This window comes from Phycodurus eques, chromosome 5 (genome assembly GCF_024500275.1).
Source record: "Phycodurus eques isolate BA_2022a chromosome 5, UOR_Pequ_1.1, whole genome shotgun sequence".
NCBI classification, from domain to species: domain Eukaryota; kingdom Metazoa; phylum Chordata; class Actinopteri; order Syngnathiformes; family Syngnathidae; genus Phycodurus; species Phycodurus eques.
The window spans coordinates 22991236-23279593 of NC_084529.1; the positions used below are offsets into that span (position 1 = coordinate 22991236).

The 288358-nt window shown below is 41.2% G+C and overlaps 14 protein-coding genes and 1 non-coding gene across 31 annotated transcripts in view; 8 read left to right on the forward strand and 7 right to left on the reverse strand.

The window, feature by feature from the left end:
* Positions 1 to 492: 492 nt before the first annotated feature.
* On the forward strand, positions 493 to 11747 carry slc28a1 (solute carrier family 28 member 1). The gene is made up of 19 exons (XM_061678151.1): positions 493 to 525; positions 674 to 774; positions 849 to 925; positions 2803 to 2894; positions 2978 to 3167; positions 3238 to 3379; positions 3625 to 3738; position 4265; positions 4695 to 4768; positions 4888 to 4968; positions 5074 to 5154; positions 5256 to 5381; positions 8285 to 8415; positions 8496 to 8664; positions 8770 to 8967; positions 9384 to 9465; positions 9568 to 9666; positions 9736 to 9841; positions 11544 to 11747. Exons 1-19 carry the CDS (start codon positions 522 to 524, stop codon positions 11662 to 11664), a joined length of 1989 nt encoding a protein of 662 aa, XP_061534135.1. The 5' UTR covers positions 493 to 521; the 3' UTR covers positions 11665 to 11747.
* On the reverse strand, positions 11706 to 29656 carry alpk3a (alpha-kinase 3a). The gene is made up of 17 exons (XM_061676474.1): positions 29403 to 29656; positions 28839 to 29140; positions 28542 to 28574; positions 28076 to 28197; positions 27774 to 27891; positions 26313 to 27675; positions 20818 to 23890; positions 19707 to 19854; positions 17453 to 17580; positions 17335 to 17370; positions 16581 to 16855; positions 16414 to 16502; positions 16120 to 16337; positions 15281 to 15329; positions 14845 to 15183; positions 11839 to 12119; positions 11706 to 11725 (listed from the first exon to the last, which is right to left on the reverse strand). Exons 2-17 carry the CDS (start codon positions 28976 to 28978, stop codon positions 11706 to 11708), a joined length of 6432 nt encoding a protein of 2143 aa, XP_061532458.1. The 5' UTR covers positions 28979 to 29140; positions 29403 to 29656.
* A 623-nt stretch (positions 29657 to 30279) lies between these two features.
* malt3 (MALT paracaspase 3) lies at positions 30280 to 42360 on the forward strand. 2 transcript variants are annotated; one of them, XM_061676702.1, is made up of 15 exons: positions 30280 to 30360; positions 30588 to 30677; positions 30766 to 30902; positions 31742 to 31880; positions 32013 to 32188; positions 32364 to 32460; positions 32869 to 32904; positions 33021 to 33224; positions 34680 to 34857; positions 35124 to 35198; positions 35326 to 35453; positions 40045 to 40194; positions 40699 to 40853; positions 41391 to 41507; positions 41595 to 42360. In XM_061676702.1, the coding sequence occupies exons 1-15, from the start codon at positions 30354 to 30356 to the stop codon at positions 41910 to 41912; spliced, it is 2007 nt and encodes a 668-aa protein (XP_061532686.1). In that variant the 5' UTR covers positions 30280 to 30353; the 3' UTR covers positions 41913 to 42360. The 2 variants fall into 2 exon arrangements, with proteins under 2 accessions (XP_061532686.1, XP_061532687.1); XM_061676703.1 differs by lacking the exon at positions 30588 to 30677 and having other exon boundaries at positions 30286 to 30360.
* A 763-nt stretch (positions 42361 to 43123) lies between these two features.
* trnah-gug (transfer RNA histidin (anticodon GUG)) lies at positions 43124 to 43195 on the forward strand. Its single transcript has one exon. It is a non-coding gene; the product is annotated as a tRNA-His (tRNA).
* Positions 43196 to 43735: 540 nt separating this feature from the next.
* LOC133403310 (FERM domain-containing protein 5) lies at positions 43736 to 116219 on the forward strand. 4 transcript variants are annotated; one of them, XM_061678152.1, is made up of 15 exons: positions 43736 to 44075; positions 91344 to 91448; positions 94733 to 94789; positions 96417 to 96459; positions 96909 to 96987; positions 97370 to 97467; positions 97903 to 98026; positions 101663 to 101750; positions 101859 to 101947; positions 103176 to 103239; positions 103346 to 103437; positions 104159 to 104233; positions 104951 to 105019; positions 105173 to 105279; positions 111808 to 116219. In XM_061678152.1, the coding sequence occupies exons 1-15, from the start codon at positions 43974 to 43976 to the stop codon at positions 112377 to 112379; spliced, it is 1764 nt and encodes a 587-aa protein (XP_061534136.1). In that variant the 5' UTR covers positions 43736 to 43973; the 3' UTR covers positions 112380 to 116219. The 4 variants fall into 4 exon arrangements, with proteins under 4 accessions (XP_061534136.1, XP_061534138.1, XP_061534139.1 ...); XM_061678154.1 differs by having other exon boundaries at positions 103355 to 103437; XM_061678156.1 differs by lacking the exon at positions 43736 to 44075 and adding an exon at positions 59469 to 59490.
* A 3024-nt stretch (positions 116220 to 119243) lies between these two features.
* Positions 119244 to 134468, reverse strand: blm (BLM RecQ like helicase). 3 transcript variants are annotated; one of them, XM_061678158.1, is made up of 22 exons: positions 133550 to 133885; positions 132715 to 132775; positions 132099 to 132624; positions 131876 to 132002; positions 130558 to 130649; positions 130338 to 130452; positions 129592 to 130256; positions 128339 to 128515; positions 128129 to 128247; positions 126349 to 126462; positions 124888 to 124986; positions 124661 to 124809; positions 124481 to 124587; positions 123608 to 123768; positions 123331 to 123526; positions 122975 to 123165; positions 121541 to 121685; positions 121239 to 121438; positions 120960 to 121155; positions 120139 to 120261; positions 119673 to 119874; positions 119244 to 119601 (listed from the first exon to the last, which is right to left on the reverse strand). In XM_061678158.1, exons 1-22 carry the CDS (start codon positions 133642 to 133644, stop codon positions 119415 to 119417), a joined length of 4047 nt encoding a protein of 1348 aa, XP_061534142.1. In that variant the 5' UTR covers positions 133645 to 133885; the 3' UTR covers positions 119244 to 119414. The 3 variants fall into 3 exon arrangements, with proteins under 3 accessions (XP_061534142.1, XP_061534143.1, XP_061534141.1); XM_061678159.1 differs by lacking the exon at positions 133550 to 133885 and adding an exon at positions 134387 to 134468 and having other exon boundaries at positions 132099 to 132775; XM_061678157.1 differs by having other exon boundaries at positions 132099 to 132775.
* A 664-nt stretch (positions 134469 to 135132) lies between these two features.
* Positions 135133 to 166342, reverse strand: LOC133403312 (ras-specific guanine nucleotide-releasing factor 1). Its single transcript, XM_061678160.1, has 27 exons — positions 165846 to 166342; positions 159871 to 159977; positions 159430 to 159577; positions 157823 to 157915; positions 157492 to 157745; positions 156793 to 156872; positions 156527 to 156720; positions 155474 to 155583; positions 154561 to 154679; positions 152237 to 152397; positions 150631 to 150694; positions 150228 to 150370; positions 150051 to 150133; positions 148825 to 149073; positions 147009 to 147379; positions 146178 to 146297; positions 143525 to 143695; positions 143244 to 143350; positions 141526 to 141638; positions 141369 to 141429; positions 140202 to 140305; positions 140030 to 140114; positions 138126 to 138323; positions 137975 to 138054; positions 137780 to 137897; positions 137633 to 137701; positions 135133 to 137109 (listed from the first exon to the last, which is right to left on the reverse strand). The coding sequence occupies exons 1-27, from the start codon at positions 166119 to 166121 to the stop codon at positions 137017 to 137019; spliced, it is 3771 nt and encodes a 1256-aa protein (XP_061534144.1). The 5' UTR covers positions 166122 to 166342; the 3' UTR covers positions 135133 to 137016.
* An 18666-nt stretch (positions 166343 to 185008) lies between these two features.
* LOC133403315 (kelch domain-containing protein 10-like) lies at positions 185009 to 195192 on the forward strand. 3 transcript variants are annotated; one of them, XM_061678167.1, is made up of 11 exons: positions 185009 to 185266; positions 187858 to 187950; positions 188021 to 188078; positions 188154 to 188242; positions 190640 to 190794; positions 190874 to 191022; positions 191106 to 191190; positions 192726 to 192792; positions 192874 to 192921; positions 193040 to 193179; positions 193858 to 195192. In XM_061678167.1, exons 1-11 carry the CDS (start codon positions 185182 to 185184, stop codon positions 194065 to 194067), a joined length of 1179 nt encoding a protein of 392 aa, XP_061534151.1. In that variant the 5' UTR covers positions 185009 to 185181; the 3' UTR covers positions 194068 to 195192. The 3 variants fall into 3 exon arrangements, with proteins under 3 accessions (XP_061534151.1, XP_061534152.1, XP_061534150.1); XM_061678168.1 differs by having other exon boundaries at positions 188021 to 188242; positions 193040 to 193189; positions 193858 to 194002; XM_061678166.1 differs by having other exon boundaries at positions 185010 to 185266; positions 188021 to 188242.
* LOC133403313 (uncharacterized) lies at positions 194653 to 220673 on the reverse strand. Of its 4 annotated transcripts, XM_061678161.1 has the most exons (20): positions 220533 to 220673; positions 216116 to 216286; positions 215927 to 216033; positions 214430 to 214547; positions 212388 to 212504; positions 211525 to 211586; positions 210461 to 210616; positions 209780 to 209971; positions 209604 to 209703; positions 206449 to 206590; positions 204650 to 204833; positions 204450 to 204549; positions 202795 to 202928; positions 202671 to 202702; positions 202240 to 202352; positions 202002 to 202156; positions 200133 to 200227; positions 199978 to 200056; positions 199794 to 199902; positions 194653 to 198280 (listed from the first exon to the last, which is right to left on the reverse strand). In XM_061678161.1, exons 1-20 carry the CDS (start codon positions 220603 to 220605, stop codon positions 198207 to 198209), a joined length of 2313 nt encoding a protein of 770 aa, XP_061534145.1. In that variant the 5' UTR covers positions 220606 to 220673; the 3' UTR covers positions 194653 to 198206. The 4 variants fall into 4 exon arrangements, 3 of the variants coding, with proteins under 3 accessions (XP_061534145.1, XP_061534146.1, XP_061534148.1); XM_061678162.1 differs by lacking the exon at positions 220533 to 220673 and having other exon boundaries at positions 216118 to 216209; XM_061678164.1 differs by lacking the exons at positions 215927 to 216033; positions 216116 to 216286; positions 220533 to 220673 and adding an exon at positions 211051 to 211124 and having other exon boundaries at positions 214430 to 214521.
* Positions 220674 to 223048: 2375 nt separating this feature from the next.
* LOC133403314 (zona pellucida sperm-binding protein 4-like) lies at positions 223049 to 229052 on the forward strand. Its single transcript, XM_061678165.1, has 9 exons — positions 223049 to 223883; positions 224112 to 224420; positions 225077 to 225261; positions 225350 to 225447; positions 226028 to 226188; positions 226261 to 226453; positions 228576 to 228723; positions 228802 to 228877; positions 228967 to 229052. Exons 1-9 carry the CDS (start codon positions 223049 to 223051, stop codon positions 229050 to 229052), a joined length of 2091 nt encoding a protein of 696 aa, XP_061534149.1.
* A 6522-nt stretch (positions 229053 to 235574) lies between these two features.
* LOC133402569 (zona pellucida sperm-binding protein 4-like) lies at positions 235575 to 237469 on the forward strand. The gene is made up of 8 exons (XM_061676475.1): positions 235575 to 235725; positions 235826 to 236010; positions 236094 to 236191; positions 236272 to 236432; positions 236506 to 236698; positions 236833 to 236980; positions 237192 to 237270; positions 237378 to 237469. Exons 1-8 carry the CDS (start codon positions 235602 to 235604, stop codon positions 237467 to 237469), a joined length of 1080 nt encoding a protein of 359 aa, XP_061532459.1. The 5' UTR covers positions 235575 to 235601.
* A 2197-nt stretch (positions 237470 to 239666) lies between these two features.
* On the reverse strand, positions 239667 to 247573 carry tmem263 (transmembrane protein 263). Its single transcript, XM_061678169.1, has 3 exons — positions 247435 to 247573; positions 241842 to 241910; positions 239667 to 240245 (listed from the first exon to the last, which is right to left on the reverse strand). Exons 2-3 carry the CDS (start codon positions 241906 to 241908, stop codon positions 239947 to 239949), a joined length of 366 nt encoding a protein of 121 aa, XP_061534153.1. The 5' UTR covers positions 241909 to 241910; positions 247435 to 247573; the 3' UTR covers positions 239667 to 239946.
* A 435-nt stretch (positions 247574 to 248008) lies between these two features.
* On the forward strand, positions 248009 to 259033 carry si:dkey-103i16.6 (uncharacterized protein LOC557125 homolog). Of its 3 annotated transcripts, none has more exons than XM_061678172.1 (8): positions 248009 to 248196; positions 255289 to 255505; positions 255589 to 255750; positions 255822 to 256054; positions 256714 to 256814; positions 256891 to 257052; positions 257122 to 257334; positions 258232 to 259033. In XM_061678172.1, the coding sequence occupies exons 2-8, from the start codon at positions 255306 to 255308 to the stop codon at positions 258331 to 258333; spliced, it is 1173 nt and encodes a 390-aa protein (XP_061534156.1). In that variant the 5' UTR covers positions 248009 to 248196; positions 255289 to 255305; the 3' UTR covers positions 258334 to 259033. The 3 variants fall into 3 exon arrangements, with proteins under 3 accessions (XP_061534156.1, XP_061534157.1, XP_061534158.1); XM_061678173.1 differs by having other exon boundaries at positions 258235 to 259033; XM_061678174.1 differs by lacking the exon at positions 258232 to 259033 and adding an exon at positions 257653 to 258217.
* ric8b (RIC8 guanine nucleotide exchange factor B) lies at positions 254645 to 274952 on the reverse strand. 4 transcript variants are annotated; one of them, XR_009768644.1, is made up of 11 exons: positions 274775 to 274952; positions 274362 to 274409; positions 273024 to 273656; positions 270760 to 270854; positions 269423 to 269573; positions 268165 to 268260; positions 267907 to 268051; positions 267102 to 267246; positions 265610 to 265729; positions 260374 to 260595; positions 254645 to 257250 (listed from the first exon to the last, which is right to left on the reverse strand). XR_009768644.1 is itself a non-coding variant. In XM_061678170.1 (10 exons), the coding sequence occupies exons 1-10, from the start codon at positions 274856 to 274858 to the stop codon at positions 260487 to 260489; spliced, it is 1626 nt and encodes a 541-aa protein (XP_061534154.1). In that variant the 5' UTR covers positions 274859 to 274952; the 3' UTR covers positions 258524 to 260486. The 4 variants fall into 4 exon arrangements, 1 of the variants encoding a protein (XP_061534154.1); XR_009768643.1 differs by lacking the exon at positions 254645 to 257250 and adding an exon at positions 258524 to 260136; XR_009768642.1 differs by lacking the exon at positions 254645 to 257250 and adding an exon at positions 258524 to 260136 and having other exon boundaries at positions 260279 to 260595.
* Positions 274953 to 279191: 4239 nt separating this feature from the next.
* The window catches only part of rfx4 (regulatory factor X, 4), a 33366-nt gene continuing 24199 nt past the window's right edge, over positions 279192 to 288358 (reverse strand). Inside the window, exons 14-18 of the mRNA XM_061676721.1 lie at positions 287491 to 287610; positions 285241 to 285390; positions 284795 to 284975; positions 282937 to 283075; positions 279192 to 280918 (exon numbers count right to left, since the gene is read on the reverse strand). Coding sequence (XP_061532705.1) covers positions 280643 to 280918; positions 282937 to 283075; positions 284795 to 284975; positions 285241 to 285390; positions 287491 to 287610 — 866 coding nt within the window. The 3' untranslated portion in view covers positions 279192 to 280642. The remainder of the gene's footprint in view (positions 280919 to 282936; positions 283076 to 284794; positions 284976 to 285240; positions 285391 to 287490; positions 287611 to 288358) is intronic.

Here is a 288358-nt window from a genome sequence, read left to right on the forward strand (position 1 = left end):
ATATTTTTCATGTTTAAAAATTTTTTGGGGGAGAACCTGTTAATCTTCTTTAAATTCCCATATTTTATAATAACTAAACATACAGCAGGTCATACTGACCCATGAACCGTATTGATGTTCCAAAGAAACAAAACATAATCGGATGGTATAGTGATGTTTATTTGTCAGTTTGTATTTTGCCTGCTATTAAAATATACAATATATTGTTTCTGTTTTGTTAAAATATGATTCAGTCATGTGCAATTTTGTTACATTCTCTTGTTTCCCAATTCTTGCCTTAACTCACACAAAGATCATTTTCCATGCGTTTATATCCATAAAGACAAAAGTATTTTAATGAGGTCCAGTAAACCTGTTTATTACCTCATCCACGCCTTTGCACTTTTCCTCATGAGCTGATAGGAGCAGTACGTAATGTGTCTCTCAGTTAATGATAAGATGTTTTGTGGAGGGCAGACTATATTTCCCTGCAGTGTATTGGACAGCGCAGTATTTGGTGACAGAGTCGAGGAGCACACACAATGAGTAAGCCATTAGCTGCGCTTTTCCTTCCACCTGTTTGTTTTGCACTTGATTCTTGACTTTTGTTTATTCCACTTGGTTTGGTTTGTCATTCTGGTTGTCCTGGCTGTTAAAAGCTTGCACAAAAGGGAACATTGTTTGTGTTTTACAGAGGAAGGAAACAGTTTTAAACTCAAGAATGGCAGCCTTGCTAATAGAAATGGATGCCTGGCCAGTGGAAATGGAGTGTCCAACCATGCGTTTGAAATGGAGGTATTTGATCCGGTTTATTTTTCGAGGAGAAGAGACATGTTTTATTATTATTCAGTAAAATTAAATGTTCTCAGGAGGACATCACAGTTGATACTAGCAACACCAAAAAGCAAGCAGAGCAGTCTAAAAAGGGACTGGGATCATATCTCAGGTGTGTCTGGTTCGTTCTGATTGTTTTATTGGGCATTGCAATTGTTTTGGATGGAGTTATCGTTGCAGGTGCCTCACGTTTTGCCTCTGTATTGCTCTCCTTGTTTTGCTCTCCTTGTTTATTCACTTGCAACACTTGGTTTTAATCAAATCAAATTGTAATTAAACAGACTACTCACAAGATGTTAGTGATATTCGGCAACATCTACAGGTGAACTTAATTTGACCTCTAAACTTTTGAATGCACATCCGACTGTTTAATGTTTCAGTACTTTTTGCACAACTTGCTGTCGCCTAACAAGGAGATGAACGACAAGGATGTCCACTTCTATACCTTTTGGAGACTTCCAGCCTCTCTGTAGCTCTGTTACAACCTGCTGATGCTGAGGACACTATGTGACCCTCTAAGCTCAGTGGCTTCTGAGAACATCCTGTTTAAAGGCTCACAATGGTGAGCCTAGTGTTGCTCTATTGTTAGGTGTCTTGGTCTCATGATGCCAAAATGTGAACAGCATGATGCAGAGAACTGTTTAAATACCAATTCTAATTGAAGTACTAAATTTACAGTTTTGTAATCTATTGATCAAAAACCCACGTTGAATTTTGCCATTCTGCTTAGGGAAGAGCAAGCAGTGCAAAAAGTACTGAATCATTGAAGAGTTGGACAGAGTGGTGGTTTCTGGAATGTGCGGTATGTGAGGTCGCACAGGAGGGCAGCAGCTTATTCAGAGATCTCTATTTGGGGGCGGAACTGAAGATAGTTTTATTTTGGTAGAAAGTAACTGGGAAAGTTGCGGTCGCCTTTGTATTGTGGCGATGTTGAGTCAAATAAAGAAAGGTCTAGGGCATGCTAAGCTCGCTAAAGAAGTGGCTCATTAATATAGCAACAGCAGCAGATACGCACTTGTGGCAAGTGTACAACAAAACGTGGAAAAGAGGCAGTGTGTCAATACACAGAACACCACGCACACTCATGGTACAACAAAACAAAAACCAAAAGGTAAGAAAAACACATAAAAAAACAATCCATCCATCCATCCATCCAATATTCATCCATCTTCTTCCACTTATCCGGGTTGGGTCACGGGGGCAGCAGCTTTAGCAGGGAGGCCCAGACTTTCCTCTCCCCAGCTACTTCATCCAGCTCTTCCGAGGGATCTCGAGGTGTTCCCAGGCCAATCGGTAGACATAGCCTCTCCAGTGTGTCCTGGGTTGTCCCAGTAGGACGTGCCCGGGACACTTCTCTAGGGAGGCGTTAGGATGCTCAAGTCACCTCATCTGGCTCCGCTCGATACGGAGGAGCAGTGGCTTGACTCTGAGCCCCTCCCGGATGACTGAGTTTCTCACCCTATCTCTAAGGGAGAGCCTGGACACCCTGTGGAGGAAACTAATTTCTGCTGTTTGTATCCGCGATCTTGTTCTTTTGGTCAACTACTACGACCCACAGCTTGTGATCATAGGTGAGGATTGGACCGTAGATCAACAGGTAAATTGAGAGCTTGGCCATTTGTCTCAGCTCCTTCTTCACCTGATGTCCATGTGATGTTTGTAGAGACATGTCAACCAGGACAGCCCCATAACATCCAGAAGCTTGAGGAACTCTGGACCTTTTTAGGAACAACTACTATTACTATGGAAAAACACAAACACGGCCTATGAATTACGACTGACATGAAGCATCAAGCACTTTAAACTGTTATGGTTATAGTGTAATTTAGGTTCATCTTGAAATTTCAATCTCGAAACCAAATATCCCTACCCTTGTGAGTAGTGCATGTGTGACTAAAATTTCATGTAAAGAATAATACGAAACCCGTTGAAGAAAGAAGTAAATGAATGCAAAAAAGGAGTTCTAATACAATTTCTTGTGTTCTCTAGCCAAATAACTAAGCCAATTAACGCCACTGAGGATTACCTGAAAAATCATTCCAAGCCTTTCAAGTACGCTTTGTTGGGCATACTCGGAGCAGGTACTGTAACAACCTAATGTGTCAAATTTCTAAGAAGTTACTCATTTGAAACTGTAATGTGTTTTCTTTTCATTGCTCCGTAGGTTATCTGGCATACTTCATTGCAGCCTGTGTTTTGGATTTCCAGAGGGCCACTGCTCTGGTGGTCATCACCTGTTTGGCTGTTGTGTCCAAGTCCTATGACCTTGTGAAGAAATACAAGGGGAAGAGCATCAGTCGGTGTTTTAGACCTGTCGTACAAGCCTTGAAATCCAACTTAAGGTGGCTCAAATGGTGAGTGGATGTTATGATCGTTGGGCTGCCCTGAGCGTGGAGTCCACTTGACGAAGTTCGTGTATTACAGGGTCTTCATTGTGATTGTTGTGGTCCTGCTCACACTGTGGCTTGCGCTAGACACACGCCAGCGTCCCGAGCAGCTTATTTCCTTCGGAGGTGTGTGCATGTTCATCCTGCTCGTGTTCCTCTGCTCAGCCCACAGGACAGCAGTGAGTTTTTTGTATAATTACCGTGGCGACCCTTTCGAAATGTGCCCCGGGCCCTTATCACAACACTTATCTCTCATGTGTTTTGGTGAGACTTTGGATATCACTTGGCATTGTGTGCGCATCATCCTGAGGGTTTTGCCGAATTGCTTCCTTGCAAAAACACAATGTTTTATGGCGTCTTCCTGACAGATTGCGTGACAGCACCTTTTGTGATAAAAAGTGTGATGTTGTCTGTTTGCTCTTAGGTGTGCTGGAGGCCTGTGTTTTGGGGCCTTGGGTTGCAGTTCTGCATCGGACTTTTTGTCATCAGAACCGAGCCTGGACTTGCAACTTTCCAATGGCTCGGACGACAAGTACAGGTATATCAAGTTTTACAATTTTCATTTAATTGTGCACAGTACACTATATGGGCAAACGAAAAGGGACACATATTTTAATCAGCTACAATCCAACCACCAAAATCTGTGGCACATTGACGTCCAAGTTGTTCTCATTAAGAAACCCATTTTCACAAAGAAAATAATATCAATTATAATTGTAATTGTAATTAATTTTTTCCTGCTTCTGATTGTCACCACCATAAAACCTCATGAAATGTACAGGCACGATGCAGAGAAGTTTATTATTTTACAGTTCAATAAATATAAAATATAGTGGTGCCTTGACATACGAGTGACCTGACTTGTATTTCGAGACAATAGAATTTTATATACGAGTGCTCTATACTGACAGTGAATTCAAATGAGCTCCTTTCACAGCAAGGAGCAGTTTGGCAGATAGTTAACTAATCTTAAAAAAAGATGATTCTGATTCTGATCCTGCATACTCTAAGCAGTGGCCAGTTGTCTCAATCCTTTGTCCATGTAATGTCTGTTTTGTTGAAAGTGTAGCTCCGTTTTTTCACTTTACCAAAAATCACAACCTTATATTTTGCACATCCCACGACGAGCTAATTATATGTATTTTGGAACATTTAAAAGGAGCATTCCTCCCTAATACCTGAAACTCTCTGTTATTCAACCCATGTAAGCCTTATCTTATTCTTGGGAACAATCTATGTGGATCACATGCTTATCTTTAACGCTGCTTTATAATGTTGTCCACCCTCGTGATTGGGTCGTGCGAGTATTCTCATGCAGGTGGCTGTCCCGATAATAATTTGTTTTACTTTTAGGGCTCAGTTCTGCTCACTATCTGTACTGATTTGCTGTAATTTGTGTGACTCACTATTGTAAATGATAAATGATGGGGTTATAACGCCACAAGTGATTATAATTATATTATCTTTGTTTTCTGTTTGTCTCGTATATTCCAGATTTTCTGGACTACACCAAAGAAGGATCATCATTTGTTTTTGGCGATTTGATCGGCGGGATCTTTGCCTTTCAAGTTAGTGGCCGTGCAGATGATGTGCAATTTGATGGCCTGCAGGCTACACATGGATAAGGAAGCATGCATCCAGCTGATGATATACGATATTAACACACCTTCGTGGGTGTCTTCCTCAGGCTTTGCCTATCGTCGTATTCTTCAGCAGCGTGATGTCCGTGCTTTACTTTTTGGGCTTAATGCAGTGGCTCATCCTGAAGGTAAATATTTACTTCCTATTACAGGTTGCCAAGAGTTGAGTGCATTTCGCCTATGCCTAGTTCTAACCACGTATTTTTTTCTTTTTTTTTTTTAACTCCATGCAGATCTCATGGTTTATGCAGATAACAATGGGAACCTCTCCCACAGAGACCTTGAGTGTAGCAGGCAATATCTTTATCGGACAGGTAATCTTGACAACACATGTTCTGTGATTTTACGGCATTAAAAGCATTGCTTTTTACAATCATCCACCCAGCTTGTTGCTCTCTTTTTTTGTGTGCATCAGACAGAGGCGCCGCTGCTGATTCGGCCCTATTTAAAGGACATGACCAAATCTGAAATCCATGCTGTTATGACTGGAGGATTTGCCACAATTGCAGGCAGTGTCATGGGAGCATTCATCTCATTTGGGGTATAAAGACACCATTTTTGAAATACAAACGTATCTCTTGTTTCAAATAACTAACCAATTAAACGTCACCTACTGACCTAAGTGATTGAGTATCTTTAGACAAAACCATTTGCCTTGCCATTTACTTTGTCATGTATCTCAATAAATTTGAATATTGTGGAAAACCCAAAATTCACCTCAATAATTTAGAATAAATAATTAAAAATGATTTATATATCTGCATTAATTGGAGACTCTAAATTGCCCGTAGGCATGACTGTGAGTGCGAATGGTTGTTTGTTTCTATGTGCCCTGCGATTGGCTGGCAACCAGTTCAGGGTGTACCCCGCATGACAGCTGGAATAGGCTCCAGCACGCCCGCGACCCTAGTGAGGAGAAGCGGCTCAGAAAATGGATGGATGGATTTATATATCTGGCGGCACGGTGGGGACTGGTTAGCACATCTGCCTCACTGTTCTGAGGACTAGGGTTCAAATTCCGGCCTTACCTGTGTGGAGTTTGCATGTTCTCCCCATGCCTGTGTGAGTTTTCTCCGGGTACACCGGTTTCCTCCCACATCCCAAAAACATGCGTGGTAGGTTAATTGAAGTCTCTAAATTGCCCTTAGGTGTGAATTTGAGTGCGAATAGTTGTTTGTCTATATCTGCCCTGCGATTGGCTGGCAACCAGTTCAGGGTGTACCCCGCCTCTTGCCCGAAGATAGCTGGGATAGGCTCCAGCACACCCGCGCCCTTGTGAGGAACAGCGGTACAGAAAATGGATGGATGATTTATATATACTGTAGAATATACTGTATTTATTTCAATATAGAAATTATGTACCTTCTCAAAATAATTTTTCCATATGTGAGATGGCGATGGCTATAAAATACATGAGTTTTACATTCTGAATGTAACTAATGAAATAATGAACTTTCCAACAATATACTAATGTAATTTATTGAGATTTATTGAGAAAATTTTGATTTTACTCCCATTGTTAATTGGCAGAACTCCAAATTCTTCTTTTCTTTTAACCTGTCCTGTTCAGCTGCATGGCCTTGCAGAGTAACAGATCTGTCTGCATTTTGTGCTGGAACAGTTTTACAACAAGGGAGTTTGAAATACTTCCTCTGCTTATTTTTTATATTTTTAATTATTCTGATGTTTATTGAAAATGCAGCCGGACAGAAAAGGGTTTTAGGGGACAGACAGATGGACAGAACGGACAAGGGGAATAGGGGTGCAAACCACAGCAGAACAATAGTTAGACAGTCTAGATATTTGTCCACAAGTAACATTCCAACAGTCAAATCGTGTTCTTATTTGTGGGTGGGGGACACACACCCGGTGAGGACATGCAATAACTAACCAAGAGAACAAGATGAGAGAGGACAGAAAAGGATAGGACGTGGAAAATGAGCAAGCTAGTACTACTGACGAGTGGTGCGGTGGGATTCTTTTTGGTGTCCAAACACCTGTAAGAACCTGTGAGTTGATATCTTCATATAACCCGTGAACCTGTGTTATTGTTAGTTCTCCCAAAATAAGCAATTCAAGCCTGTGGCATGTCTTTGGAACGTATTAGTGAATGAGCACCATATCACATGCATGTTCGTCAGGCCCCGCCCACCCACAAGGGGGGAGGGCGAGTCAGCGAGCCCGTCCAGCAGGGGACCCAACCAGGGGGATGCCACCGACCACCCAGGTCCCAGGGAGGTTCCGAGCCTGACCGAAGCGCCCCGGCTAGTCCCAAGGTGAGGGGCAAGGGCACCGGACCATCGCCCCCCACGACCGCGCCCCCCCACCCCCCGCCTAGCGAGCCCCACCGCCCCGCCTCCATCACCCCTGGAGAGCATGGGGGCCCCAGCCACCAACAGGGCCCAATGCAGGAGCCAGCCGCCACCCAAAAAAACTGTCCTAGTCCGCCAAAGCGAGCCCAAGTTAAGCGTCCGTCGTGAGTAGGGTTGGGCATTAAGAATCGAGAACCGACCGGAACCGGGACCAACCAACCGCTCGAACCCAAAAACCCAGGCCCCCAGCCCTGACGCCCACAGTCCGCCCACCCTGAAGAAGAAGCGGCGCAAACCAATAAAGAAGCGGCGAAAACCAACGAAGAAGAATGCGCTCGAAGACGTGCCCGTGTTCAACGGCGGCGGCAGCGGTCAAAAGCGCGTCCCAACCACGCCAAAATCAATGACCAGTCGCCCCAGTGCAAGACCATACCGCGCAAAGGAAGCCCCCACGACGTCCAGCGCCCGACGCGCCCCGCGCGCCAGCCCACACCGCACGGAGCCCCAGGGAAGCTAACTCCCAGTCAACCGGGCGAGCGAAACCACAAAACATGTCCATGCCAACACCGAGACAGCCAACAAGGCAAAGGGCCAGTGGCACCCCCACACCGACGATCCTCAGCGCCCAGTCCAGTCCCCAAGCCAACACAAGCACTGACGACGGAAAAAAAAGCTCAACACCGAGCCAAAACCCGACCGCAGCGACCCCACACCACAATGATCCGGGACAAAGGCCACACAAACCCCGTCCCACAGCACCACAAACACCAATCCTGCGCCCCACCGGTGAATATCGGGAAAGGAACCAGCGCTCCACAGCACCCGGCTCAACCCATAAAAAAAAATAAAAATCACTGCCGCATGTATACTGTAGCTAGCTGTAGCTAACTGCCTGTCGCATTTTCGCCAGATAACCACTGATGTGAACGAAGGCAGAATTAAGTTTTTAGTGTAGTCCCTAGTACATCACTGATCCCCGGAAAACTAAAAAACAGTTTAATGAAACTACATCATAAGAGAAAAGAACGTTAATAATAAAATACCTACTGAGATCGTATGCGAAACATATGAAGTAAACTCTTTTGAGTTACTCCCACTGTAAAATAAAATGACCTGTCATTGTATGTTGCAGATTGATGCATCCTCCTTGATATCAGCCTCGGTCATGGCTGCTCCCTGTGCGCTGGCCTTTGCCAAGCTGTCTTTCCCAGAGACAGAAGAGAGCCCCTTCAAGTCAGAGGAGACTATCAAAGTGGCTTGTGGGTGTGTATACTGTACATTATGTGGTTACATCGTGTATTTCCTTTCATTTGTGCTCCTTTACATTTCTAAACACTTCTCAGAGATGAGCAGAACATTCTGGAGGCAGCCAGCAACGGAGCGTCAGCCTCCATCGGTTTGGTTGCCAACATTGCCGCAAACCTCATTGCCTTCCTTGCCATCCTCGCCTTCATTAATGAAGCTCTGAGCTGGCTCGGAGGCATGGTGGGATACCCCGATGTCACCTTTCAGGTATGTGATTACATGATGGAAACACCCATTGACCACATCATTAGGTACACCTCCTAATGGTGCTCAATCCGAGAGTTGTATCTTCAAATTCTGCCTTTGTTCCAGCTATTTTGCTCGTACATATTCATGCCCTTGGCCTTCATGATGGGAGTGCCGTTCGAGGAGAGTTTTACCGTCGCCGAGCTGATCGGCATAAAGCTTTTTCTGAACGAGTTTGTGGCCTACGAGAAATTGTCTACACTGAAAAGCAACAGAATCAACGGACTGGATGCTGTAATTGGCGGTAAAAGACAGTGGATTTCAGTGAGTACATGTGGGACTTTGACACACACGCAAACAGACACATACACAGACTCGTTGTAGGAAAGGAGCATCATGTATCATGATTATCATGTCTCACATAGACATTTCATTAGGTACGACACTTCTCAGGCACTACCGTATATATACCCATTCCTTTGTTTGAAGTGCAAATCTCCAATTCTGTGGTTATCATGGCACTTTTCCTCCTTGCCATTTCTGGTACCCTTCTGTGGCGACATCGCGACAAAAGGCAAATAAAAAGTAAAACAATTTTGTGTAATTAACCCTTTAGATGCTCTCACTGAGGTCACTGAAGTCTCATGCGATAACAGTTTGAACACCGTTATTTTTTCTTTTGAGGGGTATACTGTATTTCAACTGTGTATTATTTTTACACAAATGTTTTATTCTTTCAGGTCCGATCAGAAATAATTTGCACCTACGCTCTCTGTGGCTTTGCCAACTTCAGCTCTCTAGGCATCATGATTGGAGGACTAGGTGAGTAGTATCCCATCATCCTTTGTCTTTTTTTTTGTTATCATGCACCAGCATCCTGTCGCTGTACTGACGTTTGACACAGAGCATTTTCTCTTACCAAAGCCTCTATATGCCCATCTAGAAGAGGTGATGTCTCAGCTCTGGTGTTGCGATCCATGATCACAGCCACATGCGTCTCGCTTGTCAATGCTTGCATCGCTGGTAGGTTGCTCTTACATTTTGGCTTCACCCTCCTAGACATTGCTTACTTTTTTTTTTACCTCCTCCAAGGGATCTTATTCGTTCCTCCACTTGACTGTGTGAAACTGTTCAAAGAATCTGTTTTCAACGACACAAATGTGAACGTGCAGACCTGTTGTGATGACCTCTTTGGAAGGTAGGCCTCGACTTTTGATCCAAGCTCAACATATATACAGTGAAACTACAAAAGAGTGGCCATTTGAAAAAATAAATAAATTGTTGAATATGTTTTTTTTAGCTAGAAATTACATTAAAAAAACACAAAATAATATATTTTTAAATTTTTTGAAAATTAATCATGCAAATTTTGAGAAAAACAATCGAGAACATTCCAAATAACAAACTGAACTTTGGATCACGTGGTGTAGTTGCCTAATGCAGTGAATCCCAACCAGGGTGCTGTGGCACACTAGTATGCCATGGGAGATTATCAGGTGTGCCAAGGGAGATTGTCCAATTTCACTTTATTTATTCATTAAAATATATCTTTGTTAATCTATCAATGCGAATGACGTCTATTGACAGGCAGAACAATGAAATGCTCTTCCATTAGATGGCAGAAGGTCCAATTAACCTGTGTATTTTCTTTGTCATATTTTTCACACAATGTATTAAGTTAGAGAGAGGATTTAAATGTTTTAAAAAAAAAAAAAAAAAAAAAAAGGGACACAAAAAACAGCACTGTATTGTGTCACATTTTTATTTGGTGAATTACACGCCTGTTATGATGTCATTCAACTGCTGTCGAGACGCAAACCAAATACCTGACCAAACCGTTAACTGTACCTCTCGGTGAGTTCAAGTTTCCATCGTAACAGTAATTACAGCGACCTTGTGGCACCCATTGGAGAAAAGGAGTGAGGTGTTTATTTAAGCGCAGGTCTAAATAAATTATATCATAGAAAAGTTCATTTATTCCAATAATTTCAATCAAAAAGTGAAAGACATTATATAGATTCATTCAACACAGGAAAATACTTTTCACATGCCAATTCCTACCCAACTTCTATATTAAAAAAAAACCTTTTATTGTTTGTTATGTACTATTCACATTTCTTGGGATTTTCATTAGCTTGCAAGCTATAATCATCAAGATTATGAAAAATAAAATCAATTATTTCACTCTGTACTGAATATATAGCAGTGGTTCTCAACTGTTGTTACCTTGGGATCCATATTTTCCTATTGTTGCCAAGTGACGACCCACTTTTATGGAAGATAAGAACAATAAAGAAAATGTATTGTTTAAAAATTGCCTTTGAAAATATTTATATACTAATTCTAAATATAACACTATGCTTAGATGTTCAAAGTGCCTTTCAGTATACCGAACTTAAACCTGTAACCTGAAGATGAACATGCCAACGGCATGTACAAACTGTAAATGAATAGAGTAAAAATAGACATCACAATAACACAAAATACTACAAAGAAACTTACCTACACTGATCGCTTCTTTTTAGGGAAGTCCCTTACGCAATCTGTTCCAAGTACAAATACATGTACCGTTACCTTTCCGGCACATGTCTGTTAAAATAATGTTATTTTCAAAATAAAATGCAAGTCCCACCTGGGAGGCACATGAAATATTTCACTGTACATGGGGTCTTCAGTTTACGACGACAAGTTCTGCTAAGTCGGAACGAATCGTAGTCTGTCACTAACTTACACTAACACAGTCGTACAGTCATAATTACATTAAATAAAGTATTTGTATGAAAAAATACATGACTATAAAATAATCATATAAAAAGACAGACGACAGACCCAGCGATTGTGGTGAGATGTCTATCTGAACGGAGACCATGTACTGACTTGTCATATGACTTCTTTTACAGTGTTGTCAACAACGGGACCATCTCCTTTGAAGGCTCGTGGAGCACGGTGGTAAACGCCTCCGTGTATTTGGCCGAATGCTGTCAGTGCTGTGGTGTCTCTCATGAGACACTTTGTTTGTAAAGGAAGACTTGTACAGTATGTTTCCTTAATTTGTAGTTCGGTTACACTGGTTTTCCTGAGTCTGGTTGGAATGGGGCGGTGCGGTGGACGACTGGTTAGAGCGTCTGCCTCACAGTTCTGAGGACCGGGGTTCAATCCCCGGCCCTACCTGTGTGGAGTTTGCATGTTCTCCACGTGGCTGCGCTGGTTTTCTCCGGGCTCTCCGGTTTCCTCCCACATCCCAAAAACATGCATTAATCGAAGACTCTAAATTCCCCGTAGATGTGAATGTGAGTGCGGATGGTTGTTTGTTTGTATGTGCCCTGCGATTGGCTGGCAACCGGTTCAGGTTGTACCCCGCCTCCTGCCCGATGATAGCTGGGTTAGGCACTCCAGCACTCCCGCGACCCTTGTTAAGCCGCTCAGAAAATGGATGGATGGATGGATGGATGGATGGTTGGAATGGCCACTTCAACCTGTTTACAACACACCAAAAATTTTGAAAATTGGATGATGGGTTCCGGAGAGTTTTTTTGTGTGAGGAAAAAAAGGCCTTTGAGGAATGTTTTTCACCTCTAGAACATCTGGTCAAAAAACACCTTCAAATTAGAGTAAAATAGTATAACTTCTTTCTCAACATATCTCCTCAACCCTTTGTTTCGTCTGATACTCAGTAACCCTTTCTCCGACCGGCAGACAAGTTGCAGTTGAAAATATCCACGAAAAAGCTTGTACGGGCCAAAATTCTCAGGGGTTCTTCAAGTCGACGCGTCAAAATTAACGTGACGTTTCAAATTATGTGACTCGCCCTAAAAGCTCGACTTTAAAAGTTCAAATGGAACATTACCGGTGAGAAGAGCAGTCTGTGCAAGACATTAGGCCAGGTACCGTAGTAATCATTTGATTTATCCTGAATTTATTTTATATGGAGGATTTTAGTGGTGTTTGAAGAGCTCAGTCTTAAATTCCGTAATTCCACATAAATGGCAGCCACTTGCCACGTTGCTAATTTTAGTCTTTTAGTTTTTTTTTTATTTTCACTTCCACTCTTGAAAAGCAAAAAAATGAATTGATGAATAAACATTAGTTGTACAGGTTGTAGGTCACATTTATGGTTGAGAAAGTTTTCAAATGATTTATCTTGGTCTCATTTTTTTCCTACCACAAAAACCTGGCATTTGAACAGACTTTTTATGTCCACCGAACATCTTTAAATAGGCAATCATAGAAATTGCCTGTTATAAGGCAAATATTCAACAGGGTAGTGTACCACATTAATACTGTAAAGTGAACAACTATGGTTATAAAGATTTAGATTTTTATTTCTTAAGTGTATTACACACCATAGTGTTTTAAGACAGATGTAAAGTAACTGTTATGTATTGTAAATTAATTAAGTAGTTGAATGTTATTGTGTTGAGTGTTAAAAGAAAAATATCTCTGGATACCTTCAGGTATCAGCTGTTTGCTGAATGTAAATAGCCCATCATTTGATTCAAAATTTTTGAATGGATTATTATGCATGTTGTTGTACTGGATTAAAAAAATAAATAAAGACCCATGAAGACTGAAATATGAACTCGACTAAAAAAACTAATGTTTTACATTTTTATTAAAAATAGAAAATAGATTAGTTTGACATGGTGTAACTTTATAAATGTACATTTATACTTCTTTGTCTCGCACTCACTCGTTCTCACACACATTTGGGCCAATTACAATATTTCGTCCTTTTGTCACCACACTTTTAATTGTGTTTCACTCTTATCTGATGCTCACTATCTCAGTATATATATTTTTTCCCCTCCATGCAAGTGAAATATTTTTTGAAGCCAGCCGCTGATTCCCACTGATCATTAACCAATAATCCATCACATAAAGTACATTCCTGATGCTTCCATGCCAGTTATGTTGGGAATTTTAATTGATTGTGTAAAGCGAAAGATATCAAATGTCAATGTTGAAGCCTTTGTGCTCTAGTTTTAAGAGAAAAAAAAATCAGCCATTGCTAGAGATTATGTACAAACTCTTCTATCCGACTAGGTTGTACTTGAGCTTTGCATAGAGAGTGAAATTCTTGAAAAATCCTGAGTGTGCTCTTTTGCCTACTTTGCCCAATGTGTCCATGGGTTGGCTCCAGATTACAGCGTGGAGCTGAATCAGCAGCTTTCAGGTTACAGCTGCCAACGTACTGCGTCTGCATGGCAATGAGCTGCACCTTATCATGGTTAAAATAACGGCTGTGATAATGTATCTGTAAGTATGACTGTTGCTTAAAGCAAGCAAACTACAGAAACCGAAATCACTGAACATAATTTATTTCTGTGCACGCAAATACACTCACTTGGCACAACATTAGGTATACCTGCAGTTGAGAATTTTTTTTTTTTATGAGCATTGATTTATTTTGTCCACTATATATACTGTATATACACAACCAGTTCATATTTTGGAGACGGTTGCTCATTCAATAGTATGAGAAAGTGTGTCGAAAACATTTGACTGATAAATATATACATGTATTTTTTTCACTTGAAAAGGTAAGCAAAATATTAAATCACTTAGTATGATTTGGTGCAGTTCTTCACTGCAAACTACAATCTCAACAATAAACATATTGTTAAACGAATGTCTCAAAACTGAGTATTATTATCTATAAAGCGCTTGCAGTGACTCATTGGATTGTGCATGTGTACCTTATGAAGTGTCCACTATATTGAAATTTTTATTGAGCTTAATTGAACAGCACAAACTCAGATTTGCAGCATACCCCTGCACATAGACTTTGCATCACAGATGAACATGCAGTGTGTAAAACCACTTTTGTGGCTAAACGTGGCCATTTAAAACAAAAAGGGACATCTCTATATAAAAAGAGTGCATGTCTTCAAGATCACAGTCATTGCTGATAGCTCACTTATTTCTGCTGTGACAAGTACTGATCAGAGTCCACTCGTGGAGCTAATAAGACTCTGATGCACGTGCTTGCGATCATTCAGTAGCGTAACGTCGACTCTAATGAGGCCCGGTGTGGAGGAGTTAAGCGTACTTCCACTTCTGCGTGTCCTCTGCAAGATTTTATATTGTAGTCAGCTTTCTAGCAGGGATAAGATGTCCCATGATTCTTCACTGTCATTTTAAATAAAAAGAAACTCGTATTCTTATTCTAGCTGGAGAAAAACACCTAAAACAATTTCCTACCTCATTTCAAGAGCATTAGTAGTTTCTGCAGGCTTGAGTTTGCCGTTTGATTCAATGTCCTTTGTCTCCTGGACTTTTCTCGTCACCTTCGGGCTCACATTAGCCTTCCGGGGCATCTGAGGGCTGTGTCCTTTACGCTGTGGCTGGGGGCTGCCGGAGCCTGGGGTCAACTTGCGGTTGAGCAAGGGGCTTTTGGAACCCTTTACCTTTGTGGTCTGCTGCTGGTCCTGAGTCTTGAGCGGGCAAAGGCCCAGAAGTCCGCAGTAGTAGTTGCACTGGTGGACCGTTGGGAACTGCTCAAAGACTTCTGGAGAGCTGCAGTCTGTCAGGCCTTGGTACCTGAAATACAACGAGGAGGGAAAGGAGAGGCTTTTATTGCAGCCATCTCGATAGCAAGCAGCCCAAAACATCAGTGCATTTGAAGTATAATACAAACCCTTTTGTTTTGGTCACTACTCTAACATTTGTAATCTTCATTTCAACACCTGCAAAAAAATCAAGCAAAATTACAGGATCAATACTGCAATATATTTGTGTGTAAAACATTTTTTTTTTAATTTAAAGTTTTATTTAGATGTTTTTATTTTATTTGTTCCCCTGTTCTCGTGTGGGTTCTCTGCAGGTACTCCAGCTTCCCCCCACATTCCAAAGACATGCATGTTTGGTTCACTGAAGAATCTAAATTGTCCATATGTGTAAATGCTTGGTTGTGCCCTGCGATGTGCCCTGCGATTGGCTGGCGACCAGTCCAGGCTGTACCTGGGATTGGCTATAGAAAATGGTTGGGTAACAGTAGCCTCCTTTAGATAAGCCAAGTCACCCCGCCAGTGTTCCACTTTGGAGGTAGTATCAGAGTCGTAACAGAGACATGGTGATGCATTAGCAAAGTGTGAAGTTTAACATTTCTACTGCCCTTTTGCGTTAAAAGCAATAGCCCCTTTTACATTGCTTCAGACAAAGTATCAGAACTTTAACAAAGGTGGGATGCCACCTTTGGGGTAAGTGTATAGTGTATAGTGGGTAAGTATAAGGGCATTCTGAAATGCACGATCCGTAGAGTAAAGTTTAACACCTGAAACTGACTTCTCCCATCATGTTGTATTGAAAGCAATTTTAGCTGTCCAACAAATATTTTAAATCTGCTTTTATGTTACATGTACATAACCTTAACAACTGTAGGATATCCCTGTGGGAAACATTGTGGTTCTTTATATACCGATGCCTTTCTCATTATGAGCCATAGGATCTGTTTGTCAGTGTAATTGTGTGGCATACCTTCCATGCGGGTGATGAGTAAATTGCCGTGCGTCCACTGGTGAATCCAGTGCTGGAAGGTGCTGCATTTCTGTTCCATCTCAGAGGCACTTTGAGCAATCAGGCAGCCTTTACCATCTGTCGCACAATACTTGAGGAAGACCCCCTTTAGGTCAACTTCCACTGTGGCGTACGGCACTGAGTTGGCGGGTCGGTACATTAGGTACTGAGGAATCACTCTAAGGGTGGGAACAGACAAAGCATACTGACAAGGACTTAGTAGCAAAGCTGCTGTGCACTAGTTGTGTGACTTACTCTAGTGAAGAGCCAAAGTTTTCAATTACTCTTGCTTCAGCCGCAAAGATTTTACAATATTCTCTGATCATGTTCTGGATTTTGCATTCCTGGGCGGAGAAATCAAATGAAAAACAACAACGTGAGGTTCATGAGCAGCAATTTAACCACAAAACCTTTTCACTCACTTGTTTTGTCATTTCTAGATTTCTGTCTATAAGGTTGTTATCCAGCTTGGTCCCGTAGGCGATGGGGTTTGGAACCTTGATAATACATGTACTTCCAGACTCATAGACAGGATTTAGGCCGTAGATGACTTTCACTCTGCTGGCTTTATGGCTGACACCCTCGCCGATGTGTGCCATCTCGGTCATGATGCGGCCAAAGTACTTGTCGCCCCAGTTGCTGGAGGTGGCGAGGCCTTTGGTGAACAGCAGTGGCGTCATCTCTATCTCCTCTCCAACTAAAGGAAATGCAGAAGGTTCAAAATTCTAGATTCAAATTCTAGATTTGAACCGCAAACCTCAGAACTGTGAGGCAGACATGCCAACGGCAATTCCATCCATCCATTTTCTATACAGGTTAGCCTGTTTTGGGTTGTGAGTCGCCGGAGCCTATTTCAGAGAACTTGGGGTCGAAAGGTGGACTACACCTTGGACTGGTTGGCAGCCAATCACAGGGCACACATTGTGACAGACGTTCATTCACACTCACATACCATCCCTGAGTGGGAATTGAAACCACGCTGCTTGCACGAATGGCGAGTGAACCATTTCTCTATCAGTGACTCATAACTTAATTTTCAATAAACAAACAAAAAAAAGTAATGAATCTCAAAACAAATAACAGAGTGTACAAACTCTTTTGTTGCACCGCAAAACTATTCTGGCATGACTAAGCAAGTTGAAAAAAAGTTTGTTGGTACACCGAAGCAATAGTTACCTTCCAAAGCCTCTCTGAGAAGTATATCAGACAGAACTACAAACAGAGAATGGAATGTTTCAGAAAAGCAATGATTTAAATGATGATTTATGATTCAAACTTGGATGTTGCATCTTACTGTCCACGCTGAGGAGGAAGTCTGTGGTGTCTGTGCCGTACTCGTTCTGGATGGTGCAACCGTAAACGCCACAGTCTTGGCTTGCAGCCAGAACAATAGCCAGTGCCACTTGGGTCTCATCCCCTGCATCTTGATGACAACATTAAAAACACATCAGCAGCAGCAGCCTGACAGAAACAGTCAGTGACCAGATAAGAGCACAAGATGTCGCTATAAGACAAAGGACAGTGCCGTGTGGAAACACGCTGCTGATACAGCAAGCAAAAGTGCATATATATATATATATATATATATATATATATATATATATATATATATATATATATATATATACACAACCCCAATTCCAATGAAGTTGGGACGTTGTGTTAAACATAAATAAAATCAGAATACAATGATTTGCAAAACATGTTCGACCTATATGTAATTGAATACACTACAAAGACAAGATATTTAATGTTCAAAACTTTATTGTTTTTAGCAAATAATTATTAACTTAGAATTTTATGGCTGCAAAACGTTCTAAAAAAGCTGGGACAGCGTCATGTTTACCACTGTGTTACATGACCTTTTCTTTTAAACAACATTCAATAAACATTTGGGAACTGAGGACACTAATTGTTGAAGCTTTGAAGGTGAAATTCTTTCCTATTCTTGCTTGATGTACAGCTTCAGCTGTTCAACAGTCCGGGGTCTTCGTTGTCGTATTTTACGCTTCATAATGCGCCACACATTTTCAATGGGAGAGAGGTCTGGACTGCAGGCAGGCCAGTCTAGTACCTGCAGTCTTTTACTACGAAGCCACGCTGTTGTAACACGTGCAGAATGTGCGTTGAAATTGTCTTGCTGAAATAAGCAGGGGTGTCTATGAAAAAGACGTTGCTCGGATGGCAGCATATGTTTCTCCAAAACCTGTATGTACCGTTCAGCATTAATGGTGCCTTCACAGATGTGTAAGTTACCCATGCCATTGGCACTAACACAGCCCCATACCATCACAGATGCTGGCTTTTGAACTTTGCATCCATAACAGTCCGGATGGTTCTTTTCCAACGTCCACAATTTCTAAAAACAATTTGAAATGTGGACTCGTCGGACGACAGAACACTTTTCCACTTTGCATCTGTCAATCTTCGATGAGCTCGGGTTTAGAGAAGCTGGTGGCGTTTCTGGGTGTTGTTGATAAATGGCTTTTGCTTTGCATAGTAGAGTTTTAAGTTGCACTTACGAATGTCGCGTCGAACTATATTTACTGACATTGGTTTTCTGAAGTGTTCCTGGTGATATCCTTTACACATTGATGTCGGTTTTTGATGCAGTGCCGCCTGAGGGATCAAAGGTCACGGGCACTCAATGTTAGTTTTCGGCCTTGCCGCTTACATGCAGTGATTTCTCCAGATTCTCTGAACCTTTTGATGATATTATCGACCGTAGATGATGAAATCCCTAAATTCCTTGCAAATATACGTTGAGGAACATTGTCCTTAAACTGTTCGACTATTTTCTCACGCACTTGTTCACAAAGAGGTGAACCTCACCCCATATTTGCTTGTGAATGACTGAGCAATTCAGGGAAGCTCCTTTTATACCCAATCGTGGCACCCACTTGTTCCCAATTAGCCTGTTCACCTGTGGGATGTTCCAAACAGGTGTTTGATGAGCATTCCTCAACTTTCTCAGTCTTTTTGGTCACCTGTCCCAGCTTTTTTGGAACGTGTTGGAGCCATAAAATTCTAAGTGAATGATTATTTGCTAAAAAAAAATAAAGTTTATCAGTTTAAACATTAAATATCTTGTCTCTGTAGTGTATTCAATTAAATATAGGTTGAACATGATTTGCAAATCATTGTTTTCTGTTTTTATTTATGTTTAACACAACGTCCCAACTTCATTGGAATTGGGGTTGTATATATATATATATATATATATACTTGTATTGCCCCAGGAGGTAGTGAAAATATTGTGTCGTATTACAGTTCATGTGTCTAGCCAGTTTCCGTGTCACAGCTGTGAGGTTGACAGTCACATGAGCTGTAAAGTCTGTGCACTGAGAATATCAAGAATAAAAGTAGGCCACAGGGTGCTCTCTAAATCCTCATCTTAATCCTTGTAGAATCATTTGTTTTATATCACTACAGCTTTATGGCCAGTCATGCTGTTTGTATATCCTCCCGAATATTAGCACAGAGATGCCATTCTGCGCACAACTTGGCTGCGGTGGTCTGTGTTCGAGGTAATGATGACGTCCTTTTACCTTCTCTTGACCTCCAGTATTTCCTCTTCATCCCTGAACCATTTAATGGTGGAGTCGGAGAGTATGTTGAAAAACTGGCACCACAGCTTCAGGTGTCCGGAGGCATCTGGGAAAGGTTCTCCTCTGATCTTACGGATGACCTGTGGTGCTGTTTACACAGTACCAAACACACGCTCTAATGCAGTTCGTAGAATTCACCCTTTAGAAATTACACATCACACAGTTTTTCCCATCCATCCGTCTTCTATAGCCTTTGTTTTCATCAGGTGAGCTGGAGACATGGTACACCCTGGACTGGGTCGCCAATCAATCACAAAGCACATACTGACAAAATTTTTTTTTAAATCTGATGGACATTTTAGAGGCTACATTTAACTCAACGTGCATGTTTTTAGAATGCGGTTGGAAGCCAGAGTATCACCTATGTGTAACATGCAAACTCCATACACGAGAGTCTGAGCCAAAATTCAAACCTAGGACCTCTCCAATGTAAGGGAGACGAGCTAACCATTAATTCAGGTAACTCACATTCCACCCAAAAATCTTTTTTTCCCCGTGCAATTGCAATTGCAAGATTACGCAGAAACTACAGATCGTGATGGTTTTATTTAAACTCACTAATCGTGATCGGCCCCAAAAATCCTGTTTGTGTATAGCCTAGTAATAATAAAGTAACTCGCAATTGTGCTGAATAACCACTGATGTGAATGAAGGCACTCAAGTTCTTATTTAATGGGGCAGGGCGTACTCATGCCCGATGCCAAAGTGCGTCCCTGCGCAGCCTTTTAGCCAAAACTGATATAGTGAAAAAAAGGTTTTACACTATATCTCCACAATGGAGTACTACTAGTATGTTCCACTCACAAGTGTGTGTGTTCACTGTGATGGGTAAAATGCAGAGAACAAATTTTGTGTGCATCCATGCATGTTCATGACAATAAAGGTGATTCTTCTTCTTCTGCTACATAGTACTGTCTTTCCACTTTTTCAGGAATTACCTTTAAACACGTATAATGTATTTAGAAACAGATCTCTGAATTCACTTTACAAGGTCTTTGAATATGTTATTCCTGAGCACACAACATTGTATCTTATTCTGATCTTATCTTACCTTTCAGAGGGTCAAACTTCTTTTCAGCAACTTTCTCCTCTTTTACACCCTTGACTGGGTCCTCTTTGGGCGGTTCCTCCACCACTTTGGGTACCTCCAGCGTGGTCTTCCTGCGATTCATCAGTGGTGAGCGCCTCTCTGTTGGGGGGGTGTTTTGTCCCACGGGGGCTTGGAGCAACGCTGCTCTGCGAGCCTGGCTGGGGGACATGTAGGGGCTCTCCTTCTTGTTTTGAGCTTCCAGCGCGCCGGCAGCTTCGTCCGGATCCTCTTTAGCTTTAGGAATGAAGATTTTGCGGCGGGCTCCCGAGGCCAACTCCTCGGGCGTGGCGGAGCGTATGAGTGAAAGACTGTCCCTTCGTTTCAGCCTCGGGCTGCTTTCACATGACAGCGATGATGTCGGCGTAGAGGACGTCGGTGTTGATCCGCCACTCGTGTCATCGTCCGCCTTGTCGCGCTGACGGTCGTCCACTGTGATCACAGGGACCATCATCCCAGCATCACTTTCTAGCTCTGCGGCGGCCTTGGACATGAATTTACGGATACTGCCAGGACTCAGTGATGGATGAGTGGGGGGTTTGTGTGCGAGTCTCTCAACAGGGGCTCTGCTTCTGAGGAGGTCCTCAACAGTCACAGTACTGTCAATCTTAGCCTGTTTTAAGGGGGTTTCCTTCAGTTTTTCAAGGGAAATATTGTCCTCTGTGGTTCTACTCAATGAAGGCCCACTGCCATTCCTCCTTTGTAGCACAGTTTCATTTGGCATAGAAGAAATGTTCTCTGTTAAACTTTGTTCTGCCATGTCTTGAGGTTTTTCAGACATAGCTGTCGTGTCGTTGCCAGAGCCACGCTGTCTTACACTCTGTGTGACCACCAAAGTTTCAGTTTCTGTCCACTCAGTGTGAGTGGTTTTCTTTGGTTCGCTCTCATTCTCATGACAAGTGACAGATATTGGCGGGACCACAAACAAAGTCACCGTCGACGTTTCTAAGGGCTGCAGAGAATCCAGGACTTGCGTGTTTACGAATTTATGATCCTCCTTGTCATCGCTGGGTGAAACATTTATTTGAGGAATGGTTGCATAGTTTACCTGAGGGAGCTGCTGACTATCTTTCATCCTTGCCTGCAAAATTATTTCTGTCTTGTCATCTAACTTCAAAAGTTCCTTCGCTTCATCTGAGGGTGATGGCTTATCGTCACGACCTGAAGAATCAAGAACATCCCAGGCTATAGCTTGCGGTTTTAAATGTTTTTCTAAAATACTTGGGTCTGATTCTATCTTCTTGAGTGCTAATATAGTTAGTGGCAGAGTGAACTGTTTGGGTTGCGGCTCTATTATTTCAATCCTTGGGACGGCAGTGTTTTCATTTGTGCTTATATCGGACGCGAGTGGAACTTTTTCTGAGGAACACTGCTGTTTCTCATTATGGCCTTGATGCGCCATTTTTGAAGCCTCTTCCACAACACTTAATTTAACCTCCTTATGATCTTTCTTGTCTGTAATGATCTTGACCGACTCCTTCTTCAACTTATTTGCTACTGCTAGTGGTTTCTTCTCTTCTGTCACCATTTCCAAAACGTCATTGTTAGTTTCAGTAAATTGTACAATCACCTGCTTTTGTTCTTTCAGATTGTTCATATTTTCTACAATGTCTCTTAGTCGAGTATCAGTGACTCCTTCCTTCCTTTCACTTCTCTTCTCATGCCTTTTAAAACCGGACTCTGAACTCTGCAGTAGTTTCAGTTTTGAGTCTTCTTTGCTTTCATCTGTTAAAAAAGGCATGTATTCAGACCACATTTTTAGGTCACCCATTTTGGGGGCTGCAGCAGGTAAAAATCCTACATTCATTTCCTGAATGAGAGAAACACTTTCAGCCTCCTCCTTTGTGTGATCTCTCTGTGAACTGCGTGCTACCATATTAGACTCAACTGTTTGAACGGGTGCTTTAATTTCGCTTATTTTGACAGCCTCTTCCAGCGAAGTCAGTGTTAATATAGCCACCTCAGGTCTGTTTATATCGGGACAGGGTACCTCTTTTAATTTCTCTTGAGTTCCCACACATAACCTCTTGGTAGGGTAGTTCACCTGTTTGGCAGGTTTACCCTCTTCCAGTGAAGGTAATGTTAATATAGACACTTCAGGTCTGTTTATATTGGGACGGGGTATCTCTTTTAATTTCTCTTCATTTTGTACACATAATATCCTTGAAGGGTAGTCCAGTTCATTGTCAGGTTTACCCTCTTCCAGCAAAGTCAGTGTTAATACAGCCACCTCGGGTCTGTTTATATCAGGACGAGGTAGCTCCATTAACTTCTCTTCGGTTTTTACACATAGCTTCTTGGTAGGGTAGTTCACCTTTTTGGCAGGTTTACCCTTTTCCAGGAGAGGCGGTGTTAATACAGCCACCTCGGGTCTGTTTAAAGCAGGACGAGGTAGCTCCATTAACTTCTCTTCAGTTTTTACACATAACTTCTTCGTAGGGTAGCTCACCTCTTTGTCAGGTTTACACTTTACTAGCAAAGACGGTGTTAATACAGCCACCTTTGGTCTGTTTATATCAGGACGAGGTAGCTCCTTTAGCTTCTCTTCAGTTTCTACACATAACTTCTTGGTAGGATAGTTCACCTCTTTGGCAGGTTTACCCTTTTCCAGGGGTGGCGGTGTTAATACAGCCACCTCGGGTCTGTTTATATAGGGACGGGGTAGCTCTTTTACATTCGCTTTAGTTTCCCCACGTAATTTCTTGGAAGGGTCGTTCACCTCTCTGTCAGGTTTACTGTCTTTATCCATCTTGTCAACATTTATCTCGCCCCCTTGCAAAGTGGGTATCACATAGAGGCTACTTGTCTCCATAGCTGAGATAACACTGAGAGGAGGAGCTTGATTATCTTTTATAAGGCTGGACGGTTGAGGGAAACTTTGGCTGGTTGGGGAGAGTGACTTATCGTCTCTGGGTGAAGATGTAGCGTCTCCAGCGAGGTGATGAGGTCGCGGTGAAGCTACCAGAGTCTCTGGCTCTTGTTGGTGTGAAAGAACCATATCCACACTTGTGACTGCCTCAGTATGTTTCTCTTCAGCCTAATGGGAACCAAACACAGCATTTTACTGCATCACCAGAGCTGTGTTTACATTCTCAATAAATTCCTTAAAACTAAATGACATTTTTCATATATGCATGAGTATAATATAAATGTATGTTTTCCGAATACATAACCTTCAACTTCATGCGCAACTTTTCAGTGTCATGTTTATGCACATCTATAGCGGCAACCTTTGCCACTGAGACATGTTTCACCATAAACAGAGTAACAGATTACATTTGTGTTATTTGCTAGGCACAGCAGAGCACCAAAACAGAAAAAAACAAAAAAATAAAAAAGATCAATATATTCTTATTTTTTATGACCTGTCAGTTTATTCCAAGAGTTTTTCTATCTCGTGTCACGTAAACAGTGACTGTGTTTACACAGGCAAGAGACCAAGGAAACGTTAGGATATTTGAACACTCAAAATCTGGATCCAGTTTATTTCTTGTTTTGCAGTAGTACAGTAGATTGTCAGATTCATCAATTTTATATCTCATGGCTGTGGTAGAGGAAGATGAATATCATTATCAGGTTGAAAAGAGCATGGAAATGTAGGAACTGAAGTTGCTTGAAGTGCTTGTGTCAGCTCTAAAAAAAAATTAAACTAAGACAAGGGGAATTCCTGAACATTTTGGGCAGGTGTGTGCTACTTACACAAAGAAAGAGTAAATGAATGATAGCTCAGCAGAAACTAGCCAAGGAAATTAATATATCTTACTTGATCACAAAAATGTAAAAATAAATGTTAAATTAGCCCTAACATTGAGGAAACAAGTCTTTCAGGAATATGTAAATGTGCACACAAGTACTGTGTATGGTGTAGGTGGGGTTTTCCCCTCACTGCTTCTGTGTGCCGTTCACACACTTCAAATGTATACAAAGGACAATATAGAAGCTCCATGTAGCTTCGTGACAACATACTAAGAAGAAAAGGAAGTTATTGCTTTCGATGGAAGGGAACTGGTGTCATATTTAGACTAAAAGCTGAAGCTGTAGCTCTCGAAGCTGTGTGTAAACAGTGTAAGACTGTATCACAGTCACGTGAGAAAACAAAGGATTTGACTTCCTCCAGTCACTCAACAGTGAGGTTGTCTATAAAGGGGTCACCACAATAAACGAACCGTTGTAGTTCTACATTATTGACAGTTGTAGTTCCACATTACTGACATCGGATCTCCATTCAACTGGGTCCACTTTGAAGCCAGTGACAGTTCAGTTCAGTTCTTCTTCCCACGGGACACGTGGTAAAACACGTGGTAATCACTCGACAAAACAACACATACGGGTCCAATGAAAACCATGTATCTTTACATTGTGTATGTTTAAAAAAAATAAAAAATAAAAAAAGCAATATTTAGAACTACTGTATTTGGAAAAGTAGTATTCTGTGTTAAGATTTTAGTGATTTTCTAACTATACCATTTGACACACAATTTAGCTTTTTATTTTTGTATTTTTAAATGTTCATTGATCAGTATAGCTTTAACAAACACAAATTAAAAATACTTTTTAATTAATTGTTTAAAATGTAGTTTAAGAACAAAAGAAAAGGCATACATCTATATTAGGCAAAGCAATTAAATGGCCTAAATACAGTATATGCAATCTCAAGTGCAAAAAGGACAATCATTTTGAAAATCACTGCCAAATATCCATAGCGGTGTTAGCTGCCATTATACAGTACATACTGTAGATCATAAATCCCTATTCATAGTATATGCAAACCAATTCTCCATGCTGGCCACAGATAAGAGAAGCATTGCCTTCCTCTTGTCTACATGAGGATTTATTTTTAGTCTGTGGGGGGCTGGTTGCAAGGTATTTGCAAAATGTGACAAGACCGTCCTTCTCATGCTGAGACCCGCCACAAAAGTCACTCGACTAGCCCTCAGACCGATCGTACAAAGCCTTCTATGTAATGTGAGAGCTGCCGTTGGCATTCAGGTTTTAGCCTGTCTTCTGACGCACTGCTGTCTCATTCACCACAGCCAACATCGGAGATATTGCCTGGTATATCTTACAGTGTGCTGTGAAGAAACACAAAATCCCCCACCCCCACATATAACATTACGGAGTGATCTACTCTTTTGGTTCCTCATTTCTTCAACACGTTTGACTCAATGCCTGTGTGGCAAAAGCAGTTTCCAAGGGGCACGCTGACTCAATGCATCAACTGTTAGTGTAGTGTGACTGCCACACCTCCGCCAATTGACATATACCTGAGGTCTTGAGTGTGCTTCCCAGCACTTTTTATGACCAGCCACAACACAAACTCCCAAACATTTCATCATGAACATAGTTAAAGATTTAACCCTGCCGGGGCTTGAGTGTGTTCACCATCTTGTCACGCAAATGCAATCTAAATATAACTCTCAAGTCAAGTGGCAACCGGCTGCTTTTCAAGTCCTCTGTACATACCTCAGTGAGAACTTGAAGACCGGACAATAGCGTTTGTTGACCTGGACCGCTGATTCCTTCGCCTGGTGATACCTCCACGTTATCCACCAGAGTCCCAGTCTCTTGGTTACTTTGTCCTGTAGGCTCTTTTGGTCTCCCGGGGGTAATTCAATAATTGGAGACTTTACAGCTTCTTCAACTTTTACTTTACGTTCTTGTGCTGTCGAGAGTTTCTTTGACACCGACTGTTGTTCTACATCTCCAGACTTTGAAGGCTCTGGTGGCTTATCAATTTCCATAGGTACAACTTGGTCCATGTGAGCTTTGTCAAGCTCTGCCCGATCCTTCTTGTACAGCCGATATGATGGCGGTGTTTGTGATTGTGTAGATTTAGGCTGTATGAACTTGGGAACGTGGTCCTGTTCTTTATCTTTGTTTTCAGTGTATTCATGAGAGTCCTTCTTCCCTTTCCCAAAGAAGAAATCTTTGACTGTGTGCAACATGGAGGAGATGGATGACTGAATGTTATGATGGTCATGATCCTTGAGCGCCTTTCTGTGATGTTTAGGGTGTTCTGCCAGATGTGACATTTCTTGCAACCTTTCCTTTTCTTTCTCCCTTTCTATAACTAACTCCTTTTCTTTTATGTTCTCTTTCTCGTTTGCTGTTTCATGCTCTTCATTTTCTGCTTGTAACTTTCCAAGTCTTCCTTCTTTCTCTGTACTCGCATTTTCGATACATACGTCCATCTCCTGCGTTTTTTCCAATTGAGGTAAGTTTTCGTTCTCTTCACCAGTCTGCGATTGGTGATTCTCGGATAAAAATTGTGCCAAACTGATTCCGCCGTCATAACAGTTTTCACTTCCATTTCCGATCATATGGCCTCTACTGCTACTGCTAATTGTGGTGGTGTTAATGCCAGCATCGACACCATTGGTGATCTTTGGTTTCTTCTTGGCCACGAGTTCCTCAGGGGCCGGTATGTCCTTCTCCAGACTATTGTCCAAAGGTATTGCAGAGGCGGTTTCTTTGACGTCAAAGCTAACTCCATTGGCTCCTGCAGCAGTGTGCAGCTGCTCCCCAGTTTCAGGCTCATTAGCTGCTTGGACCGGCTCCGCTGACGGGACTGGGCGTTTCCTTGGGGGTGGCTCTGGACTAATGCACGGTTCCTCTGTCTGAATATTGTCCTTGACCTCTTTTTTGCTCAGCTCATCTAAGTCTTTACGTTTCTTCTCCGCTTTCTGCTTGAGCTTGGCGAAGAATCTCTGATGGATCTTGAACTCACTCATGGTGCCTACCTCTAAAACCCCTGAGCAAGAGACAATACCTTTGCTATTGCTCGCTGAGACCTGATAGATAGCCGCATCATCCAGTGTGCATCTGGAAATAGAAACACCCATCAGATCAAATCAATCAGAATCTGCATTTCCAGTCCTCTAACATAAATATTTATCATTTCATAGTTGCGCTTCACATACTTGTAAATATGGAGGGTGTGAAGTTTCCCATTTTTGTGGATCTCATACTTTGGAAGTCCACAGTAACGGTCCATTTCCATATCATCCTTATACCATTTCAGTTCTGGAGCTGGATAACCTATAAAAAAAATCAATTACTGTGTTTTACTTTACTATAACACTGCTACTCAGACACTCCACCTGTACTTTTTACAAAGTAAATTCCTTTGTTATGCAGTAAAGTCACACCCATTCTCATGTTACAAACATCATGAATTTGAATTACAGTAAAATAACACAAAAAGTTTTCAAATAGGCCGTACCTGATACAACACAGGTGAACTTTACATTACAGTTTTCCGACACCGCCTTTGACTTTAAGGTGGTCTCAAAGGATGGTTGTACGTCCTCGGTAAGCTGAGCCATGACAGTGCACAAAGTGCTCCTGGAAGGAAACACTGGTTTCAAACAGAGATACGTTTTCCCTTCACATTTTAGAGGCCTCCTCTCACTGGTGCAGTGCATTCCATTTTCTTTGAAGGAAAGTAGTTGTTAATGGACATTACTAGTAGTGGAAAGAGGTTGACACAGAGACTTTTGGGACACCAAGGAAAACAGAAATGCTAAATGCAACATTGAAATTGATGTTGGTCACTGAAACTTAATGCAAGACTGGACAAAACTGAACACTTACATCAACTGTTAAGACTGTAGGTTTCATTCTTGGGGTAAACCAGGTTGTGTGGTTAAGATGTTAGTTTGGAGGAATGTTTGAAACGCATGTATTACCTCGTCGGCCTGTAGTGAGAGTACCTTGAATAGCTAGTTAGAGAGGAGGCAAATGCAGGGTTGTTCATGAATAACTGAGATTTTGATAATTAATCCATTTATATGAAATAGGCTAACGATGTCCCTCCTCTTGAAAAACAACAACAACAAAGCACACTGACATTTTTGTAATTCTGATTGGTTTTGTCTTTATTTGTGTTAATTTTTGGGAGCGCTTTATCTCAAGCTGTAGATTCAGCTGCTTCGTCTTTACCACCATACACTATAAAATTCCCCATTTAAACCAAAAATGTTTACCTGTTTTCTGGCCTAACATTTGAGAGGTAATTACTGCGGGTTTCGGTGCGGCCATTTAAAGAGCTGCTGTCCTCTTCGCTGAAGCTGCTGGTCCTACCGTTGGCAGAAAAAGAGCGAGTCATTGGCCTCCTGGAAGTCATCGTGCACTGCAGTTATTCACCAAAGTTTTGAAATCCACTATTATTTTACCACCCCCCCCCCCCCCAAAAATAATTAAAAACAAATCCTTAGTCACGTCCTCAGCTGGCCAAAAATTCACTGCCTTGGATCGTAGTAGAATTTTCTTATTCATATAAAAGCCCCTAAAAATGAAGCAAAAACACAATTAAATTTCTGGAGCACAAACACATAGTTAAACTACATTAATCATTATTCATCCCGTACTAAGCACACACTTCAGTTTCCATGCTTGTCTTATCCGACCAGCCAAACTACTAGCATTGGAAGTTATAAATAGTTTGATCTATCAAGTTGTAATCAAAGGCAAGCGAAAAACAACTTAAGATTTACACGCTCAGTGCTTGTTTTGGGGTCCATATAAACATGGTAAATGTTCCAACTTACCATTGAGATGTTGTCTGTGTTTCTTTCGAGCCCTGTGTCTGTGAAGAAAGCCTCTGGAACTGCAAATCATAGGCGCACATGTGTTGCCAGCAGGGCCCTATTTTTAGCGGGCCCACAAATAGGTGCAAGAGCACATCAGATTTTCCAAAACTACACAACAATGAAGTCTTAAGTCGTCAACAGGTAACAATTACTATTTGAAGACGCTATATGAATAGTATCGAAATAAGTTGTCAAAGAGTGTCTGGTCTGGTGTAGACACTGCGCAAGACTGTATGGGAACATTGAAAACATGTTTGTGGTAGAAAAGCCTCCTGGATGGATGCAGCCAGTGACGTGTGTTCTACCCATGTGTTTTCCTCAAGAGCATACAGCTCAAATGTCACATCAATGGGACAAACAAACATTCCTCCCAGTGCAACCATACATGTTGAGCTTTGAGCACAAGTCATTGAAAGGCATGTTACTGTTTCATTTTAAACCCATTACTGTACTGAAAGGCTGAAACCGGGACGCACTTTTATCAATTGAGCAATCTGACATCATTTTTTAAATCTCCGGGTCAACAAGCACACGCAACGTTACAGTTTTACTGCTCATCCTCGATTGGTGTTTGAAGAGCGCCTGGAAATGAATGTCATTGCTTATTACCGTAATATAAAAACATACGGCTCCTTTTGTTTTTTCCTGTAGACGCAATTTAATACGTTGGCCTATTTGACTGTACAACTACATTTATAATTTCTGCACACAAGTCGCTTAAGCTTAAAACGAACGTTTAACATCGACGGATCCCAGACAAGCGGTTTTATATTCTATTGGCTGCGTTTTTATGTTTATCTTTACGGTATCGTCGTATTCCCGGAAAGAGGGCAGGGTTTAGTTGTAAAGATTTAAGTTATGAAGCCGTGTTAACAGAACCAGTCTCTGGCAGCTACTGGTACAACGCTGATGGCAGGTATGCACCCAATCACCATTCTATTTGCTATTATTTAAAAAAAAAAAAAAAAAAAAAGTGTTTTTTTTTTCGTTTTTAAAAAAAATCTTAACTGGTCGTCTTTGCAGCTAAAACAAAGTGCACGGATTGCTGAACCTTTTGTTCTTTCTTTAAAGTTCATTTCTTGTTTTTCTGCCTTCGATGACAACTTCAAGCGCATTTGACCACACTGACTCATTTTATTACAGTAAATGCCGCATCTAAAGGGAACATATCACCGATAAAAAGAAGGAAATGCGTTGATGAGTGGTTCCATCGCCGTCATATAATGATCGGAGGTGTGTTGTCGCTCTATAATCGGCACCGATGACTTTGCACACGTTGTCCATGCAGATGAATGAGTGACAATTTCTTGCCTTGTTTCAGCCATTGTCATAGAGCGCCAACCTGTCTCTGCGTGTGTACCTGTGAACTACAAGGTGACCCTGAGCGTCCGCGCTGAGGCTGCAGGCGTCCTCAAGTATCAGTGGTTCTCTGATGGTGATGATGGTGATATCAACGAGGTATATATAAATATATGTTACTCTTTTAGTCGTGAATAACAGGTGTTGTAATAATCATTTTTTAACATAATATCTTTTGTGTCCTAAATACCACGGATGAAAACATATCAGGTTATTCTATTTTTTTGTTTTGTTTTTACATTCTATTAAATGTGTGAGGTGTAAATACTCTCTATGCCTTTTTTTAATTTATACCAAAGAGCACCATCGATAAAAGGTGGAAAACATAACAAAGGGTAATTGTCTGCCTTCTAAGGTCGTATCAGAGTTTTAACAGAGGCAGGATGGGCTCTGTGCATAAGGGCATTCCGGAACGGCGCTACAGAGGTGTGAAGTTTGACACTTGAAACTAATATCTCCTGTCATGTGTGTCACTGTCTGACAAATAAATGGTGTCTGAAAAAAAATGACCTCATTTCATAGTCTAATAACATCGCTATTCTCGCTCAAATGTGCCCAAATTTGAACGAGATGTGTAAAATGTTATTTTAGGGTGAAGAAAATAACGGACACTAATTATCAATCCTGTTCTTCAGTGCAGCTAAAATTCCAACAAAATTAAATCAGTATCTGTAATAGCGGTTATAAAATCAGGATCTGTTTGAATAGGTTGTTGGGATTTTGACGAATGCCATTTTTTCTTTTTTTTATTTTTTTTTTACCAAGACATGGAGTCATTCACATATCATACTGTGTGTATGAAATTCTGTCAAATCGTATCGGATCTTGATTGGCAGTGTATCGGGATTCATTTTGCATCTGCCCCAGTGATGAACATGTGAATCCCTACTTCCAGTATCATAATGGATATGTTTTTTTTTTTTTTTTTGTTCTTAAAGGTGTATGGCGGAACTCAGGAAGATCTGCTCATTGATGCCGTTAAAACGCAATGTTATGTGTGCCGGGTGAATGATATCTTTTCCAACTGGGTGTTCAGTGAGTGGGTGAGAGTGAAGGTGCTGGACATCGATGCATCAGGTATGAATGACCACATAATCTATGTTGATCCACAGCATGCTTGATTTCTGTTGTTTTGCACATCATTAGGATTGTCTCATGGGTGTTTTAATAATGCTCTTGTGGGCTTTCTTCTTTACCCAACAATGTCAGGTTTGCCGCTGCAGTGGCAGGGGAAGCCCCACATTGCTATCAACCCAAAACCCCAGACAGTCCAACTAGGTGCCAAATTTACTCTTCGCTGCGCTGCCTTTGGCAACCCTGCTCCACGCTACCAGTGGTACAGAAATGGACATCTACTGTTAAAAAACACTACTGACACGCTGCAGGTAAGGAAGGATGTTTGGCAAGTGCCAATATTAGTTGTTTACACTTAGTCACGCACACCTCGCTAACCTTGTTATTCATTCCGAAAGGTTGGTTAATATGTAGCCTGATGTTTGATGTGTAGTGGAGTGTAATCTCACATGCAGGCCAGTTAATGAGCTATTGTGTTACATGTAGATTGATCATGCTGAAGCCGAACACAAAGGAGCATACTTGTGCTCAGTTTCTAATGTGCTGCAAGAGATATGGAGCGAGCCCGTCGAAGTTCACGTTGGTAAGTCAGACGAAACTTATCATCACCCAAATAGACAATCTTTGCTGTACTATTCTCTGAACTTGCTTAGTTTTCCGTGAAATACTAAAAAGAGACCTTTACTTCACATTCCTGCCATCCAACTGAATTAAAACTCAGCATTTTAGTTTCCATTGTGCTTAAGGTACTTCCCCCATTTCTACGGAATAAAAAGGAAGTTGTTAGAATCTAAATGGTATTATGTCTGATCTGAACAGCACCAATGTAACGTGAAATTGCTAGCATTGTTTCTTCTTTTTACTGTTTTTTTGCGGAATGAAGTGTGCATCACAGATCGATTGCAACACCTTCTGCAATCCTTCTTGACAACATCATATTCACTGTTGTTGAAAGAAATGCTGAGTCACATTTTCTGTTGTTTCCATTTAGTGTCAAATGATCGACTTCCTCTATCAGCAACCAAAGGTACATTTTGGGAGAATTACATTTTCAACCCACAGTGTTGTTATTTTTAAAGGGGAACAATGTATGCTTTTTATTTTTAGAATGAATAAATCTAAATCTATTTTGATCCGTTTCAGCCGTTGACAAAGTTGCCTTACTTATTGGCAACTTGAATTACTCCAACCACCCTGCATTAATGGCTCCCATGATGGATGTACATGAGCTCGCCAACCTCCTGCAGCAGCTGGAATTCCGAGTGGTGTCCTTGCTGGATCTCACCAAGGTGGAGATGCTGGATGCTGTGGATAAGTTTTTTCACCTCCTAGACAAAGGAGTTTATGGTAAGAATCAGTATCCTATTATAACTCAATCAAATCAGTATCTGATTCTGGAACATTTAAGTTGGGGAAGACAACAGTGAAGCCCTGCATATGCACAGTTTGTTATTCACAAATTCGCCTATTCACATTCCCCCCCCCACCCCCAGTGGATCCTATGCTGTTATTCACTGAAAAAGTCAGTTTTTGTGCTCTTTCTGTAACACTCTAAGATGCCACAAGATGGTCCTGACTCATAGGAAAGTAGTAATTGCTGTCAAGGAAGTATGTTAAAGTGATACATCATGACTGAGAGACAAATACATTTATAGAATGCGGAGGAGCAAAGTTTAGCCTGGGTTGTCAGTGGAAGTTACGGAGCATCTTCGCTGCATGTGCATGTACATGCGCATTTCAGATGCATTTTTTACAAAATCAAATAATCCAAGTCATTTTAAGGGTAATGTTGTAAAATGAGTTACTGTAATTATATCTTGTTTTTTTTTTTTTTTTACGAGTGAGAGAAGAATGGAGCGGGAGATCGACAGGCAGATCGGTGCAGTGATGCAGATTCTGCATCGGTCTGTCGTGGTGAAGCTGAGCTAAAAGGCGAAGCTCTCGATTTACTGGTTGATCTACATTCACACCCTCACCTACAGTATGGTCACGAGCTGTGGGTTGTGGCTGAAAGAACAAGATCACAGATACTAGCCGCTGAAATTAGTTTCCTCCGCTGTGCGTCCGGGCTCTCCCTGAAAGGTAGGGTGAGAAGCTCATCTGAGAGGGGCTCATAGTATAGCTGATACACCTCCGCATTGAGAGAAGCCAGATGAGGTGGCTCGGGCATCTAGTTAGGATGCCTCCTGGACGCCTCCCTGGTGAGGTGTTCAGGGCGTGTCCCACTGGGAGGAGGCCCAAGGACACGCTGGAGAGACTATGTTTCCCGGCTGGCGTGGGGACACCTCGGGATCCCCTCGGTAGAGCTGAACAAAGTCCCCGGGGAGAGGGAAGTCTGGGCTGCCCCCTACGACTCGACTCCGGATAAGCAAGAGCGAATGAATGAATGTTTTGGGATTATTTTCATCATAAGCATTTTTGGAGGGCCGTCAGTTACTCACGGCTTTTCGCTATTCGCAGCAGGGCTCGGTCCTTATACCCCGCAAGTAGCAGGGGTTAATGTACCTATATAATAAACAGGCTGTACTGTAATCTGAAACCTAACCCGTTATGGTTAACGTGTGTCTTCGTAGAAATAAGTATTGATCACAGGAAGAAGTACTGCCTATTTATGGTGTTGCATGCCATTCTCATATCAGTTTCAAAACATTACATTTAATGAATTTGGAACGTAGCATTCAGCAGAGATGATTGGCATTTGTTTACCTCAGTCTCACTTTTCTGCATGCTCCAGTCTCTTCATATTAAGCGCATGTTCACAGCGCTGAAATTGAGCAATCTACATTTCATCATCCTTTACAGGGCTTTTCTACTACGCGGGCCATGGGTTTGAGCGTGCTGGGAGAAATTACTTGGTGCCTGTGGATGCTCCACAACCCTACCAAACTGAAAACTGTGTGTGTGTGCAACGGGTCATGCTAAACATGCAGCAACGACAAACGGCGCTGAGTGTTATCCTACTGGATACCTGCCGCAAATGGTAACCTTAGTAGACTGAGTTCTGTTTTTATTAAAAAGTACATTATTTAAATGTGAGCAGGTTGGGATTACATTTCTGGAAGAATTGTTCAACTTTCACAATTTTTTTATTACTATATATTATAAGCATCTGTGGATTGAATATTTGTAGTTTTTCTGTAACAGTTCCTCTGAGGTTGTATTTGTTTCGAGAGTTGCATGATGGACTGTGTATGGCCCAGTGTAGATTCCCCATGCCTGATCTAAACATTGTACTTTTCTTAAAAGGTACAACCAGAAGTCCATACCATCAGCCATCATGCCACTGCAGCCTAAGGGGAATACCGTGTATGGTTATGGCACGTATGTACATTTTTAAGTTGAAATATTTCATCACAAAAAACAACTTACGACGATCTTATTATTATTGGCCAATGTTGTTTTGAGTACTAAAAACATTACGGCACATATTATGAACGCATCCATCCAGGTGTGAAGATGCTGAGGCTTTTGAAGTCCAGGATGGAGGAAAAAGTACAGGAATCTTCACCAAATACTTGAACAAGCACATCCTTCAGGCGGAGAAAGTCACGCATGTCTTAGAGAGGGTGTCGGAGGGTGAGTATGTCAGAGAAAGCAAATGCTCTGAAAAATGACTTTCACATCCACTGTATTTTTTTTTTTTTTTTTGATGCATGGTAAATAGATCTTAAAGGAAACACTTGTTATCTTCCTGGAGCGTCGGCAGGACTAAAGATTCATAATCACCGGTTTCATAATCACCGTCACCTCATTTCATCATCACCGTCACCTCATTTTCGTGCGTTTCCGTTCAAGACCTGTGATTATAACAATTATAAATTAAATTATAAAAATAGTAGGTTAATTGACAACTCGAAATTGCCTGTAGGTGTGAATGTGAGTGCAAATGGTTGTTTGTTCATATGTGCCCTGCCATTGGCTGGCAACCAGTTCAGGGTGTACCCCGCCTCCTGCCCAATGATAGCTGGGATAGGCTCCAGCACGCCCGCGACCCTAGTGAGGAGAAGCGCCTCAGAAAACGGAGAGATGGATTATAAAAATATCAATTATCAGTATCAGGGGTGGCTGTAATGCAGGTCTATGGGGGGCACAAGCAAGTGCAAACTGTAGGCCGGTCGCAAACTCGGATACATTCAGAGGGTTGCATCAGGAAGGGCATCCGACTTAAAACTTTGCCAAAGAAATATGAGTGTTCATCTAAAGAATTCCAGATCGGTCGTGGCCCGGGTTAACAACGTCCGCCACTGGAACCGTTACCCTACAGGGCGCCGGTGGAAATTCAGCTTCTGTGGGTCGAATATGAAGGAGAGGTGGAAAGCGGGTTCTTAGGCAGAAAAGAAGAGCAAAGCACAGAGCCTAGAAATGAATATGGGGACTTGGAATGTTGGGACTATGATAGAAAAAGCTTGGGAGTTGGTTGGCATGATGATAAGGAGAAAGGTTGATATATTGTGTGTCCAGGAGACCAAGTGGAAAGGCAGTAACGCTAGACGTTTAGGAGCAGGGTTCAAATTATTTCACTATGGTGTAGATGGGAAGATAAAGGGAGTTAGGGGTTAGTTTAAAGGAAGAGTAAGCTAAAAATGTCTTGGAGGTGAAAAGAGTGTCACATCGAGTGATGAGGCTGAAACTTGAAATTGAGGGTATTATGTATAATGTGATTAGTGGCTATGCTCCACAAGTAGGATGTGACGTAGAGGTGAAAGAGAAATTCTGTCAGGAGCAAGTCAATGTAGTTCTGAATATCCAAGACAGATAGACTAGATAGAGTCGTGATTGGTGCAGATTGTAATGGACATGTTGGTGAAGGAAACAGGGGTGATGAAGAAGTGCTGGAAAGTTTGGCATCCAGGAAAGGAACTTGGAGGGACAGATGGTGGTAGACTGCAAAAATGATGGAAATGGCTGTAGTGAACACTTTCTTCCAGAAGAGGCAGGAACATAGGGTGACCTACAAGAGCAGAGGTAGACGTGTGCAGGTGGATTACATCTTGTGCAGATGATGTAATCTGAAGGAAGTTACTGACTCTAAGGTAGTGGTAAGAGAGAGTGTGGCTAGACAGCATAGGATGGTGGTGAGTAAGATGACTCTGGTGGTGGGGAGTAGACAAAGGCAGAGCAGAGAACCATGTGGTGGAAGCTGAGAAAGGAAGAGTGTTGTGCTTCTTTTCGAGAAGAGGTGAGACAGGCCCTCGGTAGACAGGAGGAGAAGATTGGACCACGACAGCCAATGTGATCGCAAGACAGGCAGGAGAGTACTTGGTGTATCTTCTGGTAGAAAAGGGGAGAAGGAGACTTGGTGGTGGAACATCAAAGTACAGGAAACCATACAAGGAAAGAGGTTAGCTAAAAAGAAGTGGGACACTGATAGGACTGAGGAGACGAGAAAGGAATACATGGAGGCACGACGTAAGGCGAAGGTAGAGGTGACAAAGGCCAAACGAGGCATATGATGACATGAATGCCAAGTTGGACACTAAATAAGGATAAAAAGATCTATACATGTTGGCCAGACAGAGGGATAGAGATGGGAAGGATTGCAGCAGGTTAGGGTGATCAAGGATAGAGATGGAAATGTGTGCCAGTAGTGTGCTGGATAGATCCGAAGAATACTTTGAGGAGTTGTTGAATGAGGAAAGTCAGAGAAAGAGAGCAGAAGAGGCAAGTGTGGTGGACCAGGAAGTAGCAATGATTAGTAAGGGGGGAAGTTAGAAAGGCATTAAAGAGGATGAAACATGGAAAGTCAGTTAGTCATGATGACATACCTGTGGAGGTATGGAAGCATCTAGGAGAGGTGGCTGTGGAGTTTTTGACCAGGTTGTTCAACAGAATTCTAGCGGGTGAGAAGATGCCTGAGGAATGGAGGAAAAGTGTGCTGGTGCCCAGTTTTAAGACAGTGGTGAGGCCAGCCATGATATACGCATTAGAGACAGTGGCACTGAAGAGATAACAGGAAGAAGAGCTGGAGGTGTTAGAAATAAAGATGTTGAGGTTCTCTCTTGGGGTGACCAGGTAGGATACGATTAGAAATGAGCTCATCAGAGGGACGGCCAAGGGTAGATGTTTTGGAGAGAAAGTGAGAGAGAGAAGACTTCAATGGTTTGGACACGTCCTGAGGAGAGTGAGTATATTGGATGGTGAGGATGGAGCTGCCAGGCAAGAGAGCTCGAGGAAGACCAAAGAGAAGGTAGATAGCTATAGTGAGGGAAGACATGAGGGAAGTTGCTGTTAGAGAGGAGGATGCAGGAGACAGGCTTACATGGAAAAGGATGACACGCTGTGGCGACCCCTCACGGGACAAGCCAAAGGGAAAAGAAGAAGTATCAGGGGTGGCTGTGGCTCAGTTGGTTGCATGGCAGCAGCCTTCCATTAGTGTATGAATGTGGTAACATAATTTTTGAAAGTACCTATTATATGCGACCTCATTCTCTGGAAATTCACTCTGTCGGCTCGAGAAGAAGCAAGAAACCTGAGCGCTATAGACCACAAGACAGCTGCTCTGCCTTTTGGACCCCTCCCCTTTGCTCCCGCTCTCGGGTTCACTTGCAAATCAGCTGTGACTGGACAGGGCACCCTGCTGACACCAGGCTGTGCTTAATGTGTGGTTTTTTAACTATTTCGCCACAGCTTATAAACATGTTTAAAATACTTTAAATCAAAATAATGATCATAAATGAGAAAATACTATTATTTGGTTTGTGCCTATCATGACCAGACTGATTATATTAATGAGAGCATAAAGGCAGCCTAAGAAAAAAATATTACTCTTACTCTTTAAAACCTGCTTGCTTGTATTGCTTCATGATTTTATTTCTTCTGCCATAGAGTATTTTTATTTTATTTTTTGACAAGTCTCAAATGAAAAATTTGCTGTAGGTGTGTAAGACTATAATGAGGAAGTAATGTTTTTTTATGTTAAGTTCTTTCCAGTAAGAGTTCTGTTTTCCATCCATCCATCCATCCATCCAGTTTCCGAGCCGCTTATCCTCACTAGGGTCGCGGGCGTGCTGGAGCCTATCCCAGCTGTCATCGGGCAGGAGGCGGGGTACACCCTGAACTGGTTGCCAGCCAATCGCAGGGCACATACAAACAGACAACCATTCGCACTCACAGTCACGCCTACGGGCAATTTAGAGTCTCCAATTCATGCATGTTTTTGGGATGTGGGAGGAAACCGGAGTGCCCGGAGAAAACCCACGCAGACACGGGGAGAACATGCAAACTCCACACAGGCGGGGCCGGGGATTGAACCCGGGTCCTCAGAACTGTGAGGCTGACGCTCTAAGCAGTCGTCCACCGTGCCGCCGACCGGAATCCAAAGCTAACGATTTACTGTAAGCCTAACACGACACTGACCAACTGAGCCATGATTTGACTCCTGACTTAAATTAGTGTTATTGCTGTTCTATGCTATTCCAACTCATGAAGGTTTCCGTCGTACACATTTCATATTGTCAAACAAATCACAAAGAAAGCACAATTCCTTTATTGCTTGTTCCATGATCTGGGCTGAAGGAAGAGATGAATCGTAACTTTGCGAGATCACTACTGTGGCCAACACATTCAACCGATCACATATGATCAGTTGGTAGTTGCAAACTTTTCTGCCTACACTGTACTGGGGATGGATATTTAACTGAGTTTCTTTGAACAAGAATCTGGAAAATGAACGATCAGTCAATTGATTGTCATTTTTTCAATATAATTTCTAATAGGATGGAAAAATTGCTCTTGGAATGGTCTGGCCTCCTGGACTGAACAGAATAATGCCACTGGATGCAGTTCTTCCTACAGTTAACACATTAGCATAGCATGTTGTTCTTTCATCCGTAAACTAGTTGAAACTGAATCAGCATTGCCTCTGTTGGTTGCAGGCAAGTAGTTTATGCTACATTTCCTCAATTGCTTAAAGATGCTACTAATCAACAATCATTTACACATAATCGAGTCAAAAAAATTCATTAATTAATTGTTAACCTCATCGTTACTCTTCATGACAATTGACACCGAGTCAAACTTGAAATCAGACCTGATTCAAAAGAGTGTTAAACTTGAAACAGGTTTGGACCAATTTTCAGATTATGTGAAGACTTTCTCAGAAATCTGGGTTAAAAATAAACCCTATGAATTGTGAACATACTGACCCTGTTTCCCCTCTTCATATCAGATTTAGGCAAAGACCCTATGATCACAGGCAAGCAGGCTGTGGAAATTAAACACACCCTAAAGGAACCTCGGTCGCTTGCAGATCCAGTTCAGACCGCTGGCCACACAAGGGAGCTCCACCTGAGAGATTTTTGCTGGCGACAAGCAAATGGTGCGTCACATAATGTTTGTATCTTTCATTTAAAAAATATATGATCACCATCCTTGATTCAATTTCACCTTGAGTCAGAGCGATAACTTTGTTGCTCACACCTCCTACGCTACAGCATGTGATATCCTATTTAAAAACATTCAGAAAATACTTCCCCATAAAGACATTTTGAACTGGTTCCCTTTTGTGTGGTGCTCATATCTATTATGTGAATGAAAGCTGTTTGTGACATCTCATATCTTCTGCAAATATACTTGACCCTTAAGGTAATTTTAATATCATAGGCTTATCCTTTGTTAATGTCTTTATGTCTCAAAAGTGTTCTCTGTCAATTGACTGTCTGTTGTCGTACGAGAGCGGCTCCAATTACCGGAGACAAATTCCTTGTGTGTTTTTTGGACATACTTGGCAAATAAAGATGATTCTGATTCTGAGTCTGATTACCTACAGTACTAAATACTGCTTTATTAAAAATATATTACCAGTATGTTTTTATGTTTTCAGAGCTACCAAAGAAGAAGCGGCTAATGTTCCTTTGTGGAGTAGAAGTGGAAGTCAGCTTCTCCGCATTGTTCTCGAATGTCATGGTGACTTTTGGCGTTATAAAGACCACAGGCCCAAAAACGGACAACTGCACCATCACTCTGAGTAGCATGCCTGTAAATATTGTTCACACACACAAACACACCCCCCACCCCGCCCTAATACGCTACTATGAACATCCTGCTAAATCGCCTCTAAAACCACGACTACTAAGTCACTTTCAGATTTTTAAAAAGAAACTTACAGGAAACAAACTAAGTAATAAAAAAACCAAAAGAAAATCATCTTTCATTTTTAGCCAATTATTCATGGTGTGACGCCAAGCCTTATCAGCATTATAAATTCCACATTGCTCACAGAAGTTGTCAAGTTCCCATGAGAAAACAGAAAAATGACCACTCACCCACGTTTCACAAGTCTGAGAAAGTCATGCCCATATATAGACATCCACTTTCCGCCTCACCAAAACCACATAAACGCAAAGGAGGAAGAGGAAATTTCATTGCACTTGGCTCAGTGTGAGAAAAGCTTTCATGGGCTCTACTGACATCTAGTGGCTGATTAAGCTTAATATTTGGGAACTGCGTTTTTTAAATAATATGCTACTGAGAAATTAATCTTCATATTAATTAATCATCTTCCAACTTTCTAAGCCAATGGAAGACATATTCTCTGGACCCGGAAGGTTTGAAGAGATGGACTCCATACTATTCGGCAAAGCGGATAACCCAGACTGTAGTCTGCGATTGTGTGGTCTTCAAAAGCTTAAAGTATGTGTGCCCCCGTCAGTGTGACACAATTCAAGCAAAAAGAGGATAAAAACACATTGTTATACTGTTTTGCTCGCCCTTTATTAGGAATCACTGGTCATCAGGATGGATCTACACTATACTCACGTGGAGAGCAAGCTGCGCCTCACAGAAAGCCAACAGGTGGACATTGGAAAACCTTTGGTGGCATCCTGCAAATTGTACAAAACAATTCAAAGCACATCGCGCAGGAAACAAGACGCTGCTTCCGCCCAGAGTATGGGCAACATTCCACCGCGGAATCAGACTCAGGCTGGTACACGTCAGCCTTTTACCAGGAAGGCCGAGTGTGCTCAAGTGGCGCCCCTGAGGTGCAATGAACCAGAGGAGAATGATGAGAATGAGCTACAAGACTTCAGATCTTAGACTTGTTCATCTTATTTGAGGACTTTGTCATTTAAGATGATGAATGAATGAGGTGTTTGTGTCGTATCGGTGGTGTCGGGTGAAAACCTCTTATGTCCATCCATCCATCCATTTTCTGAGCCGCTTCTCCTCACTAGGGTCGCGGGCGTGCTGGAGCCTATCCCAGCTATCTTCGGGCGAGAGGCAGGGTACACCCTGAACTGGTCGCCAGCCAATCAAAGGGCACATATAAACAAACGACCATTCGCACTCACACTTAAGGGCAATTTAGAGTCTTCAATCAACCTACCACGCATGTTTTTGGGACGTGGGAGGAAACCGGAGTGCCCGGAGAAAACCCACACAGGCACGGGGAGAACATGCAAACTCCACACAGGCGGGGCCGGGGATTGAACCCGGGTCCTCAGAACTGTGAGCTTGATGTGCTAACCAGTCTTCCGCCATGCCACCGGTCACATTTATTAAAAAAAAAAAAAAAAAAAAAAAAAAAAAAAAAATATATATATATATATATATATATATATATATATATATATAAAAAAAAAAAAAAAAAAAAAAAAAATATATATATATATATATATATATATATATAGATAGATAGATAGATAGATAGATAGATAGATATAAAATGGCTCAACAAACCATTTTTTGGGTTCCTGATATGTGATGGTTTTGGAGATGTGAGGATTCCGCGCGATGCCAGCAACACATCATTAGCTTTCAATCATCCAACAGTGAAAAACAATGTCTATCCTTGCTAAGTAATGGTTTAATCTCAAAGCGACTGTTGTTTATTGATTATATCCGCAGCCGGGCACCCACTGCTGCCTATATATATATATATATATAAAATAAAAACTATTATTTATCCAGCTATTTTGTTGTAAAAATGTGTTCGGGTTAACATTACAGCACGACAGGATTGTAATGTGCTCTGCTCATACACGTTAATTGAGCATAAATAATTCTTGGCATTCCTACCAGTGATGTAGGCTAGTAAGCAGTCAGGCTAAATAGCAACTAAGTCACGTTAGTGTGGTTGTAATGTTTGATCTTACCGAGCTAAATTGCGAACTTAGCATAACTAGCCCTTTATGGCAACACCGCTAGTGGTATAAGTGCATGCCGCTACTTTTAAGGACAGAGCTACCGAAATAGTTTTGAGAATATAGACCTTCGGGTGGCCTCGAACGCCCAGTCCCGGTTAGCTCGCCGTGATCGTATAGTGGTTAGTACTCTGCGTTGTGGCCGCAGCAACCCCGGTTCGAATCCGGGTCACGGCAGATTGGGTATCTTTTAATTTTAGCCCTCGTAGTCCATACTTTTGTTCTTTATTGAGTGGAGAATAACTTTATTGACACGTGCCCTAGCGTTACGTGGCCGTTTTTGTGTAAAAACAAAAACAAAAAAGAAAAAGAAATTAACTGTTTTTATACTGCAGTGACGAGGTCTCTCCTGCAGGGGGCAGTGTAATACATCCAATTAAATTCTGGAGTGTATAAAAAAGGTAAAAACCACTTACATCGACATTATAAGCTGAAATCCAACCTGCCATGTTTTAACAAAATCAATTAGCATGAGAAATCAGTGTTTTAAATTTGGTCTCTTATGCAGCTAGGGACGATAACAGTACCGATAAATGAGCACACTTTCGGTGAGACTGAGAATAAGAGGGAAGCGGGGACAAAATGTGAACAAAGTGGGGGAGAAAACGCTTCGGCCTCCGGTTGGTTCACTTTGACGTCAGATTTCATTGGGACCCGCCCGCCAGCTCAAGTGGCAATAGTGAATGGAGGGGCGGGTGAGAGTAATCCGACATCAGACAACAGCAGAGCGTCACTACGTGTGGATGCGGGCATCGTGGGATTGTTCCTACTTTATCTCCGCACGACAGAGTGTCAGCAACGACAACCTGACAGGACCGCGATGCTGCACGACTCCGCGCCTCGACGTGCGGCTTCGGGCCGTTTAGGGGACCCGGGAGTGCGGTCGTTGTGACGTTCACTCGCACGCCGCTGTTTGTGCTGACTTTATTGTGCCCGGTCCAGACGCGCAGCGAAGATGTTGAGCCGATTCGTGAGCGGCAGCGTCAGGAATCTCGAGCGGGAATACAGCTGCACCGTCCGGCTGCTGGACGACTCGGAATATACGTGCAGCATTCAGGTGAGTCACCTGTCGGCCCGTTGTGCGATTGTGGTCGCGCTGCCTCGCGTGACTCCTCTGCTGCTCTCCGGCGAGAAGCTGACCCCGAGTGCGCGCTCGGTTTTGCCATTTCAGACAACCGAACGCTAATTTAGGGTGATGCATTTACCCCTGGTGGCCCACTATTGTCAAAACACATCAGCTGCAGGCCACATTTGCTGTCAGTGGTCTGAGATGGTCTAGAAAAAAAAAAAGAAGGTAGTCATTGTCGCTTTATAGTGTCTTGTCACTGGTTTTGTACCATTGACACTTGACTTAAACCTCTTTGACCGTTCATCTGAGTCCAACAACACGCCTTATGGCTTATGTTAGTGTAGGCTTTTATAATAGCAATAATGGCATTTGACTGGAACTGTAAAATCCCCGATGAGGTGCATTATTGTAGAATACAGCATACCCTGAGGGACTCCTACTGTAGAGCTATTTCTCACATTGCAGTACCCTCTACGTCTGTACCTTAGACACATTAAAGTTCTTCTCAATTGCCCAGACGCATTTCTTCAAACCATCCATCGTTTTCTCAAAACTGTAAACGGAAAACCCAATTTTCAAGCTACGTGAAGCAAAACCTCAGACTCAGTGCTCAAATCCAAACATATGTTGTCATATCAGATCCCGAGTCCATCAAAATGAAAAACACCGCTCAACAGTCATTACACACGACAGAGAATAGCACTTGTAAAATATATACCATATATAAATAAATGTACTAGGCCGTCAAGTATAATGAAAAATGCATCTATTGACAGTTGAAACACCTTTTTTTTTGTGTACAGCACTGTATGGTCATACTGTAAACATGTGGACAGTTCATGTACTTAGGTTAGGCTGCACTTGCTGCATTCTTGTTTTCCTCACTGTTAAACCGAGGACAAGAATGGTCTACAGCCATTGCTCATATTTCATTTGAAATACGCAATTAGTTTCGTTTTTTTTCCCTCCTCTCTCCTCTTCCTCCTCAACTACCTCTTAACTCTTCTTGTTTCCATTCCATATTGAAACTTCAACAACCAATGCTCCCTGAACTTGCTTATATTGTTTTCTTCACATCATTAGCCGCAAGTGTGATCAGTTTTGAGTTGCTGTGTTTATGCTGAGACACCTGAGCTATTACTGAGTTTAACTTTTGCCACATGTGCTTACCATTATGCAACACAAGTACATCAGATTGTAAATTGTGTTTTAGTGAGTGAAAATATGTTTGCAACTTGTGTTTGAGTCTAACTTACAATCTCTTCCTTATCTCTTTTTGGACCAGTGAAATGCCCAATGGGGTACATTACTGTAGAATGTACCCTGAGGGACTCCTACTGTTGACCTAATTCTGACAGAGTAATAGCCTATTTTTGTACCCCTGACTCTTACTTTCATATGTGTTTTGCCCATTGTACTGACAGTTACACTTGATAGTGTACTTTTTTTCATTCTTATACTCTACCATACCACCAGCACATTTAGGGCTACAACAGCTAATAGAAAATAGTCTACACTAATTTAGACAGCAGTAAAGAGAAAAGGAGAACTGTTGGGAACATCTTTTTGTAGCTACTGTCCATCCACTGCAAGCTTTGCTGATGCTACACTTGTTCATGCTTGCATCCTCCCAAGCAGGTGAAAAAGAACTGTCACGTCAATTGCAAAACAATGTCTTCCTCTGAGTGGATGCGGCACAGTTAAGGATTAAAAGGTGTGAAAAGACATCCCCAGAGACTTTGCTGACTCGACACATTAAAGCCTTACCAAGGCAACATTAACCTGCCTTGAAGAACAATCAAACATCCTACTTTGATATCCCTTGTCATCAACAGGCTTGCACTCCTCCTTTTGTCCCATGAGAAGGTGTGAAATAGATACTATAAAATGGTGACTGGGTGTCAGTGTTGTAAGCAGACCTGCGTTTGTGCACTGAGTCGAGCCAGAGACAGACAGTGAGGCCAGCAGGTGTCCTGTTTGCAGCAGAGCCGCGTGGTCTGGCAGGCTGACGTCAACATAAAAACAAACAGATAAAGAAGGAGGGGAGAGGAGGGAAAGAGGAGAAAGCTCTGCTAGGGGTGTTGAGATCTATCTTCCTGCCAAAGCAGGCGCTAAGTAAAGGGTTGTGTTCAAAACTAAAGTTTTCCACCAATGTTAATATCTCAAGATGCGCTATTGCCAAGTGAAAGCCTCTTCACTTATGTCTTCCACTTCTTTTCAACTCCAGTATTCAATTCTTCACTTCACCAGGGCTCTAAACTAACTTTCTTCACTGGTTGCACTGGTGCGCCCAACGTTTTGTGCCTTTTTGGGTTGCACCAGCGCCAAAGTTAGGTGCACCCCGTCTCTAGCCCAGAGTCAGCTGGGATAGGCTCCAGCTTATCCGGCCCTACTGAATCCAAGTACTATAGAATATGGATGGACGGCTGTAACTTGCAGTGGTGTAGAACAGAAATGGATTGTTCAGTTGTACCTAATGTTGTAGCCAAAAATAAAGTGATTTCCGTTAATCTCATACCAATTCTACTGTATAGACGCTTTTATACAGTAAAGACAGACAGACAGAGAAGAATTAGGTGCTGTATGAGTTTTCGCTGTCCGTATTGTTCAAGCTATTAGGACGCCATCTGATGGAAACATTTCGTTGTAACTGCGCCATAGAATGACAGTAAAGGTTTTCTATTGATGTTCAATCATTATGTACAGCACTTTATTACAGCTACGTTTTTTTTTTGTTTTTTTTTAAAGTGCTCTCTAAACAACGTTGAGTTGAGTGTTTCAAAGATTAAGCCGTACAAGAGTAAGTACACTATGAAACTGCGAATGGATCATTCAAGCAGATAAGGATCCTTTAATCGTTTCACCGATACTTGGAAAACTAGCAATTCTAAAGGTAATACGTCATTCACTGTTCGTCTATGTAATTCCAGCAGACAGCGAGTGCACTTTGAGGAGTTTGACGCAGTCATTGTTATTGCGATGCATTCGACTGGCGACCGGAAGTTAGCACACCACCGTACTACAAACACGGAAGTGGTGCCTGCATGAGTCCATTGCTGTGTCGGAGCCCAACAGAAGCGCCGGTGTTTCTTTGCCGATGCTTTGTACACATCCGGTTAAATGGGATGCGGTGACAATTTTCAGGCAGTGTGAAAGGGACTTGTGCTTTTTTCCCCCACATAATCTAACAGTTGGTTATAGAACTTTCAGCTACGGGCTAAATGGAATGTCATGGGCTATTGTCAATGTAGCCTGGCTTCATGCAAAATCAAGCACTAAAGAAAGGAGTAAAGGGCAGTTGCAGCTCCAAAGCAAACTGAATTGTCGTGTAGATATGGGCATAATCGCTTGATCATCGTCAATTATTTCGATTGTGTGCAATTTGTGGATTTTCCGACTTTCTTGAAGAAACTGAGGTAACATATAATGCTTTACATGGCTGCAACCTGCAGAGGTGCTGTCGATTCACTTCATCTAATTTTTGGCCCGAAGAAGAGTCTAATGATGTCAGCAAAGACCAACATCCACGCAGGATCTCCCAACTCCTCTGGGCAACATTGCTGTGCTGAACACAAATACTGGCATCCAAGCAGGTGTTCAAATTATTCAAAGAGAGATTTTCTTGTTGTTCGAAATTATATCTAGCACTCACAATAGGCTATATGTACAGAGAGACTAGTGCACCCTAAAATCAAACAATTCACCTGTTCATTTATTGTTATTGTTTATTCAAATGTCCATCCATCCTATTATTAGTCACTTGTGAACCTCTCTTCCAAACATTATGAACACACCCCAAAGTGTCCTTCCAAGTTACTGTTGTAACTGTCATCACTTGGAGGGAGGTGAGCTAGACTAGAGAGTGTTAAAAAGAAGAAGAAGAAAAAAGGACATAACTAGGTCACAAACTTTCTCTTTTGCACTGTCTGATCATGTTTCCAGTGTGCTGCAATTTGACTATTCCTGTTATATCATACAGCAGCACCACATTCAAATGCATACTCTCAATGATCTGATGCCCCACATTCTGAATTGTTCCTGCCTTTGATTCACATTCATCTCCGCTGTGGGACCAGGGATCACCTTGTAAACATCACCGTCTTCCAAAATAAAGGCACACAGTGCACCAAATGAAGGCATCAGAAGTCACATCATTTCAAAGAAGAATCAGGCATTGTGCAAGAATTTAATTTAGCTTTAATGGATAATGGCTCTCATGATTCTCCTAGCCCTTTATTTGCATCTGTCATCTACAGGTTGACGGATGAGCCCAAAAACCTTCTTTTTGACCTTAGGCTTCTTCTGCTCTGATTTTAACGTAGTGCGACAGTAGGGAGTCTGGCTGAGACTTTTTGTCAGGTCATGAATATATGAAAATGACATTTAGATGGCAGCACGGTGAGCGACTGGTTAGAGCGTCTGCCTCACAGTTCTGAGGACCGGGGTTCAATCCCCGGCCCCGCCTGTGTGGAGTTTGCATGTTCTCCCCGTGCCTGCGTGGGTTTTCTCCGGGCACTCCGGTTTCCTCCCACATCCCAAAAACATGCAGAGTAGGTTAATTGAAGTCTCTAAATTGTGCCTAGGTGTGAACGTGAGTGCGACTGGTTGTTTGTTTATGTGTGCCCTGCGATTGGCTGGCAACCAGTTCAGGGTGTTCAGCCCCACCTCCTGCCCGATGATAGCTGGCATAGGCTCCAGAGCTCCCGCGACCCTTGTGAGGATAAGCGGCTCAGAAAATGGATGGATGGATGGACATTTAGATGTTTCTGTGCAAAACACAGAACTCTGGGTTCTGCCGCCTCCAATATTTGTTGTCTGCTTCTTGGTAGTTAATCCAGAGTTTGCCATTAATTGTTCTTTAAAAGTGACGTCTCATTGTTGGTATCCAAAGGCAAGTTTACGTGTTCTAACTTATTCGCGTTTGAATTTTTTTTCTCCAGTTACTGTAAAGGTGTGATGACAAAACATACATTTTACCACACTTACTTCTCACCCTATGCAGTTTTTATGCTTAAAAAAAGCCACTGTTGTATTTTTGTATTATTTAATGAGTGGCTGTCGTGTTCTGGCCCACTCTAATCAAGAGTTAATTATAGATTACACACAACGAACCCTGTGATTTCCCATGTTTTTCTAATAGGTTTTATCCACGTAAGCCACAACAGTCTGCTTGGGGGCAGTGTCATTTAAACACAAACTGAATGTTACTAAATTGAAAACAAAACACGAGTAGGGATGTTTGTCCTCTCATTGCTGCGGTGACGGACATTGAATTTTCCTGAGGTCTGCTGCTATCTTTGAGTCTCTTTGGTGGAGGAGCGGAGGATTGGAGCTGGCGTGTTGAGAGGTGCTTCACTTTGAAGCACGGTGCCAGCGTCTCAGCTGTTGCTACGGTGACTCCAGAGTTACCCAAACTAAATGTAAGATCGCTCGCTGCTCAGGATTGCCCAGGATTGAGAGTCCTGACAAATACTGGTAGCCTCCTGCCTGATAGGTCTCACAGAAGGTAACAACATTTCCCATTGAAATCAATTAAATTTGGGATAATTTGCTCCAGAGTCTACGCTGTTGACACCATTAAACCTTACAGGTTTATTACAGGTAATGTTTTAAATAACATATAATATTATTATTAATTGTCATATACAGTAAGTATACGCAGAATATGTTCAAAACACACAAAAAAAACTTTTGAAAAAAACGTACATTTATTTTATGTGATTGTGAAAATGAATCGTTGTTGTTTGACTAGTGGAACAATTCAAACGTATTGGTGTTTAAAATGTATTTAAGTTCAATATCATACTTTACTCAGCCCCACTCTTTCCGTGTCCCGTGCCATGCTTACTAGCATGATCGCCAGCGTTGTAAAGAGCGTGTTGGTTCAGCTGCCACGCTGTTGCTATGCTTCATGGCATGAATGAGTAAAATGTGTGACAGTGGTGAGTTTCATGAGGGCCAACCTCAGGAGAACGTCATTTGCATTCAGCGGCATCGCGATTGGCCGAACCTGTGAGTTGCAATTGAGGATTACATCAGTGTTGCGTCTAGCCAAGAAGCTCAGACACGCAGTCCTCGACAATCTTTTTTGGCAATGGGTTACAGTATGTGGGGTCAGCTGCTTGCATGTATTTTTGATAAACAGAGCTTTTTGCAGGTTGCCAAGTTTGGCCCATAATTCTCACCATTGTGTTTCTGTGCTACTGTATCCAGTGATGCCTAAACGCCTTACTCCAAAAATGTGGTCCGGTGACGTCACTGGTAATACAGTCACTACTTCGAGTTTCTCTAAAGAGTACAATACTAAGGTTCGTACACTATGCGCGCACACACAGTTGTCTTCATGGACCCCCACACAATCGGCAGGGTTGCTGCAGTCTGTCTGTCCGTCCATCTATCTGTCTGTCTATCTATCTATCTATCTATCTATCTATCTATCTATCTATCTATCTATCTATCTATCTATCTATCTATCTATCTATCTATCTATCTATCTATCTATCTATCTATCTATCTATCTATCTATCTATCTATCTATCTATCTATCTATCTATCTATCTATCTATCTATCTATCTATCGATCGATCTGTCTGTATATCTATCGATCGATCTGTCTGTATATCTATCTATCAGTTGAGTCTAAAGAAGTGTACTGAAAATGGTGTGCTTGTTTATGTTTAGGTGGCTATTTGGCATGTCAAGTCTGCACGCAGTTGCTCATTTAACGTGGCGTCAACTATGCATATTTAAGTTATTCATGTTGATAACATCATTCAGTAACTTGTGTGGCGTACATTACCAAGTAATGGGTACGGTTAAGCTAATGCTTTTTTTTTTTTTTTTTTTTTTTTACTGTGGATAAGTGATATTCCTGCCACTTGACAGCTGCTGAAAGTAACTAAAAAAAATAACTTTTTTCTAACTTAGTTACTTTTGAAATTAAGTAATCAGTAAAGCAACTAAGTTACCTTTTCAAGGTAACTGTGGCAACACTGACTGTATCTCTCAAGCTGCAGCTACATTCCAACATCATAAATTAGTAATATTAAACTGATCCCGAATTTGTATTGTTAAAAATGCAAATTCACTTTCTATTATAGTAAAAAAAAAAAAACAACTCACACACATTAAAGGAGACATATTATTATTTTAAACAGTTCCCAGGTGTCTTGATATCATTTCTGGAACATGTTTCATCAAAATACTCTAAGGATCTGAAATTCTAGTACAGTTAACTATTTTCTTATTGAAATTAGCCCATTCGTCTCATGCAAGTGAGTGACTGGACATTCTTCCTCCGCTCCTGATTTGGTTACCTCGGCGAACGTGGGCAGAGCTAAAGGATTGAACAGCCAAGCAAGTGTCTTCTACTTCCAGAGCAGACCTGGAGAATTATTTTCAACCGGGGGCCACATGAAAAATCTGAACTGTGATGGAGGGCCGTACCAACAATAACTTGAATGTTTTTCCTTCTCAATATTAATTTTCTTTTATTGTAAAAGAAAATTCCAACAAATAAATGCCTACGATGTATTTTTATTAGCTGCTAATTCTAATCAGAAGAATAAGGATCTTCTCTAAATATTTATTTAAATTTATGAATTGGTTTGGATCAAAGAGGAAAATGTGTGGAAAGTTTCATTTTTTATTTATTTTTTATTTTTATTTTTTTAATGAGGAGTAAAACTTGAGCAGTGGGACTGACTTAAAGTGCTCTGCCAGAAGTGTGTATCGGAACATGATTGTGTGGGTTATCCACATTGCAGGTGAAGGCAGATGAAACCATGTTACTTCCACTCTAAGCTGCCTTTAAGTCTTGAAATCGCCTTGAAAAGTCAGCATGCAGTGATTCTAACATAGATGAGTACTAGATGAGGTGATGAGATGAGAGTGTGGTTTCCTTCAGTGTTGGCATGTGAGTGAGAATGTTGTCCCTTATTTGGTGGAGAGAAGCAGCAACTTTCTCATTAAAGCCTTCCCTGCGCTGTACACGCCCCACAAGGCCCTTACATTGCAGGTTGAAATTGAGTTCGTTCATTTGAGGAGTCACCTCTAGAGCAAAAAGAAGGTCTGCAAGCCTATCCGGATCTAACAGTTGAGGGATGTCATTTCCCTTCCGTGCATTCCCAGATCTCCTCTCCCACAAACTTTTCAGCAGTTTGGCCAGGCTGAGCCACCTAACAGTTCAATGGTATCTTATGTCATGGTGGTCAACTTCATTTTCCTCCAAAAGTGCAAATAACTGTCTGCGCTTTTGCTGTGATGATGTTCTAGTGACAATATCAGCAACATGGTTCATTTTTAACACATATTTACACAACACTTCTTGATGTACTGTATAATACAATGCAAAAAGGTCAATTTCTGGTCAGGGTTAGTTTCTGCATTTTCTTCAAAAGTCCAACATTCACTTCCCACCAGATTTGGACAACCATTTGTTACACCTGCCTGCTTGTCCCATTTCAGTTCCAACTTATCCAATCATGCATTTATCTCTGTGGAGATATCGCTTCCTGTTGTTGTCCCTTTCATTGATGCCAGCTCCTTTGCGATTTTGAACTGCAATGATCCCATGGAACAAGATGAGTAGCTAAGCAGCGTCACGTACATTCCAACTCTCATCAGGAGCCAGTCAGTGTTGACATTCCTCTTCTTCATTTGCAGGTCATGAATGTCCTGCGAGTTCTTCATCCTCAAATGCTCCCCTTTCCTCTTGGTACATCAGGGCAGTAGCATCCTCTATAGACTCCTTAAGAAACTCTTGTTCAGAAAATGATTTTTCTTGGGGGGAGGGGACGATTTTGGGAGATATGACATAACCTGTCTTGACAGTTGCTTCTCTGGATGTGCAATTTAAAAAATAAATCCTTGCCTTGTTTGCACCTTGGCTAGCAAAGCCTATGACTCCTTGGCGTGCTCACCGTCAGTTACATTTTGGCAATTTTCCTCCTGTTTGGTGACAGTGACGATTTAGATTGTAGTCTCTGAACACAGCTACCTGTGTGCCACAAACTAAGCACACGGCTTTATCTTGGACTTCATTAAACAACGATTTTGTTACAATACAATTGTATCAATTTTGACTGGACCCAGAAGCAGGCAAAGGCTGAAGAAGTTTATGGAGAATGGTTTATTGAGATTGGATTCGGAGTTGGACCTCTGAGGTGTAATGGTGGACCGTCGAGACAGGTGACGTGCAGGAGGCGGTGGCGTGAGCAGGTGGAAGGGCTCGATGGCGTGGTTTGAGAGATTAGCAAGGCAGGGAGCACGGAAGGAGCACACGAGTGAACGTTAATACTCTGGCAGTGGAGTCCTGGATCTGGCAGGCTTAAATGCAGGCAATGATGAAGGCAGATTGACAACAGATGCGCGGCCGAGGTGGTGCTGATTACTGGGAAGAGAGAGATAGGCCAAGAGGGGCGCAAATCGCCACCCAAGCGCCAACAAAGGAACTGTAGGGCACAGCTCATGACACATTTAGCAGTCCATATCTCGTTAAAAACGCGGGATTCGGTATCAACTTTTCTTTCTTGAACATGGGCTGACATTTTTATGAGCTAGTCGGTGGGAAAGTGCCAGCTGTATGACCTGTTGCCCCCTGCAGTGAGCACATTTGGGGCCATTCGGCTTTTCATTATAAAAGCAACACACTTGTAGTGCGTGCACTGAATAAATACTTGTTCGCTTTTATTTCTGAGGGACATAAGACAGGTCGGACATGGACATGTGGCCCGCGGGCAGTCAAATGCCTGTAAAGACAATAAAAGCATTTTCACTTGCGGAGGCAGCAGTTCATATACAACCCTCTGTGTGCTGTATGCCGCATGAACACGTCATGAAGCACAAATATCACCCCAGCCGCCGCTTAGACAACTTCAGCAAACATCCATCCATCCATCCATCCATTTTCTTTACCGCTTATCCTCACAAGGGTCGCGGGAGTGCTGGAGCCTTGCCCAGCTATCATCGGGCAGGAGGCGGGGTACACCCTGAACTGGTTGCCAGCCAATCGAATGGCACATATAAACAAACAACCATTCGCACTCACATTCTCACCTACGGGCAATTTAGAGTCTTCTATTAACCTACCCTGCATGTTTTTTGGGATGTGGGAGGAAACCGGAGTGTCCGGAGAAAACCCACGCAGGCACGGGGAGAACATACAAACTCCACACAGGCGGGGCCGGGGATTGAACCCCGGACCTCAGAACTGTGAGGCAGACGCTCTATCTGTCACTTAAATGTGGCTCTGGATCTTCTCCGAGCCTAAGTGATCGTCCCCTTGAAGGCATTTGGGTGTCTCTCTCTAATGTGATCATTACCGTTGTAACTAGAATAAGTGCTCCTCTCCTCTTTCCTGCCTCTTAGAATGGACGACAGGTCAGTCTGCTTTCCTGTCAGTCTGCTGAGTCCTCCATTGTGTTGTGTTGTCTAGAACAGAAACAGGTTTTGGTTTATGTTCCGCCTGCAAGCCTGAATATTAAGCTGGCGAAAAGAATAACATGTCTCTGTGGTAGCGCCTTCTGCTAATGAGGGTCTTGCTCCTTATCCTCTTTTGGACCACTGCCAATAAAGAAAACACACTCCACTTATCGGGAGATGCTTTGCGCATTCGATCATTTGGAAAAGGAGAATGCGAAAAATAATTCCTGAAAGTAAGGGATGGTTGGAGCCTGCAGCTGTAATATTAAGCTACTGGGGTATGCCAGGGCAAACTTCAAAAGTGACCTGAGAAAGTTGGGTCTATAGTGGACCCCTGCTTTTCACGAGGCCCGACTGCAAGTAGCGAAAATGCACAAATATTTGATCCCGATTATAACTGCTTTGAAAAAAAACCAAAAAAAACCCCCAAAAAGTCTTGAACAGTGGGGCTATACCACCAGTAAACATTTTCTACAAAAAACAGGGGTTGCCCCCCCACCCCCCCAAAAAAATTAAAAGTTGAAAAAGATTTGAAAAAAAATAAATCAGAATTAGAATAATCTTTATTTTCCGAGTATGTCAAAAACACAAAGAATTTGTCTCTGCATTGCAGATTATAGAATAAATAAATAAATAACCCCCAAAAATTCTTGAATAGTGTGGCTTCACCGCCAACATTTTCCACAAACCCCCCCCCCCCCCAAAAAAAAAACCCCAAAAAAATTGAAAAAAAGATTTACAAAAAAAAAAAAGTGAATAGATCAGAACCATCTTTATTTGCTAAGTATGTAAAAAACACACAATGAATTTGTCTCCTGAAGTTGGAGCTGCTCTAGTACAACAACAGATAGCCAATGTGACAAAATATACTTTTAGAACATAAATACACACTACGGAGAGTCAATGAGCAATAAAAGGTTAGCATTAGCAGTAATGCTGATACAATGACAATTGTGCAAATGATGCAGAGTCCTCGAGTAAATTAAAGCATTTTAAAGTGACGAGTAGTGCAGTAATCCGGAACATTGACAATTGTGCAAAATGGTGTGAGTGGCCAGTATAGGTCCACAACATATGCAAATAGTGCAGAGTGACGAGACTACTACAGTGAGTGCACGAACAATGTAGTAGTGTCTCAACAGAGATGCGCAAAATTGGCAGCATGTTACAATGGAATTGTAAGTCATCTGTTTAAGTGGTTGATGACAAGAGGAAAGAAGCTGTTGAAATGTTTGCTGGTTTTAGTTTGCATTGTTCGATAGCGCCTACCTGAGGGAAGGAGCTGTAACAGGCGGTGACCAGGATGTGGAGGGTCCAAGAGGATTTTGCATTCTCTTTTCTTAGTTCTGGCAGTGTGCAAGTCCTCACGAGTAGGTAGTGGGGTACCAACGCAGTTGGAGTTTGTCCTTTTGTGTAGCAGAACCAAACCAGACTGTGATGGGTGAACACGGAACCGATTCAATGACCGCTGTGTAGAATTGTCTCAACAGCTCCTGTGGCAGGCCGCACTTCCTCTTTGGTGTCGTCTTCTCTTCCTCCATGCTCCATAGACCGCAGCCACTCTGCCGGTGAGTAACTGCGAGAAAAAACTGTGCGGATTTGTGAAAGCTGGTGAAAGAAAGTCCGACGTAGACTCACTAATGTTTATTAAGTCTTCCCTTGTGTAAGTGAGTCACGCAATGTCTCCAAAAACGAAAAGGACAAAAACATAGACAGTATTAGAGAACGCGTTACCGAGGTGACCACTTGGTTAGGCGCCATCTTAAAGAACACAGTTATGAGTATGCGGGGGTCCACTGTACAGTAATTTGATACCAAACTCAACTTTAATATGAATTATTTTCTAAAATATGCCCTGCAGTATTTTTAAGGAAAAAAACAATTATTCGATTTTTCTTTTTCTTTAAATCATTATTTTTAAAGGGATCGGTGTTGAATGTGCTGACATGGTGGAGGTGCACGTGGCTTTAGCTCAACTTCCCACAGCTGACGAACTAGTTGAGACTGAATCGACAGCTACTGTCATGATTTATAGGAAAATGTTAGATTTAATTCAGATATTCAGGCCTGAATTCAGCTTTCATCTAGACTTCTCCTCATTCGTCACTGAATGGAGGCATCACCCACAGGGGTATATTTTTACAACAACCCCCCCCACCCCCTCTTTTGTCCTCCTGTTATTTCATCCTGTCATCCCGACCTCATCTGCACCACGGGTTACCTCCATCACACTCAGCCTGTATCACCCTGTGGTTCTGCCTCACTGCGGGGTGTTTGGAGCTAATGGTTCTTCCACTGCTTCTCGCAGCCCTCTTTTCTTTCATCTGTAACGCGTTGTCTCCTCTGTATGCTCTGTGGGCCCTTCCTCCTATTATTAGGTTTTCAAGCATAACCTCTCACTGTTCACAAACAGAGATGATTTTGCGTTGCTTCCTTCCTTAATCAGACACTTGGTCTTGGAGAAATGATAATATAGAGTAAATCTGACAGTACTAACCCTGCATAGATTAAACATGATATTCATTTATGTTGACTAGTCTCCTCGAGAAAATCCTGCTTTCATGATGGAATTTTATATGCAGCCCTCACTGAAAACTATCAGTAAAACACACTACTGGAAACTTTTTCAATCTTAGCAATGGTCGTATACCGGAAAAAGGTAGCTGGATAAAGCAACACTTGGGCTCTCACGTAAAGCATTTCAATCACATTGACCACACCCCTTAAACAGGATATGCAGTAGTGAGACAGATCCTACAGATGAGCAGCGGCGATAAACAAGAATTTCTTGCGAATTTCTTGCGCATAACATTCTTCACATGTGACAGATGTAATGAGAAGTTATCTAAAATACATTATATTTCTGATACACCATATGATGGCCACGTTTGACTGACCTAGACCTTTCAACAATTTGTTGAAAGGTCAAGTTTGCTGCGGTGTAGAACTATACTCTCATATTGAGAGCTGTTTCCTTTAATTTGGTTGCCTCATTTAGCAACAAACTCAGTATTGCATTTTTTGGCAAAGGGGTATTTTAATTCAGCTTGAGTAGTATTAGTAGTGGAAATTGCAGACTAACTGGCAACACAAAGTTGCAACATTCTGCTTATTAGCAAAATTGGTTGATTTGTTTTTTTTGGTTTGGATTGGATTATCATCGGTATATGGGAAGAAAATCTACGATATGTGACGTAACTGAAGAAAGCTTGAGTCTTCTTTTACATTAGGCATACTTAACAATTAAATAACGGAAAAAAAGCTAAGATTTGTTTGCAGAGCAAGGGGTGGTGAAAAAAACAGATTCATCACAAATTCACCACTTATAAGAACACAAACGATAGATTAGAATTAATTTGATTTAGTATCCAAAATGCTCTCTGCAGTATATTGCGCAATACTGCTACATTGTGACACCACTAGTACCAAATGAAGTGGGTGTACATATACAGAACACTTATTGCATCAATATCAAACCTACTCTAGAACATGCTACCGCCTCTGAACCCAATATTATTAAGTGTTTATATGGCGTTAATCAGCACAAGCATTGTATTCAAAGTGGGTTACGGCGGTCATTTGGAGAAAAGAAAAGCCCTTTCACACTCACGCAGATGAGATGTGCAAGTACAATACACAATCCTCTTACCTTAGTTGCACCCGGGTGCCTGTAAAAAGAGACACAGTGAGAATAGAAGTTATTTTAATTCTCAATGGAGCTCACTCGTGCTCCATGTCTTTTTTATCTCTCTGCTAAGAGTCAGGGGATGCTGATCAGTTAGGTGTGCTGATGGCTCACTGGGACGATAGTGGAGGAAATGTCTGGCTGACTTACTTTGTGAGTCATTATTTGTATGTATGTGTGTATTTGCGTGGTATTGGATCCATCGGTCAATGTTTTTGTTCCAATCTTCAATCAAATAAAAGCCTTCCTTGGCTGTATTTGTTCCGTGTGTTTCTGGGCTTGCAGAACACTGGCAGCTCGGCATGCATACAACCAGTCTCCTTTATCTTTGTGAACGTGTGTTTTTGTGTGTGTCAGCGCAGCCGTCAGAAGAGATGAATGTCTGCGAGGAGCAAATGGATGGACACGTGGGTAGACAAAGTAAAGGTAGCAAGGCACCGCATTTTTGACTGTGCAAATCTATCATTACTCCCGCTAAGGAGGTTATATTTTCATTTGTCTAGTGGATTTTCCAAAGTTGAATTCTTCAAGAGTTGTACAATTTGGAGTTTCACCAAAATATTCAGAAAGAATTGCCTCATAAGTCATACAAAACTTCATTTCAAACCAACACCGAGTGCGACATCACACGTTTGCCAATCCTGTGAGACTTTAGCTCAGTGAACATTTAAAGGATCAACTTGTGTGTTTAAAAAAAAAAAAAAAAAAAATGGGATGGGGACATCCCTCGACAGAATGTTTTGTATTCTGGTCAAACATTTTCTGAATAGGTTTTCCTTCAGAAAAATGTGTTCGCCTTGAAGTGTTTACATTTTACGAGCCACCTCACCTGCTGTTTCCTGCACGCATCGCTGCCATTCCACAATGTCAGTGCATGTATCAGGGGACTACTTCCACATCTCTCACTGAGAAATCACCCGAGAAAGCGTAACGTGTAAATGCTGAACTAGTGCGTTGGTGTTTGGCGGCAAATGGGTTTCCAGGGCAAACGTCCACATGGGCTTAGAGTTCAGCAGCTGTGCATATTATTGTCAGTGTGCATGTGCATGCCTCCCTGGAGTGTCTTCGATACAACATGCCTGTTATGTAAAAGCAAACCAGAGAAAAGCTGTAATTGTGTCATGTCAATCATAGTTCCATCTTTAGGTGAGTAAAAATAATGACTCTCTTAATTCTGCTTTCACAAAACCAATATTTATATCGTTTTTTGTTTTGTTTTGTTTTTTACATTTGGTGTATTTTGTGTAGCTTACCCACGACAGTGGAAAATCAGAAGATGCTGCCCATCGACCTCTGGTAATGAGATTCGCTTTTATTTCAGTTGAGCATGCATACACGCACGCACGCACGCATACATGCACACACACACACACACACACACACACACACACACACACACACACCATATGGCAGTGCAATTGCAATCCAGAGGGGATTGTTTTAAGCAGTGATGATTCCTTCTGAATAAATTGTGTTCTTTGAGCTGGCCCCTATATGCTCCCGGCCATGAGACAGGTGCTGCTGTATTGTTTTCAGTGATTTTTCGGCATGTCGATGGACCAAATCATTTGCAAGGGACGACTGATTGATTGATTGCTTGCCCTTGGCCACTTTGGCTAGCGGTAATAAAGGAGGATGACATTCATCTTGTTTGTACGTTGCTGTGAGGCGGCGAGGTGGATGAGTGGTTGGCACATACACCTCACAGTTCTGAAGTTGGTGGTTCAAATCTGAACTCTGGCCTTCATGTGTTGGGTTTGCAGCTTTGCATATTCTCCCTGTGCTTGTGTGTTCGGTTTTCTCCATGTATTCCAGCTTACTCCCACATTCATGGTAGGTTAGTTGAAAAAATTGTCCCTGGGTATGAATGTGAGTATGAGTGGTTGTTTTTCTATGTGCAGGAAATGTACCCTGCACATTTGTCTGTCGACCCAGTCCAAGGTGTACCCCATGTACCTCTTGGCATATGCTACAGCTCACCCATGACCCAAATGAGGGTTAAAACGTTAGAAAAAGGATGGATGCTGTGAATCACTGCGCCAACCAAACATTGTGTTTTCCCCAACACCCCAATTCCCCAATAAACTGTTGTCAATAAGGATACCAGTCGGTATCCTGTGTTTTGCTGGGATGCTGATAATGTATCTGGGGTTTGTCTTTTGGTGAAAAAAAACAACTATTTTTGATCCTCGCCATTCCTCAAGGCCGTTACAGAAAATAATCACTCTAAAAGGAGTAGGACAAGACACCTCTGCCCACATGCTGCCTCGAGCACAATGCAAAACTAATGAATCGTGAAGACATTCTCTGACTACTATTAGCTAATCTGTAGGTGTCAGCCCTCTAGGTGATGAACAATTGTGTGTTGTACTATTTAAAGGGGACTATAATTTTACATGGAGACTCGAAGGTAGAACTTCTCGATGCTGGTCATCCTGAGAGTTGTTTGTATTTAGAATCAAGCCTCACAATTAGGGGTAGTTCCCGTTCTAATGTATAGCGTATGGTGTTTTTGAGTTTTTTAGAATGATTGGATTCTTTAGTTCAAAGCACGTCCTTGCTGACATGACTGCGAATACAGACGTGCTTGTTTACAAAACCACTGTCAGTGTTGCAAAATCTGCAACTTTTCCAACCCCTCCAGTGAGTATTTTTCAAAAAAGGGACTACCGACCTTACAGACAACATGAGTGGAATCATGTTCGCATTAGTTTCTGTGTCAAGAAAGGAGCCTAGTTGAAGGTAGTCAAGAAGTCAATCGCAGTGAACAATGCCAAAGACTAAGGCGCTCTCAAAAGCGACTGCTAACGCGACTCCCCTATCCACATTTTTCAAGTTCTTATGGTGGTGGTGTCGTTTTAGCCAGACCCAAAAAATTAGGAAAACTGAAAAGGATTAAAAACAATTTTACTCTATATCGCCACAACTTAGTACCACATAGTTCTCAGTCTTTTGCCCATTCAAAATAAAATATAAGAAAGCAGTAGAACATGTTGCCTATATTACTTGGATGATGGTGAAAACTACTGCTTGGAAGACAAGTGCAACGTATGAAATCTTTTTGCATTTCAGTTTTTAGAGTAAAAAGAACCGTTGTTCAAATGAACTTTTTATAATAAATAGTTGATGACATTAAACTCACTTGAGCGGGGTATGAATATTTTGCTTTTTGTTTTCCTTTTGCATCAGGTGCACATTGACCATAGTCTACAAAGACTCCATTCATCTGTCAGTTCTTTTGGTTACAGTCAATATGCTCACTGCAGCATTCAGCTGGGGGGCGGGGAGGAGGGATATTTCTCTTTTAAGTAGTTTATTTGTATTTTTTTGCTGCAAAATCCTCATTGATGACTTTCACTCTGCGCTCCTCTGAGCTTTCCTCACACGCGTCCTTCTTCCACTAGACATCAACTTGGCTTTATAATTAATGAGTGACAGTAGAACGCTATGGAAAGCACCCAAGAGTGCCTTTCAGGACATCCCTTATCCCAGTGCTCAGCAGAAAGGCAACTCACAAGTGTTGCTGCTCGCTCTGTAACGATGCAGAAGATTTGCACTTAGGTTTCACAATGCAGCTGAGCTACACTCTTCACCCATCCATCCTTCCATCCATTTTCTGAGCTGCTTATCCTCACAAGGGTTACGGGAGTGCTGGAGCCTATCCCAGCTATCGTCGGGCAGGAGGCGGGGTACACCCATGAACTGGTTGCCAGCCAATCGCAGCACTCTTCCCCCAGTAGCTATAAATCAAGTTACCCGCGCTCCCTGTGTAGTTGTTGATACCGATGCATTGTTTTTTTACAATAAATTAACAGGAAATCATCCAAAAAGCTTTGCAATATAATGATGGCGGTTTGTTCTCTGAAGATTTGTTGGACATACTTCACCAGAGTATTTTGTTCAAATTCCAAAGTGTCTGACATCAGGGGCATTTCAGACGCTAATGTATTTTGCCATAATTTAGAAGATGTTTGAATTAGGGCATATTTTAATGACATTCTCTATTTAAACTTACTCCCCAAATTCATTAACTTTGCACTGATGACAAAGTACTATCTTGAGAGTCGTAAAGAAAACACTAGTATTTTTTTAGTCCCCAAATGATGGCAGGCGTGCTAGATATTGTGAGGAACATTCTATGTTATTTTGCTCGAATTATATCTGTCCCTCGACCAGTCCGTTTTTAAATCTTGGAAGTTAATAAATAATAGATTAGAGAATAGATGAATTATGTAGTTTTGAGTGAAGGTCATAGATGTTGGATAATCAGACAACGTCTTGACTATGCAATTCCACAATGCACTGCCACCTTTATTTATGAATTTAAATATGGACCACTTCTCCCAGCCTGCAGCGGAACGGAATGTATTTGATGTCATTGATATTTCACACATTTCTCAATTGTAATTCCTCCAAAATGCAGGGTGAGCTAAAAGTCTGCCTGAGCTGTGCCCTATGTGAATGGCGCATAATAACTACTCAGCTGTCAGGTCCTGTTTGCTCCTTGAGATTCTGGCCAGAATTGTCAGTTAATACTGCGGCGACCACTTCATTCACTGCAAACAGAACCTTGATTTGATTTGTACCAGCTCTCTTGCCTCTGAGTTAGAGCGCAAAAGAAGACAGAGGACCACGGCAGGTGGAAAAACCTGATTTTAGTTTTTCTTCTTTGCTCAATGCTGCATCTTCGTTGGACCCAAGCAGTTGTTAAACTCATAATCACCACTGTATATCCAAGCATGAGTTAAAGCAGCATTTGTTAAAAAAAAAATGTAAGGTGTATGCAGTCTGTTTCTGACATCACAATAACCTGGTGGTCTGCTTCACAGTTTTGAATCTCGGCTTCAGCCTTAGAATTAGCGTGTTCTACCTGTGCTTGTGTGGGATTTCTCCCAGGGAAACGTTAACGCCATCATTTTTACGAATTTAAACTCAGTAATCCCCTACTATTTGTGCTGGATAGGGACTTTATAAATACACAACAGACTATAATGGCAAAACAGTTTAATATCATTTCAAACTCATGTTGATTAGATGAATGTGTAGAGAGCTGCACGAATGACAGACGGAAGGAAGCGGAGGCCAATTGTAAGTGGCTGTGTAAATCACAGAGATTTTGCCACGCTGAGCCGTGGGTGTTGAAGGTCATTTCTCAGGGTTATTTTGCTGTGAGTCACTATGGTGGTGAGGTACTGAGGGAAAGAAGACTGTCAACTGACAGTGCCGTATTATACAAGCAAAGTGTCAAAAGTGGGAATGAACGATGGCTTGTCCATAATGTCACAGAAAGTTTTTTTTTTTTTTTTTTAAATGCTATTTCCCTTTTCTCCTGGTTTTGCCATTTCGTGGAAATACAAAATGAGTGTATGACTAGCTCATGCAGACAAAGTAGCTTTTTTCTTTATTCCTCAGACCTTCAATATACAGTATGTACAAGGGATGAACATTTTCCTTGAGATTTCCTTAGTTACAATATGGAAAACGTGATAAATGAAACCATTAATGGGGCGTTTGCAATTTTCAAAAGAATAGCTTTTTGTCACATTTCTTAAAAGTGTCAGTATGACCTGTCAGTAGTACATGAGTAAAATCATCTGTGAAAACAATCAGCCCTCTCTGGCCACATCTTAGACCACTAATTGAATTTTTAAGAAAGCACCGCAGTTGAGGAAAAACAACCAATCAGACAGCAGTTATTTTGTTTCATGTGTGTTCTGCGCCTGAGACGCACAAACATTAGCAGGGATGCAAGAAGTGATTTCAATCTGCGTACGCAGACGCATGGTTTAAAACCCGCCCTACGTATGTTGGTGAAACGCCTCCACACAGAGCGAATCAAAGGAGGAATACAATGCAAGTACATGTCCTGTGTTGGTGCTAGCGGGTTATCGTTCGATAAATGCAATGGACACAGAAGTTTTTTCTGGACATGATCGTTTTCATTGTTGTGGGAAAACTCGGCGCGTCGCTTCCGACGCGGCGAGCCGCTGGAAGAACGAAGTTTACTTCGTAGATGCACACAACTGGGAAACTTTGAGGAAAGTTAACTCTTACATTTGCTAGCCTGCAAGCTAACAGGTTGACAAACTAAGGAGCTAAACATCTCACTCGTCTGCAGCGACATTGTATAAAACGTAAGCGCTCAAAGTTGTGTGTGTGTGTGTTCCCCACATAACAGACACACACACACACACACTCCCGCTGACTCACTATCTTGGGCTTCAGGAGCTTTGCTGAAATTTAGGTGGAATATCGTACATACAGTACAGTGCAGTGTATGACCTGCTGCTTCCTTGACTTAAAATGTGTATTTTGTTTTTGTCTTTACGGGTACTCGCTCATAGTTGGCTTGCTTGCATGAGACGGGGGCCACACTCTAAAATGGGCTGATTTCAATAAGACCTGAAATAAGGTGTGTGAAGTGTTCAATAATTCTTGATCTTTGGGTTATTTTGACAAAAGCATGGCACAGACAAATTATTTTAAGGCACCTGGGAAAGTTGAAAAATTTCTTCTTTCATGATTGCATCAATTTATGTTCACGTCCACTCTGTATTACAACTCGTTAGGCACACCAGAGAAGTGTTTTCTGCTGCTTGGTGTTTCCCAGAGGTGGGTAGCGTAGCCAAATATTGTACTCAAGTAAGAGTACTGTTACTTTTGAATAATATGACTCAAGTAAAAGTAAAAAGTAGTCCTCCAAATAATTACTTGAGTAAGAATAATAAATGTAAAACATGATGATTGCACAAGAATGTACTCCCTCTTATAAGCGCCATGTGGCTGTGTTCAGGAGTAACAGATCACATTCAAACTCATGTTCAATGGGAGTCCACACACACCTGCCACCATTACTAATTTTAAGTGAAAAAACATGACCACATCCATAAGGCCTTACAGAAACATTATTTGCTGTATCCACTAAAATGACTGAAGGAAGAAGCTGTTTGCTGACCAGACTTATTGATAAAGTGTGGGTGATAGAAAGAGAGAGAGCGAGAGAGCGAGAGAACGAGAGAACTAAGAATGTTAAACACTTACTTGTGGCTATGAAACAGTGCTAATGTTGCCATATCCACAGTAAAAACATTTGCAACTTACTGCAAGGTGTTTTCTCAAGTTAGAAGTGGGCTGAAATATCCAAGTTTGGGCAGTGACAAAACTACGCAGCATGTAAAAGCTGTTGTTTTTCGTAGTCTGTAATGTAAACACGAGTTGCGCGTGACTCTCATGACTCACTTTGATTACCCCACAAAGCCCAATAGAAGACTTTGTGTGCGGACATGTGACTTTCTTGCGTCGTTTGATTGGTGAACTTGAGTTAAACATTACTGTGGTAATGACGGTGGATTGAAGTAACGGCGCCCAACGTTGAAGTCGAAAATGAAAGTCTAAAAATAGATCGCACATGCGATTATTGATAAATGAAAGTAGCGAGTGGCATGTAGATTATTGTGACGAAGCAAAAGTACCCTTTCTTCTTAACATAAATACTCGAGTAAAAGTAAAACATATGCTTAATTAAAACTGCTCTGACAAGTACAATTTATCCATAATGTTACTTGAGTAAATGTAATGAAGTGAATGTAGCACGTTACTAATCACCTCTGGTGTTTCCTGTATCCACCATCGACCTGCACATGATATGTCATGTTTAGATCATAAGCCACTCCAGAGGTTTATTTGGCTGACCCTGTTCTGACACCCAGTGGTGGATTATTTCTCTCAATCAAGATGTTTTATGTAACTGACTGAGAGGATTATAGATTGGGGGGGAATTCCACTTTTAGAATTTAGTCCCATGGAGCATAAAGATGTGGCCTTACTGTCTGTCATACGGGGGGTATAATCCTGGTGTGAAATGTGCTTTCATGTTTCTAAGACATTGGTGGCCATTTATACTTGAAATAATTTTTTTTTTTAAATGAATAAAATAATAAGAATAGTCAGCTGACATTTTCTTACATGATCAGAGTACTGTAGATTCTGACATCTTGATTATCTCTTAAAATGTTCTTGTGAGGCCTCAATGGGAACTAAAGAAAAATGTCATTTCCACGTTGTTGGCTTGCCATGATGCTGAAGCCTCCCATATCCGTGGCAACCGCTCATTTCATCATCGCTGTCCAGGTGAGCCATGTAGCAGTTACTCTAAATTATACACATCCCTTACTCACCTCAAACCACCATACATTTAATCAGGACACAAGGAAATGTGGAAATACATTTCTTAATTTACCTCCCTGCTGTCTTTTGTGAATGTACTCTACATTCTGGATGCAAGTAAAGGCTGCAAAAAGAAATAACAGCGAGTGGCATAGCTCCAACGAGCAGCCCGTTCTTCCTGCAGATGAGAATTTGCTTATTGTGGTACAGTAATTAGTGGCTGAAGGCTGCAGCATTAGCACATTCTGCTAATCCAACGCCTCTATTTCAGCAGGCTACGGGCGAGGAGAGTAGGACAGAATCCCAGTACAGCAAATGGATGACGTGATGTGAGGGTGCTGAACAGGGCCCCATGTCATTAAAAAGGCTGATTACACGCTGGTAATGAGATCAGCATTTTGGGCTCAAGGCGGGTGGTTTTACAGTTTTACCACAGTTTAGTCCTGTGTGTTTAGTCCTAAACTGGGACCCACCTGATAAAAATCAGGTGGGTCCCAGTCAAGGTTATGCCCTTCACACTCTGGTGACATTGCCTTTTTCCATGAATAAAATGGTCCCCTTACTTTGGGAAAAGGATTGAGTTTTTTCTTGAATTCGTCAAGCTTTAAGGATATTTTGCATCGCATGCTCCCTTCACCCATATGAAAGAGAAGGGACGTCTGTGCATTCATCCAACAACAGGGATTACAGCGAGATGGCAAAAATATATTCATTAGAGAAAGTTTCTTCTGGCGGGGTTAAACCACATCTAGTTTCTGTGTTGATAAAAACAACTCAGCTGTTTCTTTTGCTGAAGCTTCATATACGTCCGGATGAACTGCAATGAGCAGTTTAGGGGGGCAGATATGTTGACCCAATGTATCAATGTTGGAATCCTCCAAATGAACCAAAAACTCGGGGATGCAACTGCATTCTAAGAAGTGATCAGCATTTATAGTTGATGTTTTTGGTGGAGTTCTGTTGTTATTTTTGTAGCAATGGAGGTCTTCTGATTTCCAAATTAGTTATCCATTCATTTGTCGTGGATATGTAATATGATGAGGTGATTGAACATGTGTATGGTTTCACATTGAGAATGGCCCTCTGAGGGAACAATGTGCCCCGCGACAAAAATAATGCTTTTGGAATGCGGGAGGATAAAAGATACACGCATGCAAACATGGGGAGAACATGCAAAATACACACAGGAAGGTTGGAGTCAATATTCAAACCCAGAACCTCAGAACTTTTGAGGCAGACGTGCTTACCACTACACCACTCACCATGTTGCCTCAAAACTAGTTCATTTTAATTGAATGGTACTGTCTAGAACTGGGACGTCCTAACTTCACTGAGGGCCACATACAGAAGAATGGAAGGGTGTTGGGGGCTGGGGGGGCACTCCACCTTGTGTTTCAGAAACTAAATATACTCCAGGGTCAGCATATGCTAGCAGTGGCTGTTTTTGCTGCAGGGGCACTCGCATTCTCCAAAAACAAAATTGAAATAAAAGGTGTGATGTCTTATAATCATGAACTTTTGTTACATGTTTAGTTTGAAACATGTGTACTATCTTTTTAGTAATTTTATTATCAGAATATGCGGTGGGCCAATTTAAAAAAAAAACAACAACAAAAAACCCCCCAAAAAGTGCAGTGGGCCGCAAATGGCGTCATGGCCGCACGTTGGGCACCCCTGGTCGTGTACCATTCACCTTGTATACTAAGGTTGGAGATACAGTGGAACCTCATGTCGAATGCCCCTGAGCTTGTACACATTTGTGGGTTCAAATTTGACCAATATTTCAGGGGGGAAATATGGCTCTAAAATCACATCACTTGTTATGACTCCTTGTTATGAGTCTGGCCACAACATTGACAACATTTATCAAAAATTCTGCCTTTCCAAAAGCAAAAATGCTCATTTTTGATTGTCAAAGAGGACAATCAATTAATGTTTATTGGGAATTCTGTGGAATTGGAAATACGCAGCAGAGCATTTGATCCAATCCTTCATTTGAATGTTAGCGTTACTGTGTAGCGATTGGACAGGGTGGATGGCGCCCGCCTGCAGCTCTGGATGACTTCACTGCTTCCGGACCCGCATGACTAGTTAGACGTTAGAAAGACTAAAAGGGAACGAGGGCCCGCAGCAAAAGACGCCGCCTCCCACGCCACCCCCGGTCCCAGTTCCACCAAACCACATGCCACCCTCCGCTTCCAAGCCATGCCACTCTGGCTTCCCTCTAGGGCAAACAAAGACCCCTTTCAGGCCGATCCCCACTGTGATCATGCGGAGCCCAAGCAATCTGTTCCTCTTGGCTGCTCGCTGTGAAGTGACCCAGCCTTTTTTTTTTGCCACAGCATTGTTGATTTATGCAGAGCCCTAGCAGCCAGCTTTTTGAACTTCATGACAGGTGACGATGGCCATCTTGAAAAGAGAAAGGAGGCTGTGATGGTAGCCAAGCTGTTGTTCCTTTTGATTTGGGCCACCATTGTATTGTAAGTGGCCTTTAAAGGAACACGTTAAGAAGCACTGGAGGTTCATAACTGCGCACTTATTTGAGCCAATTTATCATAGTCCATCATCCCACGACAGCACTGAAGATTGCGTTTTTTTCACTCAGCCTGGATTGGTTGAATGCACAAATTTATGTGTACATTGCAAACTAAAAATGAATTCAGTGAATGAATGGTGGTTAAAGGCAATAGGGTTTCTTGTTGTTTGATAGGGACGAGCTGCATACATGTGTTGTAGAGTCAGGGCATCTTCTTGATGTCAAGAGTGAACCCCGTTCACGGCACAGGATATGTGTGTTCCAGACCCACCTGCTATAGGTGAAACGACATAGAAGAATGTCCAAACTGAGCCAACATTATTTCAATGGCTTTTCCCCTTAAATTATGCTTTCTGAGTTCCAGGCCCCCGATTACATTTTGTGTGATGGACAAGGCTTTTGGATCAGCGCTCACCTGCATTCCCATCAGCCCTGTAGGGGTGATGTCCCATCTTTGCTCAGTCAGTCCGCACGCTTCCATTTAATTTTACCTGCGGCGCCAATCCACTGGCCTCATTCAGTCACTGTGCAGTAGTCAAGAAGCCAAAAAAGCCTCCGATACCTCAAGATATTTGAAAACCTTCCAGTTAAAGCTTGCTTGGACAGAAGCTTCCCTATCCTCTATAATTACACTAGAAGAAAAAGGTAATATTTTAATGTCCTGTGGCTTTCCTTCCAACAATCACAAAAGAATGAGGTATTGTTCCATATTATTAGTTTGATTCTTCATTCATGTAGTTTTTTCCCCTTCTTTCCTCCTAAGAAGGATTTAACCAAAACGAGGTGTGTCAGAAAGGTTCCAGGACTGGTGTCACATAAAATATATTTGAAATCCAAATTACCCCATCGTGGTAATCCCCCTGGATTCTAAAGCACTTTTCCAGTATTCTCTGCCACACCTTGCCATGCACTCCTGGAAGGATCCTTCCAGTCTTCGTGTAATCGCTCACAGATCGATTTCTAGAAATAAGCAAATCACAAAAGATTCACTTAGCTGTTTAATTTTACTCGCTCCTCTCTTCCAAAGTCAGCTGGGATAGCCTCCAGCATACCAGTGACCCTAGTGAGGATAAGTGGTACAGAGGATGGATGGATATTTAATATCATAGCTGATGGATTGGCAGGAACTTCAGAAACAAAACTGTTAACAACAAATAATTAAAAAGCATTTTCATCTCAGAGACCATGTAATCAATCAAAATGGGCACATCAGGTGGCAATAAACACTTTGTTGTTTTTGCTTGTTTTCTACTCATCCGCTGGAGATATAACATCAGTAAGCATTCATCTTTTGTCAGGTTATTTTCTGTCTTTTAGCCCACTCCACAAAACTCATTAGCCAAGTAATTGTAGACTTTTCAGACCATAAAAAAAAAAGAACCTCTGAGGCCATTAGCTAGTTAATTTGCATTCTTCCAAGTATTGATACAGCCGTCAGAGCATTTTCAAGCTGTGAAGTTTGACTGTTCTCTCCCCTGACTCTTTCATTTACATCACACAGTCTACAGTAGTTTGCACACGTTGATAATACTGTGACGGAATCTCATTTTAGCTAGTTAATTAGACAGAAAATTGTCACATGTAATGATGATAACGAGCGTTAAAAAATTCGTATGGTCCGAGACAACCGTGATTGAAGCAGATATAGTTGCTATAACCTCCTTGCATGATATTTATTGCTTCACGAGTTATATTTTGGGCTCTGTACTGCAAAGTTGTCTTAATCACTTGTTCTATTTGAAGTCTGGCACACTTAAGTCAATACCTTATGTAAGCTGTGTGGGAGACCACCGATGATGAATTTGAGCCTCTATTACCTCACAAGGGCCGAGTGCTATCTTTACATTGTGCTATCATACTCTGCAAGAAGTCTCCTTCTCGTGTTCAGAGGGCCAGTCAATACTGAAAAGTAAGAAAGGCTTATTATGGCGTGCTGCTCATGGTTACCACCGTTGCTATGAGACTGCAGAAATGCGTTTGAAGAACAGTTCTGCTAGGATAAAATGTAAATGTTCTTATCACGGTACACCTGGTTATTAAGCCACTGTTGTGTCTCAAAAAATGCATTTGCTCTGTTCGGAACATGCTTTCAAACGCAAAAGCACCCATGCATTTGTATACATGCGGCATGTGGCTGTTTAAGCCGCTTATAAAGAATAATATTTGTCATACTGTGGGAATACAACCCGATGAAAAAGCTATGTTTGTACCTTGGAGTGTTTTGGGTTGTGAAGTGGAGTCGAAAACGACACACACGCACGACATTTTATTTCATGCCACAGTGGTAAGTACAGACTAGACGTAAGCATTTTGTGATGAGGCATGATTAAAAAGCCAAACCAATGAATGTAGAATAGGTGCTGGACACTAATACAGTCAATTGTACTTTGATGTATGTGTTTAATCGATTCCGTAACCAAGCTCATACTTATATTGCTTGTTTATCAATTAATTTTCCCCTTTGAAATGAAATGAAATACCATTAATCTGTTCCAGACCCCTCACAAACCACCACTAATTTTGCTACGTTTTGATTGATGAAAAATAGCACTGTATTGTATGAAAACATAATAAAAGAAAACATAAAGAAGTAAACTGTTTTTCTTCAGTGTAATTACTAGGGCTTGGACTCGCCCTCTAAATTCCCATTTGCTATTCGTATGGACAGTAACAAATGACTTCCGAATCAGAATCTAATTGTTACTCCTTGTACTATTCCGAAATAATAGTCCAACAGATGAGAAATCCAATTTCCCGCGTCTCCCACCAGAAAAGTTTTTCTTTTTAGTTTAAAATAGCTTACTTTAACCGGGATCCCTCGCCGGGTTTTGCGCCTGCTGGTACCGTAAATCCTCGCCGCCTTGGACCAGCTGCAAATCGAATCAAATTTATTTTTATAGCTCGTTTCATACATTAAAATGCAACACAAAGTGCTTTACAGAAATTAAAAGCAATACAAGAAGTAAGCCCCCCTGCCCCCCGGGCCACGGGGAAACTGCAGAATGGCATCCCCGCGGATATACCTAACACACCTCCCAGCGTGGAGGCTCCCATGAGGAGACACAGGATTAAAACGTAAAAGGTTAAGAAGGACTAAAAGAGATTGACGGTATAAAAAAAACTGAACGACAATAAGAAATACAATAAAATTGGATGAAAATGATAAAAGTAATGAATAGATGAATTACAACCCCAATTCCAATGAAGTTGGGACGTTGTGTTAAACATAATTAAAAACAGAATACAATGATTTGCAAATCAAGTTCAACCTATATTTATTTGAATACACTACAAAGACAAGATATTTATTTTTCAAACTGATAAACTTTATTGTTTTTAGCAAATAATCATTAACTTAGAATTTTATGGCTGCAACACATTCCCAAAAAGCTGGGACAGGGTCATGTTTGCCACTGGGTTACATCACCTTTTCTTTTAGCAACATTCAATAAACGTTTAGGAACTGAGGACACTAATTGTTGAAGCTTTGTCGGCAGAATTCTTTCCCATTCTTGCTTGACGTACAGCTTCAGCTGTTCAACGGTCCGAGGTCTCCGTTGTCGTATTTTACGCTTCATAATGCGCCGCACATTTTCGATCTGGACTGCAGGCAGGCCAGTCTAGTACCCCCACTCTTTTACTACAAAGCCACGCTGTTGTAACATCAATCCGCTCAACAATACACTGACATTGAAACAGGAATTTAGAACATTGAAAGATCGATTTTCCCGTTCCTCGAAATTATATTTAGCAATACGAAAGGCAATATGTAGAGGGTGACTAGTGCACCCTAACTATGGGGAGTTAAGATACATCCACAGTTCCACACAATGGCAACTTCCTCTGCTCCAATGCTATTCCATGATATTCCATCTATGCGTCGTTTTACAGTACATCCTGACGCCGTTTGCACTCTTATGATTGCTGGGGACAATATTTAACCTTGGATCCGCAAGCCAATCAACACCATGTCTCCCTCCGGGAGAACAAACTAAGCTGCGGGGGGCTTGTACTAAAAGTTCTATTTTTTGCTCCAGTTTTGTAGATTCATTCTAAGAGGCTTAATTTATTTGAACCATGCAATCAGATGGGGCTAAAAATACCAGCTCATCTTACTGCTTGGAAACTAATTAAGTTCCATTTTTTTCTCCCTGGTCAACCTGAGACAAGGTTGTCTTAACTATCACAGACTTGCTACTTCACAAATCTTAGCCCCTGAGACACACTCCACAGGAAATGGCATTCGATGTTGTATAATGGCAAGTTACTGTATATCTACAGGGATCCCCAAGCCGAATCGCAGATTGCGATTTTCTAATTCACCTATTTGCGTTCTTTGTGAAGAACTTATATACTCATCTATTTGCTGAAATACTCACTTATTTGTGGCTCTTGCCGTATTTGACGTCATCTGTAACGTGCTAAAATGCCACAAGAAGGCACCAAGGCTCTGGCTAATAAGAAAGTATTGGTGTCAAGGAAGTATTTTGAAGTGATACATCTCAACTGAGAGATATCTTTGTATGTTGGAGGAACTAAGTTTAGCCTGGGTGTTTAAATTGAAGTTACAGACCGCTGCTCTGCTGGGTCGCTATTAAAAAACGTTTTTTTATTTTACAAATCAAATAATTTGTTGGCCGTATGTTTTTAAGGGTAATGTTATAAGATGTGTTTGAAATGATATCACAGTGAACACCTGCTATTTTCTGGGGAAATAGTGTGGCTCGAGTCGTGCCGTGAACAGCGAAAATCCACAACTAATTGATGCTTTCCTCATACTATACTGTAGTTGCCACAAGATGGCAGCCAAGGACTATGTTTGTTTAAATGAGGCTCCTCAACTCACTTCAACAGTTCCTCAGTTCAAATATGCCACAAGCTGGTACTTGGCCTGAGCACAAAAAATGCAAATATATGAGTTTTACCAGCAGATACCCACCGCCCGCAAAAATAAATAAAATCAGTGAATAGACATTCACGAATGCAGGGGTTCACTGTTAAGTGTTTTGGGATCGTAGTCTGTAGTACATTTACAGTTTAAACTTTAAGGATTTTTCACTATTCACGGCTCAGTCCCTGCCCCCCCCCCCCCGATTAGCGGTGTTCACTGTACTTGTATATAAAAGTCATGTGCAGTTCTTTATTTTGGTGTCAAATGATTTTAAAAATTAGTTCATGAAGTGTATTCATATCGAACAGCCCTCTAAATTTGACTTTTATTCATTGGACAGCCTCTCACTTTAGTCCCCATTAAAGCAGAAATCAGAGAGACTGTTTCAAGTAATTTGAACAGTGTCAAGGATTAACCAATAAGGACGTTCCTCCTTGCTTCTCCGTAAGTGACACCATAGGAAATCTCTCAAATAAGCCGTCATGCCAAATCCACAGCCGACAACTCAACAGTTCGTGTCGCTCCTCACTGCCTTGCTGTTTTGGTGGGCAAATGCAGCGAAGCCAGTAGACGCTCTCACTTCCCTCGTTAAACTGCTCGTGTGTCTAATGCCATGGCGCAAAAGGCTTGCTCAGCTTTGTGGGATGCTGAAGAGCTCTGCAGCATTTCCCAGCGGGTGACTCAAGTGTGTGACCAATAAGATCATTTGCTAATTCCTCTGCATTATGGTGCCACTACTTGGTGTTAATTGGTGTCTCACTTTAGAAGGTAATTTCACCTTTGTTAAGACCTGGCAATAAATGACTTCTTGGAGTGGAAGTGTGTTACAGTGTATACGTCACAGGTCTAAATGAGCACATTTCAAAGCAGGCCATAACATTAAAGCTTCTGTTTACCAACCTAAAGCATCAGCAGGAAGTTTGTTGATAAACCTTCCCCCATGTCCTCCCCGCATTCTATGAAAAGATTGTTTTTTAGCGCATTCACTGAGGTGATTGCATCTCTCTTGGGCCTCCATTAAAGCCTCGACACGCTGCAGCAGTGGTGGGGCTTACACGCCTGTGTGCAATGCATCCAGCCTCTAGGGCTAAACAGCTGGCTGCATTTTCATGCTTGGTATCACCATTAAAAAGTCATCGTTCCTGTGGCTTTGAAGTGTGAATTGATACCATTGGTGGTGCCTCACTCGCTACGTGAGGTGTATTCTGCCAACACCGCATCTTTCCAGTGATCAATTAGGTAAGTGTTTCCCAATCTTCATTGAGCCAAGGTACACATTTTACTTTATAAAATTCTCAAATCACACCACCAAACAAAAATGTTACAAAAAGTGTACAGTGTATTCTGGAATAATGATGATGCATCAGTCAAGTAGTGGTACAGTACATGTTGCTGGCTATTGTGCAGACGGCATGTTCGATTCCCAGTCGGTGTCTCAATACCCAGCCGCTGCCCCAAGCCTGCATGTGTGGATTGCGTCAGGAAGGGGATCCAGTGGAAAGACTGTGCCAAACAACTCCTTGTGGCAACCCCCGATGGGAAAAGCCAAAAGTTGGAACAACTGAAATAATAATGATCTTGTCTCAGTGTACTCACAAATGTAGTTACTCCGTGTGAAACCTGGTTCTGTTTAGTTAAACACAAAGCTGATAGGCCTACAGTAGTAGGAAACCATGACTTATTCTGTATCTTTTGCCATTTAGCAATGGTTGGCAAATATACGTTGTTGGCATAGATTAAAAAAAGATACATTATTTGTTGTAAATCATCATTTTCGGCCCAATGAAGTGAAATTGGATCATTTTCCCGCGGCACACCTGATGATCTCTTATCGCACTGTGGGTGGCAATCACTGGATTGCGTACAAAGTATTGGGACACCTGGCCATCAGGTGAAAATGGAAGGAAGTACAGAGTTGTACCCCCTCTGTATTTTTAGACCTTGCTTTGTGTATTGGGTCACTGGTACACAAAAGGGTCTTATTGTTTGTCAGTTTCTCAGGTTGTCCTAAACACCAAAATAGTACTGCAGTAACTGTGAAAACCATGCCGCAGTGGCTTCTTTATTTACCTCTCAAAGGAGACCAATTTAATTCGAGAGGAGATGCTGCCTTGGTCTGTTTTCTTGCTGCCCTCAAAGTGGACACTGTGGAGTTTAATAGTGCAACATCCAGAGCTCGGTCACAGCAAGGGGGAAAGCTACCATGGGATTTTGGGTTTATTTTTATCATTTCTAGCTGTGTATCTTAAATATTTCAATGATGCAGTGATGATGAATTTGCTCCACCAATGAGTGGCCAGCAGTGGTTAATGCCACACATACTGTTTTGTATCAGCTGACCAGATCGTAGAAATAGTCCCCGGTAGTTTCCATGTTCTGTCAATGGAAAGTGTCAAAAGCGTCACGACGAGCCAAGTAGGTATGATACAGTAGGAGAGGAACCGTAAGGACCAACCCCTGATTGTACATATAATTTCGAGACGTGTACCAATATCTTTTCCATGTAGTCCAGTTGGGTTTGAAGTCATTGTTAAAGGTCCAAAGGTTTAAGAATGATGCAAACTCTGTCCTAAGTCATCAAGTGGAGGCCAACTCCTAGTGACCTGAGTGTTAATAAGTCTATTGTGATATAAATATTACTGCTCTTCTAGTAGTGTGGGCTGTGGTGTGAATGACAGCCACGGTGCTTCCAGATGGCAAAGTCGCATGAAAACAAGTGTGTCTGACGAGAAAAAAGCCTTCCATCTGGAAGCGACTTCAACAGCAGGGTGCATTAAACTGCAGCAATCGACTACAGAACAACTCGATACAAATGCAAAAGACCTCTGCTCGATTCGCCTCTTCTCTGTCTCTTCGCTTGGTTGCCTCGACTTTTCTGGAGTGCTCTTATCTCTTGTGTCCTGCTGGAAATTATGCAATTTCCTTCCATTGCTTTTTCAATGTCATTCCCTCACAATAGGAGGTTTAAAGTCTCTTAATCCATCTGTCAATCTCCTGCACCGCTCCTGTGTGCTGCTAATGCACTTTGAGCTTATGAAGCACACTCTGAGGATGCATAGCCTTTGCTGAGTTGTTAAATCAATAGTGTTCTGGTGTGTTTAATTATGCGAATAGAGGAGGCGCTTGTGCGGTACAGAAGCTTCAACTGCAGATACAGTCGTCGTTCAATCTATAGAAAGATGAGCTAATGGGGTTCTATTATGACCAAAAATACATGTCATGACTTAGGATCTCTCCACCTCTAACATGTTTCCTCTTCTTTGTGGAAAAGGAAATAGATTTTAACCACCTGACCAAGGTGATTTGTTTCTCAACTCTGAGGGGATTGATTGTTTTGGACAAAGCTGACAGAAATTCCACAGGTGGGGAATCTCGATATATCCACAATTGGAAAGGTTTATTTGGTTAAACTTCATCATGATATGGATCTTGATTTGGATTTTGTTGTTGCACCGAAATAATTCAAAAAAGTAGTTACAGTCAAAGGAATTTTGTCTCCATTTAATGTGTTTTACACTTTCAGGATTTTTGGGGCCGATCACCGAGTTTAAAAAAAAAACGATCACCGATCCGATCACAAGATGGAGCAATGTGTATTTAAATGACTTGCTCGTTTACTGTATATACTTGTGTACTGTATACTGAGTATCTTCAAACATATTCTCTCGTCAAGTCATGTATTCTAATCAGTCAGGTCAAACCAACATTACAACATGACAGAAATAATGGGTGGTAACTTCCATCCTTCCATCCGTTTTCTGTACCGCTTATCCTCACTAACTTACTGCAATGAAATTACTTTATTGTAATTAAATTACATCACACACACCGAAACTTTCGAGCATGAGTCAACAGAATGCGGGCATGTTTATGTACAACTGTTAGTGCTAGCATTAGCTTGCTAGGCTACATACAATTCTGCTGCCTGCTTGCGAGCCGTATCGTATTAAAAGTACGTGACTATACCTGAAGCAATCCTTGAACGAACGTCTTCTCCCGAGCACCGGTGACTACCACCTCACGTTTTTCCCCATTTTGTTCTTTTTTGACCAACACAATACACGCGCGATCGATTGTTGTTGTCATGGCCATGGTAACGAGTGTATTCGGTCGCGTTTGATTTGACAAGATAAAGCCCAGTGTCCGTAAAAGACGGGATGTGGTGGTATCGTAATACAAAATTCTATTGCAGTAGTCTGATATAGTGCAATCGTGAAAGACCAAATTTGTCTTGTAGTCTGATCCACGTATTCCGTGTTGTCTTTCTCAGACGTGTTGTCTGTCCCACACCGCCAATGTTTTAAAACAAAAAAAACTTTGTTGGCGGTAAGATATTTACAGGACTGTACTACGTCAAAAATAAACCAGCGTTTGGATTCAAATATACTGTACACGTTGGCGACGCGGAGTAAATGTAATTTGCGGAGGCCCAAGACCGTCGCAAAACAGACTACGGCCACGATACTGTCAGGGATCCTGGTTAAAATAAGTCCTTTTAAACTAAAAAGAAGCACGTTGGCAACATCTTTTTGGCCATTGCCAAAATGCGTCAGGATACCACCTTTCTGCTGCTATGACAAAATGTGTGAACCTCCCAAAACATGCTGCCGGGATGTAACCAGCGGGCTTTAGGTAGTTTTCAAATAATCAAGTTGGATTTTTCATTTGTTGGACAATGACGTCTTTATTTTCGGAATAGTCCGAGGAGTAACGATTCGATTGTGATTCGCCTGTCATGGGAATTTATAGTGTAAATCCGACCTCTAGTGGCAAGGTTTGCATGCAATACACACACACAAAAAAACTTTCAAAAACAAAAGAAATGGCTCACTATATTTGAAAATGCATATTTTCAAATATACAGTGTGCAGGCTATACTTGTCAAGCCATTTCGAGTCTCATGGATGCCAAGTCAAAGTCAAGTTGAGTGATCAAATTTGATCAAGTGAACACGTTTTAGCTAAGCAAGTCCCAAATCCTAACATTGCCGAAGTGAGAATAACTTGAATTAAGTCACAAGACTCAGGTCCCCAACTCTGGTATTTGGTGTCTAGGAAGTATGTTGAAGTGATACATTTTGACTGAGAAACTGACATCTTTGTACTGTATGTCGGGTCGGAGCTAAGTTTAGCCTGGGTTGTAAGTGGAAGTTATGGAGGGTCTTCACCATGTACATGTGCACTCCTGGTGCATTTTTTTCTAAATGAAACCATCAATAAGCCATTTATACATATATGGTTACATTTATTTTCAAGTGGAATGATTTGAGATGAGTGTGTTTTGGGAACATAGTTTGTAGCAGGGGCAATTCTAGGTTCAGAGTTTTAGGGGTGCTGGGTTCATTGAAGGGGTTCTTCAAATCAGTATCCCCAAAATGGGCTAGACACACCTTTGGCTTGTAGTATAGTTACGGTTTATTTGAAGCTATTAATATAGGCAATTGTAAAAGAAAAAAAAAGAGGGGTTCAGTTACAGTTAGGGCTCAGTCGCTGACCTTGCCGGTCCCAAGCCTGGATTAAAAAAAAAAAAAAAAAAAAAAAAAAAATAGTGGGTTTTGTCAAGAAGGGCATCCGGCATAAAAACCGTGCCAATCCCCTGAGGGCACAACCCAAAAGTCACATACTTAATAGATAATTACTTTATTAGTTCGTTGATTAGTCAGAGTCAGTTATCTTAAGATACTTAAGAAACCAATGTAATGGCTAGGTTAGAATTTGACTAATACCACCTTGTACTGCACCATAATGACAATGTCTCCTTATAGTTCCCGTTAAGCGTGTATAATAATCTGAAAAGCATGATGGGCTTGTGAAAAGTGCTTTCAGACACAAATACCTGCCATGAAATCCAATTGTACACTGCTCATGGCTAAATCACAGATAAAGCCCAGATATGAGTCAATGTGTGAATGAATCTTTGGCAGGATGCCTGATGCAATGCGTCATGCCCGTTGGCTGGACCAAGTGGTAATACTGCAAAACCTCAGAATGTCTCTGTTCTAAAAGTCTTACTCAGTGAAAATGAGTGACACCGGGTCATCACCCATCAGCCATTCATTCAAGTGGGATAGATATAAGTGGTGCATCCTCGCTGGGGTTTGTGCAAATAACAAAACAAAGCAAAAAAAGAAAAACGAAAATGAGGCATTCTTTATATGCTAAGCCAAAGCTTGACACCGATTGTGCAGCTAATTTGGTTTGGGGGTTATTTGTCACACTTTTTAGCAAGAAAGCCTAACTGGTGTGAACGGGCGGGAACAATTGTGGCAAACCTTAACCAAAGATGTCAAGGGACAGGTGGCTGTCGATCGTAGAGGTGCTGGAAATTTTGTTGTCTTGGCTTTCATTACTTGAAATCCAGCTCTGCAAAGTATGTTTTCTGAGATGTTTGTAATCACAATTCTGCAGAATTTGTCTCACTCTGATAGAATAGTTGTTAGAGCCAGCCTGGCAGAGACATCCATCACTGGTGGGCTGAGAACTAATGACTTCACTGGGATTTTTGTGAAGCCCACCCAAAGCTTCCGATTCTGGCACAAATAGCGAGCAAACCTGTTCACAGAGTGTATCTAATTGCCATTTCTCAACTCAGCATTAATATGACCATTGCATCCCTGCTACTATATAGTCAGCGTATGCAAATGAACCCCTCCTCCCTCCATTTTGCCTGCACTCAGCATTTCCTGTCAACTGCTGCTGTCTTCAGTGCACACAGAGTGAGAGATGCACAGACTCTAGTTGACCTTCATATTGAAGTTTGCATCATTTAAGAGTAGCTTTGAAATGGCTTCTAAAGGAATCAAGTTTACACTGTTATGTTTTTGTATTGTTTGCAGCAAACAGGAATACCTCTGTTCTTACAAGTCCCCTCCAAAAGTATTGGAGCGGCAAGGTCAATACCTTTGTTTTTGTTGTATAGTGAAGACATTTGGGTTTCAGATCAAAAGATGAATATGAGACAAAAGTTCAGAATTCCAGCTTTTATTTCAAGGTATTTACACCACCCCATACATAAAACAAATCCATAGTGCTTTACAGAGGCAAAGAAATTAAAAACAAGATGAAATGAAAAGATGAGACTCAAGATAAACCCCAACATAAATCCAGGAAAATGTATTATTATTATTATTATTATTATTATTATCATCGTTATTATTATTGTGTAAAGAGTAGTGTATTCGTTTAGCTGAACATGATATTTGATGATGATGGTCAATAAGTGTGGGGGAGGTCGTCAGTCCCAATCCCCACGTGAATCGCGAGTTTTTACTGTATACTTACACATCTTGTCTTACATCATCATGTCTTGAAATCAACGTGACACATCCCAAAAACATGTGTGGTAGGTTGATTGGAGACTCTAAATTGCCCGTAGGTGTGACTGTGAGTGCGAATGGTTGTTTGTTTCGTGCGGCCTGCGATTGGCCGGCGACCGGTTCGGGGTGTACCCTGCCTCCCGCCCGAGGATAGCTGGGTTGGGCTCCAGCACGCCCACGACCCTAGTGAGGATAGGCGGTAATGGATGGATGCAATTTAGTGTGCGGCAAGCGCTGCAGTAACATAAGCGGTTTCCTGGCTGGTCTGCCAATGTGCTAGAACAGTGCTTCCCAATCCCAACATTTATCGAATCAATGCACATATTTTGTATAAGAAAAAAATCTCACACATACCACCAAACAATAATGTCCTGCTGCCATTTGGTGGAAAAGCATTTAATTGTGTTGCCTGTCATTATACGTCACCGGCATAGATAAACAGAAATATTCGGAACTTCATAACTTTCGGACTAATTAAGTGAAAATGGATCATTCCCGCGGTACACCTGATGATCTCTCACAGCACACTGGTTGGGAATAACTGTTGTCAAAGCCCACTAAAGTAGGTGATGTGGGGTCGCCGTGGAAATGACAGAGCTGGTGTTCTCTTTATGTTGAGCTAGTGTACCATCCCAGTGGTTTTATTTCATGGTGATAGGTTCACTTGAATTCTTACAATAAATCTCGTCACACTATTACAAAATCTCTTAAACACACTAGTTATTCATCTGTGCTCCCCTGATCCCTTTGCAATTCTCTTTATTCTCTTGATTCCTCACACTTCTGGGTTAGGTCCTTATCCGTTCCCATCAAAGCAATTCTTTAATGGCTCTACTTTTTGCTTGTTCAGACTACTTCAAACTGCTCTTCCATTTCACAGCGTGTTTTATTCCTCATTAGAACTCCTCTGCACAACATTATGCTTTTGCGACGACACAAAATGGTTAATCCACCTCATAGGCGGAAATATAATTTGTAAAACGCTGATGACATCTTTGTTAATTTCCCTCCGAGCATCCTGCTTTTGATGATTGATGATTTGATATCGCCTGAGTGGCACATTTCATGTACCATATCTCCTCCTTCTGCTCAGGGCTGTGTTTACTTAATAACCCCAATCAACAGCTGACAACAAGCCACTACAATGACAGCGAATGTCACACCATATGCTAATCCATCCGTTCTGCAATTCGAGGAGCCTGTTTTTTGGGGTGACATTTTTTATATCATATATCATTTTTGCTTTCACTGCTGTTGTTGCCGTAGCTGCAGTAAACCCAGAAGATGTATCCCAGATGGGAATTGTGTGTTCGTACACCCCCACTCACCTGCAGATCCCTGAGAGGTGATTATCCCTCCTCCTGTCATCCTTTGCTAATGGCTTTGATAATTGCAGGCTGGCTCATTGAGAGAGGACGTTATTTAGAATTATATACAGATGCAGATGTCATACATTTGTATATAATGTCATACTCAAGAATTCTGAGATTTGCACACTCGCTGATCACTGTGTTTGCATATCTGTATTATCATCGTCAAATAGTTGTGCTGGTAGTGTAGTAGGTATCACATGCTGCTACCTTTTATGCAGACGGTGCGGGTTCAATGCTCTGCCAGTGCCCCCATAAAAGTCCAAACAAAAAATAGGTAAGTTGCGTTAGGAAGGGTATCCAGCTTTAAAAAAAAAAAAAAAAAAAAAAACAATCACGTGAATGACTCGTACACCTGATGGGACAATCTGAAAGTCACAACAGCTAAAGTGCCCTCAAATACAGGGGTTAGGGTTAGCAATTCATGAACTACAATAAAAGGCATCTATGAATTTCATTTGTATAGGGAAATCTACCAGTCATGCACGAAAATGCTAACTTGACCCCTAACAGGATTTCTGGGTTTTCACAAAAGGATACTTGAAGCTCTTGTGTACAAATGTGGATCTCACCAAATTTCACTTGTTTGACAGCACAGCCCCCCCTGATGTTTGTCTCGCAGTCTGCATTCCTAATGGACTCTGTCATCGCGCCACCCACATGTGACACATGAAGAAGGAAATTACTATTACGCTATGAACTGTGTGGTAAAAGTTAAGTTTTTAAAGGGGGGGGGGGGGAACATGTTTCAGTACAATGCAAATTAGCTAGTGTCTAAGTCCTTGTAAAGTGAAATTTAATTTCTTGTAAATTTGACACACCACAGACAAGAGTTTTGTTAACAAGCCTACCAAGTTGGAATAATAAAAAAAAATTAGCCTTCAAAATCATGAAAAATCAAGCCGATCTCTCTGGTCTCAAACGCTGTTGTCGTGTCCGCTGAATGCGTGAAAACACTCCCTGCCGAAAAATGGAAACTACTTTGTTTTTCTTATGCCGCCACAGCCCAACATATCTGTGCCATGAAAATATGTCTGTTTAAAGGCTTCATTGGCTGGAATATATGCCACCAGTTTGTCACAGGGCTTTTCCATTGTAACGAGAGGTGCTAGCCACCAGCTAGCTCACAAGTTAACAGGCTTCCGGGCTCCTCTCGGCCGCCGGACGGGCGGCAGGCTCATCGGCAGCATAACCGTCTCACTTGGGAATTTAAGTAAAGACACTGAGTTCTTCTGTAAATTGGGAAGGGGGAAGATGTATTTTTGGGATGTATACATAGCTAGCTAGTTAACTGCATGCTAGAAGAGGTAAGTAAGCAATAATAGCTAACTAACTTGCAATTGCACCGGATAACCAATCAATTTTGTGTATATATATATATATATATATATATATATGTGTGTGTGTGTGTGTGTGTGTGCAGTTTCAGCCACGCCTAAATCAGGAAAACTAAAATGGTAAAAAAACAGTTTAACGCTACACCTCCAGAATTAACACAGCGGAGTGACACGCTGTAACACTGCGGAGAGACACACTCCGAAAAAGGTTTCAAAAGGGAGGAGGTTGGTTAGAGGTTGTTTAGGGCATATATTTCATCTGTCACTCTTTATTGCATTAATTTTTTACACATTCCTGAGACAAACCGCTTAATTTGCGTGACAAGAATTTGCTGGCGTTTTAGGTATGCATTTTAAAAACAGTATTTCCAATATTTTTGTATTCATTTAAATATATATTTCACTGTAAAAGTACAATACGGCATCAAATTTGAAAAAGTATGAATGTGTTTTTTGGCAGCACCTGGTCTACTCATTTCAATCTTACAGTTCACATGGGGATACGATTGCAGTTGATCCGCGTGTGGACTGCTTGAATAAGACTTGGTTATAATAGTCCCTTATGAAGCGGGCGTCGTAATAAGGTGTGATAGATGGCAGGTCATCCAGCATGGTCACAACATGAACTCTGTGTAGCTTGGTCACCTGACTCAGTGGCTCTGATGCATTAACTCCTCTCTGTGGGGAACATAAGAAAGTCATCTGCTTATGGAACCAAAGAAATCACCACGTCTCCAGGTTAAAGACTCGCACACACGCACGCACACACAGACACACACACACACACACACACACACAAGCACACACTCACACACACACACAAACATACACACTCACAGAATTTCACAGTTAATGGCATCGATGATTTCCACTGCTGTGATACTATCTTTTATTAATGGCCTGGGCTCTTGTGTGGACATGGAGACCATTTTAATGATTAATCTGGAAGGAAAGTGCCCATTTTACATGTGGGTCCTCTTGGCAGTAAAAGAGCCACTGTTCACAGGTTCGCAGGTACATTAGGAAATATTTTTCCATTCCTTTGTGCTTATTGAAGACATGTTAAGGCTTATAAATGTGTTCATCTGGATAGGGCAGTGTGAACACACAAGCAGTGAAAGGAAGAATAAAATACTGTACAAATAGATTTTTCAGGTATCTGTACTTTACTTGAGTATTTATTTTTTCTGATGACTTTTTACTTTTACTCCCTACATTTAAAAACAGATATCTGTACTTTGTACCATTGGATCTGTCAAAATGCATTCTTCTTGTGCCAATGCTAAAAACCACCACCCTCTGGTGTTCACAAATCTTCCGCCTAATCTGAAAAAAGGCAAACATCCATCCATTCTCAACACCGCTTATCCTGTTCAGGGGCACGGGGTCATGGAGACTCTCCCAGCTGATTTCGGGCATAAAGTGGGCAACGCCCTGAACTGGTCGCCCGCCAGTCTACACGGCACACATAGGGACAGGTAACCATTCAAACTGACATTCACCCCGTCACCGAGTGGGAACCGAACCCACGCTACCTGCACTGAACTCAGGCTAATGTACCACTACACCATCAGTGACAAAAGGCAAACAGGTAAAGTGTATTCTTTCAGTTGCTATCATTGTCTACGTTAGCATTTTTTTATTATTCAGCTCCCAACGTTAGCTAAGCTTTGGGAATACTGTATGTTGTTTTGATTAAAGCCAACACTCGCTAGCTCTTTTGTACTTAAGTACATTGTCTGTCCTTTCTTTACGTTTACTTTTAAATAGAGGAGTTGAATCATTATTTCTATTTTTACCAGTTTTTTTTCCCAATAGTCTAATCTAACTATCAATCAACATAAGCTAAAGCTACAAATATTTTTTCAACTATTTGGAACAAAAAACATCAATCTAACTAATTGAATATGTGCTACTTAAGTACGGGGAGTGACTACTTTCGCCAACTCTGCTCACAGGCCATTTTACTGGGTACACCTGCTTTAGCGGACTAAAATATTTTCTTTGTGACCTTGCTTTCAGAGGGGTGGAGGACTAAAGGCAGCTGTACTTGGCGTGGGGCAGAGGCGGCGTTGGGGGTTGGGGGATGCACTGGGGAGCAAGAGAGGGGGGACCGGCTGGAGAGAACAGTGTAGAATGCTAACAAATGACTTGAACAAAAGGCCAGATGTCCTTTTGGGCTTGGTGCGTCCTTTCTACACTGAACTGCTTTTTAATTGTTTAAGGTGTTCTAGCCTGATCGCTATCACAAAGGCAGATAAAAGGAGATAATAATGCATTACAAAAGAACCCCCAATATTATGTTTATTTTATGGCCTTTCATTTAATGAGCACAGAGCCAAAGAAGCATATATGCAGAGGAACAATGCCATCGGTGGACTTATTTGTATTCTCGTGGGGTCTAAAATCTCCTTAGTGGTGATAACTGCACGATGGCAGAATGAAGGACCCAGAACTAATTTGGTATAAACTGAAAAAGCTGTTAAGGTGACAACACTAAATAGGACAACGCAGACATGTCAGAGTCCGTTTTCTGGAGTATAAACTGAACAAACGTTCCACAAGTTGAAAGCATTGGGCTAATACAACATGAAGCCAAAGACAGAAGGTTTCCTGCCTCCCTGTTTCTTAAGATAGTGGCACTGATTTACACCTGCTAGAGTATCAGACATTTAGTCGAGGTGAGGCAAAGTTTATTATTATAGATGAGCCCTATATTTGTACAAATGCATTTCATTGTATGAATATTTAATAATGTAAAATATTATTACTAAATATTTTGTAACAATATTTAGGGTGTACAGGGTGATTGAAAAGTAACTCCCTATTTTAAAATACTTAACATTTATTCATGTTGTAATATGTTTCTCAATTTTTTAATGTATGTTCCACGATTAAAGGAGCAAGTCTATTCTACCAAACCAAGGACTTTGGAAGAACTTGAAGGGCGAATACGGGAAGTTATGCCTTACGTCCCACAAAAGTTCCTTGTGAAATCAGTTAATGCGGTTCCCAGGCGGCTTAAGAAACTGGTGGCTAATGCTGGCGCCCATATCAAATTTTAAATAAAACTCCATGCAATACACTTTCTTCATGTTCATGTTCATTTCTTGTAGGAATTATAGTTCAGAAATTAATTACAAGTACTTACAAATATGGAGTTAGTTTTCAATCACCCGGTATATATATTTATATATATGTACATTTATGTGTGTATATGTACTCTTATGATTAGGCTTTACACGATGAGGATTTTTGGGGCTGATTACCGATCAGGGGGGTTTAAAAAAAAAAAAAAGATAACAGATCACCGATCCGATCACAAGATGGAGCAATGTGTCTATTTAAATTAATTTTTCATTTACTGTATATACCTGTGTACTGTATAATGAGTATCTTTTCTAGTCCAGTGATTCCCAACCCGTGTGCCGTGGCACATTAGTCTGCCATGAGCAATCTTCAGGTGTGCTGTGGGAAATTGTCAAATTTTAATTATCTGCTCAAAAAAGTATTCATTTACAATAAATAATTTCTTTGTTCCTCTATTTATGCCAGTGAGGCATAGTGACAAATAAATGCTATTCTATTAGACGCCAGGAAGTATACACACTAATTACTGTGTATCTACCTTTTGTGACATTTTTGTTTGTTGGTGTGCCGTGAGATTTTCCAATTGTAAAATATGTGCCTTTGCGCCATAAAGGTTGGAAATCACTGCTCTAGTCAGGTCATGTATTCTAATCAGTCAGGTCAAACCAACATTACAACATGACATAAATAATGGGAGCTAACCTACTCTAGTTTAATTACTTTACTGTAATTAAATTACTTCACCCACACCGAAACGTTAGAGTATGATTCAACAAAACGCCAGCATGTTTACGCACAACCATTAGTGATAGCACTAGCTTGCTAGGCTACATAACGTTTTGTTGCCTGCATGCAAGTGGTATCGTATTAAAAATATGTGAACATACCTCGAGCAAGCCTTTAATGAACGTAATCTCCTGAGCACCAGTGACCAACTGCACACGGTTTTCCCCATTTTGTTCTTATAATACACGTGTCGCGATGTCTTCGCCATGGTAACAAGGTCGCGTTTGAGTTGACAAGATAAAGCCCCGTGATCGTAAAAGACAGGATGCGGCGGTATTGGAATACAAGATTTTATTGCAATAGTCTGACTTTTGTGAAAGACCAAATTTGTCTTGTAGTCTGATCCAGGCACTACGTGTTGTCTGTCTCAGACGTTTTGTCTGTCCCACAATGCTGACATGTTTTTTTTAATAACTTTATTGGTTGTCAGATATTTACGGTACTACGTCAAAAGACTTGTGACGAGGCTAAAAATAAACTAGCTTTTGAATTCAAATATACTGTACAAAATTTCTTTTGCGGAGCCGAACAATGACGTCATTGATCAGATCAGCAAATTATGACATTAACGCCAACAGCATAAAATGCTAATTATCGTCCGATAACGATCAGGCTGATCAGATTGGTGTAGTCTACTTATGATTATTACTTTGATACTAGGTATTATGAATTTGGACATATTTCATTAATTAAACACCATCTTTGTGATTATTTTGGTAATAGCATTTAGGTGATGTTATCATGTATGTCATGTGGTGTTGTTGTTTTTTAAGTGTGGTGTTTGGACATAAATTGAGGCACGGCATCGATTTCAGCAGAGGCTGCTATTTAATAATATAATACTATAGAAACAAAATGTAATAAATCCTTTATGCAGGTATGGTGAGGGATTTATTGTTCCAGTAGTTTTCAATACACTTTCAAGTCAAATAATTTGGTACACCTGAACATGTAACTGTCCATTGTTTGTCCATTTCTTAGTTGCTTTCTGGTTTACGGAGAATGATGTAAGTTATTAGCAATGGACCTATGGTACCGTTTTAATTACGTGGAGACATTTCCCACTCATTGCATCTTAAAGCGACAAGTGATTTAAAAAAAAAAAAAAAGGGCTCGATCTGGACCACAAATTTATCGGTTCGTCTTTGCAAGTAGTGAGTCGTTTATGTGCCCCCCCCCCCCCCCGATGAAGCCAATGAGTCAGTTTCTGTGTCAGCAGAGCTTCTCTTGGCCTTTGGTCAGCATATCGGCACAGACTGTTTTTCAATGACGTTCCTGTTATCTGATGCCTGATTGATTGACACGGAAGAGTGCACTTCTGAGTGACACCTCCACTGCCATCGCCGTGGCAGGAAGACAGTGAGGGGAAGGAGCAGCCTGTCCAGACTTTTCCTCAGCCTGACTCACATTGAGAGCTGAGACCTGCCTGCCTGTGAGACTGCTGCCAATGCAAGAGCCGTTTTTTTAAATATACCTTTTAGTCCCTTTTTCACAACCAAAGACATTCTCAGTTGACTTGATACCACGCATCTGTTTCCTATGATGGGTTGTAGCATTGGGACACATGGCCATTACAGCTACAAGAAATAAAAGTGGAAGAAAATATTGTGCTACCACTTTTCCACTCCTGGGAGACTTTCTACAAGATTTCAGGAGTGTCTGTGGGAGTGGGCTCCAGTCAAGTTCTTCAATCTAAATGGCAAACTGTACATGAAAATATAGACACTGTATAAACACTATACTGTACATAGTACGGAAACGAATAGGAAAAGCAGCAGGTATAGTCAGCAGCTTGCATGTCGTAACTGAACCTGGAAAAAAGAAATTTCCTATGTGTGCAGATGTGAATAGCAAACTGTACATCAATAACTAAATATAAATACTGTATACACAGAACTGAATGTGAACAGCAGCAAGAATAGTCATCAACGTTTGAGTCATCAATATTGTTGGATGCCAAACTGTTCCTGAAAGTTGAAAGCATAAAATGGTCCAAAACGTCTTGGTGTGAATGAAGAATTAAGATTCAAGGGGAAATGCCTGTTCTTTCATGGTAATGTTTTGCAAGTTTGCCACTAATGACACCTAAGTTGCAGCATTAACAGAACAAAATGTGAACAAGCTTTATTTTTATTCTGTGAAAAGGCTAATAAAGCACCGGTGGCCCCCTTCAGTTGCTGTCAGCAGTGTAACTCAAGTGGCGTGCATTTGCTGCTAATTCTGTAATATGATGTTGTTCAAGGTGTTTTGTATAATACCCAGATTTAGTGTTGCAAATTTGGATTTTACAAGTATAAAATATTAAAATAAATGAATTTCTGGACTGCAATTTAACGCTTTTTGTAGCAAAGTTGTTCGAGGGAATGTTGCTGCAGTGATGTTGCAGCTTGTAATCGCCTCTCTTAATGTTCTTATGTAAATCATCTGTGCAGCCCTCCTGGCTGTACACGATGAGGAGCGACGAATTACCGCTTTTCTTCGTGAAGGTTAACAAAGTGTGTCACGGGGCATTTTCAACTTTATCATTTCTTTCTTAGCAAAACGTGTTCCGGTCTGATCCCAAAAGCTCAAGTTTGAGCTAAATGGACTACAGTGTTACGCACTAGCCTATGAGCTTTGTATTGCAAAGTGCTATATCGTATGCAGTATACATATCTATGAGGATTAGCAAATCCCACAGCAGGAGCTCTGCATAGTTAATTCACCCCGTCTTTAAGCTTTCTCGCTCCGGAGACACCTCAGATGGTTCTACTACTGGATGAAGTCAGGCTATTCTTCTATCGCTGGCATGGCTTAGGTTCAGATTTGAATATAAACCCATCTACAATTATTAGACTCTCTTTTCTGGAAGGTAAACTGAACAGGCATTCCACATTTTATGCAGCTTGTGTCATTTTGGATTGAAAGTCAAAATCCTTGGACTAATGTTTTAGTTCTGGACTTTTTTTTTGTACACTAGCACACAATCATGCTGGAACACGGGAGTGTAAACAGCAGCAATAATAGTCAGCAGTGTTTCTTGTGGTAAATGTACCTGAAGAGCAAATAATGTGTAGATGTGAATGGCAAATGAGGTACTGTAATGCCCTCACATGTAGGCAAGGAGAGCCAAAGTTGCCGAATCACTTTTAGCCATTTACAACAACAACACGGTCTAACACAAAAAAACAAAATGAGAACACTCACAATGAGCTGCTGTAGGCCACAACTCGGACCCAGACGCTCACACTGAACTAACTGACCAACCCGACTCCAGCTCCTGACATCACTCACGAGGCCACGCCCCTAAAAGGCACACATCCAACACCGGAATACTACAGTACCTACAGACACAGCTATTTTTATTCTGTGTTTATACAATACAGAGGTGTTTTTCTTTATTAGAAATACAAAACAAAATTTGGTGGGCGTTTTTTTTTTTGTGGGGGGCGTGGCTAGAACGGATTAATGGCATTTCAATGCATTTCAATGGGGAATAAATTGATGCTATATAAACACAATACTGTACACACAGAATGTGTGAACATGTGAAAAGCAGACAGTTTAGACTCAGAATTTGATATCAGGAATTATTTTCGGTTATTTTCAGTGTAACTCTTTTCAAGTCTCTCCCTTTCTTGCGTCTTGTTAACCGTGAACATTTTCTACTCTCCTACAGCGAGATGCTAAAGGACAGTATCTGTTTGACCTCATCTGTCACCACCTCAACTTGCTGGAGAAAGATTATTTTGGCATCAGATATGTAGACCCCGACAAGCAGCGGGTAAGTCCCCCCCCCCCCGCTGTCGTTTCCTCGCACGACTTGTATTCCTCTGGAATGTCACTTGTAAATACCCTCGTGAACTAACGGTGCATGGCACAGTACACAAGATACAATTGAGCACATACTTGCCCGCGGGCCATGTTACTATGTTATGAAGGTAGCAGACTGGACTCAATAGCAAAATTTAACTCTTGCCTGCAAGATCAACAGATTAAAACCCCCACACAGATATTTGACTTTTGGAACAACTCCGATCCCTTCATAATGTCAGCACATCCCAATGACCCGCTCTGTTCTTTAATCCAGCCCACTGAGCGTTGAACTACTTAATCAAGAGTCATGTAATATTTGTTCCATTAGCTTTTCTTTCCCTAAAATTGCTTAATTAAAATATATTTATTTGTTTTTGATTTATTTTGTATTCATTTATCTCATTAAATAACTGGTTAATTCATTTATGAAATGATGTGATAATGAAATACAAGATATTAGTAAAATAAATTTACAATTACATTTAACATTTTTCAAGTATGTTATTAAATAATTGCTTTATTAATCACACTTAAATTAATTATCCATGCATCGATGCATGCAATACAAAGCTCCATTCCATTATTATAATAAACCACCTACTTTCACATACACGTTCTATTTTTTTTTTAAACTAATCTACTAATGAATGACCTGGCCTATCTGTCCATTTCAAAATTTAAATGTGTCTCTTGACTACAGAGGTTTGCCCACACCTGGGTCTTTGGGGGTCAAGCCACCTGTGTAAATGCCATGGTTCATGAACTACCCTTTTCCAATTACGTCTCAATGATTCATGCTAATGCAGACCTGGTGGACAAGCGATTAGCTCCAGCCTTTGTGTGTGGACTTCTCCCGTATGTTTGTGTGTGTTTTATCCAGGTACTGCAGCTTGTTCCCATATTCCAAATAACATGCATATTAGGTTCATTGATGACTTACAATTATCCATAGCTGTGTATGTACTTGCTTGTCAATATTTGCCCTGTGATTTTCTGCCCACCAGTCCAGGACGTACCCCTCATCTCGCCCAAAGTCAGCTGGGATAGACTACAGTTCTCCCAGGAACTCAATTAGTACAAGTGCTGTAGAAAATGGATGGCTGAATCCTGGTGCAGTTATCTTGGGATAAGCCTGCGCCATCAGGGAACAGAGAGGTCCACTGCTTGAAGAGCCTGCTTAATGAACCTATACCTGACCAACTAAAGCAATACCACAAAATCATAATGCTGCCCTCACAAACTCCGATGACCATTTTTCAGTTGCTCTGCATTTCAGTCTTAATGCTGCCTGGAAAATGTAATCCTTTCGCCCTCCATTTGCGACACTTCTACGTGGTTTTCTGAAGGCTACTGTTGTACCGTAGATTCTTTTACAATTTCATTTCACACACCATTCAAGTCATTTCTTATCAATATAATTTTCCAACCCCATTTCTCCTGGGAAAAAAATTTATGGATCACCACTAGACCTGCACAGTATTGGGAAAAAAAAAAATTGGTGATTTATATTGCGCTTTTAAAAAATACAGGATGACATACAAGTAACATGAAACCCAGCACACATTTCTCTTTTTACCTCTCTAGAAAAACTAGAGCACAAAAGTATATAGAGTCATTTGTATGAAGTATACCTGTATTAAAATGCACTGTAGTATTGAGCAATACTCCAGCCAGACATGAAGTTAAAATAATTTCATGGCCAGCTATACTGTAGAGTCATAAGCACATTCCTAACACTATTTATTTATTTTTAATCAATCTGTTATTTTACTCTTATGTTTTAACATATGCATTAGTATTTCTATATTTGAGTGCATTAGTTTAAGCAAAACACATTGTTGTGTACACCTGAAGTTTGCCCTTTCAAGTACCGTATTTTCACGACCATAAGGCGCACTTAAAAGTCTTCGATTTTCTCCAAAATGGACGGGGCGACTTATAATGTGGCGTGCCTTATGTGTGCACCGAGTTCCAAAGTCTGTAAATGTTGTTGTGTGACTTTGATGAGTGCTCCGCTTGACTCACTGGGAGCATTTCCTGCCGACCCGCTGCTTATATAGAGGAAAGGCGGACGTGACTGAGGACAGCATGCGGACGTTAAAGGGGGAAGGGTGCGCGTGAAAGAGTCAGTAGGTATATAGCGCCGGTATGTGCATTGTGCGAAACAACATCGGTTTGTCTAATGACCCCCGAAAATGGCACCTACGAAGAGACACGCTTACGAAGCACAGTTTAAACTGCAAGCTATCAGTTACGCTGAGGAACATGGGACTCGAGCAGCCGCGAGAGACTTCCAAGATCAACCAATCCATGGTTCGCAAGTGGAGGAAGCAGGAAAATGAACTCCGCCAAGTCAAGAAGACGAAGCTGAGTTTCCACGGAAACAAGGCGAGGTGGCCCGAGTTGGAAGACCAACTCGAGCAATGGATTAATGAGCAAAGAACGTCTCTACAGTCACCATTCGACTGAGGGCAATAACGCTTGCAGAAGAAATGAAAATCGAACATTTTCAAGGAGGTCCCTCTTGGTGCTTTTGTTTTATGAAACGGCGCCATCTATCTATCACAGGGCGAGTTACGCCACCACATGTGAATGGATTGTGGATGCCTGGGTTAAGGTATCTGCTTTGATTGCATCATTGCTGAACAGCCATTGATCAATCATTTGATCAATCCTCATCCGCAATGAGGATTGATCAAAAAATAACATTGTACATTGTTAAATACTTCAATAAAGTACAACCGAACTCAGTTTTGCTCCCGCTGCCCTTTTAAAAACACATGTTAGCATGCATGCTAGTGTATGTTTTAGCGTGTATGCATGCTACCGTATGTTTTAAGCTAGCAAATGTTTTACCATGCCTGCGCCCAATAATGCGGTGCGCCTTTTGTGTGTGTGTGTGTGTGTGTGTGTTAAATACAGAAATAGACCCCGTAACTGAGACTGCACCTTTTAATACGGTGCGCCTTATGGTCGTGAAAATACAGTATATAACACTCTGGTTTGCTTTGGGTGTGTTGTTTGATGGGTTACAATTTAGCCAAACATTGGTGCTAATCTTATTAGCATGTCCAGGCAGACCCCTCTGCTGGTCACTTATTAATATTACAATTGATTGACTGCAAAGCAATACACTAACATTGCGCAGGACCCTACGACGTGACTAATTGCACATACGTACATTGTGATGACAATATATTGTGTAACCTACTCACCACTGTGCTTTCAAATTATTTTTCTCATTGAATGAAGGACCATGAAAGACAACGACATTCCCATGCGGTGAAGAAATACAGGGAAACTTCCAAGGTCTGACGATATTTGTTCCAGGATGCTGTAAACCTACAATTTATTTGTCATATTAAACAAAATATCCTAAATGAAATAATGGAATCAAAAAAAAAAAAATCTTTGTTCATGTTATCTTAACACCCATTGTAGAGGCTACTTATTTTAGAATGAGTGTTGCAAAAGCCACAAAAAAGCAAACATAAAGCAAAACACATGCAGAGTAAATCCTTTGACACTCCCTGAAATGGGATCTTGTACGGTATAATGTTGTATTGCTTGTTTGTTCCAACATTTTGTGTGACTGAAGAGGCTTTTATCCATCCATTTTCTGTATCGCTGTCTTCCTAAGGGGGGTTGCGAGCTGGAGCGTAACCCTGTTTGCCAGCCAATCACAGGGCACATACAGACAAATAGAGAACACACAGAAAGGCCAGAGCCAAGAATCAAACCCTGAACCTCAGAAATGCAGACATGAACTATCAGTTAGTAGTTCACCTATGCTGCCTCTATGCAATGTGTGTTATATAATATTTCTGAAGCAGCACTCAAGAGGAAGAACATGGCATTGTTGCTCCATGTCCATATGCAAATCACATGCTTGACTTTACGCTAAATATAGCTTTGATGTGATGTAGTCAAAGAACACCAGAGTGAGGACTCGTGTTATTGTTTGCTTTAATTATGAGCGGATGTTCCATGACGCGTTCGGTGCAGCGTGTAGCGGCGGCACTCCATTCATGAAGTATTCAGACGCACTGCTGGCACTCAACACTATTGTGCTGCATGTTGCTGCTGAGGTTTGGCTTAAATTGAAGTGGGAGATCATGGAGTTGACGCAATATCAAGAACTGATATGTACTGTACACTTCTCACAAAAAATGAGGGCTATTTGGGTTTCATTTGAAATTTCTGGATGAACCTACGATCCACTAGGACCTTTACAGCTAAACTTAATTTGACCGTGTCTAAACCTGTGAATGGCCACGTCCAACTGTTTGTTGTTGTAGTACTTTTTGCTCAACAAAGGCAAACTTCACGTGTTTGAGCCAAGAAAGTTTCCAAGGATGTCAACTAGTATGCCTTTCAGTGACTCTTCCAGTCTCTCTGTTGCAATCTGTTAATGAAACTCTAAGATCAGTGGCCACTTTCCTCAGCGAACATGTGTTTGAAGCCTCACAATGTCCTGGTGCTGTTGCTCAATTGGTAGGTTTTGCCTTGTTGGTCTCATGATGTCAAAATGCTCAACAGCATGACAAAGAGAACTGTTTAAACACCAATTCTAATTCTACCAGGACATGTATTGGTCCATTCCAAGATCAAACACCTATTATGAATTTTGCTGTAGCTTCATGTTAAAAAACAGCAAATAGTGCAAAAAGTTAGAAGTGCATTGGTCAAATAAAGTTCACCTATAAATGTTATAATTCATTTTAGGTTAATCCTGAAATTTCAATGAAATATACTTAACTTTTTGTGAGTGGTGTTATTTTAAGTACCTGTATTGTTGTGACAAAGATCACCACAGTGTAATGATGACGTGGCATGATGGGTTTCTCCCAGAGAGCCAGCACGAGTGACACCCAACAATTAACGTGTCTGCTGAATGATGTCACTAATCCACCAATCTGCTCTGCTTGTAACACAGCACTGGTTGGAGTTAACAAGGTCTATTGCTAAGCAAATGAAATGTAAGTACTGCACGTTTTCTTTATTTATTAAAACTACGACAACCGCACCTGTAATGAAAGTATGTTTATGTCCGCGTGACAAAGAGTTGAGCTGATTTGTCAACGGAAAATCAAAATCGATTAGTGACACTCAGAGGAAAAGTTTAACATGGTTCAAAGGGGCTGATGAATTATAGTTAAAACGTTGTATACACACAATCCATTTGCTGGGGCGGTTGCTTGGCAACTGGCCCAAAAGTAGCTCTTGACTTGCATACTTAGGGAAAAATCTAATTAGAGTTGACCTTTTCAACTACTAAATGGTAAATTCACTGTCATATATTTGGCACTGTTGTGTTTCAGGCCTCACGTTGATTTATTTGAATGTTGCTGATTGTTTGAGTTCTTGTCAATTTCTGTCTATTTTTATTTATTTTCTAAAAACACTTTTTGATCTTTGTTTTCTCCAGCTCAGCCTCCATTCACCATGTGTCTGCGTGTCAAGTTCTACCCTCCTGATCCAGCTGCTCTCAAGGAGGAAATCACTCGGTAAAAGCTCATTTTCACAAATCTCCTAGCTTACCAAGGTTTAGGTAAGCTTAGGATATACAGTAAGATATATCGCAATTGGTTTAAATATTGTACAAAAAAAAATATTTACAGCATGTCTGACTGTTGGGAATACAGTTTCATTGAACAAATATTATATTTAAAGTTGTAAATGCAGGTCAGTGCTTCTGATAGTGTTTAGTCCAGCAAAGAAGGCCTTGCTGGCCCTGACCTCTCACCACTCAGCTCTAGTCCTGGTTCTCATGAGATTGTGCAGGTATACCTAATGTTGTGTCCGGTGATTGTGCCGAAATTCTAGACCGACCCTTGAATATCCTCCGCAGACGCCCCACCGAGCTTCGCGTTGTCCTTTTCATTGCAGATATCTCGTCTTCCTGCAAATCAAAAGGGACCTTTACCACGGCCGCCTCCTGTGCAAAACCTCGGACGCCGCTTTGCTGGCTGCCTACATCCTTCAAGGTAATGGAAGGTAACATATAGACCTTCTCTGGCTTGTCCTCACTAACTATGCATTAAATTGGCCAGAGAGTTCAGCAGGCCAACTGAAAATACTGTATATCATTACGATGCGTGAGCCCTTTGGCATGTATTTTTCACACTGAAATGACCATTATTACCAACCCAAAATAGAACATTTGAAAATCTTTGAAGTGGTTATCTGGCCTCTTATCATCCTCTACCAAACACATGCATGGTGAGATAGTGTAGATAGTATCGTAGAAAGCAGTTGTGGAAGCAAGGGACTTATGCATTAAAGATGCAGCTGCCTGTTCGGCTCCACCTCGCACAGGAGAATTCAGCATCAGGGTCATCCGAGTGTAGGGTGGCGTTAATATGTGCTCATCACGTGTGCAACTTGCCAATAAGGTCAACCTTTTGTTTTCCTTCCTCCAGCTGAGATCGGGAATTACGACCCTGGGAAGCATCCTGAAGGTTACAGCTCGAAATTCCAGTTCTTCCCCAAACACTCAGAGAAACTGGAGCGGCGGATTGCAGACATACACAAGACAGAACTGATGTAAGATGAAAAAAAGGAATACTACACTTGGGGGTGGGCAAACATTTGGAATCAGTGAATCAAGATCCGAGTTACCTGACTTGACCTGAGTTTTTCAAGATACTAGCCATTGTTCAACCAACATTTTGCTTTCTCTTGCAAGCAAAAATTTAACATACAAGCACTGTTTGTTACCACTCCCAGTTGAAGTTTACTGTCAAATTCAACATAAAACAAAGATAATTATGTTGTGTATTTAAAACAACCACATAGCTTAGCCTTTAAGTCCGCTATCTTAATGCCAACACATAGTAGGAAATGCCATAGGTGGGCTACTGAACGGAAGCTATGTGGTGGTGTTATAATGCTACAAGCAATGGATATTTGAACACGAAAGGTGCAGCAACACACGTAGACAGAAATTATAACAAAACTCACAGGCATATATTCTTGATCCTCTGCAAAAAAAACATCCCTAATATTACTTAAGGTTATGGGTCACAGTTATGAAACGTTTTTTGTGTGTTTGCATGACTGTATTATACTGCCTCAGGTGGCCAAGTCATGCACACTAGAAGGAGCCAAATTAATCATGATGCACAAACTGTTTAATTCTTTACATTCTCTTCTTGTTTTTTAGGGACAGCCTGGAAGGGATTAATGGCATGTTCATTTATTTCAATGGGGAAAGAAGATTTTTGATACGAGCATGGTCACTAAACGAATTCAATTCGTATCTCAAAGGGCTGCTGTATACTTTTAATACCTTTTTAAATGTATGGCATTGAAGAATTGGTCATTTAATTGTGAATAATTCAATTAAATATTGAGAATGGATTATTGTACTTATTAAAATAATTTATTTAAAAATAAAAAATATATATTTAAAATACCCCTCCTTGAGCCGTCACCTTATCGTGGTGGAGAGGTTTGTGTGTCCCCCGGGTCACCCGGGCCCCCCTCTGGAGCCAGGCCTGGAGGTGGGGCTCGAAGGCGAGCGCCTGGTGGCCGAGCCTGCACCCGTGGGACCCGGCCGGGCACAGCCCGAAAGGGTAACGTGGCTCTCCCTTCCCATGGGCTCACCACCTGTGGGAGGGGCCATAGGGGTCGGGTGCAGTGCGAGCTGGGCGGTGGCCGAAGGCAGGGACCTTGGCGATCCGATCCCCGGCTACAGAAGCTGGCTCTAGGGACGTGGAATGTCACCTCTCTGGCAGGGAAGGAGCCCGAGCTGTTGTGTGAGGTCGAGAAGTTCCGACTAGATATAGTCTGACTCGCCTCCACACACAGCTTGGGCTCTGGTACCAGTCCTCTTGAGAGGGGTTGGACTCTCTCTGGTGGACGAGAGGGTAGCCTCCCTCCGCTTTTGGGTGGGGGGACGGGGTCCTGACTGTTGTTTGTGCCTATGCATCAAACAGCAGTTCAGAGTACCCACCCTTTTTGGAGTCCTTGGTGGGGGTGCTGGAGAGCGCTCCCGCTGGGAACTTCACTCAGGTGAAGAGAGGGGCGGAGCTGTCAGCTGATCACCACCTGGTGGTGAGTTGGCTCCGATGGTGGATCAGTCATCCGTGAGGATCTCAGAGCCACTGCTCCTCCACATCGAGAGGAGCCAGATGAGGTGGTTGGGGCCTCTGATTCGGATGCCTCCCGGACACCTCCCTGGTGATGTGTTCCAGGCACGTCCCACCGGGAGGAAACCCCTGGGAAAGACCCAGGACACGCTGGAGAGACTACATCTTTCAGCTGGCCTGGGAACGCCTTGGTATCCCCCCGGAAGAGCTGGATGAAGTTGCAGGGGAGAGGGAAGTCTGGGCGTCCCTGCTAAAGCTACTGCCCCCGCGACCCGACCTCGGATAAGCGGTAGAAAATGGATGGATGGATGGATATTTAAAATACATATGTGAAAATGTAAATATTTATGTAATTTATTAATGCATTATTTAATCAAGTATTTTACATATGTGACATACACAATTGAACTTTTTTAAAACTTAATTTGCAAATGATTGGGCCCATTTGTCAGTTTAAAAAATCTTATTGCGGTAGTATAGAGTAAGTTAAAATATGTATGTAAAATAGTTTTAAATAAATTCATAAATTATATCAATATTAACATTTTTACATTATGTATACTGTTTAGATTAAAAATTATTTTCATGACTAAAATAATAATTTCCCTCATCAATAAATGATGAATAAATACATTTTAATTAACCTTTTTTAAATGAATGCAACAAATATGGCAGGTTGATATTGTTGATATTGTAAATGCTCGGCCGTTACAGTAGTGCTCCCTGTTCGGATGCAGCCTAAATAAATACCACACACACTTGCGCTGACATTTATGTCATTGACTGCATAACAGGCCTCATGATGTTTATAATGATGATTATCATCATCATGATTGTTGGTGCAATAAAAAGCACTCAATGTCCACTATCCCCTCAAAGGCTGCACTTTATTGTAACACTCGATGGACACGATGATGGTGACGACGATGAAGAGGAAGAAGACGACAATGATGATGATGTATAGTAGTGTGTTTTTCAATGTGAAAAGGTCGAGCAGTACTGCCTGGACTCACAGGTCACAAAACAGTTTAAACATCTGTAACAGTGTCAGTCGACAGCCAGATTATTTTCTTTGGCTCTTGTTTTAGAGCTCGGTAGATTGCGTGACTTTCCACCACAGGAGCTCTGTGGGTGGTTTCCTTCTTCTTCCTCTTCCTCACCCTCCTCCTCCTCCTGTTATTCCTCCTTCTTTTCTTTTTCCACCTTTCTCCTCTTTTTCTTGCGCTTCATCTTCCTCTCCTTTCTCTTCTGCTGCATCTTCATATTCTTTATCCACCTCTTCTTCTCCCATCTAGAGTATCTGTCATCCCCCTCTTCTCTCTCCTTCTTTTCCTCTTCTGCTTCCTCCTTATTCTTCTCTTCCTCTTCTTCTTCACTTTCCCATTCCTCCTTCTACCACTTCCACTTTGAAAATCAGATATTTTTCTTCTTCCTCTTCTTCCTTCTGTCGCTCCTCTTCTTCATCTTCCTCTTCTTAATCCTCCTCCTCCCCCCCTCCTCTTTGTCACCCCCTCTTCATCTTTCTCTTTCTCCTTTTCCTCTTATTCTTCCTCTTCCTATTCTTCACTTTCCTCATCCTCCCCAATTCCACTTCTTCTCCCTCATGAATCTCAGCTAAAATTCTTGGGCTTAAGATTTTTTTCAACAAATTAACGCTTCTTGTAAAAGTGTACATTATGTGGAACACGTAATAAAAGAAAGGGAAAATATGAAATATGGTGAGACCCATTAGTGCTGGAATTGTGCCAGTATTGACGTTGTAGACCTGTGTGAGATTCTGCTGCCCACTTGTGGCAAATGGTTTCTTCGCTAGTGCTGTTAATTAGCTGACTTGCTCAATGTCACACAGTAAAGGCTAAACTAAACTACAGTTCAGGTTCTTTTTTTTTTTTTTTTCTTTTTGGGATCCCTAATGGCTGCTCTTTTTTACATGTCAATAACAGCAACAACGAAAAAAATAACACAACATGCAGTCTTCCAAAATCCAGTTATACCTTCCTGCAAGTAATTTAAATGTGCATTAATGAATGTCCCGTATTTTTGTGATGTCCTCACTCCTAATGTTTGGTGTGTTGTTGCTCCCTCTCAGTGGACAGGCACCTGAAACATCAGAGCGAAATTTCCTGCAGAAAGCCCAGATGCTGGAGACATATGGTGTTGATCCACATCCATGCAAGGTGGGATGGTGCATGTGGATTTTAAACAACAACAGCAAAACATAGTGTGCTGTACTTGTATGGTAGAATGTTTTGTACGTGTCATCATTTGATTTTTGTCTCTTCCAGGACGTGTCAGGAAACCCGGCTTTCCTTGCCTTCACGCCCTTTGGTTTTGTGGTCCTGCAGGGAAACAAGAGAGTGCATTTCCTCAAATGGTAAGTTAAATGGTGTAGTGTGGCATAGAACTACACTGTATTATACCCACTGGTGTTTATAATGACTTATTTAGATACATAACAGTGAAAAAATATTAGAATAAGCCCTCAGTGTGACGCAGGGACAATGTACACCAATGCAAACTACAAACATTTGTACAACCTTAATAATAAAGACATTTTGATAGTCCATCCATCCATTTTCTGTACCGCTTTTCCTCACTAGGATCGCAAGCGTGCTGGAGCCTATCCCATCTATCTTCGGGTGAGAGGCGGGGTACACCCTGAACTGTTAGCCAGCCAATCGCAGGGCTCATAGAAACAAACAACCATTCGCACTCACATTCACACCGACAGGCAGTTTAGAGTCTTCAATTAACCTACCACGCATGTTTTTGGGATGTGGGAGGAAACCGGAGTACCCGGAGAAAACATGCAACATGCAAACTCCACACAGGCGCGGCCGGGATCTGAACCCTGGGCCTCAGAACTGTGAGGCAGATGTGCTAACCAGTCGGTGACCGTGCCGCCCATTTTGATCGTGAATAGCTCAAATTGGAGTGCACACCTACATTTGAATCAGCACCAAATTGTGGTTCCATAGAATTTACCCTTTGTACCTGGTCATTAAAAATAAATAAATAAATGAATAAAAATCTTCATATCGTGAAAAAATCTTAAGTGGGCTCTATGGTATCTCAAGGCACCACTGAATATAAAATGTATTATTATTATTAATCATTGTAGTAGTATCATAAAGTATTGTTATATTATAGTTTAATCCTACTAAAGTCTGTGATGTTACTAAAGATTGTACAAACAAGCAAATTGAGAGTGTCAGTGGCAGAATTATATTGTTTTGGATCGTATCAGATTGTGCAGGGGTACCTAATGAAGTGGCCTGTGAGGGCGCTTCGCATGGCACAGCTGGTTGTATGCCATGCAAACTTCCATCTGTCACCACCTGTGAAAATAGGTGGTGCTTGCGGTTTTGCAGATGGCTAATTAATCACACCTCGTAGCTCTATTCAGAGATAGTAAACATTTCATTTTTCTGAGAAGTGTGTGTGTGGTGTGGTACTCATGTTTCCTTCTCTCATATTCCCCATCCGCCTTCCGGGAATACCACCAGCCATTTGTTTTTGTCCACTCTATTGCTGTTTATGCGATCTTCAAGTGCTTTTCATAAATATTTAATCAGCCTGTCGGCGATTTCCTCCCTGGACAGGAATGAGGTGACCAAGCTGAAGTTCGAGGGCAAGACGTTCCACGTTTATGCAAACCACAAGGAGGTGAGAGCGCGACTTGCTGGCATGCATGTTGTCCATCGTGTGCTTTTTATCGCCACCTCATTGTGTTTAATTGTCCTGCACTCCGTCTTCCATTTGTAACGTGCAGGAAACAAAGATCATCCTGACATACTTTGCACCCACACCGGAGGCATGCAAGCACCTTTGGAAGTGTGGCGTGGAGAACCAAGCTTTCTATAAGTGAGTTTCACGGTTCAGCGCCTCCGTGTGAGCTTTTGATAATTCTCGAAACTGGCAATGTTGTCTTCGGGGAGGTCTGCGGAGTTAAGAGGTTATAGAACTCTGTCACACGTTCCTTTCTCAAAGGCGAAAGGGCGCATTAAAAATGAATGTCTCACTTACTATGACTATAAACATATTGAATAGTGTATGGAGATGTGCCAAGGACTCGTGCAAATAACTTGTAGGGCAGCTGAATAATTCAATCAATAGTGTGTTCTTTTTTTCCTTTCCTGGCATTCAGTCATCACAGATTACTGATATCAACGTTTCCAATGCTAGACACCTCTAAGGTTAAATGTAATCTACCCCAGAAAAGCCTGGCCAGTGGTAGATCACAGATTTTGCATTTAAAGTCACATCTTCATTGGAAATTTAAATAAATGGATGCCTTTATTTACTGTAAAACTCTCTAGCTCTGTCTCTCTGTCTGTCCTCTGTGGTGGCATCACAGTTAACACAAAAAGCCAAAGAAAAAGCAAAGCATACTTGTGGAGTGAATCCACTGAGCTGAAGCCCCTGCAGATATTGGTTGAATTCCGAATGATATGATCTTCTAAATTAGAGGTTGTGCTGCTGTTCTTGCACGAAGAAGAATACTGTATTAACTTGATTTTTCTTCCTGCTTTCTTCTTATTAAAGTTCAACTCCCTGTTTTTTATTTGTATTTTTCCCTTTTCAGGCTCGAGAAGTCAAGTCAGGTCCGGACGGTGTCCAGCAGCAATTTGTTCTTTAAGGGCAGCCGCTTCCGTTACAGGTACGACTCGACAACTAGAGGACTTAATGACTGATGACAGGGAGGGGAGGGCAATACCAGTGAAAAGAGGTTTTCCCAGCGGACGTCCCCTCTTCCTGGCAACGTCAGCCCGTTATAGCCACATAGGACAAATCATCACAGCCTGCAAGGGAGCCATATGAATTAGGCAGATTACACCAGGCGTGCTTGCAATGCATCTGCTTAAAGCATGCTGTTTATCCAAGAGATTGTCTTACATTTCAAGGTGTATTGACACAAACCAAAGGCCAAACTATCCTAATTAATTCATTCTTGAATGTGTATACCAATTCAAATTCAAGATTGAGAGTTTATTTCTCAGTTAAATTTAGACTCAGGCACTTGCAGCTTTAAAATATTAGAACGTCACAGTAATAATTTTGTGTAATCCACATTTGGCTGTGAGGAGATTTTAATCGAGACTATTTGCTATTGTAATCTGTAAATGGCTAGCGACCATTCCAGGGTGGACTTCGTTTCTTGCCCAAAGTCAGCTGTGATAGGCTCCAGCTCACCCACAAACTTAATAAGGATAAGCGATATTTACACAAAGCTCTCCAACCAGTCTATGCGATCACAATAGCTACAAATGATGCTTTGATCCACTGCTACAATGGTTCTCGTGACAATGGTGGGTCGCCTGCTTCTGTGTCCGTCTGTGCAACTCATCCTCAGCGTCGTCTCTGTGCTTTACGACAGTGGGCGCGTGGCAAAAGAGGTGATGGAGCAGAGTGCCAAAATCAAACGAGAGCCTCCAGAAATACACAGGTACACAGTTGTTGAAGAAGTCGCGGAGAGCTCCTGAAATATTCTCTTTTTTTAAGCACAGCATTTTTAGCGAACACACACATTGAGTAACTACTGTTTGTGACTGTCTGACAGCGCTTTGATGCATGTGTGTGTCTATGCTGGTCTGTGCAGGGCTGGCCTGGTTCCCAGCAGGAGCTGTCCATCTATCACCCACGGGCCACGGCTCACAAGCGTTCCGCGCACACGGAGGAGAGCTGTGCACATATCAATCATGGAGGGTAAGCGTGTAATGTTGACACTCGAGTACGTCTGGTTGAGTGAAAAACTTCTCCTGATTTCCCATTTCATGTATCATCATGCGGGTTCATGGAGAAAGAAATAATATAGGAATGCGGATATAGTAGTGTGTTTTCACTTGGATTTTGAAGTGAGATTTCAAGAAACGGCAAATTTATTTATATTGCACCGATCATACACGAGCTAAATCCATAGTGCCTTTACAGAGGCAAAGATAATCCCAACATAAAAGTAGGATAAATGAAAATATTAAATAATGGGGGGAAAGAATGAACAAACACAGGTTATCAAGTCAAAACCACAAACTACAAGGAAGATGGTATAAACGAGATTCATAAAAATAAATAAATAAAAAAAAGAGTCAGGTCAGATCTAAATGTTCAGAAGGTTTGTGGAGCACAGAAACTGAAAGCTGCTTCACCTTGTTCAGTTCTAGTTCTGGAAACACTCGACAAGCTTGCACCCGACAACCAGAGGGGAGTGAGATGTTCTTCAGGGGATTAATAAGCAGACTTCGTTGCAACTTTTGGGTGGCTTTTAAAAATCAGGTCCAAGTCAATAATTATACCAACATTTCTTACTTGATTAGTGGCTGTCAATCACATGGAATAAAGTTTAAACAAATCAGGGAGGTGCCAGTCACATTAAAATGCATGCCGAAACTTGAGCCATTTGGCCCAGTTTGTTGCATCGGAGCTGGAAGCACAGGCTGCAGGCGTGTGCATCAGTCAACCAGCCAGCTCAACGGTACTGTATTCGGACCACCTGCGGGCGCCTGGGCTCAGAGCAGCTGGCGCTACTGACAGTGTAATTAAAATGGAGCAGGAGCAGGTCAACTCTTCTTAAAGACCTCAGATAAATCCAGTTGAATTGTATTTATATAGTGCCAGTTCGGAACAAAAGTTATCGCAACACACATAAGGCCGGAGACACGGAAGAAGTCCTAGATAAAAAGAATCAGAATAAAGGCTTAGCCGACACTGATAAACGGTCTCTCGGAGTCCTGCGCCTGTCAAGGGCATGTAAAACGTTGTGAGGTGCACTGGATGGAGAACTCAGAACATCAGTAGCAGCTATCTAATCTCTTAAACGTGGGAATTTTATCTCACGCACAATAATGTGGAGGTGATTTATTAGAGTGGAGTGGTTTTATGGCAAGTCATCAAACTTTGCTGCCACGGTCCACCCGCATATTATATATATATATATATATATATATATATATATATATATATATATTTTTTGCAATTTAGTGTCACATCTTTGTCTAGTATACCAAAGTCTAATATTCAGAAGCCTTGGAAACTGGCCAAAATGGCAGATTTCCTTTGTATTTTCTAGTATGGGTTCTTGAAAATTCTCTGAGGGTTTACTCATGATAGACATAGGAAATAAGTATACTGGTAGTAGTTAGTAGCTAGGGGTTAGCATGTCTGCCTTACAGTTCTGAGGCTTGGGAGTTCTGCTCTGGCTTTCCTGTGTGGAGTTTGCATGTTCTCCTCATGCTTGTGTGGGTTTTCTCCAGGTAGTCCAGGTGGTTTCCTCTCACATTCCAAAACCAAGCATTTTAGGTTCATTTAAGACTCTAAATTGTCCAGACAGTCGAATGTGAGTGTGAATGGTTGTTTGTCTATACATGACACTGGCAACCAGTGCAGGGTGTACCCCACCTCTCATACAAAGCCAGTTGGGATAGGCTTCATCTCACCTGCGACCCTAATAAGGATGATGGACATACCTACCAAATTTCAAGTAAAACTGGTTTTGGAGGCAGACGCCAATGCACTTTCAGCCGTTTATTTAACATGACAAACAGTCAAAAACACAACTACAAAATGAGAACACTCACAAAGAGCGACTCCAGCTCCAAATGTACCTGACTAGGTCACGCCCCTTAAAGGTGCACACCTAACACACTAATACTACAGTACATGCAGTAATTACACCTTATAAAACCTGTTTATTTATTTACATTCTCTTTTATTATGTTTTTGTATGTTTTGATACAATAGAGTGCTATTTTTCTTCATTAAAAACAGATTTGTGTCATTTCAATTCATTTCATAGGGAAACTTGATTTGATATACAATACAAGTAAATTGGAGCATGCAACAAATTAAACTTGAAAGTCAAGGTACCTCTGTACAGCTAAATAAAGAAGAATGGTGTCAAAAGCTTAATTTAGTTCAAAGTAAATACAAATGTTAAACTCATATTATAGAACTGCACTACACACACAGAGTGAAACATTTCATGACGTTTTTAAAATGTATATGTAAAATTTTGATGATTATAACCCTAACCTCAAATTCACCATCTCTAGAAACTAGAATATCACATAAAAAAAGAATCAGGAAACAATGGAAATGATTTTATTGTAGAAATTAGGAAGTCATTTGTAAAGTGTCAAAGTGTTTAATGAATGTATATAATGTATGAGTAGTGACATTTTCTACAATATTCGTATTTATTGAGATATGCCTGTATATGCAATAAGGGTTGTTCAGCAAAACAGTGAGATTGCAATAATAAGGTCAGTTTAACCATCATTTGTATGATTTTCGAAGCACAACTGCTAATATTGTTACTGGTGGTGTCGTGGTTCACTCGCCTGACTTTCTGTGGGTTCAGGTCTCACTCGGTGCCCGTGAGAATGTGAGTGTGGCAATGTGTGTGTCTGTCTCTTATATACTGTCTGCACTGTGATTGACTGGCAACCAATTCAGGGTGTTTTAAGCCTTTTGCCCAAAGTTTCCTGGGGTAGGCTCCCATGGACAGATGCACACTGCTAATATGATTATTCAAACTAAAGTGAAAATAACAGTGAGCCTCTCCTTGGCCCTGCCGCGGGCTCAAGAGCAAGACTCTTGAGTGTGTTTTGCTGTGGTGTCAGGAGAGCGGACTGCATGGGTTGCAGTGGTATTAATACCTCAACTGAAAATAGCCCGGGCCCGCTACTCCATGTTTGTCACTGGCCTGGGTGGGGCCAAGCCAGGCGATCGCATCGCATCGCTTCACACACTCGTCCGCAAGTGAAGCCCGCTGACATACGCCGACTGTGTGGCCTAGACCTTTCGGGACTAACAGGACCTTTAGGAACAGGGCCGTCGCCCGCGTGCCACAGCCATGGTCAAGTGTCTGATCCGCATCACCACCCGGGTGAACGTTCACCTGCGCATGGTCAACCACTGCTACCGCGACGTCAAGGTTCGCGTGCTTAGCCTGGGGCCTCGCATGCTGGGCAAGGCCCTGGGTGTCCTGCCCCTGTACCCAGCTCTGGACGGGCAGCCGGAGTCGGCCAGCGTGACGCCGCTGCCCTGCCTTCAGCCCAGCGACCATCCAGGTAAACTCGTCAAAGCGCCGGCAAGAAGAGCCTCCGTGGCTTTCTCTCGGTTTGTCACTTGCGAGAGTCAAGCTCAAACTCAGAAAGAGATGTGTTCAGGACGGATGGGTGAGAATTTTTCTGAGGCCAAACACTTATTGGTTTTATTATTACTATAGTATTATTTATTAATTTCATTTAATGAAAAAATATATATATTGTTGCAATTTAAGTCAAGAAAGAACAGTTCCTGTGCCCCAGAATGCGACCGGTAGGACCCCATTAGTCTAGTGCTAACATCTTCAACCAGAAAGTGGCCTGTTAGCTAACAAATGGACACACAAGCACAAATACAATACTATTTTCACATTTAAGGAGGAATAAATGTTCTCCTTTTTGCCATTTGAATCTGCTCTACATTATAAACTGTTATGGTCCTGCCTGTTAACAGATGGGCAAACAAAAACATCCCTCAACATTGTTTCTTGTTTCTTATTTTACTTTGTCAAAAGTTCAACCTTGACAGAGATCTATGTTGTTTTCTTTGCTTCCTTGAAGCCTCGATCTGCGCAGTAAAAAACACATTTTCTCCTCTGTGCTTTTCAATTGATCTGCTTATCTCATGGAAAGCATGTATCTCCAAATGGTGTGTTTTTTGTTTGTGTGTTTTTTGTTTTTATCCAAAACAGGGAGAACGTTTGTTTTTGTCTCATTCCAGATGAGAACAAAACTCACATTTGGAAAGACGTGCTTTTCATTTGACAGAAACGACATGCGTTTTTTGCTTTATTGCTACACATTGTATTACATACTGTACATTGTACTACTTGCACATGACATAAGACTCACAAACGGAAAGATAGATAAATAGATACTGTCGCTAAATAGATAGCTAACGGGATATCTAGATAGATAGATCGGCTATGTAGATAGGTGATAGATCGATTGGGTACTTTACACAGTAAAATGAGAAAGAAACTGCTCCTCTTTTTTTTTTTTTAACACTTGCAATATACTGTACTTGAGTAGTAGACGAGTACCTGTCTTTAAGAGCCTAAGAGCGTATTTTATACGATATACATTATACTATTCCAGACTATACTGTACATCATCATCATCATTTTTGACAATGCTTGTGATCATTAGGGTCGCCGGTGAGCCAGAGCCTACACCCTGGACTGGTTGCCAGTCAAGTGCATGGCAACCGTAGACAAACAAACCATTCACACTCACGGGTAATTTAGAATCTTCAATGCACAGGGACAACATGCAAACTCCACACACAAGGTCCTTATAGCCAAAATGCTAACCTAATTCCTGACTATAGTCCCCCAAAATATTTTATGCAAAGGCTGACTTTTAATCCCCATATTTATGCTTAAACCTGTAACCTTGCTACACAGTTGAACTGGTTAATAATCTATCACAATTCAATGAGCTTCTGCACTGGCTTTGATCAAACCGAAGAAAAAGAGAATTGTAGGGAGGAGTCGAATGTAGCCTGAGATATTTCAAGGACGCATGCTCTGACTTAGCAGGTCGCTGTGCGCTTGATAAATGAGAACCGCACTGTCAGCGCCAATTGAATTAGACGTGACGATGATGATGATGATGACACTTTAGATATCACCTTCTTCTGTGGGGCGACAATATATGCACATGTCAACTGGACTGCCACGATCGGGTTTCTGTTCTCACGTTGGAGACTTGCTTGTCTGTGCAAAAAAAAAAAAAAAAAAAAGTCTCGGCACTTCGCAGAGAATCAGTGTGTTGCGTGCTATCAGTTTTGTGTATCACATGACTGCCACGTCGTGCTGTAAGAAGTGCGTAATAAGAGCCTATTCCCACGAGTACAGGTGCAGCTCAATGAATTGTAGAAAAGTTATTTTATTTCAAAAAGTCAAACTCACATTATAGTGGTTCATTAAACACAAGAAAATACTTTTCCGAAGGCCAATTCCTACCTAATTTCTTTATTTAAAAATATGTTTTATTGTTTCGTATGTAATATTTTAATATCTTTAGCTGGCGAATTTGGGGTTTTCTTGAACTTTACAGCTATAATCGTCGAAACTATAACAAACAAAAGGATGAACTATAGGGTGTTTTCCAATTACAAACGTAATTGATGAGATATGTTAATCAGATTTTTTTTCAATATTTGTGTTTCAGATACCGTTGATGAAATAGGTTCTGTTAAATAAAAAATGGCTTCTCATCTAGAAAAATGAAAAATGGTGTTGCCTTCAACATAGTGTAAACGCAGCTTAACAGCAGCACGACTACCGTTTCAAGTACAGTGGTGCCTTGACTGACAGGTTTAATTTGTTTCATTACCATGCTCGTAACTTAAAACATGCCATTAATCCACTTCAGCCCCACACTGTACTCCTGATGTGCGCACTTTGGCCACCAGGGATTAGAATAATACAGTCATACATAAAACATACGAAGAAGAGTTTGGCAACTAACTCGGTAAGTTGCAATAATAGTCGCCATCATTTGCAGTTGACAAAGAATATACGCCTGTGAGTATTGTTATATTGTAGGTCAACTTGTCTTGCTGCACCGTTTGTGTTCGGATATCCGTTGCTAAATGGGTTATAACATGGATGCTCTTTGTTAGTCAGTCTATGGCATATTCGATTGTGTTTCAGCATTTTTTTCCCAAGGGGAAGTCGGCGGTTGTTTTAAATATGTAACATTTTCTTTGTTTTATGTTTAGTTTGACAATAAACTATAGATGGGAGTGGCAATAGGCAGCGTGAAGACTTTTTGTTTGGAAGAATTGTTCACATTTCGCCAAACTACTTCTTGTTGTAAAGTGAGTTGAGTTGAGTTTGCTGCCACTACCAAGCACTTGTATCTGAAATGTTTGCTCGCAAGTGAAAGCAAAGAATCGTACCCAAGCCCCCGGCTCTTATCTCGATAAGGTCGTACGTCAGGTCGCTTAGGTGAAAAAAATATCACTATGAATGAGTTGTCGTGGGAAAAAGCCCAATCACTTTAAGCATTTTTTAGCACTGTAGGACCATGGTTCACTCTAAATGAGGGTTTCCACGATATGACAATTTTTTGAGGTGTACAGTATTTAGTAAGATTTTGTCAACGGAAGCTACTGTAAGTCTGTAAGGGTGCGGCCAACCACAACGTATACCACCTTTCTCCTTTTATCTCTTTAAACCAGGCCTGGAGTCGCTCCGTGACAGCGCCCACTCCACCCCGGTGCGTTCGGTGTCCCACGGCGAGGCGTTCATCTCGCGTTCGCGCAGCCAGGCCACGGAGGCCAGCGAGGGGACGGCGGTGATTTCGGACGAGGCGTACAGCCCCTCAGACAGCGTCCTGCCGACGCCGGTGGCCGAGCACGGCGCGGAGCTGCCTGCCGCCCTGCGCCAAATTAACGGTGCGCCGTGCAGCATCGAGGAGGAGAAGGAGTCGGAGGCAGGGACCCCCATGCGAGGGGGCGGGGGGGACTTTGGACGAGCGCAAGAGGGCGACGCAGGGGCCCTCAGCGAGGTGGAACAGGTGAATAAGTTCGTGTTGAGTGTCCTGCGTTTGCTCCTCGTCACCATCGGGCTCCTCTTTGTCTTGCTCGTCCTCCTCATCATCCTCACCGAGTCCGACCTCGACGTGACGTTTTTACGTGACATCCGCCGGACCCCCGAATTCGAGCAGTTCCATTACGAATACTTTTGTCCCCTCAGGCGGTGGTTTGCCTGCAAGCTCCGCTGGGTGGGCGGGTTGCTCGTTAGCAAGTGAGGCGCTCGCGTTGGTAAAAAGGCCGCTCGGTGGGGGGTCCGAGGACACGCGATGGAGGTGGCGCCCACGGGATTCGTCCTCCTCCCGCAGACATGCAGCTTGGACCGCCCTGGCGACCCTGGGCCAGCTTCTCTCTCCCCCTCTCACACTTTAAGTTTTTACACCCAGCCCAACCTCACTTTCACTTTTGTTCTCTCCTTTTTTCATACACCAATCATCCTTTCCCCCTTGTTTGCCTTTTGTAAAAAACAAAAAAAACAAAATTCTGAGAACTTTCAGAGGGATGACCATTGCCTTTATGTGTTATTTATTATTTTAAAGGGGCATTCGCATCAGACAAGGAGGAGAAATGAGCACTACTAAAGGATGGGTCAAACAGAAGTGAGTTAGCGGGGTACACTGATACCCATTTTTATCATCTTAACCGATTTTTAAAATGTGAGTTGTTCTTACTGCTCTTTTGGGGGGATTGACTATAAAAGTATTGTTTTGGGGCCATCTTTGTGCCAAGAAGTGAAGTAAGGGGAGGAGCTTCATTTAGATATATAATAGAAAAGTAGTGCTTTGCCAACATCTTGTAGCATCTATAGGCAATTGTAAACCTTTTGGGGGCAGGGCGAGTCAGTTAATTATTCTCGCTGTTCCTGGCAGGTGAGGTAACATGACAAGCATAGCACGCCACACACATAATGATAATTTTACCAGCAATCGTGAAACTCCACCCCCAAACCAAATATCTGCTGTAATACCAAGACTGAGAAGGAAGACGGCAATCAAAACAAGCGCAACCAATTGCTCCCCTATTTGTGTCCTGCAACAGCGTTAGCGTCAGCTAGCTTCCTAATTGGCTATCGTTCCGGTTCACGTCAAAATGACGGATTCAGTGGCTCGGCCCAACTCGCCGTTGACCGCACACCTAAGGATTTGCAATCGTAAATATTGAACTTCAATATCTTTCCGACTTTCAGTCTAGAGTGTTTTCCGAGCAAGTCGGGGAGGAAAAGTCACTCTTGGCACACAATCACACCACGGGATAATTGGTCAGGATAATATTTTTGAGATCCGATAATCGAGCCTTTGCTGACTTTGATCACAAAGGAGGGAAAATGTTCCAACTGCGTTCTACTGTCATTTGCGTCTGCCCCGCTTTAGGTGGAGTAGACGGGGACAGGGACATACTGTGTAGTATATGATGTTGAATATAAAGTCACAGAAGGTTGAAGCTAAGTGAAGGTTCATGTGAAGGAGATGAATGCCTCGGTTTTTGGGTTTTTTTCGAAGATGTGAAAAGATGATTATTGCTGGTTTTAATGATTGTTTAAGAGGACACTTTAATAGACATAAAAGATCTAATTGTAGTATTATAAACAGCTATGGCAAACAGAGTCACGTGACCTCGTAGAGTTAAGAGCAATGAATAGATAATAGCCTAGATATACAGTACAGATGTAGATGTGCAATGCCCATAAAGTACTTGTTGAATGTGTTCCTTGGTTTTGCTCATTCATTTTCATGACCTTGAGATTCAATGAATTTCAATTATTTCTTAAGATGAAGATTTATTTTGGTTTAAAGATCAACCTTTAGGTTTATGTATCATATTCCTAGTAGAACATAAGATGATGTACTTTTTTTGTACAAAATGAGTTTGTTTCCTAATATATTGACAGCGCCGATGTATATTTTAACAGGACTCAAATGTTATTTTGTTATTGAAGATGAAATTATACTTTTTGTAGCGCCGTGGTTCAAGGGGCGACAGGAGCATTGGCGGAGAAACAAATGTCAGCCTTCAGTCTGTGTGTATGTTTCAAATACACTTGTAATGCCAAAATACATTAATACCTTTCATACATCCCTTTAAAACCAGAAGTTGTAAAAAAATAATAATACCAACTGACAGATGTTAAAATAAACATTTTTCACAATGTTATAAATTAGGTGCAGTAGATGCATGATTCACATTGTGAAAAATGAATATAAATATAAAATGTGCATTGTACATTTTTGACATTTTATAGTTTTAACTGATGACTGCTTTTAGAACATATGGAGCAAATAATACAAACTCAACAGTGGGGTCGAATCAAGCGACTGCACATTGTGAAATGTTCTTAACCAGTAATGCTAATACAATATACAGTACATGCAGAGTGGAACCTCCAAAGTCGAGAACAATGAGACTTTTTTTTTTTTTTTTTTTTTTTTTTTAAATAGGATAATGAAAATGAAAAAAATTTAAATGGGTTCCAGTTTGAATCCTCATCAACTTGACAGTGGCAAAAAAATGCTGCCTTTTCTGCACCATAATCGAGCCATAAGCGTTCAAGAGGACGACTTGCTGATACCGCACGTTGAAACTTACTGTCATACAAGTGGAAAAGGAACTTAATTTTTCACTTGAAAATGGTTGAGGTGCTTTGAGATACGAGTTGAATTCATTTCGTGACCATGCCTGTAAATCAAAACAATTATATTTTAAGTCATATTTACCCATTGAGATGAATGAAAATGCCATTGATCCATTCCAGCATCCCCCAAAACAACAACAAATCCTGTAATTAGTTTTTTAATCAGGAAAATAACCCACTAAAATATTGTAATTTATATATATATATATATATATATATATATATATATATATATATAAAACACCCAGCAATAACATAATTGAATGGCATGTAAATAATTAAACTGCCAACATCATGAATAATTCATTGTAGCATCTCTGGTGTATGTACCTCGGCCACCAGGGGCAGTATAATGCAGTCATGCAGACAAACGAAGAAGAGATTTACTCAACTACTGAGTGAGTAATCTGCAGTAATATTAGTCTTTTTTTCCTTTTTTTTACAGGGGATAAAGAATATATTCCTGTTAGTATAGTGAAATCGTTTGGCTACATGTGTTGCTGCACAGTTTGTGCTCAAATATCTTGCTTAAAGCATTATAACGCCGCCACATAGCTGCTATTTAGTAGCCCATCTCTGGCGTTTCCTATTAGGCGTTACCATTAAGCTTGCGGACATTAATGGTAAAGTTATGGGGGTGTTTTAAATATGCAAAGTGTAATTCGTTTTGTTTGTTTAATTTGACAACAAACTTCAACTGGGTGTGGCAAAACAACAGCTTGTAGCCTCTTTTTTGAAGAATTGTTTACCATCTGCCAAATTGCTGCTTGTTGTGAAGTGCGTTCAATTGAGTGGGCCGAATGACAACTCGTATCTTGAATACTTGTAAGTCGGGTCACTCCTATCTCTAGGCGTCACTGTATGTATATACAGTAAGTGCACCCATCAGGGAAGGTGCTGCTGTGCAGTTATTTCCATTCCAGACTGTATTAAATAACAAAGCTGGACTTGACAGAAATGAACAATAAAAAAAAAATTTTAAAAAATACATTTCAGCTTATTTTTAGGATATTTTTGTCATAAATAATGCAACAAATATTATAGGACTCTTGATAATGTAATTGCTCAGCGGGCTGGAGGAAAGGACTGCCAGCGGGCCATATTTTTGCCCACCCTTACTTGAGGCTAACTGAGCTGAAGTCTCACGGGCTGACGTCAATTGAGGCCGATGCGGTTGTGCGACTTTTGAGGCGTATTTTTCCAGATGTATTATTATTATTATTATTATTATTATTATTTAGAATTTTGTCATTTTCCAAATTGTACGAACTTTACGGTGTTCGACTTTGGAGGTTCCGCTGACCATGTAGTCTTCAGTGCGCTAGCGCTCAAACTCTTTGCAGCTCACAGATGGAGCAATAACTGTCATTGCTCATGGATTTTGGCTTTTTAAAAAAAATGATATATATTTAATTGTGTTGTTGGACTGTGTGTGTCAGAGTTGAAAAAAAATAAAAGTAAAGGATTGGGGGGAGGGGGGGGGGGGGGGGGGGAGTCCTTTTTTTTCCTAATAGAAAGTTACACAATATAGGTTTTTGATATAGATGTTGAAAAAGGGGGAGGAATTCACTTGAAGGGGGGAAGCGTCATCCTTTCAGCGTGCATGGTTCCAAGCCTTTGCACATTTATCCCTCACAGGATGTTTTAGTCCACCCGAATAAGTAAGAAAGCAAAGAAGAAGTACATTGTCCCTGAAAAGTGAACAGACCTCGGTTGTGTCAGCGTCATGTAGCGTCTCGAAACAAGAAATAAAAATATATTATACAACAAGGAATGGCACCATTCAAGAAGCAATACTCCGTGAATGATCTTAAAAATATATTTACATTAGAGTTAAAAGATAATGTGTTCCCTGACACAATTCCAATTGTATTTCCTTCCTTATAAAGACCTCTTGTGTGGATGATTTTGTTTTATTTGTTTCATTGATTGATCCTCATCATGCTGCTTGAAGGAATTGTAATATGTCCTTTTTATGTTTGCATTGAACAGTCTTGTTTACAGTATTTTGTTTCCCTATTGGAGATTCATAATTGACTTCAGTTTCTTTATATCATCTCAATAAATTACAATGGAAAACATAATTTACTTCAGTACTTCAATTTAAAAAGTCAAATTTGTATATTATATACTGCCGCTGCACTAAGTGAAATATGTCATTGATTTGATTTCTTTTTCAAATCATTTTTATGATTATAGCTTACAGATAACAAAAAGCCACAACTCACCCTCTCAAGAAATTAGAATCTTACATAAGAAACAATCACAATGATTTTAGATATAAAAATTAGGTATTAGTATGAAGTATATGAATAATACGTATGTGTTTAATGAATTGATAGGAGTTTCACTTTGTGAACTAGTGATAAACAACGTTTTCAATACATTATTGTAATTTATTGAGATGCACCTGTATATCGTTTTATTCCATTATTATTTTTTTGCGGAACAACTGCAGTTGATACATTTGCAAAGGTGAAAGTGCATTCGTGCATTTGTGTTGAGTTCCAATGGATTTCAACAGGGACACCTTGTACAATGTGATGTACAAATCTGTCACAGCCACATTATATCTTCTTCTGAGACAGATCAGTTTGATATAAAGTTAAAAAGAAAAATGTCACTAGGTTAACAAAAGTGCATACATGTAGATGTGAGCCCTCAAGTACGGTAATTGTGTAAATCCCTCCTCAAGATGCTGCACGTTGTTCAGAAAAAGGTGGCGTGCCCTATGTCGTCTGTTCTCTCATGAAATGAATCACGTTACTATTATACAAGTTGTATATATTGCAACGTCCATGTGCCAAATCCAGCTGTCAACCCGTTCTCAACTATGTTTGTACCTTAGCTAACCTTATGTACAAGTCAGTAGGAAATCTTGTTTCTCTCCAGTAGTCCTTTGTAAACTGGTGCCATGAAATAGAACTATTCCGACTTGAAATAAACATTGATTTTAAAGCATATCCATGTGGCTTGTCAATTCACTCCAGCCTCTTTTTACAAAGAAATCTAGAATCCAATGAAGGCGGGATGTTGGCACAACTTCTGTGAAAACAGCTGCAAGATGACATCAGTTGCAGCATTCGGTGGGATATTTAAAATGATTGTCATGGTAGACACAAGGTTTCTTCAAGGGAAGGTGCTCTTAAAGTACACACGAATGGGGCTTTGTTATACAGTTATATCCCAAAGCTCACCTCAATTATATTATCTCAAACCCTAATAACAAAATAAAAGTAGATGGGAAGGATGTATACAATATATATATATATAGCATTAAAAAACAAGAGCAGGTATATCGAAAACGTATGGGTAAATAATGTTCGACCGGGGTTCTCAAACGGGTCTGCGAGCCACACCTTGGGGTCTGCAAAAATATATTCTCAATTAAAAGCTGTGATATGATTGTGACGGATCAAATAAATCGGACACACCTGCGTCAGTAAAATGTGATTTTTTTTTTCTTTTGTCAGAACAAAAGGCAAATTAGCAGACTTGATTTTTTTTTTTTAGAACAAAAGTATTTAATGTATGTAGTATGGTTTAGTATGGTCAGGCGGCACGGTGACCGACTGGTTAGAGCGTGTACCTCACAGTTCTGAGAACTGGGGGGTTCAATGTTTGTTTTGAGTTCAGCTCAGAAAATGGATGGATAAATGACTTTCCTCCCTTGTTAAATTTTGACTTATTACGACTTTATCTTGGAAAAATACAAATATTCTCCTTCGATTACGAGTTTTGAGTTCAACAAAACACAGACTTTTCAGAACCTCTTTTTCTCAAAAATAGCAAACTGTATGGCACTTGGGCATAAATATATTTGTATTTAGTTAAAATGTTTAGAGGCACTTATTAAAAATTAATATTTTATCTACCATTTTTTTGGCTATGTGGTTACTTTTTTTTCAATTTGTGTTGGTTTAACCCTTTCTTTAAACTACATTGTTTTGAAAGTGCCCGATACTTTAATTCGCATTTGTTCCGATTTATAAAGGGGTCCTCGAAAAGAATTCTCCCTTTCCACAGCTACTTTTGTAATCAATGTCACAAAAGTAGCTCCTTTAACATGAGGTCCAAGCAACTAAAATATTGGGCTATTTTTGCACTTCAGAAAGTTGATTCTATGTGCTTCATTTTTCCCCCCCTCAGCAATAAAACAGCTGTCCTTCAGTGTGCATCATAGAAATGATTGTTGTTATGCAATCAACATTCAGGAATTATACACTACAGGTATTACTACAGCGTATGTCCATTCAGCACTGTCAATTGGTTGAGAAGAGCGCCTTCCAAACATTCTACTTTGTCATCCCGCCTGTTAAAAGCTGATTCTACCTCAAAGGGGAGAAATTGCTGGCTTGACTTCGTCCCATTCCATTGTCTTTGAGAGACATTGAAAAAGGGGCTCTCGACGCAGGAAAATCATTACAAGATGAATGAACACATGACAGGCTTTTCAATGATCTTTAATAAACACTTAACATGACATTTAAATTTACAGTCTAACATTTGAAAACATTTATAAACATTGAAATGTACAGTAAGTGTAACAAAAAAAATATAATCCCAAGAATGTACACTTTGAACAGCATAAATTACAAACGGATGTAGTGTCGAGGTAGCAGCGCTATATATGAGAGAAGGACGGCTTGAGAAAAGGTCGCTGGTTCAGAGGCGTGGGCACCGCCAGGAAGCCCGGCGTCCTTCCTGCTGACGAGTCACCTGTCGCACGGACGGACGCTCGGCCGGCAGACTGAGGACCGGCTCTGCCCCCCCCTCTCGAGGACCATGACTTATTGTTGCCGGAGCCTCGGCTGATGGAAAAATGAAAACAAGTTCAGGCAAGGAAGTCGATTTTTGATTGATGAGATGCTACACAACGCACCCTCTCGAGTTGGAGCCTGCGCCTCCGTATCCTTTTCTCTTTTTGTTGTACTTGAAGAAGGGCATTTTCTTCCTCTTCTGCCCCTGCGCGCTCTGGCTGCGGAAGTAGGCGGAGGAGTCGTCGTCGTCATATTCCACGGCCTCGCGGCCTCGTGTTGTGTCGATCCAGGCCTCTTCGCCGCCCTCAGCCTGCTGCTGTTCGACTGTGAACAATGCACGCGTTAGACCGGTTTCCCGAACTTTATTGAGCAAAGTATTTTCCACACATTTTATGACTCCAATTTTATTACACAATTTACAATGTATTAAGAGTTTTCTCACGATTTCTATATGGCAGCTTTTTAATCTATAGTGGATAAATGGGGATTCATTGTGCTAAAATGATGATCTTGTCTCAATTTACTCGGTGTGACATCTTTAGTTGAACACAAAACTTTGACTCAGGAAGTGTCAAGTTGTTTTTTTACCAGGATTCTGCCACTCGGAGTACTTCTGCAGGACCTGGAGCACCTCAGCCCCGTACTTCTCCAGCTTGTCCTCAGTCACACCGTCGATTTGCAGCAGGACGTCCGGGTCGGAGGACAACCTCTCTGCGGATGACATTTAATTTAACATTTAACATAACCAGTTTATATAAAGACTGAAAGCTTCACGAGGCTGAATACGTTTCCCCCCCCCCCCGATTCCTTTACTTGTAGTAGCGCTGTAGTTGCTCATCACTTATTAAACTAGTATTGATAGCGCTTTTGCTTGTAACGACATAAGGCAATATGATTGTCTTAAACGAAAAATGTATGGTGGTCACGGATGGTCTAGCAGTAAACTCGCCTTTTTTCACTCACCAACCCTATGGCTATATATCTATCTCCCTGAGATTGACTGGTGAGCAGTTCAGGGTGTCGTCTACCTTTCATCTTAAGTCGGCAAGGATGAACTCCAGCGCACCCGCCACGTTGTGTTTGGTACTGGATTTATAAAACAATCAGGTTCTAAAAATAAACAAGGTCAGTTCAAATGAAACTGTTAACTATCTTTTGAATGATATTAAATCTGTCGGGGAAAAAAGTCTCAACTTCAAAATTTGAAGACATTGGACCCATGTGGCGGTCTCACAATTTGAAGTGTTAAGATCTGTGTTTTGACAAAAGGTTCTCAGTTGTGAGTGTCCGCTTATGAATCCATTCTGTCTCCTGGTGGGATACAATGTTACAATGTTCAAATGTCAGTTTTCTAATAAACGGACTTTTCCTATGAAATCCAACTAAATTCCTAACACGGCTGTGTTTACCAGATAACTTTTTCAAGGTGGCAGTGGAGAAGATGTTGTAATAGTGAATTCCGAAGGCTTTTCCCAGCTGCTTGCAGAGATCCACCAGCTCCTTGAGACACTCCTGAACCTTCTGGTCCCTCACAGAGATCTTCCTGGACACCGCAGCTTTGTTCTTCCTCACGCTGGAGGCGCTCTCTGTCTCATAGAAGTCCACCTGCAATGCGGCCCAAGCGTCAGGTGTTGCGTTTGACCGTGGTACCGTTTGTGTGTCATGTCCCTTCAAGCAGGACACGCGACCTGTATGTGTCCGGACAGGAGGTTGAGAGCTTTTGGTCCCGCAGAGATGTACGACACAGCTTGACCCCCGTTGGTGATGTAAAGGTCCTCCATCAGGATGTTGTCGAGCACCAGTTTTTTGAACAGGCGGTCCGCGTTGTGCTTGGAATAAGAGCCTCCCATTCCAAACATGCCCGTCTGGAGCTTAGCGGTTCTGGAACCTGAGAGAGGGGGCGGGGGTCGGGGGGTTAGAGTTAGCGTTCAGTGGAACAAAACGCACACGGCAGCCATGTCGGTGAGGTGCCCGACGAAGTACGTCGTACCTATGAAGATGTCCACCAGCATGTTGAGCGTCAGGCGGTTCTGCTTAGGGGTTCGGCCGAACTTGGCTCCGACCTTCTCACAGTTCTCCTGGACGAACCTCACGATGTGCTTCACTTCTTCAGTGACATTCCTAATTTTGTATTCCTGCATATAATAAATCACACACAACCGAACACCAAGAGGTTATGCTGCACTACCTGAAAAGCAATTCAGAAAGCGGGACGTTACATTGTCATTTAAAAGATTCTTCGCCCTGCTGGTCAACTTGTTGCACATTTCTTTTGACCATTTGTATCATTTTTTGATTGCCTTGCTCACGCCATCACCAGCGAGCACTCTCTCATTTTTTTGTCAGTCTAATAAAGAGCAAAAACAACCTTAACAAAAACATATACATACCTACCTCACTTGCATTACATGGCGCACAGATCTTTAGCAACTCATAATCCATAAATTATGGCTTCAGTAATGGTCATTTTAATGTTTTTATTACATCAACCTTGTGATGGCGGACACAGTTGCAGCCTGAATCAAAGTACCAGTAAATGAGATTTTGACGTGCCATCAAAAATATCTGTCTATGGATTAATTCACCTTTGCCAATGCTGTTTTCAACCCTGGTAACAACAAAAACAAAAAAGATATATCAGATCAGATTAATCAGATCTCAAACATTAAAATTAAAACTCAGCACTCTATTTTGCGAACAAACAAATAACATTGCTGATAGACTCAATTGGATAGTTTATGTATGGACAGAGTTGGTTTCTATTTTGCGCAATGCACTTGTATATTTCTTCTCTTGCATGCGACTTATGTGACATTTATATTTTCTATATCCACAAATCCTGTGGAAACAATGCAATTTCCCCATTGTGGGAGTAATAAAGGTTATCTTGGATTACAAATATTTATTAATAATAATATACTTTAAACCTGCCCATGTTCTGAAGTAACGTGTGCAGGGGGCGTAATAAAATAGCGTGCACAAAGAGATTCAATGTGGTCACTCCAGTAATGTCGGACCCCCCCCCAATATCCGGAACAGTGTTACGGCCGTAACGACTCAACATTCAGTGATTTTTGTAACATTTGACAGCTCTGCGGTAGGTGCACATATTCAGAGCCTAGATTATTAAAACTAGTTGAAGATGATGATGATAATAATAATAATAATAATAAAGCAATACACTTACAGAGTACAACGTTTTTCATGATACTCAAAGATGCTTTACAAATGCACACATTATTCATTCACTCCACAGTCACACTTGCTTCTGGTCAGCTACTTGTGTAGTGTCTTGGGAACCACAGCTGCCCTGGAGCAGTTCTACGGCTCCACCGATAACCACCAAACATCCAACCACATTTATTCATTCACAATAAATTCACATTATGTCATTCACAATAATAAGTGGATTGGATGGCCTTACATTTGGTCTGCTACAGTTGTCACAGGTGACGTCAGGGTTGTCCTTACAGAAGCCCCTGTTGAAGTTCATCTCTCCAAAGTAGGCCAGCAGCTGAATCCTTCTGCAGTCCATCATGTTCTCGCAGAACTGCACCATGCTTTGTAGGTTGTTGAAGTGAGTAGCCTTGGTGTTTCTGTCACCTTCTCGGTCCACTGTCGTGACAATCAAGGTGCAACAGTGGCTTCAGACTCAGAAAACTTGATTTATCCCCAAGGGGCAATTAATAAAGCAGGATAATTAGTGACAAGTTTACAACATAAAAATGCAGGGAACAAGTGAGAGACAAATAAAATAGGAATATTGTGGATTTCACATACTGTTGATGATCCTCTTGATGCGGTGCACATCGGCGTAGCTGTAGAAGAGGATGCAGTGTGAGATCTCCCCGTCCCTGCCGGCCCTCCCTGACTCTTGGTAGTAGCCCTCCACTGATTTAGGCAGACTGGCGTGGATCACGTAGCGAACGTCAGGCTTGTCGATGCCCATGCCGAAAGCAATGGTGGCACAAATGACCTGGTGGGAGGGCGGGGGCATACGTTTGCGACACTATCGAAATTGAGTCTGTTTACATTGGCGAGAGACAGGCGAGCTCACCTGGCAGCCGTCCTGGTTGATCCACTTGAACTGCACGTACTCTCTGTCGCCGTCACTCAGGCCAGCGTGATAGGACAGCGCAAACAGGCCGGCTCGCTGCAGGCTCTCGGCCATGGTGTCGCAGTCGTTTCGGGACAGACAGTACACGATGCCTGAATCACCTTCAAAATAGGTGACGAGATAACAAAATCAGTGAGGCCTCAGGATGACTTTGCAGCAGCACTACAACAAGTACAGTGAACCCCCCCACACATTGCGGTTCATCTTTTGCGCCCCTGATATACTGCAGCTATTTAAGCAATAATTTTTCTATGGGGTTTAATAGTATACAGGAAAGTCTGAGACGTGCGCCTTCAGTGTAGTACGCAATATGGTGACCATTACTAAGGTCTAGTAATAATAGTTGTTCCCACAGAGGACAGGGAATATAATCCTGTTAGTATTGTTGTTAGCTCTTTTTGTGTGTTGCTGCTCCATGTGTTGAAGTAGGAGCTGTTTTCAATTTCTGTTAGCCCATTTATGACGTTTCAAAATATATTAGCATTAAGGTAGCAGACTTAAGTTAAACTAAATGACATAGTTTTGTTGAAACAAATGTATATTGAATTTTCTTTTGTTTATTTTGCATACCACCTATCCTCGCTAGGGTCACAGGCAAGCCGGAGCCTATCCCAGCTGACTCTGAGCGAGGGGCGGGGTTCTCCCTGAACTAGTCGCCAGTCAATGTGTTTAAAGTTTGTGTTAACGTGTGTGAGAGGGGTAAAACTTTTTTTTTTGTAATGCTTTTATATGGTCTCTCTATGCCAGGCATTTTCACTTATTGCGGGTAGGTCCGCAATAAACGGGGTTTCACTGTAGTTGTCAATTATTTACGTGGGTAGTGCTTCTTGATCCAAATGACACAGTCCTCGTCAACCTTTTTGGGTTTCTTGGGCAGAACAGCGTACTTAAGGTTTGCTCGGTTAAAGCTCATGGTGAAGCTGGAAACACGAGAAAAGAGGAGTGAGACACCAAAAGCGCATCTCAATAGTGCAAAGTCAGAAAATCACTTACACCTGAGGGCGTGTCATGTTGAGTTGGTGCAAGATATCCTTCCGCACGCGGGGGGTGGCTGTGGCTGTCAACGCCATCATGGGCACTTTGGGGAACTTCTGACGCAGTTCGTTCAGCCTCTTGTAATCTGGCCGGAAGTCGTGCCCCCACTGGAACGTTGACAGTCACTTAGTTGATATGTCAGGTGAAAAAAAAGTACCAGGGAGTGTTATAGAAGAGCTACGCACATGACTGACGCAATGAGCCTCGTCTATGACAAAGCGAGCCAAGAGGCCTCGCTCGTACAGGTTCTGTAGGGCTGAGATGAGTCTATTACTGGCACTGACCTTGAGGACAGACATGGAACACGTCAGTCAAAGTGGTAAACAGACTTAACAGAGCTTCCACAAACATACGTGCAGCTATAATTAAATAATAATTAAAAAAAAAAAAAAAAAGAATATCGTAAAATGGTTCATTTCGGTATTTCATCAAACTACAGTGGAACTAGGAGTACAGTACAAGGTTATTGTGAACAAATATAAAAAAGCTTGAAAATGTTTGAAATTTTTACATTTTATCCAAACTTACCACACCAGTGTGCTTGATCATGGAGGCATTGTTGACAGACTGTACTAATCATAGGCGAGTCACTTTCATGAGTCGTGAGGAATTTGTGCGCTTCCTAGTTCCAAATCCGTTGCCAAAGGTGAACGGCTTGACAAAAAAAACTGTTACTGTACCAAAAATAGCATGTTCCATACTACAAAGACTTTTTTTTGTATTCCTCAGAGTTAACACCGCAGCCATGCCGCTCTCTCTCTGCCAGTGCTCTACGCACAATAGACAATAGCTAGAACTGTCATCACATAGCTACCTAATTAATGCCCCACGTCCAACATCGCCCCCATGTAGGCGCGGGAGGCACGTTTCTTGGAATTGGATCTAGTCCTATTGTAGATCTGACCCGGAAATACATCAGTCCCATTCTCTGCCCACATTGCGCCACAGCGCCAGTAAACAACAGTGGCCAATTCTAGAACTAGGAGACCTTGTTAATGGCATTTTAAGTGACAAATGGAAACTATTTTTGGACACATTGTTCTGTCCCGATGGTCCGTTTTATCAGCTATCCGTTATATTGGGGTCCGTTTTATCGAGGTTCCGCTATACTTAATGCCAATTTGTAAGTTTTAATACCTAATTTCCAAGTTAAAAATCATTGCTATTTTTGTATTGAATGATATATTGAAATTTTTATTTTTTTGAGATGGTTAATTTTGTTTTCTTTAGCTGTAAATTATAATTATCATAATTATACAACAGAATCTAACTACTTCTGTCTGTGTCTAGTGAATCTATATAATATAAAGTATAAGTATGAATTTTTAAATTGAACTGAGTTTTCCGCGATATTCAACAGTGGACCCCTGCTATTTGCGAGGGACAAAGACCAAGTCTGACTGTAAATGGCAAAAAAACTTGCAACTGACTCTCATTATAATTGTCCTGAAAAAACTTTTTTTGGGAGGGGGCAAGAAAGTGTGAATATGCAGGAAAATTCCACCAATAAGTGGTTCAGCAAAAAACTGGGGTAAGCTTGCCCCAAAATAAAAATCCGCAAATAGGTGAATCTGCAGGTGCTGAAACGCATATATGCGGCGGTCCACTGCACTTTATTGCGATGCACCTGTACATAAAATCATCACCTTTTCAGGCGTGACGTAGAGGAGTTTAATGATGGGCTCCTTCCTGGAGAGCTGCATGTAGATCCTCCCTGCTTCGCCGTCACTTTTAGCACCAGACAGGCTTGTTGCTGGGATCTAAAACACCAACAATGATCACTCGGAATATCCCCAAAACAACCGAAAATCTAAGAAACAAGCCCAATAATCGTTACCGTATTTTGACGACCATAAGGCGCACTTAAAAGTCTTCAATTTTCTCCAAAATGGACGGGGCGCCTTATAATGTGGTGCGCCTTGTGTGTGTGCACCGAGTTCCATCCATCCATCCATCCATTTTCTGAGCCGCTTCTCCTCACTAGGGTCGCTGGAGTGCTGGAGCCTATCCCAGCTATCATCGGGCAGGAAGCGGGGTACACCCTGAACTGGTTGCCAGCCAATCAAAGGGCACATATAATCCAACATCTATAAATGTTGTTGTGTGATGATTTTGTTTGACCACTTGACTGAATGGTAGCATTTCCTGCCGACATGCTGCTTATACAGAGTAAAAGCGGACGTGGCTGAGGACAGCATGTGGACGTAAAGGGGGAAGGGTGCGTGAAGGAGTACGCTAAAGCCATGCCCCCATAGGTATATAGCGCCGGGGTGCGCATTGTGCAAAACAACATCGGTTTGGCTAAGGACCCCCGAAAATGGCACCTAGAAGAGACACGCTTACGAAGTACAGTTTAAACTGCAAGCTATCAGTTACGTGGAGGAACATGGGAATCGAGCAGCCACGAGAGAATTCAAGATCAACGAATCCATGGTTTGCAAGTGGAGGAGGCAGTAAAACAAGCTTCGTCAAGTCAAGAACACGAAGCTGCGTTTCCGCGGGAAAAAAAATAAAAACAAAACGCGGAAACAAGGCGAGGTGGCCCGAGTGGGAAGACCAACTTGAGCAATGGATTAATGAGAAAAGAACAGCCGGGAGAAGCGCCTCAAGTCATCACTCGATTGAGTGCAATAACTCTGCCATGTGCCTCAAGTGAGGAAGCTTGCCATCATTCCGGGAGGCTTGACGAACCGCTGGACATTCGTGTAAACAGGGCGTTCAAAGTGAAGTGAGCGGCGTGGGAGACATGGATGACAGATGCAGAACACAGCTTTACTAAGACTAGGAGGCAGCGCCGGGCGAGTTACATCACAATTTGTGAATGGATCATGGATGCTTGGGCTAACGTGTCTGCTTGCACTGTTGTTCGAGCTTTCGTTAAAAGCCGGCATCATTTCTGAGGAGCCGCACGGCAACGAGAATGACTGACGAGTACGAGAGGGAACCTGGCGTGTTTGATTGAGAACTTGCCCAGCTGTTCATTTCGGATACAGAAGATAAGGACTTTGATGGATTTGTGGATGAGGATTGATAAAAAAAATAACGTGAGTACATTGTTAAATACTTCAATAAAGTACAACCGAACTCAGTTCTCTGCCTTTTTAAAAACATTGTTTTAGCATGCATGCATGCTACCGTATGTTTTAAGATAGCTTACGTTTTACCATGCCTGCGCCCAATAATATGGTGCGCCTTATGTATGCGTTAAATACAGAAATAGACCCCGTAACTGAGACTGCGCCTTTTAATAGGGTCCGCCTTATGGTCGTGAAAATACGGTACTATCCTTAAGCCATGGCTCAATTGCACTTTACAACCTTCCTAACTGTACTGTCACACCACCCTCAACTCTCCCCTTACAACCACTTTACACTGGTGTGTGTTGGTGAACAAATGTAGTAACTACATGGCCAACAGCAAACATACATCCAGTGACGTGAGCTTCTGGACTTGATCCACAATGAGAGATTTGAGAGGCGAGATGACCACAGTGACTCCCGGTGACAGACAGGCAGGAAGCTGGTAGCACAGACTTTTACCGCCACCTGCAAGAAGACATCATCACTAGATGTGGACATCTTCTGGTGGCCTTCCACATCTATCATAGTCATCTTCATAATTCTGAGAGGTGCAAACCTGTGGGCATGAGCACAAACTCATCTTCCCCGAGGATGGCGGCATTAATGGCTTCTAGCTGGTTAAACCGGAACTGATGGAGCCCAAAGCGCTTGTGGAAGAGCTTCATCATCTCCTGCGAATGGGAGAAGGTGAACCCTCTGAAACGGTCGTGTGCCGGGTTTCGGAAGGTGGGTTCTGCAATGGAAAACAGATTTAATTTATAAAAAGTTGCTTGGAGTATCACCTCCCTGCTAGAACGCTATACGGAAAAAGGTTTTAAGACACATCTCTGAATATACAAGCACTTGTCCTCATTTCAGCGAGGGGCAGAGTATACCCTGGACTGCTCCCCAGTCAAATATCACATACAGACAAATCAACATTTACGGTTGCATTCAGACCTATGGGCATCTTTGAAGTCTTCAATGAATCTAACATGCATGTTTTTGGAATGTGGGAGTAAGCTTTAGTCACAGAGGAAAACCCACGCAAGCACAGGTACAACATGAAAAAGCCACACAGAAAGGCCAGAGCAGATATTTGAACTCAGAACTGTTAGGCAGACGTGCTAACCACTAGTTCACCGTGCTTAACACCTTAAATTAACTACTCTTAATCAATCAGCGTTAAACTTGGTTCCTTAGTCTTCATTCATAATCTTAAGAAAATTACTCAAAATGTTCTTTCATTTTCACTTACTGGGCCAACATTTTGTCCACAGTGTGTTTTTTGATGCAGACATTTAATCAAGACAGTTGTCTAAGTCAGTGGTCCCCAACCCCCGGTCCACGTACCGGTCCGTGAGGCATTTGTTACTGGGCCGCATAGAAAGAATGACCAATTTATATCATTTCCGTTTTAGTGCGTTTCACGTGTAAAATGTGTTTTATTTTGACAATTGACTGCAACAGCTATGCGTCTCAATTGACACGTCAGGACTGCATAGAACGCTTCTGTTCCCACCCCCCGGCCGACTTGCTAACGGCAGCCAAGCTCAAAGAACCAATCATTTCATAAACCCTTTAGTTCATAACGTTCACTAAAAAGATTCATCCTTTTGAGCGAAACATTCACAAACGAAACAACACTAGACTGCACGTCGGTCACGTGATGCGTAACTAAAAATAATATAGTATTTAATATTCGTTTTTAAGACGGTTGTGTTCATTTATTTTTGCTGTGATGACAGCCGGTCCGTGAGGAAAAAATGCCTACTCTAAACCGGTCTGCAGTGAAAAAAAGGTTGGGGAACACTGGTCTAAGTGACTCACCAGGAGAGCAGACCTTTGCTGGTTTGGGTGCAGGTGCAGGCACATGCGTTGCAGGTTTGTTCTCCCATGACGACCTGCTCGGCCCACCTTCCTTCACAGCCTTTGGCGCAGTGTTGGAGGTCTTTAACGGCACTGCGGAATTTTGGGGTTCGTCGAAGTAGTCGGGGATGTCAGAGTCGTTTAAATCATCAATGTCAAAGTCGTCGAAAAAGTCATCAGGCTTGATGGGTTCCGTAGCTGTGACGTTTGCCTGGGGATTAGATTTAATCTGCACTTGACTCTTTGTCTTCTTCTTGGGCGAGAAGAACAGATCATCACAGTCCACATCTGTGCAGGTCTTCTTGACATTGGAGCTATTGTGAGATGTTTTTGAGATGCTGGAGCTTGGAGAAGCACAGATGCTCTCATATTCCACAACTGATTTCCAGCCGTCCTTGGAGTGTGATGGGGTTTCTTTAATAAGGCTGTCAGAGTGATCAGAGTCACAGTCCACAGAGATGACTGAGGAGCTCCTGATCTGCGGAGTCATCTTTGAAACCATGGGTAAAAAGATGCTGGATGCATCATCGGAAGATTTGTCTTTGAAGCTGGGATCAGAAATCCCAGTGCTGTCAGGCTGCTGAGGCCTTAGGAAAGCATCACCACCAGTAATGAGAATCCTCTTCCTGGGGGGGGTGGGGGGGGGGACAGATCAGTGGCGTCACATGTTGACAGAATGTCATAAAAAAAAGTAGAGCCACACGCACCTTTGAGCCCTCTTCAGCAGAAGCTCGTTTCCACAGGACAGAGCAATGAGCTCGTGTGACGGGATGGAATCCACCAGAGCACAAATAGACTCCATGATTCTATAGAGTTGGTCAACTGTGGGGAAATATTATATATACACACACACACACACACACACACACACACGAGGGAAATTTACATAAGGAAAAACAAATGAGCAAGATGATGACGCACACTTACTTGTCTTGTCATAAGAGGTTTGACGAGGTGTCACGTTAGATCCTTTGGATTGCAAATTATTATCGTTGCTTTCAGCATAACATGGCTTGGATCTGTTCAAATAGAATAACAAATCAATCACGGCATGTTTTCACCACAGGAAGGTTGTGAGGAGTCAAGCCAATAGGGTAACACTCAAGATGAGAATGCCGGTCAAACAAACAGGTGTTAAAATATTCATTCATCTCGTGTCCCGTTTATCCTCACTAGGGTCGCGAGCGTGCTGGAGCCTATCCCAGCTGACTTCGGACGAGAGGCGGAATACACCCTGAACTGGTCGCCAGCCAATCGCAGGGCACCTACAAACAAACAACCATTCCCACCTACGGGCAATTTAGAGTCTTCAACTAATCTACCATGCATGCTTTTGGGATGTGAGAGGAAACCAGAGTACCCCACACAGGTACGGGGAGAATATGCAAACTCCACACAGACGGGGCCGGGATTTGAACCCAGGTCCTCAGAACTGTGAGGCAGATGTGCTATTAAATAATAAAATTTATCTAAAATGATTGGTTATCGTTACATATGTTATTACATTTCCTATCAGCAATTAATAATCTAGCTAAAATTATTTTAGTAACCTCAGTTTACGCCAGAATTCCTTTCCTACGGTGGCGACATAACCCCAATTTGTACCTGCTGTAGTCGACTTACTACTACTCAATAAAGCTACAGTAAGGCATCATTACAATAAATGTGTAGGAAAGACACTTCCAGGTTATAATATAAACAAATGAAACACAGTATGGAAAAAAACGAGCGTGCCTTCTTGTGCTGCGTGATGTAATCGTACGCCACTGTGCAAACTAGTTACTTGTGCACCCTTGAAATGTCACAATCACAGTCAATTTATAATAAAAATACTTTGCGGCCATAAATAAAAAACAATCAAATGAAAAACAGTAAATATGCCAGTGCTGAGCATGCCTCTTTGTGGTGGGTGACGATGTATTCTTTCGACGCATGTTATTAGTAACCTCCAAATGTCATATGTCAGGCCTGTTGGAAACAGAGCACGTCGTGTGTAATTATATACTTTGCAAAGACAATAAATGTCCATTTTAAATTCTACCAGAACAAAGTGTTAAGTCTTAATTTGTAAACCAGTGCTGCGGTGCACTGTGGATTACTTAGCTACAAGGAATGACCAATTATTTATTATCTTTGAAAGAGAGCATTTGATAAAGTTATTTTCAAAGATCTCAATAGATTGTCCAGGTGCACCTAATGTTGACAGTAGGTAGAGTCAGACAATAACTTGAGGAAAAAGGCTCACATGGAGTCCACAGGAGATTTGTTGTAAAAGCTCTCAGGAGATGGTGGTATGTAGTCGAGGTCGTCTTCAGGCTCGGCGTTGGCATCCAACTGAATTGACTTTGGGTCAACCCATTCTTTCTTATCATCTAAGATGGGGAAAAATAGACACCATGTTTTGTCCATTGGTTGCTTTACTTTACGCATTCATGCAAAAAAGAACCCAGCAGTAAAACGCGTGTTACCTGTCATGGGCATATCATCACTGTCCTCTTCACTGTCACTAACAATAGACTTCAGATAAGCCGGCTGGCATCCTCTTGGTGTGTTAATTGGAGAATCGTCCAGCCCACACTCATCTGGATCTCCAACTGGACTCAGATCAGGACTCACTTGAGCTTCATCTGTTTTTACACAACACTGCCCCCCTGTGGATTCTGTACTCCGTTCAGCTACGACTGGCCTGCTGTCAGTCCTACTTACATCTCTATTGAAGGAGTCATTCTTTGTTTTGGTGGGTGTTTCAAAGTCGTCCATATCATCCCAGTCGTCAATCTGGAATCCAAGTGACGCATCCATGTTTACGGGGTTGCTGTCATTGGTACTCATAAGGGGTCTGTCACATTTGGGTGAAGATGGACACGCACTGCCAGAAGATGCCAACGATGACAGGCGCTGAATATCGGGAAGACTGCCCGGGCTGATGTCCGACTTACATTTGGAACTTACAGAGAAGAAGTTGTTGATTTTGGACTTTTTAGAGGTCTCGGGCTTGTTTGAAAATGTCAGAACAGGTTGAGTCACCAAACTGTTCTTAGGAACATTAACATTCCTGCTTGCCAAGACGTTTTGGCTGGTTACCTTGGGTGAGGTTTCTGTCCAGCTCGTACCTGATGAGGACTTCTTTTTAAAAGAAAATGGCCTGAAAAAACAACAGGAGAGAAATTAACACGCTGTATTGCCGATGGGCTTTCGTGTAGCCATTATTTAAAAGAGAAGGTCATGGTAGAGCTGGAGACCATCCTAGTGGACTTGCCAGAGGAAAGGTCCTGAATAACCGGTCGCTAGCCAATCACAGGGCACATGTAGACAAACAGATTTAGACTCACACTGATGGCCAATGTAAAGTGCAGTGAACCTAACATCCATGTTTGTGGAATGTGGGCGAAACACCCAATTCATAACATGCAAACACCACAGCGGAAGGCTGGAGCTGAGATTCGAACTCAGACCCTCAGAACTGTGAGGCAGACGTTCTAACCTCTTCATTCCGTGCTGCTCAGAAGTAAAATATTGATGACTATTTGATTCATAAATGCCTTACAAGTCATAGTGGGTTAAGACAATTTTTACATATTCTTGTGACAATTTGAATATGTTAGTCATGTCAAACACACTGAAATAATATGCTGTTTTTCGATAAGCATAGACTAGCTTTCTAAACGAGAAACGTTGGGTTCGCCAGTAGTTTATTCGGCACTTGGTCGCAACGCCGAACGTGACAAATTGCCACAGTGACACGCCCAAAGAGACAGTTGCTGGTTGTAAATGATTACATTGATCAAATGAAAGCGAGTGGCGTCTGCGGACTTTGTCACGGCAGCAATAGCGAAGAAGATACCGATAGTTCTTCGTGCTCGAAGCTAACTCATGCTATTAGCATAGAACGCTCTCCTTATGAGACTCCTGCACTTACCCCGATTTAGGTTTCGCCAGAGACAGTTTGCTTTGGGCGGCGTTGCTGTGTCTCGCCAGCTGCTCCTTCAAATTATTCTGAGGAAGACTGGACATTGTTGCTGCTTACAAGCTGAGCTAGCGACTAGCTAGCTGGCAACTTTGTCCGCGCTAACTTCGCCAGTAGTTAATTCGGCACTTGGTCGCAACGCCGAACGTGACAAATTGCCACAGTGACACGCCGAAAGAGACAGTTGCTGGTTGTAAGTGATTACATTGATCAAATGAAAGCGAGTGGCGTCTGCGGACTTTGTCACTGCAGCAATAGCGAAGCGTGTCAGACAAGGCGCCTAACCAAAGCGGCTACCCGATTGGCCGAGAAATTACGCCGCTGAGGATTGTGGGATATTTAATAGCTGTGCGGCTGTGGCGTAGTCAAGAATGGATCATAATTTGATTTCAACAAGATGGTCGTAGTTTTAGTTTGCATTGATGGAGAAATGTAATGCATTATACTAAAACGCCTCTTAGTACGACACAGTGCAATGAGTGAAGTAGCCTACTGTACAATTTGCACAACCACAATATCACAAATACTATAGAAACAAACGTATTGTGACACGAAAGCCCCTCTGAAATAGTTAATTAAAACAGAGCATGATTAACTTTGTAAATGCTTTAAAAATTAGCTGGCTGGCGACCAGTTCAGGGTGTGCCCAGCCTATAAACATATAACTGGTTAAAGGACGTTCTTTGATGTAGAATTACAAAGAAAAGATAGTTGGTGTGAATACCGGTCTCCAACCATTTGACCTTCCCAAAGGAAGTCTGATTGTGTTACTATTAAAATATACTACACCTGAAACTCTGTTTTTCAACTCTTCGGTTGAGGGAGGAGGTGATCTCAAGCACTGCGTTGTAGTTATGGAGACAGCGGCAAATATCCGCCACAGCCACCCATTTTTCAATGACCGCCACCCGGGCGACCACGTTGTCTGAGCGCAGGATCTCTGTGGCTATAAGGTTGCTTATCTGGCAGAGGAGAGGACCAGAAAAGAAGGGTTTACAGTGCTATATCGGCACGGTCGTGCTGTATCCATCCATCCATTTTCTGAGCCGCTCCTCCTCACTAGGGTCGCGGGCGTGCTGGAGCTTATCCCAGCTGTCATCGGGCAGGAGGCGGGGTACACCCTGAACTGGTCGCCAGCCAATCGCAGGGCACATACAAACAGACAACCGTTCGCACTCACATGCACACCTACGGGCAATTTAGAGTCTCCAACTAATGCAGGTTTTGGGGATGTGGGAGGAAACCGGAGTGCCCGGAGAAAACCCACGCAGGCACGGGGAGAACATGCAAACTCCACACAGTCGGGGCCGGGGATTGAACCCGGGTCCTCAGAACTGTGAGGCTGACGCTCTAACCAGTCGGCCAACGTGCTGTAGTGATTTTAATTATTATTTATTTTTTTATAGAACAGCTATCCAAAATTACATTGTTTTTATTATTATTATTATATAGATAACTGAAATGAAGCCAGAACGATGCATTTTTAAAATTGTATGGATGATCTACAAAAACACTTGAGACAAAATGCCCCTGAGACAAAATGGATTTATTAGCAAGAGGTAACTTGGAAACATAATACGGTTGTTTGTTCAAATCATCAATGTCTTTGATTTTATATTTATATATTTTTTACATTTATTTAACTTTCTTACAAAATGGGGAATGTCTTATTAAGGTGTGGAAACATGAGGGTTGAAATATAATTTTCATACCACTGGGTATTGCTAACAGCAAAAATGTTTATTTGTTCATATACTTTATAGGAGTACTGTATGTGCATGTATAAGTGTCTAGAGTATAAGTATATAATATTATTTTGTCTGTGTTGCATGCCTGTCACATGAGCTTCAAAAGTGTCCTGTACATACATAGTAAAAATACAAATATTCACAGAATAAGCACTACATTACTATAATTCCTGCTAACAGAAATGGTTATAGACAGGATTACAGTATAATGCAAAACACTTGTTGATGCCTACTCTAAAGTCATGGTTTCAAGACCACACTGTTGTAGAAGTTTGTATTGAAGCTTGCTATATGTATATATATTTTAAAGGATTACACCGTTCCACATTGAGGAATATGCAGGGCTAGCATGTACAAAAATGTACAGCGTCTGTCAGAGAAGTGAATTAACAACAAAGTACAAAATACTTTCTTATGTTTATATAAAGAGCAGGTTACTCATAGACTACTACAAAAATAGTGTTTGAATGCTGCAGGCAGAGGTCATTCACTTACATTTTTATCATATTGTTAATAAACAGCAATGCATATAACAGAGTGATATACTGTCACGTTCCACAATCACTGGAACAGCAAGATGGACAGATTGTCTTTTAATTACAGAGGAGCAAGAACCGTTTTACTCTACACAAGTATCGCTGAACACTTAGCATCTTTTTTTGAAAAGTACTTTAAAAAAATAAAAAATAAATTCATTTATAATTTAAACAAACATGTTTTACTGAACTGGTGTACTCTTTACAATAAACAACAAAACACAAAAGAGGTGGAACCTGTCTTGAATGATCGATGACTCTGACATTATTTTGCACAGTCAGGACAGGAGACCAAGGAACAAATTCATACAAACAAAAACTTGGTAGCAATTTTAAAATATCGATGAGCATCGCTTTCCAACACTTTGCTATTTATCTGCAGTTCCTGCCACAGACCCAACTGTGATATATATAATTTAATATAGTATTATCAGTGAACAACTCAACATGGTTATTAGTCAACAAGGTAACAGTCTGTCATCACCACCTTTCTTCACCACCAAATTACAATTTTGTATTTTGACCAAACCAGGCACAATAGCTTCTGTTTCATTAATGTGTCATTGTGATTTTTGTCCTGGAAGTTGTCAGTATAAAAATAGTCTATGGTGCAAAACTTTTGGGAACATCTGTTGCAGAGCAGAAATGAAGAGATGAACCTCTTTTTGTTTTTTGTTTTTTGGTTTAGGAAGCATAGAGATGGTTTGCTGACCACCGAATGTATTTCCCACATCTTTCTTTGCTTGCAAATCTCTGTGTTCTCTGTGCTCTTTTACCTGATTTGATGCGCTTTTTACAATGCTACATTGGTTGCGGACAAACTAATACTTACGGATAAAACTGAAGTAAAGATAGCTGGCAAGTGTAAAGCTTACACAAAGCGAAATAATGTCATTGGTCACATTGATGTAAACATGACTAACCAAGGCGACCTCTGTTTTTATGCTTAACAAAAATTAAAAAAAATAAATAAAAATTAATTTAAAAAAAAGCTTCAACATATCTTCTGTCATGAAACAACCCTAAACATCTAAAGTACAGAAGAGCAAATATCTTGTACAACAATGCAAAAGTGAGTGTGTATGTGAATTGACGTGTCATATTAACAGAGAAGATAGCATAGCATAGAGGACCATCAGTTGGACACTTTCGGCTCAATTCTGAGGGAGGCTTCGTACATGCTTTCTTCATCCAGAACACAGATCCCGTCCAGTAGGTACTGGGCTACCTGTAGCAAAAAAAGAAAAAAAAAAAAAACATTGGTCAAAGTCAAAAAACATAAAAAGCAACAGCAAAATCATCATCAGCAATGGGCAAGTGCCAAGTCACTGCGCGCATCTTCAGTGCAGTAAATGTAAATAATCGGCCCAAACAATTGGTAATTATTGGGTAGATGATACTGTAGAGTGATTTTCAACCAGTGAGCCACGGCACATTAAAGGACTGTGCGCTGAGAGATTTTGGATTTTTGTTCTTACTTTTTTAATATACAGTACTTCATATCACTGAGCTAACAGGACAAATTTGAGATAAACTGATCTTTTGCACCATTTGAAAGGGTCCTGCTAACATCTACTGTACCATAATCAGAACATTATAATCAGCTACACAGGTTATAGTGGATTTGAGGTTCATCCTGAAATTTCAAACGCCAAATGTCCCCAAGCGGTGTATAAGCTTGTCAAAGCAAAATGCATATTTTTTTTTATGTCTGTGTAGAATAGGTAATCCTCAAAAGATGAAGGTCTAACCTTTGGTTGAAGGTCAAGCTTGTATGCTGTTTGCTGAAACTGTCGGATTTCTCTGATGATGTGAGAAATCTGAAAACGAGTAGAACCAGTTTTGTACACAAAAACAGAAAGTAAGAGGACACGTGTACAGCAACGAGCGCATCTCACCATCCTCATCTTTGAAAAGTTGACCAAATTGTCTTCGGTGTAGTTTGGTGTCCCCTCCTCGATGAAGGCCAGGTCTGTGAGGTACATGCCCAGATAGGGAACACACGGAGGATCACAGCTGGAGAGGAAGAAAAACACATTATCCCCTACTATAAAAAAAAAAAAAAAAAAAGGTCAATCAAAAGTCTGACTCACTTCTTCAGAGCCTCTCTCAGGTTTTTGAACCTGCCCTCTGAAGAGACCAACTTCTGCAGCTTGTCAATCAATGCTTTTGTCTGCAGGAATATGGCGTCGCTATTAAACAAAAACACACACACAAAGTTCAGTGTATAGTGTTGTTACGTACCTGCTTGGACACCTTGAGCCAGGTCTTTTTGAGACGGAAGACAGAACTTCGGTTGAGGGAGGAGGTGATCTCAAGCACTGCGTTGTAGTTATGGAGACAGCGGCAAATATCCGCCACAGCCACCCATTTTTCAATGACCGCCACCCGGGCGACCACGTCGTCTGAGCGCAGGATCTCTGTGGCTATAAGGTTGCTTATCTGGCAGAGGAGAGGACCAGAAAAGAAGGGTTTACAGTGCTATATCGGCACGGTCGTGCTGTAGTGATTTTTTATTTTTTTTTTATTTTAATTTTTTTATAGAACAGCTATCTAAAATTACATGGCTGTGAATATTCTCATCCTTCCAGGTCATTTCATTCTAATGGCATTGAATCAATCGCAACTGATCAAGCAAAAAGACTCACAGATGCAACATCATTTCCACTCCGTATGTCGCAGTACTCAACATTCCAGAACACTTCGAACATGGAAACACCCTGAGACAGAGGCTGGTACACCTAAAAGACCGGATACCCCTGACCCAGAAAAACAATCCGGTGTATGCTGTCAAGTGTAGTGACGAATACAGTGTGCATTGGGGAAACCAAGCAACAACAGAGGAGGCGCATGTCACAACACAGGTGGACCAAGTCGAAAAGTCAAGAATCAGTTGTCTACCTGCACCTCAAAGAAAAACAAAAATGTGCATCCTCTCCAACGTACGATGCCGTGTCCTTTCATCGCTTCTCAGTTTTGCCTAGCGAAGCCCTCTCTTCAACGCATCTTAACAACTGTTGCTTTGCATCCTAAAAGAGTGATAGCCTACTTTTCGTGGTTGGGTCATGCCTCGAACTTAGAGAATAAATGGTTGGGTTTCCACAATGACACTCAGGCTACAGCTGTCCTAACTAGCTTATGTGCAATGAAATGATGAAGCCTGCTCAGATAAGAGGCAAAACTTCTTCTAAAACAACCAGAACAGTCCAGTGGTGATCGTATGAGGTGTGTAAATTGGATTCATCTGCTACATCGATTTATATTCCTACAATCCAATCACATTGATCTGTGTTCGGCAAGTTGGCCTTCCGGATGACATACATCGATCTAAGATTGTATCGATACGGAATCGATTGTATCGATACCAGGAAATAACGCATTGGATTTAATCACGGTAGACTTTATCGGGATGTGCGTGTGTGTGTGTTTTAGCACTTTCATTGATCGAGACGTTAAACGTAACTCGACTCAGTTGGCCTGTCTGTGACGTCATCGTCACATGCCATCTTGAATCGAACTGGCAACTACGAATCAAATCAATGTTAAAACCAAATCATGACACCCCTATCCATATTCTATGTAAATTTACTTGTCTGTCGCAAAAAAACCCTGCTATATCGCAGAAGTCAGCGATTTATATTGATCATTTTAAGTTGTTTTCTTAAAAAAAAAATTATGTTACTATAAAGACATCCATCCATTCTCAATTCCGGTTATCCTGTTGAGGGTCGCAGAGTGCTGGAGCCTAACCCAGCTGACTTCAGGCGAAAGGCGGACTACACCCTGAACTGGTCGCCAGTCAGTCGCAGGGCACATATTGTCAGCATTCCTGCATTCTAAGTGCATTCACAGCACACAACACTTATCAATACTGTACAGTATTTTCTATACATTTTATCCTAATTTTTTTTTTTTTTTTTCATTTTCAAATGGGTTTATACTGTGTTTAAAGCATGCGAGAGGGGTGGAAATATGTTTCAAAATGTTTTTTTGTTTTTGTTTTTGTTTTTTACATGGTGGTTCAATCTACATAGATTTTCACCTTACAGTAGGCAGGTGGGTCTCGAACATATCCCTGACAATAAACGGGGAGTCACTGTACTCTCAAAGCCAACACAGGTTTACGACATGATTCGGACGTGACATACATCGTTGAAGTGCTTTGTGGTCCTCATAATGTAGGGCGTCTTTTCATTCTTGTCATTCTTCATCCAGCCTTGACCAAAGAATTCCCTATCAACATGAGGAACATTACTTTTCAGACATTTACAAAAAAAAAAATCATAACAAAATACATGATGAATAGGCAGTTAAGCTCACTCGTATGGGATGACCTTAAACACCAGATGGTCCAGCAGGGTGAGCTGCTCTGCAACCTCTAAGGCTGAGTGGTTCTCGAAAGGGTCGGCCTTTCCTGAACTCACCTGAAAGTGTACAAGCGCACAGGATCAGATGGCAGTTTTGCATAAGACAGTGGTTGTTATTCCCTACGCTGGAGCCCCATCTGTATCCCTTTTCTTCTGCACCAACAAAGTGGTAAGGGCCATGTAGATACTGTATTTCACAGACATGACGTGAATGAAGTAACGGCATATAAGAATGTTTAAAAACTAGAGAAAATAACAGTTTAGTAAATGTTATGTTGAAGAGCAATTGGGAAGAAGCCTCTAAATCCAGCTTAGATGGGGAAAAAAAATATACTATATATTTTATATATTATATATACTAATATATATATATTATATATATATTAGTTTCTCCCAGACAACTGCGAAATTCATATACGTATGAGGTATTTTTGAAAAATAAAAGCCAAATTTAAAAATGATCAATCTTGCCATGCCATTTATTGTGCTCTGCACTAATACCGTAATTACTGTACATGATCAGACTGGGCCCAAAAATTGCTTTAAAAGGATAAACATTTGTAAAATGTGCACTATAATGGTACACTTAATTAAATATAATACAATCTACAACCACAATAACAAAAATCATATGTATGTCTATTTTTCTATCAGGTCTCCCTGTCCTTTCACTCCTGTGGGTGACAGTGGCACCCTTTATTCCAGTTTATCCATGAAACAGCAAATGATCGTGCCCCACAAGTTCTGCCTATATTGCATCTTAATCGCACAATAATGTGATGAGACCAAGTAAAAGAATCTTAAAATGTTTGTTAATGTACTGTATGTTGCTGTCTGCAAGCTAGTTGTCAGCCGTGTTAATGAATTATATAGACTATATGAGGATACCACAAAAATGTAAACAAATAAAAACATTCAAAATTCCTGGGAGCTTACTTAAAGGTGGGTGGCGCACCGGTTTTAACATAAAAAAATTAAAAGAAACAATTTAAAAAACAGGCATGACCACATCTGCTCACACTCCTGCTCCAAACATATATGCTGCTATCTATTTTTATTATTTTCATTTTGAACATTCTATTTTATCTAAACTATACACACAGTAAAATAATTCACTCACCAATTGTGTCACATCTTCAAGAGCGATCTGATTGTCACCGTGATCATCCTGAGTCAGAGTTCTGACAGCGCAAAAAAATACAGACGTTAAAGTAGTCTAAGAATGTGAGGATGTGGCCTTCTAGAATAAACATTAGCATGGCAATTAAATGACGCACCTGATGATATTGGCGGCTGCTTTTCTCTCTTGAGTCAGCAGCTCAGGATCATGCATCACTTCCTCCAGGAAGGCAATAACCTTTGCTTTCAACTCATTGTTACTCTCAAAGTCCTGGGAGGACAAATAAAAGCAGGATTAACATATGCCTATATTAATGAAGGAACATTTTATATTTTTTTTGTGGTTGGCTAAAATACCAGTTACTTGTGTTTCTATTTTATCTACGATACATGCATTTTGAAAGGCTCAATATTTCCAAAATTATGGATTACTGATGGAGATTTAGACCTGAAGTATTTTTATTATACTATTATATTATAGTATTATAGTATTATAATTTCATCAATAACAGTGAAGACATGGCCCACTGAATGTCCTTTTGAAAATCAATTACAGGTCCCCATCCATCCATCCATCCATCCATCCATTTTCTGAGCCGCTTCTCCTCACAAGGGTCGCGGGCGTGCTGGAGCCTATCCCAGCTATCATCGGGCAGGAGGCGGGGTACACCCTGAACTGGTTGCCAGCCAATCGCAGGCCACATACAAATAAACAGCCATTCACACTCACATTCAGACCTACGGGCAATTTAGAGTTGTCAATTAACCTACCATGCATGTTTTTGGGATGTGGGAGGAAACCGGAGTGCCCGGAAAAAACCCATGCAAGCACGGGGAGAACATTCAAACTCCACACAGGCGGGGCCGGGATTGAACCCCGGTCCACAGAACTGTGAGGCAGACGCTCTAACCAGTCGCCCACCGTGCCGCCAATTACAGGTCCCCTTCCATCATTTTAATTTTTTTTTCAACTAATCTTTGATGTCCTATTATTGGGTTTGCAAGATCATTTGGGTTGGAAATGCCCAAAATGCCCTTTTAAAACCTATTCTAGTTCATCTTTTCAGCCTGGCATTTGCGAGGGCCGGATTTCTCATTAATATGCGACCTAAATTCAAAATTGGAAAACAGCTTGGCTCTGTTTGGTCCATATCGGCGCGTCTGCTAGCATCTAGAAGCATCCAAGCGTTCATAGTGACGTCACGTCCTTCAATGTCTTCCGATCATTGTGAAGCACAATGCACCAAGCGTTGGATTGTTGGCCCGCTAATAGGGAACATGATCTGAAAGGGAACGTGTGAAAATTAAAAGAGAGGGGGATATTTTGGGTTTATGCTCATCACTTTACCGTTATTGATCAAATTATATGACAATGACCCATTTGTCCATATACAACATACCAAAGTTAGGATAAGCACCACAAATGTGTCCTCGATCTGCTTTTATCTGGTTGCTTATTGTCAGTAAAATGTATTGCCCATGAAGCAAGTCATGTTTGTTGTAAGAAACTTAATGTCTGTTGTGTTAGTTATCAGGACTTCATTTGTATATTTTTATGTTATGCCAATACATTTTCTTTTTTAAAGTTTGGGCCACGGGACAAACCACATGTCTAATATGGGCCATAATCTGAAAATGTTTGGGAAACCCTGACTTATATTATGGTTGTCTAAATGTTGCATCCGCGTGCGGCTCTATTTGTGACTGCTGCTGTTATGGTTGTAGCCGAGAACAACAGGACCAAGGCTGTTGCATGGTGGGATGTTGTTGGGAACACGGTCCCACCCAGCACTGGGTTCGGGTTCTAAACTGAGCCCCATTTGTCAGAGTGAATTGGAGTTTTTGCATTGAAGCTTTTTTTTAAACTTGTATTTACCGGCGAATGTTTTGACACCCAGTGTCTGAGAACATTCAGAACTCTGTTGGTCGCCGCTCGTCTGATGACAAACTCTTTGTCGCCATTTCTCTGATCTGTTGGGAAGCCTGCAGAGAATATTTGAACAGACAAGCAGCAATCTTCCTTTATGGAGGGTTTGAGACTTTACTTTCCCAAAGGGGGGAAGGTGGAATCTGTGTATTGTGCCAGACAACCATTCTAGGACCCAAGTCTCAACACCACCTTAATAAGTGCTTATGGAATGGATGGTGGATGTGTACCTGTGCTGGCGAGGGACATCCTTCGATATTTTTCCTTGGTGGGCGTGCCCTCATTGGCTCCGGCTGTAGCGATGGCAAAGGCGGAGGCAGCAGACAGTGCACTGCGGTTGTTGTCCAGCTCTCGACATGACGACATCACCATGCCATTGTTGTAGGAGAACAGAGAGAACTCTGCAACAAGATTCAAGAAAGCTTTATTGTCAATTCTGCGGTCATGCACTAGAATAAAAAAAAATCAATAAAAAAAAATCTCACTGAACTACAGAACAGGGATAAAGGGTAAAGTAATACACCTATAAAATATATGAATTACAAAAACAATTAAATAGTGCAAATATACTCTATAAGCAATACGATTGAGTGCATTATGTTGATATGACATTATTATTACATTTAAAAATGTAGAAACCAGGGTTCCTACACATTTCAGATGTCAAAATTCCATACTTTTTCCAAACCCTAATTTCCAGACTTTTCTGTAAAAAAAAAAAAAAAAAAAAATTGACATTTGACTAAATAGATGACAATATATATCGTTAGCCTAAAAGCATAATTGCTTGAGTCGTTTTTTTAATGTTTTAACAACATAAATCAACAAAGAGTCTAATTGCTCCAATTGAACTTTTGCATATTTCCAGGATGATATAAAATTCATATGTGGCGGTTGATGCAAGCTCTCAGGCTGGCAAAGGCTGACCGGACAGCGGCATAAAATTGGGGCAGGGTATCATTCAAAACATCAATGGTTTAGTGCTCAGTTCTTATTTGTCAGTTTTTTGTGCCAGGAAGTATCTCAGCCTTTTCATCGCCTATTTTGTTGTTTTCTGCACTTTGATATCCTCCTTCTCGTCTGCGAGTTGCTTTAAATCTCGCGGAGTTAACTCTTTGTGCTGCTTCTGTCTCTTCATTTTCCCCTCAATTCCCCGGCAGCATTCCAGTTATCAAAGGTGTTGATAGGGCTGAGGTCAAGGTTGTGCAAGCCAGTCGAGTTCATTCACATCAAATTCTCTCATTCATGTCTTTATGAACCTTGATTTGTGCACTGACGCACAGTCATGTTGGAAGAGGAAGGGCCTATCTCCAAACTGTTCCCCCAAAGTGGGAAATGTCCAAAATATTAGCCACTGAGCTCCAGTGAAAGGAACTCTGAATGCTACAGTTTGGGGATTATGCCCTTCCTGTTCCAACATGTCTGTGCACCAGTGCACAAAGCAAGGTCCATAAAGACATGGATGAGAGAATTTGGTGTGGATGAACTGGCCTGCACAGAGTCCTGCCCTCAAACCGATAGAACTCCTTTGGGTTGATTTCGAGTGGACAGTGAGCCTGGCCTACTCATCCGACATCAGTGTATGACCTCACAAATATGTCCGTGGAAGAATGGGCATAAACTCCTACATGAACTCACTCCTAAACCTTGTTGACAGCCTTCCCACAAGAATCGAAGCTGTTACAGCTGCAAAGGGTAGACCAACATCATATTAAACCATATGGATTTACAATGGGATATCGCGTAAAATCACACGTGAGTCAAGGCAGGTGAGCAAAAACGTTTGGCAATATAGTCTATGACTATGTGCAAATTATAAAGCCAATAAATACAGCACTGTAGGTTGGAAAATATGACATACCGAAAATTATGTCTAAAAGTCTAGATGAAGACAAAATGCAAATAGAACTGTCACACCTTTTTGTATTTAAAATATATTTTTTAGTGTGAAAATATTGTTTGATTTGATAAAATAGGCTATTTATGGTCACTTATGATGTAACGGTTCAACCGCCTGACCCCCGCTGCAGGTGGCATGGGCTCATTCCCCACTCAGTGGCGGTGTGAATGCGAGTGTGAGTCAGTCTCATATGTGCCCTGAGATTGAGTGGCGACCAGTCCAGGGTCTAGTCTGCCTTTTGCCCACATCAGCTTGGATAGGCTCCAACTTTCCGCAACCCTGAACAGGATAAACTGTAAAGAAAATTGTTGGGTGGCTCATGGACGATATTTATGTTCTTGAGGCAGAATTGAGGACCAGTTCTTCCTAAAGTCTCCACTATGGGGCTCCACAGACCTAGGCAACCATCTTCCAGCGTCTCCTCTCCAGCAGGCTTTGGTATTCATGATGGTTGCAGCTAAATATAGCCACCAAATATCAGCATAACAGAGGAATCAACAGATTCTGCAGTCTGCTATTTAAATCCCAAGAACATAGCCACATCACAAGATGCAAGACATGCTATAAGACATTCCCTCCCCCTGCAATGTGGTCATGAGATTTAGGGAGGCGCAGATAATCTTGGCTGCAGCGAAACAGCCTCATTATCCGTGGGTGGAAAGGGAAAACACGCTCTCGATGTAGTTGCTATGACACAAGTTTCCCTGACACCTACTCAAGCAAACACTGGCTTCCCCTACATGTTCCTATCTGTCGATGTGACTTAGGCTTTTGACTGTGCTACAGCTCTTCCGTGCCTGCTTTCGCACAAAGACGATTAATGAAATTCAGTTAAACAGCAAACCGTATGCGTATCTTAGTATTCTATTTATGTCCTGAAAAGCTCAGTGCTGCTGAGGGTGAGTCGGGGTGGGGTACACACTCTTGTATAACACACTGTCTTGTCGTAATGACGTCACAGCTCTCTTTGGAACAAAATGTACCTGAGGAGTTTTTGCATTTGATGTTTTTCGGGGTGGTTGGCGACTTTGTTGGCGAGGCTTCTGGGTCGGCATCATCGCTCTGGTTTTGATCAGTGTCACTTTCTTCCCGAACGGAGATATCTGCACCACAGCATGACAATAAAGTCAGGAAAGCGGAGTTTAGTGAGGGTTTGCTTCAAAGGCCGTGGCAGGACGTACTGTATATTTAGTATCTGGGACTTCACTGGGGACTTACCTAATCCAACTTTTACTACCACCACTACCATCCCATAATCATGGAAACCATCAATCAATGCTATACAAAAACACAATGCTTTGTACTGTACACGAGCTCAGAATTAATATATATTGAATAACATGACAAAACATAAATCGTTGAAATAAAAATAAATCCTACTGATAAATCCTGATTATCAAATGTATTAATGTGTGCAGATGGCTACAGATGTGTTTTGCTCGTCAAATTTGGCTTACTCTGACCAACCAATCAGAAGACAGAAAACGGAGGACATTATTGTGTGCCAGCTGGGCCTGTGAGACCAATTTGAAATCTGATTGGTTAAGTTCCATCACCAAGCACTACTGATTCTGAAGGCAGATTGACATGGCAACACAGTGGCTGAAATCTGATTGGACAAATAAATCTGACATCCATATATACGTACTGGAAGTACTGCAGCCAAGAGAAATGCTACGAAATGAAAGGAATAGGCTGTTGGGAATAAATTGAAATATTTCATGGAACAAATGTAGGTCAGTGCTTCTGATAGTGCTTAGGCCAGAAGAGGAAGGCCAAACCTTACCGCTCACCACTGTTCAAAGGATGCCTACCTTGTTTGGACACTGAGGTCTCCTCTATCTTGTCTTTCTTGTCCTCCCCCTCATCTGGTATTTTGCTGGTAATCGAGCCGGTCACGTAGAGTTTGTTGATGTCCAAAGTGGTCTTGCTGAAAGGGGACATGGAGGAGTACATGCTTGCATAGCCATTGGAGGAGCAGCTCAGGGCAGCCAGGTCGAGAGCTTTGCCCCCAGTGATGATGGGAATGTTGAGGGAGAGCTTGCGTCGTCGGTTCGGGGACGAGTTCTTGGCGATGGCCAAGGGAGGCGGAGAGGAGAACTTCCTGCTGGCCCTGGGGGAGCTGGGTGGCTCTCCATACAGGAGTTTATTATTCTGACTGCTTGCAAAGAACAACTCCAGGGACCTGCATCACAGCCACATATATGCATTTCATTGAAATTCAGGACGGAGGAATATTTCTGAGGAGCTTTGCGAAATACACATCCCTCCTAAAATATGTATGCAAACCCAGTCTATTTGCGTCCGTGTCTGGTCGATTCAGAGCAACATACAGTGCAGGCTGCGGTGTTGCAGAAAAAAAAAAATCTCCCACTCTCTACCACCCTCCTGGCAACCTCCTGGGTTCCCATAAATAGCACAGCGAATGATAGCGCGCATGTCCGCCGCTGACACAAGCAGCCGAGTCTAGGTGTCTGACAGTGACATGACAAGTGCCATAGGGGTGGGCAATGCTGCAGGGTGTGGGCAAGGGGGAGCTGCAGTTGATCATAACCCCGCAGCGGGGGGCTCCCGCCCCTGGCCTGCGAAGTGGAGCTAGCCCCACCGCATCAATATTTCAAACCACGCAGCTTTTCGCAATGAGGAGAGATGGGAGGGAGTCGAGGGTGGGGTCCTGCAGCACCAGGCTTGGTTGCCATAGCGCGACGGAGACCAGTTGAGGCACTTCCAGACAGGCGAGAGACCGGACCCAATCACTGTTTCTGACCACGGAAAATACATGTTTGCACACGCTCAGGCGTCTCAGAGTTCTTGCTTTACTTGATTTCCTCTACGTTATGCTTACTTATACTCGGTGTTTCCCAACATCCGACCTTCAGCCAAGGCGCATGATTTACGAAACAAAAATAATGCACCTTGTGATCACAAGATCAAAATTTCAGGATCCTGGCGCACTCATTCACTCAACCAGTTGGTGGTTACTTTACTCTCTAGTTGGTGGTTACTTTACTTCAACCAACATGAAGAGTGCAACAAGATGTGAGGTCGCTCACATTTTTAAAATTGGTTAAAATGTTCAAAATTGTTATGTGTGTAGCAGGATTTAGCTGCTTCCCAATTGCCTCTGCTGTTTATAGTGGAGAGTAGAAATTAAACTGAATTCCATAGAATGTAATTGTTTAACAGAAGTTATGCCGCAAGATGTTTTTTGTTTTGTATTCCTGTAAATTCCTGAGGAAGGTTTTCAACACTCCCATAACACACCGTAGTCATAGGCAACATTGTCCCAACCCCGGAAATGTATGTAGAGTATATGAACTTGCTATGGCGATGATTTAGCCCTTTTGTGTTTATTTTATTTTTTGGGGAGTACACTGAGATGGAATATTTCCCATCCAATCTATATTAAAAAAAATAATAATTCTTGTAATTTGACATTATACCACTTGACACTTATTTTATACTAATACAAGTACAATCATTTACCCGAGAGTCCAATAATTAGTCCAATGGGAAACAGTATACCCACTTCACCTCTATTTCTGATTGGATCGAGAAGGATGTAACGAATATGACTCGTTTTGCTATTGAAAACGCTCTCAATATCGAGCAAGTTTAACCTTTGCTCACCGAGCAGGGATGGCGCTGATCGGCTTCTTGTAGATGGTGATGAGTTTATCCAGCACCACATCAGCAGTGGTGAACACGCGATATGAGTGCAGGAATGTGTTGAGGAAGTCGATGGAGAGGAAGCGCAGGTCGGTCAGCCTCTCTAGCAGACGTTCCACGCTGGCGTAGCGGATCTGAAGCACCTTGCAGGAGTTCATCATCTTGCTGAAGCGGATGTCCACGTCGTCGCAGTACAGACTCGAGTCAGACCTGCACGCGAGACGTTATGTTTGTGATGTAATAGGATAGGAAGTGTCATCCAGAAAAGATGAATTTAGACAGTGCACAAGCAGAATAACCATAACCTGATAAGATATGACAGAGAGGGATAAGCCTGTTCAATTGAATTTGTCATTTTAAAAAGCCATTGCTGCAAATTGTGTCCGATCGGATTGAGATAAAACTTGCTTTGATATTACAACTTCTGACCCTGCACACACATTGGTTCTAATTATATGATATCGGTGTTTCATGATTGATTGTTATACTGTATGTGTGTATGTTTATAACAGTATTTGAGATCTCAATGTGGGGATGGGTCTGAGGTTAGGATTAAAAATTGTGTTTTGCTCTTTCATTCTGATAAATGTATCAAAATAAAACTGGCCACACATTCAGTGTCAAATGCTAATCTAATGTGCAATGCAAGCTTGTTACTTGTTAGATGCCATGATCAAGAATTTGGAATAAAAATAACGTTAAATAAGACAGAATTAAATCAAAAACATATAAACATTTTCCAAGATTTCATACAAAGAAAAAAAAATACAATTGGATGAAACAAAATAAAACAACATAAACAGTGATTGGCTGGAGACCAGTCCAGTGTGTACCCCGCCTCTTATACAAAGACAACTCGGCTACGCTCCAGCTGACCTGCGACCCTCGTGAGAACACGGGGAATATAAAATAAAATGAAATTTCCAATTTTTCTTCTCATCTCCAGTGGAATCAATTCCCACTACGATACAAATTTAAAGCACTGTAATAATATTATAGCCATGCTATTACAGTTATTAGAAAGTATCTGACATGGTACCCATTCATTTGTCATGTTTAACCATGATTGCTCCGTTCCACATTTTTTCAAAAGAATTGGAGGATGACCTTATCGATGGTGGGTATAATATCACCCCCCCCCCCCCCCCAAAAAAAAAAAAGAAACACACACAAAAACAAAGGCTTACTTGATCATCTGTGGGACAGTGACTTTGGAGTTGTCTTCAAAGGCGTTCATCATGAGTCCATTGCAGCGGATGTTGTCAATGCACTGTGAGACAAACAGGGCAGCGCAGTCAACATAACAGGCAGGCTAACACAAGAATGTTACAAAATAAGCTGCAACGTGATGTGTGAGGACGTGCCTGGCTGATGTCACTGGTCCATGCAGACTTCTCCTGCCGTGAGGAAGCCACCAGGATGACTGTGAACGACTGGCTGTCCTTTGGCTCCACCACAATCTTGAAGTCCAGGTGCTCCATGTCCTGGCCGCCTTTGTCTGATTTGGCTGGGGACATGACAATACTCAATAAAGCTACATACACGCAGTAAGGAATATAATATAAATAAGATCCCTCTCATTTGGATCTTATTTTCTGTTAAAAGAAATACCTAATTAAAAAGTTTTGTCATTTTTTAGTACAGTAAATCTGCTCCTTATCCCTTTAAAAAAAATACATTAAAAAAAATAAATAAATAATATATATAGAGTTACACATTATTACATTCCTGCAGGGTGCAATGCTGCGTTATGACCAATACACTCACACTCATCATCAGTCCCCTCGGGGTCCTCCATAAGAGTGCAGTCTATAAGGGAGACGACACCATTCTGCAAGTAACACACAATGTGCAGTTGGTATATTCACGCCAGCCTCAGTATATTCAACATACTGTCATGAAAACGTGTTTATAGATACTGTATATTTACATACATCATTTTAATATGTACATGTTTATATTATTTTGATGGAGACAATAAAAAATGAAAGAGAAAAAAACTAACAGTATAAGCTGGAGCCTATCCGAGTCAATTACAGGTCCAAATTCAAATATGTAATAATTGTTTGTCCTTAAGCGGTCAGAGCATATTACTCCAATTCTAAAGTCTTGACACTGGCTTCCAGTCATCTTTAGAATAGATTTTAAAGTTCTGCTACTGGTCTATGAATCACTAAACGGTTTAAGTCCTGAATACATGAATGAAATGCTAATGGCATATAAACCCAGTAGGGCTCTGAAATTGACAGACTCAGGTCAAATAGTGGCGCACAGAGTCCAAAGCAAACATGGTGAAGCAGCATTTAGCTCTTATGCTGGACACAAATGGAATAAGTTGCCAACAGAAGTGACGTCAGCCCCAAGTGTGCATGTTTTTAAATCCAGGTTAAAAACTCTTCTTTTTTTACCCATGCTTTTTAGAGCATTTCCACTTTTAAATGATATTTCTTGCACTGTATGCTATTTTAATCGTATTTTTATTTTTTTTCTCTTTGTTTTAAATATTTATAAGCTGTTTTTTCCTTTGTTTTTAAATGGTTTTAATCATGTAAAGCACATTGAGTTACCTTGTGTATGAAATGCGCAATATAAATAAATTTGCTTTGCTTTGCTTTGCTTAAGCAAAAATTAATTCTTATTTTGGTCCTTTTACTATAGTGCCATTTTTATGCATACCAGGTGTTCCAAAAATGTACAGCATTTGCGATGTTTGCAATTGTGTGATTAGCGGTCCCTTAAAAATCAATTCTTGAATGATATTTTGAAAATTGACTAGAATTAAAACACACTAAGCGTGTACTGTATAGATTATATTTTAACGGGGACACCATATGGTTACAGTCATCAGTCAGAATAGGTACTGGACTCATAGACCTGCACAATGAGATCCAATACAATTGCTGTATGTAAAATTGGGGGGAAAGAGTACTGTACTTAATACCTCTCTGACAGTGTCAATAAACACTAAGCATTATTTTTGTAAAGACTGAATTTTTGAAATTGTGCAGATTTAATGAAGTGGCCGATGAGTGTGTAGCTTTATGGCATTCAGCTGAAAGCTTTTAGGACCATTTTACTCCCACAAACATCAAACGACCCCTTTAATGTTGAGTAATATGAAGTAATAAGACAGCTCCATCCACTGCCCAAATCAAAGAGACATCAAGCATCTGCGCCTTCAAACACGAACGACGAGCTTCGGTGAGCCCGAGACAGGGCTGCTCGCGTCTCTCCAGAGGTCACTGGAGCTGATAAAAGCCACGTCGTCGCCCAACCCCGTTGCCTTCCCTCTGATGTCCCATAATCCGTTCAATTCTAGCTCATGAGACGGTTGGAGATGCTCGGACAAGCTTGGTCAGCAGCTCGGGCCCACCTTGGTGAGATGAAGCTTTCCTCCAGACCCTCTGGTGCAGATGATTAGATGCTTGGAGAAAAGAAAGCACTGCCTCTCCCCTTCCTTCTTCAAAGACAGAGAGCCCAGGCGCCCACGGGTGATCTTGCCCTTCTCGCTCATCGGTACCTGGATGAGAGAACCTGAGAGCGCAACAGAGACACAAAAATAGACACAAGGATACATAGACTGTATATAAATATAAAACAGTATGCAGTGGAACCTTAAAGACCCTGTTATGTGAAAATAAAATGTCTTATAAATTGATACACCGTAGAGAAGAGTGTTGTCAACATGCCTGCCAAATTTGAATGAATATTGTGCCAGGTAGTGAAGCTCCAAAACCGTGAAAAATACAGACGACCTCCAGTTGGGTTTGGCATCGAGAATTGAGAACGGATTGGAACCGGGACTAACATTCTGGTTCTCCCGGAATCGTTCAAATTTTAAAAATGTGGTTCCCAGTTTCGATGCCTACAGTCCGCCAACCCCGAAGTAGAAATTGGCGAAAACCAACGAAGAAGAACGCGCCCAACGGCGGCGGCGAAGAAAAGTGTGTCTTAACTTTGTTACAATAAATGACCAGTCGCCTCAGCACAACATTTGGAATAAGATTATATTGTGCAAAGGAGGCTTTCACGATGTGTAGAAAGAAGTCTGACATGGTCCATTCCGCTCTGAGCCTCAGCCGACAGAACTTCAATGATGTCAACTAGGTGAGTGAAACAATAAAATACGTCTATGCCAACATTGAGGCAGCTAACAATATAAGCGGTGGGTTGCACTCCTGCACTGATGGTTTTTAGCGTTTATTTTAGTCTTCAAACCAACGTAAGAGCTGATGACAGACACAAAAATAAAATATGAATTATTTTACCGTACTGGAAAGAAAGTAGAAACAGTTGCATTATAAGCTTAACATTGAGCTAAAACTTTACCAAAGGTCATACTTAGCAACATTACATCGCAATGAACTGGGGCAAAATTCACAGAAACGTCTCACAGTATCACAAACACTAACCTTGTGCCTCATCGGTGGGTAGATAAAGGAATCAACGTTTTACAGAGCATTTGGTTCCATCCATTACTCTTTTTCATGCTGTCTCGTTTTACTTTTGTTTTCACCGGTGTCCTGTGACGTTACCTTTCGTGCCAAAATGCTGAGTTCCGGTGTGTTCCCTTCAAAATAAAAGGCTAAATGCTTAAAACATGAAGTCAAATTAAAACTATTATATACTACAAATAAACCATTTGACGTGATAAAACAGTCGAAAATAATTATTTGAACAATGCTATGTTTAACTTTCAGCTGAAACATTAAATAAAGAGTATTAAGTCAGTGCCTTTTAGTTCATAGGTTTGCTATTGATACTGGTTATAAAGAACCCTGAGTCAAATGTTCATTTTAGTCTATGCTGTGGGCTGCTAAGAAAATGGATGTTCATAATTTGGACAACCCTTTTTTAAACCATACAAACTTTTTTGACCCAGCCCCCTAAAAGAATCGGGACCGAGAATCGTTTGGAAACAGAAACGATATGAGGAAATGGAATTGGGACCGGAATCGCTCAAATTCAAACGATGCCCAACCCTATCCTCTAGGCTGTCGGACGCTGTGGGCGTATGCGCTGAATGCGCTGAAAACACACCCCACTCGACCTTCCCCTGTCAATCAAATAGCTGAAACAGCTGGCTGAACTGAGCTCTTGCAAGTTCTTGTAAGATATTGGTTTCTGTGCGGTTATTATGGAATATTTCTCTGAATGTTTTGGTAGATTCCAAACCGGACAACCGCTGGGCTGAGGTACCATTGTCTATTTTTTATGTATTGATTTACTATCCATCCATTCATCCATCCATTTTCAATGCCGCTTATCCTGTTTCGGGCCACGGGGTTCTGGAGCCTATCCCAACTGCCTTTGGGGGAAAGGCAGACTGCACCGTGAACTGATCGCCAGTCAGTCGCAGTGCACATATAGAGACGGACAACCATTCACACTCACATTCAAACCGTCACTGAACAGGAACCGAACCCACGCTGCCTTGCACCGAAGTCAGGCGAATGTACCAACACACCATCAGTCACTATTATTTATTTATTTTGATCATTTTATTTGGAATTCTTATCGATATATTTTTTTCTATAAGTCACATTAGATGCATTGGGCACATATTTATTTTTCACATCTTTCTCATCCGTCAGAACCTTTAGGGGACTTCTAATATTTAACAGATTTATAATCAGTTCTTCATGGGGGTCTGCTGTTTCTCCAGTTCCAACGAAATGAATTTGTTGAGACTGTTACCTTGTCTTACAAACGTCTGGCTGGTGTCCAGGAGGATCTCGCAGCCCTCAACGATCATGCGTTCAATGGCCAGGTTCTTCCTGATGTTCTCTGTCTCGCTCACTTCGTCATGCATGATTCTGAAGGAAAAAACAAACTGTTTGCCATTTCATGCTTTCAGAACCATATTGGAGACACAATTAGTGTTCTGAACTTTCTAAATACACAATATGGACACAAGTCTTGGACCATTACACCTAAAAATTATTCTACAAGATGGTGGAAAGTATCTATGGATTTTTTTAGTCCATTCATCCAGAAAAACATTTGATGTTGGACCATAAAGATGGGCTGCTATACGCTAAAAAAAGTAATTACTTTGATGATATGTACATCGGTTGCACATGATTAAAATGTGGTAAACTGACGTAATTTTCCCTGCTCCTCCTCGAAAATAATAGAATATTTGTCAGTTTACCACATTTTAATCACGTGCAACCGATGTTCACGACATGCTCGAATTAAATAAATTCAAAGGACTTTTTTTCAGTGTATCATACCGGTGAATATTACAATATTGTGTTTACTTCATGTGGTTAGTTAATATCGGCAATTATAGACATTTTTCGGGGCTATTTGCGGCAAGTCTTGGTCCCTATCCCCTGCAAATAGCGATATTCTAATCCATTGAGATACATCTGTATTTCATTTATATATTTGTTTACTGCTGGAGATGAAAATATTTTCAGTTCTGAGGCATTCCTGGTCAATTTTCAACATTCACTCAAGTAACCAAATACAATATGTTTCCGAGTACAACAAAGGGCTTCTGAACCAGGAGATGCGTCTCAATTCTTTCGTTCATATGGATTTTTTTTAAATTGAAGATGTGTCTCCCCTATAAAAGTCACTATGTTCTTCTCCTTTATTTTACCTCGAAAGCTCCTCCAGCTTAGATTTGGCGTAGTCCAGGCTGTTCCTCTCTATGTGTTCATGGGGCGTGTGGGCCAGAAGTTCATGAAGCGTTAGGATGTATCGGGGAATCTGCACACAACCACAATGGCGGGGGGGGGGGGGTGTCAATGGAATAGGTGTCACTCTGATATTACAGCTAACATGCAAATGCACACGCTCCAGAATACACAGATGCAAACGTGCGCAAACACAAATGAACGGCGGAGCACAGGTGAGCGCACTCGCCGCTCATCAGCAAAAATGTATTATCAACGCAGCACAGCCGGCAGCATAGGCCCCAGCGGAGTGGACTGTTGGGAAAGTGCATATCTTGCCGCAGATGAGCCATTATGAAAGCCCGAGCTCCAAAAACAACCGTTTTTTTAATCGGCATGAACGACACCACAGGGCACAGCGAGCCACAACAGACAATATCCTGCTGTTGCGGGTGGTGATCAGGTGTGCCACAAGAAGGCGTCCTGGCTTAAATTTGTCTACATTAGTGTGAAATAAAGATTAAAAACAACATAACAACAAAACTATCATTATTATTATAGATAATAATTACACTTTTACCTTTAGCATGTACCTAAAATTAGCAATATGTTTTCTTTATTTTTCTCAAGCAGCTGCACCACAACTGAAGTCTTTCTCGCAGGGGTTGTGCACCTCACACTTGTTACAACTGGAGTCCATTAGAGTTGTCGTAAATCGTGAATACCCCATTATGCATATATTTTGAATCATTTAATTGTACATGAATGAAGAACCAACAGAAATACGGTCACAACAGAATACAGGAAATCATAATTCAATACTCGAGTTGCTAGAACAACAATTTGGAATTTTTGATTCAGCCTTTTATCAGAACGCATTACACACAGCGAAGTAGTGTACTTAATGTTGTGGCCCACAGTTGTTAAATGATGACTGAATTTGAAATCCCACTATAAGAATAGAAAAACGCATAAACAACATTTATATTTAATACATGGTATTTCGAATTTGAGAAAATAATAATATAAGTGCTCACCTGGAACATGGGGTAGGTGAGGAAGGTCTCCAGAGTTCTCTCCTCGCAGTCGGGCTTGGCCTCGTACTGCTTCAGCAGCTTGTCAAAGTCTCGGTTCTGCTTGCAGTGGGCCAGGATCTGGAGGCTGTACTGGTGGTTCCTCACAAACTCCTGGTAGATGTTCAGCATGGGCAGCAGGATGTCGAATAGGTCGGCTAAACCGGGTAGCTTAGGTTAGTACTGTGACAACTCTTTACATTCATATTAAAATCGGACGTTTTCCTTACCCAAAACCAACGTTGGCCAGCTGGCTATTCTGGCTTTTAACCCCTGGTAAAAGATCTGATGTAGAAACATGATAGTTTCACTGCAAAAAAAAAAAAAGAAAGAAAGAAAGAAAAATATTTTTTTAAAAGTGGGGAAAAGATATTAACAAATCTTACTCCCACAAGCAATTTTCGTGAGTTTTCCAACATCCTGTGAAGTTGTACTGCAGTGCTGATTGAGACGGGCTGCTTGCGAGCGTGAATGCGCTCCGATGAGTGTGTGGGTGGATTTCCATTAGGCCAATGAGGGGTGCATGCAGATTAGTGTGCAAGCTTAGTGCCCAACGCTTGTCTGAAGGAATAGGAAGAGCCAAAAACTTGATATGATTCAGGATAAAGAGAATACTATACAGTTAATTGTGACAAATACATGTACAACAGGAGCCCATTTAAATCCCTCAAGGTACATGCTCCAATAAGGTACCTCATTATAAGCCGGCACTGGCTACTAGATGGACTCGGTACAGGTATGATCCCAAGTTTAAAAGTCAAGTGTCAATGGTAAAAGGCCCTTTCGCAAACCATTTTCACAGGGAAAAAATAAATAAATTAAAAAAAAAAAAAAGAGATCGTCATGATTTAATGGAAAAGAAGCCAACTTCCAGATTGATTACTTAACTGATGAATAGTTTTACGAATTGTTGTTTAAGAGGCTCCAACCTGTTAAGGAATATACTGCTGACGTCGTCATGGGTGATGGGCGGCTTCTTGGAGCTGGCGGCCATGCGGAGCGGCCTCAGGAAGTTGTTGACCAGAATGTGCAGCTGCTGCACGTACTCGGCCTCCGAGTCCAGCATGCTGAACACCACCTGGTTCCTTTTCCTCATGCTCTCGGCATGCGGCGAGCGGATGTAATCCTGGATAATAGTCTTCCACTTCCTCCTGCAGATCCAACCTCGCAAGAAGCTCTGGACCTGCAACCATAAAAAACGGATGGTCACTGTCTTAAAACAATGCCGAAAAACTCTGCAAAAAAAAAAAAAACCTTTACCTTTTTGATCTTTTTGATTTCGGAGTCATCCTCATTCGGGGCTGCCGTGGGACTGGCGTGGATCTTCTCGTTGTCTTTTAGCAGCCCTGCGATCTGTCATAGGGAAAAACCAAGAGTTCATTGAAGACTCTAAATTGACCGTCTGTGTGAATGTGAGTGTGGGTGGTTGTTTGTGTAGATGTGCCCTGCGATTAGCTGGCAACCAGTTCAGGGTGTACCCTGCCTCCTGCCCGTTGATAGCTGAGATAGGCTCGACACTTGTGAGGATAAGAGGCTCAGAAAATGGATGGATGGACTCCAAGAAACATTTCGGGCAAAGGAGTTTTTATAAACCACCAGCTTCTGGTGTTCAAAAATTCTCTGTCTAATCTGAAAAAGCATACCGTGTATAGTAGATCGTAGTTGTTGGGTCTGTATCACGATGAAGTGCCTTTGGTGTCCTCATCAGAATCACTCAGTGCCAGGTTATCAAAACAGGTTACTTTTTACTTTTGTACTTAGTACATTTCAGTCTGTTTTTTATTTTATTTAATTTTTTGCTTAAGTAAAATAGTTGAATCTGTCCTTCTAGTTTTAGCAGAATATATTTGTATCTGTACTTCTACTTAAGTACGGAGTACTTTTGCCACCTCAGTTTAAATTCATTAGGTTCCAAGTGGTAAAAACGCAGACTCGAGCTGCTGTGAACTGTTTGATGCTAAGTGTTTCCATTTACTTTGTAGCCCAGCGAAGGGGAGCTAATTGTCATTGTATTTCATAGAAGAGCTGCAATATAAAACAGTGTTCATGCATATTCCCCTCTCCTAATTCCATGTCACAGGCATCACATTAGCACATGAAAGCAAAATGGCTATTTGATGTGAAGAATAGGGAAAGCAGCCCTGTTGGAGGCATTGTTGCTGAGAGGACATTCAAAGCGAAGAGCTGAGCGCAGCGCTCCATGTGACATGCGCCAGCCTCCACGTCTCACACTGGACGGCAAATTCAACCATCAGCATAATCCCACTTATTTTTTGCTATTACAGTATTATTGATTTTTTTGTGACGCTGGCAAGAGCAGAGTACAATCGGAAGGGGAAGCAATAACATTGTGTGACATTTTAGAAGCAATACAACACGTGCAAAGTCTTCTGCAAACACCAATTCCAATGAAGTTGGGACGTTGTGTGAAACGTAAATAAAAACAGAATACAATCATTTGCAAATCCTTTTAAAACTACATGCAATTGACTGCATTACAAAGACAAGATATTCGATGCTCAAAGTGATTAACGTTATTGGGATTTTTTGTTTTTTTTGTTTTGTTTAATACTTGACAGGCTTGCCAGCAGTCCGTTGGGCAACTGAAGTTGTACATCAAGGGGGTGTGACCTCAATGCGCAGTGCGGGCAGAAATGCAACTCAAATCGGACTCAACTGGCTACTTGAACCATGATTATGCAACACAGTGTTTGATTCAACTACATTTAAGTTCCCGCTTAAAGGGCCAAGACTGCAATTCTTCAAACGCATTCGTGTTCATTTTCATGTTAAATTTACGACTGCCATAATCCCATGATATTTTGCAACCACATATCTTGGGAGCAAAGAAATGACTTGACTTTTACCTCGGACTTGAGCCTCTCAATCTCGATTTCCCCGTCTTCTATCTGTTGTCGAAGTTGCTTAGCAACCGTTTTCTCCGTCTCCACAATTTGAAGCAGATGAAGATACTTCTGCATGAGGGTCTCGTGCTCGTTGGCCAAGTTTCTGTAACTGTCAAATGCACACACACGCACGCACGAACACGCACACAGAGGAAGCGCGCCGTCACTCTCGCAATGGCTTTCGCATCCCGAGTGCTCCGGCTCCAATCAAAGCAATCAGGATTTCTTGTGAACAAAGCACTTTCCTCCATCTCATTGCCTGTGTAACCATGGCAACGCCACCCCCCTACAGACTGAGCATATCAGTCAAATATTACTTACCCTCCGCCGAAAACTTCTAATTGCCACGTGCGAACGTTTCACTGACGTGTGCTTTTTTTGTTGTTTGTTTCTTTTCCTTACCTGGCGTGTGATATGGCGGCCACCCATTCATCGCAGTCCTTCACATCTTCTGTGCGTAACTCGAGGGCCTTTTGGTTTTCGTGAGTGAAGCTGACGGTGAAATAATACTGCAATACAACGAACAAAGGGGTTGGCTGGTTAAAAGACTGAACCCAAATGGGGGGCTACAGTAAGTTCTTGTAGACGAGGGTTGTCAAACTCAGTTTCGTCACGGGCTTCATTTGATCATTCTTATAAAGCGATACCTTGACATACTGACTGCATTCGGTGACCAAGCTCTTAACTCAATAATGCTTGCATATCAAATCAATATTCTCCGTCGAAATGATTTGTAATGCCATTCATCTGTTCCCGCGCTCAAAAAGCAATATTTGTTATTTGCTTTTAGTAAATAAAAGTCAAGATACAGTACCTATTGTTGATCATTTAATCGTGGAAAACTCCTCACTAGTGTGTGCTGCTGGAGCCTTTCCCAGCTGACTTCAGGCGAGAGGCAGGGTACACCCTGGACTGTTGGCCAGCCAATCGCATGGCATATCAATATATGCCATGCGATTGGCAAACAATGTGAGAGCAGTACTCAGAAAAAAATCCCCACAAGTACAGGGAGAGCACTCAAATGAACGTCAGCGCCCGGATTCAAATCCCCAACCTCAGAACTGTTAAGCGAACGTGGTGACTGCTCACCAATTAAATATAGAGTGTTCGAAAATATATGAGTACTGTATTTGAACCCGCACCCCCACCCAAAAAATGCCAATAGATGCCACAAGATGGCAGCAAAACACTACTTTTATCTCAATGAAACTCCTCAACTCCCTTCAACATAGTTCCTTTGCATCAAGATGCCAAAGGATGCCAAAGGTTCCTTTGCATCAAGATGCCAAAGGATGCTGCCAATGTAATAATGTAAAATGAATTTGTGAAGGCGGGAATATGTGGGGGCTCACTGTACAACTCCAGTGAGATATGAGTTTCATTTGTTCCGTGAACATACTCATAACTCAAAGCACTCAAATATCAAATTATTTTTCCCTATTTAAATCAATGGAAATGCGATTAATCTGTTACAGCCTTCCCACCCAAAAACAATATTTTTGTAATATGTTTTTCAATAGGAAACATACCACTGTATAATACTACAGTAATAATAATACAGTATGCACTTCATAAAAAGTCACATCCGCACATAAAGTCTTCTATTGGGCTTCGCTGGCCAATCAAAGTGAGTCGTGAAAGCCGCGCGTGACTCGTGTTTACATTACAGACTACAAAAACAACAGCTTTAACATGCAGCGTAGTTTTGTTACTACCCAAACTTGGATCTTTCAGCCCACTTCTAACTCGAGAAAACACCTTGCGGTAAGTTGCAGATGTTTTTGCTGTTGTTATGGCTGTACAACATAAGCACTATTTTATTTTCACAAGTAACTGTAAAACATGCATCTTCTCTCTCTCTCTCTCTCTCTCTCTCTCTTTATCTCTCTCTCACCACACACACACACACACACACACACACACACTTTATCAATAAGTCTGGTCAGCAGACTTGTGCCTGGGTGGGTTTTCTCCGGGCACTCCGGTTTCCTCCCATATTCCAAAAACATGCACGGTAGGTTAATTGACAACTCTAAATTGCCCGTAGGTGTGAATGTGAGTGTGAATGCTTTTTTTTTTTTTTTTAGATGTGCCCTGCGATTGGCTTGGCGACCAGTTCAGGGTGTACACCGCCTCTCGCCCGAAGATAGCTGGGATAGGCTCCAGCACGCCCACGACCCAAGTGAGGATAAGCGGTATGGAAAATGGATGGATGGATGAATCTTTGAGATCACATGGTATTGTTCAGCAATATCTTAATTTGCACACTCATATTTTATTTAGTTATTTTAATTTTATTTGATATTCATGCTCTGATTTAAAAAATAAATCACAAGTTACTCACTAGTTAGTACTTGAGTACTTTTTTTCACTCTGTTCGCTACTCTTACTCAAGTAATTTTTTGGGAGGACTACTTTTGACTTTTACTTGAGTCGTGTTATTCTAAAGTCACAGTACTCTTACTTGAGTACAATATTTGGCGAGACTACCCACCCCTGCTCGTATCTCAAGGCACCATTGAGGTGGTTGGAATATCTGCTAACAATTGCCATTTCTGTACTGGTTTTCTACCCAAATGAAAAGGAACAACTCCATTGAGTAAGAAAGTAGACACACTTGATTTGGGTAAGTGGGCCACATAAAATCAATATTGCGGAGTTGAGTTTGCCAGCTGTGTTACAGCTGAAGCTCCTTGAGTAGTGGCTTGATTAAAGCAGCTTATGTCTTTACCATTGCTTTAGTGCCCTGAGTCTCGCACACGTTATGAAGGAGATTTAGAAGCATACGGGGAAGCCACATCTCCTTCTTCATCATCGCCCACCCGTGCAATGGGTAGATAGAGCTCAGCGAGGGAAGCCTCCCCCAGCTCCATTCCTGGGATGTCTCTTGGTTCCCAGGAGGAAATGCCATAAGACATGGAGGCTGGAGCCATGGCCAATTATGTAACTGTACGATACCTGTTTCCTAGCAACTCAGCTCGACGTGAACGGTCGGGCCGTCGTTGCTTTTGTGGTGTCACTCGAATCTTGACGAACGCACTTGCTTTCTCGCACTGCAGCAGCAACTAATCGGAAATGGTTATGATCTGCAAGTCGAGCTGTTTTGGACGTATGCATTATTCAGTCTCGATTAAACAACTTTTGTCTTTTTTTTTTTTTTTTAAATCTGGAGGGACGCTGAAAGCTTGACAAAGCGTTTCAGGGCTCAGCCGTGTTTCTGACACCGTCGAGTGAAGGTGTCATCTCCTCTAATCTTTGGCCCGTATATGTTCAACAGGCGCCTATCAACCTGCAACTGATGGTTATTCATGGCTGACTGCTCCTCCATCTTCACATTCATTAGGTATTCATCCTACTGTCAAAAAGGATCTATTTCTGGCAGAGAGGCATGCATGTTGCTGTACTTTTTCCCCATCACGGTGTGTCTTCCAAAGTGTCTGGTGAGAGGCGATGCCAAACACGCTGTCTGCAACCTATTTATGGCTGAGTCATGCATCTTTAAAATCATTGCCATCCTCAAGAGTCGAGGATGTGTGAAAGGACACGATATCGAGTGCAAAGTCTTTAAGCCTCTCGTTTCCGAGAATGCTAGAGTTTCCGCAGCTATGGGTGCCCTCAGAGTGCCAGTGACAACTGTGGAACTATTTAAAAATTTTTTAAAAAATTCAAAAGAAAAGTAATCACCTCAAAACATTGTGACATCATTATCCCTGTATTATCTTTTTTCTTTTCTTTTTACCAGCAAATGGATGGAAAAATTGTTATGAAAGCAGAATTCAAGGAGAAATATAGTTCATTCATGTATACAACCATATTTTTGCTTTGGTAGGGCTAAAAATATGAAATAATATGGAGATAAAAGCGAAAACAAAAGGTGCCAAATAGGAACATCGACACCCGATTGTTGACCATCCCCTGGGGACACACCCACCGAGGCACAATTAGGGAACTTCAGACCCCTAAAAATTTTGAACTGAACAACCCTTTTGGATAATACTTCAAATGTCTTCAACGAACAAGAACGGTCCAGCTGCTTTGATTAAACCTTGGCACACAGCCTCTCACAAGTTTCTCAAGTTTGAATTTCAGTTCTTGTACAAAACACAATTTAAAAAAAAAAAAATCAAGTAAAAGTAAAAAGCGTTACATTAAAACTACTCTGACATGTCCCATTTCTCCCAAACGTTACTTAAGTAAATGTTAATGCAGCACATCACAACCCACTTCTGCTAATGAGTGGACTTGCAGTAAGTCTTATGTCTTGTGCAATAAACATACCGTAGTCATTTAAATACAGCCGCATCAATATTTATATAGTATATACAGTAGGCAGAATTTGTAAGATGTGTACCGTTCTTTAAAGGAAGCATGAGTGATCAGGCAAAACCAAATGGGATTCAAATTAAACGTTTCAGAATAACACCGCCGTAAACAAAACACAGCAATGAAGAAAATAATGAAATGCTCGCCGTTCACTCATCAGTCATTCTATTTGGACAAGCAAATAGAAAGAATCTACTGTACACCCTGCATTTCCGATTTCGCTTTTTAGACTGAAACTACTGTAGGCAGCTGCGTGCGTGTGCGAGGTGCGTTCAGGGACACTGCGTAAATGGGAGGGAACGTGTTCCTTTGTAATACAGTACATAATTGGGAAAATGTGTTACTTGGAAAATGATTATTTGTATCACAATGCTTTAGTTCAAACACTGGACGATCACAACTGGGATAGTATGGAATTTATTTTGTTTTGTAATATAAGAGTGGACAAATTATTTTGTTAATATAGTCAGCCAGAGCTGCGAGGAATGCAAAGTTATCAATGACCTTTCACCATCGTTCCTGTCATATTGCGTTGCGTTGTTTTTGCTTGCACATTAAGGACAAAAGTCCTGTTTTTATTTTGACCATTCATATAGTTTTTGCTCAACAGTAACTAGTTTGAGGTGCCTGTTTTTATAATGTGCTGCTAAACTGCTTTTGATTGTTCTGCAACGATAACAATAAAGTTTTATTCTATTCTATTGTCTGAGTGGTGCGGGTATCTAATTGGACAAATCAATCAAATAGTGTTAACAGCAACACTACTTGAGCTCCCCCTCCCCGCTGCATCATTCTTTAGGATGCAACTAAGTGTCGCCATAGAAACCCTGAGATTGAAGTACTTTTCCATGAGGATAAATCTCATGTAATGTAAGCACTAGGGTCGAGAAGATCAGAGCATGACAAATGCAAGAAAACAAGAGTAGGTGGCTACTGCATTAAGGGGGTTTGTTTGTTTATGTCGTAAGCCTTCATAATATTTATTGCAAAATTGATACACGCGAGTGTGCAGCATTCTGCTGTATCAGCGCCGGGGCAGATGTTCTCAGCAAGAGCCAGAACTCACTTTGGATCTGAGCCTCATCGTACTGGTGACGTCAATGTTCACAACACGTTTATTCACAGACCAGATGGATCGTTCTCAAGTTTATCTTTCGCATTTTGCAGCAAGATGGCACAAATGCACCCATCCTGACTGGTTGATTTAGAGAGGCAAGGCATGTTACATGCACGTGAGATCCACAACGCTGGGACCTATTGGCATAGTTAGAACACTGATGCCTACACAGTGTATCATAAGCTGCCTTTGTGCTGCTATTTTTATATGAAAGCCTTTTTCTTTTGTTTCACATAACCTATATTTATTTTCTCAAAATGAAATGGAATGGTGTAACGATCCCATTCAGGGCTTTTCAATCCGAGCTGGAACCCTGCTGTTTCTTTTTGTTTCTTTTCTTTTTTTGCCATCGTTAAACATTTTCACCACGCGATGCCACTGTTGCAACCACAACTTTGTTTTGCGTCTCTCCACCCAAAAACAAAAAAAAAACAAAGAAAATAGCACTTAAAGAACAAAAAAAAGTGGCCAACCAGTGCAAAAACACCACACAACACATGCACTCGTTTGTTATATATATTTCCAATCCTTGAATAATAAAAAAAATATATAACTATACTGCCATTTTTACAAAATGGATTCACCGCTGGTTTGCTGCATAAGGAGCAGAACACTGCAGCAAGCATTGGCATTAAGTGTTATTATTGTTACCTCATCATTAATGCCATGCATGGATTACATAACGCGCGAGACAGCAACCTGCAACCGCATGCTGCTGCTTTTTTACTCTTCTTCTTTTGCCACTCTATATTGAGGTGGTGCATGCATCTGACAAGAAAAGAATACACATAACATGTGAATGCGTGTATTTTCAAAAGAAAATACACGTATGGACAGATATCGCGGAGCCTTTAAAAAACAATGCGTGTTGTTGCGCACGTGTGTGTGTGTGTGTGTGTGTGTGTGTGTGCGTGTGCGTGTGTGTTTGTGGGCACACCTGCTTTTCCAAACACTCCTTGGCCGAGAGCGAAGGTTTGGGCGAAGGCGCTCTGTCGCATATGCATCCCTCCAACAGGTACAATCCCGAAGGGCGAGAGCTGGACTCGTTCTCGAAATAAAAGAGCATGTTTTGCAACAGCGCGAACCACTTGGTGTGCCATTTCGTGTTGTCCGAGCTCTTCTTGCTCAAGCACCCGCGTCTCGTGCCGTCCTTCTTCGCCAAAAGCCCCAGGTAGGTGACATGACCGTCATTCAGCCGTATTCCCTTCTGCATGTTCGGTGGAGAGCGGACTCGAGCGTGCGCGCTTACTCGGTCCTTACATCATCTCGCCAATGGCCCCGGAGAGGGAAAAAGAGGATAGCCGGAAAGACGAGACTTTTAAGTCAAAAAGCAAGAGTTGCATTGTGAAAAGAACCCCTTGCAGGTCCACATTGTTCGCCACTGACTGAGAGACAAGATGAGGAGGAGGGGGCGGTGGGGAGGGGGGGGGGGGGGGGGGGAGACTGGAGGTTGTGCGCTCTCTTCCCATGGAAAGAAAGAAAGAAAAAAGGAAAGAAAAAAAAGATCTCCAGAAAGCAGCAGGCTGGCTGGCTGCTGAGCGAGGCAGAGCTGGCGCAGGTCACATGACGCATGCTTGGGGAAGCAGATTTCAGAACCTTGGACAGGGACCACTCCACAACATGCTGCACCAAGTCCTTCCGTACTCTCTCAGGCACTGCTGTAAAAAAAAAAAAAAAAGAAAGAAAATTGTGGTAGTCCCGCTGTCACAGGATGACAACCAATCAGTACATATTTGAAAGTCATAGCACATTAGAAGCAACTTTTGCGCAGCTAAGTCTCCAGAAGACGTACTATATTGGTTATACAGTGCATGGTGCCTTGAGATACGAGGGACACAACTTGCAAGTTTTTTTTTTTAGATACGAGTCGTCGTTTGGCTGATTTCGCATTCACATTCAATTTAGAGCATTGGTGTCCATATCCTCATTAGTTGTAATACAGTTCTGTTTAGAATATGCAACTTTCCGGAACTATCCAGTTTGGAATACTAGATAGTAATACAAAATGCCTGAAAAACTGAAAAACTCGTTGATGTTGTCACGACTGAAAACGCAGGTGGACCCAAGCGCAGGAAAAGCAAGAGCAGCATGTTCAGTGGAGCCATGCTTCTCCTGTTTTGGTAATGTTTTGGTAATGTGACGTTCCGCATGAAGTGGATTGTTCTGCTTGCCAATATATGTTCCTGGCATGGATAGACGAACAAAGAAACAGTATATTTGTTCATATTTGTTGAAAAAGAATACCTTTCCATGGCACCCCTGATTATTTCTCATGGCGCAGAAAGAAGTGTTTCATGACAATTTTTTTTCCCCAGTGGTTATCATTACATTTTGCCCCTGTGCCTGGCCTATCTGGAGTGGCATCAACAAAAAAAGCCAAAGAGCACAGAAAAAGCAAAACACTGTAGGTGTACCTAATAACATGGTAGACTAGTGTAAATTGATTGTGTGTGTGTGTGTGTGAAATTGCTGTAGTGTGAAAAAAAAGTTGGTGTCAAATGCAGTAGCACGCCATGTATTGTTTGTTCGTGTTGTTGTTAGAGTTGATTAATTGCAATGGCTGCATTAGAATTCATTCAAATTTGAAAGTTCAGCCAGAAGGTTAATGAATATATGTCTTAAAATATGCACAAAATCTGTTTATGGAACTGTCATCATGTGTGGCGTTACTCATGATGTCATGAGAGTTCATTTTAGCACGCATCAATGGATGTTAATTAATTTCTATACAAAATGATGTAACAATTATAGGGGGATTTGAAATTTAAAAAAAAACACTTTGTGTTATTTACACTATATTGCCAAAGGTGTTTGCTCACCTGCCTTTGACTTACATCTGAATATAAGTGATATCCCATCCTTAATCCATAGGGTTTAATATGACATTTGTCCACCCTTTGCAGTTATAACGTCTTAAAACTGTTTGAAGGCTTTCCCCAAGGTTTAGGAGTGTGTTTATGGGAATTTATGACAATTTTTCCAGGAGCATATTTGTGAGGTTACACACTGATGTTGGACGAGAAGGCCTGGCTCTCAGTCGCCGCTCTCATTCATCTTCCATAGGGTTGAGGTTAGGATTGTGCAGCACAGTCCATCCAAATTCTCTCATCCATGTCTTTATGAACCTTGATTTCTGCACTGATGCAGTCATGTTGGAACAGGAAGGGGCCATCTCTAATCTGTTCCCACAAAGTTAAAATGTCATAACATCATCAAAATTGAAGAAAAATACAATTTCTGGCCCAAATTGAGATTCTTTTATATAAACTCAAGATTTGAATCTGATCCAAGTAAAATTGTAATGTTGTGTTTTTGCACAATAACATTTCTACAGTGATCAATCATTAATAAACATTTAAAAGTCCACACTTGAGTCATTACCATTAAAGATGTCAAAATCATTTTGGATATTTTTGGGTACCATTTCCATGCCGTAAGAAAAGGTTGTTCATTGCTTCAAATTGACATGCTGTCTTTCAAAATCAGATGTTCAAGATATGCGGTCAGATACGTGAAACATTGATAGGGGAAAAAAACACGCCATAACAGTCAAGCATCACTGTCAGTCTTGTTTGACACTGTGTGATCTGTCCCTGCATGTGCGCGTGTGTGTACAAGCCAGCGGGAATGTCTTTCTGTCACTCTGTGTGTGTGTGTGTGTGTGTGTGTGTGTGTGTGTGTGTCATCTTGTGTTTTCCGCTGCTGTCACAGAGGAGGCTGCCTGCTGTGGTGTCCTTCCCACAGTCGCCCGTGAGAATGCTGCGGTCCTACAACCCCAATTCCAATGAAGTTGGGATGTTGTGTTAAACATAAATAAAAACATAATACAATGATTTGCAAATCATGTTCACCCTGTATTTAATTGTACAACAAAGTACTACAAAAACAAGATATTTAATTTTCAAACTGATAAACTTTATTGTTTTTAAATAAATAATCATTAACTTAGAATTTTATGGTTGCAACACGTTCCAAAAAAGCTGGCACAGGGTCATGTTTATGACTATCACCTTTTCTTTTAATAACATTCAATAAACGTTTGGGAACTGAGGACACTCATTGTTGAAGGTTTGTTGGTGGAATTCTTTCCCATTCTTGCTTGATGTACAGCTTCAGCTGTTCAACAGTCCGGGGTCTCCGTATTTTACTCTTCATAATGCGCCACACATTTTAAATGGGAGACAGGTCTGGACTGCGGGCAGGCCAGTCTAGTACCCGCACTCTTTTACTACAAAGCCACGGTGTTGTAACATGTGCAGACTGTGGTTTGGCATTGTCTTGCTGAAATAAGGAGGGGAATTCATGAAAAAGACGTTGCTTGGATGGCAGCGTATGTTTCTCCAAAACCTGTATGTACCTTTCAGCATTAATGGTGCCTTCACAGATGTGTAAGTTACCCATGCCATTGGCGCTAACACAGCCCCATACCATCACAGATGCTGGCTTTTGAACTTTGCGTCCATAACAGTCCGGATGGTTTCTTTCCCTCATTGGCCTGGAGGACACGACATCCACAATTTCCCAAAACAATTTGAAATGTGGACTTGTCGGACCACAGAACACTTTTCCACTTTGCATCAGTCCATCTTAGATGAGCTCGGGCCCAGCGAAGCCGGCGGCGTTTCTGGGTGTTGTTGATAAATGGCTTTTGCTTTGCATAGTAGAGTTTCAAGTTGCACTTACGGATGTAGCGCCAAACTGTATTTACTGACATTGGTTTTCTGAAGTGTTCCTGAGCCCATGTGGTGATATCCTTTACACATTGATGGCGGTTTTTGATGCAGTGCCGCCTGAGGGATCAAAGGTCACGGGCATTCAATGTTGGTTTTCGACTTTGCCGCTTACATGCAGTGATTTCTCCAGATTCTCTGAACCTTTTGATGATATTATGAACCATTGATGATGAATTCCCTAAATTCCTTGCAATTGTACGTTGAGGAACATTGTCCTTAAACTGTTCGACTATTTTCTCACGCACTTGTTCACAAAGAGGTGAACCTCGCCCCATCTTTGCTTGTGAATGACTGAGCAATTCAGGGAAGCTCCTTTTATACCCAATCATGACACCCACCTGTACCCAATTAGCCTGTTCACCTGTGGGTTGTTCCAAACAGGTGTTTGATGAGCATTCCTCAACTTTCTCAGTCTTTTTTGCCACCTGTCCCAGCTTTTTTGGAACGTGTTGCAGCCATACATTTCTAAGTTAATGATTATTTGCTAAAAACAATAACGTTTATCAGTTTGAACAATAAATATGGTGTCTTTGTTGTGTATTCAATTAAATATAGGTTGAACATGATTTGAAAATCATTGTATTCTGTTTTTATTTGTTTAACACAACATCCCAACTTCTTTGGAATTGGGGTTGTAATTACATGATCCAGCACGCTTTTAACTCGCCATATCCCTCTCAAATGACGTTTACTAATTACGCCTTCCTTTTTTTTTTCTTTTTTAGAAACACACTTCTTTTTATGCGCGCGGGGCTCCCTCATTTTTGTTGTGTGGAAAGAGAATAAGTTGTGGTAGTCACAGCCTTACTGGAGGAGCATAGAGGCATCTTAAATCCTTTTAAAGCATGATGCCGTGTTGAACAATCTGGATTTGACGTAAGAAGAATCGTTTAAAGGGAGTGATGTTGTTAATGTTGTTTGTGTGTGTGTGTGTGTGTGTGTGTGTGTGTGTATGTTTGGGGTGGGTCGGAGTGCCTCTGCAATGCAGTAGAGTTAGGACAAAAAGCAGAGTTGAAGGCAGTGAAGGCGTCGCTAGGCATATTTTAGTAGGCTTGAAAACCCCCAAAATATTCTTAACCCCTCCCCCAAATTATTTGGTTAGGCCCATTTTTGTGTGTGTTTTAGCCCCCCTAAAACCTATCTGAAGCCCCCCCAAATGACTCTTTAGTTCCCAAAAAAGCGTGTTTATTCGTAGTTTTGACAAACATGAAAATCTGACTGCAAAAAGTATTTTCGGCGTCAGAAATTACACGTTTATAGGATTCGGACACAGGAGAAAACTATATGGACGTGATTCACGATCATTATCTGACGATGCGCTTGCTCTCAGCGTGACCCAGAAAATGAGATGGCTCGAGTGCACGCCGCCTTTGTCGTTTAAAGCTAGGCAGCTTAGTTAGCTTGATGGCAACAGTCGTAGTTGCGAACACAAAATCAAGTGCGGGCAAACACTTGCCAAATTGCTTTGGATTTTGACTATTTTTGGTGTTGTAGGCAAAGTATTTTGGTGAAAATCTCCATGACTCTCTCAAGCGGCAGCCGCCGCCGACATCCCCATTAGCTTGTGCCGTAGCAGTTTGCTAATCTTCCTGGTTTCCACATACTGTGTAATCAATAATACAAATAATATATGAGTACATCAGTGCAGTCGTTACACGATTCATTGATACAGTAGTTACTCAAAATACACGCTACAGAGTTGAACGAGTAAACAACATTCATGCAAAAGACATCAATTAACAATTTGATATGAAATCAAATACTGTTAAAACCAAAATTTATTTTAATCCTCAAGCAACATCTCTCAGATGAAAAGAGTATTAAGTGGATATCATACAACCAAATAGCAGTCATAATAATGTCAAACTCGGGGGGGGGGGCACATCTGGCCCGCCATATCATTTTATGTTGCCGGCAAAAGCAAATCATTCGTGTCATCTTCCATGGTTCTTGCTAAAAACTAGATAAAAAAATCATAATATGCAATAAATAATGACGTTGAGATGTCGCAAGCATTTTTTATTTTTTTGTTACCAAACCCCTTTTTACAGTAACTTGAACGATAGTGAAGCAAACTATGATCCTTGACTATTGATTTGATAACTGGTTATCCATCATTTTGAGTTAGAACACACCTTGGCAATTATGTATTTGTCATTGTTGCAAAAGAAAGCCCTGGCTTTGCTTATTTTAAGGAAGAGGAGAGGAGCAACAGCCCCCGCCCCCCTAAAAAAAAAGGGGGAATGGGTGCATCCCATACTAATTTCACAGCAGGATCTCAGAGATTAAGCTCATTGAGATACAACTCCACGAAGAGCGCTTCGAGATGTATTTCAGGCTCAGCATGCAGCAGTTTGAAAGCCTCCTGTTGACACGTCTCGGTGTATCACGTTTTCTATTGTCCCAAAGATCAGGACAGGGGGACAACTGCGTTAATTATCACTCGTTCCAATTTCCCCTTGCCGTTTCCAGTACAAGGACGCAGTGTTTCCATGCTATTCTGCGGTTCATCCTTTGCTCCCCCGCTATATAACGTTTTTAAAAGCAATTTTTTAAAATGAGTTTTTACAGTTTAAAATGTGTTTGAGATATGTGGGAGGGATACAATTATTTTTAAAAACAAAATTGTATTGTCTGTTTATATCGTGGCTCTTCACCCATTGTGGGTGGGTTAGGAACATATTCCTCACGATAAACGGGGGTTCACTGTATGTCTCCTTCAAGCTGCCTTATTGGCTTTTTCTGTCATCTGAGGGTTGCATGCTGGGATATTCTCCTCTCGCGTTCTTGGTGTAGCCCAGGCGCCAATGAAAAGCGTGCACTGTGACAGAGTTGCAATGAAGTGGCACTTGAACCAACCAGAGCTGCACTAAGCGGCACTCTGGTCCCTCAAGTCCTCCTCCAGTGTGCAACTGACACAAAATTCATGGATATTAATTCTAACCTAATGAGAGCAACTGCATCAGAGAACGCTTGTTGTTGTGTTGTGGTCAGAATAATCACACTTGCGGTATACTGGCCTGGCAGGAGCTGTTGGTGCGACTTAACAGTACAAACCAGTTTGGGGTTTGTAAACAGGATCGGGGTCTGCAATGTGGCGGGCAGACACGGCTCCCATGGCCGCTCCCTCTCAACTCAGCCTCATTCTCCACTGTCAAGACTAGTTAGCCTGCCTGTCAATCAAAGCTCACAGGGTGGGGACGGGGACGGGCGGGGACACACCAGACATGATGTCCTGACAGTACTGTGACTGCATTGCGATGCATCGCCGAGCGATGCCAAAATCGCAGCTCTAACTAAATGGTACATTTTGATTCAGTGCGGTAAGATTGGATAAGATTCTACAATTTAATATGATTCAGTACAGTTTGGTTGCAGCGTTACCATTGTAAAGTCTGCGAAAATGCAACCTACTGTTTAGTACCCTTTTGTTGGGAGATCAGTTGCCTTAGCAGGGTGGAGCTGAACACAGTACTGTCTACTGATTGGTCGACAGATAAATAACACTATTGCCTTATAAGTGTATGTTAAGGGTGAATATGGTGAATCCCAACGGAGATAGGAGTTTAAACTGGTTTGATTGCTTCTTTATACACAGTACTATAGCTGTATCCCAGGGGCTGCAAATTGTTTTTTTTTTTTTTTGTAGGATGCATCGCTACATACTGAATGTCAAGACTTTACTTAGACCAGTGGTCCTTAACCTGGGTTCGATCGAACCCCAGGGGTTCGGCGAGGCAGTCGCTGGGGTTCGACGGAGGACTCGACACACACCGCGTGTGCGTGCGTGCTTTATCTGTAAAAGCCTTTTGACAGTGCATTTTGAATCCGTCGTTCATGCCGTTCAAAACGCAAGGGAGCGTCAAAATTGGCGTGTACCATTGCGGCGCTGCGCCTCAAGTGGAAATGCTTTGTTCTTTTTTAAACTATCTTTATTTTAGATACAGTTGACTTGAGTAGTATCGCTGTGCCGTCAGACAGCACAGTCCAAAAAATGTACTCTTACCAATGAACCCTTTTTGAGGATTTCATTGAATTGAATTTTTTGTTTGTTTTTTGTGTGAAATTCATGTTTTATTGGTTTTGTTCTTTTAACACAGTGATTTTGTGCGCAACTGATGCATGGTTCATTATGTGCATGACCTGGATGACTGAGAATCTACACAGACAATAAAATATATACTTGTTTTGAATTTGAAATAAACCATGTTTTATTTTTCAAATTAGGAAGGGTTCCATGCACTCCGTATGAAACTTGCGGGGTTCCGTCCCTCCAGCAAGGTTAAGAACCACCGACTTAGACTAATACTTAGTCCCGATAAATAAATGACAACATTAATAAATAAAGAGACCTTTTTAATATAGACCTTGTTTTTTGCTTTTGTGGTTTGTGATAGACTATGTCATGATCCAAATTTGAATGATGTCGCCTCGGTAGGCATGGACCTCCATCGTAAACCAAATACCCACTGTATTGTGGTATGATGTCACATTATGTACTGTACATGGTTGGCGCAACTATTCTGGCAGAACAACTGCTCTTCCAAAGCGTAAGGTGACCCAAACTGGAAAGGTAGCTAAAATACTCACATCGCTTTAGTGTTATTGTCGACGAAGACGCCCACGTGTTGCATAACAGTGCCGAGATGTTCCAGCGTCCCGAGAAGCTGCCACGTCTTGGTCACATAGTGGGCAGGATGTCTGGCTTGGTGCACATGCAGAGTTCACGGCTCGACGGGGGAAGAGAAGTGGCAGCTTTTTATTGAGGCATACGTCACACTACACACAGGATAGCACATATATATGTATGTACACAAACAGGACATGTGGAACATTTAGAAAAGAACATTCATCATCTTATAAAAGTGGCAATTGAAGCAGTTTCTTAGCTGCTGACATCAGCCATTGTTTCGGCCTGGAAATATGCAGCTTTTCGCTGCACTTTTTTTTTTTTTCATGCCCAGATGAAACAGTGTGTACTGTTTGAGTACGCTATTCTGGGAGCAGGACATGAATAATACAGCGCCGGGGCCAACAATGTGTCTTACATTCCCTTTCTGCTGACCTGAGAGCACCGAGGCAAGGGAGAGACGCGTGGAGGAGTGTCTGCGATGATGGCGCGCTGCCGTGCCCCGAGTCGAGCCGGGCCGAGCCGGGCCGTGGCACGATCCCAGCTCTTGGCTGGGCCCCAAGCCATTGTGATTTGTGCTCTCGCCATCTCGCCACGTTAGAGCCGTGCAGCCACAGCGGGTCTGTAATTGAATGTAACACTCGGCGGCCGTTTCTGCGAGGCGCTTGCAACAAGGAAACAATAGAATATGTGCATGATGGAGGATGAGTGCATGCAGTGGAACAACAGAAATTAACCACCATTATGCAAAATAATGTATATTGTGGTTTGATGGTTTGATATAGATAAGTAGATAACGGTATACCTGTACAATGTACTGTATGTGTGACAAATAAAATCTACCTCAGTAATCATAATATATGCTTAAACTTACTGTGTAAAACAATTTTGACTTGTCTATCATTGTTCAATAGTCAAAATAAATTTGTAAATGACGCCATTCTATAGTTTATCAGTGGCGGGCCATGAATTTGGTACCTGTTCCTTCAGTGGGGACTCGACCTCTTGATACCACCAGTATCATGTCGCAATTATGCCTTACAACAGGAGGCGGGGTACACCCTGAACTGGTTGCCGGCCAATCGCAGGGCACAGACAAACAAACAACCATGCACACTCACATTCACACCGACGGGCAATTTAAAGCTGTCAATTAACCTACCGCGCATGTTTTTGGGATGTGGGAGGAAACCGGAGTGCCCGGAGAAAACCCACGCAGGCACGGGGAGAACATGCAAACTCCACAAAGCCGAGGGTGGATTTGAACCAGAGTCCTCAGAAATGTGAGGCAGAGGTGCTAACCAGTTGTCCACCGCCATTTATTTACAAAATAAACATGTACATAATAATAATTAAAAAAAAAGAATAAAAATAAAATACAACACAAATATCCAGTGGCCAAATAAATACCATTCAAAATATCTGGTATACCACATGAGATAAGATACAACGATGCACTGCATATGATGTTGCACAGTAATGCTGATGTTTAATTTGAAATGTGCTTTGTGATAGATGTGCAACTTTTCACAATGTGTTTTCTTTACTTTAAATTCTGGTGTACGATATTTAAAAATGGGACAACGTACAAATACAATCTCAATAGACGTAAAAGCATCATTTGCATTTTCATTTGTCCAGGCAGCACTTTGTCATCAAGCTGCCAAATCATGCTTGTTAGTGTACGGATGCATGTCGTACATGTAGCGGACTCAACTGCTTGTACACTAGCAATTCAAAAGTTTAGGAGTAGACGACTGCATATTTAATATTAACGATCGAGTGTTGATATCTCATGTCGTCTTACTGCATCTCTGTAACAGACGTTTAGCTTGATCAAATAGCTTCTCCTCCCCCTATTAATTAGTTTATAGTTCATCAGAGGGTGAAAAGTTGCGTATTCGGCCTGAGGTTCAGGGTTGTGTGTTTACAGGTGGCGGAGGCCGGCTGTGACTGCCACAACGCGAGAGGGAGATCTGCATGCCTCGCGGGGAAAACTCCTCCTGTGATTAAACATTACCAGCTGTCTTCTGCAGAGCTTTGTAAACTTTTTCAACTTGTGAGTTTCGGGTCACCCTAACCTCTAAAGTATAAAGCCAGACACAGTTGACTACAAATCATTTTACGAGATATAGTATTGGCCCCCAGAGTTGTACTAGAGCGGCTCCAACGACCGGAGACAAAAGTTCCTTGTGTTTTTGACATACTTAGCAAATCAAGATGATTCTGATTCTTTCCTTGAATTAATGTACAATACTGAATAGAATGCCTTAATGTAAGTGTGCCTATCTCCATGCGTCCACCACACTGCCTAGTCAAGCAAAGCAGGGACAGCAGGTATTTATATTGACTTAGTTTTTATTATCATTATTATTATGCTGATGAATAATTTATTTTCTTGTTGCTCTTTCAGGTTATATTGAAAATTGAGTTTTGCTAGTGGAATAAATACTACGCTTTGAAAACAATGAATAATCTTGTTTGTTAATTGCAATTTCAATATCAATCAAAATCATCAGAATTATTTTTCCCATAATCCCCCAGCCCTACGAGCGAGCCAACTCCGAAGTGCCTGATGCAGTGCCATTTTAGCCACGCCCAGAAAATCGGAACTGGTGAAAACCTGTCTAACGCTCTATCTCCACAACTGAGTACCACAGTACAGTCTTTGTACATTTTCAGCCATTACCTTCAAACATGTATTATGTATTTAGAAAAAAAACATCTCTGAATTCTCTTTTCAGAATCTTCAAACAGCTTTTTCGTACTTCTAATGGTTCTGTCCTTCTCTCTATACCACAGGTGTCAAACTCATGGCCCGGGGGCCAGATCCGGCCCACTGAATCATTTCATGTGGCCCGCGAAAGCAAATTGTATGCGTCGACTTCACGTCTCTTGCTAAAATACCAAAAATGCAGATTGAGATAAAATACATTGAAAAAAGTATTTCTGGAAATGTAGAAAATATGTTTTACTGACTTCTGATTTCAAAACTAGTTATCCATTAATTTGTTGTAACTATACAATAATATTTGGGGATCATACATTTGTATGACTTCATAGTAAGGATGTTCAATACCACTTGTTTTCGGACTTATACCAGTACAAGTATTCACTCCTAACTACTCACCGATACCAATACGACTAGTACTTTTGATATATGAAATTTAGATTCACACAATGACAGATAATGGTGAACAAAGCTCTTTCTTTCTGACCCAAATAATGATGTGTCAAAGGTCGCAGTGTAGTGCCAACTACTGCCGAGTAGGACTTTATGTCAGATTATTATTATATTTTTTGCCTTAAGTATCTGTGGCTGGTATCGGCAGCCTTAGCAAGTACCCGCTTACCTTGAAATGAGGCCGGTATCGGCAATCGCCCATCCCTAGTTCAGTCATAACGGCCCTCCCTCCGAGGTAAACCATAACTACGATGTGGCCCACCACAAAAAAATGAGTTTGACACCCCTGCTCTATACTGTACAAGTTCACATAGGAGACAAACACTAGCTCAAAGTAGGCCAATTACCATTCACTATGAATGAAGACATTAATGCAGTGTGACAGAAGCCAAGAAGAGCAGCGAAGGCAGGGTGTCTTCCATCAGCTAACATGAACTCAGAGGGGACACGAAAACAAGCCCCCTCTATTACATAACCACTGTCTTCCTACTGGAAGCATCTCTTGTTTTGTGGACCCACCCACTCTTTGTCATCTTAACTCAGTTTAATCCTTTCTGGCTGGAATTTTTTTTCTTTTGTTTTGTTTTGTTTTGTTTTGTTTTGTTTTTGTCCAAATCGCTTGGCGCACATGTGTAGCTTAATGCAGCTGTGTGAAAATCCTGCCATTATGAGGCCGTGCGGTGGTATATCTGAAGCGCGCTTGTAATTCAGATTTTAACTCCCAACACAAAGTTAAAAAAAAAACAACAACAACAAATCACCAAAGGACGGCTCGAAAAACTCGTACGTTGAGGCACTTGCAAGTCAAGGTACCCCTGCACCAAAACATTTAACAATTGCACAATGCACATTAAGTTCACCTTAATAATGCACAATTAGGTGCACCTAAAAAACCTGCCAATATCTGCAAGTGTCCATGCCATGCACATTTTAGGTTCATCCTGAAATTCCACCCAAAAGCTAAATATCCCTAACTTTTTGTGAGTAGTGTTTATTGAGAGTATACCCTAATGTACCGTATACTGTATTTTCATCACTACTAAACAAGATGACTGTGGGCTTCGCATAATCTCCTCATTTTACCGGTTCATAGGGTTAGGCAGCAATGAAAGATGCTCGTGCCGGGTGCACTTCAGTCATGTAGAATCAAAGGGCGCAGTGGACGGGAGACCCTGCGGGAGGTATTACCAACAAGGCCGCCCGGCCCCCCACCCCCCACTACTCAATCAATGCCGAGATAAAATATGAGCGCTTGGAGCCTATTCCAGCTGACGTTGGGTGTGAGCCAGAGTACACCCTGGATTGGTCGCCTGAACCTAACATGCGTGTTTTTCCGAGTATGGAAGGAAATCGGAGAAAACCCACAAAAGCATGGGGAGAACATGCAAACTCCACACTGGAGGGGGCAAAAGTTTGCAGTTATTTACATAATTTGCTCCATTTATACCCCCCCCCCCCCCTCCTGTTTGTCTTTGTGCTTCGCCATCTTTAAACAGCAGAAAATGAAGGAAGTGTGTGTGTGGGGGGGATTAGTCCCATTGCACTTTTGCTGCAGCCGGTCATCTTTTGTCTTTTCTCCTGAATGCAATTATGAGCACATTCAGAGCCTTGGGTGAGCTTTTATGCATCATGTTACAAATGTGCAGGCTCACCAAGGCTTGCAAAGAGTGATTAAGCCATGAACTGTGAAAATGTCAGCCCCTATTAATAACACTTCTACACAGAGCCTGCTTCATCTTAACATGTGCACGTCGTACTGTACATGTAGATGATGATGAACATTATAGCGGGCTTTTTATGTCGCACTATGCCCTTTTTTTTTTTTTGCCTGATTATTCCTCAGAATAAGGCTGCAGCCCAGGATTTAATAAGCCTCCCTCAGTCTGCCTCGGTTAAACTCAAAGGCGAGTAGCAGCCGCCTGCAGTGCGCAACAACAGCTCCAAATCTGATCCACTTGGACAAGTCAATGTGAGGGTGTAATGCTGGTGCAAAAAATATGGCCTTCATTTCCATTTCACATGTCTGCGCAGCTTTCATTTCTGATGTTGTGCATTACTGGTTATTTAAAAAATCTAGGAACACATACAGTATATGAAACATAAAATGCTGACTAAATTACCAACATACCTGCTCATGTAATGATAATTCAATTATTAATTTCAGCACTTTTTTTTAAAGGTAGACGATGTTAATTATTGTGGTTGCAGGGTACATAGTTTTCCCCTTTCATGACCTGAAGTAACCAAATTATTAGAAACACCTCTCCGTATGCTATAGTGTAGTAGGTTGTACACCATTGCAAACTACAGTCACAATGAGGAACATATTGTTGAATGTATATCACTCTTTGACAGTGTTCATTAAAGGACAAAATTTCAGATACAGGACAAGCCAGAAAGAAGTCTGCAGGCTCTCTAGTATTTTCTATTTGGGCTCCAGCACTCTGGAATATCCTACCCGCAGTTATTAGAGCTGCTACCTCAGTAAAAATGTTTAAATCTCGACTTAAGACTAATTTTTACACTTTGGCATTTTGTTAAAATACACGCAGGCCTGTTTTACTGCTGCTTCTCCTCTGACTTTTGAGCGAGAGGCAGGGTATGCCATGGGCTAGTCGCCAATCAATCCCAGGGCCAAATATATATTTTTTTTTTAAACTATTGACAAATTCATTGATTCTCTATTTTCCCCATGGTCAATGGAAAATGTGATCAAATGCCCATCCGTAGAGATAATGTTATCCAGTGAATGTATATAAACAAGAGATACAGAAAGAGATGGAGTCATTTCTGCTCATAATTCGAAACATATTCAGTCTTCTACAGTGGATTCCTTGAAACAAATAAAGCATCTCAGTTCGCTGCATGTCTGCTAGCACTATTTGGACCCGTGCAGCTATTTATTCGCACACCCTGCCTGAGGCTTAATTACATTTGCACAGTTCAGAAGGTCCTTGGTTGTCGCCTTCGGACAGACCTCCCGAGCAGAATGTAGAAATATGACACACACAAAGACAGTAAAGCCTCTATTGGTGAGAGGTTGATCTCAGTAATAAACAGGGAGAGCATATATGGAGTGAGACTTAAAACAGAAGCTCAATGTTTCAACCTGCGGGCTGTTTGCAAGCATGTCTGCAACGGAAGCACACTCACATGCACTCGCACATGCACACTGGTGGCCGTGCACCATACAGACGAGCATAAAGAGACAGAGAAGGAAACACAGTTGACTTCCTCTGTTGTTACTCACACCTGCAGTAGGATGCAATCCCCATAGCAACAAGAATTGCCTACAGTGTGCAGAGTTGATATTTGAGGTTGTGACCTTTAATACACCGCTTTTCTCTCCCTTTTTTTTTTTTTGTTTAAACGCAGCATTTGGCGGGAAATGTGTTTTTCTCGTGTAACAATAAAGTAGCCTTCTGCTCTCATTGTTTGAATGTGCTGTAGTTCGAACATGGATAAAACATGAGAAGCAGCATTTAGAGCTGTTTAAGAGGAAAACTGTTTTAACAGACCTTGAGCTCTATTTAAAACACAACACATATTAAAAGCCAAACAGATCCTCTCACATCATGTGAATGCTCTGTTTCTCTGATTTTGCTACTTATAGGTACAGCGGTGCCTTGCGGTACAAGTCACCTTGAGGTATAGACTTGAGTCCCATGACTTCGACTCAAGTCAGACTCGAGTCATGAATTTGATGACTTTAGACTCGACTTGAAAATACTATCAAATACTTGCAACTCGACTTGGACTTGAACCCATTGACTTGAACTACTACTACTACTAGTACTGAGAAAACCACACTTTGTAGCTTTCTCTTTCTACAGCTAGATGTGCAACTTACTGTTTGACTAAAGGATAATATGATAAGTGACAACATAATGCTGGAAGTCTGAGTGATTATTTATTAGGCCAAAGTGTCCCTCACCATTAGTGAGTAACATGTAGTTAGTTCTTCTTATCTTATAAAGGTTATTGCCCTACTCAGCACACTGTTGTAGAGGAACTGACCAAGAGGTCGTATTTTCACACACTACCTAAAGTAATGGTTTCATTAAAAATAAAAAATATAAAAACAGCACAACATAAATCAACAATAGATGTGACCTCTAAATAAGGTATACATTCCAAGAACCACTGTTAACATACACAGAAACAACGACATTTAAGGTAACAATCAGGACGATAAAAAAAAAAAAAGTCCACATTCCATTGTGGGAATCTCGTCACATACAGTATGCTTGTTTTCATTAGCATTAGCAGCTAGCTTTGTGAGCGATACCACAGTTGGATAAAATTGTACCTTTATAAAATAGATGACAAACTTGTGTTCCTCCTTTTTTTTTAATTAATGCCTTGTTTTGGATACTCACAAGAAATGACAAGTTTAAACTCTATTTAATTTATGTTGGTGTTTGAATTTGGCTCACCAGAAATGTTTGTAGACAAGAAAATGTAGTATAAGAGTATATAAGAGTATATAACTGCAATAAGAGTACTGTTACTTTAGAATAAATAATATGACTCAAGTAAAAAGTAAAAAATAGTCATCCAAATATTTACTTGAGTAAGAGTAAGAAAGTACTCAATGAAAAAAACTACTCAAGTAAAGAGTAATTTGTGAGTAACTTCTGATATACTTTTTGTTAAATCAGAGCATGAACAGCAAATAAAAAATAATAATATATGGGAATTAACACACACCTGCCACCATTCCAATTTTTAACTGGCCAAAAATCAACAACACATGCATTGGGCCCTACAAAAACATTATTTGCTTTATTCACTTAAACGACTGAATGAAGAAACTGTTTGCTGAACAGACTAAGCGATTGTGCGTGTGTGTGGTGTGCTAATTTTGCCACATCCACTGCCAAAACAACAGCAAAAAACATCTGCAACTTACCGCAAGGTGTTTTGTCAAGTTAGAAGTGGGCTGAAATGCCCACGTTTGGGCAGTCACAATTTAAGAGCTGCAAGCTGTTGTTTTTTTGGTCTGTAAACACACTCGCGTAGCTGTTTTTTTTCTCTCAAAATGAGTCATTTTGATTGGCTCGCGGTCATGTGACTGCCTTGTGTCGTCTGATTGGTGAATTGGAGTCAAGTGACATTAGTGTTCACGTTTGATTGGCGCAACGGGCGCCCTATGCGGAAGTTGAAGATGGCGTCTAAAAATAGACGTGCACACAGCAAGAATGGATAAATAAAAGTAGCGAACGGTCGGCCCTTCATTGTAACGGAGGAAAAGTATCGATCCTTCTTCACATAAATATTCAAGTAAAAGTCAAAAGTGCAGTTCATTTCAAGTATTCTGACAAGTAGAGTTTATCGAAAATGTTATTTGAGTAAACCTAGCGCGCGACTACCCACCTCTGTTTAAACCTAAAATAGTAAAGTAGCTCCAGATGACTTCAAAGCCTTTACAGGAGGTGTTAGTCCTGTCTTTTTACAACGACCTTGGATTTCCGCCGGCGTTCGTTTCCTCTACCCTTAAATAATTTTTGAGAAACGCAGCCTCGCTCATCATGTGCTAATAATAATGAGGCCCGTGGATACAAATCCCACAACTGAGGATGGGTGGCTCGACCACGCCATCTAGTGGCTACAATAAGGGAGCACAGGTGGCAAGACCACATCCACGTGAACATTGGTTGGGATGTCCATGATCATCTAGCCAGTTTCAATAGCGCTTAATTGTCCTCATGAGGATCGTGGGTGACCTGAAGTTAATCCCAGCTGACTTTGGGCGAAAGGCATGGTACACCCTGGACTGGTCGCCAGCCAATCACAATTAACCAAGCTATGTTGAGAATGAATGAAGTTTTCATAATTAACTCGCCCTGCAATTGGCTGCCGACCAATTGTCGGTGTACTCTGCCTCTCGCACCACCTTTTTGACTGCACTACATCTCATGTTGGTATACAGCATTAAACTTACAGTATTTGTGATAACGGAAAACTATTGAGACCCATGTTTGTCATTCCCGTCTGTGCTTCAAAGACACGTCCAGATGTTTTCACTAACCAGAACAAACATGAGGGAAATGTCGAGATTACAATCCTAATGCAAACCTGCTGTCATCTGTGTTTATATGTCTCAATTGGCCGATGCATACACTACTACTTTTGATGGTGGTGGGACTGGGAAGTAACAAAGTACAATTACTTTGTTACTGTACCTAACTAGATTTGTCAGGAATCTGTACTTTTCTTGAATATGTATTACACTTGCGATTTTTACCCCATACATTTGAAAACAGTTCCATCTGTACTTTCTTCTCCTTATTTTGTCAAAATAAGATTGTTACTATTTTCAACCTTCAGATGACGAAGTAACTTAAAAAAAAATAAAAATAATAAATAAACATTTTTTAAAAAGACTTAAATAGATGGAGGTAAAGTAAACCACATTTGAGATATTGTTTGAGTGAGAGCTCAGGGACAGTAAAAGAGTTAAAAATAATAATAATAATAATAATAATAATAATAATAATAAACAGCAGCGCCGTGGAGGATCGTCTTAACAAATGACCTAAAATACCAAATACATCTTGAGTATTCCCTAAAATGTTGTTTTTCCATCTAATATAACAGATAAAATAAGCTTCAGTTCAGCTTTTTGGCACACTATTGTTCATGTCTGCCTTGTAATTGTTACAACATTTACCAGTAGTTTAATCACAGACATAGTTTAAATAATAGCAATTATGCTCTAAGGTTGTGTTTCAACATATGCACAACATTGTTACGATAACTTTTTTTTTTTTTTTTTTTTTTTTTTTTACCCATTTAGAGAAAGAGAAAATAAAGTGAGCTACAGTACATGCCTCAGCGGGTATGACATCATCAAGCTAATTACTCTGACTTATGGTAACTCCTTCCAATGTTTCCAATGACTTATAAATATCAAAGTTGTTATTTTTTTCCATTATACAGTTAACTTTGCACTTGACCAGTGACGTTGGCAGCTAACACTGCTAGCATGAACGGTTACCTCATCAAATTCCAAAGGATTTATTCTGTAATCATTTTGAAATATATATATTCTAGGTGCCTGAGTATCTGAAACAGGTTTGCGACAAACAGCAAACTATAGAATTATATGACAAATACATTACTACTTGTTGAGAGACACGGTATCTATGTTCTCAGTTGATGTGTAATATTATATTGTGCTTGTGCCACAGTGCCTGTGCCCTCGTGCATTTTATTAGAGTTCTTTGATGCTTTATCCTTATTAAATAGCCCATGGTTGGCTAAAATATACTCGTATGCTCCATCGTCCATTCATCCGAATACAACGTTAAGCTGCAACAATTTAACACATTTCATAAATTGATTGATTGAACTGATTACCATTTTTTGTTTGTTTGTTTGTTTTTTGGGCGGGGGGGAAATAAATGTAAAATGAATGGTAATTTTTTTCTGGCTATGCCTAAATTGTCCTCCAATTCCGGAATGACCCATGTGTTTATTTGTTGCATTGCTCGCGAGATTCTTTCTTAACAGTGTGCGTCTCGAATGCCAGCCGAAACAAGTCTTCTCCTCTGATTGGTCAGGACGGATCACATGACCGCGACGCACCACTAACAACAGCAGCAGCAACTGCCGTGTACGCTCAGCTGGGTTATTTCCGAACAAACATGCTTCCCCTTCTAACGGAGTCCCTCGTTCGTGTCCACCAGTGAAGCGTCTTGGTCGGTGCCGCCACCTCGTCAACATGTCGACGCCGGTACAGGACGAACGCTCCGGTCAGCTCAATAGGTTCGAGAAATTGTCGTGGAGGCCCGCGAGTCGAGATTCAGGTAAATGAAACACGAGTACGGCAAAGCGCCGAGCAGAACTGGCACGCCTCTATTATCTATTATTATTACGTGCTTCGATATAACATGGTGCGCGTTTCTGTTGTCTTTACGCGTCAGGGTTTTCTTTATACAACATTGCTAAGGCTAGCTACGTTCCCTACTGCAGTGAAGCTAACCAGATGGTGGCTGTAATGTTGATACCCAGCGCCCCCTGGAAGCGTGCCTAAACTACGTCAAAGGACTCGTCGGTGCTACGTTCGACGTAACTACTCCGAAAACTGGTACGCCTATAAAGCAGAGCCAGACGCACAAAAAAGTCAGCACAAGTTATGTCCGAAACCCAACAGGAAGTGACCTTTTGAATGCAACATTTTTGCAGGGTTTATACTTTTGCGAACGCCTAATACAGCTTCTATCCGATTTGCTTCAAACGTGGTCTGTAACATCTCAAGACATGAGACATTAAAAGTTTTTTTTTTTTTTTTTTTTTTCCTCTCTTCTCTGACGTACTATATGACGGGGGCAGAGCATCAAACTTTGCATTTCACAATGCTTAAACGTAACCAAAGTCTCATTCGCGGTACGTTTTCACCTAGGCCTACGAAAATCAGCTCACACTTGTATCGAACCCAAACGTACAAAAACCTCAAAACCATGCATGTTCTAAACCCAACAGGAAGTGACCTGTGACTTTGTAAATGTACAGTTTCAGCTTTTTCACACATTTGTAGATGCCATACTTACAGTTCATCAAAGAGCTATTTGTGGTACGTCACACCTGCGCCTACCAAACTTGGCAAGCACGTATCCTAAACTCACCAGAGAGTGAATTACGACCTTTTTAATGTACACTTTGGGAAAATTTCCAGATATCACACTTTTACAAACTTGTCCTACAGGTTTCATCTGATTGACTTCAAACTTGGTCAGTACCATCTCAACACCTGAGACATTTTTTTTCCGGCATACTATATGACGGGGGCGGCTCATCAACCTTAGCTTTTCTGCTGTCACCGCAGAACAGGAAATGCACAAGAGTGGCGGACAGCCTGAAAATGGCCCCTGGGCCGTAGGTTGCTGTCAGAGAAGTGCAAAGCCATGTCAAAGGTTGTATAGACCCTTTCCAAAAAAAAAAAAAAATTAAAATGTCATGGAAAAGTTTTTCTATAATTCCATTCAAAAAGTTAATCTTTAATAGATTATAGATTCAGGGTCCACGATTTAACAATTTCAAGTATTGATTTTTTTTTTTTTTTACATAATTTGGGCTTCCAGCTCATAAAACCCAAAAAATCAGGAATTACGTAAAATAATTAGAATACTATGAAGAAATCAGCACAAATTTTGCAGGTCATAAATGTTTTAAACTGAGTGTCACGCACTAATCATCTACTGAACTCAAAGCACCTGCACAGGCCTCCCCGGGTGTCTCTAAATTGCTTCAGTTTGGTTCAATTGTCTCAGTTGGGTTCAATATGGGGAAGACTGCACACTTGACAACTGGCCAGAAGACCATCATTGATACCCTCCATAGGATGGTTAAACCACAAAAGTGCGTAGCCCAGGAGGCTGGCTGTTCACAGAGTTCTTTGTCCAAGCATATCAATGGAAAGTCTAGTGGAAGGACAAAATGTGGCGTAAGATACACCAGCAAAAGAGATGACTGTGGGCATCAGCGGATTATCAAACAGAGAAGATTCAAGAATCTAGCAGAGCTCCAGAAAGAGTGGAATGAGGCGGGAGCCGTAGCTTCAAAAACCACCACATTCAGACGCATCCAGGAGATGGGCTCCAACTATCGGGTTCCTCGGGTCAAGCCGCTTCTGAGCCTGAACCAACATAGGAAGCGTCTCAACTGGGCCAAGGAGAAGGACTGGACTGTTGGCCAGTGGTCCAAGGTCCTCTTCTCCGATGAAAGTAAAGTGTGCCTTTCTTTCAGGAATCAAGGTCCAAGGGTTTGGAGGAAGACGGGTGAAGAACAGAACACCACAAGCTGCTTGAGGTCCAGTGTGAAATATCCACAGTCAGTCATGATTTGGGGTGCAATGTCCAGTGCAGGTGTTGGTAAACTCTGCTTTCTTGAATCCAAGGTCACCGCAACAGTCTACCAGAATGTTTTACAGGACTTCATGATTCCTTCGACTGAGGATCTGTATGGAGATGCAGATTACATCTTTCTTGCTTTGATGCCAATGCCATCACAGTGCTTGACTGGCCAGCCAACTAGCCGGATCTAAACCCCATTGAGAATGTATCAAGAGGAAAATGAGGGGCACCAGACCCAAAAAAAGAGAAGAAGTCTGGGCTTCCATAACTCCCAGGCAATGCCACAGGCTGATGGCCTCAATGCCACGGCGCATCAAGGCAGTGATTAAAGCAACCCGTCACACCTGTACATTTTCCAAAAGTGTACTTTAAAAAGGTCATGCGAGCTGATTTATTTTTATTTTTGTCTTATTAATGAGGACAAAGAGTATACTAATCCTATACATGGACCTTAAGTTATATGTCAAAGATATTGACTAAATGCTCAAACGGCTTGCCATATTCGTTATTATTGTGCTTGAATTGGGTGGGTGCCGAATGTACAGGCTTCAAGACGCGTGCACGCTGGCTCCAGGCTCGACGCATCTTATCCCCTGCGTTCCCCAACCTGCGCATCCCCAACAGGTTTCTGACAGAAGGTAATGTTTTACTTTTACGACATGCTCCAACTACGGAGGAGATACTTCAGTTCGTTGTAAATGCTCTCAGGACCCTGGGTGCCCTCGGCCCGTAGCGGACACCGCTGCGTCGCGGACAGCACCCACCTGTACGTGTTTGGTGGCTACAACCCAGACTTCGAGGAGGCGGGTGGGGTAGAAAATGAAGACTTTCCTCTCTTCAGGGAGTTATGGAGGTTTCATTTCGCCACCTCCACCTGGCACCGCGTTCAGACGGAGGGTTACATTCCCACAGAGCTCGCTTCCATGTCAGGTAAGATCTGTTAACAACTACATTTCAGATATCGATAGATGAAGATTTTTTTTATCACCCAGCTTCGCTCAATGATAACAACCCCAGATGCTGAAACCTTAATCCATGCATGTATGTCTTCTAGACTAGACTAGACTACTGCAATGTCCTTTTTTCCGGCCTACCCCTATGCACCACGAATAAACTACAACTTGTATAAAATTGTGCTGCCAGAATATTCACTCGCACCAAAAATTTTATCACGTCACCACTGTCCTTAAATCCCTTCATTGGCTACCTATTGAGGCCAGATCAGACTTAAGGGTCCTACTATTGGCCTACAAATTCCTTCATGGCCAAGTGCCCTCCTATCTCTTAGACCTATTTACCCCTCTTACTGTCCCCACTGTCCCCTTTGCTCACAAGACACTTAGTTACCTCACTCTCACATATTCATAAAAAAAACGTTTGGAAGCAGGGCGTTCTCTTATCAGGCTCCTTTCGTCTGGAATCAACTTCCGCCTAGTGTTAGAAATGCTCCTTTAATCCAGCTGTTTAAACAAAGACTCAAAACATCTCTTCAGAAAACATTTTGACTTCGAATGAGGGTGTTGGTAACAGGGCCCACCTCATTATCACAGCTTCAGCCTTAATTTTCACCTAATATCTTGTTTGTTCGTTTTTTTTCCCTGTGAAGCTCATATGTTGTATTTGTAAACTGCACTATGTGTTCATGCGTACTGTTGTTGATGTATCTGTGTGTACTTGTTTTTAATATTAAGTGCATTGAAACGGGATTTCTGTCACTCCCCTTTAAAAATTTGGTTCTGTTCGACTGAAGTGTAATTCTCAAATATCCATCAGAATACAAAGAAACCACCTTTCTGTTTGACCTAGCAGAACAGGACAAAAAGGACCAAAAAAAAAAAAAGTGCATTGGGACGCCTCTATGATTTTGCACTATAAAAAAACTAACTTGAAACAGTTACCGTAATTGAAATGCCATTAATCTCTTCCAGCACCCAAAAAACAACAAGATTTTTTTGTGACTTGTTTGTAATAAGCCGTCACACACTTTGAACCTATTTAAATTTATTAAAAAAAAAAAAAAACACTTTTTAAACACATTGTAAACTTACTTGAAAACAAAATTGCAAGGATAAAAAGTATAGAAAATACTGTGTGTGTGTAGTAAAAATAATGGGATAAAATATAAAAACATTTGTTTTAATAGTTTGACATAAAATACCCCGCCCACATGCTGTAATCACATTGAAATGTATTTAAACACACTTTTCAAACATTGCAAATATAAATTTGAACACAAGATACGATACTATTAGATATGTTTAACAGAAATTTTAGCAACGTGGAGGGAACACAATAGGTGAACTACGATACAGATAATGGATGGATGACTTGACTGCTGCATTAGCGTAGGTTGGCTTACGTGACCGCCATGGTAATGGAGCCCTTGTAATAATGCTCACTATTAATTGAGACTGGCAGGTGTTAATTAAATAATGTGTTTATTATCGTCATCCATCCATGTTTTGAAACAACCCAATGACTTGACACTTTCTCCAATAGACGACCTAAAATGCCTTAAGTAATCGCCAAGTGTGTCATTCACTTAAACTAACAGTGCACCTCAAATAGACTACAAAAGAAACAGGTGCTGCCACTAAGTATTTGGTTAGTAATCCCACCGTGGGTGTGTAGGATGGATCCATAGTTTGACACCAAAGCAACAAGACTGGAATTCCCCAGTGAATTTAACAAAGGCAAAAAAAGAAATTGCTTAATTAATAAAACCTACAAAAAAAGAAAATGTCAGCATGGTCTTACAGCTGTGCAGCAAGTGCAAATTAGAATAGATGTAGCAAGTGACGACGAAGAAACATACTGTCGGTCTGTGGTGTATCTGAAGTTGGCTCGTACATCAAATTTTGGCTTTGATGGGGGGGGGGAATCGACCAATCAGCAGCTCGCAACGAGATAAACTTGGAAGTTGGGGCACTTGTAAGTCAAAGGTACCACTGCATGTAATGTAAGTATTTTTTGCCCCTTTATGAGTTAAGAAGAGCTTCAAATATACCACCTCTCAAGTGAAGCGGGGGGAAAAATGTTATTACAACATAGTCACCGAGTCCATGGATTTGCCCAACTTGGCGTTTACCGGACACAAGGAATTTTCATTGTACATAGCGAACAGCTTTAACATTAACGACTGACGGCCCTGTTTTCTGAGCGGATCAGGGAGGAAAATTTACTCCTAACACACCAGGGGATAATCGCTGTAGGGTAATCTTCCAGATAAATCTGACACATCACTTTTGCTGATTGAGATCATGTGTGGGGAATGAAATGCTCAAATTTGGCCCGATTTTTATCGCACGTATGTGTACCCCGCTTTAGCGGTCTTCCATGGTAACAACCTGCTGGTGTTTGGAGGCACCGGTATTCCCTTCGGTGAAAACAACGGCAACGACGTCCATGTTTGCAATGTTAAGTACAAACAATGGAACTTGCTCTGCTGCAGAGGGACGAAGCCCAACAAGATCTACGGCCAGGTAACTATAGCGCAGTGTTGTCATAACGGGGTTTTGTTTAGTAGACTGCCCACAAACAAGCAGCGTTGTCACTTTGCAGGCAATGGTCATAATAAATGGCTCCCTGTACGTTTTTGGAGGGACGACGGGCTACCATTACAGCACGGACCTGCACAGGCTGGACCTGACGACCAAAGAATGGAGCCACCTCAAGCCAAACAACGTCCCCACAGATCTACCGGAGGAGCGGTGAGACGAGTGCACATAAGAGTAAGAGTTGATTCAAAAGGTTGCGACATCGTCACCGTACTGATGAATGTGTGATGTCATAGGTACAGACACGAGCTAGCTCATGATGGACGGAGGATATACATTCTTGGAGGCGGGACCTCCTGGTCATCGTATCGTCTGGACAAGGTAAGTAAGGATATACAGTGGTATTGACTTCGGAGTTTGTTTCATGACCACGCTTTTAACTCAATGTATTCTTATATCAATTCAGTTTTCACCATTAAAATGCCCTTTATCCAATCCAGCCCCCCAAATGTTTTAAATCCGGAAAAACGGCACTGTATTTTATCGAACATAGAAGAAAATGTAAAGTTGTAAGCTGGTTTTATAAAGTCTAATTACTGTAGTATTCATAACTGGATTCACACTGCCCGTTCGCCACCTTGCCAATGGCTAACTGAAACAGGATGTGGCGAAGCGAATATTGCCCACATTCGCCACGCTGGCGAATAAAATTGCTTGCGTCAAAACTCAAAAGCCCTTCCTGATAGAAGTTCAAGTCTGCATGCTCATTTGGCGTGTGTGAACAGTGTTAATGGTTTAGTTTTCCCCCCGTTTCGTAAAATACTTCAATCTGCCGCCTAGCCACTGCTAGCTAAGCAGTCGGGCTTTCTCGGCTGCGGGGGGGGGGGGGGGGGGGGGCAGCGCATCGGGGGAGACCAGACCCAATGCTGCTCGGCGCTGAATTGAAGCATGCATATTTATTACGGCGACGTACGTTTGAAGTGTCAACGGTCAATGTGTCCTGCAATTCACATTAGTTCTTGCAGCTTGATAGCAGTCTTCATCAGTCAGTGCACGAGCTGCTAACCCCACTGTGGTTGTCATGGCGAGCTGAGTCGAACCATGGCCGCACGTAGCTAGCTAGTAATTAGGGAACCACTTTGTCCTGCTTTTGAAATCTGTTACAATTATGTGACAGCTAAAGTTAGCCTACTAATGTTTGCCATGAAAGATTTTGAATATTATCTTGAACTAAAAAGTTTGAATTTGCGAAAATTCTGTATAAAGTCCTTAAGATCTTTCTTGATTGTCAAACAAGTGAATCAGTTTAACACTTTTACTGTAATTGACAAGAACATTCATCAGCATTTAATGTAGTTTACCATTTGAACCGCTTTTATACTCTCATCTTGGTGATAAAATGTGTCACTCGTGCCACTCTCCACTTTATACTCTCATCATTATCCAGTATTACATTTGTACAAAGCATGACGTTAAATCAATAAGTCAATATTTTACTGTGATTGAAGGTTTTTCTTTTCACAATTCAATAGTAAAATAAATTTCTTATCAGTTCATCATAACTTTTTTAGGTCTGGCCTATAGGAAATAGGCTGCTATAGCCAATGTGTCGGTCATTGGCTGGGAAGTAGCAACTCTAAATTTTTATAGAAATTATAATAACAACAACAATAATGATTTAAATGCAATGAATGAAATATAAAAAAAGAATATAGGCAAGCCATATTTTTCATGATTTCAGAGGCATAAAAAAAACGATAATTTATCGTGATAAAAATATCGTCTTACAAATATTATCGTGACAGGCCTATATATGTATATTTATACATGTGTATGTATGTATATATATGTATGCGTGTGTGTATACATATATGCATAAATCCACATTTTTACAGCTTAAGAACTTGCATTTCCAGATTCACGCATATAACTTGGAGACAAATTACTGGGAGGAAATAGTCACCAAACCCCATGAAAAACTAGGTTGGTGCCTTATTGCTTTCAATCTTATTTTTGAAGGTTACAGATTTTGTAAATTATTCCTATTGTTTAATTTGATGACAGGATATCCTGCTGCCCGTCGCTGTCACAGCTGTGTGCAGGTTCAACATGGTGAGTTCGCCGTAATGTGGCAACCTTGTTTCTCTTCGACCGTCTTCATTATTGTTTTTCCATTCTTTCTCTTTTACCTACTTATCTACTACTTCTATCTTGGTGGTGCCCCTCGCAGAGGTGTTTATATGTGGTGGCTACGACGGTCAGCTGATCATGGACGACCTGTGGAAGCTCAACCTCCGCACGTTTAAGTGGACCAAGCTTCCTGCCATTATGCCAGAGCCCGCCTACTTCCACTGTGCCGCTGTCACGCCAGTGAGTCGTAGTAAGATTAAAACTGTAATAATAACTTCACACACGTCCAATGTTTGCGTCATCTTCTTCTACCTTCCTGTTCTTGTTCTACCTTGTATAACGTGAGTAAAGAGCTGTTGGGAGGAGTTCTTCAGGGAACTACCTCAGGTCTAAAGGCACTAAATTACAGCTTGAGCTCTTACTAGGTGTACATAAAATGTTTAGAGCCTTCCAGAGCACCTCAGTCTTTTTGTGAGTTTAGTGATCGCTCTACTCTTATGAATGTTTTTAACCTTTTTGGTGCTGTTTTCGCTGGCCCCATGTTTGTTTGGGGCCACATACAAGAAACACGTCTATAAGTACCAGCCTTTTTTTTTTTTTTAATCCGGTAACCCAAGTTGGCTATTGTTTTATCAGTTGACAAGGCAAATTGCACTTCAGCCTTGTGGAAGTGTAATGTGAGGGCAGGACAAAACTGGAGTTTTGTTTTTAGAAGAACACAGGAAATTTTTATACTTTTTGGAGATGTGGTGTTATGAAGGGATTTTCTGCAGTGTGTCCAAACAAATTGAGCTGAAGTTCAGTGCTGTTTTTGGTTGCGTTTGCTTGTCTTGGTAATTTTGTAGCAATGTGTTTTTGTTAATAAAATGATTTTTCTAGAAATCTAATTTAAAAAAAACAAAAAAAACTTTTTCTTAGGCTGGCTGCATGTACGTCCACGGCGGTGTAGTGAACATGTCCGGTAATCGTCGTACGGCCTCGTTGTACAAAGTGTGGCTGGTGGTGCCCAGCCTGCTGGAACTGGCCTGGGAGATGCTACTGAAGATTAAGCCTCACCTTGCTCAGATGTCCACACTGCAGCTACTCGGCCTGGGACTGCCACACACGTTCATTCAGCGGCTCAAGTAGGTGGAGCACCGACGTAGGGGCCGCTCCGTAATTGGACACAGAGGCGAGCGTTGCATGGTGAACAATTGTTTAAAAAAAAAAAAAAAAAAAAAAAAAAAGGATTGCAGTTCTGAAGATTGCCTTCTGGATTACAATCTCTTCTATTTCCTTTATCTTTTTGTGAATGTGTTTTGTTTTATACAGCTGTGTTAAAATGAGCTTATCTGTGTACACTACACAAGCCATTTTAATTTGATCGACCATAGTGTCATTTTATGGCCTCCATAACTGGTTTAAATTCTGCACTCGAAAAAGGGGATATCTGATGCACTGATGTCTCATTTTTGTATAAAACTGTTCCACGCAATTGTATATCGTTCGTATTTTTGTGTTGAAACAACGAAATGAAAAAGCGTGGAACTGTGACAAAAGTAGGAAGTTTAGTTTTTTTTAATGTAATGTGCAGCTGTGATTATTTCAATTGAAAATTGAATTATTATTTTTTAATGGCATCACTGTGACTTTCCTCGTGCCTCTTCTAGGTTTTTTTTTTTTTTTTTTTTTTTTTTTTTGTGTGATTATTTTACACTTGCAGCCTCAGCAATCTTTTTCTTTTTTTTTTTTCCCTTCTGGTGCCTTTTGAATGCTCAAATTGCTCGCGATGATCGACTCTGTGCCGGTTGCGTGCAGGTAACACTACTACTACTACTAAGTTGTTTTAAATCACTGTGCTGTTTACGATGTGTTTGCTTGTTTTGTGTTTACTTATTTTTAAACCAAATTTTATTTCCTGAATGTGTAATATAGAACACATTTATTCTTTTTTATGTTGGTTTTTTTTAACTGATAAAGTGGTACCATTTGAAAAGCACATTTATTTTTTTTCAAACCTGAACATGTTTATCTTCAGAATTAAAATTTAATTTGGTTTGTTTTCCACTTTCCTACATTTGTTAATATGAAGCCAGTCTGCTTCAGTGTGTTCAAAGTAGGCCTTGCTTGTGTCAGACATGCTTCTATTTATGACGTTTGTGATCTCTCCTGCATGTCACTGTACTGTACATAAATGTTTACTCAAAGGAGCATTTCGATGTAAATCTTTCTAATTCCTGTTGTGCAATAAAACTCGGGCAGACTTTTTTTTTTCAAAATATTTAAATATTAGTTTTATTTACACACACACACACAGTCATGGGGGTTTTTTTCTATTAAAATTTTACATTGTATTTTGACACACTGAGGTAAAAACAAGAGCATTTCAGTGCACATTTATCTCTAGTTTAAAAAAAAAAATACTGATCAAGTCAAAGACCAAACATTTACCTCAAACAGTTTTACTTCAATACATTTGGACTGTAGACAACTTAATTTCAGTGGTTCAAATCAATTCATAAAGGGAAAACTTTTAGATTCACTACATGGAGTGAAATTTCATGATTTTTAAAAGATTACAATGGTTTCACTTTTTAAATTGAACTACTGAAATGAACTTTTCTGGTATATTATGTATTGAGTTGTGAGTTTTCAAACATGGAGTGAGAGTAATGAACTCAAGTTTTTTGGGGTTTTAAAGCAACTTCATGGAATAATGTGCGATTCTTCAGCTGTGGATTGTAATTTACTTGCGCAAACACTCCACACAACTTGTAACGTTAGCATCTACTATATGCTCGGGTTAACACAACATGAAAGGTGTCCTGGCTGGTCCACCACTTGATGCACACCATGGCTTTGAAGCAGTTTGTTTTCTTGTCCAGTTATTTACATACACACAAAAAAGTGAAGAATATTTGGCTTTTGAGTGAAATTTCAGGATGAACCTAAAATGCATTATGACCTTTAGCAGGGCAAGCTTAAATTGACCACCTCTAATGTTTTGAATGTCCAACTGTTCAATGTTTCAGTGCTTTTTGCACAATCTTTTCTTCTCCAAAAGGTGCTTAAAAGCACAATTTTGAGCTAGGAACATTTCCGAAGACATCCACTTCTATGCCTTGTGGCTCTTCCGGTCTCTCTGTAGCAACCTGCTGATGACACTAACATTTCTAACTCACAGGCCACTTCCCCTTGAGAACATCCTGTTTGGTAACTGTAAATGTGGAAGGCGCACCTGATAGTGTAGGTTGTAACCGACCTACTAGTCCTTTTAGCATTAGCCCCAAGCAGCTAGTTAACTGCAGCAAGCCTGTTCAGATGCATAACAGATTCCCTCCTTTAGGTAGTACCATTCCTACTCAGTCTACTAGCTCCTGCACGTTAGTCATAGGTTACTCCACTCGTAACATCAAGCAAAATCCAGCTACTATAATGTGTATTCCTGTGGCCAGAGCACCTGACATTGAAGCTAGCCTTAGAGAGCTGACTCGCATTAGGCCGAGACACTAGCGTGGGACTTACAACACTAGCTACTTGGATATAGTCATACAGTGCTTTGAAAAAGTGTTAGACTCCTTCCTGATTTCTTTTTTTTTTTTTGCATGTTTGTCACACTTAAATGTTTCCCATCATCAAACAAATTTAAATATTAGTCATTGACGACACAAGTAAACACAAAATGATGTTTTAAAATATTTTTTGAAATCATATTATCTAAGGGAGAAAAGAAAATCCAAATCTACATTGCCCTGAGTGAAAAAGTGATAGCCCCCCCTGTTAAAACAGAACTGTGGTTTATCATACCTGAGTTCAATTTCTCGAGCCACACCCAGGCCTGATACTGCCACACCTGTTCTCAATCAAGAAATAACTTAATAGCTCCCTCGCCTCGGAGCAAGCCTTCTTCGTGGGGGAGTTTTAGTGCGCTGCCAAACACCGGGACGGCAAAAGGGCCAAAGATTGGCTCCGGGAGCGGCTGGAGTCCAGCGGGGAACCCCTCATCGCCCACGCGACCAAGTGGAGGTTGCTCAGCAAAGAGGAGTCGGCGGCGTCAGCTCGCCCTAAGATGTCGGTGTGCCAAAAGTGTGGCCTTCAGCTCCACGCTGCGTACGGTCATAGCAACTACATAACAGCCGGCAGGCAAAGAATGACATTTTGTACCCCCTACGAGGGCAAAGCCCAAGGGGTTGTGGTTGACGGAGCAACGTGCCAAGGAAAAAGATGCCCTCTCTAAATAGTAAGTCGTTTAAATGACAATTGTGTGTCTTTGTGGTCTTTCACTACTTTTATCTCTCTTTCTTCCTCTTCAATATAAATCAATTTATTTCTCTTCTATATTTTTTAACCCTCCGCCGACGTTCGTAATACAGACGCCATTGCCGTTCAAGGTAAGCTTCCTTTGATTAATTTCTTCACTTTACATAGTTTTTACTGGGTCCGTCCAATGACTTATTTGCGTCGAATGAATTAGTTTGTGTCCACACACGTTGCTTCCGAGTCATTAGTGCAACAGTTCAACAGGTGTCTGTGAAAAATTCTAACTGAATGATGATATAATAGTATTCAGCCTATTACGTCGTTGCTATTGGGTCACATTAATTGTTTGTGTTGACACACGTGGCTTTCCAGTCAGTCAGAAAGTTGTTAATGGTCAATAGAAATTATAATATGATTTTATTTTCAGCACGATGGATTTCCATCCTCAATTCCGCTACCTGGCTTTCTCGAAACAGCTGACTCTGAAATGTACTGAATGGATGATTCTGCTCCAACTGACCGGGCCAGGTCCTGAGTCAGAACCACTTTCCCAAAGGCGTCTACCTGTGGCACCTCTTCAAATAGACTCTTACGCCATTTTACAACTAACATTGTACAGCACCATACCATGAGATAAATGTTGCCCACTCAACATCCATTTGCAGCTGGTCATCATGGAAGGGGGATTCTCTTCCACCTCACCCCCTTCTGCGGTCCCTTGTCAAGCTTTTTTTTCTCCCAAATGGGGTTTTTAGTTTTTCCTTAGGGGGTTTAGATTAGGGGATGTCGTCAATCATTTCCAACTAAGGGCTAATCAAATAAACTTGACTGTTGTGAATTTTACCGTGAGAGAATAGAGAGTCGTGCAAAAAGCATTGAAATATTAAACAGCTGGACGTGAATTTAAATGTTTATAGAAGGTAACATTAATCTATAGTTATCATGCATTTTAGGTTCATCTATCCCTAACTTTTCGGAGTAGTGTCGATGTAGAGTTGCTTTAAACGACATACTGTCAGTCCTCCGAGTCAGCAGCCTGCTGGTGATGGAGCGAAGTAATAGAGAGCCAATAGGATTAGGTAGACAACCACCAGAGCTGTACCTGCATTAAAATACAAGACCGAAAAAAGGGGGAAATATTGGGTTTTTACGGAGGAGCATACCGTAATTTCTCGTGTATAATGCGCATTCCACCCCCCCCCCAAAAATGTTTTTTGTCAAAAGTCAATGGTGCACATTATACATAGGTATCGGGGGGAAATGGAAAAAAACTTTCACATTTTATAAATGTATGCCGCCATCTAGAGGTTAGGAAAAAGCTGTGAATTTCAAAATAAGAGTCAGTAAATAGAAATGCAAATATTACGTGTTCAAATAAAGTGCCTAACTTCAGAATAAATATTTGAAAAAAACTAACAAAATACAAATAAATAATAATAATAACAATATAATCATGTTTTGATCATATGGGTAGAAGCAAAATCATGCATTGTAAAAATGCATTATACATGGGTAGCAGTGTTTTCCAGAATTTTGAGGTCAGCTTTGGGGCTGCATATTATACATGGGTGTGGATTATACACGAGAAATGACGGTGCTTAATCTGTTAGTCTATATACTGGGTGGGCAAAGTATGGTCCGCGGGCCACATACAATCTGCTCCCTTCTACATTATCAAGAGTGCATTTATTTCGACACCAATTCCTGAAATGGATTAATTAATATGTACTAGATTTTTTCATTTTTTACAATTCCTTTTCCAGCATCTCACTATATCCTGAAGTTGGCTGATTGATTTATTGTAAATAATACAATAACACTTTCATATATACACATTTAACAATATTGTGTTCATTATATTAAATGTTAATTAAATAATGTAATAATAATACAGACAGGTCAGCAATGCAAATGAAAATCTGTTCTGAGTTGCCTTGCCTGGATAAATATGTTAAATTAATATAAAATATGAATACTTGGTTAATTACAATTAAATTGATCATAAATAGGGCAACGAAGAATACATTTATTATTAAAATATACTGTAACAGTTTATTTATTGTTATACATTAGAAAAATTTACTTTTATACATTCTTATATAATTGGTTAATGGATTTATTGTAAATGATACAATGAAAACGTATACAATTTAACAATTTGTGAGAAATTATCAAAATATAGTATTAGTTGATTGTATTACTGTATATTATAGTAAAATAAAAAACATTATACATACATATACAGTAAATGTTTTGATTTATTTATATGAAGTAATAGTTACATTTTAATGAATTATAATTAATTAACCTAAGAATGATTTTTGTTCTTAAAATATGCATTAAATATTACATAACTTTGGTAACAAAATAAATATATATATATGTATAGATATATATATTAAAATATAAACATGATAATTATTTTATTATAAAATAAGCTATTTTACCTATTTTATATACATATTTTATTTATTTATTTATTTTTACCTCAACTACAAAAGACCTGGCCCATCTACGTGTTTTAAAAATCAAATGGGGCTCTTGTGCACAAACATTTGCCCACCCCTGCTGTAGATTATGTTACGCACAACAGCAGGCTGTAAATAAACACTTACCTTGAAAATAATCAGACTTGCCGTCCATAAAAATGTAGTTTACCAGAATGACACTGAAGATACTGGTCCAAAGGTGCAGGTCGTTGAACAAGAGCACAAAGCCCACATCCTGGCAAAGCAGCAATGAGGTTTATTTCAAAATCAACTTGAATGAATGCAACAGAGTATAAAGAGAAAACTTTACATAGAAGGCGTTGAACAAGACCAGGATTGGAATCTGGAGCATGCAGACCTGCACAGCAATGCAACTGCCCACCTCTAAACTGGAGGCAAAAGCAAAAAAAAAAACGGTTAAATGCCAAAAGACATATTTTAAATGTACTTTATTCATGAGGGTACCTGAGACTTATGTTGTTTTGAAGTGCAAACTGGATCCCGTTGACAATCTCAGGGATCTCGGGAACCATGGCGAGAATTGTTACCCCAATAAAATACTGGAGACGGAAAACAAAAACATAAGCCCAGGAGGGTGAAGAATCCAAAAAAACGAGCAAGCCAGTGTAGCGGATACGCCCTATGGGACACATGTTCCACAGCCTCCCCCCCAAGGACTGATAAACTTTTGCATTCCTGCTTCCTGAACCTCAACCAGCCGGTTTGTTTTAACAAGACACAGGAAACCTGGTTTATATCATCTGAAGACATAAAACTGGTTGCAAGTCTCCTTATGACTTGCACAGCATGATTGGAGGAAGGAAGTGATTGATGACTGTTGAACAATGGAACATGGTCACCCCAACTCCCCCAGTGGTGATTAGAGACACTGCCTGTGAATATTAAAATGACATCGAATAATTCCCATGCTTGTAACAAACAAAAACATTCTTCATGAGTGTTTTAAAAGTATTCCTTGATGTCTGTGTCATTGGCAGTTTTACAGGTCCAACTATGAGACTTTGGGAGCTGCTCCTCTTGATTTGATGACAAACAGGATGAAATTATGTGTTGAACAATAAGTCGTCGATTTGCCAAGACTAAAGTTTAAACAATCATTTTATCATCATTCTATGAGTGAGAGACAATTTTAAAGTTGGGATTAATTGTTTTTTGAATATGCTGAGTCTCAACATACTTAGGGCGTGGCTCACGTAGATGGAACAAAATTTTAACTGGAAACCGGAGTCAATGGCTGTGGCCTTAATCTGTCCGCGAGCCCCCAGGAAGTCACTCCTGGCATTCTTACCAGTTACGCCCACAGTTGAGAGCAAGAGCGGGGCCCGCAACAAGTTCAAATGGCAGGAGCGCACCCCCAATGTGACAACAACATCTTTTTGCATCTCTTTTGTTCTTACTTTTTGTGCATCTTCTTCAACTAAACCTGCCTCTGTTCCTCCTGAGTTAAATGAGAAAGACCAGACCCGGTGACCTATGTCGTCGAATAAAACATTGCCGTGATTACCAGAAAGTACAAATTGGTGCATAGTAATCTAGGGTTTAAGTTAGCGAGCTCACACGAATCCCAACTTTACTCTCCCTCACTATGATTCAACTCATTTCACATTAAATTACATTACGAGTTCAGTCATTCACCTTATATCTTCTTCTTTACGAATGTTTATCTGTACTTTGTGTTTTTCTAGAAAAGTCCCTCTGCATTGTTCCCTGTAGTTCCCCGTAGATTTAATTACATTTTCTATAAAATTCCATTTGCTGTTGTGCTTTGTGGGTGTTTGAGTGAAATCGTAAAACCGCTTTAAATCGAGGACTATTCATTTTTATTAATTTGGCGAGCCTTCTAAATACTGAGCTTGATCGAGGTTTTTTGTCGCTTTTCCTAAAATCTACGAATATAAAGAGAGACGTGGTGCCCTATAAAAGACAAAGGTAGTTTGATTGTAACGTTAGACGTACGTCGAACTACACCGGAAGTAAATGCAGGCGTTCATTTTCCGACGTATTCGTTTCCAAAATTAATTATGCTTTTATCCAAAACCAATATACACTACACCAAACTGCAGTGGTGGGTTACTGTATTTAAGTAGATTTTTCAGGTCTCGATACTTAACTGTACTTACTTGAGTATTTATTAGGGATGAAAATTAAGAATTTTGCAATTCTGATTCCATTATCAATGCTGCTTATTCTTGTCTTCTTGTGTGAGGGAATTAAATAATATGAATGGGTTTGTTTACTTTAACTTCAGAGTACCTTCAACTTCGGACATATGTGTGCTTGTACTTAGTACCGAGTATGAGTACTTTTGTCAACCTGGGAGAGATTGGGCTGGTTGAGGATGGGCTGTATGTGCTCGGTGGCGAGGTCGGCACAGGCAGACGTGAGGACGGTGGCCATGATGAGGATGAACAGAGACCTCCATCGGGACCAGTGAACCACAGCACCGCCGTGCTGGTTTTGGCCGCTCTCTGGTTAGAAAATACTTTGTGAATTAGCACGTTTGCATTTTGCTCAGTCTTATTACTGCACACCGCAGGGGGAACAGTCCTACCTTGTCCGTCTCCAACGTGGATGTCATAGATGTGGGAGTGTGTCTTGAGCGTGAATATCAGTCCAATGATGTAAGCCACAGGCAAGAGGGCAGAAATGGTGTAGACCAGAGGCCTAACAACAACGATACACTTTTTGGGGAATCTGTAAAAATCTCTGTATCCTCCTGTTTCCATTTATACAACAGAGTAGATTTCTAAACAGGCACACATTTTACATTGAGTAAGCTGTTCAGATGAGATCATCATTATTTGACAATAATTTTTTTTATGGCATTTTTCTAATGTAAATCATGTGCCTTCTGTAATAAAGGTTGAGAAACACTGGTCTAGAGATGACACATGAGGATTTACCGCCTTTCTGTATCTCTGGCAACAGTATGCACTGGAAAACATTTGTCATGCTTGTGGGAAAAAGAATAAAAAGTCTTACTCAACGTGGTGATGGAACAGCGTGCCATTTTTCTGTTGAATAGAAAGAAAGAGTTGCATGGTATTGTATACAATGTTCAGTATACCAAAGTGCCTTGACTTCCTTTCAGACCCAGGGTGCTCACCACATCATAGTGACAGTTGTGGCAGACAAATGGGCCACTGCTGTTGCTTGTAGTGTTTGCTGATGTGGAGTTGGTGCAGGCATCGCACACAAAGTTCCCATACGCCTTGGAGAACAACGTGGGGGCGAAGACTCCTGCGGTTGAAAGTACAGTGAACCCCTACACACCAGACACAGCCCGGAATAGTTGAAAATCTGCGATGTGGACAAACTATGTTTAAAAAACAAATCATTGTATTACCCTCAAACACATTGTAAACATATTTGAAATAAAATCTATTTTCAAGCATAAAATACTGTCCTGAATTTTAGTTAGATAGGCTACTTGTGGTAACATGCAGCACGCCGCTCGCAAAAGCAGCAAGCTGCTGGCGGAACTGCCTTGGCTCCGTAGATGCACACGTGCGGCAGTTTTACGGAAGGTCAACTATTTATCCATGGCTGAAAGTACTCCGGCGTAGTGCTTTTTTTGACAAGACTCTCCCTATTTATGTATGTGTGTTGAGGAGAGAAAAAAACAAACAAACGCTCAAGCGAGCGTGGAAGATACAGGTGTACGTGCGCTGTAAAAATTTCTACCATACGGTTTGTAATTGTCTGGTTGTCTTATATTTCCCTCTCACTGCTATTAAGGGGGAGTTAGTTCACTATGGTTTTTCCTCCGAGGGGGAAGGCGGTGCTGCTCACTGCGGGTTGTGCGGAAAGGCTCACCAGATTTCACAAGTGGGAGAAGCCACGTACCTTGCAATCGCTCGGTAAAGGGAAGCCTGCAGGCTGGGGGAGTCTATGCCTGGGCAGCCAACAGTGGCCAGCCAGGTCACCGCTCAGCCCCAAAATCAAGCAAATAACCACGAGGAACATTTGAGGTGCAGTGCAGCTAGTGGGCTAGCTTCCTGACTAACTACCATCTTAATCAAAGCACAACCAAGGGATCCACCATGCTGTCACAGTTTTGTTATGTGGGCTGGCTGTCACAGTCTAAGCACAGTGGCGTGGTCCAAGGCAAACTCAGTCGAAACGGGCCTTTCACATCCCATGTTCAGTTTTGACAAACAAAGGGTGAGTACTGTATGTCATTTAGGACAAAATGTTCCCGCTTTTTAAATCTGTTACAATTCTCTGACAGCTTAAGTTAGTGTACATAACCATTTTTATATTCGCCCCATCCAGTAAATAATATTTACTACCCATAAATTTCAATATTAATTTGATTATCAACAAAAAGTGTGAATGTTGTAATGTTTTTGTTGCATTTACGGCACTTAAATTTTTTGAAAGGCCTATAAAGAAATTAAAAAAATACAAACAGATTTAAACATAGTATTATTGAGAGAGACAGCAAGAGCAATGGATAACACAAAAATATTTTACAAACAGTATAAGAGATAAGAGGAACAACTGCAATAAAAATCTGCAATATAGCGGGACCGTGAAGCAAAAACCGCGATGTAGCCGAGGATTACAGTATCTGTATTCTGTGATGATAAATTGCAGGGACTCATTGTTCCAGGGCTGGGACTCATTGTTTCCAAACATGTGCATCCCGGTACTCACAAAGTAACTGTAAAATGATTTATGACACAGAGCCACAGTCGGAAAAGTCCCCACTGAAGGCCCAGGTGCCAAATGCACGAGCCACCATTGTCTTTCAGTTACCTCCAACAGAGATGAAGAGCAGCGCAGAGCTCACTCCTGTGCAGCGGCTGTTAAATCTTTGCTCGCAATGTCTCAACCCTCCAATTATCATACAGATGCCCTGGGAGACAAAAAAAAGTTGCGTTCGTACAATAACTTGGAATGTTGCAATGGGTGTGTGTGTGTGTGTGTGTGTGTGTGTACAAAATGTGACTCCTCACAGGGATGAAGAGGATGCACCCGAGAAGCGTGCCAGTCAGCGCCGCCTTCACAACCTCCTGCAGGCACGGGTTGGCTGCCCGGTGACCCCTCAGCAGAGCCGTAATGTAAAAAGTCAACTCGGTGACTGAGCCAAAGGTGGCGTTGACGACGGCACCCACGGCAAAGTTACTCTGGGCGGAGATGCTGCGAGAGAGTGCCGAAAGGAGCAAATTGAATCGTGTTAAGGTTTTAACGTCAGTGGTTCTCAAACTCCCCTCCTTGAGCCATCACCTTATTGTGGTTTGTATGTCCCAATGATCCTAGGAGCTAAGTTGTCTGGGGCTTCACGCTCCTGGTAGGGTCACCCATGGCAAATAGGTCCTCGGTGAGAGACCAGACAAAGCACGGCTCCAAAAACCCCTATGGTGAATACAATAAATGGATATAGGTTTCCCCTGCCCGGATGCGGGTCACCAGGGCCCCCCTCTGGAGCGAGGCCTGGAGGTGGGCCCAACCAGTCTACATGTGTTTTGTGGACTTGGAGAAGGCGTTTGACCGTGTCCCTCGGGGAGTCCTGTGGGGGGTGCTTCGGGAGTATGGGGTACCGAACCCCCTGATACAGGCTGTTCGGCCAGTGTCAGAGTTTGGTCCGCATTGATGGCAATAAGTTGGACTCGTTTCCGGTGAGGGTTGGACTCCGCCAAGGCTGCCTTTTGTCATCGATACTGTTAGTAACTTTTATGGACAGAATTTCTAGGCACAGCAGAGGCCGGCGGACCCTCTTGGGTCCCTCGGTGTGGGACGTGTCCCGTCCACCGTGCTGCTCTCGGGTGGACCCCTGGACCCGATCCTTCCCCGCAATTGATTGGGTGGGGTCCTCAGCCTCCGCGGTGCGATTAGAACAATTACAGAACACTGTGTGTCAGTCTTTGTGCATGTAAAACGGTGTCAATTCACTTGCATGTGTCCGCAGGCACACACCCCTGGGACTCTTTTACTGGGTGTGGGTCCACACACTTATTGCGACAAATAACTCATGAATATGCAAATCGTCCTCACTTATACTCTCGTCCTGTAGACTTTTATAATTTGCATAGTTTATCCCACCACACTTCAGTTGTACAGCCGGGTTCACGACCCTTGTCCTGGATGCTTCTTCTCCTATCCTTGTCCTGTTCTATCTTGTCCTGTCCGTCCCTCACTGGGTGTATCACTACAGCCCCATGCAATATTCATATTTAATGTTTCATTGTTGTAGGTAATCTAATGGTTTACTTCTCTCATCCTGTTTACAATTAGTGCTTTGTCTTTTGTCTTTGTCTGTCTCTCCCCTCTAGAAACTTTGTTCTGTTCGACGCATCGACTCTGATTCTCAATAAACTTAAATTATAATAAGAAACCACATCGGAAACTCCACTGTGACACAGTAAAACTGTTCCGGCATAAAAGGGATACAGATCTTCCATTCTGCTTGACCTAACAGACGAAAGGACAAAAAAAAAAAAAAAAAACATGCACTCACACCAAAAAACTCAACACACTATATATTCTCAATCACACCCAAAAAAAAATAATAACTCTTAGAAACACACACGATATGTGTCAGAAAACCTCTCAGACACCAAAGACACGTCCAATAAAAACTCTCCCAGGCCTTTTTACGGAATAAATTTTTCATTGGTGGGCATTTTTTTTGGGTGTATGTGAGAGGTTTTCTGGTGTGTGAGAAGGTTTTGTGTGTTTGTGAGTCTATGTGTGTGTGTGTGTGGTTTGTTTGGGAATGTGTGAGGTTTCCTTGTGTCAGGAGATGTGAGCTCACCTGGCGATGCCCATGCCGATGTAGTGTGACAGAGGTATGATGGAGACAATTGCTATGCCGAACTTCACGTCAGAGCTGGCGTACTGGTTATCGCTGTCAATGTACCCGATTATCAGCGCAATTATGACGAGAGGGAGGAGGTCTGGCAGGAGGGTCACAGGTAATAACTGATCTTAATTATGGAACCTCCAAAACGGAACAAACGTGGTATAACATGCAGTTCAGCCACAACTTTCTGGACAAATGTACCTCAAAAGTCAACCAAACAGGACAGGTATAAACCTAGCCGAATCGCATTGTAAGTGTCATATTTAAAAAGAGGGCAATTGAAACTTAACGGATATCTATAACTTCATTGAAGCAGCGTAAGCTGGAAAATTTATTTTTTTAACATCTGAACTAATGCTGTGTGTTCTTATTGTTTTTATAGTGTGTGGTATAGCTATTTGGGATGACAGTAGTACCAACATTGACCTATTAGAGGCAACATAGTGCCACAGGGCATCCTGATAGCCTGAAAATCCAAAAGAAGAAACTGTAATAGTAGAAGAAATAGAAGAAACTAGGACTTTGTGTTAAACATAAATTAAAACAGAATACAATGATTTGCAAATCATGTTCAACCTATATTTAATTGAATACACTACAAGGACAAGATATTTAATGTTCAAACTGATAAACTTTATTGTTTTTAGCAAATAATCATTAACTTAGAATTTCATGGCTGTAACACGGTCCAAAAAGGCTGGGCCAGGGTCATGTTTACCACTGTGTTACATCACTTTTTCTTTTAACAACAATAAACGTTTGGGAACTGAAGATACTAATTGTTTAAGCTTTGTAGGTGGAATTCTTTCCCATTCTTGCTTCATGTACAGCTTCAGCTGTTCAACAGTCCGGGGTCTCCGTTGTCGTATTTTACGCTTCATAATGCGCCACACATTTTCAATGGGAGACAGGTCTGGACTGCGGGCAGGCCAGTCTAGTACCCGCACTCTTTTACTACAAAGCCACGCTGTTGTAACACGTGCAGAATGTGGTTTGGCATTGTCTTGCTGAAATAAGCAGGGGCGTCCATGAAAAAGACGTTGCTTGGATGGCAGCATATGTTTCTCCAAAACCTGTATGTACCTTTCAGCATTAATGGTGCCTTCACAGATGTGTGAGTTACCTATGCCACTGGCACTAACACAGCCCCATACCATCACAGATGCTGGCTTTTGCACTAACACAGCCCCATACCATCACAGATGGTATGGGGCTGTGTTAGTGCCAGTGGCATACTTTGCGTCCATAACAGTTTTTTTTTTTTTGAACAGTTTTTCTTTTGAACTTTGCGTCCATAACAGTCCGGATGGTTCTTTTCCTCTTTGGCCCGGAGGACACGACGTCCACAATTTCCCAAAACAATTTGAAATGTGGACTCGTCGGACCACAGAACACTTTTCCACTTGGCATCAGTCCATCTTGGATGAGCTCAGGCCCAGAGAAGCCGGTGGCATTTCTGGGTGTTGTTGATAAATGGCTTTTGCTTTGCATAGTAGAGTTTCAAGTTGAACTTGCGGATGGAGCGCCAAACTGTATTCACTGACATTGGTTTTCTGAAGTGTTCCTAATCCCATGTGGTGATATCCTTTACACATTGATGTCAGTTTTTGATGCAGTGCCGCCTGAGGGATCGAAGGTCACGGGCATTCGATGTTGGTTTTTGGCTTTGCCGCTTACATGCAGTGATTTCTCCAGGTTCTCTGAATCTTTTGATGATATTATGGTATATTATGATGAAATGCCTAAATTCCTTGCAATTGTATGTTGAGGAACATTGACCTTAAACTATTCGACTATTTTCTCACGCACTTGTTCACAAAGTGGTGAACCTCGCCCCATCTTTGCTTGTGAATGACTGAGCAATTCAGGGAAGTTCCTTTTATACCCAATCATGGCACCCACCTGTTCCCAATTAGCCTGTTCACCTGTTGAATGTTCCAAACAGGTATTTGATGAGCATTCCTCAACTTTCTCATTCTTTTTTGCCACCTGTCCCAGCTTTTTTGGAACGTGTTGCAGCCATAAAATTGTAAGAATGATTATTTTCTAAAAACAATAAAGTTTGCCAGTTTAAACATTAAATATCTTGTCTTTGTAGTGTATTCGATTAAATATAGGTTGAACATGATTTGCAAATCATTGCATTCTGTCTTTATTTATGTTTAACACCACATCCTACCAACTTCATTGGAATAGGGGTTGTTTATAGGGATGGCAAATATTTGACATTTTTATTGTGGTGAATGACTTGAGACATTTTATGATAAAACAAACGATTAACCCAAACAGTTGCTCCTCTATTGTATCCAGGAACAACTACCCGGTTTGCTGGGGGCACATAAGAAAACATGGCACGCTCAGTTAGCGCCATACTTATCGTTTGATTGTACTCACCTTATAATAGATTTCATAATTGCATTTTTTTTACGAACGTACGTTGTTGACTTCTGTTGTGATTTGGTGCGATACACAGTGGTACCTTGACTTATGAGATCAAGTTGTTCTGTGAACAAGCTCGTACCTTAGTTTACTTGTACATCAAATCAGATTTCCCCATTAAAATTAACTGAAATGCCATTCATCTGTTCAAGCAAAAAAAAAAAAAAAAACACTCTTTTTTTGTTTTGGTTTTTATTACAGAGAAATAGCAGCACATTGTATAAAAACATGATAAAACATACTAAAAGAAGGTAAAGAAATGCACTGGTTTTATAAAGTGTAATTACTGTACGTAGTGTAATATTTGTGTGTTGGACTTATTTTTTGGGTGATCAACCGAACGATAGCACACAACTCATATGTCAAGGTACCACTTACAGCTACATATCTAAATGACATACCTAAATAAATTGTGCAACGGAAGCCTGCAGATTACTATAAATGTGATTTATTGTTCTCAAATTTGTAGTGGAACTGAGTGAGGGTTCAGGCTATATCCCTATTGCATTTTCCAGCTAATAAATAACATTTATAGTCTTCTGCAGGCTTCTGTTACACAATTAGGTACGTGATCTCAATAAATTAGAATAAATATCGTCTAATGTATTGAGATGTACCCAAAACTTAAAACTGAATTGAATAACTATGCTCACAGCAGTAAAGGATACTGACAGCAAATACATTGATGCCATCAACAGTGTACTTGTAGTAGTACCAGTTTGCTGCATGGTAGCAGCACAGCAGCGTCCGGCTCTCGTAGCCTTGACACTGAAGTAAAAAAAGCAATAAAACGTTAATGAGCGTGAACAAGCATGTGTCGTAATATAAAAATCTGTTCTCTTGCCTTCCTCTGCGAGCTGGCTGACACGGACACATCCTCTGGTGGCAAGAGAAGGATGACACCTAAAGTGCGCGCGTTCATCTTGGCTACGGGGATGGTGAAGACCAGGATCCAGGAAAAGAGGCAGACCAGAGAGTGGATAATCACCAGAGGAGGATATCCCAGCAAGAGCCACACATAAGTGGAGAATCGACACTAAAAACAAGAGGTGGGGCTCAGTAGACTTTAATTGGATGAAATTCTGTGGATTGTTTAAACATTTTGGTGTTTAATTTGTTTTATTGATAAGCCAGTTTTACAGTAAACTTAAACTGAAAGTGACAGATAAACAGCTTGAAGCATGCACACTATATCTCTTATTTGTAGAATTGCGTGAGTGACAGAGTGAGAACAGGTGCTAAGGAATGTCTTAAAATGTTGGTGTTTTAATAAATTAAATGTGTTTAAAGCATGTAGTGGTAAAACTATATCAAAATAAAGCGTTTTTACATGGTCTCTCGATAGCGTGGCTTTTCACCTATCACAGATGAGTCTGGAACATGTCCTCCACAATAAATGGGTGTTATATATTATTTTTGTATATTTATAGTTTTGTCACTATACTTAGCCACATGATTTTATGACATTGTACAGGTGTACCTAAAGAAGTGGCAGGTGAGTGTATTGGCACAGTTAAAGTGTTACCCAGTAGCTTGAGTGCGCTGGTCGCTCTGACGGCTCCTCCGGGACTGGACTCTCGGTGGGGGACGGCAGCAGCACCGGCGAGCTGTCCTCCATCCACTCCACATTGCACTCACAGTCAGGCATTTCGTCACAACATCTGAGAAATGTATGTCTAATCTGTATGAATACATGTCCAACAAAAGAAAGTGTAAGCATTAGAATAACAATCAAGCACTCACAATCATAAGAAGCGAACAAATGGCAACATAAGGTGTGTGCATTTGCCTAAAATAAGAATCATGAACATATCATTAAATACAGTGATCCCTCGTTTTTCGCGGTTAATGGGGACCAGAACCCCCCGCGAAAGGTGAAAAACCGCAAAGTAGGATTTTCCTCCCCCCCAGGAATTTTCGTGTATGTGGGTACCAGAATGTTTAAAATATGTAAACAGTATTTATTCTTCTCATATTTGAGACAAAGATTACAACAGCACACATATTTACTTAAATCTTTAATTGTAAAACCTTATACAGTAATTAACATTCATCAACATTGCCTTCTGAGAGAGGCGAAGAGGCTTGCGTTGGTGGCGGAGAAGAGGCTCTCACTTGACTCGTAGAGGCTTTAGGTTCACTCGGAGACTCTTCTGCTGGAGGCGCTGATGATGTAGCTGGGGTTTTACCTGGGAGAAAAGCATGGTGATGGGTAGTTGTTGTCTTTGTTTTTTCTTTTGCTTCAAAATTCCCCTGAACAAGGATATAACCCCGTCTCTTATTACACAGAGTTACCACACGTTTTGCTTCCTTATCGAAGCAGTTTTGCGGATGTTTGCTTCCTCTTTCTTGATCTACCGCACTGTAGATTCATTCACACCATAATGGCGTGCGACAGATGCATAACTTCTGCCCTCTTTGATCATATCTAAAAGTTTGGCTGTATTTTTTCATTTTTATTTTTTGATGAATTGTTTTTTTTGATGAATATTTTGGAAAAACCCGCAAAACGTGCAGCACGAAGTGGCGAGGGAACACTGTAATACATTTTTCAATGGCCTACTGTCCAGTAAGTATATAAATTAATACCTGATGAACTAACTTGCCAAATGGCCACAGGAAGTAACAGGACAACTTCCAGCAGAGCTTTCCTGAAGAGAAAGAAAAGGTATAAGGGTAGGGGAAAAACTGATCACTAACGATGAACTACACATGAACCCCAGCTATATCGTGGTTCACCATTCGCACGCCCACTAGATCACAAATATTTAAGTAATCTTCTTTATGGATTTTACAATAAACGGGCAAGTCTGAATTTAGAACAACTTGTGCCGCAACATGGCGAGCAGCACTGAGGTCTAATGAAAGAGATGCAGCATAATTCACACCAAAAAGAAAAGAACGCCCCAATGGTGTAAAACAGTACCACGCTTTGCCAAGAGAGAGAGAATGGCATCAAGGAGTTTCTTGTGTTTTAATGTTTAAATGTATTTAAAATGTGTGCGAAGGGTACAAACTATCCATTTTCTGAGCCGCTTATCCTCACTAGGGTCGCGGGCGTGCTGGAGCCTATCCCAGCTGTCATCGGGCAGGAGGCGGGGTACACCCTGAACTGGTTGCCAGCCAATCGCAGGGCACATACAAACAGACAACCATTCGCACTCACATGCACACCTACGGGCAATTTAGAGTCTCCAATTGATGCATGTTTTTGGGATGTGGGAGGAAACCGGAGTGCCCGGAGAAAACCCACGCAGGCACGGGGAGAACATGCAAACTCCACACAGTCGGGGCCGGGGATTGAACCCGGGTCCTCAGAACTGTGAGGCTGACGCTCTAACCAGTCGCCCACCGTGCCGCCGGAAGGGTACAAACTATTAAATATTTTTTATATATATATGGTCTCTCTATATTCCAGATTTGCAGTACTCCTAGTGTAACGACCCACCTACCATAGGGTGCACCGATGACAGTGAGGAACATTAATACGCCCACTAGCAGGTACATCATGGAGAGCCACCAACCAAATAGAAACACGTAAGTCACATTTCCACATGTGAGGAGATGGCCTGCAAACAGGAAAAACACATTAAAAATAATGTAAAAATCATTAGTACCGTATATTACTAGTAAAACAAAAATGTTGTAATCTTTTTTTATTTTTAATGTAATATAATTTTTGCCAAAAAAGACTTCAAAATAGGAAAAAGATAATTTTTTAAAACCGTCTCAGTCCTAGCTCATTGAAATTCACTTTTTCAGCTGTAATGTAAAACCATTAAGTCAAGATCTGATCCAGATATCAGTGAGTCTCTTCTTAAAACTCACTTTTATCACTTGGTTAGACAATTCACATTTATTGATGTCCAAAAATAGTTGGGTCTCTTGAGTACTCACACACTCATCAAGTGCGAAATTAAACAAAGTTAACTTTTTTGTTATAAGTCTATTTTTAAAAATGTGTCTGTGAATGAGCCTTTCTGAATCGGCTAATTTACACAAGTGCCCACACCCGGAATTTATCCGCCCATGACTGGTATGATACTTTGATGAAAGCATGTCACAGAGAGACATGTTATTAAGACACGAAGGGAACCATTTAAAAATTGCGGGACATAAGTATAATATTTTACAGTCTCATTGATTTGTTTTATTGTGCTTCATGGATGTGCCGTGTGAAATCGTTTTATTTGTATTTTGTTGGTTTTATAATACAGTGGTGGCTTGAGATACGAGTGAACCGGCTGACGAGTTTTTTGAGCTATGAGCCGTTGACTGGCCAAGTTTTTGCAATCCAGTTAATATCTTTACATTTTCTTCAATTATGTTTTTAAGACTATATTTTACAATATATTGCTACTTGTTTTTTTTTTTTTAATTTATGTTTTTGGAATTGGAACAGATTAAGTGCATTTACATTCATTTTAATGGGGAAATATGTTTTGAGATATGAGTGTTTTGAGATAAGCGCATGGTCACAGAACAAAGTACACTCGTAGCTCAAGGCACCGCTGTATGTTACATTGTTTTGAATGCACATAAGTACAATAGAATCGCTTTGTCAGATCCCAGCATATCAGGTTATGCCCGATTTGTTATTAGTTTTTGCCTGTGGCTCGAAACAAGGGATGGGCAAACTTTTGTTCTCAAGAGCCACATTGGATTTTGAAAACGGGCAGATGGGCCAGGTCATTTTCATCCATCCATCCATTTTCTGAGCCGCTTCTCCTCACTAGGGTTGCGGGCGTGCTGGAGCATATCCCAGCTGTCATCGGGCAGGAGGCGGGGTACACCCTGAAATGGTTGCCAGCCAATTGCAGGGCACATACAAACAAACAACCATGCGCACTCACATTCACACCTACGGGCAATTTAGAGCCTCCAATTAATGCATGTTTTTGGGATGTGGGAGGAAACCGGAGTGCCCGGAGAAAACCCACGCAGGCACGGGGAGAACATGCAAACTCCACGCAGGCGGGGCCGGGGATTGAACCCGGGGTCATTTTCAATGATGTAAAAATATTCAAATGTTGGAGAAAAAAAAAAAAAAAAAAAAAATGGAAAAGTTAAAATGTGTATGTAATTATCTAAATGTTTATATTCATAATAAATAATAGTCTTAATACATTTAGTTTTAATTGTAATCAATTAAGCAACTATTCAATCAAATAAAGTTAAATGTAATGTATATAGAACATTTCATTTTATTTTAATTATTTAATGAGATAAATTAATAAAACACAAAGAGTTCATTTTAATAACCATTTTTTAAGAGGGGGGGGGGGGGGGAGACCTAAATTGACGCAACATACATTACAGCACTCTTACTCATGTAAATGTTTGGTGGGCCGGATCATAGAATGGAGCGTGCTGTTCCACTCCTTCAACATACTGTAGATTTTTGCAGGTGACTTTAGTGTAGGCGTTGTCATCATGCCTTTTTGGTAATATTAAACCAGACTGAATTGATCACCACAGAGTGCACAACCAGTACCTGCACCAGCACTATGTGGCTTAATGACGTTCAGTTCTGAGTAGAGCTCTTTCACCACTTCGGACCTGTCTTCAAAGGGACGCTCGGTCACGTGGCTCTTCCATTTTCTAAAGCCAAACTGAAACACACCCATATACACTACTCATGAAAACTTCTGGATATTGAAATTTCAGGACAAACCTAAAATGTACTACTCCAGAAGAATTGAATTTGACTTTCTCTAAATATTAGAACTCACATGTCCAATTGTTCAAGGTTTCAGTACTTTTTGCATAACTTCCTGTTCTCTAACAAGGAGCAGAATGTCAAAATTCACTGCAGGTGTTTGATCAATTAATCATAAAATTATAATATTTTCTGGTTATCAGAATTAGAATTTATACTGAAACAGTGGGGTTCATAATACTATTCACATTTTGGCATCGTGAGACCAGAACGAGACCAAACCACTGATCAACAGTACTTTGCATCACGAGGCTGCATACGGGATGTTAAGAAGAAAAAAAAAAAATGAAAATGTTTTGCCATTCCGCTACTTGTTAGAGATCAGCAACTTGTGCAAAAAAGCATTGCAAATCATCGTCATTGTCATCAGCAGGTTGTAAAAGAGATACAGAGACTGGAAGAGTCACAGAAGGGAATTGAAGTGAATACCCTTGGAAATGTGTTGGTCGAGATATGACTCAACCACCTGTTGTGAATTTTGCTGTTCAGTTCCTTGTTAGAGAACAGCAAGTTGTGCAAAATACTTTATATAGTGGTACTTTGACTGACTGCAAGAATCCCCCAAAGCACAATTTTTTTTCATGTTACAAGCGGTCACTTGGTCGATGTTTTTTGCTTTGTGTTGAAAGCTAAAATTTTAGGTATGAGTCAAATTCCACCCCTGACTTTTTGACAGTATTGTATGTATAGAGAAAGAAGTCTGTCAGAATATTTCCAGGACTTACGTCACAAAAGATATACGCATTTTAAATACAAAGTACAAGTTTTCCCCTTCGGAGTAATTCCCCTGGAGTCTAACACACTTTCCCAGCCTTCTCTGCCGCGTCCACTCCTGGAGGGATTTTTCCAGGATTCCTCGCAGCTCCATCATCACGGCCATCTTGATGGTGTTCACGTCTTCAACACGGGTCCCCTTGATGGCCCCCTTCAGCTTGGAAATGAGGAAATCCCATGGAGCCAGGTCAGGTGAGTAGGAAGATTGCCCCAGCACGGGGATGTTCTCCTCGGCCAGGAACTGTCAGATGCTCAAGGCATAGTGAAGCAGCCACAAGTCTCGCCTCTTCTCGTGTCCTGAACGAACTATACGTCACAGGATCTCTTCATAGACGTGAAAGTTGATCATCAATGATCAATGTATTATCATCGAAAACATGGAGTTTTGGGTTTGAAATACTTTATACTATATCTTTTTGTGACATCACCCCTGGAACTCTTCTGACATACCTCGTACATATACAGTACACTCGTGATGATGAATGTCGTCAGTCATACCCTGTAGTTGTTGACCAGCTTGTTGGCTTCCACTTTGTTCTCGGCTCTGATGGTTCTTATGCTTTGGATCTCCTCCCAGCTTTCTTCATAAGCATGATGGTTTGGATCTGAAGAGTTGACCAGAAACAAATGTTTGCAAAGCAAAATTTAATGAGCACAAACGTAAATGTTGCTGTGGACAGTACTCACACGCATGTGCTGACAGGTATTTTGTCGTGTACTGGGTAGGACATATCAGCTGGTGTGTGGCTGAAGAGCAACACTGTGCTGTTTGATGTTGTGGACCTTTGACAGGGCACTCGTGGAGCTGTCCATCATCGTCGGCTGCCTGGTCATCCTGTTCTTGTTCCTGTGGAGAGCCTGGAACACAGAAAATATAACCATTACTCCATTTTCTATAGCGCTACGGGTGAGCGGGGTACACCCTGGACTGGTCGCCAGTCAATCGCAAGGCACATTTACAGTAGATAAGTAATCAAGTCACAGTCACACCTATGGACCATTCAAGAGTCTTTAAGTAATCTAAAATGCATGTTTTTGGGGGAAAAAAAAAAAAAAAAACAATCACAGGGAGAACATACAAACTGCACTGTGCTGAGATTCGAATCTAAGACATCTGAACAAGTGAGGCAGACCTGCTAACCACTAGGTCATCATGCTGCCACAGTCAATAGCTGGTGGACGTATACATTGTGCATCTCACTAAATTTGTATATCGTGGAAAAATTCAGTAGTACAATTCAAAAAGTGAATTATTTACTATTACTGTACTGTATATAGATTCCTTCCAAATACAGTAAAATATTTCACTTTTTTTAAAAATCATTTTCATGATTATAGTTTACTGCTAATGAAACCCCCAAATTCAGCAGCTTATAAAAATTACACTATTACATATGAAACTATCAAGACCTAAAATAGGAATTTAGTAGGAACTCGACTTCTAGAAAGTATTTTCCTATTTATTTGATGAATCTATATAATGTATGAGTTTCACTTTTTGAATTGAACAATTGAAATACACTTTTCTACAATATATTTTTTAAATGCATATGTACAGTGGAATCTGTTGCAGGTTTCTTCCAAATTGTCCTCCCAAAAAACGCCTGTACGGTATCGTCAAATTAAATTCATAGGCATAGTCAACCGGATGTTCAACTATTACAATTTCTATCTGTAATGGATCTTTAATAAATTGCATTGTTCATGTACTGAGTAGTCAGACCCTTTCCCATTTCACAGTAAGTTCTTTTTCTGGTTGGTTACCGTCACATTCCTTTTGCTCGTTGCCATCGCTGGTACTCTGGGCACAATAAAGCCAAAGAAGAAGCATTGCACTTGTGGAGTTAACCCTTGAGCTGCTCAAGAAATCTCACTAGACATCATACGTAATGACGGTTTGACATTTGATTTTTTTTCCCCCCCAAAACATTGTTGAGTGAACTGCAAATTAAAAAAATTCAGTTAAATTCTGTGACATTTCCAGTACATTTCCATAGGAAGATGGGAAATTTGGGAAAATATTCCAAACTGGAAATTCCCATGGGAATTTGGGGAATTGACTGGGAATTGAGGGTAATTTAATGGAAAAGTATCATTTTCAAGCATAGATATAAACATTTTGTTTTGTACAAGCATACATCCATACAAAACAGATAACTCTCTTTGCCCACATGCAAGGGCATTACAGTACCTTGACTTTTTTTTTTTTTTTTTTCCCCATTTTACTCAAGCAGCATCATACCTGAAGCTCGCCCTTAACTCATATTTTGTCTCACAACACAAAGTAAAAAAAAATGTGTCGGCTCATACCTTGAAAAACTTGTAAGCTGCGGCACTTGTAGATCAAGGTAACGCTGCCATTTCATGAAATATAGTTTTAGTGAGAATTTTACGAAACTATAAACTGTTTAAATTCCAGATTACAAGCCAAACTTCAGTTTTGTAAATTCCTGGTTTATTTCCATAACTTCCTGTTACTTATCTTGGAAAATTGCCTTTGAAAAATTCCCAGAATTTTGCAACCCTAATCACAAATTCTTTTATCAAGTGATGGTGAAATGACCAAAAACACCAGTTCCCCATTATTTGAACTCACAAATCAACACAAAAACACCCCAAACCCATTATCATTCATTTTGCTAACAGCTTCTTCTTCTTCAGGCTAACCTAAAGTATGACTTTAATAAAGGCTATTCATCTAATGGCCGTTATTCAATGGCACTGTGTCAAGTGAGGAAAACACACTGCTTTCACGAGGAAACACGCAAACCTTGTGACTTCCCCCTCGCAATGTTTCCGAAATAACTTCTCTCACTTCCCGTGTTTGCATCTCACTTTCAGTATGCTTACTGTAATGTTCTCGCATCCAGGAAATTAGATAGCCGTCGGCGATGCACTTTTCAGCCATTTATTGAACGCAGTGAGAACAGCAAAACATACACACAATAAGCACACTCAAATAGGAGTTGCTGTCGGCCACAGCTCAAGCTCAGGGACTCACATGCAGACAGACTGCTGCTTAACGGGAACTGAAAACGATGACAAAAACGTGTTTGTGACTGCACCGCCACAGTGGGTACGGAAAGTTTTCAGACGGCCTTAAATGTTTCACTCTGTGATATTGCAGCCATTTGTTAAAATCATTTAAGTTAATGTTTTTCCTCATTAATGTACACACAGCACCCCATGTTGACAGAAAAAAATGAATTGTTGGAAGTTTTGCTGATTTATTAAAAAAGAAAAACTGAACTATCACACAGCCATAAGTATTCAGACCCTTTGCTGCGACACTAATATATTTAACTCGGGTGCTGTCCGTTTCTTCTGATCATCCTTGAGATGGTTCTACACCTTAATTGGAGTCAAGCTGTGTTTGATTATACTGATTCGACTCGATTAGGAAAGCCGCACACCTGTCTGTATATGACCTTACAGCTCACAGTGCAGGTCAGAGCAAATGAGAATCAGGAGGTCAAAGGAACTACCTGAAGAGCTCAGAGACAGAATTGTGGCGAGGCACAGATCTGGACAAGGTTACAAAACAATTTCTGCTGCACTTAGGGTTCCTAAAAGCACAGTGGCCTCCAAAATCCTTAAATGGAAGACGTTTGGGACGACCAGAACCCTTCCTAGAGCCGGCTGTCCGGACAAATTGAGCAATCGGGGAGAAGAGTCTTTGTGAGAGAGGTAAAGAAGAACCCAAAGATCACTGTGGCTGAACTCCAGAGATGCAGAAAGTTCTAGAAAGTCAACCATCACTGCAGCCCTCCACCAGTCGGGGCTTTATGGCATACTGGCCCGACGGAAACTTCTCCTCAGTGCAAGACACATGAAAGCCCGCATGGAGTTTGCTAAAAAAAACACCTGAAGGGCTCCAAGATGCTGAGAAATAAGATTCTCTGGTCTGATGAGACCAAGATATAAGATATTAACTGGACTGGCTAAATTAATTGACTTTTCTGGTGCTCATATTATTAGCAAACATGCTCATTTGACGTTAAACTGGATAGCGTTACGTAGAGCCGACGTTAGCTAGCTCAAATGCAACCAAAACGAAACATTTTAAAATTGAGAAAATGCTTTTCCCAAACCCGATGATGCAGGTTTGGTTCTGAGTTGTTCCCTTTAGAAAGGGCTTCTACATCTGAGATCTTCTCTGTATCTCTGTACTAGTGTCATACTGTCATAAAACACAAACTCGATGTATCGCCCACACCAAAAGGATCTGCTGTATTAATTGTTTTAAATTATGATTTTATTGACAAAGAAAATACAAATAAATAAATTATAATTACCTTTTGTGGTAATCTAGCTATGCAACCCCAAACAAGTTTTGACATTGTTTCAGTTTAGGGCAGCGGTAGTCAATCACATTTCTTCCACCCGGAAGTACCCTGGCACTTACGTGTGTGTTTACAAACATTATGAAAATGTCTATTGATGAACAGGGATTCACTGCCTTTTGACAAAAGCATCTCACAGACATGTTATTAAGACCCAGGAACTGTTTGCAATTGAGGGGTACATTTGAAACACCACAGAAATAAGTGTTGCTAACAACTCTGTCAAATGTGAATGATTACAAAAAAAAAAATCTAAGCATAAGCAAAAAAAAATAATAATATACAATTAAATAAAATACAAAATGAGGCTTGAAAAATCCGTCAGCTCTTTCCACTCTGGATTGCTGTGAATGCGCTGAAGCCACGCCCCACTAAACTTTCAATCATACTATACATCCAAAAATGTTCTTATGCCTACACATCCCTACATGTTTGAGCCGCAAAAATAATGTTTGATTAAAGCCTCCGGTGGCTTGAATACATCCCACCGGGTCATCGCGGTGCTTTCCGTGCCACGACGAGAAACGCTAGATATCAAGCTAACAGCCTCCCAGAGGCTCCTCGGAGCTAATGCTAAGGACAGGCAGCGGGCTGAATTCTCTTTAGAGGGTCTTCAAACTAAACCGTCGCCCCCAAGGGTAAACTTAAAACATGTTACACTTGCGTGGTTCAATATTACAGCCATACTAAGGCACACTGTATAACGTGGAGTATACGTTGGGAATGAGTGCCGTTGCCAGTTAACTTAATTTGCAGCTCACTTTGAGGGTGTTCAGATGGTCTCTTCCTCCTGCGGCTATTTGCGTCAGCGCCCGGCGCAGACCAGTGTGACATCCTGCGCTGCAGCGAGAAGAAGCGCAGCCGAATGCAGAGTCGCTTCGCCCCAACGAAAGCCGATTGACAGGGGAAATCGGCAAGTGGAATTGTGGGAAATGTAGGCAATCAGTAGTTCTCTAGTCTTAAAGGAAAACCTACCTAATAGGCAGTGTGCCCAGTCGGAAAAGAGGGTTCTCGTGTCGAAAGGAATTAAATACAAAAAAATAAAAGTCAAATGAAAATGAGAATTATAAATGAGAATTAGTTACATTAAAAAACAAGAATCATATAGACGGGACATCTAATCATAACAGTATAGTTTTCGATCATGTGATCGGTATTTGTTTGTCTGGTTTGTTTGTTGAAGGTCGTCATCGGGAGGATAAACTCGGCGCAATTACTTTCTTTTCCTTGACTAATGTTCAGCGTCCTCGCCCTCATTCAAAATCGGTGCAGTTAAACGGTAAAATGAGACTTTGTCCCTCCCAACTGTATTATTGCGGCCAAACGCTGCACAGTAATTCATCTTTTTTTGGCTATCAAATATACTGTATCTACTCAAAACTGTAAGCACCAGAACAAAACAATGCGTCGCCCTCCAACATGGCGGCGGCGAAAAAGTGAAAATGGTGAAACATAGTACAGTATTTTCTTTATATTAAAAAATGAAAATGTAACAAAAGCTTAGTGTTACAAGACATCACACTTAATTTATTATTATTTTTTAATGTAAAACAAGTTCATTGGAATGTTGTCACAGCATTGTTATTTAAAAATGGTAAATACATGCTACATGATATCAAACTGTTTGTCATTTTTAAAGTGTTTTAAGTTGAATGTTAAAAGAAATCACACATTATTTTAATTTTCAAAAATTTATACCATACGGGTGCACGACTGGTTAGCACATCTGCCTCACAGTTCTGAGGACCCGGGTTTAAATCCCAGCGTGGGTTTTCTCCGGGTCCTCCGGTTTCCTCCCACATCCCAAAAACATGCATGGAAGGTTGTTTGAAGACTCTAAATTTCCCGTAGGTGTGAATGTGAGTGTGAATGGTTGTTTGTTTATATGTGCCCTGCGATTGGCTGGCGACCAGTTCAGGGTGTATCCCGCCTCTCGCCCGAAGATAGCTGGGATAGGCTACAGCACGCCTGTGACCCTAGTGAGGATAAGCGGTACGGAAAATGAATGAATGAATGAACGTAGACCAGTGACTTTCTCCCAAAAATGTGTGTGCTGTGAAAATTCATCACGTGTGCTTGCAGAAAATGATCTTGATGAATTTATTTGGTCTGAAAATGATTATCTATTTACTACAAATAATACTACATTATTTCTTTGTTGCGGCATTGTGGACGACTGGTTAGAGCGTCTGCCTCACAGTTCTGAGGACTGGGGTTCAAATCCCGGCCCCGCCTGTGTGGAGTTTGCATGTTCTCCCCGTGCCTGCGTGGGTTTTCTCCGGGCACTCCGGTTTCCTCCCACATCCCAAAAACATGCGCGGTAGGTTGATTGAAGACTCTAAATTGCCCGTAGGTGTGAATGTGAGTGTGAATGGTTGTTTGTTTATATGTGCCCTGCGATTGGCTGGCAACCAGTTCAGAGTGTACCCCGCCTCCTGCCCGATGATAGCTGGGATAGGCTCCAGCGCTCCCGCGACCCTTGTGGGGATAAGCGGCTCAGATAATGGATGGATGGATATTTCTTTGTTCATCTATCAATGGTGACATATCGTCACAGGCAGAAAAATTAGATGCTCTTAACTCGTTTTGGCAGAAGGTTGCAATTCATACAGTAGAATACTTTAAAGGCTTCGTGTTCAACTACACACAAACAGGCCCGGATTTCACTGGCAGCCAAGTTTTCACAGACGGAGCTACAGCAGGTTACTTTATTTTACTCCGCTTTGGAAAGTATTGAATACCTTGTGAGCTGGACCTTAGTACTGGCAACACTGTAATTACAGCTTGATTAAATTTGAATGCAGTTCAGAACCTGAAAAAGTATATTGCAAATCATCGAAATGTATATTCAAAGTTAAAGGATCAACATGCCCCCTGTTCTGTCATCAAAACCTTGAACTGATGGGTGCTTACTGGTGAAAAATAAACATCAAACTCTGTATTTGTTCTCTGTATTGTGTTCAAAATAAATATTTGATTTGAAATACAGCTTAAGGTTGCAAAGACCTTTTTAAAAAGTTTGAGTGACCCAATTGTCAAGCTGCCCTTTCATCACAGGAGATTCACAACAATTTGTATTACTGGCCTTGTGAAGCAGCCAATAGAAAACCTGAAGTTTTCACTGACTTTAAAGAGAAAAGAGGCCTCGATTGGTGGTTATTTTTTAACAGGAGAGGTGGCGCTTTAAAAACATCCAGTCTGGTGAAATATAAAAAGGTGGCACACATACAGTATATGGCGCACTTGGGAACTTTCGTGATCAAACTTCTTTAAAGACATGATCAAACACTGGAGTGTCACCTCATTCTTGGCACTAGCACTGCTATGGTGCTTCACTGGGACAAAGGTTGAAGCTTGGAAGCCATCTTCTGGACAGAATCTACCAGATCCGCCCTTCCTTCACCGTTATGACCCACTACGACCGCCTTATCAAAATCCATTACCGAAGCCTTCACCCCCCAAGCCATCTGCGAGCCTACCTCCCCCAAAACCGAACAATCCTTCACACCCCGGACCACCTTATTCCCCTGACCATGTCTTCCCACCTTACGTACCCGCAGGGTCAAATTTCCATCGTCAAAACTTTCAAAATCCAAATGTCCTACTACCATGGCATTTTCTCCCATCTCCTCCATTGCAAAATCCTCCACCACCACAAAAGCCTTTTGGAGAGCAACATAATCCACTAGCGACGGGACCATATGTTTTCCTGAAACCACCCTATGACCCTCTGTCACAGAATCCAAAGTTCTCACAGCTGCCACTATTGAAGTATCCTTCATTATCGCACCAACCTGTGGACTCTCCATCGGAGAAGCCTTCAAACCTCGTAGTGCATCACCCTTTACCATACAACCCACCGGTTCCTGTTTATCCACCTTCAAACCTGCCAAAGCCACCAAACTCCAAACCAAAAACGGAGCAGCAAAGAGTACCGTTTCTTTACTACGATGTCTTACCACCTTTGCAGAATCCATTATTGCCGGGAACACCCGTGGTCCCAGTTCATCAGGAACCCAGTGATCCTTTGCTCCACCAAAAGGCTGTGGACCAACTACCAAACAATCCTTCATTACCCAGACCACCTTTAGTTCCAGTTCATCCGCTACCCAGTTATCCTTCATTCCACCCAAAACCTGTGGACCGACCACAGCAAAATCCTTCAACTCCACCACCTGGCCACCCACTGAAGAATCCTCCAAACCCCGGACAACCTGGGGGACCCACCCAACAACTGAATACTCCTTCATTCCTCAGACCACCTTGGTTTTCAGTTTTAATCCAAAAACCTGTGGGCCAACAAGACCAATATCCACTCCACCAACAACAAACGGTACCAGTTTATCCCGTACCCAATAATCCTTCATTCCCTCAACTGCCTGTGGGCCCTCCTTATTTTGATAAAAAAGGAAAAACCCCATTACCTCGAGGATATTCAGATGATGATTATTCCCAGGAACCTCAGCCAAAGGAACCTTGGAAACAGACATCGGTCCCTTACCCGCCCAGTGTGAAAGACCCTAATTTCCACAACTGTGACGTGATAGGAGTCCAAAGAATCCCATGTGGAAGTTCTGATATTTCTGTCGCTGCATGTGAAGCCATTAGCTGTTGCTACGATGGAGACAATTGCTACTTTGGGAAAAGTGGTGTGTAATTGTCTCAACTTTTTGTTTCTTTTATTCAATTATATTTAGATTTTGTATACCTTTCTGGCGGCACGGTGGACGGCTGGTTACCACATCTGCCACACAGTTCTGAGGACCTGGGTTCAAACCCGGCCTCTCTGTATGGCGTTTGCATGTTCTCCTCGTTCCTGCGTGGGATTTCTCCGGGTTCTCCGGTTTCCTCCCACATTCCAAAAACGCGTGGTAGGTTAATTGAGGACTCCAAATTGTCCATAGGTGTGAATGTGTGTGTGAATGGTTTGCAACTGACTGGCAACCATTTCGGGTTGTACCACGCCTCTTGTCCGAATTGAGCTGAGATAGGCACCAGTGAGGCTAAGCGTTTCAGAAAATGGATGGATGGATATATATACACCTTTCTATGTCTGCTAAATCTCCATCGGGTTCAAAAGAGATTACTTATTTGTGGGCTCTGTCTAACAGCTTCCCGATTAGTTTGAGTGAATGAACATTAGGCCGACTGTACTTGTGACCACTAAAAAAATGAAATCAATACAGGTGTGAATATGATTAACTTTACCATTTCTTATTTTAAACATCTTGGCTTGGTTGTTTTGGTACAAAATGTGTCTCATTAAGGAGCTTGCACCAATGACATTGTTGTTGTGTTCTTCTAGTGACTGTCCAGTGCACTAAAGATGCTCAGTTCATTTTGGTAGCAGCCAGAGATGCCACTCTACCCAACATAGACATCGAGACTATTTCACTGTTGGCAGGTGGTCCTGGATGTACACAAGTTGACTCCAATTCTGGTTTTTCTATATATCAGTTTCCCGTGACTGCCTGTGGTTCCATCGTTATGGTTAGACCTTCATTTTTTAATACCCGGGAAAAAAAGAAAAATAACTTTTACACTGCATGCACATGTTCCCTTCTCACATCTCTTGCAGGAGGAGGCTGGTAAAATAACCTATGAGAATAGGATGACCTCCTCATATGAAGTTGCAGTGGGGCTCCAGGGTGCCATAACCAGGGACAGCAGCTTTGAGTAAGGCATTATCTTACGGTCTTCACAAAAAGTTATGGATATTTAGTTTTGGAATGAAATTTCAGGGTGTACCTAAATGAACCTATTTTACTTTGAGCGTCTCTAAATTTTTGAACGCACATTTCCAACTGTTCAATTTTTCAGTTTTGCACAACTTGGCGTTCTCTAGCTGAACGCCAAAATTCACAAGTGTTTGATCCACGAACCGACTAATACATTTTTACAGGTTCAGTTAGAATTGGTATATTTAGCAGTCCTCTACATCATGCTGTTCACATTTTGACATAATGCGACTAAAATGACATCTAACAATTGACCAACAGTACCTCGCCATCATGAGGCTTCAAACTGGATGTCAAGAAACAAAATTGAAAAATACAGATCACCAAGTGGTGCAAAAGGTTTAGAGAAGTTCATATCAAATTTTATAGAGGTTATACAGTAGTGCAATATAGAGTAGGGTCATCCTGAAATCACTCAAAAGCCCAGTAATCCTAACTTTTCGTGTGTAGTGTATGAGTAGCACTGTCAAACTGAATGCTCTCTAACAATTAACCTAATGCAACCTTTCTCTTTTCAGTTTACTCTTCCAGTGTAGATACACAGACACTTCGGTTGAGACGTTTGTTGCAGAAATTCTACCATTGCAGAGTCCTCCTTTATCAGTGGCTGCTCTGGGTCCCATTAATGTACAGCTGAGGTTGGGTAATGGACAATGCCTTTCGAAGGGTTGTAATGAAGGTATGTGCACACACTGCTGGTAACCTGCTTTGTTTGGAGACAGAACATTAATTAGTCTATCTGTACTCACAGTGGAGGTGGCTTATAGCTCTTTCTATACGGATGCCGACTATCCTATCAGAAAAATCTTAAGGGACAACGTGTACGTGGAGGTTCAACTCATGGACAGGACTGATCACAATCTCGTCCTCAGCCTCGGTCGCTGTTGGACCACCACCAGTGCCAATCCTCACACAATCCCTCAGTGGGACATTCTAATCAACGGGTAACAACAAAACCTATTTTCGGCCTCCCTTTTCATTTTATAGCAGTGTTTATATTGTTCATAGGTCTGCTTACTGTGGTGACTGACTATTCAATTCAGTTCAATTCAATTATATCAAACTCAAGGTTAATAAAAGATGCAGTGTCAAATTAAGAAAATTAATCAAATCTAGTTATACAGTGCAAAATATCTCCTCAATAACTATAGTCAAAACAACTTACGACAGTGCCTCATAAATTATCTAAAATAATGTAAAAACCAGGCTCATCAGCTTATTCCAAGAGGATTCCAGTTGGAAGTCACTGATGTTGTAGTGGTACACTTGCCTGACTTTGGTGCAGGCAGCGTGGTTTCAGTTCCCACCAGTGACAGTGTGAATGTGAGTGTGGATAGTTGTCTGTGTCTATATGTGCCCTGTGACTGACTGGCGACCAGTTCAGGGTGTAGTCCGCCTTTCGCCCGAAGCTGGTGCTACAATAGTTCAGTAAGTGAAAACATTTTCTAAAACAATTATTGCATGCAACTCAAATTTTCTCATATGATGCTTTCAATATCAATCATTAGGTGCCTTTCAGGGCAGCACGGTGGTCGATTGGTTAGAGCCTCTGCCTCACAGTTCTGAGGACCGGGGTTCAATCCCCGGCTCTGCCTGTGTGGAGTTTGCATGTTCTCCCCGTGCCTGCGTGGGTTTTCTCCGGGCACTCCGGTTTCCTCCCACATCCCAAAAACATGCATGCTAGGTTGATTGAATCAGAATCAGAATCAGAATCATCTTTGTTTGCCAAGTATGTCCAAAACACACAAGGAATTTGTCTCCGGTAGTTGGAGCCGCTCTAGTACAACAGACAGTCAATTTACAGAACACTTTGGAGACATAAAGACATTGACAAAAAACAATGATGCAGAGTCCTCTAGCACTTAGAGCAGTTCGAATGACTAATATTGCAATAGTCCGGTGCAATGACCAATGTGCAAAGGGCACTGAGACTTCAAGGAGAGTATGCGGTTTAAAGTGACGAGCAGTGCGATCATCTGGGACAATGTCGGTTGTGCAAATGTTACAGATACTCCTCAATCAGTGTGCAAATGGAGCAGATGCTACTCTGGCATGAGTGGCCAGTATATGCAAATAGTGCAGCGTGGCGAGACAACTACAGTGAGTGCACGAGTAATACATAATTGGCCCCACAGAAATGTGACAACGAACTCAAGTCAAAAAATTGCCAGCTTATTGTAATGGAATTTTAGGTTAGGTGTTTAAGAAGTTGATCGCAAGAGGGAAGAAGCTGTTGGAATGTCTACTAGTTCTAGTTTGCATTGATCGGTAGCGCCTACCTGAGGGAAGGAGCTGGAAGAGCTGGTGACCGGGATGCGGAGGGTCCGAGAGGATTTTGCATGCTCTTGTCTTAGTTCTGGCAGCGTGCAAGTCCTCAATGGTGGGTAGGGGGGTACCGACAATCCTTTCAGCAGTTTTGATTGTCCGTTGCAGTCGGAGTTTGTCCTTTTTTGTAGCAGCACCAAACCAGACTGTGATGGAAGATGCAAACTCCACACAGGCGGGGCTGGGGATTGAAACCCGGTCCTCAGAACTGTGAGGCAGAGGCTCTAACCAGTCGGTCACCGTGCCAATCTAACTAAACACCACATGATGAAAATTACAAACCACACATGTAAATTAATTAATTCATTCACCATTTAACCACCTATAACTGTACACACAATGTACTTAGCATAGCAGTGCCACTGACATACCAAAATCACTTAAATAAAAAAAAAACATGGGGGGGGGGGGGGGTGGAATGAAAGAAACACATTTTAAGAGAATTTGCTTTATGCTGGCATGTGTGCAAATGTTTGTCCACTTATAATAAGACTTCACAGTTTCATTATACTACTACATTTTCACGATGACTCAGTTATTCTACTGAGGTCACCAAAGGTGCTTTTTAGTGATATTGATCCAATACAATTGTGTGCAAAAAGATTAACTATAAATTCATGAGAGAAAAGTCATTCCCATTCTTTCAGATTAAAATTCAATAACTCATTGTGTATTGCAATGTCAAAGATGAAACTGATACCATGTCAGGTATACTCTCATAACAAACATTTGTTTTTCTAGGTGTCCAAACATTGATGATCGCTACACATCTATGCTGGTTCCTGTTGGTCCTGGCTCTGGTGTAGAGTTCCCAAGTCACCACAGGCGCTTCATTTTCAGAATGTTTACCTTCGTAGATCCGAGCTCACTAATGCCCCAGAGTGAACACGTAATTCACCAATCCACATAGAAAACTGTAGCATCAACATTTCTGCATGACTGTCCTAACACAGTTTTCTTTTCCCAGGTGTACATTCACTGTAGCACATCTCTATGCAACGCAGCTTCTGGCCATTCTTGTGAGCCCATATGCTTCAGGAGAAGTAAGGAATTCACTTACAATATGAAAAATATCTGAAGGCTCTACATTCTTGATTGTCAACCATATATGGGTACCTGTTTGTTTGTGCAGAGAGAGATGTAACGTCTGTGGCCCAGACAAAGGAGGAATCAAGGATTGTGGTCTCTGCTGGACCTCTGGTCATGTCCACACCCTAAACAGCATCTGGCAGAGATCATGTTTTGTCAGAACCGTTTAACAGCATTTGCGACCAAAACACTATTAATTGATGAGTGGTGTGGAATGAACAGTCGAGTATTAAATTGTAATGGCTGCAAAAGAACACTAGAGAACAAGGACTGTCAACTCTCCAAACAACTTGGTCATGAAATGTCTATTCAGTAGGATTACATTGAGATTTTTAACCTCAACCACAAACACTGACACTTTTCAAAGCTTCAATTTTAATTGCATTGTGACACAATATTATAAACATCATTTCATTCTCTTTAAGTGTTTTTTTTCACATTTTAAATTAGAAAAATATTATTACCAAACAGAAAAAGTCACAAAAAGTATGAATACTGAAATAATGATGATCTTGTCTTAATTTACTCACAAATATTTTTATTTAGGTGGAACGGTGGACGACTAGTTAGCACATCTGCCTCACAGTTCTGAGGAGCAGGATTCAAATCCCGGCCCCGCCTGTGTGGAGTTTGCATGTTCTCCCTGGGCCTGCGTGGGTTTTCTCTGGGTACTCCGGTTTCCTCCCACATCCCAAAAACATGCAGGGTATTGAAGACTCTAAATTGTCCGTTGGTGTGAATGTGAGTGCGAATGGTTGTTTGTTTGTATGTGCCCTGCGATTGGCTGGCGACCAGTTCAGGGTGTACCCCGCCTCTCGCCCGAAGATAGCTGGGATAGGCTCCAGCACGCCCGCGACCCGAGTGAAGATAAGCGGAATGGAAGATGAATGAACGAATGAGTTGTGTATGTGTTTAATTGAAGACAATCCTGATATACTCACAGGAAGCCATGACTTATTCTGTCGCTGTGATGGTAACAGGTGGATACACAGGTTTACTGTAACTTCTGTCATCTAATGTAACCACATTTAATTGTTCTGCCGATCACTGGCATAGACAGATGAACAGAAATAATTTGTAATTAATTAATAAACACCCTGGTTGGGAATCACTTAAAATCAAATGTAATTTCATGACCTCCAATAAAAGATTTGTATAAAACTCACTTTGCTGTTGTTGTTGCTGTTGAATACTTTCCACAGTGCACGCACACTCAAAGCCTTGCGATCTGATTTGTTACAACCCACCTCCAGTACTCATTGGTCAGAGACTCACTCATTCAACTTAGTGAGAGGGACAACCTTATTTCAGAACTTCGACTTCATTGTTGAAATACACGTTTCAAACACATTAAAACACACCTAGACATATTCTAAAAGTTTAAACACATTGTAAATATATTTGAGCACAAAAAATAAAATATATATTTCAGTGTCTGTGTTAGATGCATGCATGTGCCTGTAAGAGACGACTCCCAGTGGAGTGGCATGTGTTGTCGTTCAATAAACTCTCGAAATATGCATCGACGAGTGTGGTTCTCCTTTCCCACATGCGAGGGCATTATAATCTGTATACTCTAAAAATCCATAAAAAAAGATTGCTAAAAATCTATGATAACTTAGGGCCACGAACATTGAACCACAATATCTGTCAGTCTTCCTCTTTTCCTTTCGGCTTGTCCCTTTAGGGGTCGCCACAGCGTGGCATCCTTCTCCATGTAAACCTATCTCGTGCATCCTCCTCTCGAACACCAATTTACGACACGTACAGCCGCCCTCATACATGTCCTGTATTATTCTAACATACATACATGTCTGCCACTCCAGACTTCTCTCAAAGTAATTAGCAATAGGCTTATATATATATATATATATATATATATATATATAGCCCCTTCTGACCTTCTCTGTACTTCTCCATCATCAATCTCAAGGCAAATAATGCATCTGAAACCATACTGTTGCTCGCAAATACTCACTTGTATCCTACATCGAGTCTCCACTACTCTTTCCCATAACTTCATTGTGTGGCTCATCAACTTTATTCCTCTATAGTTCCCACACCTCTGCACATCACCCTTGTGCTTAAAAATAAGCACCAGCACACCTTTCCTCCATTCCTCAGGTATCTTCTCACCTGCTAGAATTCTGTTGAACAACCTGCTCAAAAACTCCACAGCCACCTCTCCTAGATGCTTCCATACCTCCGGAGGTATGTCATCAGGACCAATTGCCTTTCCATTTTTCATCCTCTTTAGTCCCTTTCTAACTTCCCCCTGATGCCTGGATCAGACTAGAAGACAAATTTGGTCTTTCCCGATTGCATTATGTCAGACTACTGGCATAAAATCTTACCGTATCTCGGGGAGACAGTGGCAACACTACACAACATCTGAATCAGAATCATCTTTATTTTGCCAAGTACAGTGGGTATGGAAAGTATTCAGAAGCCCTTAAATTTGCCAGTCTTTGTTATATTGCAGCCATTTGCTAAAATCATTTAAGTTCATTTTTTCCACATTAATTTACATACAGCACCCCATATTGACAGAAAAAAAAACGGAATTGTTGAAATTTTTGCATATTTATTAAAAAAGAAAAACTGAAATGTCACACAGCCATAAGTATTCAGACCCTTTACTCAGTATTTAGTAGAAGCATCAATATACACCCCATAGGGCTGTATATTGATTCTATAATATTCATTATAGCAGTGATTATCAACCACGGTACTGAGCACAATTAGTGTGATGTAAATCAGACATTATCTATGGGGCTTTGGGAAATCCAATCCAATTTCACTTAATTGGTCCGAAAATTATAAATTTACTACTACCCCAATTCCAATGTAGATGGGACGTTGTGTTAAACATAAATAAAAACAGAATGCAATGATTTGTAAATCATGTTCAACCTATATTTAAATGAATACACTACAAAGACAAGATATTTAATGTTCAAACTGATAAACTTTATTGTTTTTAGCAAATAATAATTAACTTAGAATTTTATGTCTGTAACATGTTCCAAAAAAGCTGGGACAGGTGGCAAAAAAGACTGAGAAAGTTGAGGAATGCTCATCAAACACCTGTTTGGAACATCCCACAAGTGAACAGGCTAATTGGGAACAGGTGGGTGTCATGATTGGTTATAAAAGGAGCTTCCCTGAATTGCTCAGTCATTCACAAGCAAAGATGGGCCGAGGTTCACCTCTTTGTGAACAAGTTAGTGAGAAAATAGTCGAACAGTTTAAGGACAATGTTCCTCAACGTACAATTGCAAGGAATTTAGGGATTTCTTCATCTACGGTCCATAATATCATCAAAAGGTTCAGAGAATCTGGAGAAATCACTGCATGTAAGCGGCAAGGCCAAAACCCAACATTGAATGTCTCTGACCTTCGATCCCTCAGGCGGCACTGCATCAAAAACCGCCATCAATGTGTAAAGGATATCACCACATGGGCTCAGGAACACTTCAGAAAACCAATGTCAGTAAATACAGTTCGGCACTACATCCGTAAGTACAACTTGAAACTCTGCTGTGCAAAGCAAAAGCCATTTATCAACAACACCCAGAAACGCAGCCGGCTTCTCTGGGCCCGAACTCATCTAAGATGGACTGATGCAAAGTGGAAAAGTGTTCTGTGGTCCGACGAGTCCACATTTCAAATTGTTTTGGGAAATTGTGGACGTTGTGTCCTCCGGGCCAAAGAGGAAAAGAACCATCCGGACTGTTATGGACGCAAAGTTCAAAAGCCAGCATCTGTGATGGTATGGGGCTGTGTTAGCGCCAATCATGGGTAACTTACACATCTGTGAAGGCACTATTAATGCTGAAAGGTGCATACAGGTTTTGGATATGCTGCCATCCAAGCAATGTCTTTTTCATGAATGCCCCTGCTTATTCCAGCAAGATAATGCCAAACCACTTTCTGCACGTTAAAACAGCGTGGCTTAGTAGTAAAAGAGTGCGGGTACTAGACTGGCCTGCCTGCAGTCCAGACCTGTCTCCCATTGAAAATGTGTGGCGCATTATGAAGCGTAAAATACGACAACGGAGACCCCGGACTGTTGAACAGCTGAAGCTGTACATCAAGCAAGAATGTGAAAGAATTCCACCGACAGTTAGTGTCCTCAGTTCCCAAACATTTATTGAATGTTGTTAAAAGAAAAGCTGATGTAACACAGTGGTAAACATGACCCTGTCCCAGCTTTTTGGGAACGTGTTGCAGCCATAAAATTTTAAGTTAATGATTATTTGCTAAAAACAATAGATTTTATCAGTTTGAAAATTAAATATCTTGTCTTTGTAGTGTATTCAATTAAATATAGGTTGAACATGATTTGCAAATCATTGTATTCTGTTTTTATTTTAGTTTAACACAACGTCCCAACTTCATTGGAATTGGGGTTGTACAAACATACTCTTGACACACAGATTGCATGTCTCAAATTTATGCCTGCACAGTCACTGACCCTATTATGTGGCTTGTTTTTGTCCAGTAGGGTTGGGTCATCTTGGAGCCAACAAGTCATGGTGACCAGCTGGTCAGTGTCCATGGTCACTCCTGCAGAGAACGCTCATACCCTTTGGTATTGCAAAGCCTTTGGCTTGCAAACTGCCCGATAAGTTCATAGGAAATCTTGAAAGGTTAATTTTAAATACTTTTATATTATATTATATTTAATATTTACAACAAATTCTTTGTTATAAATCATATTTTACACTCAATATGAGCATGTACATTTTGCACTTGACATAAACAGAGCCATGTTGAAAATACATTTTTCACAGGTAAACCCAAACAGTCAAATAGTTTAATTATTAACTGATTAATTATTTAGGTCAGAGAGACTAAGAATTAAAAGGCTGAAATTCGATAAACCTGCTCACAGTCAGCATTAGCTAAGGAAATAGGGACTTGGGCTTTGGAGTTGGAGGGCATGGGTTTCAGTCCCACTGCAGACGAAAATATAAAAATGGCACTCGTTAGATGCTAGTCTGCTTGTTGGCTACTGTCAAGGTGCACTTGAGCAAGGTATACTCCCACCACCACAGCTCAAGTGGTGCAGCAGTCTTTGCGCCCCTCTTTAACTCTGATGCTCTCCTTGTATGCCTGCACGTGTGTGATGTGGTTCTATGTGAGGTGTGCAACACAAAGTATACATCAGAGTGTGAGTATAATAAAAATAATAATGAAAACATTTGCCTGCTTATCATCTATCAATCCCTAGTGAGGATAAGCGGTACGGAAAATGAATGAATCATGTCGGGAGGTAAAATGTATAAAATGGGCAAACAAGTGAATCTTAATTGGCTTAAATTACTACTATTGACTGCGATTGGCTGGCGACCAGTTCAGGGTGTACCTCGCCTCTCGCCCGAAGATAGCTGGGATAGGCTCCAGCAAGCCCGCGACCCTAGTGAGGATAAGCGGTACAGAAAATGGATGGATGGATACTACTAATGGTTTTAACGATATTGAGGATTTACTGTTCCAAGCTGTATGATAAATGCTTGCCGTGATTCTGGTTTAGGCTTAAGATCGATATCTCTGACGCTATGCACCCATAAAATAAACTTTAGGCAACCATCATGGTTCACAAAGACCTTTGAAAAGGTTTTTGTGACATAAATATTGTCCGTATCGTAATGTCACAATGCCACTCATCGACGTGCACCTGACCTTGAGAAGCTTCCAAAATGCTTATGAAACCACACAGCTATAAAAAAAAAAAACTAAAAAAAAAAAAAGAAAGATTGCATAATAAATCCCTTAATCTTTTGTGTGCCCATTGACAAAAACAGCCTCGATTTTAGGAGGTGTGGTTGTGTAGTCATTGGTACTCGTCACATATAAATGCAGCAGCATTTGCGGGCCACTTGGGGACTGTCCAGGTCTAACCAGTGTTAAACCATGGCAAACCGCTGCGGTGTTACTTTCTTAGTGGCATTCATGCTGCTGGTATGCTTCACAAGGACTGAAGTCGAAGCTCAGCAGTGGCATTCTTCAAAAAAACAACTTCCACAGAACAGCGTTCCACATCAGAATCCATCAGGGCAGAATCCTGTAAATCCTGGAGGACAGACTCCTGTTAAAAATCCTCCAGGGCAGAATCCTGTATATAATCCTCCCGTTTGGCAGGTTCTTCAAGGGCAGAATCCTCAAACTCCCGGAGGTCAGAGTCCTGTTAAAAATCCAACAGGACAGAATCCTGTAAATACTCCTCCTGTTTGGCATGTTTCTCAAGGGCAGAATCATCAAACTCCTGGAAGGCAGACTCCTGTTAAAAGTCCTCCAGGGCAGAATCCTTTAAATGATCCTCCCGTTTGGCAGGATCTTCAAGGGCAGAATCCTCAAAATCCCGTAGGGAAGACTCCTGTTAAAAATCCAACACCACAGAATCCTGTAAATAATCCTCCTGTATGGCAGAATCCTAAAAAATCCGGAGGGCAGAATCCTGATAAAAATCCAACAGATCAGAATCCTGTAAATAATGTTCCCGTTTGGCATGTTCCTCATGGGCAGAATCCAAATTCTGAAGGGCAGAATCCTGTTAAAAATCCTTCCAAAGATTGGTCTTTCCAAAATAATTTTCCTCCAAAGAGCTTGTTGCTGAATGACAATTCTCGCAAACAAACGAAGAACCCTGACACCCACCACCCCCCGCCTCCTATGAATACCTGTGATGTGCATACAAATACTCGTGTCCCATGTGGCAGTCCGGATATCTCTGCGGCGGGTTGTGAAGCTCTTAACTGCTGCTATAATGGCGGCATGTGCTACTTTGGGAAGATGGGTGAGTTTTCGAAAGACCTAACATTCTCCTTGAGCAATCGCACTAACTTCTTCGTCTTCTGAAAAGTTTGTGATCTCACATTGTCTTTGTGTTCTTGTAGTAACTGTCCAGTGCACCAAAGATGCTCAGTTCATTGTGGTATTGGCCAGAGATGCCACTTTACCCAACATCGACCTTGAGACCATTTCATTGTTGGGCGATGGTCCAGGCTGCATGTGTGTTGACTCAAATTCTGCGTTTGCCATCTACCACTTTCCTGTGACAGCCTGTGGCACCGTTGTTGCGGTTAGACCTTAATTTTCAGGCCCACAAAACTAACTGTACTCCAAAGTCTGCATGGGGATCTTCAACTCAAACATCTCTTGCAGGAGGAGCCTGGGATGATAATCTATGAGAATAGGATGACCTCCTCGTATGAAGTGGCAATGGGACCTCTGAGTGCCATAACCAGGGACAGCAGCTATGAGTAAGGGATGATGCTCTGCGCAACACTGTCAAACTGAATGCTCTGTAATGATCAACCTGATGCAATTGTTCTCTTTTCAGTTTACTCTTCCAGTGTAGATACACAAGCACTTCAGTTGAGACTCTGGTTGCAGAGGTTCTACAAATAAATGACCCTCCTCTATCAGTGTCTGCTCTGGGTCCCATCAGTGTGCAGCTGAGGTTGGGTAATGGACAATGCCTTTCGAAGGGTTGTAATGAAGGTACGTGGATGCACTCCTAGCAACCTGCGGTGTTTGGAGACAGAATGTAATTCTTGTGGCTCTGTACTCACAGAGGAAGTGGCCTACAACTCTTACTATATGGCTGCGGACTATCCTGTGACCAGAGTCTTGAGGGATCCTGTGTACGTGGAAGTTCAACTCATGGACAGGACTGACCCCAACCTTGTCCTCAACCTCGGGCGCTGTTGGACCACTACTAGTGCAAATCCTCACACTTTGCCTCAGTGGGACCTTCTGATCGATGGGTAAAAAATAATGTAATTTTCCCCTTGCAAAATTCAGTTGATTGTCATGTCATCTTGTTGAAAGATTTTGCCAGTGCTCTTAGTGAACAAAGAGACCTTGGTAATTGCCTTGAACTGCCCTGTTGCTTCTCCAGGTGTCCTAACAGGGATGATCGCTACAGGTCCTCCCTGGTTCCAGTTGGTTCTAGTTCTGGTCTGGACTTCCCAAGTCATTACAGGCGTTTCATTTTCCAAATGTTTACCTTTGTTGACCCCAGCTCACTGGAACCGCAAAGGGAACAGGTAAACTGTCTCGTCGCCGGAGTCCAGCCAACACAACTTCCAAACTCCACAGTCCTAAAGTTGAAATAAGAGAAGGGCTCTTATTCAGTCCCTTCAGATTGTTGACTAAGATGCTGAGGTTTTTGACTGTGTGGCGGTGGCCAGTCAAGCAATGTGTAGTTGCTATGAAACAGCACACGTACAGTAAATATGCACTGCTCTCCTTGTTTAGGTGTACATTCACTGCAGTACATCAGTCTGCAACACTGGAACTGGCTTCTCTTGTGAGCCGAATTGCTTCAGTCGGAGAAGTAAGATATGTTTATATATATATATATATATATATAATTTTTTATTTTTGGTTGAACTCATGTCAATGAACCACCTTAATCTAACTATATGTTTTGTGTTTGTAAAGAGAGACAATTGAAAGATGCAGTCCAGACGATGGCTGAGCCAAGGATTGTGGTCTCATCTGGACCTGTGCTGGTGGTTAGCGCCACAGCGTAAACACCGCAGTTGCAGTTTGACATTTCATTGACACAACATATTTGTCCCGAGTGTCCTGACTTAAGTGCAATATCTCTAAAGTCTACGAGAAGATGCAAGTGTCAAATATGCACTGCAATGAGAATGAAATGGATTCCTCAAACGCTTGTAAGCAAATATTAAAAAGTGCTTTTATGTGCTGTGAATACTGATATTTTGTGTCCTACAATCCTTTTTTTTTTTAAATAATTGCTCACTGTAAATTATATAGCAGAATGAACAATTGTAATTGAGCTGATTTAGTGTATATCATCTGAAAATTCAGATCCCATTAAAACAAACGATATTTTGCTATAAACAATGGTCAAATGCAGTAAAACATCCAGCATTTTTTGTTAACATGAATAAAACCTTTTCTACCCTAAACAATTGTCACTGTAAAAGTGAAGCTATGCAGACTTTATGTAACAAGGATATAATAAAAGATTAATAGCTTAATAAAAGCAAATGTTTCCTCTGCATCATGCACACACAATGCTTCACAATTCATTGTAATAGTATTTTTCCATGTCTTTATTCAAAGGTAGTTAGAAGAGTGTTGCCAACATGACAGTTAACATTTGAAAAGAGAAATGCCCAAAAATGTTTACATCACGATGTACATGAACAATGACCCCAAAAGCAAAAAATGTAGAAGCTGATAAATTTGGTTCAGGGGTCAATTATGAATTAACTTTGATGAGGAATCTCATTGTATAGTGCCTATTATGCTGCCGCCACTTTAGCTACACTGCATTCGTTTTTGTAAAAGTGGCTGTTTCTTGCTCAAGAGGCTATTCAGCCATTAAGCCAATGTGGCCTTTAGCTTAAAGGCATCACATCAGATATATTTGTGCATACTGGGCATTAATGAACTTAAACCACTCACAAAAAGTTAGGGATATTTGGCTATCGGGTGAAATTTCTGGACAAACCTAAAATACATGAACACCTTTTGACTTTTACCGGTGAACCTAATTTGAGCTTCTCTTAACTTTTCAATGCACGTCTAACTGTTCAATTTTTTAAGTTCTTTTTGCACAACTTGCTGAGGTGTTTACTCCATGAATGGATCAATAGACTTCTAAGGCAGTCCACTTCTATGCCTTTCTGTGACTCTTCTTGTTGCAACCCGGTGATGACACTGTGGCACTCAGCTTTGATCCATCAATGGTCCAATACATGCCCTGGTTCAATTAGAATATGAAAACAAATCAAACAGTCTTCTTCATCTTGCTGTTCTCATTTTGAAATCAAGATGACAGATCCAAGATGTCACCTAACGAGTACATCGCCATTGCAAGGCTTCAAATAGGATGTTCTTAGAGGGAAGAGGCTACTGAGCTTCGAGTGTCACAGTGTCATCACCAGGGAGTTAAAGAGAAACAGGAAGAGTCACAGAAAGGGTTAAATCACACAGTTCTGCTCATATGTTTGATTACCCGGGCAGAATTTGTAAGATGAGTACAATTCTTTAAAGAAAACATGAAGGACCAGGCGAAACACATTTAATTTTATTTTAATGGGATTCAAATTCAACGGTCAAGCATTTTAGAAAAGCATTATCATTAAACAAAATGATGGTTGTTGTTCAGTCAGTCATATTTAAAAAAAAATATTTACAACTTCTGCCAGGGTATGTAAACCTATGAGCACAACTGTACATATACGCAGTCATACATCCCCCCCCCCCGTCATATTGGAATGAAAGCGTAGGCTACGCTTTTTTTTTTTTTATATATAACCACTAGGTGACAGTGGCATTTTGGAATGAAAGTGTACAGCTTTTTCATAACCATTAGATGGCAGCATACATTTATAAAATGTTGAAGTTTTTTCCATTTCCCCCTATACCCATGTATAATGTGCACTATTGACTTTCGACAATTTGGAGGGGGGGTGCGCATTATACACGAGAAATTGCGGTGTACAGAAAATGTATGGATGGACGTAAATCATGTAGTGCATTTTTCATTAGTGTATATTTGTGCAACTTGGGGCTGTGGGAATAAACACACAGTATAGTGACTAATGTAACGAAAAACAATGAACAAAAAACGCGACGCTCAATTATTTATAACCATTCATGGCTGATTGTCTCGCTGGTGATATTCTAGTGCATTTAGGGTTTGCCTTCTGCAGTCCGCAGTGAAAACAGCCCTGAGGCTTGTGATCAAAATGAGACATGGACATTTTATTTGGACCACTACACCCACATGTGAAAAGAAAAGTGCTCCTTGCACAACAAATAAGTACAGTCTCTTACTTGGAGCTTACAAACACACCATTATATTGGAGAAAGTGAATACAGAAGCAAAGAACAACACATTCACATTGATTGTTTGAGTCCCGTGTTGCTCGTCATCTGCTGCTGCAACCAGGCTTGATCTAATACTGCAAGAAGCAAACGCTCAGTGTGACCGACATCCCGGCGGTGTGCCTTTGCGCTCCTCTTGCCATCAGTCAGATTTGTCCTTCTTTTTGCCTCCTCCAATAGGAACTTTGCTCACCACGGCGGAACCGACAGCCGTAACGCCTCCGGCGACAGCGCACACCCCTCCCTTGACGAGGCTCACTCCGGCCGCGGGCACGGCGGCCACGGTGGTGACGGCCGTCTTGGTGAGGTCGAGGCCCTTTCCTCCTATCCAGGTCACCCCGCCCACAGTAGCTCCTAAAGCCCCCTTGGTGGCGCCGTACAAGCCCCCCGCCAACCTGCCCAACATGCCCGTCTGAGTTGGTGGATGCTCTTTGAGGGTGTCTGGTGGATAAATATGACATGACAGTGAAATTCAGTGGTGAACAGTCAGGGCCAGCAAGGCCTTCTCTGCTGGCCAAAACACTATCAGCAGCTCTGACCTATATTTACAACTCAAAATCTAATATTTGTTCCATGAAATTGTATTAATTTAATCCCAACAGATGATAGTCTCTTTAATTCACATCATTTCTCTTGGCTGCACTGCTTCCAGCAGTTTATGTGAGTGTTAGTGTTTTCCCCCCAAATCAGATTTCAGCTTCTATTTGCAGAGCAACACAACACAGATGGACACATGCCTCGTTTGCAATAATCATGCTACCTCATCTCCCTCCCTGTTCTGAGATTGGGGGGCTCGATTCCGGGCCCCAGCCTGTACATGCGTCGGTTTTCTCCGGGTACTCTGGCTTCCTCCCACATTCCAAAAACAGGGTTATTAGGTAAATTATTAGGTAAAAGACTAACTTGTCCTTACTTGTGAATGCTTGTCTAAATGTCCCCTGTGATTGGCTGGTGAGCTCTCCAGGCTGCACCCTGCCTCTTGCCCAGTCAGCTGGTATAAACTCCCTGCCACGCTAGTTAGTGAGTTTAAGCGGTATAAAAACTTGATGGCTCGATGGATGGACGCTCATCTTAAAACATAATAATGTTGTTATAATTCATTTATTTGTTTATTACGAAAAGTCCACCGGCTGGCGTTCGTCTGATACGTAGCTATGCTAAGCAATAACGTAATTAACAGCAAAACCGAGTAATGTTCAAAAACAATTTTTCATTTGACTGATGAATCAACTACATAGTCCACTATATAAGAAGGGGTTAGGGAATAAGTGAATGATTATTAACACAGCCGATGAGAACAGTTTCTCTCTGAAATGTAGTTACCAGATAAGCTAACAGTAGCCAAGATTGTTTCATCTTCTACAATTTTGGATTTTCTGGCAGTCTGGATGCCATATGACAAGACATTTGGTTTGGGGGAGGAGCCTCGCAATTGTCGGTGGAGACATTGTCAATGTTTCGTGTGCCGTATTGTCATCTCGCGTGCACTACACACACACACACACAATAAGAGCAGACTTTTACACAATTATACAATTTTATCCGCGTCATCTGTGGTCTGTCCCATTTTTTTTTTTTTTAATTGGTTAATATGTACCCCACTTTGGAAATATGTGTACATCAGGGGTATCAAACCTTGTTTTTGTCTCGGGCCGCATTGTAGTTATGATTTCCCTCAGAGGGCCGTTAGAGCAGTGAAACCATATAAATGTTTAATCATCACCAAAACATATTATTACCATTACACAACAAATTGAGGGATAACTAGTTTTGAAATCAGAAGACAAGGAAAATAGTTTCTTCAAGTATTGTTTAAGTTACTGTAGAAGAAGGGTTTGGTAACAGAAAACTGCAATATCTCAACATTATTGTTTATTATTATGACAATTTGGAATTTGGGTACAGATTTAAGCAAAAATCACTGAAGTTGACGAGCATGATTTGCTTTCACGGGCCACATAGAATGATGTGTGGCCGCATCTGGCCCCCGGGCCTTGAGTTTGACACCTAAGGTGTACAAAGTCTTCTTTCACTGACCTGAATCTATTGGCTCGTCAGTAAGGTCAGCAGGTGTGCCCTCAAGCACCTGCTCTGCCTGACTCATCTCTGTAGGGCAAATAATGGAGACAATTACAAATATAAAGTAACAATAATAATAGATGAACAAATACTGTTCAGTATAATCAAAGAGCAAACAGTAGAAAGAATAGACCACAAACGCAGTTTTGGAGTTCATGTGTGCATCTGTGGACAAATCTGGAGAGCATATTTAAACATTATTACCCAGAAAGCATGTTTATATATTGCAGATTTTTAACCATTTGTTTTTCATTCTTTCTGCTGACGTTGATTTGTCATGTTCTGAAAAAAAGGGTTGAAAAATTGAATAATGCACTCGGTGGCTTAAAAAAAAAAACACACACAGGGGTCACTGATGGTGTACTCGCACACTCGCCTGACTTTGGCAGCGTGGGTTCGGTTCCCACTCAGTGACGGTATGAATGGGAGTGCAAATGGTTGTTCGTGTCTATACGTTCTCTGCGACTGACTGGTGACCAGTTCAGGGTGTAGTCTGCCTTTTGTGCAAAGTCAGCTAGGATAGGCTCCCGCACCCTAACCAGGATAAGCGGTGTTGAAAATGGATGGATGGAGATATATATATATATATATATATATACATACATATATACACACACAACCCCAATTCCAATGATGTTGGGACGTTGTGTTAAACATAAATAAAAACAGAATACAATGATTTGCAAACCATGTTCAACCTATATTTAATTGAATACACTACAAAGACAAGATATTTAATGTTCAAACTGATAAACTTGATTGTTTTTAGCAAATAATCATTAACTTAGAATGTTTTGGCTGCAACACGTTCCAAAAAAAGCTGGGATGGGGTCATGTTTGCCACTGTATTACATCACCTTTTCTTTTAACAACTTTCAATAAACATTTGGGAACTGTGGACACTAACTGTTGAAGGTTTGTAGGTGGAATTCTTTCCCATTATTGCTCGATGTACAGCTTCAGCTGTTCAACAGTCCGGGGTCTCCGTTGTCGTATTTTACGCTTCATAATGTGCCACACATTTTCAATGGGAGACAGGTCTGGACTGCGGGCAGGCCAGTCTAGTACCTGCACTCTTTTACTACGAAGCCACGCTGATGTAACACGTGCAGAATGTGGTTTGGCATTGTCTTGCTGAAATAAGCAGGGGTGTCCATGAAAAAGACATTGCTTGGATGGCAGCGTATGTTTCTCCAAAACCAGTATGTACCTTTCAGCATTAATGGTGCCTTCACAGATGTGTAAGTTACCCATGCCATTGGCACTAACACAGCCCCATACCATCACAGATGCTGGCATTTGAACTTTACGTCCATAACAGTCCGGATGGTTCTTTTCCTCTTTGGCTTCTTTTTCCTCTTTTGCAATTTCAAATATGGACTCTGACCACAGAACACTTTTCCAGTTTGCATCAGTCAATCTTTGATGAGCTCAGCCCCAGAGAAGCCGGCAGCGTTTCTGGGTGTTGTTGATAAATGGCTTTTGCTTTGCATACTAGAGTTTAAAGTTGCACTTACGGATGTAGCGCCGAACTGTATTTACTGACATTGGTTTTCTGAAGTGTTCCTGAGCCCATGTGGTGATATCCTTTACACATTGATGTCGGTTTTTGATGCAGTGCCGCCTGAGGGATCGAAGGTCACGGGCATTCAATGTTGGTTTTCGCCCTTGCCGCTTACATGCAGTGATTTTCCCAGATTCTCTGAACCTTTTGATGATATTATGGACCGTAGATGATGAAATCCCTAAATTCCTTGCAATTGTACGTTGAGGAACATTGTCTTTAAACTATTTTCTCACACACTTGTTCACAATGAGGTGAACCTCGCCCAATCTTTCTTTGTGAATGACTGAGCAATTCAGGGAAGCTCCTTTTATACCCAATCGTGGCACCCACCTGTTCCCAATTAGCTTGTTCACCTGTGGGATGTTTCAAACAGGTGTTTGATGAGCATTCCTCAACTTTCTCAGTCTCTTTTGCCACCTGTCCCAGCTTTTTTGGAACGTGTTGCGGCCATAAAATTCTAAGTTAATAATTATTTGCTAAAAACAATCAAGTTTATCAGTTTGAACATTAAATATCTTGTCTTTGTAGTGTATTCAATTAAATATTGGTTGAACATGATTTGCAAATCATTGTATTCTGTTTTTATTTATGTTTAACACAACGTCCCAACTTCATTGGAATTGGGGTTGTACATACATACAGTGGGTACGGAAAGTATTCAGACCCCCTTAAATTATTTCCCCTCTTTTTTATGTTGCAGGCATTTGCTAAAATCATTTAAGTTCATTTTTTACACAATATACACACAGCACCCTATATTGACAGAAAAAAAACATAATTGTTGAATTTTTTACAGATTTATTAAAAAGGAAAAACAGAAATATCACAGCCATAAGAATTCAGACCCTTTGCTCATTATTTAGTAGAGGCACCCTTTTGAGCTAATGCAGCCATGAGTCTTTTTGGGAATAATGCAGTTTTTCACACTTGGATTTTGGGATCATCTGCCATTCCTCCTTGCAGATCCTCTCCTGTTCTGTCAGGTTGGATGGTGAACGTTGGTGGGCAGCCATTTTCAGGTCTTTCCAGAGATGCTCAAATGGGTTTAAGTCAGGGCTCTGACTGGGCCATTCAAAAACAGTAACTGAGTTGTTCTGAAGCCACTCCTTTGTTATTTTAGCTGTGTGCTAAGGGTCATTGTCTTGTTGGAAGGTGAACCTTCGGCCCAGACTGAGGTTCTGAGCACTCTGGAGAAGGTTTTCGTCCAGGATATCCCTGTACTTAGCTTCATTCATCTTTCCTTCAATTGCAACCAGCCGTCCTGTCCTCGCAGCTGAAAAACACCCCCACAGAATGATGCTGCCACCACCATGCTTCACTGTTGGGACTGTATTGGACAGGTGATGAGCAGTGCCTGGTTTTCTCCACACATACCGCTTAGAATTAAGGCCAAAAAGTTCTATCTTGGTTCCATCAGACCAGAGACTCTTATTTCTCACCATCTTAGAGTCCTTCAGGTGCTTTTTTAAAGCAAATTGCATGCAGGCGTTCATGGGTCTTGCACTGAGGAGAGGCTTCTGTTGGGCCACTCTGCCATAAAGCCCCGACTGGTGGAGGGCTGCAGTGATGGTTGACTTTCTAGAATATTTTCCCATGTCACAACTGGATTTTTGGAGCTCAGCCACAGTGATCTTTGGGTTCTTCAGTACCTCTCTCACCAAAGCTCTTCTCCCCGATTGTTCAGTTTGGCCGAATGGCCAGCTCTAGGAAGGGTTTTGGTCGTCCCAGACGTCTTCCATTTAAGGATTATGGAGGCCTCTGTGCTCTTAGGAATCTTAAATGCAGCAAAAAAAAATTTGTAACCTTGGTCAGATCTGTGCCTTTCCACAATTCTGTCTCTGAGCTCTTCAGGCAGTTCCTTTGACCTCCTGATTCTTATTTGCTCTGACACGCACTGTAAGCTCTAAGGTTTTATATAGACAGGTGTGTGGCTTTGCTAATCAAGTCCAATCAGTATAATCAAACACAGCTGGACTCCAACGAAGGTGTCGAAACATCTCAAGGACTATCAGAAGAAATGGACAGCATCAGAGTTAAATATATGAGTATCACAGCAAAGGGTCTCAATACTTGTGGCTGTGTGATATTTCAGTTTTTCTTTTTTAATACATTTTTTTTTTTTTTTTTCAACAAAAAAAATTTCAACAATTCCGTTTTTTTCTGTCAAAATGGGGTGCTGTGTGTACATTAATGAGGGAAAAAAAGGGGGTCTGAATACTTTCCGTACCCGCTGTATATATTTGGCTTTACACGATCAGGATTTTTGGGACCAATCAACAAGATTAAAAAAACGATAACTGATCATCGATCCAATCACAAGATGGAGCAATGTGTCTATTTACATGACTTGTTCATTTATTCTATGTATACTGGGTATCCTAAAGTATTCTCTAGCATTTTAAACAAAAGTTAAAACATCTATGACCTCTACGGGGCATTCAAGGATTGTCCACTGACATAAGTTTAGGTCAAACCAACATTACATCACCAAGATAACAGAAATAATGGGTCCTTAATTACAGTAATTAAGTTTCTGCAATTAAATTACTTTAACAAATACTGCTAATGACATGCTTACTCTAACTTTCTCACTGTCCCGACTATATGTTGTCCAGAGTTTGCGTCCGTTTGGCTTTTTTTATTTTTTTCCGCTCCCCTGGAAATTTTTAGTTTTTTTAATCATCTTTAAATGTACTTTTATCGGGTTTGCAAGATCATTTGGGTTAAAACTGCCCAGAATGTCCTTTGTCAAGCTGTTCTAGTTGGTCGTTTTACACCCAGTGGCAGTTGAGACGGCTGGATTTCTAATTAAAATGTTACATGTAAACTAGATTTGCTTTGATTGGATTGCAGGTCTTCCCCAATTTAAATATGGAAAACAGTTTCACTGTAATTGGCGGCAAACACATGGCCAATCATTCCTAGCAACCTCGTGTTTATTTCATTCAATGTGGGGGGGCGGGGGTCTTACACTATCATTGTGAAGCAGAATTCATCAAGCGTTTGATTGTTCGCCCACTACTCACAAGTAAACACAGTTGCAAATAATGATTATTTTTGTAATCGATTAAACTGGCTTTTTTTTTTCTCTAGTAATTTGTTGATCATTGTTTTCCAAAGTAAAAGCAGACGTTTGCAAATGTTTTATTTTGTATTAAACACAAAGACAATCAGCCTGCTTTCATGGCAGATTACAGAATTCAGAGAATATTTACTGTTGAGAGGCTGAAAAATACTTGTCGATTATTTTGACAATCAAATAGCTGTCGATTAATCGTTGCACCTCTATTGTGCAATAATGCTCAAACGGTTTTCAAAATGTGAAAGAAAAAAATAGGAGTTTGCTTCTTGGGGTGTGCTGCTGATCCACAAACAAGGCAGACCTCTTCAGTGCAAACACAACATGAGCCAACGAGGCGTGGACGCGCGGCAAGCTATTTAAAGTATCGCCGGAGAATAAAGCAGGACACGCCGTTACTTGTTGACATATGTGCGGCAGCTGCGTGGCCGATTAAGCTGTAACATTGCACGCTAGCAAAGCGGCTAAAGCTCACGAGAGCTAACTTTGGTCAACTTTACGCCAGCACCAACTCAAAGACAATCACCCGCAACGACTGCGTTCGTGTTCATGAAGAATTTAAACGTAATATTTCAATATAATGTATACAATATTCTATAGGGAAAAACATGGTTTTATTTGGCCTTCGGTGGAATATTCTAGGTCACGCAACCAGACACGTCACTTCGCTCCTGGTGATAAAAACAGCGCCACATCAACACGAGGAAAAACACATTTTGTGCTCTTTTTTTGTAATGTTCGTGTTATGCACCACTAACAATTACATATTTGCCAGTTTCAGAGCGTCATTTTATTTTTTTTATTTTTTTTTACACAAAATCTTAAGGTTTGAGGAGCAGCGGCGGTTGTCATGGCTGACATCTTGCGATGAACTCCAGTTAAGTTGAGACAACGTGGCAACTTACCTTGCTTTTCTACACCCAAAGAATCGATTCCAAATATTGTGTTAAAATAATAATTTAGGCGTGAATTTATGTGGTTGTCGACGGAGAAACTGGCCCGTCCCAGTAGGTTGTTTGTTCAAGGGGGATGAGACAAGGCTCCTCCCCCTTGTGTGTGTGTGTCTTTCGTTTTCGCTACGCGTATCTTCGAAAGTTCTATTTGAAAAAAAAAAAAAAAAAAAACCTTGACGATTGGGAAAATTGTTTTTTTCCCTCCCTATTATTTTTGGCCTCCCTAAATATTTTATATGTATACAGTACATATAAATTGTTAGCTGTACATAAACGGATATGACGTTTGTTAACATTGTTTTGGGTTTTAATCAAGTCAACGCAGAACCACTTTTTTATTTATTTTTTGTTTAATTTGATTTATTATTATTTTATTTTTGATCATGTTTTGTCCTAAATACATTGACATTGGACTACAAACAAAATACATAATATAACAACAAAAAATACAATGATTGTAGAAAATGAGAGCGGAAACGCTGTACCACGTGATACGAGCTCAGAGTTTCTTCCCGCCAGTGTTTGTAATGGCTTCGTGAGTGTACGGAAGCAGCTGCCCACATGACAACTATGTGCTTTTGCCACTGACTTCGGACATTTAGGACTTTTTAAAATAATAAATATATATATATATTTTTTTAAAGTTAATTCATCCAGACTCACAACACCCCCGTCTGTTGGACTCTCAAAAGTTTTTCTCTGTGGAGACAAAAGGTAGCTATAACCTCGTTTTGTTTTTTAATTTATGTTTGTGTCACCAGAGCAGTAACAAGCTAACACTACAGGTATGGCACGCATTGGCATGTAGGAAGAGTATTTCTAGTTGATATGCGATTGAAATGGGCATCGGGCTTTTTAATGACTGGTCTTGCTTTGTAAATGGTGTTCAGCGTAACTGGACATGTATTGGAGGTAAATGTCACCCCCATAAGTCAACATTGGATGATGACAAGACAGTTGCTAGGTAGTTTAATATGCTGTTAAGGTGACTATCTGTGCATTGGGAAATGTGTTAAAAGAGTAAACAACGAGGCAAGACTGGTGTGTCCTTGTGCAATTAGCTACCGATTACAGCAGGTGGCAGTCTAAACCCTTTTAAAGTCTTGATTGGTCAGAAAAATGCAGAGACCTCGGATAAGCGGAAAAAAATGGATGGAAAATACAGAGAGGGCTCCTCGGTTTACGACGGGGTTCCGATGTTACGGCGGCGACGTTACGTAATTCTAATGTGTACGTAAGAAATGCGCCGTGGTCCGTCGCTAACCAAACCAATTTATAGTAACTTCATAATTATTACAGTAAATATTTGTATCAAGAACTTTTCTAGGCCATCAATAAAAATCAATAAATAGAAAACAGTAAGTATGGCGATAATTGAGCGTGTTTTCTGTGCCGCGTGACCACCTAATCTTATGCTGCTTCACAAACCACTTTGCATAAACTACAAAACGTAAACCCAGGACCCCTGTATAACTACCATATTACGTATTTTACAGATTGGATTGAATGGAATGAAACAGTTTTTAACGGACTTTACAAATTGAGATAAAAGTGCATGTAAATACACCAAGAAGAAAATGCTCTGTTTTTGCTAGCCTTGGAAATATTTAGATATTTTGAATTAAAAAAATACATCCTCAAAGTTTGTATATTGAACTTGTTTTTTTCTTTATAAAGTTAGTGTGATAGTTCAACATTCAAATTTATTTACCATTTAAAATAAAAAATCACACGGCAAACTGAGTAAACTTTCTAGCATTCAGTTTATTCCATTTTAAATAAAAAAATAGTGTGCCATCTTTCCACATTTAACAGCATACAGCTGCACAGCAGCACACCAAGGAAAAACATACACTGGGCCACAAATGACCCCCAGGTTGGACTTCAGACAACCCGGTGTTAAATTGTGCTTATTTCCTGTGCTGAATCTGTCACTTTAAGCTACTTAATGGATCAACATATGGCATCAAAAGTAAAATTTTAAGGCCATTCTCAATTAAATATATCAGCATTTTGTGGCGTGAAAAAACACAGCTTCTGAAGATCTAGAGGAGGGAACTTCTATTGTTTTATTAACCAAACAATGTTGATTTAATATTGAAAATAAAAGCTTATCTTGATTTATTATTGAAAATAAAAGCTAACAGAGAAAATAGTCGGTTGCCATTGAGTTAAGTTTCATTTTTAGTTGGTTTGAAGTACTGCTTGTCCTGCTTCTAGCTATTCGAGGCATCAGTAGTTTGGAGGTGGAAGTGGAGAGAGGAGGAACGTCCCCAGAGGTGTAACGAGGAACAACAGTCATTAGTCGCTCTCTTTCCCTTGTGTGACACCGACCAATATGGTAAAACAAATTAGCACGTGCGGCTTTGTGTAAATGGAAGGCCACACAAAGGCACTACACACACTGATATGTCATTAGCAAGCAGGTGGGGAGACACAACATTGAGCTGTTGCCTCTCCGACCAAGTGATGAAGAGGTTTCCGTGGCGACCAAGCTGCCTGTTGCCATCCCTCGTTTTGGGGGAGACCAAAATGAGTGCAGGGGTTAAATGCAAAGACCAAGCACCACCAGGAGGAGGAGGATGAGCTCTACTCTGGTGACATGAATGGGAATGTTCCTTTTGTGGCATTGAATTAGTAAAACTTAAATTACACATTTTTGCTATCCAGTTTAATTTCCTTTTCTGTCACTTTTGAAATAGGAGTGATGGCTTTGGAAGAAAAGAAAAATACTTAGCATTCCAAATGACTGAGCATCTTAACAGTAAGCACAAGTTGCCTAGTTCAAGCTGCTTTGTAGTTAATTATTTTGTTCCCTCAGTCATCTTGAGCTTCTATCATGTGTAACTGGCAAAACGGAGGTGGTATTATTTGGAACAAAATGGAAGTACAGTGAAATCTCACTATATAATAGCGAATAGTGATAATTTTCTAAATATCCTGTAAACACCCCAAAAGGTTTGGAATTGTCTATAGAATCCCACAAGATGACAGCAAATCATTTTTTTCTATTAGACAAGGCTATGGCCTGAATAAATGAAGCTCCTATCCTCACTTCAATATAGGTGCTGGGCCACAAGATGGCACAAACATGGCTTTGGTCTGAGCACAAAAACAGCAAATAGGTGAGAATTTTTTGCAAATAACAGAGGATAAGTCCGTTGAATAGATTTGTGAATGCCAAACTACGAATTGTTGCACTTCCATCTAATGCCAAAAATATAACCAACAAACAGTTGGTATAACTACCATTTTAAATTTTTAAAATGGAGGTACAGTGCTTCCCTGCCTACTCGCGAATTCACTTCATAGATTTTGGGGGGGGGGGGGAACCCCATCCTCCATTATTCGCTAAAACGCCTAGCTAGCTGTTAGATGATTTTTTTATTTGTTTTGTTCTTATGATAAAGAATGTATTTCATTACGGCCTCTGTACCAGCTTTTGCTCTGCACTGTTGCAAACAGACACACTTTCTTGAATGTCTACCATAACTGCATGGTTGTAACCGATGTCTTAAAAATAATTATTCCAGCCACCTCTAGTGGTACCGCCTGCTGATTTGTCTTGTCTTATTTGAGGTGCGGCGTTCATTTATTGACTCGGACGACGTGTCTTAGACTCGCGGTCACGATGTGTTGAACTATATCTCCTAAACTCATGTTAGTGGACAAAATTCTTCTTCTTCTTATTATTATTATGTATTTGTTTGTCTGTTTATGCCAGCGACGTATAGTGACGAGGCAGGGAAATTAAATGCTCTCCCGCTTGATGGCAGAAGGTACGCTTGACTCGTATAGCCACCTGTTGCTATCCATACAATAGAATAATACCTTTGAGTTCAACTAAACGGGCCCAGATGAGTAAGCGCATTAGCGAGTAATTTGAGAAGATATCATCCATATTTCAGTATAGATACTTTTATGACATTCTTTGTTGGTGTGCCATGAGATTTTCCTAATGTAAAATGTGTCTTGGCTCAATAAAGGTCGGGACACATCAGAATCATCTTTATTTGCCAAGTATGTCCAAAAAACACACAATGAATTTGTCTCCGGTAGTTGGAGCCACTCTAGTATGACATCAGACAGTCAATTGACAGAGAACACGTTTGAGACATAAAGACATTGTTCTCACGTCAACCTTTTGTGTGCTGTTGTAATAACGATCCCACAAATCACACTGTTAATGCAGCATAAGCAACATGTGGTTTGTTTCTACACCGACTTGATTTGCTCTTTGTCCGTGTTTGGGTCGAAGCCCCTCCTGCTGAAATTGTAAAAGGATTATCTTTTTGGGTTGGAGGGGGTATAATGGTGAGCACTAGAGTGTGCCCAGTGTTGTGGGCCGGGGTCCTAATGAGATCACCGCAGCCCTCATGTAAGCAGCGACACCGCTGGTGGTCTGGTGCTGTGACGCACTGGGGCCACAACGGGCCTTCTTCAACTTCTCCACTGTGAAGAGCAATCTGTGTGAAAGGCCAAACAAGTCAGGGGGTGGGGGTTCACTCAAATCCTTTTTAAAATACCTTTTGTCATTTATACAAGGATTCTTTTATCATTTAAGAATGTTATATCATAATTAGGCCTTCTCTCGCCAATGCGACTGATGTGTTTGACTTCCCCGATGCAGGTGAACATGCTTGACTTGAGCATAAGCTTGCAGAGATTAAAACAAATAAAAGGATGGTGTTGTGTCCTGTTTTTACCTTAATAACAAAGTGGGGGGCTGATATATTGCCTGTACTCAGCAGCAGTGTCTGACTAAGGGGAGTCCAGACAAAAGACAACCTTGACGTCCCACTGTTTTTAATAGTTCTTAAGGATGTGCTCAAAAAAAAAAAAAAAAATCTGGGGGGGGCTATTGCCTTTTCAAATGAGTCCAAGCGTTTAGTCCCTTAAAGGCAAGGTCCTCTCTGCATAAGAGCTTGTGGAAAGCTGTTTCACCATCTATTTGATATCCAACTAAAGGTCCATGTAGTAGTACGCTCTTTTTCCCCCCGCACTAATAGGGCAACTTTGGCATACTATTAGGAGACTGTACAAGTTTACATCTGCATGCTACTTGTACTCCTAGTGAAGCACTCGATGGTACCTAGTACAATTTTTATCATGTCTTGTGGTTCTAGTAGCATACAATTGCTACAGCTTTTGCCTCACTAGTAACATGTAGTTGTCTTACACATATGCCACACCTCTAGGGGTCGCTAAGGGGCCACCGGAGAAGAGAAGGGAAGGCCTTTTCTCCGACGCAGCCGTGTTTTATGGCTTTTAGCTCCTTTTGTTTGCTTCCTCGCTGATCACTCATTCCTCTCCGCCCGGAATAGCTTTGGAAAAGAAGACCCCCACCCCCACCCCTTGCTGTGCTCCTCTGTTCCCTCTTTATTGAATCCCGCCTCTGTATCATTTATCTCTGCAGTCCCTGCTCAGAGAGGGGAGGGGGCATCTTTTGCTGTTCCCCAGCTGGGTTTGTTGACACACGGTCAATCTTGATCTTTTTTTTTTTTTTTTTTTTTTTTGGGATGGAACATTGTCCTCCCTCCACCTCCGCCCCTCAACTAACCCCTCTGCTTTTCCCTGAACAGTAAAGCTGCCACAGCTGTGGACTGTATTAGCATAGCTTCTCAGAAGTGAGGGGTGGGTAAAGGTGGTGTCAGGATGGTAAAGAGGCTCTGCTAAATCTATTGCAGCCATTAGCTTTTGTTCAACAGTTGATGGTTTTAAAGCATTTCACAGCGCTGAGGGAGGCCACAGAAGAGTTGATTCCACACTAACAGCTTTCTAAATATTGAGGACACGAAGGTTCATCACGCATAAGATGTTTGCTTTATAGCGAGTCATCAAAACTTTATCACCATACTCGGCCCACATGCAATAGCATACTCAATTTTTTGGGCGGTACTTAGCATCTACCTGTAGATTTGTCTAGTACACTGTAGTACCTTGACTTATAAGTTTAATTACTTAAATGCTCAAGCTCATAACTCAATGTACACATATATCCACATTCCCTATTGAAATTATTTGAAATTCCATTAACTAATTAACCAACTCATCGATTATCAAATTGATCGAAAATTATTTTGGGAAACAACTAATCGTTTAGAGCCATTTGTCGGGTTTACATGCAGACTTTTTTTTTTTGTAATTTTGATTGAAATAATTCAGAGTGAAGATCTCTAGTCAACTGTTTAAATGTGACGTGAGCTATTCCGATCTGGCGTTTACATGTGTCACTACATTTAATCAGAACAGCCATTTTACAGACATGACATGTGCAGATCGACGTAAACATCATGTGATTTATCAAGGTGGAGGTTGGTCATCTATTTATCCCAGTAGTTGCTACTGTTTTATAGTTGTATTAAAGCAACAGCTTGATTAAAAACAAGTTATAAGTAGTTAAAAACATTGGCGCCGCGTAGGAACTCCTGTTGGAAGCCGCCATGTTTTGAAGTGCGTAAATGATGACGTCACCGCGTAGTTGTGTCAAGAGGGAGCACGTGCAGACAGCGCAGCCCAGCACCATTCCAATTCACGATTTACATGGCGGAAATGTACTTCTGATCGGTTTGGCAAAAGGAATATTCCGCCCCAGTGAATCCAAATGAAATTCCATTCAGATTCTACCTCTTTATTCCGATTGAGGCATTTATGTGGAATATTTTCCTCGGTTTGGGCTTCTAAACCGATTATAATCGGAATACAAGGCTCGATGTAAACCCAGCTATTGTTTAACTTAAAATTGTCCAAATCCTCTGCTGTGTACGTATCAACAGTAAATATTCTCCAATTTCTGCAGTCCTTCATGAAAGTTGTTTTGCAGTTAACTCTAACGTAAAATGTTTTATCCAATTATCTGATTAATCGATGGAATAATAAGTTCTAAAAATATTTGATAGCTGCAGCTAGATGTGCAACAATTAATCGATTAATCCACAACTAATTATAAAATTGATGAATAATTGTTTTGTTAATTGAGAAATTATTTCAAGACCTTTTCTAACTAAAAATGTTCCAACTTAGAATTTCAGCCGTGAGAGTAAATATTCAACTATTTCGGTAGTCCTTAATTTGAAATAATGTACTGTTTTGTAATAAAGGGATGGAAATAAAAAAAAAAAAATCTGATTCAATTAATAAAAAAAAATCATTAACTGATTTTGATGATTAAAATCGTTGTTAGTTGCAGCCCTAATGAAAACATAATAAAGGGGATTGTAAATATACTGGTTTTATAGTGTAATAATTGTAGATTGGGCCAAGTAGAGTCACTACAACAGTAGCGGTGTATGTGTGCCTTTAAGGGGTGTGACCTAGTGAGCGATGTCAGGAACATGGTCGGCTAGTCATTGTTTGAGCATCTGGGTGTACATTTTGGCTTAAAGTTGCTGTTCTGCATTGGCAACTTTTGCTGTTTTTTTCATTTTTACTTGAGCAGCTATGTATCTAAGTCAAGGTACCACGTTGCATGGTTAGGTTTTGTAGCAGTCGGAGATCTCAACAAGTTATTTTTGCCACCTTTATTTATCGAGGTGAAGCAATTAAGAACAGATTCTCATTTGCGATGCCGACCTGGCTGCAGACAGCCGAGTTAAAGCAAAGCAAATACAAAAAAATACAGTTTTGTTTGACCCCTAAAAATGGCTAAAGTGACAAATTATTTGTGTGTTTTTTGGACATACTTGGCAAATAAAGATGATTCTGATTCTAAAATGACTGTTTCAAATCAAAATGGCAGATTTCCTTCTTTTTAAGCATGATTTGTGTAAAAAAAAAAAATAATAATTTTTTTTTATTTTTATGGAGGGCTGCAAGGTGCAGGGATGAGCAGGTCCAAGTCCAACGAGGATAAAAGATCCACATGGCCTGCGGTCGCTCGACTAACACGCAGTTGCAGCAGTACCGGGTCTAAGGACTCTGGACCGGGCCAGTACAGGAAACAACGCAAGAAGCAGTCGCACTCTGCACTGACTCAGGACCTCAGTCAGATGAGCGTAAGCGGGCAGGGAGGCCTGACTGCCAGGTGGGAAAACTTTTGATTCTTTGAGAATCATATTATGACTTCATCTTTGAAACTCTCCTTGGGTCTTCTCTTGGCTTCTTCAGTGAAGGAAAGCAGTTAGGTCAACGTCAAGATGGCCCCTCTTTGGCCAAATCTGGTGGCGGCCTGGCCTCCGTGGCCCATCGGATGAAGATGGGTCGCTGTAAGAACATTGTGGTGGTGGCAGGAGCCGGAATCAGCACCGCCAGCGGAATTCCCGACTTCAGGTTTGTGTTCTGGCCCCTCTTTTATTTCATAATTGGAGCGCCCTCTTCAACTGGCTACTGGCTTTTGTCAGAACTCCAGGAACGGGCCTTTACGCCAACTTGGAGGCATACAACATCCCCTACCCGGAAGCCATTTTCAACGTCGACTACTTCTCCAACGACCCACAGCCTTTCTTCTCTCTGGCCAAGGTGCTCTATCCCGGGAGCCACAGACCCAACTACATCCACTTCTTCATCCGCATGCTGCACCACAAGGGCCTGCTGCTCCGCGTCTACACGCAGAACATCGACGGCCTGGAGAAATGTGAGTGCCGCATGTAAAAATACAACTGGGCATCTTTCCAGTAGGCCACATTGAATTTGACAGAAGTGGTCAGGACTTTGCTAGTAGTGGGCTTCCATCAATCCTCCATCCATTTTCTATAGCACATCCTCATTAGGATCGCGGGTGGGCTGGAGCCTAGCCCAGCTGACTTTGGGCCAGAGGTGGGGTACGTCCTGGACCGGTCGCCAATCAATCGCAGGACACATATAGACAAACAAGCATTAATTGACACTCACATTCACACCTATGGCCAATTTAGATTCCTCCATGAACCGAACCTGCATGTCTTTAGAATGTGGGAGCCAACCCACGGAAACGCAGGGAGAACATGCAAACTACAAACATACAGGATGGCCGCAGCGGAAATTCAAACCCGGAACCTGAGAAATGTGGGGTGAACGACCTACTAAACACTGGGCCTCCTCTATCGATAATCAATTTTTAACCTGTGGTTTTAAATTGCTTTTCTTCTGAGAAACGTTTTTTCATGAAGTGTCACTCTCATAAAGCCATTCTGTCTGGTAGCAACCGATTACAGTTAAAATAAGAGCACTATTTCAAACGGCATCCGATCCAACGTGTTCAAGTCCGTTTTTAGATTTTGGCTTTGTTTACTTAAGTAATGGTTGCCTCCTCAGTGTGCGGCATCCCTGATGACAAACTGGTAGAAGCTCACGGCAGTTTTGCCACCGCTTCCTGTCACCTGTGCTACACGCCGTACCCCTCAGAGGAAGCAAAGGTGTGTTTGAACCCCCATGAACACATTTCAATATCACGCAGGTTGCCCACTTTTGACATCGGCAATTGTCTCCTAGCGCGCCATCATGAGCGGCGACGTCCCCACGTGCACATTCTGCGCTGCCACGGTCAAGCCCGACGTGGTTTTTTTTGGCGAGGACCTTCCTCAGAAGTACTTCCTCCATACCAAAGACTTCCCCAAAGCTGACCTGCTGGTCATCATGGGGACGTCGCTACAGGTCGTCAGCAGCATCTGAGGAGCTCCCACCTTCCAACGTCACTTGAATTGTTAACAAATGGCATTTCAGATCGAGCCTTTTGCCAGCCTGGTGAACACAGTGCGCGCCACGGTGCCGCGTCTCCTCCTCAACCGGCACGCCGTGGGACCGTTCCAGAGGATCCCGTTGCGCAGGGGGGACCACGTGGAACTGGGCGACCTGGAAAACACGGTGCGGAAGTTTGCAGAGATGCTGGGCTGGAACGACAACATTGTGGACCTGATGAAGAGTCAAGAACAACAGGTTGGCTCTCAAACAGAAACTATACTAGGGGTGTCCAAAGTCCGTTCCCAGACCATTTTGCAGCATACTGTCCATTTTTTAGTGGCCTACAGCATAAACAAAGTACTAAAAAAGCCATATATGTAATAGATATGACAAAAACTATACTAAACAACTGAAAAGGGTAGCAACATTTTTCTTTTAAAAATGCCCTGGTGAATAAATTCAGTTTTAGGAGCAAACATGGTTTGCTCCATTTTCTGTTCAATGTCAATGTCCAATTTGTGAACATATCACATTATCCATCCATCCATTTTCTGTACCGCTTATCCTCACTAGGGTCACGGGCGTGCTGGAGCCTATCGCAGCTATCTTCAGGCGAGAGCTGGGGTACACCCTGAACTGGTCGCCAGCCAGTTGCAGGGCACATAAAAACAACCAACCATTCGCACTCACATTCACACCTACGGTCAATTTAGTCTTCAATCAACCTACCAGGCATGTTTTTGGGATGTGGGAGGAAACCCACACAGTCACAGGGAGAACATGCAAACTCTACACAGGCGGGGCCGGGATTTGAACCTGGGTCCTCAGAACTGTGAGGCAGATGTGCTAACCAGTTGCTTATTACAGATGTTGTTTGGCTGCTGCTCAGAGCAGGACTACCCCAAAATCCTGGAAAAAACTTATCACCTTCTGCAGGAAGCTGTGATGTAGCAGTTTTTCAAAATAACTACTTAGTAATGGTATATAAATGCTTGGATTATTTTAAACATGCTTTACAAATTAAAGTTGAATGTCAAAGTTGCCCTTGCATCGTAAAATTTTTCTGTATGAGGCCTTTGTGGAAAAAATTGGACACCCCTAACGAGTTCTGAAGTGAAGGACCAACCGACCCAAACAAATCAATCCTCTCAGCAGTGTATCCCGACGGTCAGTGGCAGAAGCGGAACTGGTGGCGAGGAGTCGGACTCTGAGACGGACAGCAAGTGTTCTGCGTCATCCTGCCTGAGCAACTGACAGCGGAAGACAACAATACTGTTGTTGATCCTTCTCATGTTTGACATGTTTTCGCTTCTGACAGTCTGTTTCTAATGTTCAACAAATGACAAATCTACTTTAAGCACGTCTAAAGTCAACTGTTATTAATACAGTATACACACTATTTTGAGCAATATTTAATAAAACCTGTTGAGTAATGAGCCCAAACTGACAATTAATTTTTTTTATTTGCCTTTTTTTGTTGTTTTTTGTTTCAGTGATAGGTTCACTACATAAAATAGTGAGATTTACATCATGTAAAAGTGTGCAAAAAGAACACATTCTCCCCGTGGAGGGGGGACATGCTGTATGTTAGACATGGAGTTCACCATCATCAAAGTCCATGGAATGAAAGGAATGTCTGGAATAGTGTTGGAGGCCTCATGTAGCCAAAGTTGTATTTAGAAATTACAGTGGTAATGTGATTTTAATTAATGTTGCTTGTTGTCAGCAGCTGTTTGTGAGCTGGAGCCGTGGGCGATAGAAGCTCCTTGGAAGTATTCTCATTTTGAATTGAGGTGTTTGACAGTTTGTTCCAAAATTGCATTGCTAACTGTGGTTCTCCTTGCATACATCTGAGGGCATTACAGTACCATTGCATAATTTTTTTTTTCACTTCAAGCAGCGGTGTATCTAAAGCTCGCTCTTAATTCAAATAAAATATTGACCGAGCAACAGTTCGTGACTCCAAAAAATTATAAGCCAAGATACTGTATTTTCTTTTGTACACGTTCGCTAACGCTGATGAGAACAAACACGACTTTGAGCATCAAAAACTATTCACAGCCACACGTTCCCAGTTCTAAATAGACCTCAACCTGAGCAGGTCTGTCCCACTCTCACAAGAGATATCATGTTTTAATGTATGAATAAATAAGTAAATACAACAGGGGGAGGGGGGCAGTAAACTACAGACATTAAGCAGGTGAATGATTAGTGCATTGCCATTCAATCAACTATTTGAATAACACTTTAATTTAGGAACAAATAAAAACAAAAAGGTGCAACAGTGAGGTCTCTTCACTGTCGCAGGGGACCTCAGCAAAGTCCTCCTCAACAGAGACCGCCATTTTAGCTGTGTTACACACTCTGGGGCCGGATGCTTTGGGACCCATTGATCTACCATTGCTTCCCCCATGAGATGATTTTTCAATGACAGCTTTGGAGTAAGTGACCATTCACATCCACACACTATTGTGTGTGCTTTTTCTGTATTTGAACCACATTGATTTAATGGATGTTAAGAACCTTCATAATAGCATTTGAAAGCTCACAGCAGATCAGTAGCAATCCCAAAATACTATTTATTAAAAGTTAGGGACTTTCAGGTGAAACGTCAGGATGAACCTAAAATTCATGATAACATTTATTCGTTAAATTAAATTTGACCTTGTCTAAACCAATTAATTTCACCTGAAAAGGTGCAGTTAGTTCATTGTGACATTTAACTCAAAACCCTGAATCCCTTTTTGAGAATTGCCACCTAGTGGCTGTGGGTAGCACTGGGGTGACATCAGTGCACTCTGATTGGGTGCTTGGTAAAGGGGTGGTGCATGTATACCGACAATCGGGCCTAATTTGAGCATTTTTCCTCCCTTGTGATCAAAGTCAGCCTAAATCTCGAATTTCCCAGCGTGATTGTCCTGTGGTGTGGGTGTATTAGAGGGATTTTTCCCTGTTCTGTTGGGGCCTGCAGTTGTAAATAAACAATATTGACGATGGCAAATCCTTGTGTGTGGTCAACACTGAACTGGGCCGAGCCACGGACTCTCTGATTGAGACCTAAAAACAGAACCATAGCCAGTTAGGAAGCGACAATTCACCAAGATAAAAATGTTGTCTTTAACGTCGCGGAAACAGTCCGATATGTTGCTACCGTTACGAAAAAGAATAGTTTGTGTTGCGAATGACCCACACACTTAACTCTGATAGGCAATTGTATTGTTGTGCTTGGCTGCTATTGGTCAAAATAAACTTTAGGACAGAGTCAGCACAAGATGCTCCTAAAGAGGAATCCACCTTCCATGAGGTCATCTGAAAGATCCAGCCTTGAAATGTGACACAGCTTGGGGGCTTTTCCTCCCTCTCTGGGCTCAGCCCCCGCCCACTCCCGACACGTGGCGTGTTTTGCTCTAATCAGAGTCTGATCCAGCGTCGTCTCCAGGCGGCGCATGCAGCGTTTCTTCCAGGGGGGCTAACGTCCCGTCTGGCTTGACTCCCATGGGACGGATCAAGCTCTGCCTGCGGGTACACACATGATGATGATGACATGAGCGTCTGTCTTATAAATGGAACTTGCTCTCTGAAACTTTATGTAGAGCAATGGTGGGAATAACAGAACTCTACTGTACTCATGTACACACTAGCTAGCCCTTGGTTTAAAAACAAACAAAATGTCAAACACTATGAAGGTTAATGAGAGAAACTATTGTGTGTGTCCAGACGGGGTTTTTTTTCTGTCAAAATTGGTATTGTATATATTTGACATTAAAAATGCATTTTTAATTTTCACTTTATTACATTTCAGCGTCCCCAACTCCCCCTGTGGACACTTGCTCCAGTCCAGACAACCCCTCACCCGCATGCTCTCCTCTCTACTCCAGTGGCAGTTTAATTACAGGATCAGCACTGGGGCTAATCTCCTCAAAGCCACGAATGCCCCTTCATCCTAATCCAATTATACCTCCTGTGTGTGTGCGTGCATGTCACCACTCCATCCAAGATGACTCCACTCACAATTGTCCATGACCAGACTTAACTTTTAGTTTTTACACCATGTACTGGTCGCCAGCTAATTGCAAAGCACATATAGACGAACAACCATTCACACCCACATTCACGCCTAAGGACAATTTAGTGAACAGGTGTCAAACAAGACCCGAAGGCAAGATCCGGCCCTCTGAGTTATTTTATGTGACCCATGAATGTTTTTACACTATTGTTTCTTGACTTGTGATTTTATCGGCTGACATTAGCCCTTCTTAAATAGTCAAAAATCGGCCAATTTTTTTCATTAAACATATTACAACCTAAGACTGAGATAACAACATTCAAACTAACAACAATAAAGGAAATAAAACAAAACCAGCCACAATGCACAAAACGATAATCAGCATAACAAATGTGCAGGCAGGCAGGCGCACGCACACACACACACACACACACAAACACAAAGAAAAGATGGCAACACAATTACGAAAATTGCATTTTGCAAATGTCTTAATTCAGATCAAAACCCAGGATGTCCATGTTATTCTTAGGAGAAAGCTAAACGTATATTGATCATGAATGAATAATGTTTTGCCAGTAACTTCACTCATTATGTTGCTTATACAGTATTCCGCATACTTTTCTGGCCTAAATCTAAAGATAAATTCATCAGTTAATGCTTATTTGCATGTTTTTGAACTTGAACATTCCTCTGTTGTAAAGTTGAATACTAAAGGACAAAGTATTGTAAAAACAGTCAAATGTTCTTACTGTAATTCATATCTTTGTTGTTGTAATTGTTAAGGGACAAAAATTATAATACATTATCTTTTAATTAATCAGCCAATTTATTATTATCTTAATTTTTTTTTTTTTACACCATGTACTGGTCGCCAGCTAATTGCAAAGCACATATAGACGAACAACCATTCACACCCACATTCACGCCTAAGGTGTGAATGTGTGTTCACCTGTGGGATGTTCCAATTTTGCAAATGATTTGAAAATTATTGTATTCTGTTTTTATTTATGTTTAACACAACATCCCAACTTCATTGGAATTGGGGTTGTACTCTGAAAGCAAATACAGCGCAGCTCCACCTATGGCCAGCTGATGTCATGGCTCAGGCCCAGGACACGCACAAAGACAATCGGCCTGTTTTTGTGCCGATTTTGCCCCTTCCCGACCAAGCACGTCAAACACAAGACAATCTAAGTCTTTTAAGATTATCCTATAAAATCGCCTTGAGGTCAGAAGTGTGTTAAGAGTGGATTTGTCCTAACTTTAGGGTCCGAAACAGGCCGGGCCGACAATCTTAAATAATGAATGAGTTAAATATTTACAACCAAAACTCTTCATGCGTGGGGAACGCCGACTTCTAGCAAGTCATGAGGCGGTGAATTGTGACGTGGAACAGAATGTAGTCAATCAAGAAGCGCCCTGACTCAATAAAAGGAAAAGAATGTAAATACAAACAAACATGTCTTACCTATATCTTTTTTTTTTTTTTGTATAAAAGTGGGTTCCCCAGACAGAAAGAAGTACTTTCAGAAGCAAGTCGTTTTTTGAGGACAACTCCATTTTACAAGACTCCAGGCCTTTTGGTATATCTGACAGCACAATGCCAAACAACATATTTCTGTCATGCTTTCAGTTCAGGCCAGACGTAGTGAATTATTTTCTGCCACCTGGCAGTACTCTTGCGTCTATTGATTACAAACAGAATGTAAAGGTTTATTAGCACCATCTTGTCGTACGATACGGTGCTGTTGACAGCTCTTTGTAGACAACGTAGACGTCCGTCATTCCCAAAGTCAATAGTGAAAGTCCGCAGGTCCAAGTGAAGCCTAACGAGATGTTTACCCATAGAACCGTAAAGCATCATCTGCCCCAATTAACACCACCACACAAATTCATAAGAGGCGTGCAGATGGAGTATGTGCTAATTGGAGGAGCAGTTTAGCAGTTAGTGGAGGACATTCTTTCAAGGCTGACTCATCTCCTTAGAGTCTGTGTGCTCAGGAGTAACAACACCCGGGATGAAAGGAAAGGGGGAGCAGTTCTCAGAAAGGAATCTTCCTCTTTAGGGGCCCACGTGCCTCATTACGGATCAGCCCTTGCGACAATGGGCTGGCCTGCGTAATTGTTCTGCCTCTTGCTCGTAAAAATTAAGTCAGGACACTCTGCTTGGTTATTAAAAACATGAAAAGAAACCTGTGCGACAGGTCTGTTCCCTTTACCAATTAGGTGGAGTATAATTAATAGCGCCCTAATAACCGCACCCAGTTCACTCCCGGATGCTGCTCCCAAGTCTAATTGACGTAGAGCAGATTCTTGCTCGGGTGACTCGGTTGGCAGGGAGAGACGAGGCGAGTGTTGGGATGCGAGCGCAACAAAGGTCAGTGCTACATCAAGGTGCCTCAGTGCTGCTGCTTGTTAAAATGTTAACACAGCCTGTCAACACCTTCATACGTCAAACACCTCCAAGGTCATACAAAGCAAAAAAATAGGCCTCAAAATTTCAACTGGCTGCCAGCATTTTACATGGGACCTCAGTTTAGAGCATCAAAGGAGTGGATTTTGCTTTTTATTTGGCTTTCTTGTGTCGGATGTAGAATGGACAGCTATGACCGCTATACATTACTCGTGCACTCACTGTAGTAGTCTTGCCATGCTGCACTAGTTGCATATCTGTTGTTGATCAATACTGGCCACTCATGCCAGAGTAGCATCATTTGCACACTGATTGAGGAGTATCTGCAACATTTGCACAATCAACATTGTCCCAGATTATCGCACTACTCGTCACTTTAAACCGCATACACTCCTTGAAGTCTCGGCGCCCTTTGCACAATGGTCATTGCACCGGACTTTTGCAATATTAGTCATTCAAACTGCTAAGTGTTCAAGGACTTTTTGCACAATTGTCAAAAAAAATAAAAAATAATTATGTACCGGCATTACCAGATAACTAGCAACCCTGTATTGCTCAGTTACTGTTTTTTTTTGTCAATGTCTTTATGTCTCAAAAGTGTTCTCTGTCAATTGACTGTCTGTTGTCGTACGGGAGCGGCTCCAACTACCGGAGACAAATTCCTTGTGTGTTTTTTTTGGACATACTTGGCAAATAAAGATGATTCTGATGACATTCTCCTGTAGTTCTGTGACTTACTGTTAAGGGCGTCGGATGTTGGACAACGACTTTTGACATGTCTTCGCTTTAGTTCTATGACTTACTAGTAAGGCTAGGCGATTTTGGAAAAACAATCATCACCATTATTTTGAATGATTAAGAAATTAAGATGAATAAACAATTATTCAATGATTTCTAAAGTTAGTAATGATTACTACTAAAATTCAAGTTTAAATATAATTTAAAAGAACAAGCATAAAATAAATTAATAAGTAAAATAATACATTAAAATCATAGGCTAAATACCGGCTGTTCCTGCTGTGCGCATCCTTAGCCTCTTCGCGGGAGCGTGATACACTTACATTTCAATAAAAAGAGTAGACGAAAGCAGCGAACTGTATTGCTATAATTAGTTTTTCACAGATTAGGAATAATATATGCCCGTGAGTGTTGTTACATTACCTGTTTGTATATGTTACTTCAGCGTGTGTGTTAATGTACATTACTTGAAGGTAAATCCCTCATGTGATGTCTAATGCTAATTTTTGCTAGCTGATCAATGAGCGCTAGCATTAAGCTGGGAATGTTTCCAAAACAAACCGTCTTGTATTTTAACATACAATGTGTGTACTTCGGTGGTTAGCACATCCGCCTCACAGTTCTGAGGACCCGGATTCAAATCCAGCCTCGCCTGTGTGGAGCTTGCATGATCTCCCCGTGCCGGCGTGGGTTTTCTCTGGGTACTCCGGTTTCCTCCCACATCCCAAAAACATGGATTGTAGGTTAATTGAAGACTGCAAATTGCCCGTAGGTGTGAATGTGAGTGCGAATGGTTTATATGTGCCCTGCAATTGGCTGGCCTCTCGCCCAAGAGTCACCTGGAATAGACTTCAGCACGCCCGCGACCCTAGTGAGGATAAGCGGTACGGAAAATGGATGGGAACACACACAAAGAGGTGGGTAAAGTAGCCAAATATTGTACTCAAGTAACAGTAAGGTTACTTGAAAGTAATGACAAGTAAAAAGTACTCCTCCCAAAAATTAATCGACTACGAGTAAGAAAGTACTCCGTGAAAAAACTACTGAAGAACTGAATAAATGGTCATTTCTGATTTGTGTCTCTCTCTCACACAGTTCAGCAAATCAATAGTTTTTCTTTTATTTTAGTGTTTTTATGATCGTGAGAAGCCAAAATTGATATCACAGTTAAATTTTGAATAATGCCCCAGCCCAATTTACTATCCTAAGTGACGTGAGGCGCTGCAGTCAGGTTTGCCCGTTAGTCTGTGTGTGAGCGCATCGGCATGAGTTGTGGCCGACAACAGCTTCTTGCGAGTGTTCTCATTTTGTATCTGTGTTTGACCGTTTGCCCCGTTCAATAAGTAGCTAAAAGTTACAATTCAAGCTGTTACCTCGACAACTTGTCCAACATGTTGACAAGCTTCTGGGCTTCATACTCCTTCTGCTCCTCGGTCATCTCCTCCATGGGGTTGGGCATGGGCTCCTCCACATGACCGGTGATGGGGTTGATGCTGGGAGGAAAAAAAAAAGGTTCTTTTGTATTATGTACGCACCACCCACTTTATTAGGTAGACTGGCATCCAATACAAGATCTTTACTGTTGACTCTTGAGATGGACTGTTCCATTCATGCTGTGACTCAAATGGCAAACTATTGAAATAAATGACATACTGTAAAATCTTGGATGAAAAACCTCCAGTCCTCAGCATTGAAGACGAGTCTTCCAACATGACAATGACCAAAAACATACTGCCAGGTTAACAGGAGTGGCCTAGTCCAGACCTCAACCCAATAGAAAACCCATGGAGGGAGCTGAATCTTGAGTTCCCAAACTGGGACGATTTAAAATTTATGTAATACGAGTGGACCAAATCCCTTCTGACTGTTAGCAAACCTGTTGAACAACTACACGAAATGTCTCATTGCTGTGCTCGTCAAGGGATTCTACACCAAGTGCTTATTTACAGTATGTTTTGCTTGGGGATCAAATACACTATTTCACTCAGTAAAATTAATACAATTTATTTATACAACACATTGTGTTTATGCATCTTTAATTGATAATCTGTACATTACCATGATCAATAAAACAAACATGAAACTTGTAGTGTGCCCCCGCTATTTTGCAAATGTTAGCGATAGTTTTTTTTTTATTTTTTTTTTTAGGTCTTAACAGAAAACAGGCAAGTCCAATAGTACCACGTTGTGCCGCAATACATAGGGCAGCTACTGGAAGAGATGCAGTGTAATTTAAAAGCAAGGAGGCATCGAAGGTGCCCAACTGAACTCCAATAATTGTCTTTGTTCCCACAGAGCATAAAGAATGTAAGCCTGCAAGTATTGCTGTATTCTCGGATTGTATGCGTTGCTGCTGTATATGTGTTAAAGTAGTAGCTGTTTGAAGGCTTATAATTACCACGTCGATGCTAATTTCTGTCAGACTGTCAATAGCATTTTGCATTGTTAGCATTAGGCTAACAGACTTCCATTTGATGAAATTATGTTGTTTGGTAGAACATTTTGCTCTTTAAAATACACATTTACTAACCTTTTGTTTATGTCATTTTAACAGTAAACTTCAACTAGGAGTAACAAATAAATAGCTTGAACAAACATCTTTTCATATATTTGGAAAACTGAGCGAGAGAGTGAAAACAGGTATTAATAAATTTAAAAACTAGAGAATTATAATAAGTTAGTGTGTTTTAAAAAGGTTAAAGTGTGTGTGGGAGGTGTAAAACTGAAAGAAATTACTTATTTATGAAAATCCGCGATACAGAGTTATATGTGCTCTAAAGCGCAGATAAACTGGGTGTTCACTGTACTGTTAATTTCTTACGTGAGGATACTTGAAAATTCAGCACGGGTATTTCCCTCACTCACAAAGGTTTTGCAGTTTTGTATTCTTCTGTGTCAGAGTCTTCGTCCGGTGAGTACTCTGTCTCCCCTCTCCCTCCTCCCAGCAGCCCTCGCGCCATCAGGAGTCCTGCCGCGTTCCCGTAACCCGTGTACTTCAACAGGTTGTCCACTAAATAACACACACGTCATCCAAATGAATGGAGGCCAATTGGATTCATATAGTGACCAAAAAAAAAACCATGGAATTTCAGTTTCCAAATTTGACAATATTCATTTAAAAAAGTGGTCAAGTCACACACATTTTCATCCAGAACTCAACAGTCCCCTCCCCCCTAAAAAGAAAAACTAACTCAGTAGAAAAGGGTCTGTTAAGTAAAAAACACAACACCACTTTTACCCATGACACGAAATTGGCCGCACATCTATAATGACAAAAAAAGACAAAAAAGTATCAAGGACCCAAACCCAAACTTGAGCAGGTCGTCGAATATTTTGGCTTGATGCAGCCATTCTGCAGATGCCAAAGTTTTATGATCATTTCGAGGCAATTGGAAGATTTGACAAAATTAGCCCCCAGCATAAGTTTCACCGATCGACACGACATTGGGTGAACACGTCTCTTGCAACAGGATGCAAAAAAAATTTTTAAAAAAAGTATCAAGGACATTATTGAACAGGAAGTCGGCCATTTTGAGCAAAATTCCAGGACTCATATTTCTACTAGGGATTTTGCCCAAATGAGCCCCAATTGGAAGCAGGTCTACTAGACAGATGGGCAACACAGAGGTTTCCTCTAATGACCTGACAAGAGCTCGCCCTCCCTCCTTACCACTCTCTTTACACAAGACAAAGAGAAACTCTGCAGCCGCCTGCTTGACGGCCATTTCCACGTGCGTCATCAGGCGCACCAGTTTGTTCCTGGTGGTGGTTCCCACCTCTGGCCTGATCTTCACATCTGTGAGTGGAGGAAGCACCTATAGTGGACAAATGATATTTAAAATAAATAAATAAATAAAATATTTAATTAAAAAATTCAAGCATTTGATGATGAAGTTATTTCTTGGGGGTGGAGGTCAGTGAGCAGTACCTGAGTTTTGATATATCGGCGGATCTCTCTGTGGTGTCTGGACCCTTCAGTCAGCAGGCTGAGCACAGGAGTAAGACCCTCTTTGTAGTTGGCGCCCTGACACATGCATGGGCGCATACACACACACACACACACACACACACACAAAGTACATGTTGGGAGCGCTAAAAGCATCTCAATCAACACCTGATATTAGAAAAGTAGAACGACTACTGTGGCACCTCGACTTACGAGTTTGATTCCTTTGGTGACCCAGCTCATAACTCAATTTACACATACGTCAAATCAATTTCCCCATTGAAATGTCATTAATCTGTTCCAGTCTCCCCAAAACAATTTTTTTATGTGTTAAGAGAACGTTGATAAATGTAGTGAGGGAAGACATGATGCCAGTTGGCGTGACTGGAAGAAGTCGAAGACAGGCTTTTATGGAAAAACAGGACAAGCCCAAAGGAAAAAGAATAGACACTGTGTGTATAGTATACAAATGCATTGTATACAAACATAATATAATAGATGAGAATGTAAAGAAATAAAAAAAAAAAAAAAAAAAAAAAAGTGTCATTATTGTTTGTACTGCGGTATTTGTGCACTCATTAGGCCACGCCCCCCTTTAAGGGGCGTGGCCGAGTGAGTGCCATCAGGATCTGCAGTCAGGTTGGCCAGTTTAGTCTGTGTGTGTGAGCATCTGGGTGTAACTTGTGGCCAATTTTGTATTTGTGTGTTGAATTGTTCAATAAAGGTCTGAAAGATGACTGTGGCTCTCCTTTCCCACATGCGAGGGCATTATAGTCGCTTCATTTTTTTCCACTTTATTTGAGCGGCGGCGTAGCCGAAGCCAAGCAACTGATGGAAAAACTCGAAGAATGGCAGCAAATAGTAGAGCGCAAGCCTCCACAACAAGGCCTCCCTATTATTATATAACCGTAGAGTTATATTACATCGGAACAGTCATGATGCCCTATTGCTTAACAGATCTGCCTCACAGTCGAGAGATCCTGCATTCCAATCTGGGCTCTGGCGGAGTTTCCATGTATACCTCATGCTTTTTTCAGTTTTCTCCTCATACATTCCAAAAACATGCATAAATAAATTGTCCATAGGTTTGAATGGGAGTGTGAATGTTTGTTTATATGTTCCTTGTGATGGATTGGCGAACAGTCCAGGGTGTTATTCATGATTGACCATCACTTTCAACAGTCATTAGCAGTAGCGCGTGTGTACCTAATGTGTTCTGCAGTTAAGGATGAACTTTTACCTTGTCGATCCGTTTCTCCATGAAGTCCAGTAACACCTGTATGGCGTCCATGTTTTTGCCGCCATATTCTTCCAGGCCTCCCCGTACGGGCAAGTCGATTAAAACGTCCAGGCAGGACACGGGCAGGTTGTTCAACAGATTGACAGCATGGCTGTGGGTTGCACAGAGAATACGATACCACTTCAGGACAGATTTATGAGAGGAAAGGGAGGCTAGTAAGGTCACAGGTGTACCAGTACCCCAAAAACCCCAAAGCGTTGTCTGCATTTCAATACAGCGTATCCACATTCATCCCATACTCACTGGCCAGTCTTGGTCCTACAACAGACATAGTTTTGTGTGTACTGTACTGTGCGGGTTATATCGAGTGCAACACACTGTAAGAGAAGAACAAACAAGCTGATGTTTTCCCAGTCATATGTGTGTGGTGTGGTGTAGCTCACATTTTACAAATCGATTGTGATGTGTGCATCCCCAATTAAGTTGGTGGCAGTGTTTTTCTGTTTGCGGCATCTGAGGGCTAAAGACGTGAGCTTATTGTGCAGTCGCTTCCTGAGCAGCCAATAAGCTCTGAAAGCTGAGATCAACAGAGGGGTTTATGACATCACTTTGTAGACTAGATCAGAGCAGTTAAAAAAAAACATCTCTTCAGAGCAAGTTCCTCCAAACTGAAGCACAATTCTGAAAAAAAAAAAAAAAAAAAAAAAAAAAAAAGGATCCCACAGAATGTTTCCCTCAAAACTTGCGACATATGTTAACCTCAAGCAAGTACCACCCAGTTGTTGACTGTCACGGGCCGCCAGCAAGGCCTTTTCTACTGACTCCACACCATCAAGAAGCCCTGATAAGACATTTACAACTAAATTATAATATTTGTTCCATGAAATTGTATCAATTTATTCCTAATAGTCTATTGCCTTAATTTTGTAGCATTTCTCTCTGCTGCACTTCTTTCTAGCAATGCACCGAATTTACGATTCTGAACTTCTCCAGGTGATGTTGCACAGTTGTGTGTTGTTATATTGCATTTTGTATAGTACTGATGGTTTCTATTATTCTGATCCAATGGTTGTGCTACGAAGAGGTGGATTAAGTCAGGTAAGGCCCCACTGAAGGCCCAGGTACCAAATGTATTAACTGCCACTGGTATCACATAATCCCAGCCTGTTTGCTGGGTGCATTGTAAGGTGCTAAAGTGACAGCGGGGGATTTTTGCTGCCTACCTGAACATAAGTGAGTCTTTCAACACCTTTTTGCCCTACCTATTAACCTATTTCATGATGCAACATGGGCGCTAAAGCAATAATTAATGTATAAGAAGCTGTCGAGTTCCCCACCTGTGTGCTTCCTCCGTTTTCTCCTCTGTCTCGGTCCTTAACATCAGCATGTGGCGCAGGATGGCCGCGATGACTCTGTACTGGTGGTCGTCCTCCTTAAAACCACATTAATTTCAAAACAGAATACTGGTCAAACAATTATTTTCAATGTGTGGTGGCACAAATAATTATTAATCTATTCGCCTGTGGCTATTTACTAAATACCAATGAACTCAAAATATGATACACAGAACTTACAAATCTATCTGTCCTGGCTGCTCAGTATAATATGTTAATAATAATGAAGAAGAAGAGCAGAATGTAATTGATTAGCTGCGTTTAGTCTTCTATATGAGAGACTCCCCCCTCGTGTATTTCCCGATGTTATCACAGTATCAGTGCACAATTTGGATATGGAGCAACAGGCAGGGTACACCCTGGACTGGTCACCATCCAATCACAGAGCACTTACAGACGAACCACCATTCACACTCACACCTATGGACAATTTAAGAGTCTTCAATTAACCTGTTTTTGGGATGTGGGGGGACGTCACAGTACCTGGAAAAAACAAAAAAACAAACACGCAGGCACGGGGAGAACATGCAAACACCATACAGGAAGGCCAAAACTTCATATTAACGAACATATTTGGTGTAATTTTGTTTTCTAATTATTTCACTGCAGTCTGCCTTTTACCTGATATGCCTCACACAACATTGAAAACTAAAAAGGTAATAGCGCCTTGCAGTCTGTTTCCCCCAAACTGTAGAATGCGCTTTTTTAACAGAGCTGCCTCTCCAGTGATCATTTTTAAATAGTTCAAAACACATTTGCTTGGGAAGGCATTGTAGTAAAACGAGATTATCTTTTTAATTGTTTATTTTTATCTAATTTCAAATGTTTTCTTGTACCAATTGTTAAATGTTATGATTCTGTGTTTTATATACAGTGTAAAGTACTCAGACTCCCTTAAATGTTTCACTCTTTGTTATATTGCAGCCATTTGCTAAAATCATCCATCCATTTTCTGAGCCGCTTCTCCTCACTAGGGTCGCCGGCGTGCTGGAGCCTATCCCAGCTATCTTCGGGCGAGAGGTGGGGTACACTCTGAACTGGTTACCAGCCAAACGCAGGGCACATATAAATAAACAACCATTCACACTCACATTCACACCTACGGGTAACTTTAGAGTTTTCAATTAACCTACCATGCATGTTTATGGGATGCGGGAGGAAACCGGAGTACCGGGAGAAAACCCACGCAGGCACGGGGAGAACATGCAAACTCCACAAAGCCCGGGGCCGGGATTTGAACCCTGGTCCTCAGAACTGGGAGGCAGATGTGATAGCCAGTCATCCACCGTTCTGCCTTGCTAAAATCATTTAAGTTCATTTTTTTCCTCATTAAAATGTACACACAGCACCCCATATGGACAGAAAAAAAAACGAATTTTTGCAGATTTATTAAAAAAGAAAAACTGAAATATCACACAGCCATAAATATTCAGACCCTTTGCTCAGTATTTAGTAGAAGCACCCTTTTGAGCGAATACAGCCATGAGTCTTTTTGGGAATTTTTTTTCACACCTGGCTTTGAAATGCTCAGCACCCGAGTTAAATATACAAGTGTCACAGGAAAGGGTCTGAATAATTATGGCTGTGTGATATTTCAGTTTTTCCTTTTTAATAAATCTGCAAAATTTCTACAATTCCATTTTTTTCTGGCAATATGGGGTGCTGTGTGTACATTAATGAGGAAAATAATGAACTTAAATTATTTTAGAAAATGGCTGCAATATGACAAAGAGTGAAAAATTTAAGAGTTTCTTAATACTTTCCGTACCCACTGTATGCTACTCACAAAAAGGATATTGTGCTAACAGGTGAAATTTCAGGATTAATCTAAAATGCACTATAACCTTTACAATTTACTTTCCAACTTGACCTTCTCTAAACTTAACTGCACATCACACTGTTTGATATAGGTTTTTTTTTGCGGTTTTTCAATAACGAGCGAATGGCAAAATTCAAATTTTTTTCCCCACTTCTTTTTATTTCCCGGGAGAGCCCCTTGGATGCCTTTTGTGTGATTCTTCCAGTTATTTGAGGTTCATACTGAAATTTCACCCAAAAGCTGAATATCTTTTTTGTGCATATAAAATACAGAAGTGTATTTTAACCATGTGAAGCACCTTGTGAGTACTCTGTGGACAATTCAATGTACTTACTAATAAGGACAAGCACGATGGAAAATGGATGGGTGGACAACACAGCACTCTCACCTTGCCACCAACATTGCACACAGTGAGGTTGAAGAGAGCTTTGAGAGCTTCCATTGCTCTCTCATTTTCCTCTGCAGGCAGGGGCAGGGCCTGGGGGTCCGGCAGGGCGGCCTCGTAGGTGCCAGCCCACCTCACGTCCAGGGTGTGCTCCAGCACCTCGGCCAGGCGCTTCACCACCTGCTTTTCCCTCCTCAGCTCCCCCCGCAGATCCGAGCGCAGCGCCGACAGCAGGAAGAGGAGGCGCAGCGTGAACAGGCCCACCTCGTGGTGCCACGCGGCGGCCGCGTGCAGGCTAGCGCACAGGCCGTGTGCCAGTTTCACATCCACGCTCACCTGCTGAGCCGCCGCGCTGTTGTACACCACGTTGCACAAGCACTTCAGGGCCTCCACCACCACTACTCTCTCCTCCTCGGCCACCGGCGCGCTTGGCTGCGGGGGCTCCTGGCCGTCGCCCGCCGTCTCCCCTGTGCCCAAACGGGCCATCTTGGCCAGAGTCAGCATGCCGTCCCGGGTGGCGACTGGTGTCAGGACGCACTTGTCCCGGGAGAGGATGCGGAGGGTCTCCAGACACGTCTTCTGACAGCTGGGCTGCACGTGCATCCCGAGCACTATCAGAACACTCTGGCAGAGCTTCTGAAATGGCAACAGACTCATAGTAGTGATGTGAAATTAGACCACAGATGACAAACTCAAGTTTTTTTTTTTGGTTTTTTTTTAATGTCTTGTTCTGCTACACTTGGTCATTCAGTATGGTGGATCTGTATGCAATTTTTACCGGAACAGTTTTGCTGTGCAACAGGGGAGTTTGATATACATTGGTACCTTGAAAACCAAGTGCTCCAACTTCTGAGCCTTTTAATTGGAAGCCATAGACGGTTGGACATTTTGATTTGTGATGTAGAAACAAAAACATTTTTGGTGGGCCAGCAAGCTACAATGCTGCTCGAAAAAAAAAAAATCACCTGCCTCACAGTTCTTATGGATTTATCTCTTTGTGCTTGTGTGGGTTTTCTCTGGCTAGCTCCCACATTCCAAAAACATGCATGTTAGGTTATTTATGAGTGTGAACGATTGTTTTGTCTATATGATGACTGACGAACAGTCCATGATGTAGTGCGCCTCTTGCCCAAAGTCAGCAAAGGTTTACTGAGGACTCTAAATTGTGTACAAGTCTGAATACGAGAGTGTGCATAAATTCTTGTTTGCCTATTTGTTGTCCTGCGATTAACTGGCGAGGCGATCTCTCCCAAAGTCAGCTGGCATGTTGGCCTCACCCGTTAGGCTAATAAGGGTAAGCACTTGAAAGATGAATGGAATACAATGATGGCGTTTGCTTACACTGCGCAGCGTTTCCTCCTTTGGGTCGAAAGTGAAGGTGTGGCTGTTCTAAAAATGAGAAAAGCTTATTGTAGACAATATGCATACCAATTGCACGATACAAGTAAAGCATTCAACGTTGCTTAATAACTCTATACACAACTACGTTGTTTACTATAATGACTGTGTGTACAGTATTTACACCAGGTTTGAAGCACATGTAACGGTCCCTTTTACGTTTTATTAGTGTCCGACCAAAACTAGAATGTAACAAATGAGCATTAAACATCACACGGCTCGACTTTTGTCTTTAGGAGGCTTAATCAGGTTGACTTGCTTACTTAAAAAGCAATCCGCTCAATTAGCTAGGATGCTAGCTGACGCTCGAGCTACGTTAAAAAAAATAATGTAGAAAAAGAACCAGCACAACTCACCTCTCGATTAAACACCTTGAGAAGCTCCTCAATGTCCACCTCATTAGCACTTTCGAGCTGCGACAACACGTTGTTTAAGTCCATGTTGGCTGTCAGAGGAAAAACAACACTCTTTGTGCGTTTTTAAACTGTCTAGCTAGCTAGCTGTCAGGCTAGCTTGGTGCGTTTAGGTGTCGGTTCGTCGGTGCGGAAATCCCAGAACTATTTGCGTCTTCTGATTCTCGCGGTGTGTTCAGAGACCGATAATCTCGATAATTCAATACATGTTACGGAATGGAGTATCGCATGCAAATAGTCAAATATATAATCAGAACTGTGCAGGAAATTAAAACCATGCACACGTCTGTTTTATTTGAGAACAATACATTTAATTGGTAGAACACTTCATTTAAAAGAAAATCTCAAAGTGAGATAAACCATAGTAAAATAATAAATACTTTAAAATACATTTCAGAAAACTCAAGGATAAATAGCATTATTGCCTAAATCGTTTTTAACTTAATGTTACAATATCAATAAAATACCAATGTGCATGCTAAAAAAAGTGTTTTTTTTAAATATATTTTTTAATTACTTTTTTAGTATGTATTGCGCTTGTGTTTTATGTTTGATCTTAGGTACAGCACAGCTGCAGTGCTCTCGAAGTGAGTTGAGATGAGTTGTTTCGAAAATCTATTACTATGACATAAGGCTAACAACGACATATATATATATATATATATATATATATATATATATATATATATATATATATTTATATATATATATATTTATATATATATATATATATATATATCGCTTTCTCTCCCTCTCCCTCTCTCTCTCTCTCTCTCTCTCTCTCTCTCTCTCTCTCGCTCTCTCTCGCTCTCACACACACACACACACACACACACACACACACGCACACGCACACGCTCACAACCTATATTTCCCAACCTTGACTGAGTCAAGGCACCCATTTTACATTTGAAAAATCTAATGATACACAACCAAACAAAAATGTCACGAAAAGTACTGAATTAATAATGATCTCATCTCAATTTACTAAGAAATGGATTTAGTGTGAAATCTGGGCCTTTTTAATCTAACACTAACCTGATGTACTCGGAGAAAGCCATGATGTATTCCATTGTATCAATGGCAACAGGTGGATACAGATTTATTGTACCTTCTGTCATATAATGGAAGAGCATTTGATTGTTGTGCCTGTCACTATATGTCGCTAACATAGATACAGTACTTGAAGACTAGGTTTTCCATAGGTGTGATTGTGAGTGTGAATGTTTGACCTTGTTCATTCAAGTGTAAATTGCAAATCAGGATTCAATTGTGCTTTATTACACGTGTCGCATTGTGCACGGACCACCTTATCGCTGTAACAGAGGATATTGATATTGACACTCAGGGTCAGGTGATGAAATCAATGCAGGGTGGGCCTTCTTTTATATTGCTGCATTCAAAGCCTCAGATTTCAGAGCGCCGGGCACGCATGACACAGAGGATCAATGTTCCAATAAATACAAACCTCACCAGGGGGTCAGAGGTTGAAAGGTTGTGGGACTGAGGTGCAGTGACCCAAACTCAGTAGGAAATTCTTTCTCTAGAAAAGCCATTGTTTTGTGGAGAATGGCCCAAACCCCCCAGCTGTTTGGTAACTTGGCGTGCACGTCGAAAACTGCGGAAGAAGATCACTTTGTGTTTTATGACATTAAGATCTTCAGTCTCCGAGTGAGATGGGACATTTACAGAAAATAGCTGTGAAGAAAACGTCACCTTCAGCAAAACCTTTATTGACTGTACAGATAACGCTGTTGTGTAAAAGCTTAACTGCTATATGGTGAGACTGAATAAAACAAATGTAATTTAAAAAACAAAAATCATCCTTTTGCCTAGTTTAAATGTATTTTCTAATTAATAAATAGAAAAAAATGCAATTATATGAAATGCACTTTTAAATCTATATTGATAGATTTGTTTAAAGAATAAATAAAAACGATATTGTACTCTTAAATGAAACAACTTTTTAAAAACGGACTTGATATTTTTTTTAGAGCTATAGAATAAAACATTAAAATAACTCAATATTTAATTTTTTTTATTATAAACTACTAACAATTTAACTAGGTTAAATTTACGATGACTATTTATAGTAATATATATTTATTAGAAAATGTAAAAAAATGAAGAAAATACATTATTTTTACTAGACTTTACACTGATTCTATCGGCCTGATCGGTATCGGCCGATAATTATCATTTTATGCTGATCGGCTTTAATGTCATAATTCGCCGATCCGACCAATGACGTCATTGATCACAGTATATTTAAATCCAAAAGCTAGTTTATTTTTCGCCTTGTCACATGTCTTTTGACGTAGTACTGTAAATATCTGACGGCCAATAAAGTTATTTGAAAAAAAAAATGTCAGACTACTGCAATAAAATCTTATATTCCGATACCACCGCATCCCGTTATTTACGATCATTGGGCTTTATCTTGTCAACTCAAATGTGACCGGCTCGACTGTATTATAAGGACAAAATGGGGGAAAACGTGTGTTGGTGGTCACCGGTGCTCAGGACAGGAGAGGACGTTCGCTTAAGGATTGCTTGAGGTGTGTTCACGTACTTTTAATACGATTCGGCTCGCAAGCAGGCAACAAAACGTTATGTAGCCTAGCAGGCTAGTGCTAGCGCTAACGGTCGTACGTAAACATGCCACCGTTCTGTCAAATCATGCTCTAAAGCTTCGGTGTGGGTGAAGTAATCTAATTAAAAATATAGTCAGTTAATTACAATAAGTTAGCACCCATTATTTCTGTCATGTAATGTTGATTTTATCTGACTGATTAGAATACACGATCTGACTAGAGCAGTGATTTCCAACCTTTATGGAGCCAAGGAACATCTTTTACAATTGAAAAATCTCACGACACACCAACAAAAATGTCACAATAAGTGGATACGTTAATTACTGTATTTACTTCCTGCCATGGCGGCACGGTGGACGACTGGTTACAGCGTCTGCCTCGCAGTTCTGAGGACCGGGGTTCAAATCCCAGCCCCGCCTGTGTGGAGTTTGCATGTTCTCCCCGTGCCTGCGTGGGTTTTCTCCGGGCACTCCGGTTTCCTCCCACATCCCAAAATCATGCATGCTAGGTTAATTGACAACTCTAAATTGCGCGTAGGTGTGAATGTGAGTGAAAATGGTTGTTTGTTTATGTGTGCCCTGCGATTGGTTGGCAACCAGTTCAGGGTGTACCCCGCCTCCTGCCCGATGATAGCTGGGATAGGCTCCAGCACACCCTCGACCCTAGTGAGGAGAAGCAGCTCAGAAAATGGATGGATGGACTTCTTGCCATCTAATAGAAGAGCATTCATTTGTTGTCTGTCACTATGCCTCACTGGCATAAATAGATGAACAAAGATATATAATTTTTTGAGCAATTAAGTACTCGAGTATATACAGTAAATGAACAGGTCATTTAAATAGACACATTCCTCCATCTTGTGATCGGATCGGTTATCGTTTTTTTGAAACTTGCTGATCGGTGATTGGCCCCAAAAATCCTGATCATGTAAAGCATAATTGTTCCTTTATTTATATTAGAAAGAAGTCATGGTGTTGTGGTGCCTTCGCCTGACTGTGGTGCAGGCAGCGTGGTTCAGTTCCCACTCAGTGACGGTCTGAATGTGATTTCGAGAGGTTGTCAGTGTCAATATGTGCCTGGCGACTGACTGGCGACCAGTCCGCCTTTCACCTGAAGTAAACTGGGATAGGGTCTAGCACCACGTGACCCTGAACAGGATAAGTGGTATTGAGAATGGACGGATGGATTATATTTGAAATTGAAAGAGAATAAAAAGTGGAAACTACTTACTTTTTAATTTTATTTCATTTGAAATCTATATTTATTTTTTAGAACAAAAGAAATACAATATTACTCTTTACATTAATTTCCTTTATTAATAATTTGCATTTGTAACATAAAAATGTAATAACATCTACAATTATTCATAATTTAGAATTATAAAATAAAAAAAAATTCAACTCGTATTATAAAACTTTTTTTATATTTTATTAAATAGAATAACAAATGCAAACTACTCACAATATATATAAAAATCATAAAACTATTATTTTTAACGAGTTTCTGTTAGAATAAATAATAGAAATAAAAATTATTCACTATTTAATTGTACATAATTCACTCAAATATGTAACTTATTTTTTTAAGAGTGAAATAAATCTTCCATCTTTCTGTAGTGGCATCACAAACATTTAAATTGATTTCTCTTATTGAGGATAAGCGGTATGGAAAATGGATGGATGGATGATTAAATACCAATAAAAATTAGGCAAAAGTGAGTCAGCAGTTTTACATAATGAAATTCTTTATGTGGCAACATTCTCCCTTTCAACTGCGATCCTCCAGCATTCACCACAGATGCTTTTCCAGTGCTTGCATTGAACAATGTTACTGTACACTTAGATAATTTCTGTTTTTATTTTGTTTACTTTAATAAATACCCATAGGGTAATAGGTCCTCTGTAGCATTTGAGTGCATTATAAAAACACACAACCCAAGGTTAATGTACTAATTGTCTTACAAAACAGAACATCCGATAACCATAGAAAGCAAACGATACACCATGTTACATAGTTACAGAAAATACATAGTATATATATATAGAATTTATCACACAAAAGAAGCAACAAAATACACACGGTTTTTTAGCCTCTGGCGTGAATCCTAGAATGTCGCTTTCTATGTTGTTTTGGGCTCTTTTTTTGGTGAAGGTTAAGGCAGTGCTGCAGCACATCCACTTGACAGCTTAGCGTGGACCCCTCACATAATTTCAGGCATTACGGGCTAACTGGCAGAGGCGTACATTCCTGAAAACAAAGGCACAGCTTGGTGGCAGCGTTGTATGATTTTGCTGCGGGTTTTTTTTTTTTTTTGTTATTATTATTATTAATGATAATAATGTACAACGCCATGACAAAGTATTTGCTCTCTTCCTGATTTCTACAAAATGTATATTTATCACACTTAAATCTTTTGGATCATCAAACCTATTTTAATATCACACAGACAGCTGTAGCTAATAACAAAATGCAGTTTCGAAATCATGATTGAATTTATTAAGAGGAAAAAAAAAATCTTAACCTGGCTCTATGTGAAAAAGAGAAGAATGTGAGTATTGTATGGTGTTTGAAAGTGTTGCTGTCCATGTGTTTAAAGTAGCAGTCAATTGAATGTTTATAAATACCATAACATATATGCTAATTTCTGTTGTCATTTTGTTTCAAATGTTGGATGGACTTTGGTTCGATGAAATTACAGTATATGGTTTGGTTCAACGTTTGGGTGTTGAAATATACATTTAATTCTTGCTTTATGTGTCAGTTTTACAATAAACACACTGCTTCTTTTTGCTGCAAGCATGAGCGAAAACAGGTGCTAAGGAATACTTTAATACTTTGTGTGTTTTAATGTTGAAATGTGTTTAAAACTTGTGGGAGGGGTAAAAAAAAACTTTAAAATAAAAATAAAAATAATGCTCTCTTTATATCACACTAAAAAAATTGTGAAATATTAAAATTGGCTTAATGATCTGAAACATTTAGGTGTAATGAATAAATATACCCAAAAACCAAACAAAACAAAAAATCGGGAAGGGGGCAAATACTTTTTCAAGACACTGTACATAATTTCACAGATTTCTACCAATGGACGGACAAGCAGGAATTGTATAAAAGCCGCTGCACCAGTCCCACACATGATTGATATTTTGTCCTGTCAGTGTCCTCACACCTTGACTGACCGATGGATGCCCTTTACAGTTCAAAGTGTTCACAAAGGCTACTTGGCCCAGCCGGTGGCGGCGGCCTCCCCGTTGATGTAGGCGAAGCCGGGGAAATGCTGTGAATGCTCGTACTCCGAGTTCCTGCGAGGGACCAGAGGCGAGTAAACCTCCCCCGAAGCGGCGTAGCGGGACGAATGCATAGGCGGGCTACCGTAGCAGCCATTAACCGAGGACATATCTGGCCAGCGGGGGGTCACGGGTGCAGGGTGCAGTCGGGGAGTGCTGCTCATCAGACACGGATCCATGCGGGACATCTGACCGTTGAACTGGTACTGTGGGAGCAAGGAAGAGAGACATTATAATGAAGAGCTGTAACTCTACTTCAGTGGTGACTTGATTTAGTGCCCCAATTTAAGAGTACCGAACAACCTGACTCCAGCTCATGATGTCACTCTGTAGGTCACGTCCCTTCAAGGCACATAATCCAACACGCAAATACTAAAGTTTATTTTAGAGAACCCATTTATTTCTTCACATTCTATTGTTTTATGTTTTATTATGCTTTTATACAATAAAGGAGAAATTTTCATTAAAAACAAAAAAACGTGGTGCTTTTTCGGGGTCGAAACAGATTAATGGTATTTCAATTCGGGCAACATTGATTTGATATACGAGTACGTTGAGCTCCCTCCTGGAACAAATTACACGCGTAAGTCAAGGTGTCACTGTATATGCAAATATTATTTTATGCAAGTAACAGTGAAGTAGAAAAATAAGAAAATAATATGTATTTGGATTATGAAGGGGAAAAAACTCAAGGTGTCAAGAAATATGAATACAATTTTGTATAAGAAGAAAAAAAATCAACAATTTAGTTTATTAAATTTTGAGAATTAATTACATTAATTTAATGAATTTAAACATTAATATTTTTTAGAATTAATGTTGGACACAAATGTACATGAATAGAATTTATTTGGGTTCAATTAATCCATTACTTAAAAATAATAGCAAATTAGCAATAAGTATCTGAGGTAAGCTTACCTGAGCTTAAAACAGGGGAGAACCAGGCTCTGTTTATTTAGAAATAATAGCAATTTAGCAAACCGTAGCCTAGCCTACTTTAGCAGCCTACAACAGAGAAACGCTGAGATTCTTTAAAAATAATACCAACTTAGCAAAACAGCGCTTAGCCCTCTCTTGCTTGATTTAAAATGGGACAAAACCATACCCAGCTTCCTAAAAAAGAAGAACGAGAACCAGTACTAGATAGCCTAGCCAACTTAGCCAAGCCTAAAACATGAAGACACCAGGCTTAGTTCCTTTAAGAATAATATCAATTTAGCAAAACATAGTCTAGCCTAGTCTAAAACAGAATAAAATCAGGCTGTTCCTTTAAAAATAATAGTAACGTTGCAAAACATAGACCCGCCTAGCTTAGTCTGGCCTAAAGCTCAGTGCCTTAAAAGAATTAAAAGCAACTTTGCAAAACATACCCTAGCCTAGCCTAGCAAAACATAGTTTAGCTTAGCTTAGCTTAGCCTTAAACAGGAAGAAACCAGGCTTGGTTTCTTGTACTCTAGATTGATTAAAATGTAACATGTTATTTAGATGATAATTTTTGTGTTCAACATGTGTGACTGTTGCATTAATATGACGTAACTCTACATTTCAGATTTTGGTCCAGAAGTCATTTCCTGAGGTATAAAGTCAAATCAAGCAAATTTGTGAAATAAAACAGCAGTTGAAAATAGGGATTCTTCCTGTGTTGCTATGGGGACAGATGCCAAACAGCATAGATCGTATGAGTATGCTGACTACCACATTTCAGACTAGACAAAGTCCAACCTCTCCCAGGGACAAAGAAGCCACTTTGTGCCCGATTTAAGCCCAAAAGCGTCTTAATAAAGAGGAAGTACGTGTTCACGTTAACATATAAACACCACAGTCGGCTCCATTATGACCAGTCGCCGCACGGAAAAAAACAGTCAGAGCGGGGGAGTCAAAGGGCAGAGCGGGGGGCCTCCCAGCTGAAAAGAGAGCATTGAATAACAATATTTTAGTAATACATGCATGACGATAGAACATTGACAGCTGCTTCCGCTGTTTGGAGACCAGGATTGTGAGACTTTGAGGAAGGCCCTGCTGGAAAATTACAAAAAATTAGCCCCCCCATACCAGCTCCACCGATCGACACGAACTTGGCTGAACATGTCTATCATAACAGGATGCACAAAAAAAGTCTCTAGCACCCATACCAGAAATTGAACCAGGGAGTCATATGTGTTCAACGCTGCTTGCAGCTGTGATTTATTCTTTCGACAAATGAATCATCTTTTAATCTGAGCACCTGTGCAGATGAGCGGTGGTAGGCGGAGTAGTGGAGCGGTGCTGGGATAGCGGCGTCGTGGGCGAGGCCTGGGTACTGGCTCTGGATGGCATGAGGATGCTGGTTGGCGTAGGTGCCGTAGTTGTAGCTGCCGGTATATCTGAAAACGCAGGAATACATTTCCAACAGTTACAGAAATATGTACGAAAAAAAAAAAGGTCGGTGTAGAGAATTACTGTGTAGTGCCCTACATAGTGAGGCAACATTTTGTTGTGCTGTTCGAATGTGCAGTGAGTATAGGTTATAGCACCATCAAAATATCCCACAACGCAATTTATCCCCAGTGGGCTGATGGGCTGGCCTTGCCACAAGACGAAGAAGCAAATGAAACAGAAAGGGGGTGGGGGGACAGAGGTTGCGTACAGCTGCCCAGTCATCTGAGTAAGAAAAAAAAATTTCCGCGACTTGAAAGCAGACACACGTTGGGTTTCATCGTGGTCTCAAAACCAATCAGAGATAGTGAAGAACGGGGACCCTCCGTCTGATTGGCTGTGTACGTGTCTGTGTGGGCGTGCCTGTGTGTGAAATGCGAACTTTTCTGCCGGCGAGCCGGCAGCTGCAGTTACAGAAGATTGAGTGGCATAAATGGAATTAGTTCCAAAGCCTAACACCACCGCGACGATGTGGGAACATTTTGGATTCAAGCCAGATGAACGCAGCCATCCCGCTAACACCAACGAGCTGGTGTTCCTTGGGTCAACTAATCAGCTCCCTCCAGCCACTTGTGTCTTGTCCAGGTGTGCCTCGTTGTCTTGTGACTTTGTATTTAGTTCCTGCCGTCATTCAGTCTGTGTCAGTTCATTCAAGCCAAGCTTCCCTGTAGTCTGTAATGGTGAGTGTTTTGTTTCCCCATGTTTCTTTGAACATTGTTTTTTGGACTTTAATTTAGTGTTTGCTTCTATAACAGACTGTACTTTGTTTGCCTTTTTTTTTTGGAACAAAAGTACATCCTGCACCTCCCTGCATTTGGGTCCACTTTTTTCACCATCACTGCAAAACCCTAACAGAATGAAATGGACCCGGCAGAACCAGAGGTGTTACACAGTGCTATTTTCCACCGTGGTGAACTGCTTGGCCAGCACAGTCAGGCTGAAGAGTTAAAAGACACAATTCAGAACTTTTCATCTATCGGTATTATGGACGTCCTGGCGACACAGGTGGACAAATTTGTTTCCAGTTTGCCTTTATGTCCAACTCACACCCAGCTCCAGCGGCATAGTCTTTTTTTTGTTGTTGTTGAAAATAAGTCATTTTATTGTACATCCTACAATCCTGGCTGCCACCTGGCTTCCTTGCATTCCACTTTTCCACTTTTCCACCATCACAAAACCTTGACAGAATGTCTATTGATATTAAAATATGTGCCTCCAAAAGAACATCATTGTTTTTATGTGTTGGGGGGAAAAAAGCACTGTATTATATAAAAACATGATAAAAAGTATGCAATGAAATAAAATGGTTTTATCAAGTGTAATTAGTGTGTGTCTGGGTGTGAGTTGTGGCCTACAGCAGTTCCATGTGTGTGTTCTCATTTTGTATTTGTGTGTTTCACTGTTTAGGTTCTGTTTAATATACGGCTGAAAGTATATTGCAAACTTTAGGCCTTCTTGCCCACATGCGAGGGAATTCCATGACCATTTCCTTTAACTTCATTCAAACAGCACCATATCTCAAAGTCCCTTTTAACTAAAATTTTGGCTCACAACACCCCCCACCAAAAAAAAAAAAAAAAAAAAAAAGTCTTGTTTATCAAGGTGCCACTATATATTGAATAGGGAATGAGTGAATGTTTTCGAATATTCCGAAAATGTGTAATTACCCATGCTCCTCTCTGTGGGCGTAGACGGGCAGCCGATGGGCAGAGGAGGGTGGCGGTGATGTCGTGCCAGCGGCGCCGCTCCCGCTCCTCATGCAGGACAGCTGCTGGCCGGCGTCAGGTGCGGAACCTCCTGCTGTTGTCACTGTGTATGTAAGGGACCACGTATATGACTGAACGGCGCCTGCCAGACACATACACAGAGGTGGCAAAAGTACTCACACTCTGTACTTTCAGTAGAAGTACAGAAACTTGTGTTGAAAAAAAATTACTAGTAAAAGTCTGATTCAACTCCTTACTCCTCCTTTATTTAAGTAAAAGTAAAAAAGTACATACTGTGAAATGTATATAAGTACAAAAGTGTTTTATTTCCCTTCTGTTAATTATATACAATATCTGTTTTGATAACTTTGCACAATGAGGGGAAAAAAACATTTGGCTTCTCCCACCTGTGTTAGACGGGAACTCGGGCGACGTGTCGGCTGTAGGCGAGGCCGACGACACAGCGGCCGAGTGGACGGAGCGAGCTGGCGAGTAGGAGCCCGGGGACGGCGAGGAGGTGGCGGTTATTTCCGTCAGCGTGAACTCCTCATCTCGGTCTGTGGGAGGTGAGAAGAACATTGAAACTACAGTACTGACTGGGTACTGCACTGTGTTAATGGAATCTATTACAATTGTTATTCTACTGTAAGAAGAAAGCAAGATTAGGGCCACATTGAAAACAAAAATGTAAAAAAAATATGAAGGGAATAATAAATGAGAAAATTAAAAATGAGGTGTAAAATAGTTTCTTAAAGCATTTTACAATAAAATGAAGGGGTAAATTATAAAGGGAAGAAAATATCAAAAATATTGGAAAATAATTATTCAAAATATGAGTGGACAAATAATAAAAGTAAAATGAATAAAATGGGAAAGAAAAACTATAAAAACTTGGAGTGGTGATCAAAAATGAACAAATGTGTTTAAATAATATAAGTGTTTAAAGAGTAAGTATAAAATATAAAGATGTAGAAGAAAAATATAAGAAAAGTGTAAAACAAAATGTGGAAAATAAAATATGAGGGGAAAAATGTGAAGAACAAATATATAAAATATGGCAGGAAAAGTAAAGAAAAAAAGTAAAAGGAGAATGAAAATAGTAAAATAAAAACGACGACGGGAATAGCAGAGACAACAAGTATTTAAAAAATGAGGACAAAATAGAAAATAAAAAATATTTAATAATACGAGGGCAAAATATAGAAGACAAAATAAATAGGCGAAGAAACAAAAACATTTCGTAAAAGAAAAATATATAAAATAAAATCACAGAAGAAAAATGGTAAATATTTTTCTAAATATGAGGGGAAAATAGTAAAGAAAAACATTTAATATAAGACAATAGTAAACAAAAAATATTAGGGGAAGATAAAAAAGAAAAAAAGAGAATATGGGGCAAAAATAGCAAAATAAATAAATTAAAATAGAAGAAAAAAAGAAAAAAATATCTGACAAGAAAAATATGAGGGAAAATAGTGAAGAAAAAATAAGGTGGGAAATAAACAAAACATTTTATATACATATAAAAGAAAAAAAAGAAAATCTGAGGGAAAAAAATGAAAAAAATACATAAGAAAAGACCTTTTTAGAAATGAGGGAAAATAAGGGCAGCATGGTGGGGCAACTGGTTAGTACATCTGCCTAACAGTTCTGAGGACCTGGGTTCAAATCCAGCCTCGCCTGTGTGGAGTTTGCATGTTCTCCCCGTGCCTCCGTGGGTTTTTTCTGGGTACTGCGGTTTCCTCCCACATCCCAAAAACATGCATGCATGTTTGTCTATATATGCCCTGCGATTGGCTGTCGACTACTTAAGTGTGTACCCCGCCTCTCGCCCAGAGTCAGCTGGGATAGGCTCCAGCACGCCCGCGACCCTAGGGAGGATAAGCGGTATGGAAAACGGATGGATGGAGGGAAAATAGTCCAGAAAAAAAAAATAATAATAAATAAAATATGAGGGGGAAAAATAGTAAAGATAAAAACATTTAAAAATATGAGGAAATAGTGAAGGCCCCATAATACAAGACAATTACAAGAATAAAGTCCTATTTTTTCTTGATAAAATGTTTAGAAAAGAGTCAAAATCACCACACAAATTTAAATGTAAGTCTGAGACCAACAGTTGCGCTCGCTCTCTCTCTCTCTCTCTCTCTCTCTGTCTCGACCTACTATAAATTAGTCTAGTAATACATTATTCGATAATATTTGTCAAGAATGCATCCTCCTCAATCTCAAAAAACTTTCACTTGGACAAATTTTAACTATTCTCAAAATATTTCAGCTTTATTCTCGTAATTATGACGATTCTTGTGGCATTTTTCATCCAATGCAACTAATCCTCTTTTGTACAATGATGCAAGGCTGGTGATTATAAGTCCTTTTCCATTTGTGTATTTCATTGATTATCCCATTCAAAAAATAGCTGAAAGTGCATCGGTGACCGTGGCTCTCCTTGCCCACATGCAATGACATTAGAGTACCTTAATTGCTCCATTTTTCCACTTCACTCGAGCTGTAGCGAAACTCGCTTGTACCTCAACTTTTGGTTCGAGACACAAAGCAAAAATAATCGAAAAACGTTTAAGTTGGGACACCTGCAAGTCAAGGTACCACTTTATATAGGGACCATCTATGATATGTTGTGTCATAGTCGTCCTCACCTGTGCCACCCTCGCCCTTCATGGCCCTCATGAGGTCGTTGGCCCTCTCCTGGCAGTGCAGCGATTCCAGTAGGTACAGGACGTAGTCGTCAAACATGAGATGGATCAGGTGGAAGGAGCCTGTGCGATAAGTGTATGTTATTGCCACCACGGCAATGCAAAAACATCCCAAATGACATATGACATCATACCCTACCCACATTCAAAGAAAGCAACTCCTGGGCTGTGTTTGGAATCACTCCCTCTCCACTATGCACAGTGAACCCATGCTATATTGGGGTTCATCGTTCGCGCTTCTGCTACATTCAAAATTTACTTAACAAAATCAGTATATAAGGTTTGGGGGAGTAGGGAATGAGTGAACGATTTCGAGCACATGTTGATCCGGGCCAACGCCAGAAATAGGTCCCGCTGACCTCCGGCTGCCGGTGGGAGGAGGTGAGCCCCACAATTGTGTCATTGCGCGTGTGAGACTGCATGATAAACACTTGGTGACTGTTCATAGGAGTTGGGTGCAATCTGAGTTGTCATAAAATGGAAAAGACGGGCAAACACATGGGAGGAGACGGCAGGTGGGGGTGGGGGGGTTCGCTTTTGTTCATTAGCTGTTTGTGCACATAAAGCTGCTTTACAGAAACACGACAGCCAGCTGTGTTTTTGACATTCAAATGATGCCCAGGGAGTGAAAGGTCACTTTCCCAATTGATTTTACAGCACCTCAATTACTAAGGCCACTCCCACTTCACCTGCACACCAATTGGCTCAAAATGTATACGGCTACTTCCCTCATTACCAGTGGTGAAGGTAGCAAAGTACAAATACTTTGTGACTGTACATATTTAATTTCAGGTACTTGCACTTCTACTCT

Bases quoted from the DNA above. Each gene is read 5' to 3' on its own strand.
- slc28a1 (XM_061678151.1), top strand. The intron at 926-2,802 runs GTGTGTCTGGTT...TGTGTTCTCTAG, and splicing joins GGACTGGGATCATATCTCAG to CCAAATAACTAAGCCAATTA. The intron at 8,665-8,769 runs GTATGTGATTAC...CCTTTGTTCCAG, and splicing joins ACCCCGATGTCACCTTTCAG to CTATTTTGCTCGTACATATT.
- alpk3a (XM_061676474.1), bottom strand. From the start codon at position 28,978: ATGACTTCCAGGAGGCCAATGACTCGCTCTTTTTCTGCCAACGGTAGG. The intron at 28,198-28,541 runs GTAATACATGCG...GTTTCCTTCCAG, and splicing joins TCTCACTACAGGCCGACGAG to GAGCACTTTGTGCACTGTCA. The intron at 16,503-16,580 runs GTGAGTGAAAAG...TTCTCCGCCCAG, and splicing joins ATCTAGAAATGACAAAACAA to GAATGCAAAATCCAGAACAT.
- malt3 (XM_061676702.1), top strand. The intron at 32,189-32,363 runs GTAAGGAAGGAT...TGTTACATGTAG, and splicing joins ACACTACTGACACGCTGCAG to ATTGATCATGCTGAAGCCGA. The intron at 35,454-40,044 runs GTGAGTATGTCA...TCTTCATATCAG, and splicing joins CTTAGAGAGGGTGTCGGAGG to ATTTAGGCAAAGACCCTATG.
- LOC133403310 (XM_061678152.1), top strand. From the start codon at position 43,974: ATGTTGAGCCGATTCGTGAGCGGCAGCGTCAGGAATCTCGAGCGGGAA. The intron at 44,076-91,343 runs GTGAGTCACCTG...ACTCTCCTACAG, and splicing joins AATATACGTGCAGCATTCAG to CGAGATGCTAAAGGACAGTA. The intron at 104,234-104,950 runs GTACGACTCGAC...GCTTTACGACAG, and splicing joins GGCAGCCGCTTCCGTTACAG to TGGGCGCGTGGCAAAAGAGG.
- blm (XM_061678157.1), bottom strand. From the start codon at position 133,644: ATGTCCAGTCTTCCTCAGAATAATTTGAAGGAGCAGCTGGCGAGACAC. The intron at 128,248-128,338 runs GTTTGCACCTCT...GTCTTCTTGCAG, and splicing joins GTTTGTGCTCATGCCCACAG to GTGGCGGTAAAAGTCTGTGC. The intron at 124,987-126,348 runs GTGATGATTTTA...TCTGTCCTCAAG, and splicing joins TCTACGTCACGCCTGAAAAG to GTCAGTGCCAGTAATAGACT.
- LOC133403312 (XM_061678160.1), bottom strand. From the start codon at position 166,121: ATGCAGAAGGGAATACGGCTGAATGACGGTCATGTCACCTACCTGGGG. The intron at 156,721-156,792 runs GTAAGGAAAACG...TACCCGGTTTAG, and splicing joins CTGGCCAACGTTGGTTTTGG to CCGACCTATTCGACATCCTG. The intron at 141,639-143,243 runs GTAAATACAAGT...TTGTCCTCCCAG, and splicing joins GGGTGTCAAAACATTCGCCG to GACTTTGAGAGTAACAATGA.
- LOC133403315 (XM_061678166.1), top strand. From the start codon at position 185,182: ATGTCGACGCCGGTACAGGACGAACGCTCCGGTCAGCTCAATAGGTTC. The intron at 191,191-192,725 runs GTAAGTAAGGAT...TTGCATTTCCAG, and splicing joins CATCGTATCGTCTGGACAAG to ATTCACGCATATAACTTGGA. The intron at 192,793-192,873 runs GTTGGTGCCTTA...ATTTGATGACAG, and splicing joins CAAACCCCATGAAAAACTAG to GATATCCTGCTGCCCGTCGC.
- LOC133403313 (XM_061678161.1), bottom strand. From the start codon at position 220,605: ATGTCACACTGGTCTGCGCCGGGCGCTGACGCAAATAGCCGCAGGAGG. The intron at 204,834-206,448 runs GTGAGCTCACAT...ACTCTCTCGCAG, and splicing joins ATCGGCATGGGCATCGCCAG to CATCTCCGCCCAGAGTAACT. The intron at 198,281-199,793 runs GTAAGTGTTTAT...ATTTTAATGCAG, and splicing joins CAAGTCTGATTATTTTCAAG to GTACAGCTCTGGTGGTTGTC.
- LOC133403314 (XM_061678165.1), top strand. From the start codon at position 223,049: ATGATCAAACACTGGAGTGTCACCTCATTCTTGGCACTAGCACTGCTA. The intron at 223,884-224,111 runs GTTATCCTTCAT...AAACGGTACCAG, and splicing joins TCCAGTTCATCCGCTACCCA to TTTATCCCGTACCCAATAAT. The intron at 228,724-228,801 runs GTAATTCACCAA...TTCTTTTCCCAG, and splicing joins TAATGCCCCAGAGTGAACAC to GTGTACATTCACTGTAGCAC.
- LOC133402569 (XM_061676475.1), top strand. From the start codon at position 235,602: ATGAATACCTGTGATGTGCATACAAATACTCGTGTCCCATGTGGCAGT. The intron at 236,981-237,191 runs GTAAACTGTCTC...CTCCTTGTTTAG, and splicing joins TGGAACCGCAAAGGGAACAG to GTGTACATTCACTGCAGTAC. The intron at 237,271-237,377 runs GTAAGATATGTT...GTGTTTGTAAAG, and splicing joins GAATTGCTTCAGTCGGAGAA to AGAGACAATTGAAAGATGCA.
- tmem263 (XM_061678169.1), bottom strand. From the start codon at position 241,908: ATGAGTCAGGCAGAGCAGGTGCTTGAGGGCACACCTGCTGACCTTACT. The intron at 240,246-241,841 runs GTCAGTGAAAGA...TTTATCCACCAG, and splicing joins TGACGAGCCAATAGATTCAG to ACACCCTCAAAGAGCATCCA.
- si:dkey-103i16.6 (XM_061678172.1), top strand. From the start codon at position 255,306: ATGAGCAGGTCCAAGTCCAACGAGGATAAAAGATCCACATGGCCTGCG. The intron at 256,815-256,890 runs GTGTGTTTGAAC...ATTGTCTCCTAG, and splicing joins ACCCCTCAGAGGAAGCAAAG to CGCGCCATCATGAGCGGCGA. The intron at 257,053-257,121 runs GTCGTCAGCAGC...ATGGCATTTCAG, and splicing joins TCATGGGGACGTCGCTACAG to ATCGAGCCTTTTGCCAGCCT.
- ric8b (XM_061678170.1), bottom strand. From the start codon at position 274,858: ATGGACTTAAACAACGTGTTGTCGCAGCTCGAAAGTGCTAATGAGGTG. The intron at 273,657-274,361 runs GTAAGCAAACGC...TTGCCATTTCAG, and splicing joins AGGAGGAAACGCTGCGCAGT to AAGCTCTGCCAGAGTGTTCT. The intron at 260,596-265,609 runs GTAACAGCTTGA...GTGTACCCGCAG, and splicing joins ATGTTGGACAAGTTGTCGAG to GCAGAGCTTGATCCGTCCCA.